Source organism: Aulonocara stuartgranti, assembly GCF_965226115.1.
Source record: "Aulonocara stuartgranti genome assembly, chromosome: 11".
Taxonomy (NCBI): domain Eukaryota; kingdom Metazoa; phylum Chordata; class Actinopteri; order Cichliformes; family Cichlidae; genus Aulonocara; species Aulonocara stuartgranti.
In genome coordinates, this window is record NC_138947.1 from 7,618,881 (window position 1) to 7,852,100 (window position 233,220).

The 233,220-nt window shown below is 39.9% G+C and overlaps 2 protein-coding genes across 8 annotated transcripts; both read right to left on the reverse strand.

The window, feature by feature from the left end:
• Window positions 1–4,087: 4,087 nt before the first annotated feature.
• Window positions 4,088–16,778, reverse strand: LOC309717742 (cortexin-3). Of its 3 annotated transcripts, none has more exons than XM_082552533.1 (3): window positions 12,544–12,789; window positions 12,239–12,292; window positions 4,088–7,680 (listed from the first exon to the last, which is right to left on the reverse strand). In XM_082552533.1, the coding sequence occupies exon 3, from the start codon at window positions 7,601–7,603 to the stop codon at window positions 7,352–7,354; it is 252 nt and encodes an 83-aa protein (XP_082408659.1). In that variant the 5' UTR covers window positions 7,604–7,680; window positions 12,239–12,292; window positions 12,544–12,789; the 3' UTR covers window positions 4,088–7,351. The 3 variants fall into 3 exon arrangements, with proteins under 3 accessions (XP_082408659.1, XP_082408660.1, XP_082408661.1); XM_082552535.1 differs by lacking the exon at window positions 4,088–7,680 and adding an exon at window positions 11,125–11,810; XM_082552534.1 differs by lacking the exons at window positions 12,239–12,292; window positions 12,544–12,789 and adding an exon at window positions 16,542–16,778.
• A 35,738-nt stretch (window positions 16,779–52,516) lies between these two features.
• sema6cb (semaphorin 6Cb) lies at window positions 52,517–199,334 on the reverse strand. 5 transcript variants are annotated; one of them, XM_082552024.1, is made up of 23 exons: window positions 199,109–199,334; window positions 179,918–180,005; window positions 157,959–158,087; window positions 141,798–141,908; window positions 138,307–138,488; window positions 115,392–115,594; window positions 110,868–110,982; window positions 109,371–109,428; window positions 106,212–106,268; window positions 105,715–105,816; window positions 100,542–100,632; window positions 99,514–99,636; window positions 98,344–98,432; window positions 97,948–98,165; window positions 96,804–96,935; window positions 96,372–96,527; window positions 94,050–94,226; window positions 93,460–93,597; window positions 86,119–86,196; window positions 73,557–73,615; window positions 73,053–73,103; window positions 68,785–68,940; window positions 52,517–56,606 (listed from the first exon to the last, which is right to left on the reverse strand). In XM_082552024.1, exons 6-23 carry the CDS (start codon window positions 115,531–115,533, stop codon window positions 55,276–55,278), a joined length of 3,273 nt encoding a protein of 1,090 aa, XP_082408150.1. In that variant the 5' UTR covers window positions 115,534–115,594; window positions 138,307–138,488; window positions 141,798–141,908; window positions 157,959–158,087; window positions 179,918–180,005; window positions 199,109–199,334; the 3' UTR covers window positions 52,517–55,275. The 5 variants fall into 5 exon arrangements, with proteins under 5 accessions (XP_082408150.1, XP_082408152.1, XP_082408149.1 ...); XM_082552026.1 differs by lacking the exon at window positions 141,798–141,908 and having other exon boundaries at window positions 68,863–68,940; XM_082552023.1 differs by lacking the exon at window positions 141,798–141,908.
• Window positions 199,335–233,220: the final 33,886 nt, after the last annotated feature.

Here is a 233,220-nt window from a genome sequence, read left to right on the forward strand (position 1 = left end):
CCTGAAAATACAGCATCTGTACCTCTAGCTAGCAGACACACTGTGTGGCAAACTGCACACAAAGAGTTTGTATATTTGCTGATATTTGTTGAGGTGACAGAAACGTTGCATGTAAAATTATCTGCCACACAAAAAACTAAAAAAAATACTCCCTGTACACTCGCTCCCCTTCTGTAGCGCTTGGTAAATGTTGAACTCTCTTGATCACAACTTATGGGCATCTGCACCAAAAACGTCCTTACAGATTGACCCGGCCCACTTTAACCCCTGAATGTAGTGCTATAACAAGCCCCAGTGATGGATACACCAATAAGATTGTCTTTTATGTATTACCTCAAATACATTAAACCTAAAGTACTAAGCCTGTTCTGAAAACTAAAGGAGCTTAGAGTGGAGACATTTGGGTTAAAATGCAGGGAGAAAAAGTAAAAAGTTGTCAGAAAAATAAATACTTAAAGTATAGATACCTGAAAAAATCCACTTAAGTGCAGTAACAAAGTATTTGTACTTTGTTGTTTCCCACCTTTGGTCAAATCATATATTAAAGTACACTTAGTATGTGTGTGAGAATAGCCAGGTAAAGTGAATTCATAGCTAACAACAGTTTATCCTGTGGCTTGTGAAATCTATTAGAGAAGCATCCTTGTCTTTCAGTAGCAACAGATGAGAACAATGTCCGGTTATCTGCTGCATGTGAGAAAGGACAAATCTGAAATTACAATACTTACATGTCAGCATTTAGCATTTCTACAGCATAGGAGCACTGTTAAAATGGCTTTTCTGGGCTATTTTCTTGCAATTTAGTGTGGTAATCGCTCTGCAAACAGCTGCTCTTGTTACTGCTAGGGCACCTCTGCCCCTTTTATTTTTCAAGAGAAGAGTCTCACAGAGGGAACAAACAGGCATATTTAAATGAGAATGCTATTCCTTAAAGGTTTATTCACTGGAAGTCAGAGCCAAGCAAGTGGCAATTTTATCAAACACCAATTGGGAACCTGCTAAATCGGCTAAAAACTAAACGGCCAGTGTTACGTGTTAAAACTTGCAGTTCCCCCAGTGGCCACTTGAGGTAGGCTCCAAAAGAAAGACAATGCTCATAGACCCCATACTAAAAGGTTTAACTTCAGCTCTGAAACTGACATGTTTCCAGCCTGGTACAAAATACAGTTTTGGTTGTTATGAATAATTTTCCTAATCACCCTTTTCAAGTTTAAAGTTAGGGCATGGCTACTTTTATAAACAGATGGCAGCTGTCACTGTCTTCAAGGCCTCACTTTCACTAACTGAGAAAACCACTCTTTATAACATTCATGGTTTTGGTACCTTTGGATCATTTCAATGGACATACAGGACTCTTTGCAGTCCTGGGAAAATGTTCTACGTACGGTAAGTTGCAGCCAGGTCAATCACTTAATTAATTGGTTATCAGCAAGAAGATATTTTAGCAGCTTGTTTGACACACGGCCATCATCTTCCTAGAAGGGGCCATCTCAGAAAATTCACCCCAAGGTCAGACCATGCTTAGAGAAATTGCAAAAGACCCCAAGAACTACACCTCAGACTCCACAGCAATCTCGTGACAGTGCAATGAGAAAAAGGTTGAACAAATATGGCTTGTTTGGAAGTGCCAGGACAGGCCTCTTGGTATGGTAGCATGACTTAAGTTTGTAAAGTTGGATCTGAACAAATCACAAGACTTTTGGAATGATGTCCTTTGCACAGCACCACGTCTGGTGAAAAACAAGCATGGGTGATAATTTGGGTTTATTCTGCCGTCACAGGAGTTGAAGGAGTCAGCCATGAACTGTAGTTTACCAGTGTATGCTACAGTCAAATGTGAGGCCATTTATCAATTAAAGCTTATCCCAAACACACCAAAAACATTTACAACAGAATAGCCGAAAAAAGAATCAAGGTGTCACAATGATCCAGTCAGAGTCAAACTGACTGAAAAGCATCGACCTTCAGAGAGCTGTGCATAAATGAAACCTCGATGAACTGAACTGACGTTGTAAAGACGAATGCACCAAAGTTTATCCATAACAATGCAGAAGATTAATACATACCTACAGAAAATGATTACTTTAGTTTATTGCTGCTAAAAGTAATTCTATGAGCTTCTGAATCGTTGGGTGAACTTGGTTATTCACAAGGTTGTCTGTCAAAACTTTATCCTTCGGACTCCACCCTCTGGTCCAAATATACCTTTGGGGCTTTAAAAGTCCAGAAACCAATGTGTGACATCATGGTGGCTCACCCAAAATTGCCTTTTCAACTTAAAAATGTCAAAGCTTTGCTTGGAAATGGGAGATATTCTATTAAATTGTTTTATCATTTTTGGTTTTTTGTGCTTTTGTTCCCTTTGCCGTGTTTCTTTTATTCAGTGCTGTAACTAATGATAGCTTTCATTAGTTAGCTTCATGCAGAATAACTGATGACGCATTAAAGAGTGACAAGTTGACAATTCAGTCTCATCAGGCTGACATAAGAGGCTAATATGTGCCTGAAATGGATCCTCTTTGCCATCAGTGCTCCCTGATCTCACACACTATTTGTCAACGAGATAGGCGACAGACTATTGTAAAGGTCACAAGCTCTTGAGAAGAAAAGGAATCACAGCAAAATCAATTATGTGGTATCACTCCTCCATGGCCTTATGTCCTCTTGCACCGCTACTTCCATTCACATGGGAACAATTCCTTCCAACCTGTTTAGAGACCATTAAATTAACTGGAGGCTGAATAGTGAAATGGGGCGTTTGGGGAGGGAATGAATTCAGCATAAGGCATCTAAGCGTGCAGAGCAGATAATTAAAATAATTCAATTATCAGTGGCTTTCTTTAATATGAGTCATGTTGCATAAAGCATGACTGTAATATTGATCCATAATGGCTCATGTTCCCTGCCACTGCTCCCACTCGCTGTGTATGGGTGTGTTTCGATTTGATTTTAATCCTTGTTTGGTACGAGCTAATGAGATTTCAGAGATAGAAAATGAAGGCTTTCATTCCAAAATAATATGTTTCTATTTTGGCTATGGTTTGAAATGATCAAAATGTCAGCTCACTTGGGCGATGCTAATAACTGTTTTGGGATAAGCAGAGGTTTTAAAAAGGCTAATATCTTTGGTAGAAGGCAAGACTCTGTAATTTACCAATGATGGCTCTTACATCCCTGTTTCCTGCATCCCTGCAATCTTCACTTCTTTGAGCTTCTTGTATAACAAACTGATTTCCCTCTCTTTCCAGCATGCATTGTACAAGAGAAGTGTTGTCTAAGCAAATGACGCATGCTTAGTTCTGCCTTCTCGTTAGCAGCTGCAATCAGCCAAAGGTGGCATCCATATCACTGTTATGTATTTTAACACAAGCAAACTGTGAAAAGGCTACAATAAAGACGTAGGTTGCCTCTTACATAATAATCCAAAAAGCACAGACTGCACATTTCAGCTCAGTGCGATCAGCTCCCGTTTAAAATTCTGATCCGCTTCAGCTCTGCTGCCCTCCCTTTAAAGAAAAAAAAAAAGACTGTGGATGTGTCATATCAACAGAATTAATAACGAACACAACAGATGTAGAAAGTTATATTTACTTGCAAACAAAATCATACCCCAATCTGTCCATGTCTTGCTTCAGTGTGAGGAATGATGCAGGTTTTTCAAGGTGGTTTGCAGATGATTGCAGTGTTGGTGTCAGAGAGAAGATTGTTATTCTGCGAGGCATTCTGGAGGGTCTCGGCTCAAAGAGCAGCCTGCGCCTGGAGCCTGGAGACTACTCTGTGTGTGTGTGTCTGCATGCGTGTAGTGAGACAAAGTGTCTGGGTTCACAGAAAACCAATCGAGACACCTGCCAGCTACCACTGCCAGCTGCTGATAAAACGGGGAAAAGAATGTGTTTGGCCTCCAGCACATTTGCCTGCCTTTGAAAGGGCAGGAAAGGTTGGACGAATGGTTACCTCACCCATTTTTATTTGTAATGTTTTTGTCTGTTCTTAACACCTGACACCTTTTCTGGCCAGAAAATGAACCCGAAGAAATAAAACACATTAAAAAGGCAGTTGTGCACTGTGATCACTTTTATTACAAAAAGGACGTCAGCTCTTGGCGAAAAACAGATCGAAACAAAAGGCTCCAGTACAGACAGGAAATAGCTGCTTGAGTAACTGACCCACAGCTACAACATCAGGATTAAAGCACTTCACAATTTATCATGCACGGAGAAGACACTCTGCAGGACGTACATGCGGTGGAAAAAAGGGAGGGACAAAAAAAACCAAAAACACGCTACCTCAGCACAACATTGCAACATTTGCATTAGGTAGGAAAAGGCCACAGCAGATCACAAGAACGTCACATGTTGTCAAAAGGGTCACAGTTCACTTGCTGTCCCGGGCGGGAACATGACAGACCAGTAGCACAGCAAAATGTGTCATAGCTACACTGGCCCATAGTGCAAAACATGTTTGCTTTACAGTAAAGGCTGTAAAATTGTGAGATGCCTACAATATTGCCTTTTCTTTCTAGCAACATAAAATGGAAAATGGGGTTTTCTAGCATGTGTTGTCAAATGTCAACGTATGATCTTTTAATGAATGTCGTCAAAATGTGACCGTAAAGAAAAAAAAGATGGAAAATATGAAGTAAGCTTAGTAATAATCTAAAGGTTAAAAATGATCCTTCAGGACAAGTTTTTGCTTCAGTCTTCATTCTGTATTTAGCAGTGATTCATTGTGAAATGAAGATAACATAAAAGAAAATCTAAAGACTTAGGATTTAGAAATTAAAAAAACAAAACAAAAATGTATACATGTTAATATTTTTTTTATGCGTGACATTGTTCGTGCAAAGTTTTTTTCAGATTGACCCACCCATTGAGGAGGTGATCATGACATACATATATATATACACACACACATAAACTACGATCATTATAGTGAGCTGTATAGTGCTGACACCAATGCAGAATTGTTAAAGTCTATAGTTCCTCAATTATCCACGTGAGACTGACTCCAAAATTTCGCCAGTTTCTTTAGACTCATGTGTTAAAATACTCAGCTTTACAAAAGCATGTTTACAGCCTCATACAAAAATGATTTTGGTCTCCATGTTAAATGTACATCCACTAAATAACTACTGTTTAAATTGCATTAAGGCACTCACAGGAATAGCCATAGCTTGAGTGAGCTATGGTGTGTGTTTATACTGTTGGTGCCTTTTGGAGCATTTTTAATGAAGCTATTCTGACAAATATGGCTTTTTATGAACATATCGATATAAACAGGCAGTCTTAAAAAGTCTGTGCTCCAGTTTTGGGTAATATTTAGGTAGTATTTTGTTTATATCTGCTAGTACTATTTAGCAAGTACTGCATCTGTGGGATATACACTACTAAACAAGCCTTACTAAAGATGGTGATGGCCATAATGCCAGATGTCAGCGTGCTGGAAATGGAGGTTTATAAACTAATGGTTATGGTCACAGCAGCTACCTGCCTACATTTTATCATATACAGTCCATGGCAGGGGTAGGCAACTCCAGGCCTCAAGTGCAGGTGTCCTGTGCGTTTTAGATATCACTCTCGTTGAGGAGGTAATTTAGCAATTGAAATCAGCTGTGTTGGATCAAGGACACATCTAAAACCTGCAGCACACCGGCACTTGAGGCCTGGAGTTGCCTATCCCTGGTCAATGGGGACCACACCGCAACTGAATATGAAACTAACTCTAAAACAATAACTAATAAAAAAGAAACTTTACAGTCATGTGATGTTGATGCAGGTTAACTGAAAACAATGGGCCTAAAAAAGGATTATAGGCAAATCAAAATCTTACAGCCTTTATTGTGAAACTGATATGTTTTGTGCTGTGAAACAATGCAGAAATGACACATTCTGAAGTAATACTTGGTTGGAAATAGATCAGGGAGTGCTCTATATATCTATATATCTTTTTTTAAAACTTTAACAGGTTGTATGACATCTCTGTGAAGTGCAAAGACACCGTGGCATCAGCATCTCCAGTGTCTCAGCTACCTACAATACTGTAAACAATCTACACTATAAGGCGCACAGTTGAAAAGTTGCCCAACAAAAGAGCCACAACATCAGTTCATAAAGGGTCTGATGTGAAAATGCATCGTCATCATCTTCATCATCAACACTCTGCAGATCTGGCATACCAACTGTCAATATACCAACTGCAGGCAGTAAAATGCTGTTTAAGTTTATTTAAATGGGCACGACATGCACGAAAAAACAAAAAAACTACATCAAAAAACAGAAATATGAACCCATCTTCTTTCTTTTTCACGTCAATCTTTTTTCAAATTAGGCACACGGTACAGCACAGTAAACTTTTTTTTCTTCAATACCTCTTTTGGTTTTTGACATCTAAAGACGTGGACACTGAAGGCCCCTCCATGACTAAAAGGACAAATAGGGCTTTTTTGTTTCTTTTTTTTAATCGCAAACACAGAACAGTTAGTCGCTCGCTGCTGGCATTTATCTGTCCAAACCTAAACATTAAAGGGAGCTTTCCGCTGCAGTTTCCTCCTTTGTGATTATTAAACCTGCTTTGTGACCTCTGTATCAGTCTTTTTTTATGGCCTTTCCTTTCTGTGATGACACTAGAAACTATCACAGGATATCCTATACAACATAAGGCATTAAATTCCTCTTCGCATGAATCATATCGCTCATAAATAGTCTTTGTGACCTTTCATCTCTGTGCATAAATAAGAAAAAACACACATACAAATGAAAGCGCTAAAAAACCTTAACTATTCACTCTGCAAATACTTGTTCACTGTTTTAAACACTGATTGTCTACATTATCAATAGAAATCTAAGGATGTAAGTAAACATGATAGGATGTAAACACTGTTAGTATCCAACTGGCTTGGATCTCAGAAGATATTTGACCCTGTATGACACGAGAAAACAGTCCCACACATGAGATGGTGGAGGAGCGAGGTAGTCCACAAGAGACTTAATGGAAGGGGAAAGGAGCTATGGGTGAACCTTAATTGGCTCTGGTGTGTCGCTCGGACTTGAGGGCCGCGTTAGCTTGTGGTTTGATTAATAATCTTCATAGTGTAGTTCAGGCTCTCTTGCTGTGGTTGAGAATTGCTTTGAATTGGCAGGGAGAAGCTGTAGAACTCTGGTTTGCACTCAATATAATCGTGTCAAATTTATTTTCAGTCTTAAATTTTAGAAGATTTCTTTGAAAGCTTTTGTTTTCCTGGCAGTCTTTTGTTTGGCAAAGTGCATCAAATCAGTCTATTTGTGTAATTTTTTTTCTTTATATATAGAGAGATAAATATATGCGTATATAATTTTTGCACCCTTAGTGGTCCTCACACGATGCGGTAATCAAATGTGTCCTTTTCAGTATGGTCTGTCCAGTTGGATGAGGGCATACTGCGATATGGGTCTAGTAGGATGCGGAAACAGCGTACGATGAGCAGGGCCAGGAAGATGAAGAGCAGCAGCACGAAGACAAAGGCAGCCTTCTGCTCAAGCGTCAGGTAGGAAGGCACGTGATGGCCACCACCCGACGAGGACAGCGTGCTGCTGAAGAGGCCCTCAGCCATCCTGGGCACATCCATGCTTGATCGTCTCTGCTCCAGCTCTTTGTCGGTTGCTTAAAGACTTTTGAGGGGAAGATGGACTCAGTGGAAAAGACCTGTGTGAAAATCCAGATAGATGCATTATAGATCATGTCTTCTGTGATTTGGCAGGTGAATGAGTAAACCAATAATTTTAAATTCTCAAAACTCAATTTGGCAAAAAAAGTCTGCTCTGTGAATAAAGAAGGCCCAGAGGACTCCTTTGGCAATGAAATTCACGAGGGAGCTTTAGTTATACAACATTTAATGGAAGCAATACCGCTCTGAAGGTAGAAATGTCACTGGCTTCATTAAACCACAGCTTATTATTACTGAATTTCTAACCTTGCCTCCCGTGAATTGTGTTCATATGCAACCAACCTGCATCAGCAAATTAGATTCTGTGGAAACGTTTATTTTAAATATTGTCATGCATGAGCAAAAATGAGTTTCTCCTCAGACAAGGTTACATGAATGAAACATGAATTCAAATAGGTTTACGGCTGCCCGATGAAGGATGGATTACCAACACACAAAGCAGAGAGCTGCTACAGACCCCCAGAAGTGCAGGGGGACAGAAATGTGCATGAAAAGGGCACATTTAATAGAAATGAAATTTTAAAACGCATTTGTATGACAAAATGTTTAACATCTGTTATGCTCAAGGCATTATTTCATATTGCTTCAGCACATCATTTTAATTGAGATATTTTAGATCTAGTTTAGTTCTTACACAGTGTATATCTCTGAACTTTACATCATACACATTAGGGGAATGGGTATGATGAATTACTATAATTAAGAAATCTGCATATATCTTCGTACCTCGATTCTATATATTCTAACGCATATGATCTTATGCAAGTGTTCCTGAGCTGAAAAACAAATCCTAAACTCTCTTCTTGATAAAGTTTCCTAAAAATTACAGCGCCTAGCACATTTACAAAAATGCTGAGCCCCTTTTTTTAATGAAACTATACACAGGAAATTATTAAAGATTAACATCTTCAGTAAAAACTAAAGCCATAAAAATTGAGAGACCAACACACTGCTGGGGCTTTTTTATTTGGTGGGATTTGATGTCAATAAAAAGTGCACTATAACACCAGCCTTAGCCTTTAATCCAGTTACCAGACAGCAAACCTGAACCCAAACCTGAGACTTACAGAAAAAAGACCCTAAAATAAAATAAGTCCCCCTGTACTGAGCCAACTTCCACATAGGATAGTGCTGGCTTCATTTAAGGAGTGTATTAAATTAGTAAGGGTCCTTAGGGTCAATTAGATTACACTAAATCAGGAAACTCATGGGGAATTCTGTAATGCAGTATGTGAGTTGATATGCTATTTCAATGTCATGTATGAGCTTAGAGCAAAAGACGCTGGGGAATGACTTCATTTCAATCCATAGTGGTTAGGTCATGTTTTTTCATTATGTTCAGTTATTCAAAAAAATATCTCCAGAAAGGCTTATTGCTGTGTGGATCATTTGTTCTAACAAAAAAGAGCATAATACAATGAATTTGGAGGCAGTTGGGTTGTCGGTTCTATAGAGACAGCTGCAGGTAAATGAATCAATTCCTAAACAGCCAGCGGGACTGTTCATCGCAGGGGCGTCACTAGGTTTTAAGGACAGGGGGGGCTTAACCCCCAAGAGATGTACACGACATGAACGAACGTAGTGAATGAGCACAAAATTTCACAAACAGAAAACAAAGACTGAGAAATTGTTTTCCTACTTTTTTGGACAGATTAAACATCCTAGGCCACCAATAGATCTATTGTTTTATTTCAGTCTGCTTTATAATACAGTACAACAAAAAAACAGAGGAAATGTGTTTGCCGCATCAATAACAAGAAAAAAACTGAAAATAAAAAAGTACATTTTTCTGGCTGCAATCACCAGTTACTTGGTGGGTGGAAGCATCAAAGAATGACGTCTGTTTTTAAGAGTGGCAAATCGGTCAATCACTCTGTTGTGACTCAGATGCTGAAGCGTGTCTTTTTCAATAGACATGACTGCAAGACTGTGAAGTCTTTTCTGACCCATTGTTTGACGCAGCCAGGAGTGCAGCCGACGCAGTGCACTAAAGGACCGTTCGCACGAGCAGCTGCTGACAGGCACTGTTAGGGCAACTTGGATGGTTGCCTTCAGAGAGGGAAACATGTCTGAATCAAGGAGGTTGTACACAGACAACATATTTTTGGGTGGACATCCAGCCTCTGTTTTCTGGGTAAGAAAGTTTCTGGCCACCAGAACCTCCTCTTTTTTCAGGTCAAGTCTGTAGTGCTTTGCAAGTTCATTCAAGTGTGGTTCACTCAAGAAGTTCTCAGATTTAGGACTACATGCCTGGACACCTTTTAGCAGCCCTGCATCTACACTGCAAAATCTTTGATCAAGCTCGCCAACCATCCGATCCACACAAGGGAAAAGTAACTCTCTTTTCAATGTGTCTGAGTTGTTCAATTCAGTGCGTGAACCCACAGTTGCCTCCAGGACAAAATCCTCCATTTTCCTCTGTTTGTGCCTTGTCTTGGCACCTGGTTCAGGGATACTGTGGGTGTTACACAGGGCCTTGGTTTTCTCATACAGCTCTGTAGCAAATGCATCTGAGTGTTTGCCCTTAAGTGTGTCACACACAGCTTGTTTGCAGATAAAAGCTTCTGCCAGGTCTAAAGTCTCTTTCTGCAGGAATTTGTGGAGTCCTTCGGTTACAGACAGAATCGACTGAAACATCAGTAGTGCATAGACTGCTGAGAACTTGTAGAGCTTTGCTCTGAGACCAACAGCTATGGGGGATCCAATTGCAGATAGGCACTCCAAAATGGCAGGCAATGTCTCAAGAACTGCACTGATTGATCGCAACTGACATGCCCAGCGAGTGTTTGAAAGTTGCACAAGCTCAGTTTTTGTCAATCCAAGCTTTGCCTGAGTCTCCATGAACTTATGATGATTGACTAGGGAGGTGCTGAAGAAAGAATACACACACTCCAACAAGCTGAAAAGCTCCACAGCCTCTGGGACAGCCTTGCAAGTATTGCACAAAACCAGGTTGAGTTGATGAGCATAACAATGCACATAGATAGCCTCAGGATGGAGCCTTCTAAAATGTGCTTGTACACCTCCAGTGGAGCCACTCATAACGGCTGCACCATCATATGTTTGTGCTACACACTTAAGCTCTGCAAGACCATAGTTTTGGATCTGCTGCTGAATCTCATTTGCAATGGACTGGGCATCAAATGATTTTATCTCTGCAAGTGCAAGGAAACGCTCCTTCACTGCCCCCTCTGACACGTACCTGACACAAACAGCTAACTGCTCTGCCTTTTTATCCCTTGCCTCATCCACCATGATGGAATAGACTTTAGACTTTGTCATTTCAGATACAATGACACTAGTAACTTCCTGGGCACAACAGTCAATCATGTCATTCTGGGATGTTGGTGAGATATACTGTGCATTTGATGGGGGATTATGTTTTTGAAGAAAAGGATCAAACTCCTTCAAAAGCTCCACGCACGCAAGAAAATTCCCTCTGTTTGGGCTGTCTTCACCTTCATCATGGCCACGAAAAGGGAGTCCCTGTCTCCCTAACATAGAGGTGACTGCAACAATTCGTCTGAGATACTCTCTTCTTTCGACTATCTCACTCACATTTGCAGTTGCTATCATCTGTGCAACGTTTCCCTGTTTGCTAGTTCCCTGGTAGCTTTTCCATGTAACAACACTGTCCTTATGTGTTTGTGCCATCTCATGCTTGCCAAAGATGACTAAAGCTTTCTTCCAGTTCTTGCAACCGTTACTGACCAAACTATTATGTTTGATGTTTTTGCCAAACACTCTACATGGGAAGCAGAAAGCTGCATTCTGGTTGACTGAATATTCTAACCAGTTGTGCTTTTCAAACCAGCTGTGGTTAAATGCTCGCTTCTGTGTACCAAAAGTATCATGTGGATAGCTCTTCAGCTTCACCTGTCTGGGCCCTGTGTCTTTGTCACCTAAATCAAACCCTGTAGTAGAATGAGTTGCTGCAGCTGCTTCATCATTTTCCCTCTCTTGGCCTGTTTGCTCTCCTCTCTGTAATAACTTGATCTTCCTCTGCCTCTCGATCCATTTGCTGCAGCTCCTCTGTCTCTCCTTGCTCTCTCTGACTTGAACTTGCCTGTTGACCTTTTTCTCCCTCAGCCACTCCTTCTGCCTCACCCTTCAAGATACATTAAAACATACTGAATTGTAATGTAAATTGCTAATATCATGACTTCTGCTCCCGCTCCACAGTAATTTGTTGCTCCCAAATATTTTGAAGTTACAAACATTATATTTTGAGCACGCATGTGACTAAAATGGTTGCAATTTAAAGCCCTGAAAAATATTACTAAATTACTTGAATTGAAGTAATATTAAAATAGAACCCTCAAAAATATGTGAGTCAGGCTAATTTGACTTATATACATATCTCTCTCTTTGCTCTCTCCACTTTCTAACCTTGACTCTCCTAAATAAAAGCTCAAGTTAAACAGGTCTTATATGTTGTACCGTGACTGAAATGTTTCATATTTCATATCCATATTGAGTCCCATAAAATTCTAATCAGACTGTCTGCATCACAAATGACTCCATCCTTTGACTCACCTCTCCAGCAGACGTCTCTCCCCTCTGCCTCTCTGTGCTCCTCTGCCCTGACTCCTACAGGTTAATGGGGATGGAGTGATTATTATTATTTCCACTGATGATAACCATACCTGAATGAGCTCAGCTGGATTTTTCAGAGCTAAAACGAGTGACAGAAATTAACATTATGCTAACAATTTAACTTAGTGCGCTAGCCAGGTTTTTATTTACAAAATGGGGAGCACCTGGTTCATTATTTACATGGGACTCTCTGCTGTTAGCTGGAGCTAACTAATTGTTACTACCAGCCAGTGATGAAGACTTACTTTCTTGAAAAACTTGCGTATATCCATGATTTCTTGCCGTTTGCCACATGCACGCTAGTGTTTCTGCAGGTGTATACGAGCGGAGTGTAAAGTAGCAGTGAAAACGAGGACTGGATTTTCAGTCATGTGGATGTCCCCTGTGAACAACTGGAAGGGATTGGATAACGAAGCACTGACGCTACCTTAACAATGTAAAGCGAAAGGGACCAACCGAGTTATGATCATATTTGTGTGAATAGCGACAGGTTTATATTATTATGTCTTTAAACTCATATTCCTGCATCTTTATATTGAATTTGTCTGCAAGTTCTGTAAAAAAAAAAATCGAATAAGTTAAAAAAAAAACAAAAAAAAACAAAAAAAAAAAACCCCACCAAATTATTTAGGGGGGCTTAAGAATATTTTAGGGAGGCTTCAGCACCCCTAAAATAGGCCTAACGACGCCACTGGTTCATCGTTTGATGTTTTTCCTCCTGCTGAGCAAACACTCGAGTTATTATTCCAAACCAGTTTGAAAATTATTATTTTCTTCACACCACAGGAAAGCTACAGAGGGAATATATTTTTTAAACCTTGAGATTGCTCAGATATCACAAGGTTGTTTTTCTCAAAACGCGTTTTTGTATATAATTTTCGTAGCTTAGCAAATTATTAATTTGCTTAATTACCACATTTGGCATAGCTATACAACTCCACCATATTAGCTGGAGTGATGTCCAACTGTAACCCAAAGCCACCTGTTGTATGTGTGTGGTTGTTCTATTTAAATAATTATTAAAAGGCCGGAGACACTGATTGGAGGAACATCTGTAAATCCTTACAGTTTTTCCCTTCTTTTTTTGGCTTACGTATCGTATTATCACACAGTTAACATTTCTTGTGGGTCCTGACCATCAGATTACACAGAACACCAAATTATTTGGCATGAAGTGGGAGAAACATACTTTAGAGTTGTCTATCTCAGTGGTTTTTTCAATCATTTTGTGTCCGAGACACACCAAAGACAAGCCAAAGTTTCAACGGACACCTGTGAAAAACAGCATATCTGATATCTGGCATGTCAGTTTGTCATTTGATTGTAATGTCAGATAACCTATTGATCATCTGGACCTATTAATGTTGCTTTGCAATAAGCGCCAATACCTTTCAGCTTGCCTCAATCACCTTATCAGATATTTTCACACAGCCCATTAAATGGGCTTGGTTTAGATCCAGACTCTGTTGAAGAAGGCCAAGTTTTCCTCTTCAGCTTGCTTGGCAACATTAACAAATCCCTCCCGACAAATGACTTTGAAATCCCCAAACCAGCTGCAGAAACAACATAGAAAGCAATGTGTGTTTGGCCTAAATGTGGACCACATATGCAGTTTTCTTAGGGCCACATTTGAGACACGACTGCTGCAATGAAGCCATGTGTCAATAACCCACGTCAAACATGGCTACTAACATTTGGGCCACAACTGACACACACAACACAAACACAATCAAGATTAGGCAAAAAAAAATTTGTTGATTTTTCCCCATCATCTTTGCCCTCAGTGGCGAGGTCATCAGTAAAACCCCAGTGGTTGTACTGGTGGTTAGTTGAAATTTCCACACACATAAATTTTGTTGTCCTCTTAGCTAACGGTCAACTGACAGATTTGGACTTGAGCAGACATGACAAGAGGTTCTTCAATGTTTTTTCAGTCCCTTTGTACTGGAATATATGCCTACAAAATATAATATAGTATGATTAAAATTCAGATACATTTAAAATAAATGTAAATGTAATGTAACAAGAGCCTTGTCGGATGATTCAGGACATACTGATGAGAAGCGAGCTAGTGGAACAAGGTATACCAGTTAGATCCGGGTTGCGTAAAGTGGGCCTGCCGTTACTCGTTTACTGAAAAACTTTGGCTCCTCCCAGACATTTTCCCATCTATTAGATTTATTATCTGATTTGCAATGTTCTCTGAGAAATGTTTGCATAACCCAAAGTCTAATCCTTTTTGGTTCTGTCCTTCAGTTATGCTTCTGTAAGTGCGACAAGCCGTCACACACACTGACAATCACATTGGGAGGAGTGCTGAATGTGTTATGAGACAACTCAAAGTGACAAGACGGGCAGAAGAGCTGTCTCTTTCTGCCTAAAAGAAAAAAAATATGTTAGCAACTCTCAGGAGAGACCCAGAGAGAGCAAAGCCTTCAGCCATGCCTCGCTGATCAGCAGCCTGTAATCCATCACACTTAAAACTCAAAAATGATATTTCACAGCAGTGATTCATTGCCCTCACAGTAAAAAATGATAAGGAACATAGCTGTTTTTCTTTGTCTGCTGGTTTACTGTCAAATCATAATCTCACCGTCTTGTCCTGCAATGACACAGTGAGGTTACAGGGTATTAGCACTTTGGGCCGGAAACCACTTTGATATTTGTTACAAGGTTATGTAATAGACTTCAAAGACTCCAAACATTTACATCATCAGCAGCTCCATGACTAAGCACTCGGAGTTTGGAGCTTTTCTTGACAGTATCTAACAGGGATACGCTAAACATTTAAGCTGCTAGTGACAACTTTAGAAGGAGCTTTTCATTTTAAAACGAAACGTTAGGTCACATATCGGTCTGTGCTTTGCTCATCAGCAGCTGAATTTCAGAAAAAAGCAAATTGCCTCTGTAGCCCTGAAATTGCCAGTAGATGACAGCGATACAAATACACAGTGTCGAATTTTAGAAGCTATGTAAGGGCGCAATTTTTATTTTTTTTAGTTCAACTGTACAAAATCAGCTGCAGTTGCTGTGGTGAGGAAAAGATATGAAAGCGTGCCAAACGCTGAGAGTAAAATTGACAAGGAAGTGAGTGTGACGAGGATATCGAGCCAAATTTAGAAATGATTCCAGTGATGTTGAAGTGTTGATGTAACCTGCAGGCTCTGCATGTCTGTGTTGTGATTATGACTAATAGAGAATGAAAACAACATCAGTGGAGGTCAAATTAAGCAGTTATGGAGAATTCTTCAATATGTTTTGAATCATTTCACAGTATAAATGTGCTTTACAATAAAATAACTGCAGAAATTACACTATGATGGCCATTTATGAGTAAAATATACACAATTTCGCCATAATATACATTTTGCATATGTTTCCTTTTTAATGCATTATTTTTAAAATTTATTTATTTATATGTCTTTCAATGTCGTGGACTTTTTCTCTACAGACACGGTTCATGAATGCAACAGATAAAAGGTTTAAAATCTTTATAAAGCCTGCACACACACACACACACACACACACACACACACACACACACACACACACACACACACACACACACACACACAGCATTTATTTAAACATATATGCTGAAGAAGATTAATTGAAGAAATCAAATTCTTCAGCTGGCCTAATATTTGTTTTTTAAGTTACATACTTTGTGTAAATAAATGTAAGCAAAGAGGAACCACTGCAAAATTAATTATACATGTGAGTGCAGGTGGATGCAAAATTAAACATGTAATATGCAAAAGAGTGGTGTTATGAATAAGAGTCCTCATACTGAGATATTCTTATTCATATCGACCAATTCATCCAAATCCTTGTAATGCAACTGTAATCAAAGGTAGACACACCCGCAGATTCAACGCAGGAATGCTTAACAATCCAGCGCGTAATGATGAACCGCCATTTAAATGCAACATATAGGCTATTCGGTCTGAAACTGCCCCTGTTGTTTCAATAAAACGGCTCAAAATTGCCCGCTTTCTTGAACCCATTATTCCTATGAGCCTCAGCTGGACTCCTCGCTGCACACGTGGATGGATCAAAATGTGTCCAAATACCATTTCTTTCGCCTCTGGTACGTCTGCCTGCACCTGTCACACCTTTACAGCCCGAAGATCAAAGCACAAAATAAACGCATTTCTTTTTTAAAAGGCTTCATATCGAAGAGGATTGTGGTCAGATGGAGCATCAGCCGTAGGTGCGAGCGACCGAGTCTGTAAACACTAACCTGTTGTTATCAGGGGAGCTCGGGAATCTCCGTCAGCGGCAGGTCTCCATTCCGCTAGATCCGACGATTCTCTTTGCAGGTCTTTCACCGAAACAACAAAAACGACGAACAGACGCGTCCTTGCAGACCGCAGGGCTCCTCACTACATGACAGAAAAAGCCTGTCAGAGCTTCTTTCTTCTGTCTTTGCTGACTGAGCCGAGCAGACCTCACCCTCTGCTGCTCGATTTTCTCTCCTCTTCTGCTCTTGACGCGCCGCTTATCCCCGCAGACACACAGGCAGGAATGTAGTGGTACCCAGTCGCTACTGGCAACCTGTTGCCATAGCAATCTTCCAGGTAGGCTATATATTGCAAGCGGATGAGGGAAAGGTGTGGCCCTCATACAATACATGCAAACTGAGTCATAAACACACATATAACACATATTTAAAGGTAATTCGAAAATTAAATAATAATAATAAAAAGGTGATAGCGTCTGAGAGACTTTAACTCAAAGGTGAGAAGAATATAAAATCACCCTTGGGATATTTTAAAATGCATGTTGTTACATTAGTATTTGATCTTTGTCGCACACTTTATTGTAAAACTGCTGTGTATTCGTCAAAAGAATAAACAGTAAACTTGGAGTGTGAGCTTGGCTTTGGGCAGTGTACAGGTGGGAAATTAAGATGTGATGACATTTAAAGCAGAAAACATTCCTTTTATAGAGACAAGCTCTGGAGTCTTCACTGCCACACAGTGACACACACGAATCCCCGCAGAGATTTGGGAAGACAGGACGTGCCACGTCATTAGATTAATATGTTTTAGTTTGTCACACACTTTACTCTAAAACAGCAGAGTAGTCATCTAAAAATAAAGAGTAAACTTCATGAATGGAGTGCAAGCTTGGCTGTGGGCAGTATACAGGTGGGAAATTAAGATGTGATGACATCTAAAGCAGAAAACTTTTCTTATGAGGCAGCTAAGTCTCTGGAGACTTAGCTGCCTCATAGTGACAAACACGAATCCCCTCAGAGATGTGGAAAAACGTGACGGACCGTGAAGGGTCACAGAGTGACTGTGCAGAGCAGCAGTTTGGGGAAATCTCAGGTTATATAATGTCCTGCTCAAATGAGTGTCCAACAGCTGTACTGCATCTCCATCTGGTGGCCTTGATTGAAGACTGCAGGTGTAAGAAAAACCACTGAAACTCCATATCAGTAATGAACTGTTTTCTACCTTTTCACAGTTTATGAGGGAAGATGTTTTTTCATCGTTTTGTCCTTTTTACTAGGAGCATCAGCTTACCAGAAATACCATCTCTGCCACATTCTAAAAGGGTATAACAGGGGTCTAACATTAACTAGGAATATATCTGTCATATAAAGGTAGAACAAAGACACTGTTAACTTTTTGAAAAACAAACATCTCTAAAGCTCAGCAAGTAAAAAATTCTATGCTTTGAATAAATAAATAAGGGGTTGCCACAGCAGGTAGCTTTTATAGAAGGTAGCTTTACATTAGATGCTCTACTTAATGCAACCCTGCAGGCTGGGCTCAAACTAGTGACCTTTCACTTGCCAAAACGATGTGTAAATTATTATACTAATGACATGCATGTGTATTTAATTTTTTTTGGCTTGTGTTTTCTGTATTTTAAATTTTTTTGCAGTTTTGAACCTCCATAGATTGTAGGAGTTTATCTGTCAGACTATTTCATAGCCGTGAGCTTGCCAGACTACTCAGAATTTAAAAGTATTAGTGGATTTTGTTACTCCAGGACAAAGACCGACAAGGAACTTGCAGTGTTTTCCAGTTGTTGTGCAAAGCTGAACTAATGGTCTCCTGGCTGTACTCTCACACTTAGTGTACCAATGAGATTAATGTTGAACTCTCGGCTTCTTGGTATTTTCCAAAATGTCAGCCGTTAAATCCATAATTATTCAAATGAGAGCTGGCTGAGAATCAAATACATCTTGCGTTAAACCTTAAAATTCCTTATTTCATGAATATTTTATCTAATTATGAAAAGTTTGGAAGGAAGTGTAAAAGTTTGCTTCACTGTGGTTGAAATATTAGTGTGAACAATACAACTAGAAAGAGCTGTTAATCATCTATAGTCACACTCTATAAAAATAAATTCACTATCTATTTATTAAAGCCCATGCTAGATTGGTTGGCCTCCAGATCTTGACATCTTTTTTTTAATAACTACATCAATGAGTAAAAGCAATAATAATGCCTTTCGGACTTTCTAAATGAAACTTTAGAAATCCTTTTAATAATCTCACAGAAAAGTGTTTCATGACTGAATTTATTCTTTTTGCACAGGAAAAAAAAAAGAGTCTACAGTCAAAGTAGTTCACAAAAAACACATGAATTTAAAAATGCTTTCCACTCACCCAGTGGAAAACTACATATGTATAACAGATTGTACAAAACACAGTTATGAAAGCCAGGACAGGGAGCTGCTAATTGGATAGCTAGGTCAGAGAAGACAGCTGATTGGCTCTTATGCTGCTGTGTCAGTCTCTCAGCCCTCAGTGATTAAAGCAACTGTCAAGATACAGTTATAGCAAATGTATCTGCCTTATGTCTGCACCAACTCTGACTAAAGGAGGAAAAAACAGGAATACTCTCATTGTCCTATTATGTAACCAAATCCGTGACATATTTCCTTACTGAGTTGAAGGTTGTTGGGTGCCAGTGTAGCCCATTAGTGTCTATTAAAACAACACTCCCCCCCCCAAAAAAAAAAAAAAATCACATTTATTTCCAAATTACAATAAGTATACAGTATATAGTAGCTGGTCTGACATGCTTCAATTTACCTTTATACTACAGCATTTCTCTCTTCCACACTGTGTGTCTTCCTCCCCTCACCCCAACTGGTCATGGCAGATGGCCGCCCCTGAGCCTGGTCCGGAGGAGGTTTCTTCCTGTTAAAAAGGAGTTTTCCTTCCCACTATCACCAAAGCGCCTGCTCATAAGGGTCGTCTGATTGCTGGGATTTTCTGTTTTCTCTGCATTATTGTAGGGTCTTTACCTTACAATATAAAGCAGCTTGAGACAACTTTGATTTGATGCAACATAAATAAAATTGAATTAAAATGAATTGAATGTTCTTTAATTAGTAAACGTTTATTCTTGTAAAGTTGATAAAACTTTACATGTAATTTTGCTTAAAATGTGTTTGATGCTGTAAATTAGTTAGAAATAAATGTTATTTCCAGCAGACTGCTGTCAACACAAACTAAAACCTACACATTATGCAACCCGGTGCTCAAAGCAAACAGCAGCATGCTAAAATGCACCAGATATGACTGTGTTAACATCTTTCAATTAGAGTAAGATTTAACATATTCACCACTTCAAATAATTCCTTGTACTTTAGGATTTTTTTAATTCTTAAGTCACTGAGATTCATCACTGAGGAACCACGAATGTCTGTACAAAACTGTCATTCTGGTGCAGCTTGGATGACAGAGTAAACATTGGTTTTTATAAAACATCAGTGCTAATGGGCTAAGAATCAAATAAAGTTTTTAATTGATATAAATGTGATAAGTGACACAGTGACAACTAGGAATTCAATATCCTGTGGCTGTCGCATCACATTTGACCTCTGACCTCTCCTTCAGTGTCACTACATTGGCCAAAGTAATAATAATGCTATATAGAAACATTTAAAACTATTCTTATTGCCATTGTTTGTATTTACAACATATAGGCATATAGGGGATGTATATGTATATAATATAGGATTTTTTTGGCCAATGTTATTTACATTACAGTAACAGATTATAACCAATTAATTACAAAACAATTTGAATACCTGTACAATGTTCCTTAATATGATTCAAGAATTATTATTTTCTTTGGGAAAAACTTTTTTTTTCCAGTTTCTATATCATAGAACAAAAACAAGAATAAAAAAAAGAACAAAGAAAACTGAATTTATTACATTGTGTATCACTGTGGATTTCAGGAGGAAACCTTTGCTGATCCTTGGGAGTTACATAGTCGGCACATAAAGTTTTCTGTCCTAGGTGAATTTCTGTCCCTTATCATTTTTCACAGAGGGAAGGTCATCTCATCTTGGAAATCTGTGGAGTGTTCTCCCTGCTACCCTTTTGTTTACTGAAAGCAAGCAAGCAAGCAAGCAAGCAAGCAAACAAACAAACAAACAAACATGTTGCAGAAGAGCTGTTTCAGACCTTGTAAGTTTGAAACTTACTTGGGCAAGCAATCGGCTTGATAGATGTGAAGCTGCTACTGATCTGCCAATAAAAGCTACAGTGGGTACACGATCAGCTGCAGGAGGCAGTGAATGCTAATGTGTAACTCTCAGCTGATTGCTCCTGCATAATAAGCTTAAAAGACATAAATATTTATCTATAACCTCTTTCGCCCTTACATACTGTGTGGGTTCATTTTGACCACCACCAAACTGTGATTCTAGGGATTTCTGCACATGTGAAACTGTATATGACATGTCTGTATGTATGTTTTATGGGACACTGGTGACAGAGTTCGGGAGGGACCTTTGCACTGTTACAAGAAAAATCGGTATTTACATCACATTTGCCCAGGTTCCCACAGAGACAGGGACCTGCTGATATTTCAAGAGTTATGGGGCACTCTCCAAAGAGTATAACAGTGAAACAGCACAGGAATGAGCACATATGATACATATAGAGCGTGTCTTGACACAGACACAGGATCCGTAATAGAGCACATTGCAGTAGATAGCAACATTGCCTCACAGTTTCTGGTTCAAATCCTAGCTGGTGCCTTTTTTTTTCTGTGCAGAGTTTGAATGTTCTCCCCAAACCATCATCGTAAGAAGAAATTTCCTCCTGGTCTGTCTTCTGGCCTCCCCCCACAGTCCAAAGAAATGCACGACAGTTTAACTGGTCATTCTAAACTGACCGTGGATATGAAGTTGATAAAGTGTTTGTAGCATATAAAATATAGTGATGCATAGTTAAAGTGTGACTTGCAGCTACAAGTATTTTGATTGGTCGGCAAAACTAGAAATGCAGTGAATAAATACAAGTGCATTGCATAAGCATCTGCAACAAATTATTCTGAGTAAAGTGAGATTAAAAAAATTAGATCAAAAGGAAAAACAAAGCAGGTTTTTCTACAACTGGTTGCAACAATAATGATGTTTTGTGTTTTACGTGTAAATATGTGTTGAGTTAATATTGATAATGCTAAATGGTAGTTATGAGGCTGTATTTTATGATGCGAAGTAAGGACATTAATACTTGTAATGGTTAGAATGGTTAAAAAAAGACATGGCTATATAACAAATCCCAACAGTTCCAGACTGTTCCTGCCATTTTTCCTCTCAGTATATTAGATTTCAGTCGTTATGGGTGTTATGTTAGGTGAAACAGAATGTAACATTGTGTGATAGTAGATGTTTTTCTCCAAAAACAAGTGTTATAAAACCTACAACATAAAAAAACAACAACAAAAAACCCCGCTCTGTGCTCTTAATAAATGTTACATTTCATCCATCATCCATGTATTAATGTTTCCACTTATTATACATTTATTGTATATTAAATGACTTTACATATATTGAATATCCAAATGTTCAAATATACATTTTGTTCTACACGGGATTGTGGATTAAAGTGTTGTTTGGGCGAAACTAATAGTATGAAAATCTCACCTTGGGCTTAGAGAAAGAACAGTGAGCATATTTCCTATTTTGACATTTTATGGTACAAATAATGGATTGATTCACGGAGAAACAGATTAATCGTTAAATAAAATAAATATTTGATGGAACCTTGGTTGATACATTTCCTTCAGGGATGCTGTTACCCAAATGCAGAGACATCAGCCTATAAGCGTCAGATTTAAAATACTGATACTATTAATGTCACTCGTTTTCGTGTTTGGCTGCAGGCATGAAGAACTTTAGGGTTAAAGTGGACAATCAGTGCTGCCATGGGCAAACACATTATCCTGCTGCAACCTTATTAACACAATGTGATTTTAGCAGCTGCTCATTACAACTTGATACATGTCAGCAGCTGCTATTTTTTAAATCCTACCTGGCTTGTGTCACAATGGCTGTGACTCAAGGGGAGAAATCCTTTAAGTATACAAGCACCGGTTGACTTTGGCTTAGATGTGTGATGCTGACCCCAAACAGAACCTGGTGATGTGTCTGACTACCTCAGAACAAGTACAAAATAAAAATATGTACATATCTGCTCTGCTTCACTTTTACGTGTTGGTTTCAGATTTTTTTTCCAGATTCTTATGATTTTTTTTTGTCATTTTGTTTGACAGAAAAGAGATAAGCTGATATTTAGGCTGAGAACAAGAAACCAATTGGTGTCCAACTCAGGCCGAGAGGCAGAGTCAGACCTAAACAGAGAGATGAGTGAATGCTTTGGATTATATAGAAAGACAGCTTATGGTTTAGGCTCAGGCATAGAGACAGCAGGTTTTATATTGATACATGGGCTCACGTCCAAGCTAACATGTTTAGGTTTTTTGGGTTGAGTAGAATAGACTGTTGAAGATCTAAGTTTCATGTTTAGGCTTAGACTGGGAGGCAGATTTTAAGCTTATGCCCAGACAACTTTTTTCTGAGAAAAAAAAGACTCAGGGTCAAACAGTGCTGCAGCAGCAAGTGCAATGCTTCCCAAGGGAGTTGGCTACTGGAAGACAAGGAACCTTAACAACCAGAAAACCAACAGATTGGGGGTACTGGAGGAGAAACTGGGAGAAAGAAGGAAGTTTGGCTGTCTGGAGGCAAAGGGATAACTAGCTGTTGGAAAGCCAGCTGATGTGTATTTTAAAAATAAGCTTCTTAAAAGAGAAACAGATATGCTGGTTGACAGAGGAGAAGAGAGTTAATGACTAGTGAGCACAGTGGCTGGCTAATGAGAAAGGGGAGGTTGTGTAACCAGCTTGCCAAGCAGAGCAGTTGATGGACTCTGGGGGTGGGTGACCGGCAGAGCATCTGAGCTCCTACACAGAAGAAAATATGCCCCAGGACTCAAAAAGGAAAAGGCTGGGACAGCGATGGGACCAGGACGGTTGAACTGATGTGAACTGTGTGAAATGACAAGCAGAGAGTCAACAAATGAATCCTGCTGATACTGAAAGTGGATCTGTGACTCATTTGAAATCGAAAGTAGATTTTATTTATACCATAAAATCTCCCCAGTGCTCCCCCAGTGTTCTGACCTTAGTGTCAATATAATGCTTGGGGTTTTTAAACGAATGAAAAAAAATGCATTATGATACGTTTTGGGGGGTTTTTATACTTCAAAAAAATCAAAACTATTTTACACAGTTTGAATTTGAAGTAAAAAGATAAGGTTCAATAACAAACATATATTTTCAGTTCAAATTCAAGTACAAGGAAAGTCTACACACTTTCTTTTCACCCACCACAAACATTTTTTCCTAGAAAAGATAAAACGAGGCAGATTTCAACCACAGAAAGAACAAAAGGATTACCAAATTATCCGAGCATCTGAGTAAAGATGCTTCAGTTTAAGGTTATTTGCTCAGTAAGTATTAGTCAAGCCCATTTGCAGTAGTCCCAGTGCATAAGAGTGGCAAATAGCGGTTCCTTAAGCTCAGAGAAATATGACTGGCACATCTAATCTTTGTCAGTAGTGTTTAAAGTAGTAAAATTTTTGTTTGCTGCTTTAAATGTAAGGTGATTGTAGAGTGACGCTTCCCTGTGCTCAGAATAAAAGTATTAATCTTTTTATTCCCCTGCCAGGTGTCTTTCATGTTGCTTGTTTGAATGAGTTCTTACACAGAGCTAATCTTAAAAAGCACTAATAAATTATCATTTTCTCCTACAAAAGCAACACATCGTATTTTGTCTTTAGTGGAAGACACACTAATGTTGTCAAGGGCTTTTGAAAAGTCTCGAAACTGAAGCAAGTGAAGTAAAAACAAACACAAAAGTAGTCCCGGGACAGTGAACGCTAAATAGGGATGGCGAATAACTGAAGCAGAAGAAAAACTTTTGATGTCAAGTTTCTGCAGGAATGACTCTCATCTAAAAGCTTTCTTTTATGTCAAGTTTTCTAGAAGGGAAAAGTCATTTGACCACATCACTTAGATTCCAATAATTTGCATTTGAAAAGGTATGCTCAACACTCAAAGACAGTTTGCATTCTGCTCGAGTGCTCTTGACTCTAGGGAACACTCAGGAGTTTGGTGTGTGGACTGATGAGACAACTTTTTGGAGCCCCTGGTCTTGCCCCGTCCCCACAGACGCCTTTCATGTTGTCTGCTTTGCAACATAGAGTTCTCAAATTAAATTCCTAATGAGGCAAGTGTGAGAAAACACGCAACCATACACTTTACAAACTTTCCTAATGCTGCAGCTCCTTGAGACTTGCCTGCATGCAAACTCGTCTGCAAGTCTGCCATCAACTGTACTAAAAGCAGAGCTCAAGACTTTATTGATTTCCTTGCTCCTTTCTACACTTTTCCTATGATGGGCTACTTTGCTTGACACCTCTTCTCCCTCAGAGGCTCATCGTCATTGCTACCGTATAAACTAAGTGGCACATCTCCCCTCCAGCATTAATTAATAGCTTTGTGCTTCTTTCAGCTCATCTATTCTCTCAGACTAATTGCTAGCAGAAGCATCTTCGCTAATCCAATTTGGAGCCCTGAGTAATCTCCGGGAGCATCTCAGGCATTATTGAGTATTTGTGGGAACCTGCAGTCCTAATGGTTACTGTCTGTGCATTTCATTTATCTGATCTCAGCGAAGGATAGCCACTTTTTTTTGTGCACTTGCTTATCCCTACTTACAGCTGCAGCCTTACAGTGCACCATACTGACAGAATGGACTTGCTCTGTATGAGGTCTTTTTTTCCTCTCGGCATGTGTGTTATTGACAGCACTGGCCTTTTGATAAGACATTCTTTCTCTTCAGCTTGCAGTGCTCTCTCTGAAAACCTGAAAAATACAGCATTTCTAGCATTAGGCCTGCAAAACATAATAAAATTTCAGTGCCATAGAGTAATTACTGCAAGCAAATGGAATCACTGTTGTGAAATTAGGCAAGCTCAATCTTCTGCCAGCAGTACTGTTAGTGCTAATTTTGGTGTTATCAGCAAGATCCACAGCAAAAGCCCTGTGGAAGCTGAAGTCTTTTCAACAGTGGTCACAGCAAAAACATTAGCGCCAATATAAACGAGATAATGATATATTTGCGTTTTTCATTTCATTAATTTGCACATTTGAAAGGGTAATTATTAAACTACACAAACACATGCAACACAGCTTCCTACCACTCCTCTGCTTTAAAAAAATGTTAGTGGATGTTAGTGGAGCCATGACAATAAAGAAACAATGAGAGTATTGTGTACATCCCCAAGCCCTGTTGAGGCACAGACATGGGACCTCTAAGGCATCCAAGGTGTTGGGATCTGATGACAGAGGGGTGCAGTCTAGGCTGGTTCTGGTTCTGATCCCCTGGACTAGGATTGTTGTATTCTTCAAGTAATTCTCGTGTGTGTGAAGTACATTACCCAGCTGGGGGAGGCTGTTGCTGTCAGGAAATAACATTTTCTGTGAGGGGGGTTGACTAATGCTTATGTTGGTGAAAGCCCTCGATTTTTCAGAGCCAAACAGTGCATTGTACCAAGACGATCAGTGTTCACTTCACCCGTCACCTGTGGCTCAATGTTAGAAAAAGTAATTTACATTTGTAACATGCTTTGGGAAAACAGCATTCCAAATTTTAAAGAATAGCTCCCTTAAATGTGGCAAACAGGTCCATTCTGTACTGAAAACAAGGAAAAAATACTCTTCTCACACTTAGGATGTGCTCTTTGTGATGATACTTAATGAAGACTTCCTGCACTACCCAGCAGTGGCCACAGGGTGTCAGTATGTAGCTATGGATGTGCTAAAGTACAAACAACCTCCAACCTCTCATCTGTCAACTGAGACATCCTGTGTGTTTTAGGAATTATTGGCTGTGGTTAAACACTGTTTGGATGGGAGTCTGGGGGCCGGCAGTACAGACCTGATAGTACACCCTGATGAGTTTTGGCTAGCTGGACAAATGTTTAATTTACTAAAGTGACGGTCTGGATGAATTGTGGGCACTTCACTGACAGGATACGACAGAAAATCAAGCGTATACCGTATCTCATGTTGTTAGAGCCTGATTCCGCACACATATTTGTCTATCTACCTTTGTGAGGACTGACACAATATATTCCCTAGCTTTAACCAGTCCTCAGCTTGAACCCAAAAGACAAGTCTAAACCTTCAAACAGATCTTTGTAGGTATGTGACAAGGTGTGGATTGACTAAAGAAATCCCCATCACACATAAGCACTTACACAGACGCTCACAAAGCCCATGTATTCTCTGACTTCTGCTCTTATCACTAGAAATCCTGCCTGCAGTTAAACTCATAAAATGGCTCGATGCTTTTGTCTTCATTTATCGTTTATTGTGCAAATGGAAAGAGGCCAGGAAACCCTTTGAAAGCCTGCGATCTTTCCATGGCCACTTGGAAGCTAATTAGTTGGATTAACTAACCTTCTGATTGCTGCAACAAGGTTTTGTTGTGTCGCATCATTTGAATTAATGAGGCAAGTTGATTAGAAACCTGAACTGATAGAACTGTTGTGAGAAAGGGTTGATTCCCTCGCTGCAGAGTGATAAATATGCCTCATTTCCTGTCATTGTCTAATGTTGGCAGGATGGCTCACTCCTATTTGATTTCAGTGGTTTGCCAGAATCAGAGGACGTCGTGTTGGTGATATAGTTACGGGAAGTATTAGCACAAACTTGTGTGTAAAGAAAGAGTGAGTCTGAATGATGCTGTACAGTCCTGTCAACCGGGCCCAGGACTTTAACTTTTGAACTGCTGTGACATTCAAATTAACATAATTGATTTAATATCAGTCTGGTCAGAAAGTGCATAATCAGAGTTTGAAAACTCCACGAAAGATTTTTCTTGCTAGACATGCTGGCAAATAATTCCTGACTTTAGCAAATGGGTAACAGTCCTAGAAATGAGAACACTTGGCGATCTGCCCGAAATGGTCTTGAAAAATGATCTCATTACAATACTCATTTCTAATGAGCTGGAATTTGTCTATTAGTGGTGCAGTATAATCTAAACACGCCTGACTGTGAACAAGAAGCTCCCACAATCACTTTTCAAGGCTCCAGTATAGATTTGCAGTGAACATCTTCATTTGGCATTTCACTAATATTTTACCAAAAGTCATATAGCCTGGGGTTCAGTTGGGATGCAAATTAGTTTTTAGTTTTGAATACATCATCTACAGTTTCATGACCAAGAAGTGCACAGTTGTGACTGTTAAATCCACCCGTAGACAAACATATACAGTAAAAGTACTAATTAATTGCTTGTATTGTAGTTCCAGCTGCAGAGGGTAAACATGCTGAGCTATGAGCAGATGTGTTTCTGCTGCTTCCTCACAGCAGGAGATTATCCCGTGATTCTTACCCCATTGGACTAAAACGATGGTCCTCCAGTCCATTCATACATGATTTATCTTCATATCCAACCTAATGTTTCTCTTTTACTGTATATAAATAAAATGTACTTATCAGTGATTCTTGAAATGGAGGAGCAGCTTGTTAATGGGGTACAACATTGATGGGATGGCAATGGACAGCTTTGTGAAAGTACACCCAGGTAACCCTAAAGCAGGGATTGGATTTACATCTACCAAAACAAAACTATGAAGGCCTATGTCAGTCTTGGCTTCACTACAGCGGACGAGACCACAGACTCATGTGTGACTCATGGAGACACAACAAGTGGCTCATTATTATAAATATGATTATTTTTGGTAAAGACATTATATTAATAATAGTCAAAGACTTGAAAATTATTTTATTTATGAAAGGGAGGGCTACAAATTCCTCACCGCTCATCCCATAGAGCTCATGCTTTAGCTGTCTAGGTAATAAATTCACAGTTCTGCTTCACTGGAACTGCTTTGACGGTGAAAAACAAAACAAAACAAAACAAAAATGAAAACACCAAACTATTGACAGACGAGTGGTCAAGTGGTGCAGATCTCCATCAGAAGTGGGTAGAGGCCACAGCAGAGACCAAAAAAACCCAACAACAACAATAAAAGGGCATATGTCCTCCACCTGGTGAGTCCAAAATTAAAAGTATAGTGATTTGACAGAAAATTTGACTCATTTGTCACAGTTTACAGCATAAAGTAATTTTAGCTAACAGTTTAGCAAACAATAGCCTGCTTACAAGCCCAGCAGATGGTCAATTTGCACATATTTTCAGTCATGTTTTCTGAGTAACAGAAATTCAATATTTCATCTTGTTTCGGTTCTCCTCTGTTGGTAACTAACTATTGAGTACACCTGGCTCTTTAATTACTTAATGTTCCACTTTCTTTCCCAGCTCCTCACCAACTCTGTTATTTGCAGGTGGGCAGGTGACAGTTTATCAAAGCTCTGCGGTGAAACAGACGCAGAAAGCAGCGAAATGGCAGCATGTTGTTAATTTGTTGCAAAACAGTATGTTAAAAGGCTAAGGAATAGAAAAAAATTGTCTTTTTACATGTACAACCAAATTATGGGTGTTCCACGCCAACAGTGCAGGAATAAAATATAAGTAGTAAGACAACAGGAATAAATAATAAACATGAGAAATATATACAATCAAGAGAAAGGCACACATTGGAGAACAAAGTGTAGTGGAAAGGACTTGGTCTGAGTATAGAGTCTGTGTGTGAGTGGTCTGAGTGATGAGGGTAACTCAGACCATTGCTCAGATTGGTGAGGTGGGTGGGCAGGGGAAGGTGTGGGGGGATAGTGTTTGTTAACAGTCCAAATGGCCCAGGGGAAAAAGCTGTTCTGGAGTCTGGAGGTGTGGGACTTGATTGACCTGAGGCACCGACCAGAGGACAGCAGGTCAAACAGGTGGTGGGCGGGGTGCAGGGGGTCAAACCGCTGGTTTTTCTGAGACAGGAGGATCTGCCGATGGCCTCCAGGGTGGCAGAGGGCAGCCAATGATTTTATGGGTGGTGTTGATTACCCTCTGTAGTGGCCCCTGCAGTAGGACAACCTAGAAATGACAGCAAATAGTATTTGCTGTCATTTCTGTGTGTGGGTTTATCAGACTAAAGCCTTTTAAGGTGTATATGTGCTTATTTGTTTGAATTTTAATACTGATCAATCAAGCTTTATCTTCTCAGACAAAAGGAAGCCAGTGTGGGTTCATCAAGGTTGCAGTCTTGCTTCAATACGTGACACACTTTTCTTTTCAAGAGGAATGCCGTGTCTGGAACCATAAAAGCCTCACATAAAAAAAAGAAAACAGCTGCCAATCCTATACGATAATAAAGCAAAGAGAGAACAAGAGCGCTGCATGTGTTAAACACACACTACATCACTGGTCAACGGCCCCTCCTCCCCATGTGATGGCAACATGACTCATACGAAGCATGTCCGCTGATTCATCGAACAAGAAAACAAATGGGTGGTGAAGAGGGAAATCAATGCGGTGAGTCTACGAGATCAATCCTGTGGTTGCGCTCATGGTTTCCATTTTCTCTGCACTCACACACTCCACGTGACCCCAAACTCATTTAGGGTGACAAAGACTAACCATGTTACCGCCTGCACAGAGAAATCCACATTCCTCAAAACTGTCATCTCTTCAATCTCACGCTGACAGTAATGGTCTTGAGATGCCGCCATTTTGAGACATGCAATTTAAAGAAAAAATGAGCTTGAGGAGGGGGAAGAAATGTCTCATGGCGGAGAGATTGGAGACAAAAAGAGGGAGAATGAGGGGAGAGCGAGCGAGGGTTTGCTGTGAATCATTAGTTCGATGGGAGCACTGCTGTTTCAGGACTAATTGAGTATCAGCGTGAGCCATGGGTGGGTTGGCCTCAAAGCTGCTGTCGTCAGCACGAGCAGACGGGCGGCTTTGAGAGGTGAAGTCTGTAAAAACGGAGCCATACGGCAATCCCTGAATTTAACAAAGAGCAGCGGAGAAGCTGATAAAGCTACAAAGAAGCAACGATGTCCTGACTGCGATGCCACATCTGCACCCGTCTCCTAAACTTCATCGTGTACGATCATCTGTAAAAAGCTTAGAAATTCGCACTGTACCTTTACACATTTAATCAGCGGCTTTCATTATTTTACCTCTCAGTTCCTGGAGACCCTTAAAAAACAGCAACAGCAATAATAAAAATATAGTTCAGTGAAGGAAAAGAGAAATAAAAGGCTTCTAAAAGCCTGCAGTAAAGTACATCCCCTTGAAACCTCTTAAATCTGTTTAATTTTACATTTGAAGCTAAATGAGACATTCAGTCTTTTTTTTTGTTTTTTGTTTTTTTTTTACAGAGAAATACATGAAATAATACATGATCTTTTAACACTGTATCAAGTGGTGGGGGAATACAATGTGAAATTATTGAAATTATATGCCAACAAATGGTAAGAAGCTTCTGCTCCACTTTCTCAGCTGTTAGGGTGACAAGACCAACCTCAAGTATTAGCTTTTGTATGCATTTCTTAACTGCAGCAATCCTAAATAGTGCATTTTGGTGTGCAAACTTAAAAAGCATCCAACTAAAGTAATCATCCATCCATCTTCTTCCGCTTTATCCGGGTCACGGGGGCAGCAGCCTAAGCAGAGAAGCCCCGACCTCCCTCTCCCCAGCCACCTCCCTCCAGCTTATCCGGGGAGACACCAAGGCACTCCCAGGCCAGCCGAGAGATATAATCTGTCCAGCGTGTCCTGGGTCTCCCCCGGGGCCTCCTCCCAGTGGGACATGCCCAGAAAACCTCGCCCAGGAGGCGCCCAGGGGGCATCCTTGTCAGATGGCTCCTTTCGATGTGGAGGAGCAGCGGCTCTACTCTGAGCACCTCCCGAATGGCCAAACTTCTCACCCCATCTCTAAGGGAGAGATATTTAAAAATAAATAAATAAAAAAAGTCAATTGGTGTAAGATTAAGGGAAGCTGAAGGAACACAAACCCAAATCTCCAAGAACTTACATTAGATTAAGTTCAACAACAATATTTTCTGCACTGAACAACAACAACAACATCTCTACATTCAGAAAGGAAATAAAAGAGGATTTGAGTGTAGAAACAAGTTTGGACACGTGGTTAGCCTGCACAGCAAATCCAGCATGTCCAAATTAACACTGTCGGATTTGATTTCAACACTATTAAAGTGTCTATATGGGTCCACACCAGAGAGTGTTAATTTAACTCTTTTTGGAGAGTTGGTACGTTAACTCTGATTTAGTGTTAAACACCAAATCTGTCTGGAGTTGATAATTTAACACTTGGTGTTAAGAGTTTATATATTAACTCTCAAAGAGCATTTTAGTTTAACTACGTAAGAGTTATCTTCTAATTCATTCTAAAAAGGGTTAATTTTACTGTTCTGAACTTCTAGAAATTTCTTTTGGAAATAAACATTTACTAAAAAGATGCAATGGTTTTTGAAAAACATTTATTCTGAACTGTGCACCACAATTTCAAAACATTTTCTGAAAGATGTAACAGTATACATGTTCTCACTTTCATTAGAATTTTGTTTATCAAAAGGTCTGACATGGTAAATGCAAATAACAGCATTCTCATCACTTATTTCTTCAATACAATATGCATGTCCTTCATTCATCCCTTTGTGGAACTTCAACGCACTTCTGCTCTCCCCCATATTCCATCTTCACAAGCATATCCTGTGCGGAGATTGAATAAAAATTAGTTGACACTAATTAATGGCACAAATAATCCAGTAAACAATTGCAGCACAGTAAAAAAAAAAAAGGAATCCTCTTTGAGCCATTACTTGTGTAAAGTATTTTCCCAAAAGACAAAGACACAGGCAACAGGTAATACTGAACTAAATGTAAAACCTCAACCTTTTTCATTTTTACCTAAACCGTGTGCACAAAACTCTGGAGGGATCTAAATGCTAACGTAGAATCGAGTCAGGACGTCAGCTACTGCTGTTTGCTCGTTTTTGTTTTTTTATGGGCGATCGTTTTCAGGCTTCAAGTAGCACCATTACACCAACATTTCACATTCTACACATTGTTTTAGGTGTATTTGACCAAAGGTTTGACTGAAAATTCACATGCAAGCTTTTTTTCAAGGCTGTGGTATTTGCCCGCAAACGATACCTTTCAGCTAGCTAAAACAGAATATTATGCTATCAGCGAGCAACATGGCTAATGCCTTTCACACAGCTTTGTCTCAACTCCAAAGAGCCACAGAAGTAAAAGCTAATAACAATTGAAACAATCTTTGAAAAAAATGACTTACCAAGCATGGCAAACAACTCAAATATGTAGAGCAAAATGTTCTGAAACGGCTTCACTTCAGCTTCGATTGGAGCCGTGCTGGGGGCGGAGTCTGTGAATTTACTCTGTTGGTGTCATAGCCCCTCTAGGAGTTCAGAGTTAAGAGGTCAAGAGTTAATGTTTCCATTGTAACACCTCCAGATTTGACAGAGAAACACTCATTTTTAACACTCGATTTTAACTACTATCATTTTACACCTCAGAGTTACATTAAAAGAATGTGACTCTGCTTAGAGTAAAATTAACTCTACTTTTGCAAGGAGACTATTAACACCAAAAAATTTAACACTTTTGAATTTGCTGTGTGGTTAAAGTTAGTGAAAGATCATGATTTTGTTAAAATGTTAATAAGAAGCCACTTTGTCCAAATCTCACTGCAGCTTGTGGGATTATAATATTACCTTATGCCATGTTAGACCCCTAATTAAAGATTGTGAATTATTATGTAGTTTTAGTTTGCATTATTCTCCTGAATTAGAAGAAGGTGATAACTATTACATTTGCATTAGATTAGACTGCTGATTTATTGTGAATGAATGATATTGTTTTATGATGCATTATACTGCTGAGTTATAAGAAATACTGTTCGCAGAAAGTCATCGCCTTATTTGTCTGATTAGAAGAGAACAGAACATACTGGAGTTTTCTGCCCCATCTCAGCAGGAGCAGATAAACAGGGAGCCAAGGTCGTAGCTTAGGCGCCGTGTGAGAGAAAGAATGTGAATGTTTAGGCTTTTATGATTAGGTGGGGGCCACTAGAGGCTATAAGAGTTTGATCAATGCTCCACCATTTTGAGATCTGATGCTGTCTGCGTACAGTATCCATCTCCCACGCGTTTGATCATTAAAATCATCGTTTGACTTGACCCGGCCGGACCAGTGTTGTTATTGTGGTTTTTCCTCTTGTGTCCATCTCCAATATTTTGAATCCGTAACGAGCTGTTGTATTTTTTCAGTGTTTTCTGATACACCTTCTTTTAATATTTCTTTGTAATATTTGAGCTAAACCGATGCGATTCAGACACTGCAGTTATTACTGCAGATTTGTAGTAGCAGTAAAACTTATTCTAGCAGGCAGGATTGTAAAATAGGATCCTACATGTTTTATATTTAGCCATAAACTTAATATTTTCTTCATTCATTGTTCATAATTACAACTGTAACATTTCATATGCACAAAGCTTGGATTTTAGTTTGCAGACTATGTGTAAACCCTAAAATCACATTAAATTAATATACTTTTATGCTCACAGTTACCTATAATACTGTCAGTTTGATATAACATAACATGCAAATTGTTCCATCACAGTCGCACACCTCCACCAGCCAGTCAAGTTGTACTTCGTACATTATATTGCCTTAAGTATTCACCCTCACATTCTTATGGACTCGAGTGACATCCTTTTCTTAATCCATAGGGTTTAATATGTTGGCAGCCCACCCTTTGAAGCTAGAAGAGCTTCAACTCTTCTGGGAAGGCTTTCCACAATTTTTTCGGAGTGGGTTTGTTGGAAATTTTGATCATTCTTTGAGAGGTTGGATGACAAAGCCTGGCTCATTGCATCATCTCCAAGGTTGATCTCAACCCGATAGACTCGGGACATTAAACTCACTCATCCATGTCTTTATGGATCTTTTTCTGTGCACCGGTGCACATACATGTTGGGTTAGCTGTTTGGCCATGGAAATGGTCTCTGTGCACTGCTCTTGAACTGATCTGAAGTCCACATGAAGTTTGGTAGTCTGTGATTTACTCTGCAGAAAGTAGGTGTCCACTGCACATCATGCAATTCAGCATCTGCTGACCCCACTGTGGGATTTTACGGGGCCTACCACTTCGTAGTTAACTTGTTGTTCCAATCCCTCATTCAAGATGATCTGCATGTTTTAGGCCAGATGCCCTGCAGAGATGCAACCCTCTCCATTTATCCAGACTTGGACCAGTGCTTGGAGCACACCGTCTTGTGGCCCCCTTGTGCCTGGGTCAGATATAAAAACTCACAATTTGTATTCTACTAAAGATTTGTGCAAATTCTTGCTGCAATTGCCATCTGGCCAAAAAAGCAGCAAAGTCACAATGACCATGATGTTTTTGCACATTCTGATTGTTCATCCTAAACATTTGCACCAAATGAAAATGCTTCCAGACACGTTTGTCACTAGCTCAGTAGCATAATCACATTTAAACTTTGACTCATAGTTTTTACTTCCGGGCGCCCAAATTTATTGCCTATATTTCACAGGTTAACAGTGTGTTGCTGAGCTTTGCAGACATTCATAGAAGTTCATATTTATTATTTGTGGTAAAATATTCACAATAAAAAGAAAAGGCTGCTCCTCGCTGCCAGCCATTACTGTGATCTTTGACTTCTGAAAAAGAAGCCGGGCTTGTTGTGAAGATCCAATAATCTTTTTTCAGTTTTTGCAGTCCTCACTGAAGTTAATGCAGTGTCAAGGTTTTTATTCCTCTCTCAGGGATGCAGATGACATATTTCTAGTTGACATGCAAGTCACATAAACAATTAACTTATGACCTGCAGAGTAATCAGCTCCGCTACCACCACTCAGGAGAGGCTGAAAGAGACAATTTTCTTAATGCTGGAAGGAAGGCAACAGAAACTGTCCTCTAATCTTTGCTCACTGATGAGAAAAGTCCTGAGAGTGAAATGAGGAGTTCACATGAGTAACTATAAGCGCTATATAGTCAAGAGTGTGTCCATGACAGAAAAAAGCTCATATGTAACTTAGGCTGAAACCTTAATATCTCATAAAGAGAACTGAAGAACTGAGACAACCACACCATCTGGTAGAATATCAGTAAGTGAGAAAGGAAGTGCAGGAAAACATATGAATCAGAGCTGCTGTAATGATCAGCATGTGACTTATTTAAAACGACAGAGCTAATGCAATCTGCAAAATGGCACAATGTCATATTTTCACTTCATGATTACCAGAGCCAAAAGCAACCCATGGTAAAAATATGAATTTGATATCTACAAATCTACAAAATCTGAAACAGAGGTCTTTTAACAAGGTCTTTTTATTTATGTCGCACCAAATTACAACATCAGTTGCTTCAAGGCACTTTCTATTGTAAGGGAAAGACTCCAATTATACAGAGAAAACTAGTGGTGGGCGGATCGACCCAAATATCGCTTGTATCAATACCAAGCCATCGGCATCAGTATCGGATCGATACTAGCCTGCGGAGATCGATTCTTTAAGTTCCGTCCTTGTTTGCAATTCTGTGGTTTTGGCAAAGACGAATCAGCCAGGTCGCCAGAGTGTCAGCACAGAGCACTTTGCTCCCACTCCCCCTTCTTGTGTTTAGATGTTGCGCCGTCACCTGACGTGACTTAGACGCTTTAGAGGTTGTTAAGTTGTTTAAATATTATTTAGATTTTCACCAGTTGTTGTTTTTGTTGTTGAGAATTTTAATTGTAATTTTTGTATTATAGTTTCTCAACAGTACGTGTTTGTTTTACTTTGTTTACTGGTTTGTGTGCATTTTTTATTTAAGATTTTTCTTTTAAAAAATGGATAAATCATTTTCTATTTAATTAGAAACGTTGTACTAATTATGTCCTGGGTTTTAACTATTTAAAAAATAAAAAAAGGACAACAACACTTAAGGTCATGAAAATTAATTGAGATTTAGCAAAGGAAAGGAAGGAAAAACTGAATTTTAACAGGAAGAAACATTGAGTACAGCCAGGATCAGGGAGGGGCGGCCTTCTGCCACGACTAGTTGGGAGCGATGGGAAGAAGACAGGACAAAGTGAGCCAGAGATTAATAATAACTAATGATTAAATGCAGATGATGTATAAACAAATAGCAAACACATAGCTGCGCAAAAGCATAGGGGAAAAAATAGTTACACAATTATTGACCATTTTATCACATCAGCATCACTGACACTATATCAATATTTAATTTCAGATGAAATATAACCTTCATACAGGTGTTTGTTTGGAATGAAGTCAACTCTGTTTACTTTATACGTTCCTGTACCAGGATGTAATTCCTATGCGGAGTGCTTTATATTTTGTTTGCTTGAAGTCTAACTGCGTTTTATTCCAGCATGTGTAATGTTTACTAAACACGATGGACTTTTCTGCACTGTTTACCCTATGATTACTTTAATTTAAAGAGTTCAGAAATCTCCTCTTTGGCCCTGCAGGAGGAATTTCACTTCAACTTGGCTCCAGTTTTGTGTTCAGTTCATTTTTGTTATGCTCAGCTTTCCAAGCATGAAGAACAGCTGGATATCAAACACTAACATCTGTCTCCTTATACCACTAACCTCTTGAGTTTTTTGCATTTTTTGGATTATCTTCACACTCCCTAACTCCTTTAAAAAGCAGTTTACTTGTCTTGTTTGGTTGCATATACGTCTATACAATTAGATTTTTTCCCCTCAGTCTCCTCTTTGTGTCTGCCCAGTACAAATAGTAAAATTAAGGGGAAAAACACCTGCAGCGTATAAATAATCTATTTAAAACATATTTATTTTTCAGTGTCTAACCAGCATGTGAACATAAAATAAGTGTGGAGTCATATATCAGGTGTGTAATGCTGTAAAAACACCCTTTTTGAGCATGATTACCCCACATGTTGGTCTAATATCCTTCGTAGAAAGAATGACCTCAAAATTCTTGGCTGGCTACAGAAAAAACAAACCCTTAGCCTTGGTCAACAGCTAAAACAATCACAGGATTTTATTTAAACTTCTATTAAGTCAGTCTTTTTTTTTAAAATAAACAATCAATCAAATTACAAGACTTAAAGCTCTGCAAAAAGGTCCTGCTCACGATAATAACCACACTGACAGTTAGCAAACTCTGAAACTCAAATTAGCCTCTTTTAACTCACTGTTTTGGTTTTTATGGCACATTTATTATTTTGGCTCAGAATCCATAGTGTCATCAACCTTAATTTCAGAATAAGGAGTAGCTGCCCTCTGAATAAACTTGTATTTTTGCACTGTTGCAGTTAGTGATTAACTGAAGTTGTGTGGCCTGCTTTTGCAGGGAATCCCACAATCACACAAGTTCACTAACTAATTGCAAACAGCTTCAACAAACAGGTTGAAAGCATATTGAAGCTGGCTAGTAAGCATTTGCTTAGCTTGGAAACTTCTTTAGCTTGCTAGTGCTTCAGAAGAAGTCTAAACTGCTAGACTTTCACTGTTTCCTACAGCAACAGAGAGCGGTTTTCAAACAAGCTCTAATAAGCCTGCTGAGCTGCTTTCCTTGCACTGACCTGTAGATGAGATATGACAATAGATGATGAAAGTGGAGCATGTAGTAGCCAAACAGATCTTAGATCCAGGCTTGCATCTGTCAAGTGTCAAAAATCCAAAAGAAATCTAAATGAATGCTAATTTCACATTAGCTTAACTTGCCATAAAATGTTCTACTTTGTAGCTTTTAGGTGAAGATTTCCAGCTCAAAGTTATGAAAAATGACTTGAAAACACTTTCAGAGACTGAAGACACACGATGGACCAAAACCATAAAAGGCTGGAGTGATCATGATATTTTGGCTCATCAGTTTAACAGCAAGTTTTACAGCACTAGCTGGATAAATAAGACACAATGATGACTTGACATCTCTGCCTCCCACTTAATGTCTTACTTTGCTTCTTCAAGCTGTGGATGATGACTATATAATGAAATATCAAATGACACAAACCACACAAAGCTTTCTTTCTTTTGTTTTGTACAGTGGAACACCCTGAGCTTTCCTGTTGTGGGAAGTTTATCCAGCAGCACAATGTCTGGTCATCGATTGTGGCTCCTTTGCTCACCAGAGAAAGCAAGAGAGGAGCCCTTTGTTAGCCCGAGGACATCATCTAAAAATACATCTTTGAGGGCGTCCCTGGAACATAATAGCAAGCATTAGATACTACATTTTGTGTTTGCAGAAAGGTCAAAAACAGAATGAAGACTTGGGTTTTTTGCACCTAGAAGCAGTGCACTTAGAAGAACTATAATTAAATCATTCACCTCTGCACCACTAGTGCTTTCGAACACCAGTGACCTTAGAGAGAGTCCTGTTTTTTCCTCTGTTAATATGGACACAGTTGGTCTGGCAGGACAGATTAGTGCAGACTGAGCTGTTGGATGACGGTTATCATCATGGACTGGAAGAGAGCGCCCAGAACCGGTTGTGCTGGGGGATTTCCAGCTGGCTCCAATGGGACGGCAATGGATGTGGCGGGTCAGGGGAGGAGGAATGGAGCGAGAAGCTCTGGTGAGGACAGGTGCAGGGTGAACAGGTTATGGCCGGCTGAGGGAGTGCGAGCGACAGGCGGAATCAGATTCTTCATGAAACAGACAAGCACAGGTGGGTCCTTGTCTCCGGGTGAAAGTGTCTGAACTGCTGAGTCGAGACCTCTTCTTCGCCTGAGTGCTCTGAATTAAACCACTAACACATACACACAGACACGCTACAGTAGCACTGGGAGCTGGGTCAGGCATCGGGCCATGAGTGCCAGGAGTGCCGGGCATGCCAACCATACCACATAACTGTTCACTGACCTCAGCCCCTATTATGGCAAAGTGCAGCGGCTTTGAATACAGGGCAACATGCCCCCCCCCCCCAAAAAAAATCAAACATATTCTGCAAAATATCCTGTATATGGTTGTACTTTAAAACCATACAGCTGTCATAAGTTACACTCTGATTTCTGTGAATTTTGGATGGATGGATGAAGTGTCACTATGACTATGTTCTCATTTTACACTGGTGGTATCTAGACATGCTAACACAGTAATTGTGGTTACTGTGTATATACAGGGCTTTGGATGGATTCTTAACTTTCTTCCATAATTTCAAGTTGGGTTTGATAATCCAGATTTACCAGCTTTCACTGCAAGACTGATAAATCCCCAAAACGACCACAAAAAGTAAGTTAATCTAATAATTTTACAGAACTTTTTCTTTTATAACTTTTTGCTGTATATGCAGCTATTTAGATTAATATTACTGAATGATAATTTGATGCCTACTAAGATCTTCTGTGTTAGCCTCAACACTCACTGGCCTCTTTATTGGGTACACCCATTCAGCTGCTTGTTAATGCAAATATCTAACCTGCTAATCACATTGCAGTTGCTCAGTGCATTTAGGGACGTTAACATCAAGGAGTCGTTAAGACCTCCTGAAATTCAGAGCATCTGAACGGGCAAGAAAAGTGATTTAAATCCAGACGGGCTGGACTGTAGTTCAGAAAATGCTGATGTAATGCAGATAATGGTTCAAAATGAAGAGAAAATACCCAGTAAGCAGACGTTCTTTGAACAAAAACATCTTTTTTTTTTTGTGTGTCCCGTTTGGATCTATAGCCATCAGAATTGTTGTCTTGAGGCCAAGAAAGATGCCAAGCGGATTTATTTTACCAAGTGGATCATCATGGCCTTGCCATATTGGTCCATTTGATTGACCTTTATTATAATTATGAATTTATTTTATTTTCAGTTGCAAACGGGACAGACATAACTGTGGGATAGGACAGGGGGAAAGAATGAAAGAAAGAGGGGGAGAGAAAGAAAGAAAACCAAAGGGGAGAAGAGACGGTGAGAAGGGGGGGAAGAGAGAAAGAAAAACAACAAAAAAAAACAAAAAAAAAAACTCCTGGGTAAGGGTTTGCTTCATTATATCACAGTGAATCCAGGTATATATATCACCCTGACAGCTGAACAGAAGTGGATGTTACATTGTGAAGCTTTGGCAGGTTGTTTGACCTCTTCTTATTACCTGTTAAATGAAGTGACACATGAACAGATTTGGAGATATAAAAGAGCAAAGACAGCACGTTCTCTTGGGGAATCCAGTCTCCAAAATTGAAATGCCATTACTGATGTATGAAAACACTGTTTATATTATACTTCCTAAAAGCACCAGAAAACATATCCAATCTTAAGTTCTCCATCAGGGCAACACTGTCTAATAATTTGCATACATTTTAAGGGGACTAAACTGCACCCGCAGCATGTTTTCTATTAACCGTTCTGCCCTTCTGTGCCAGCACATCTATCATCCTGTTATTGTCTTTCTATTATCCGTATTAACCTGTTCTCTCCTCTCTGATTTGGTGCCGTCCTGTTGACTGGCTACAGAAGGTCCACCTGAACTCATAGAGCCAAACCAAGTGGAGCATGGAGTATCTCCCTCACTATCATCAGCACTGTTGTTATCCCTCGGTTGCTTTTGCAGGATTTTTTTTTAATTGAATATCAGTTGAGCTGGTAGTTATCAGTAGTCCCGTTTTTCATTTTGGTTCTGTTAGCTTAGTTTTGCTAATGTTTGTTTAAGGAAGAAGTCAGCTGTGTCCAAGTGTGTGGCTGGTTCACGGTGTTTTTCCTCTTTGGAGAAGGCGATGGGGGCTTTTTTTCCTCCAATCTCCTTTCTTTGTGTCCAATCTTTGTAAAAATTCTATTTGAAATTTTAAAAGCTTGTTGAACTACAGCAGCATTATATGTTCAGCTCCTTTGAGCCACGGATGGTTGCAAATGAACTGGTAATGTATGAGTGGAAAAAGCTGATGCAGAGATAAATTGTTGTCAGATGATAGATGAGTTGGATCGTTTTGATTTTCATTTTGCCAATCACTCCTTTGCTGTCTGCACAGACTGCTAAAAACGTGCTTAGAGTGTGCTCCGACATGATTGGTCACTACTGTTCACACTAGAACAACCAACAGCAGGGCCAGAACACACACTCATACCTGTGGCAAATGAATAATCACCAATTAACCCAGAACATTGTTGTGTTAACCGCTAAACTATTTGCCACCCCAGCACCAGAGTGCCCCCCCCCCCCCCACTTACATATTGTGCATCCAGTTATACATAATGTGGGGCAACTATTGTCGGCTTTTACATACATCACACTTGACTGTAGTTTGTAGCCAGAAGAGTGAATTTCTGGACTGGAGTGTGTTTGGATAACATGAATGGATGTTATACTTGTTTACACTTTCAGTAAATGTGGCTGAGGTGCCGTCATTTATGCTCGACTTCTTGATGCAACAAAAAGAGGTGAATGTAATGAATGTGGATAAAAATAATAACAGTCTACTAGAGCTACGGGTTTACAAGGCCACACTCACGATTCAACAGTCCAATCAAATCGACCAGAAACTTGGATAAAAGTCACCACTGTGGCTGCTGTACCATAGTGATGTCCATTTCACTCCGAAATACATCATATTTTAAAAAGATACAGATGCTCTAATTGCCATTTCACCCTGACTTTAAGTGAGACCAGGCTCTCACTCGTCCACCACCACAACATTAACGGAGGAAAAAGCTGATAGAAATTCAATAACTGAAGGATTCTACTCTTAAGCCGCAAAAGAAGATCAGGGTCCAAGTCTGCCTTGCCAAACACAGCACAGTCTGCTCCTTATTGAGAAGGCCTCAAGATCCTTTATTAAATGTGCTGGGGGAAAAAAAAAAAGAGTCCATAAACGGAGTGTGAGTGAATTGACTGCTGGACAGAGGTAAGACAGAGGTCAGAGTACGCTGGACTGAGATGTAGTTAAGTTCAGAGTCGATGCCGGATCGTGATCAGTGAAACACGTGACAGCGTCTAAACTAACAACTGGTAGTCAGCTGATTCTGAGGCTCGTGCTCCACAGAAGCCAGAAGGGTTTTTTTTAGCCGTTTATCTACTCCGACTCGGTCTGTTCTATTCGATCAGTTAGGAAGGATTTCATATGAGGCGTTGAGCCCTGTGATGTTCCTGGCAGCCCAGACATTTTATAACAACTGTAATTTCTCCTCTCATTCGCCTCAGCATAAAAGGCTCTTTCATGGAAATTCTTATAAAAAAGCAGCAAAGGCATATCAGATTGAGAAATGTAATAGTTTTCACTGAAGCCATTTTCGGGGAAAAGGAATTGGTATTTGGCTCGGTAGTGGGGGGTGGGGGTAGAGGGGCTGAGGGGAGGCAGCGGATGGAAGTCTTGTCACTCTGTGTGCTGCAGCTCCGTGTGTTTCTCCACTAGTGTTTATGGGGCATTTAAAAGCCTCCAAATGTGCCGTGGTTTGCGGCCTACGAGTCCTCCCCAAAAGCCCTGGGCAAGCTGCCAGCGCAGGCTCACAGTTAAAATAAACAGCACAGACACAGCGAGCGAGAGTTATACTGGGGGCTGCAGGAGAAAGAAGGTTGCTGACTCTCGTCTTGGCTTGTGAAACAACTACTTCTTACATTATGTTGTGTTTTTATCTGACTGATAAAGAGTATGTGGCCAGTCTAACAGTTTAATTTGGTGGTCTTTCCATGTAAATATTCAGCTGACCTCTTAAATATATTTTGAGGTTTACAAATCCATACTCAGCCTCGGCTTACTGAAAGGAATCACACTGTTTAATAGTGGGCCACGCGGTCCTTCAATTTACTTACTGTGCGCTTGTACGAGCTTTAATGATCCCTCTTAAATCAGCAGATAATGGATAGCAATTTGTGTTGTTCACATCTTGCTGCTGTTCCTCGTGGTTCAAATCCCACTTAATTATATCTTTACTCTGCACATTTTGTGCAGAGTTAGAAATGAGATGCTAACGGGGAGATCAGATATCAGCCAAATAAGGGCCTGATCTAAGAAACACTCCTGGGCAGTAAGATTGTTCTTTTTACCTCTCGCTCATATATTTGAAAACATTTACAGGGCGCCCTTTGACACTTTGAACCTTGCCACTCTGGAAATTTGTCTCTGTTCCTCCTAATCTGACTGCAAATTCAACCTTCGTTGCTAAGAAAAAGTCTCACAGCAAGAAACGTCCTGAGTTCAAATGCAGCTGTGGGGTTTGTGTGTGGACATTGCATGTTCAAGTGCATTATGGAGGTAGTCCAACGCCCTCCCACAATCCAAAAACATGCATGTGAATCGCTGTCGGACTGGCAGCCACGTCTCACCCAGTGATGGATGATCAGTATGGATGTATTCATGCTCATTGGGTTTTTATGTGCATCTTTGTCCTCGTCAGTGCAAATCTTTTTTGTTTTATTGTCATAATTAATTTTGTATTTATTTCTAACAATACTGACTGAAACGTGGGAGCCTAATGGTTACAGTTCATTTCTAATGATTTTTTTTTTTTAAAAACATCTTGTTTTTTGGAAATCTCATTTGAAGACTTCCAGCGGTTTACATTAATATGTATCAGCATGTCATGAAAATCAACATGAAGAAAACTCAGATAAGTAAATTGTCTCAGTAGGCAGCTGAACGGCTCTTCGTTTTGGGGAAACATTAATTTGTTATAATGGCAGACCTTTCATGTAGCCTGTGGTGTTGAAGTAGTTAAGTTGTTTGTTTTTTTTAATGCACTTGCTCAGTGAGGAAAAAAAAGTTTCTTAGTGATTTTTGCAAGTAAATTTAGTTTAATTAAAAGTGTACATATTGGATCCATTTGAAGGCAAAGTCCTCACAGTGCTCGACCCTGACAGCAGCAGCTCCTCTAATTGAAAGAAGCAAACCTGCTGAATGGATGCTTTCCAGTTCAAACACTGGAAACAAGCCTGACTGGACGGTTTTCAATATCAGGACAATATAAAGTTATGGTGCAAATGCTACACATATGCAGAATTTGTGTACAGAGACTCAATGTAATTAGATAAGTAATATTTCAACTGACGAGTGTGTTCAGTACAATCGCTTTATATTGTAAGGTAAAGGCTCTACAATAATAAACCACAAAAGGTTATTTGTGAAGGACTCCTTGACATCACATTTAATTAGGTGTCATTTTTCACTGTGCAGGGTTAATGCCGCAAACCTAAACAAGTCATTCTGGTGCCTAAATTTAACCGGAGGGTGAAAACAAAAGTAAATAAAGGATGGCACGAATGAACGAGCAGAGCAAAATAAAGCACTTTGGATAAACTCAAAGGTCTAAGTAGACATTTTTGCTCTTTAAAAGCCGATTATCTCTTGGCGTAAAATAGTGGCGCAGCTGGCGGGTTGAAGCACAATCACTTTGTCCAAATCTCTATCATGTTAGATGAGAATCTAACAGTACGGTAATATTTGAACCCCCGCTGGGAAGACAACGATTTGGTTGGATTGGTGTTTATTGGTTTGCGGAGCCACAAACAGGGCTGCCAAGAGTTTCCACTTCCCTGTTGTTTTGTTTCAATTCACTCAAGACCATCTTCATGCCTCCTGTCTTGGCTTTGTCCAGTGTCCCAAAGACCTTCCTGAGAAGTAGCCATGTCCAGTGCTCACCATAGCCAGACAGATTTTCGGGGTTTGTCACAGCCTCGCAACACATGAAGAATAAGAAGGTACTTTTTGCTGCTCCTTTATTTCCCAAGGGGGTGTCACAGCAGGTGAATCTCTGTATTTCATGTGGCACAGCTTTTTGTTCTTTTAAACACCCTTCCTTCCTGGTGCAAGGCTGATGGATTGGTTAGTTTGCTGTGCAGAAATAAACAGGCCTTGTTTTCCTGGACGGTAAAAAGTACTATTGTTGCTTTGATATAAAACTGTTACCAATAACAATGCTTATACAATGTTTATTACCTGATTTTATCAATATATTTTCATTGATTTAAGCAGAGTGCAAGTATTGTTAAATAGAAGTCCCTAATGCGTTTGGTAAAACGATTGATGCTTGCTGTGAATTACTGTTTACTTTTGGGCAGATCTGAAATTAGACGATAGTTATAAATGATTAAATATTCTTTTAAAGTCTGCACAGAGATGGCAATTTTCACTTTCTGCACATCTTAACAGCTGAAGTAGCGAGTACAAAGTCAGCGTGACCCACTGATCTACAATAGCCAGATTAATGAGACACATGCCAAGTTACAGTAAACCAGAATTATCCTTCGACACTCGGTCTTACATTCCTGCATTCACACCCGCCCACAACAGCTTTTAGCAACAGCTGCTACCGCCTGAGAGTGTTATAGTGTCACGTATTATTAAATTATTATTTGCAATAAATAGATGTGGAATATTTCATCATTTTCTTTGATCAAGTTGAGGCAATTTGAGCTATTTGCACATTTGTGTAATATGCATCCCTTTTTTTTTTTTTTTTAGGTTTTTCACTTATTGTACATGTATAATTAACAGTATGTAGCAGCTGTCACATAGAAGACCCTTGGGTTTTATTAGAAATAGTAGTGTATAATCATTTTAAAGTGAAACATTGTTAACATCTGATAACATCCATAATATAGAATGGAATATAAAGACAAAAGAGTGAGATCAGTCCCAACAGGCAGCTGTAGACCTTATAATGTCCCTCATTTCACTTCAATTTTCACACAGACTTTACACACAGTGCTTCAAAGCTTCGGAAAGTAAATTAGAAAAGAGACTTCAGAAAAGTTCTGCCCGTTTTCTTCACCCGGCTTTCGCAATCCATCCTGACAGGGAAAGGATCCAACTGCCAAGTTCTAACTGAAAACTTCCTTTACTGTCAGCTTCAGGAAAATGTGTCTGTCACGAAACGAGATGAAAGTTGTTCCAGGATGTTTCACAAGCTCAAATTAATGCCCACTTTAATGAGACACTTTTTTGGATGCTTTCAATCGAGTCCTGGGAGCGAGCAGAGCAGAAACGCAGCCTTTGCATATGATCCCGAGGCGCAGGGCAGCTAGGTCGTTCACCGAGCACATCGGCCGTTCAGTTAAAAGTTAAAAATTAAAGTTACAGAAATTGTCCTGTGATCCAAAATGACACATCAGAAAGCCACGGTAGTGCTGATCACGGTTTGTCAGCTGAATAGTGCCACATTTTGATCCTGAGTTTGAACAACTATTGAATAGTTTGCACTCAAATAGACAGTCCTTCCCATACGACGACTTTGGAAAACTGACTCATAATAAAATATTAGCAATGGCTAATATTTAAGACATTGAATATCTAAGTTTACTCATTATTGCAAATGTAATTTGCTGCCATAGTTAATTTACTTTATTTGCTTCAAAGCGTGCTATCAGTTTGTGACTAAATGGGGTCAAGTTGTCAATTGCATGCAATCTGTTCATCATAATACTGTAATGAACTGTAATAAAATGAAAAAAGAAAGAAAAATCACAGATCTCCGACACACACAGACATTTACAAGAATTATTTAGATTCAGGGTCCAGACAGAAACTCACTGAGTTGAAAGAGAAATGCAGTTGACCAGTTGGCAACCAGTTGAGTCAAATTTCCAATTGCAAAGAGTTGCATTGCAGACGAGTGTTGCTCATCGATGCAGGCCGATTGAGATTGATTGCAATCTGCTGGCTGTGTCTGTCTGCCTTTATCAATTAAACAGCAGTTATTTGCAAGCCTTCGCCAATCTGTCTGAGAGTGACTGTAGCCAGTCCAAGATAGACCAACATTGTTAGGAGACAGGTTGCCTCCCACCAGACAACCTGCACAATCGCTCTTCTTGCTTTTACAGCAAAATCAAGATTTTTACTTCACCATCCGTTGACAGTGATAAATGAGATAATGCAAGGAGGGGCTGATGAGAAAGTATGTTACTTCAAGTGAGGGACAAAGAACAGTAAGTGTGCCCTGAAATCAGGATCAGTGCTCTCAAAACATCTGCCTGAAAAAAAAAGAATAAGGAGTAAATAAAAAAATAACCAACTGGCAACTTGTCAGTGTTGGTGATTATTTTACTGACAGGTCTACAGAGTGAAATATGGAGAGAGCTTCGCCCTGGCTCTTTGAAGCCTTTTCCAGCAGACACATAATGAATTGTGATGCCAGCTGTCAGTGTGCTGCTGGCAGGGCGCTGATGTGGGGAATAGAAAGTCATTACTGGTGCATACCATGACTCCCCTGTATTTTTTGTAAGGGCAGAGGGTTATGGGGAAGGTGCAAGAGGTCACGCTGGAATGGTCGACAACACAAAACACATTTAAAAATCCATGGAGTCACCAGTCAGACAGATTAGGAGAGGTAGAGGACTGAGTACAGTAATTGGAAAGGTTTTTTTTCTGTCAGTCACACCATTTTTTCACTTTCTTATTCTGCTTTTTCTTTTTGTGGACATCTAAAGTGCAAACAAGGTGAAAGTCCATAATTGGATTAGAGATCAAAATATTTTGCAGGAGAATGTCTCAGGGGTATTTGGCCATGTTCATTTTCACACCACAAAGCAAAACATACAAACAAAGAAATGACAATGTCATACGTACTTTAAAGTTGTACAGTCTTAAGAGAGATGGAGAGATCGAGATGTAGCTCCAGGCAACAAAGAGCCCCATTTTTAGGTTTCAGAAGACGATGTGCAAAACGCAGAGAAAAGTAGCAATCAGAACGGAACGAGAACTGAAAAAACTAAAAGATTAAAAAAAAACAAAAAAACATTAAACATCAAATAGAAAACAGTTTTTTTTTCATTCCATCAAAAGTTCATCTCACACAAAAATTTGCTTACACAATACGAGTTGAAATCTAAGCATTTGGTTGATTTCTAATAAAATGAATATAAAAATTGTGAAGAAAGGTCTGAAAATATAAGTGATTAGTTTCTTGCAGCGAGTTCAGTGTGCTAGAAGTTAATATTATTTGGCATTTTTAATGTATTTCAGGCTGAAGATCATAGAATTCCCATATGAAGTGCAGGATATGCCTCGCCTTTATAAAAAACAAAACAAAAAAACAATGTATTGAATCTTCCTCTTAAAACACAAATAGTTATTTAAACTTCATGCTGGATTGTATCACAATAATATCAATATGTGAGGGTAGAATTACCAAAAGTTGAATTATAAAGGAAGAATTTCAGTGAAAATGATTTTTGTGCTTATGGAATAGACTTAAATACTAGCTCCAGTGGAGACTTAATGCTATCACCACTTGTTCATTCTCAGAAGCCAGTTGATTTGAAACATGCTTGAGAAAAGCTTGACCTCTCTGGGACTACCGGTCATCGACAGCCGTGTTGCTGGAATCCAGTGATTATGGTGCGGCTAATCGCGGTCCATTATCCAGCCCGAGTTCAATGTCCAACTGCAACAAACACCTCCATCTGTCAGCCACCTCTTCTCACAGGCAGGGATCTCACACTGGAACAGGTATGATTATCTAATAGACTGCGGGGAGGATAATTGCATAAACTAATCAATACCACCTCATTAGGAGAACAGTTTTGGCTAAAAGGTCAATCGCAGCACCCATCACAGTCCTTTAACTGTATATATTAAGGGGAAGACATCATTTTACTTAAATGCCAAGCGCGGTTTAATGCATTTACAGGAGGCAGCAGACATCAGTCTGAGGGACGTTACAGTAAAGTGAAGCTTGCAGACTTCCTTGAAAAGGTAGCAAAGCTGCTTTAATAGCTTTGTTTTGTTGCTGCTGCAAGTCTTTTACATTGGTAATCAGCCTCTGCAAATCCCGCATTCACACTGCAGGAGATTGTGGAGGGTTCGGCTAAAAACACAATGTAAGCATGATCGAAAATATTTGTTCGCAATGTTTCAAAGATTATCTCAAGCAGATAACTCACCTGAAATACATTTGTCAGTTTGATTCACATAAAATTACAGGGGAAAAATAAAGTTAAAGTCATTAGGAACTATTTACCAACAAGGAAGTAGGCAAGCAACCTTAACCTGGGAGAATAATCCCAATATTACTCAATAGTCATACAACACTTGCGGCAAGTATGAATCTTTTTGTTATGTTGCAAATAGACTGTTCACAGTACTTTTAGTCAGACTGGTGTGGTGGTTAAAATGACTATCACAGAACCAAAATAAATCTCACACATGGCGTTTCCATCAACAGTAACTCAGCAGAAATGTCTCTCAACATGACCCTGAACCTCCTTGCTGTTTACTCACTGTAGGGGTGCAATCACAACATGATTGTTTATTAACTTACGTAATAGCCTGCAAGGATTCGGTTATTCAATGTGAGTCAGCATTTAAATTCAGATTTACTTCTACAAACACCACACAGCTTCTTTTTTTCTTTCTTTCAGACTCGTGAAAATGACACTATTTGCTTTCCTGTGATGAGTTGAAATATAGATCTGCAAACAAGTCAGCTGCTTTAAAGTCCACTCAACTTTAAACAGAAGCCTAGTGCTTACCTCATACCTGAGAAGTCAAACCTTTGTAAGTACTTTTGACTCACCATGTTCGGTGAAAACCACACGCAGCACACCGACACAAACACCTCATACCAACTGTGAAGCACGGTGGTGGAAAGGGGATGATTTGGGTTCATTTTGCAGCCACAGTATCTGGACACCTTGCAGTCATTGAGGCATGAACTCCTCTGTATACCAAACTATTCTAGAGTGAATGTGAGGTCATCTGTCTGAAAGTTGGTTATGTAACAGGACATGAACAAAACTGTGTCTTTCAATGTGAAAAACTGATGAAGTCAGAGATAAAATGACTACTTCAAGTTCTTGTTGCTGAAATTCAATCATTGGGTGTACTTAGTTTTTCATGCACTGCTTCTGCATGTTGGCTTACTATTTGTTAAATTAATGATAAAATGTTGTCATATGTATGTCACCTTTATTCAGCTGAGGTTGTTTTTAAATCATTTTGGAACCTGTAATGTCCTGATAGGTTAAACCCTAGAATTGAAGGAGGGGGAACAGTGCATGTCATTTATATTGATTTAGCTCGCCTAAAATTTGAGATTATATTCCTGCAGCTGTAAAAAAAAAAAAAAAAAAGGAAGTATGTTTGTTTTCCCTCTTCCTGGGAGCACGGATGGAATTGGCTCGCTGTTTGGACATGGATCATGGCTGTTTCCTGTGGTGCTTTGTGCTGTTATTTATCACAAGAACTCACTAAAATCTGTTTTGTTGTTATTATTTAAAGCTTTCACTGGGGAATTAATTTGTTTGAAGACATTTCATAAAGAAAAAAGAAAAACAATCCTCTACTTTTGTTGCTTTTCCAAGTACTTTTGGAGTACGTTTCATCTCACTCGGGTTGCTGTGCCAGACTCTAATGGGCTCATCACTGCCCCCTGTGTATTGAAACAATTAGTATATTGGTTCTTACTGGAGATGGCAGTTGAAATCACATGTTGGATTTCTCTGTACTAAAAGCACAAATTAAATTGATGCTTAGTATATCTTGTACTCTAAATCCCAGAGACACAGAAAAACATTTTATTTCCCAGAACCACTGAAAAAATTCCTTTAAAAAAAAACAAACAAACATCGTTCATCCACACACAAAAAACAAATCACTTGCTTCTTGACTGACATCCAAATTTTACATCTATATCTCTCAGACATCACAAGACATGGGACAGAATATGCACTTAGTAGAGAGAGCAAACAGATCCAAGATGCATACTACTACACACTGCTCAAAAAATTATAGGAATACTTTGACAACATTTCCGAGTTCAATGGGAATAAGAATTTTGCTGGGTGTTTGTACTGATATGGACTGGGTAATGTGTTAGGGGGGAAAAAGGATGCCACACTGTTTGATGCAAATTAAAATCATCAACTTACATAGGGCTGAATTCAAAGACTGCCAGAAAACCCAAGCGAAAAAAATGATGTATGCTTGGTTATTTTGCCAAAATTTTATTTCAGCAACTCAAAATGGGACTTTGTAAAGCACCCAAGTTCTATAGGGTCTGATGATGAGTCATCACTGATGATGGGTCTAAGGATTTCATCCCAATATCTAATAGCAACCGGGGCACAGTTGCTTATCATAGAGAGCTCTGTAAATCTCTTCGTAGATATGCCTCCCCAGACCAAATTGGTAATGCTGGACGATGTTTAAGGCAGCATAACACTCTCCACAGCTTCTCCAGACCCTTTCACATATCTCAGATGTGCTCAGGGTGAACCCGCTCTTATCTGTGAAAAGCACAGGGACCAGGGCTTTTCACCAATACCGGTAAACCAATTGGCCATCATGGCGCCGGGCAGGAAGCACGGGGCCCACTAGAAGACACTGGACAGTCAGGTCACTCTCATAAAGTCTGTTTCTAATTGTTTGGTCAGAGACATTCACACCAGTGACCTGTTGGAGGTCATTTTGCAGCTCGGGCAGTGCTCATCCTGTTTCTCTTTGCACAAAGAAGCAAACAGCAGTCCTAATGATAGGTTAAAGACTTTCTATGGCCCTGTCCAGCTCTCCTAGAGTAACTGCCAGTCTCCGGGAATCTCCTCCATTCTCTTGAGATTGCACTGGGAGAAAATGGACTACCTATCAAACCTCTGTAGGGTCCGGGATTGCCTCATGCTACAAACACTGACAAATGCAAAACTAGTGAAAAAATAAACAGGAAAAAAATGTAAGTCGCATCCACCTCTAAGACCACACTTTTATTTTGCACAAGTTGTTAATTTCATTAACAGTAAAGCAGCTGAGACTGATTAACAACTCCTCGACCTACTCCCTTGTCACAAGGTCAAACTGCTTGATACAATACTCTGATTAGAAAAGTGTTTCTTTAATTTTTGAGCAGTGTATCTATTATAATATACAGTCTCAAAGTATAGTTTGAATTACCATCTCACCTAAACATTTCTGCCTCAGAGATGAGCTACTGGTTTATCTGCTACTGCAATTGCTATTCTTGTTTTCAGACTTTGTGTATGACCATCAACGATGTTACCGGGATTATTTTGACACATTGACCAGTGAAACGTTCATCATATTTTCCATTTTATTCCTAGTATAAGAGACATACAATGATATTCTGTGAGACCAAATTCATAGTAAGTCAAGAGGCAAAGCCTGGAAATCAAACGGAGAAAAACATAATACTGAATCAATGAGACCTCGCCCAGATAGAATGTATTTACACCAAATCAAATACTGATAGAACTTTTAAGAGGCGAGACCGTCCCCATTTCCGTACAATCTGTTAACCGGCAGATTAAAAACAAACAAAAAAAATAGACCAAAACAGAAAAATAAATCCATTGAAACACTGTAGCTGCCACAATTCCTCTTATGAAACACTGCCGCCCCAACCCCAAATCAAGTTGGATGTTTTTTATTTGCCGTCTGAAAGGCTATTTAATGCTCTGCTGCCTGTTAATTACCAAATCAACTTTTTTCCTTACAAATGTTAGGTACTTTTCCTTAATTTACTGAAGCTGGAGTAGTGTGAATGGTAAACTTTACACTGGGTCAAATGAGCTCTGGGAAATTTCAATCAATAAACACCATTTTCAGATACAGTAAATAGCATAGTGCTGTTTTCACAGAATAGATTACGGTTCCAGCCAACCGTGGTCAAAGCGACTCTCCTGAAAAGTACAACAGTTGAGTTTTGAAGGGGTGATATGTCTGAGGCACAGCCGGCTGGCATCACCATTAATGAGGTGAAAATCCTCAGCAGTGTTTGGCAGCACGGTCACCTGCGAACCGGTTCCACAATCACTTCCCAAGTATCGATCCAAGAGACAATCTCAGCCTGTCGGATCAGAGTTCATTGCACTGCTCCATATTTCTTGTCCATGTTTTGAAATTCAACACCCGGTGGCACCACTAGGTCAACATTTACAGCAGTAACCATTGTAGAAGTCATGCTACATGCCACCAACCTGGATTTATTTTCATACAGAACTGAAACCGTATGGTTTCACACACTTGCTAAAACATATATCCTGACATTCAAAACTCAAGCAAGACACACTTTTTCCTCCCATAAGGTAAATGCAACTTCTACAATGGCTACTCATCTGTAGGTGATAACTTTAAGAGGAACTGTGAACTGCTCCTTTAGAAACCCAAGAAGATAATACTACAAAAAACAAAAACGTAACAATGGCACCTACAAGGAAATCGACACCCAGGTGAAAGTGACAGTATACAGTCAAACCTGAATGTCTGCAGTCTCAGGCTTTGTACTTGCTGTGTCCCACACTCGCATTAAAAACCTGTAGGCTCACACTTTTGGGATGAAAACAAAAGAAAAGCGAAAAACGAAGGGTTTCATTCCAAAACAATGCTGAAAAAAGGGTACTAGTTATTTTACGTCGATTAAAAAAAAAATTAGATAATTTACAAAATATTAGCCTACTTTGTAAAAAAAATTATAGTCAATATATGACATAAAATATGATTTATTAGTGGGTGTTACAGTCAAACTATTAATTCAGTTAATTAGAACCGATGAGAAATATCTTATTCTGGAATGAAACTCTTCACATATACAATAGATACTGTATGACACATACTGACAACCATAGAAAAATCAAACACCTACAATATACTGTAGCATAGTTGCCATCTGAGCCCCTTGCATTGACCCCTAAGCCCATGTCACACACTATTATTAAATAAGGCACACATTTACACATACAGTTAAAATTTGGCTAGTAATTATTCCTTTATTTACAACCAATAGCCACAGAGTTAATAATTATGATAACTGCAGTCTGTTCGATGTTCAGTGTTCATTCTCCTAACACCAGACGGCAAGACGTGTTTGTCTTGTCCTCTTTGGGTCCAAAAAATTTCAGAGAAACATGTTGGTTGTTTCCATTTCAAAGAATATTAGACCCACTAGAGTTGCGGAGCACCAATGTTGTCGAAACATTCTTGAAGAACTTAAATGGACCCGAATGTTGTCACCTGACATCAGCTGGGACAGGAAAAAATAAAAGAGAAGGCGAGTGTAGCTGCTTTGTTGAAGTATTTCCTTTGTCTTGTCATTGTGACCAAATTTGAATTGGTGTCTGGAGCCAAATGACAACATTTGATGAACATTTGATGCCCCTAAGATATTTCTTAGGGCTTGGGCGGGGGGATCGTTTGATATGCCCAAAGATGAGAGAGTATAGTAAGGCAAAGACATAACTACTTTCAGGGGATTTTTTTTTTTTTTTTTTTAACCACAGGTTACACATACTGCATATGTATATGTATACATATACGGTGTAAATATAAACACACATATATATACACACACATGCATAATATAAACACATTCGAGGGTGGGGTGGGTGGGGACCGGATACCAACACTACATCAGAAAAGGTTAAGCAAAAGCATGAATCTAAGCGAGCCTCGAGCTTTTAAGTCTTCAAGATGACTGATGTGTCAAGTTTTTCCAACATCAACGTGTCCAAAAACGGAGTTGCATTGTAAATCCACATTGAGGACATTGGCAGCCTAATATAAGGAGGTGGCATCACGTCACCCAAGTAAGCGGTTCTATAATAAGCAAGTAGCTAAGCAATACCAATATGGTACAAAGATATTCGTTGGACAAAAAGAAGCGGCAAAAAACAAGTTTGGTTGAGGCTTTTGTCCACAGTGACACTGGTGCCACACAGTTGGTTGCGTTTTCAGGTAAAGGTCTGCAACCCCAAACTCACTGCATTTCTTCAAAGTTTCTTACAGATGACACAATGAGGGGAGGGGGGAGGCTCCTTCTCTTAGTCCAAGAGCATACCCCTCAGTAGTTGAACTTTCCCTGTTCATTGACTGGGGATGTGGCAGGTATGAACAAGGGCTTGGGAGGGACGTCAGGTTTGAGAGAAGCTGCCCGACGGACGATCGCACCCCTGTGTGGAACCTCTTGCTGTTCTCCATTATAACTGTGCTGACGTGCCAGGTATCCATTGGGAAGCAGGGGATAGTGAACCTCACACGCGCTGCCCGTCGAGTTCATCCGCGCCAAAAGGGGAGGTGGCTGGTGGGGCCCGCCATTTCGTTGGCTGAAGCTGTGTTGGCGAGGGATCATTCCTCCTCCCCCTCCTCCTACTACTCCACCTCCGTTGGGCATTTTGGTGGCTGCAGCAATCAGTGATTGCCTTTGGGAGGAATGCCTCCTCTCCAAGGTAGACTGGTGGTGCATGGGAATGTCTGGGGGAACATCCATGCGACGGGTGAGGCTGTCACGTGGTAAAGTGGATGAGCTGTAGTAGGGGGCTGATTCTGTCTCAGGTATCTGAGGTTGGATACGGTTGGCAAAGACTAGCTGGCCTCCACCTCCGCTGGCCATCAGACCAGATGGGCTCATTAGCTGAGAGTTCTTGCTGCCGCTAGCCTCGTGGATGTGCTTCAGAAGCTCATCGAGTGAGGTTACTTCCATCACCTTCTGAGAGTAGCCAGCGTAAGGCTGCTGAGACAACACACGCTCAACATTGTGGATTTTGCGTTCATCGGGATGAAGGTGTCCGGCTGCTGACTGGCTATTAGACAGTCCATGGGAGTAAGGGAAGACCTGCTGGTGAAGCAGGGCAGAGCTGGGCCTGGAGCCAATATTATGGGACTTTGGTTCCTTGGCATTGTTGCAGTTCTGATTCTTCTCCCACTGGTTCTTGAATGCTTTCATGCTCTTAATTGGCAGCTCTGGGGTCGAGTCTGGTGTAGGCAGACCAGAGAGCTCTGAGGAATGGTGGAGTTGGTGATGCTGGGCATGGACCAAGTCTCCCATTGTCATTCCATGATGACCGTTTCTCCTCGATGGGTGATGCTCCTTACTGTTGGCGAAGAAAGAGTTGTAGATCTTGGGAGATGACACCTCCAGCTTGTCGTCCTTACTTTGGCTGTCCAGGAGGCCATTGAGCTTGGCCAGGCTGCGCAGTGATAGAGCATGTGGGATTGGGGCTTCGGGGTCTTTCGACAACTTCTTGGTCTTGTGGCTTGTGTGATTACAGTAGCATGAAACCAGGAAGCCAGAGAGGAAGGCACCAAGGACAAAGGCCACCAAAACACAAGCAATCAGAAGAGTATAATGGACACTAGGACTGGGTTTGTCTTGCTCTGGAGGTCGCCTCACACCTTAAAACAGATGAAAAGAGAAAAAGGTACTCCAGTTAGTTTTTCTGACTGAGCCAGAAGGTTTAAAAAAATAAAAAAAAATTTTCAAGAGCTAATATAGGTCAAGCAACAGCTGGGACAGACAGGTTGTGTTTACAGGAGCTTCACTATGTGGGGAAACAGCATGGGAGGGGTGTTTGAACTAAGCTCTTGGCTTCCTTTCCTTCCACTGTTAATAGATGAATACAGCCTTTCTTTCTTGGACTTGTGCTTTCACCTCAGACAGGCAGAGGCCAAGAGCTCCCCAGTCAGTGAGGAATCAACTCTGAAATGAGTTAGAGCTTTAAATATTGATGGGAGCACAGCAGCAGGAACCTGATGTCATTTTCACAGACTTCGCCTTCCAATGCGAGGATCAGGAGCGAGAGCACCTGGTACGATGAACGAGCCAAAAATAACAGGTCTATTCAATAGCTCACCGAGTCTGGCACCTTTGCCAACACAGACTCAAATGAGGTTGTCAAATTCTTTCAAAATGAAGCTGAGGGGACAGTTTGCGAAACAGCACACCAAGAACACAAGGACATTAGCTAAGGTAAATCTACCATGTAACTGTCCTTAGGAGCTGTGACCCAAGCACCGTGATTGCCTAATGGCGTGAAAGGCAGGGATGATAAGGAGAGAGAAACCTGCCACCTCTTGTAATCAGAGCTCATTTGCAAGAGGCTGTTGCCATCTGTGGTGACAGACCCTTCTCTCTGCCCTTAATGACAGTTCTGCGAAACTGATTAGTCTGCAGAGGGGGACAGCTGAGCTGAACTGAAAACAGAGAAGAATGCAGGTGCTCCCCACAAGCTAAATTCAGCAGCACATGAAAGCTTAGTGGAGGAATTAAAATGGAAAACAATTATATCTAAATCAGCCTTGATGATAGTTTATAAGGCGTTTAAAGAGCGATTTGTGGATGAGTATTAAGGCAGCCAGTTCAGTTATTAGGTCTGCATTATAAATAGTTTTAATATTTACTTTACTTTTAAAACTTAGAGAAATTAAAATTCCTCTCAGAAAAATGAATAATAAACAGAAAAGCAATCAGGGATCAGTGAAGCAATCTGGCATTGTGACAATGGTATATAACATATTGTGATTTGTATAGACAGTAACGTCTCTTGATTGCTAGGAAAGTTAACAAGCATGTGCAGTTTTAGGATATCATCTTAGTCTGCCAGGGAGTCACGAAGAGAACCCGAGTTCTCTGCCAGTCTTAGAGGATATCGGTTTTGACACTAAAGGACTTTTACTTTTTAGTATGGTGAAGAGCAGGAAGAAAACCGCCTACATAACATTATTAAAGGCAATAACTATGTGTTAGGAGAGTCAAAAAGGGCCTTTCTGACTGTGTTTATGGAATTAGAGGGAAATATTGTAAGATATTACACAGAGAAAATCTGATCAGAGACTCGCTAAGTTTCAGTTAAATCTCTGCACAAATGCACAAGAGACAAAAGCACAAATGAGTGGAATCTAAATTCATTTTCTTAAGCCTCAAAAGAGACCGCGGTAACTACACTACACATGACAAGGAAAGACGAGCAATTTGCCTCCTGTCATCATTACAACTTTAATTTGACAGAATCTCATTACAACAGTGGACTGATATGCTGAAATAATAATCAAACAAGATTTATCTCTCTTCACAACAGAGCTGTATGTACAGTTTCTAGCAATTTGTGTTTGGAGAAAGACTCAATTATTTAGGTCATGAAGTTAAAAGAAGCGAAAAAGTTTCACTTCTTTTATGTGAACTGAGCAGGTGTGCTTGTAAAAGCGTACCATCCCTTCATAATGTATCACTGCATTCATTGTGAGGGGTGATTTACCATCGTTTGCCCAGCTGAAGGATTCTGTGGTGCACTAATCTTTTTGGAAATAATGCTTTTAATAGAGCTTCCAATTAAAAATTCTCAGTTTTTAGCCATTTATTCTTATGACTGCTTCAACTTATGACCGCATTAAAAAGTCATAAATCATAATTGCAATCCCAGTGGGCGAGGCAATCAGGAGTGATGCTGCAGTGAGCCCATTAATACCACTTCTTTTAATCTTGGGCATTTCTTTCAATCAGCTTTGCAGCATCAGTATGATTCCAAGATTTTGGATCTAACTGATGTGTTCCCTGGCGGCGTGCAGCTTTTGTAATGAGTGGTAAAACTCTGCTCTCATCTCGGTGTGCACTTTGTCTCCCGTCACCCCCGTGGCTTCCCCGTGGCTGTGAGTCATCTTCTCCCTCTGGACCACGACACCCTCCTCAGTGTCTGTGCTTACAGGCTTATAGCGATGTTCCTCCTGGTTGAGGGCTATGAGTCAAGTGCCACAGCAGGAGGTAAAACACACAGCTGAGGTAAACAAACCCAGAACCTATGAATGGCCTGTCACAACATGTTCCATGAGCAGGCTGAATAACTCAATCAGTGGGTATGTGGGACATATGGTGCCACCGGTCACAGTGAAATTAATACCCGGTGAATCATACCAACAGCCTGGCGAGCAGCTAGGTGGCAGACAGGAAGTGCTCGCCAACTTTACCTACTGAATTTGCACCACTTCACAAACATTTAAAAACGAAACAGTGTGTGCAACTAAATAAATATGTAGTTCAAAAAAAGTCTTTATTGGGAGGGGGGGGGGGGGGGGGTCGCCCCATGTTAACAGAGTTTTACACTAATTACACAGCTCTCCATCAGTGTTCCTCTCCAACGTTGTCACATTATATTTTTGTGTCAACTCAACATGGACTTGGCTCAGCGGTGGCTTAATATAGCAGTACCCCAAGTCTGCCAAAAGGTAAAAAGACAGATGGCTGCATGTGTCGAGGCAAAGGAGAGAAGGAGCGAGAGACGGATGTTGATAGCCAGGAAAAAAAAAAATAACTGAAGAGAAAGATGAAGGAATGAAATTCAACCTTGGTTGCAGGGGGGGAGGTGAATTTGTGGGGACCCAAGGATCCAAGACACAGGGGAGCAAGTGTAAAAGAAAAAGAAGAGGACCAAAATAAAAAAGAAAAAGACTGAGAGGGAGCAAATGTATGTGAGAAGAATTAAAAGAAGAAGACTGGGAGAGAGGCAGAGTGAGAGATGCAGACTTGACGGGGTGAGTGACAGACCGTCACTCTGCTGGGTTTTGAAGCCTGGTGCTCTGCGGCATCTGTGATACGGATGGAGAACAAGCCTCGCGTTCCTCCACAGTGCCGTAGGAAGAGAAGCACTTTATGATTGCATCCATATTGTTAAAAATAGATAGCACGGCAGGTTATGTAAACAGGCAGATTTTACATAGCGCTGCCTGTGCCACGTCTTACTAATTGGTGCTGGTTTTTGCACGAGGGGAAACAAAGTAAGGAGGGCTTACTGTTGATAGGTGTGTTTTAAGAGTTTCCCTTTTTTTCCCTGCAGGTGATAAAGGAGAGTTTGAAAACAAATTACAATGGAAGTGACAATTTATCTTAGGAGTGCGCGATTAAATAAATGGATCCTGTCTTTGCAAGCTCTCAAATCGACTTCATTAACAAACACCCATAAGCTTTTCCATGACACCAATTACCGGTAATCTGAACCCTTTGAAGTTTCACACTTGCTCAATTGTGAAAATTTCCTTTTGCATGTCTTGCAGGACATTAAAGCATTAGCACTCTACAAAACTTGAATTTTAAATATTAAATATAAAGAGGGACTGAATACCAACACTGTCAAGGTCAGATGCATAATAATTCAGAGCTTTTTCTCTCACGCACAACTTTTCCAGTGGAGAAGGCTTTTCTCAAGGGTGTGTTTAAATGCTTTGTAACCTGGAAAACAATTTATGTTCTATTTTTTTCGTATCAAGTGAAGACGTTCCAAAATAGCCCTAATTAGTTTCTGCTTTCTGCAAGCTTACAAGTGCATGTAATTGTTCTGTTAATGGCTACTCCATCCCAATGAGAAGCCAATGAGACAAAAATGCCCCAGGCTTCATAGCAAGCATTGCCCCCCGTCTGCTAATGCTTCCACACCAAAAATAACAATTTAACTCTTGAGAGACACCCTGAGGTTGAAGATCGGAACAAATTAATTATTTGCCTTTTTTCAAGTCTGTGTGAAAAGCAGAGCAGCTCTGCCCCATTGCTGTGAGCTTTTAGTAATTTGACATTTTTAATACTTGATGTCTGCACACTGACAGACATGGTTAGCAAATGGAGCATGATTGTGCGCGTCAGTGTGCGTGTCCACACAGATACACGGAATATCCGGGCTGTATGTGTGCAGGGCTCTGGCTGTTGACAGAGTGAATTCAATCATGTACACTTGTTATTAGGCATTTGCATAATATTCCACCTCAGTGCTCAGCCAATTGGATGCGGTTTAATATATGCACACGAGCTAAGGTGATATGGTGTAATGTAACAGATCCATTCCAATTGAAAAGTAGTTGTAATGAGCGCTGCATTTCATTCCTGGTGTGCTGATGCATACAGAGCATATATCTCATTACAGTTTTGATTGAATATTGGTAAATTAACCATGCTGAGACATCTGGTAATCAGAATCTGGTGTCTGCCTGACATCCTTCAATATCTACACCTGTGCTTTGAGAAGACAGACATGTTTTCAAGCAGCAGCAACAATATATTTTGCTTCAAAAACCCAGACAGGAAATAGTTTGGTTAAAGGGTCTAGCCTTCCAGATTACCCAAAAAACACATTTTCTCACTTCTTGTGCAGACAGGTTTAATTTGATTTATCCTTCTTCTAATTTATCAGCCTCCACACTTGACGAAGCCACGTCAGCACATCTAAAGGTGACTGAGCTTTGTTTGCCTAAAAAAACAAATCTTGCTGGAAAAAAAGAAAGACTCTTCCTCAAGGAAATGGGCCACGAACACAATCTTCAGAGGCTGATATCTCCCAAAATAGGTGCATCTTTTACTGGACTGCAGTTTACTTACATGAGTAAATGTGCTTTTTGTTGTCATTATATAAATTGGTATCGGGTTTACTCATCACAAACCCTTAAACTATGCAGAGCACATGCACTGGGTCCTTTTTCCTTTTTACATGCAGTTGCATCAGAAACAAAAAGAGCTATTTATTTTGCCATTCAGTGGATGGTGAAACAAAATGCTTCCAATGCATCTGGTGCAGCAGAAACGTGGCACTGGAAGAATCTTGGCTTCACCAGTAAACTTAAAGAGACAGTCCACACCAAAGTCACTTTTCATAAAGCATAATAACACAATAATAATATTACACTGTAATGAAGACGCACAAATAAAAGGTGAGGAAAATCAGTGGCCACATCACCTGAAGTGTGAAATCTTTTCTTCGAATTGTCTTTGTGTGCACATTTATAATTGTGCTTTATTTGGCATGAACTGCTGCTTTAAGAGATGGAGAAACTTGCGGGCCACTCACACACCTGCACACAGTTTCAACCATCGGCTGTAAAATTGGAAAGGCAGATCATAAAGAGACGATGAAAAGGGTCAGTGAGAAAGAATTCAACAAAGGAGGCAGGTAAAGCTAAAGGGTTAGTCCAACTAAACATAGAAAAGAACAAAGAGAAAGAAAACAAGCAGGTAAAGTGGGAGTAACACTCCCCCAGAGGTCAATGAGACAGATAAAAGGGTAAGGGGTTAAGGCTAAGGGCCGGGACTACTGCGTAGTTGGATTTCACCACTGTGGGCCCCGTGGATTTCTGTGACACCCTGAGCTAAGCTGAGCTTTAATAGCCAATATGGAATAAAAAGCCATTAAAAGTTCCAAGTATGGAAAGTGAAGTATTTGGTATGTGTAATGCCTTTAAAGGTTAGTCTTTATAGCACATTGCAGTAAAACATGATGTCACTCAGTCGCTGTGAAGTGCTGGTGAGCTGAGTGAAGGGAAAAGATGGCCTAGTTTTGCATAACCTTTACGCCACGACTAGGACTCAGGAAGTCCAAACTGGAGCAGCTTTTCAAACGCTTAATGTGTGCGCACATCGTGGCCCGACTTGTGATAAATGATGCAAAAACAGCCAGTAGGGTCAACACAGAGCGACGGGTTGAATGAAATTTGGCAGACGGCGGCAGTCTTTAACTGTCATAATGAGCATGTTCTGAATATTCAGCCTCTGTCTGACCCTAAAGATCTAAAAAATGCATTAAATATTTGAATGCTCAACTTCACACTTTTGTGCTTAAAAGTATGAAAGTAAGTCCCTTTCTTTTAAATAGTGAGAAATGACATTGGGTATTTATTTATAACAACACACTGCTTACAACTTTACCAACTTTATCTCATTTAAGACAAACAAGTCTAAGAAGATTTCGGATATCTGATTATCGAACAGTACGCATGCTGATGTGGAATGAAGTGTCTCTGAGGAGTGGATATTGGAGGGTGGTTAGAAGGGACACAGTCAGAGCTCATTGACTAATGATACAGGCTGTGTCTGTTGCCATGGTCTTCAGAAGTATAAATAACTCTTTAGAAAACTAGCTGGCATCAATGTCCCCCCAGGACACCAGCCCTCCTTCATGAAAAGGTTCAGCTCGAGTTCACTCTCTGCTCTCCTCCTGTAGTGTTTTAATGAGATTGAAAACGCCCGCCCGACTTGATTCTATTATCGAGCCATCTCCCCACGCTTGTCAGCTAAATTAGCTGCTAACCTGAGTTTTTGGTCCAACCCACGCTGGTTCATCTAAATGTGCAAGAGTCAAGGAAAAGGTCAAATAACAATAGAGGGCAGACGAAGGGGAGAAAACAAACCGGAGAGGTCTGGAACTGGGAATCTGATGCAACACACTTCTGCTAGCCCGGAGACTAATGTGTGTTCACACAAAATGGAGAGGTGGGCGTTTTCCCAGCCAGAAACTGCTCGAGTGCACCCGACTGCTGTTCTCTTTTCTAAATAGCAGCAGGTCAGCAGGTCTCTGCCCCAGCCTTTTAGTCTTTTCTGGTGTTTACATAATGTAATGCAGCTATCCACATCAGAGCAAACCATAACTGAGCTACACTAAAGAGATAATGCATTTAGGATTAGCATAGCTTATGTGTCGAATATCTGCCTTTTCTATTTATTCGCACCTTTAATAAAAGGGTTTATTTCTGCTCATAGGCTCTTTTAGAGATGTCCACTCAAAGGCAAACCTTGAAATCTGGGGTTACTTTTTTGAGCCATTATATCTGAACTGTTACCCATAGCACAGGTGCTCTTTCACACTCTCAATGTAACAGTGACTGCCTTACCAATTATCCTTTTTCCAAAGTTAATTTTAGTTTTGCCCTGAAGGAAATCACCATCTTACACAGGCCACAAGTTGAAAAGTAGAACCAGAAGTGAAGGTTAGTGTTTAAAGTCTATACTAGTGGTTTGAGAATTGGATGCCTTTTAGGACACCGATTAACCCTGTGTTACTGTACATTTTGAATGTGTCTAGTAGGGCTGCCCCTAAAAGTCAAAGCTTCAAGGCAAAAGTTGAAAATCTGGCTAAGATGCTTCACTTCAATTGTTTGCTTATTTGCACAACAACATTTAGACAAGAAGCTAAAATCTAAGGTGGACTGATGTTCTTGCTAACCGATGAGCCCTCTGCTCGGTGTGTGACAAAGTTCATTTGTTGAGGCAAATTTGGCAATGACTGCGTGAGACAAATTAGCTGCAGCCACTGGGAAGTGCATGGTGACAGCAGTGATTAAGCTACTGTAATATTCCATATGACATCTGCATATGCAGAAGTTTCTGATTAACAGCTATCCAAATGTTTTGTATCATGTTTGCTGCCCCACAAGACCAGTCTCCCCCTCTTTTTCTATTTTCTGTGAGTAAAATCACAGGAACTGTGGTCAAACCTCAAAATTAAAGACTTTGTCAATTCAGGTAAGAACAGCCCTGAATTTCATTCATGTTTTCACTTGTTCATACTGTTATAAACAGCTGAATAGTCATTGTGAGTTGTTTGGCAGGCTTAAGGCACCTTTCTCTTTTTCAAAACAAAAAAGTTCTCCTATTAGGCGTAAACATATATAGACACTTTTGATCATTTTTCCAACCATATATAGTATTTAGTCCGCTCTCCAATCTCTGCATCTTCTATGAAAAACAGGGGTTGTAAAAATGTTTTTCACAGATATTTTAGATTAAGAAAAGTGCAGAAAAAAGTAAATGATGGTTAAGCTCTGTTTACGGGGCTGATGATCCTGACAGAGTTCACTGGGACCTTGAAGAGACTCCAGCCATTTCTAATCTCATTAGTGACACCTGGGCTTTTCCTACTCTAACAAGTCTAAATTGCTGTTGTGAGTAAGGTCTAGAGTTTGTGTTTCACATTACTTTACACTGATTATGTAGCCTGGGGGCTTCATGGCAACTTAACTGCTGCCAAAACTTGACTAACAAAGTTGTTTCCAAGTTTGTAGGCAAGCAGTATGTCAGCAGCATCAGCAATTCCATTAGCATCTAGTTTTAATCCTGTCAGCCACTGCTGTGCATTATGAAGTGTTTTATAAGTGCTCATAGCTGAATCTATAAGTAATAAATGGTGGCTTAGCACTTTGAAAGAAAACACACTCGATGCCTATAGAGATGCCTCAAATGTGAAGCCAGACTCATTTCAAGCTAGTGCCTACAGGAGTATTGATTAACATGCACATCTGTTTCCTCAGATGAGAATGAGATTTATGATGCATCTCTTGCAGACAGGCAGTGCATGCCGAGTCAAATCTCAGTCCTTTACAGCAAGTCCAATTCAAGATTATAGCATTTGATCATTCATCTTCAATACTATGTCAGTTGTGTTTTTTTAATGGCAGACAGCTGCAGCTGTCCTTATAACTAATATTACTCAGCCCGTCGGCTACTTTCCCATTTATTATTTTACATGTGTAAACCTCCGAGCATCACAAACAAGACCTACTAAGCTCATTTACAGTTTTATATTTTTATTCACGGATTAGTCGAGTACTACCACCACTACCTTCATTAGTACTTCTACTATTACAGGAGCATGCTTCCATATTCTAAATAATCTTAATTTAACTTACACTTAGCCCCTCAGCTAATCAACCGTTTGAAACAAGACATTTTAGCTCCTCTGCCACTATCCATTTAAATCGGCTTTACTCTAATCAGCTGCTCGTTGCAGACAGTGTTTGAACAGCAGTTGTGTATCCCTGAAATGACCATAATGAGACACCCCCATCTTTGACATCACTGAGATAAAAAAAGGAATAATAAAAAAAACCTTCAGAAACAGTATTTAGAGCAGTCTGAAGATTGACCTTGTGCCTCACAGGGATTACTTAAACATTATTGTTATTAGTAATCTTTGCCTGAGCATGCTCATATCTTTAATTATATGAACATCAACCATCACAGCAGTATATATACAGCTGAAAGTAATCAGAAGTATATCAGAAAACTTTATTTCACACTGGTTTAGCCTCAAGGTCAGTTGGTGCTGTAATTATTGGACACTATGTTTTGAGTAAAGACTGGGCCTAAAGATGGACAATCATTAAATCAAGTTTTAGTTTACTTTTACCATAAGTTTATTTTGTGTCCTAATCCGTCTACTGGCACATCGTTTGGGAGGTGTGTAACAGCCTCACTTACACACCACATGTTCTCTGACTTCCTGGTTTAAGGTCCTGCTTGTCATTTATTTACTTTATTTTAAAATGTAAGCTTGAACGGCTCATCGTTGCCACCGCACAGTGTTTCTGCCTGAATGGAAGCTTATTTTACATGGTGAGGATTTACGGATTCTGACACGGTGTGTGCACAGGCAAGCAGCGAGAAGAGAACAAAACACTGCTTCACGATGTTTTGTCTTCATTGAATTCTAGCCAATGAACTGCATTTCTTTTGTAAACCTGCAAAAATGCTTTGACTCAAGACAGCAAAGCTTCAAAAACTTTCTCTTGCTTTGCAGCTCCTATTTCGTTACAAGATCGTTTCAGAGTAACAGCTGCTGAAACGCCAAATGCTTGGAATGTTAATCAGGATTAAGTTTGAACTGTCATCTTGAAAAGTGAGGAAAAAAATGATACTCGAGACAATGAAGATCAAGAATTAATTAAATATTCAGAAACTGGTTAGACTTTTATAGGTCATGTCATTTACTGTGGCAGCTGAGGATTGGTGTGGAAGAGTTTATGCTCTTACTGAGAAATGAAATGTTTGATGTATTTAACAATGTGAGAACAGAACTGAAGTTAAACTAGAGCACTTTAAACTTGAGCAGTAATAAAACCTAATTCAAAATCACTGCAGCACTTATAACTACAGAAATTATAGATGTCTGAGTTAACAATGAAACCTTTCAAGCAGGACTGATTTTTTAAATAATGTGACGATTCCACCTTCTAAAATATAGGATTTTGTAGCTTTTTTTCTGTGTGCAACATTGTAGCAAATTAAGTAAAAGCAGAAAGAAAAAGTAGATTTTATTAATTTAGCCTAAAACTACCATAAGGATTTTGTTATTAATCACTGATGTTAGCAGACAACCTCCTTATTGATAAAATAATTTGTGCCAAATACATCAATAAGTGTAAAACAGCGTATGTCACTTTGTGTGAAGACATGAATGATAACAACAGATCATTTTGTTCATTTTTAAAGAAAATATTAATACTATTTGCTGCAAAAGTCACCAGTTTTGCAAGCTGTGGAAAGACGAGTGCTGAGTTATGAGAATTAATAATGACTTTTATTGATAACACTTTTTTTTTACCATAGAAGTTAAAGCTAAAAAGTGTGAAAGAGACATCAAAGTATGTAGAAACCAAAGTAAGTGGTTTTAGGTGTAATGAGGGAGATTGGCGCTAGCATCTTTCTAAACAGCTTGTTCCCTATAGTATTTTCTTCTGACAGAGTCTGAAGAACAGGAGGAGCTTGGTGGGATGTTATTTGTTGAAAGCGTATGCCACAATTTTTAGGGAATCAATTCTTTTTGTTTTATACTGTCATTTTACTTTGAAAAAATTAATTTTAAATTATTATTTTAGTGACTCAGAATCAAATTCAGGTATAGAGAGAGTATCATCGGTGGTAGAACCCCAAATAGCCTGAAAGCTGACATTACATTCTCAAAGTTTGTATTAAAAGCTGACTCTTGCCTAAAACTGGAAGGGGCATTTAAATTGTAAATGAATGGTCTTGTAAAGAGAGAAGGAAATGTTACCTGGCCTGTGATTTTTTTTTTCCTCATCAGAACACTGACGCTGAGGGGATATTTGTGTGTGTTGATGAGCTAAATAAATAAAAGATGAGGAAAGGGCATGCGGGAGCAGTGTTGTGTAGACCTAGGATCTCCGCTTGATGCGAGGAGTTAATTAGTGCAACGCAGAATCTATTTACGTCGTCAAATCCGTCACGTTTATGGCTGCCATGTCAACAGAGCACATCAAGATGTATGGCTGCGCATAAGGAGAAAGCGAGATCCTCTAACACTTTTTAAGCTTACCGGACTCAGCTGTATTGATTAATGTCCATCTCTGTTTAGTGATTATGCACAATGTGGTCTCCAATTACTGTACCAAGAACTTGTCATTTAGCTCACTTTCATCTTACCCCACTGGGCTTTGAGTCAGTAGAACCATTAGGTGAAGCTGTGTGGGAAATTATGCATCACGTCATGAATCGCAGGGACTAATGAAGTATATGAATCAAAAGGATCAATTAGTAATGCCTTCTCCCTTTCACTAAGAGATTGGTTTAACTAGAGAGTTACGTGTTAGTCAGATAATGAAAGCGATATTTCACCCTAGAAGAACATTAAGCCCATATTAGCATGCATACCACCACATTCAGAACAATGTTCAGCCTCCAATATAAGTTTGTGTTCTACTGGAGAGTATTTGTTGTCATTGACAATTCAGAATCAGTCTACTTCACAGTTTGCAGAGAGAAAAAATGTATGACTGAAAACTGGAGAAAATAAGTGTTGATTGAATTTGTCTCACTTGTGTTTTTTCATTAGCTGTGTGAGACTGAATGCAAGATGACTGAACTGCTTTGCAGGTATGCATGCTGAAAACGGGAAACTGTTGCACCAGAGTGATATATATATTTTGGGTTACTTTTAGTCTGGTTAGAAGTGTACAGTGAGGCATTCGGGGCCCAGCAGTGCAATCCTCAGCAGGTCAGAGTGTATCGAGGACATACATCCCTCCCCCTTACCCTCCATCTCCACACTGATTGGCTCCGAGTCAGGTGACCCTTGTTCCCCAACAGGGGGAGGGCGATCAGGACCTGTACCTCTTTCAGGGTCACCTGCCTCCTTTGGGAATGCCGCCCCATGATAGGTTGTGCTGGCGCTTGTGGGTGTGGTCTTCCCTGTGGTTGTAGCGAAGGGGGAAGGAAGAGGAGGAGTAGGAGGAGGAGGGGGCAACAGAGTGAGTGATTAGTGAAATGTGAATCAGTCTGTAGAATCAACTTTAGAGAAATGAGGGTGATTCCTGAGTCGAAAGATAACCATCACCCGTTAACATAAAGACCCTGTAATGACTGTCAGGGACATGATGAGCAGACAGAGCACAAGTTAATTCGTCTGTCAATTCGCCACTCCGCAGATACAGTGATTTAAATCTCTGCAGTGTAGTTAACCAGCTGCTTCAAGTCACAATGTATTTCTCCAGCAAAATGAGATTAAAGCATCTCAGCATTTGTGATCATATCCTGGACTCAAAAAATATTTTACAACCAAAAACAGCTTGTACCATTTTAAAAAGCTGTTTTTCACATTTTGCGACTCTAAACAGTTATGAGGGCACGATGAGAGTATGCTCTGAAAAGGTTCACACTGAAATAATAATATAAGTATTTCTTTTCATAATGGCATAACTGCAACTAAGGTTTTGAACACTTGAATAAATTCCCAGAGCTCAGGAAAAAAAAAGGTTTTCATATTCTGAATTTATTGTATTGCAACTTATTATTCTTTTATGCATATTCCTATCTAATCAGATCCTTTGATCCTTTGAACCACCAAGGTTCACTCATAGCTTAAATTCTTGAGTGAACATGAGTGAATGAATGAACATACGGATGGGCGACAAAATAAAGGAAAAACCTGAACCCCTGAGCAGTAAGTAGATCCAGTGGCTCAATTTTCACAACACGGTTTGGGTCCATGTGTCTGCTAAAAGGAACAGGTTGTTGCAAATCAATACACAAATGTTCAGAGCGATCATTTTTAACCTACAATGCAACATTTCTGTTGTGCAAAAGTGGCCAGGACGGCAATGTCCTCATCTATAGGACAGAAAGGGCCACTGAATAGTTTGAAGAGAATGAAAATGACATGTATCACAAGCTACGGTGTTCCTGATGACCAGCACTCACATGGTAGAAAGTGTTCTTCCTCCACAATCATCAAAACAATAAAGGAAAGAAGATCGGTAGCACTTTATAATACAGCCTGTGACGGGCATAAATCACCTGTAAATAAATGGAATTTCATTGGATTTTTCTTGAAATTATAATGTAATTATAAAATAGTTAAAAGTAGGTACACTATAACAATGTGGTAAAAGTCAGGCTTTTGGAGGAAATAAAGAAATGGTTAGAGTTTAAATTTAATCTGCAAGTAATTTAAAGTAATGCGTAAGTAATTTCAGGTATTGCATAACCATATTAAAGATTAGGGAGTGGCTTAACCTTGTTAACTTCCAGGTATTTTACAGAAGAGAAGACATTCCTTTCATGCACACTTCTTTTGAGAAAAAAAAAAAAAAAAAACTAAAAGAAACAGCTGGACTTTGCTCTGTCATTATAAGTTCCAATTTTGATGGTACCAATTTATTTTTTCCTATAAAAGCAAGCAAAAACCATCCTTGTCACATTTATACTGGTAAAATAAAAGGATACCTGAATATTACAACAATCATCATGCACTTGTGTTACAGCGGAATTACGATATAAGATGGGGAAAAAGAACTTCCTATATTGTAAAATTACTACAAAATTGCAAACTATTTCAAATGAATTTTGACTACTTCGATGTACATGTTTTCTCCCTACTGTTGAAACACAACTTAAGTCACTCCATAATCTGTGATATGGATATATGATACTTAAAATTAATCATCCACTACCAAAAAAATACTTAAAATTACTTGGATAATGCTTAAATTTAAAGTATAATTATTTCTTTGTTTTGTATTAGAAAGTGTTACCAGAAGCTCCTTTGGGATGACAACGTGTTTCTTCCCTTCAGTGCAGTTTAGTGACTTAAAAAAAAAAAAATCAGTTGGAGTTGTTCTGATCATACATGGTGTCCCAACGCATTACTAAGACACCTTAAGTTGCATTTTCCTTACGTTTGTCTAAAAACACTCATTCCTGACAAGTTACTTAACTTCTCCATCACCTCGGTGTAGCCCAGCAAACATTATGACTAACACATTTGGATTTGGTTCAAACATATGCCAAGAAACACACTGGGCATTAGTTGCCACAGGCACGGTATTATCAAACATATTTTTTCCCAATGACACACTCCACATTTTGATTGCACGATTAGCTCTCTGTTGTCCTTGAGGTATGGTGAGCAGCATGCTGCTATTGGCTTGGGCTCACGCACTAATAAGCCAGCCATAATGTTAGCATTCTGCAGAGTTCACACCCAGACTGGATGAGAAGAGTTTGCTCTCTCCGTTTCTCACTGTGAGCCAGTTGACAGTGTTCACTCTGAATGAGGAGCCCTGTCAGTTCGCCATCTGTGCTGGGCAAATTAAAACTGTACCAGGAGGTGCTTGGCCCTGGCACTTTGGACGGCAGCTCCATGACTTCATCATTACTTTATTAACTTACCATTTTTTAAGAAAATCTAATAAAATGTTTGTCTTTTTTATTGTTAGTGAAGCACAAAAACCCCGTTCACTATAAAACACAGAAACACTTTACTACCTACACAGGCAGGTGCTTGTCTCAAGCTAATCCCTGTGCTGGCTGTGATTGTTTGGGTGACAGTGGAAGAAAGAAAACGTCCCTGCCTTTGGTGGTTTTTTCGAACAGGGAACAGAGCCCCCGAATGACAACAGCTTTGTTAGGCATATGGAGTGTTTTATTGTCTCGGAAAGCTGATAATTGATGTTCAGTGTAGAGACTTAAAAGGCTTTTCTTGTGAATCAGCTAGAAAAAAAAACTATAGACACAAAAAAGAATAAACCAGAGACAGAATCTGACTGCGTGTGGAAAACTTCAAACGGAGCAGTGAAGCATTAGGGTAGTGAGAACCCCACAGGATTAAGCAGTAGGGTTGCTCATCAAGTCTTGCTACCAACTGAGTTGTAATTCCTCCAGCAGTGAGGCTTTACAGACTACTGAGGCAGTGTGGGACTGTGGAGGTCTGGGCTGAAGCCTCGAGCAGACAAAGTGGCCTCTGTTCTAAGAAAAAGACACAGATGTAGGAAGGATAGTTCTGAGCCATAATGGCCAGCATCTTCTAGGATGATGGGCTCGGTATTGTTATAAATCACTGTCTTGGATCAGCCACTGCCATTAGATCCCCTGTGCCTCAATTTGTCCAGTGACAAAGGGATCTGACTCCTCAACTCCTTAAAAAGTTGAGGCGGGTGCACTAGCTGTGTAGATAAAAGTGAATGAGCCTTGTTAGCAACCATCTGTTTGAAAATGACTACTTTTGAATGCAGCAGTGTCAGAAAATTGTCCTAACACCACCTCCTCAATCTTATCTGAGTGCTAGCCAGCTTAGCGCCATTTCTATTTCTATTCCGGCCATGCCAGGGGCTGTGCGCTGTGGCTGGCGGGGGAGTAATGGAACGTGACAGGGATGATGATCCTTCTTGATACAGGGCATTAGGCAGCCTGGCCAGCGGAGCTCCTGGTCCATCAAAGAAGTGATGCTTCAGACAATGGCTTCAATGTTTAAACTGTCAAACTGGCTAAGAGGGAGAGGTGGTGCCAGCCATTCAGCTGCCTCAGTAAAAGATTCTCTAACCTCCCATGTAGCCAAGTGTGGAAACATTTACTTTACAGGCACATAACTGCATAGATCTGACTCGTAGGGAGTGAGAAGTCCTTTGCAATGATATTTGGGGATATTTTTAAAAAATATCCCAGCTGTTTTACTAATACGGCCTTAAAGGTTTTTCCAATCTTCCAATCTCTCTTCTGTTCATACAAAAACCTACTTGATTTTAACTTTTGCTGGTCTCATCTTCAAGGTAACTTCCTTACACACCTCTGGGCCTCACAGTGCTGCTGCTATGCATAGTAGAAAAAAAACCTTCTAAAATAATACAGGATGCAAACAAAATTTCCAAAATTAATTAAAATTAAATAAATGAAAAGATAAAACTAACATCCCTTTGGGAATAAGAAAGGCTGTTAGTTGTTTCTTAGCTGTGAGACTGTTGACTTTAGAGAAAAGGGACATAAATGGAAATAAATATACGTATAAATAAATAAATGTGTCCACTGACCATACGCTGAATCCAGTGCTGTGTTCTGCTTGCGAGTGGTTGCCAAGACATCTGGAGAAAAGAAATACAAAACAATATCAGTGTGATATTATTTGTTAAGATTTGCGTTTTCTGGACAACATTTCATTACGTTCTGATGGGAGGCAATGATTGCTGAATTTGTCCTGTTAGTGGTTCTCATCACATCCCAGACACATGCAAAAGAGCTGGAAACAATTCACTTTGTCTTACAAAAACATGCTTCTTTGAGCAAATGTTTAATTAGCATAGAAAGATTGAGAACAGTATTCCAGCAGGGATTGTGAACGGAGGTGGACAAACTACTTTTCAAGCTCCTTCAACATGAACTAAACTGCAGCCATAGCTAAAATAAAACATAACGCTCCATTTTAATTTGTTCAGTTGCGCCAGCTGCCGTCGAGATCTGATAACAATCAGTAGTTTTAAATCTGCCTTTATTGATCATGTAAATTCCTACGAATAAATGAGTTTGTTCCATCTCACCGTGGCAGGTATCGGGGTGCTGATGGTAGCCGTTCTCCACATCCTGTTCAAACCCGCCTCTGAAGACAAAGAAACAAAGACGCACACCCACACAGCAACAAAGACAACGAAGCCTGTCAGTAAATTTGCATCAATCCATTTCACTCAATGTCCATTTCTAACAAAGCACCTCTTTCCAAAATTGGTTTTGCTCAAAAGCAGCTTTTGGAGACAGGAAGGCAAGCGCACCAAAAGAAAGGGGGGGAAAAAGAAAAGAAAGAACAACAAAATTGAATTTGTTTTACATCTGGCTGAGGTCAGAGTGTTTGTTGTTTGGACACAGTAGTGGCCAGAACTGAAGGAAAAAAAAATCTACCCTTAGATCTTCCTGCAAGGTTGTATACCATCAAATTTGTGGCGTTCAGCAGATTCCAGAAGTTAGTTTGTGATGAAAGTAGTAATTTACTTTTGTGTGTCCTTGCATTTCCTCAGCTTGGCTCTTCTGCCTGTACTCTACTTAGTCATTTCCTAAAATTTGTAGATATAAGCCTCTCTCTCTATCCACAACACCTCCTCTAGCTGCACTTTATTTAAGTCTACCAAAGCTGCAGCTGATAAAATTGGTACCTACAGTTTGCTCGCTCGCTTGCTCTGCCATGTACGATCGCCGGATGAAACAGTGAAGTGTATCAGGTCAGACTCACTGACACCAAAGCCTATCATTTTCCCTGATGTCTTCACTGAGACATTTTCTGCTCCTGACTCCCTGGCCACCTCCATGGACATTTTTCCAAATTAATGAGTAGCACAAAGTGAAGGAAATAAATACAGAAAAATGAATTGCTTTTGCAGAAAGCTTTCTAAATGTTTTTTGTGGATTTCAGAGAGGAAAAGAGGAAGCACAAGGTCTCATTCAAAACACCATTTACTGTTTTATGTAAGTGATGTGGAAGGTTAATGAATATTTGTATAATTATTATAATGTTTTTGTGGTCCCCAGACTTTATGCATGCTTGTGTGGCACTTTATTCTACATTCGGTTACATTTCTGTAGAGTGTGATTACATTTAATTGAGTGACAGTCATAAACTGAGCCACTGTGAAGTGAAGAGACAAAAGATCAAATAAGTCCCTTCAAAAATGTTTTCGCCGTGTAATTTTTGCCTTTGTGAACTTGTGAGTATGTAACTCAAATCCTCTTAATTCACCTTTTGAACCACTTCAAACTGACAAGAAACACAATCTGACAATTATTGATTTTCTGCTGCTCTGATCAAAACGCGCCTACGATTGATACGCTTTTCCCCTTAATACAGACGAGCCATCTTTTACCTTCAAGTCAATCACAAATAAACGGCTCATCCAGATGCATCCGTTTGATGGTTAAGCATTGAGATTGAGCCAGTGCACGGTGGAGCGGAAGTCTTTCCAAGCTGAGCTGAAATGAGCTTCACATCGTCGCCAACAATCCTCCCACATGTTGTAATGAACCAAATAAAGCAGACACAGGCTCATATACTGCATAAGCTTAAGTGTAATGATCCGGTATACAAGAAGAAACACTTTGTAAAAGCACACTCACACGCCCACTCTATAACAAACCAATTAGTTCCTTATATAACCTAAACAGAAACATAAGTCTCACACAGATTTTATGCAAACACAGACCCCCAGCATCCATCTATTATTAGCAAAAAAGTCTTCTAACACAGAGACAAGAGAAACACTTTTGCAAGCACAAATTCAAATAATGAGCATCGAAAAAGCAATAATACTAAACTCAGAAGGGGGTTGGTGGGGGGGAATCAGCGCAAATAATCATTTCTTCACTGCAAACAGTCAAATTTAGGGATTTGTGTTTGTAAAACCTTCTGCAAGGAGGCTGATTAGCTCACATGGGCCCACCTGGTGCACCAAATTATACCCTTTGTTACTCACTAAAAACCCTGACTCTTTTATACCAACTTCTTATGTTTCCTGAGGAGGGAGAGTGTTGGTGTAGGACAGGAGGTGATTATCAAATCAAAGAACACCATGCTGATACTCAGTGTTGTGTGGAGAAAAGAGTAGTTTGCGAGATAAACTTGAGAAAAACAAAAGAAGATATATCTTTAAAGGATGCATTTTCACAGCTTGGGAGTAGCTGGTGTGCTTGACATTAAACAACTGATGAAGTTTTTATCCGTTTCTATTTTTTCCTTTTGTTTAAGTCACAGACTTTGTATGTTAGTTGTCATTTGCTTTTTATTCACCCTACCATTGTTGCACTTGCTTTTAATCAGTACAGTGAACAGCTTTTTTGCTTCTGTATTTCTACACTCGCTGGCCATTTAATTAGGCATGCCTTGCTACTACCAGGTTGGACCCCCAAGTGGCTCTCAGATTTGGATTAATTGGATTGAGATCTGGTGACTGTGGAGTACTTGAGTACAGAGAGTGAAAACCAGTTTGATATGATCTGAACCCTGTTACATGGTGTGCGATCCTGCTGGAAGTAGCCATCAGAAGATGGGTATACTGTAGTCATACAGGGGTAGGTTGTGGTATTTAAACAAAGGTGAACAGGTCCTAGGTATGCCAAGAAAATATCCCCCCGTTATACCATCAACAACACATTTTATGTGGTTCCAGTTCTGTATGCCGTGGTAGAAATCGGGAACGTTTTTTCAATCACCCACTGTCTAATCTTCATTCCCTTTCAGCCTCATTTTTGTGTTCTTAGCTGTAAGGAGTCATACAAAGTGTGGCCTTCTGTTAGTGAAGCCCATCGGCTTCAAGGTTCCACGTATTGTGCATTCAGAGACGCTCTTCTGCATACCTTGGTTGCAATGACTGGTTATTTGAATTACTGTTACCTTCCTTTCATAATGTGAAGCAGCCGAGCCATTCTCCTCTAACCCTCAGACATCAACACAATGTTATTTTGTTCAGACTATTCTTGTAAACCTAAGAGGTTGGCTGGTTAGGTAGCAGAAAAATCCAGCAGGCCTCCAGTTTTTGAAACACTCAGGTTACCTTGACCATGTCTGCCTAAGATCACTGACTTCCTGTCATCTGAACAGCTGATTAGATATTTGGGTTAACATCCTAAGACCTGAACTTCTCCATGGCATGCATTTTTAATTTCTCTTTGATATTTGGGCTGATTGGCACCTGATGAATGTAAAAACAAAGAATTATCAGGTTTTTGTTGTTTTTCTTTTTACCTAATTTTTGTTTCTGAGAAAAATGAGAGCAACATATGAGCATATTTGTTTAAAATTTCAATAGAACAGTGGCAGTATAATGTCCTCGTAAGTGGATATCAGGCCTTGTAGAGCAAAATGTAGTATTTTGGTGTGGACAACCCAAAATGTGATGTCCACATCTATGGACGCCAGGTCCTAGGAGGTTAATGAGCAGCTGAACCTGATCAAGTGGCTGGAGAGTGTACTTACATCTATATTTTGTATTATAAATTCATTTTGCTGTGAGGCAAATTTCCCTCTGGACAAACAATGTTAAGCTGAAATGACCAACATTTTCACCCTGCCGTTTCCATCCACCTTTAGCTGTTCACCAGAAAAAGAAAAAAACAAAAAACACACGCCTCAAACTCATTTTTTAAAGTGAAGGTCAAACAGTGAAGTGACAATCAGCAAGTGGAAAGACTATTTTATTTCACACTGTGGATTAAAAGTAAACCAAGGCTATAAATAGAGTTGTTTTAACTAGTAGGTTGACCGGTCACCTTGATGTTTAAAAAAATATGCAAAACCGCTGGCACTCTTCACCATAATTGTCCTGGAGTTCATGAGCATGAATAAACAGCTGAACCCAAGGACCACTCACACTGTCGTGCTCAACTTCACAATTACAACGCGCTCACTGCTCTTATTTACAAAATCTTTCAGTCTAGGTTCAAGTACTGCAGCTTTTACTATGCTGCTGAGCAAAGAGATCTAAATTTCTGCCTGGTGTGCTAGATTTGTTCCGTGGTCTTTATCTTTATTCTGACACTCAAAACAAAATGCCCTTCCAGCCAGGAGCACAGTATTGATTTTATTTAGCAGATCAGAGAAATAATGTTTTTGGATGTCTGACGTTCCACTTTAATGACGCCAATCTTAAATAACACGTAAGGTGAGCATCTGCACAAGAAAATAACTCTTTCACACGGGAATCCATAAATAAGGAAAAAACGTAGGCTCAAATTAATCACACGTGTAACCACCAAGGCAGGATGGAGAACTGCACGGATACAATCATACACAACCTGAATGGCTGTAAATATTTTGTACAGATATATATGTAATATGTAAACATGTGTATGTATATTCTAGAGTTGACCGCATTTCAGTGTTTCAGTAAAATAATAATAAATATTGTATAACTTCAAAGAAATTTAAATACAAGGTGCTTGGGGAAAAATGTATGAACTATACATAATAATAATAATAATAATAATAATAATAATAATAATAATAATGCAGGGAAATAATGACTGCAGAGCCAGTTATATTTATGATTTGGCGCCATGACTGAACAGAAGTTGTGCAGAGTCTGCTCCAGCTGGCAGTCAGTGAAACCATCATCACATTATATGGTACTAGTGGCATTTGGCATCAGGGCATGCCTGTGTCCCATTTTTATTTTCAATCAATATTACCATATTTTAATTCCCAGATAAACTGCAACACAACCAAAGTGTGCAGAATCTGTAAGATTTTAGAGCATTTAACTATATTTTCAGTATTTACGAGTCCAAAACAGATCAAAACAAAGTAAATAACTGAAACGTTTAGTAGATTGAGGTTAACTGCTCTCCAAATACTTCTAAAAACACATTGGTGAGGTTGCAGTGGGTGACATATTATTTATGATTTCTTGCACTGAACTCCCACACATAGTAGATTTTTTTTTATTATTAATACCACATAGACTGATGATTACTGGAAATACTGGAGCAGAATGAGTTAATCCAAAGCCAAAAATAGTCCCCAGCAAATAGACCATATTTGTTCTTTTAATCCATTTGATTAGTGTTTTCTAAAAAGTAGTGTTCACTTTTAAAGAAATTCCTAAGCCTCTGAGAAACTGAAAGAGAAGAAATGTATTTTTAAGGTGATTGACACCTTCAGGAACCGGTGAGTCCTGTAACACTATGAAAATCCAAACGCTGCCCTGATTAAAATTCAGCTCATTAAACGTCATCAGCTTGGAAGAGCTGCAAAGCAACTGCTACTTTTAAAATATTCTGGAAGTTTTGACGTGATCATTTATATCTGTAATGCACACCGGAGTTCTTTTGGTGAGTGAAAACAGTGAGTCTTTAATTTTGTGGAAGAGAAGAAAGCCATATCTAAAGAGAAGAGCAGGTGGTGATTGATGACTGCATCAAATTGCCAGAAAACTTGCAATTCTTGCTGACGCACACTGTGGTCAAGGTCACTTGTTGGTGCATTTGTACTATACCATGAGGCACCTGAGAGAGAACATTGGGTACAGTCTAGCCCTGAGGAAAGAACTCACTTGACTTTGACACTACACTGATGTTTGATCTCCGGGTTGTAGATGGAGCTACAAAATGTGACCATTTTGACATAGAAAAGGCTAAATTGTCGACACAAGACTGCAAAGACTCAGAACAGGACTGTGATTTAAATAAACAAAGTTGGTGCACAAGGAAGCAACCCTGAAGGAGCAATGAGCCAAATTTAAATCATCTAATGAGCAGAGGTGCAGAACTTTGTCATCACATCTTGAGTAGAAATACTGGTGGCCTGATCCTCATCCTAGCCGTTTCATCTTCATTACAGAGCAGATATGCTTTTTCTTTCTAGGATCTCTGTCCACTCTTTGTCCTTGGCATTATGCACTGGTGACACTGATTGCGTTAAATGCATAATGGATGAACTAAAACACCCAGAAATGATATGAAGCCAAGCCATCTGGTACTGCCATACTTCAATGTGAGAGAAGAAAAGATGGAAACAGGGCTGTGAATATGCTCTGCTCTCTCCCACCTATCCTCTGGATCTGCCACAAATCAGTCATTAAAATTTATGCCACCTCTGGATGAGAAAGGAATGGGGGGGAAAGAAGTGACTGATAGTCCATGAAAAGAGTGATGTGAGAGAGGAGACAGCGAGAAAAAGACAGACAGACAGAGGAGGAAGTCCCAGGAGAAAGATGACTTTTGAGCTGCTTCATCTCAAAAAGATTTTTTTCTGCTGCTGCCTGATTCACATCGCTTCACCCCTCTCCCGTCCCATCGCCATCCCTTCATCATCCTCTTTTTCCTTTCTCCTCATTCACTTGCTATTTCTCACCATCTTTCAATGATATATATACACATATATAAAAGATATCAGTTAATGCAGCTTTAAAATCTGATGTTACTTCAGAGTCGCACACAGACAGCTGGAGCAGACCGCTTCTTTCCATGAATACAAAAATCTAAATGAATAACACATGTTCGGCTCTGAGAAATGCTCCTTAAACTTTCTCTCCCTCATTTACCCCCGTGTTCTTTTTTTCATTATTTTCCGCTCATTTAATGAACATTTCTCTGCACCTACTGGCTTTGTCCTTTCTCCCAGTTTCTTTTTTCCTCCTCTCCTCCTTCCCTTTGTTTTCTTTTTTGTCTGCTCATACTTCTCCTCCTCCCTGGCAGGGTTCCCATACTGTAGTTGAGTTTGGACAGGATATTTTGGCTGATCTTTCTCAGACTACGGTCCGCTGGCTTCCAGTGTGGCTCTGTCCTGCACGCTAAACACGACTCATAAATCAAACCGCACACTATATCCATAAATCAGTGCACACTGGCAGCACGACGCCACATCAAAACTTCCTCTATATGCGAGGACCATCCAGTGAGAACTGCAAGGTCTTCACCTCAACCACAATCACCAACCCTAAGACTCATTCCAGTTCTCAAACTCTCTGAAAATTCATGGTGCTTACCAACTTTTATATTTCATTCCACACAAATTTCTTAATAATGACAAAAATATTTTAAATCATAATCTCTTCCTTACTTTCTTGAAAGCAGCGTGTCTTTACTGATTATCTCAGCATGCACCAGGAGGCATAAAAAAGCCCAAACCCATAAAACATTCACAGATTTCTAAACAATGCAGCGAATTTCTAGCTGACATCCAGCTCTCTATAAACCCAGTAAGTAATGCCTGCCCCTCCTCCTCCCCTCAGTAGGATACACATTATCAGATTAACCACTTTACTCTAGTATTTGAGCCAACTTGACTCTGTAAATAAACCACAACTTAAAATCTACAATATGCTGTTCCTTTCCTTGTCTGTGTGCAGCGACTTTCTGGAATAGTGTTAATAATGCTAGCCTGCCAGACAACCAGCTGTTTCCAGGCTATATGCTAAGATAAGCTAACCATTTGGTGGAATCGGATGGTTGTCTGGCAACCGCAAAGTCACAAAACTCCAGGAAGTCACTATCCTTGGCCAAAAAACTCTCAAAATAGCTATTAAGTGTATATTTTCCTAAAATCTATCCCTTTACAGTCACATGCCAACAATTTCACCACACAGACTGAAAACAAAACAAAAATAATGATTTATGTACAAGAAGCAAAATACCAGGCTCTCTCAAATACACAAATATAACGTGGCGCACAGCAACATGAATTAGAAAAAAAATCCCATTAGCCTCTGTCCGTGCAAGGGCAGGGAAAGTAATATGTCTGGGTGGCCAAGCAGAAGATATGCAATAATTCCAGAGCTGCACATTTTCAGCCGTCAGAATAATCTATTGGAAGCCAGTCAACAGTGAGAGTGCCACTCTCCCTCTCTTCCTCTCCCTCGGTGTGTTTGTGTGTGAGACAGGGGCAAATGTAGTGCGATGTCAGTCTACAGCAAACTCCAAGCACAACAGTTTACAACCCATGTACAGAGAGGTAAGAAAGGAAGGGAAAAAAAACGCCAGGCGAGGTGATTTAGCAGCAGGTTGTATATCAACCACACAGGGACGCACATAGTCCTTGACTGTCAGGAGAAGAAAATAGTACCTTTAACTGCCCTTACTCCTACCTCCTACCCCTCCTCCTCTAGCCTTTATTACCACCATCTATCTGCCTACCTATTCATCCATCTGTCCATCCAACCAACCAGCCATCCATCTTTCTTCCCTATTTTACCAAACGGAGCGGTACATGGCTGCATGATTGAAACACATGCAGCTGAACATCACTTCTGATTTTATGGCCCAGACTTCAGAAGAGGGGGAGGGAAGGGTCTGAAGAAAACAGAGGCAATGGCCGACCTGTTGCTTGCACATTAGAGTCCAGCTGAAATTGCATTGCGTATTTTGTTCCTACAGCATACAGTAGTGGTCTGCAGTGGCCGTGAAACAAAATTGTCTCAGGTGATCGTCCTTAAATAGAACTATGACATTATTATTTTCAATCTCTATTATGGAACTGGCTTTTGATGCATTAACCAGACTGCTACTCTTTCTCAATCTGAGTATTGGAAAGTTTGCAAAAAGTTTTTCCCCTGCTCCATTTTTATTTTCCTTTATTGTCTCCTACTACCATTTCTGAACCTGAACTTCAATTCCTTGCAGTGTTTCTCTCCACACATTACATTATAAATATATATGTGTTCAAAAAAAATGTCTCACGCACCCATCACTGTGATGCAATACAGAAAGAATATGAACTCCATCAATCTTGTGTTACACCTTGGCTTGCTGAACAAGCAACCAGCCAAACATCTGGCGGAGAAAGTCATGCTGATAACATCAGTCATACATCACACAGGCTAGATGCAGACCCTGTATTAGCAAGTACACTACAGCATAAAAGTCTAGCTACAAATACAAAGACTGGTCAATTTAGATGCACATTTTTGAGGTCCTATAATCAGCATCACTGCAAATAAATTAATCATGTTTCATTTTTTATTTGTCAAAACAAACCGAATGAATCAACACAGCATCCTGCTTCCTGCCCTAAGCCACACGGGAGAAGCGCCAGCTCTGCTTAATTATGTCGGCCTCCTCCACGGGTAGTGCCGGGTACACCTTGCAACCTCTCCAGTAACCAAACCACAGGCTAGGTTCAATTTCGTGTTCTTGCATAACAGTTGTAGCCACATCACACATCAAAGTGAAAGGGAGAATCAGATGCAGTGCCCCAGTGTCTCCCAAGATCTTAACTGCCTACTCCTTTACACCGGGAAGGAACACACAACAGAAATAGATGAAGCATAAAAATTTTTGTCTTAATATTCAAACATACTGGGACAGAGGAAAATGGGCGTAGATTAAATTTGGAGCACAAACTGAGCTGCAGCAGCAGGTTTTACTGGTGCTCTACTGCAAACCTTAACTTTCCTTTTAATGGCAGAGCCAAATAGGTTGGCAGTAATGGCACCAGAATTGTTTTTCTGCCTAGTACTATACTGAGGTGTGGAAAAACTGGCCTCACCAAAAGTATTATGAGTAAAGATGTATTCATTAGCCAAAACTGGAGGAGAGTGTATAGCAGAACATTATACTATACAAGTTATTTCAGTGCTACAAGATCACACAAATCTTGAAAAGCTTTGAGCTCTGATGGACCAATTGATGGATGCGTGGATTTTACTTGCTAAAAGAAACTCCAAACGCCAATTAACCTATCCCCACTACTGCATGTTTTTGGACTGTGGGAGGAAGCCGGAGCACCCGGGGAGAACCCACGTAAAACAAACTTCCTTCCAGTTCGCAAGGGCAAAGAAATATATTTGGATTTTAATTCTGCTGACCTGTCTGCCTCTCACCCACCACATTTTCACCATCAACAACCCAATTACACAGCTTTAACACGTCCAGTACAACAAACAAAAGTGAGACATGTTGAGAGTCCGGCAAAATGATGATCACATATTCATCATGTTGATGTTGCCCACTTGTCTCATCGTAGATTAGCTATTGATTGTCAAGAGCACATCACCCCAGCAGGTCAAGTTGATCCGTGCAGTGTTCAACAACTCACTTGAGGAGTGAAATGAGATTAAAAAAATTATTGCTTCTCTTCCTGTTTGGCTGCACATTATTGACTAAATTGCGAACCTGTCCTCTGTGCCTGGGAGTTAAGAAACTAATAATGCCTTTATATCGCTGTGCCCTCCCAAGTGCTTTCAGACTGACCAAACACCACAGTGGCGGTTCCCACTAATTACTATATGTTCGTCCGGGGAAGAATTAACAGCTGAAACCTCCTGGAGTGTTTGATTATGAAGCAAATCTGCACAATTTTGTTTGGGTGATTCATTTATTATAGATGGGATCAGAAAATTACTTTTACGACATGAAGGGCTTTTAACTTTTAAAGTATGTTTTAGTTTTGGACAGACCGCCACTCACTGAAGTGGAGCCTGAAAACCAATGTCAACTAACAGTTCATTGCAGTGCCCTCTGAAATAAACTGCAGAATGACCCTTAATTAATAAAGACCAAGGTCAGCTTATTCCCTTAATAGCTTCACCTTGTACTAGCACTCATTTGCCAAAAGCAGCTTAGTGTTAATGATAGATATATTTGTTACTAAGATATGCTACCTCATTGAGTACACCTGTTCAGCTGCTCAGCAATGCAGATATCGAATCAGCCAGTCGCATAACAGGAAGCCAATGTCATCAGCCACAAAGACAATGTGAAAAAGAACTGAAGGTCAAACAGAGAATTAGATTTGGGGGAAAAAGGTAGTTCACATGTATAGTTGTTAATGCCAGACTGATTGGTCTGAGTATTTTCCCCATACGACAATCTCTAGGTTTTACAGAGAATGGTCTGAACCAGAAAACATATCCAGTAAGCTGCAGTTCTCTCGGTGAAAATACCTCGATGATGCCAGAGGTCAGAGGACAAGGGTCTTATGGGTTTATGGCTGCCTTCAACAAGATAATGCACCATGTCAAAAAAGCTCAATCATCTCAACCTTTTTTGTTGAACATGACAATGAGTTCACTATACTCAAATGGCCACTACAGTTACCAGAATTCAATCCAACAGAGCACCTTCGGGTTGTGTTGGAATTTGGACATTTGCATCATGGATGTGCAGCCAACAAGTCTTTGTGATGCTATTATATCAATATGGACCAAAATCTGTGAGGGATGTTTCCAGGACCTTGTTGAATCTGTGCCATAAAGAATTAACCCTCTCAGGCTCAAATTAAACTTTTTGTTGCTAATGCACAACCAAGTCCCGCAGTGGTACTTTCGAGTAAAAAAAACCTCATAAAATATGTATGTGGGGTAATCAGCTTGTTCGTTTTTAACTATTGCAAATCGGCAACGCCTGCCATGAGAGGGTTAAGGCATTTGGAAGGCCAAGCTGGTATTAGAAAGACGTATCTATCAAAGGGCATTTTTAAATGAGTGCATTTTGTATCCTTCAACAGATCTGAATCCCCACTAGAATTCAAAGTAAAAGATAAAAAAATAAGTAGCTTGAATTTACAACTGCACAGAATCAGTTTATGAGTTAATTCACAGAATCAATATCCAACTGCTTAGTGGTTAGCAGACATCTGTTCTGAAGCATCAAGCTTTGATTTCTGAGACTAAACCAACAGCAGAGTTGATCTGATTGAGAAACTTAGGGACACTGTGACTTTTCAATTACAGGGTAGCCAGACTGTGAATCATATCTTGTTTTCTATTCTGAATTTCCCTCTAAATGAGATTATAATTCACAAAATTAGCATCATTTTGTATTAAATACTTTTTTTCTAAAGTTATAGCCTCAGTAGTTTAATGTTTAAAGTAAGCAATATAGTGTTTTTTGTATAGGATGTTGTGTAATTCAACTTCTGGCCCCTGCTAACCATTCAACAACATGCTGGTTTAAGGCACTTGTCTCATAACCATTTACATAGATTTGTAATGCAGCCTTTTTGTTTTTTAGCTACACTGCTCACATCCAGAGAGCAATTAATAATAACTTTAATTAACAATGTGCTTAACCAAAATTTCCTGACTCAAAGCTGACCTTTGACCATGTTGAGTATAATGCAAACAGATTGGAATCCAGTGAATCAGTGAAATGTGTATCATTTCATAATCACTGAGTCTTCAAATCTGATAATCATGTCGCACTGTTCTGCTGTCAGGGTGTTGTTTTAGACGCTACTCAGAGCACTTTGAATTTTAGACATGAGCATGAGAAACAGTTACTATCCCGGATCTCTACATAGAACTAAAAATGACGGTAATGGAGCAAACTGCACTACAGCAACACGCTGCAGACCCTGGCACAGGTGCCTAAAATATGACTGAGGATTGTAAAATTTGTAGGAATGTTAACAATTAAATGCCTACATTATGCAGCTTGCCATTCAAGCAAAGATCTTTCACTTGACATTAAATGTATGCAATGAAATGAAACAGACAGCTAATAATTTCAAATCAGCACTGCAGTGAACCTCATTAGACTAAATGCTTTTGGCAATTTCTGATACAAACAACACAGCAGTGAAGCAGCTTTGATTGATTTCAAAGTCAGCGCTCGCCTAATGATTATAATGGTGTTTTTTTTAAAGCCCTATAAAAATTATTGTTACTCACTGCATGTGTGACTTACCTGAAACCAGGTGAAACTATGACACAGCTGCCCGACTTGAGCCAGATGCAGTAAGGGTCCCGTAAGGACAAACAGCTTCTGCATAATAGAAAGACAGACAGTTAATGATAGAAGGAAACATGAAGAACAGCATGCATGCAGACAGTGGATGTTAGTTGGGTAATGAGGCACTACCCAGCCACAAACCTAAAAAAGCCCCACATCCCTCAACTAACAAAGGGTAAAGAACTCCATGTGTAGGCTGGTTTGCACCACGTGGCTGAACATTTAATGTCTCATTAAGAAAAGAAAGATAAGTTGAATAAACACATTTAACATGAAATTGCAGCATCCTCATTTTCTTTAAGTGTGGCTAAAACATCATTTACCAAGCAGCACTAATTGACGAAATAGAAGCAGAGTTACTGAAACTGCAGCATAAATCTTTACATCTTTATTTAATTTGCATAAAAACAGGGGGGTCCGAGGCTCAAGAGCTGCACTACTTTACTTCTAAAATCTGGTGTTATACAAATAATGTATAACATTCAAATAGAGTATAGCTTCGACTTTATGGTGGAATAATTATTCATACAATTAATCACATGCCTGTTATTGCTTCCAATAATACTGCATTCTCTACAACAGAAATTAATGTTGATACGCATACAAAGAGACAGAATTTAGATGGCAATCAGATTAGTTTGTAATTAGAGGTTGGACTGTAGACTTGTTTTTATCTGGCTATAAAAACACAAATAGACATTAGGGGATAAAAGAATGGTTTTGTGACATTTTGCATGTCTCACAGGTTAAAAGTTACAACCAGCATCTGTTTGGTTTTGCATTATACATCAATTCTAAATCTAGCTAGGTTAAGTTGTTCATTAATAATTAGAGACATATGATGAATGTCAAGATTTTAGTGTAGTCACGCTGACGAGGCATGCAGACTGCTGCAACAGTAAGCTGATACTGTTTGCTTTAGTATAAAAACCTGGACCTGTTTACCTCTTTCTTATAGCAGTCAGCATTAACCTCACTTAGTCACAGTTCCTACAGTAAAAACTCCCTGCAGCATTGCAACATTCAGTACTTTTCTTCCATTTTGAGACCCACACATCAGTTTTGTTGATAAAACTCTAACACTGCATTCTGCACAAGTCTGTGGATGCAATTTTCCCTCTCTGTGTTGTATGAATCATGTGGCCTTCATACTTCCAGTATGTGTCTGCAAAACAACACTGGGTGTCAGTGAGCGAATGAACACAATTTTTCACAGGTGCAGAGCTTACTTTTTGCATGTGTGTGGTATTCACCCAGCAGCACCGACATAATGAGCATAAAGTACGCCCAAAAAGAATGACAAAAACAATAATGCTCTCCTGCTTTTCCCATCTACAGTTACTTTAGAGATATTTTTAGCCTAATTCCAAAGAAAAGAAAAGAAAAACAAGTCAAGTAAACCTTCAAGGCAGACAAAAAAGCAAGTTCTAACAAAGATCCTGTGACCCGTTTTAAATATCTTTAAGTATTTACTGATGTCTCAACTGAACATGCAGGTGTGTGCAGCTGTGCCAACATATTACTGTGCCAGGTCAGGAAAACTGAAAGTCAAGACAGGACATATTCTCCCATTAGTACTTGTGCAATCTGCAGCTGCAAACTGGGTATAAATAAATACACGGGCCAAAGCATTACACAAACTTTCTTTCTTTCTGTCTTGATTGAAACGACAATAAAAACCTATCCCTAACCTTGAGATCATACGCATTAAGTGCAACACTTTACAAAGCAATACATGTAAAATGGAATGTAAAATGTAAAATAATAAGGAATGTAAAATGATACCCATCCTAAATTCAGTAACTATATTCCAATTGCTACAGCAACAATTTTCTTCAATTATCTGCATACTGGGTTGATGGAAAAACATGTACGATCACGTGGAATGGAAGATAAATAAATAATGCATGACTTTTTAAAGCTAAATCAAATGCACTGCAATAATGGTAATGTCAAGTGACAAAATAAAACATTTGTCTTTGTCTTTTAAAAGAGCCGATATTAGATTCTTTGAGCTGATGCCCTTATCAACAGGATGTCATGTGTCAGTGTCTTCCAGAACAGCAGTTAGTGTGCTGTGTGGATTAATTCAAACACCCAGACCTCCTCCTAATGTGGACCTTTGAGGCTCTACAACAATATCCTATATCTTTACCTTTCCTGCAACATAAAACACCCTCGATCCACATGCTTTGTCAAGAAAACAAAACACTGAGACATACAGATATAAACCGCTCGCTTTAGGCATTTTCACAAACAATTGCCACGGTTCTTGTTCTTGGGAGGACAGTACAATAATACAAAAGCCCTGTTGTTAATGTAGGTTTAGGCAAGGTCATATACTTGGCTATTTCTGAGTGCTTACCTCAAAAGTAGACTTGTATTTGTGTCTTTAGGCATGATGTAAGCATGGTAAACCAACATCTTTTTCTTTACAGCTTGGAATATTTTTTATTCTGAAGGATAATTTATTTGCAATAACAGAATCATTCTTGGTTGGAGGGGCTTAGAATATGAAGTGGCTGGAGAAATCATCATTGTCAGATGTCTATCTAAACACGGTATACAAAAATGTAAAAATCCAGACACCATTGCATGTCTTCTTATGTTTCAATCCTCGTTTTGCTTGTGTTCAATGCAGGGCTACTGACACTTCAACATGCATGGGAAATGAAAAACAAAATGCCAAAATAAAAAAAACCCAAAACTGAAGTGTTTGTTTTTGTCCAGCATCACAAATTGAAGCCCTCTAGGTATCAAGAACCTGAAATTAGCCTCATCCCCGTGTGTGACTGCCAATATGTGACACTGTGTGCTGCATTAATACATTATTCATACAGTCGCCATAGGGTCTGTATTTATATACACATCTAACTGACTCTAACTCTCCTCTCACCGTCGTCATAGAGATTCATCTACACTTACAGGTCAGAAACAGCCATCAGCACTACAGCACAGTCAGTTCTCCAGCTCTGATTTCTAAAGATGTGCAGTGAAGTCATTTGTTCTTTGTCGTAAGTGCAGTTTCTCTAAAACAGACTTGTGTGTGTCCCGTGCCACTCTTTAAAACTTCAGACTTCTATCTGTCAAACTAAAGTGAACACAGTGGTGTGGAAGTCATGGTGTGTGTGTGTGTGTGTGTGTGTGTGTGTGTGTGTGTGTGTGTGTGTGTGTGTGTGTGTGTGTGTGTGCGCGCGCGCGCGTGCGTATGGGGCATCCATTAGCTGCCGAGGGCCTCCAAGGCTGAGCCTCATGACTTCCAGCTGTTATGCAGCCACAATTTTGAGAATAACAAAATACTGAGTGGAAAGGATTTCAGATATGATATGTCACTGGTGAACAACTATTTAAGGATTACATATATTTGCTTGATGGAAAACTAAAAGGTAATATTAACCATTCTGAATAGTTACTATGCTGCTTAACATTTGCACATGTGGTTTCATCACATGGACAACATGTCTGTGAAGGTTCTCAGTCATCCAGGTGATCGTAGTCTAAGGAGCTTGGAAAGGAAGCGTCTGGACTTCTTTAAGTTTCTTGAAGACCTTTCACCTCTCATCCGAGAAGCTTCTTCAGTTCTAAGAGCAATTGGTGGAGAGTCCCAGATTTTAAGCCCTACGGGAGTGTCCCCAAGAGGCTCATGGACCTCTTTGACTTCTATTATCGAGGCGATATCGAGGATGCCAGTGTTCACATTTTGGACAGAGAAGACTGATGGTTTGAAAGAGGAGTGAAAGAAGCCATCTGTGTCCACTGTGAACGACCATCTTTGAACAGAGGCGATGGCTTACGACACCTGTCTGCCATCTATAATCCAGTTTTGAGATCCCTGCTCAGACGCCTTAACCACTCCCACACACCTACTCATATCCTGGGCCTTTTGACCTCAGGAAATCACATGATAGGGTGGGGCTAGACTTCACAGTGGGTTCACCCAAAACCCTGGGTGAAGGTGACACACACCCGTTTTCACACCTTCACTCGTGTGATTAGTTAGAGGATCAACAGGGGGTCCATGGCCCTCTTGGGGGACACCCCATAGGACTTAAAATCTGGGACTCTCCAGCAGTTGCTCTTAGAACTGAAGAAGCTTCTCAGATGAGAGGTGAAACATCTTCAAGGAAAACAAAAGAAGTCCAGGCGCTTTCCTTTCAAAGCTCCTTTTACCACATATACAACACTTTCTTCAGATTACCTGTAAGAAAAAAAAAATAGGGCCCTGTATTGTTAACATATCCATTACAGTTCAACTTTGACCTTTTGTGCTGACTGCGACACAGCTTTAGAAACCACTATATTTCAAGTGAAATGAACTTCTTAACCAAGATGAACATTAGCTCCAGACCAAATGTACATATTATATATTTATGCTGAAGTGAAAATACTCACGTGTCTCTTACCCATAAGAAGTGCAAAAAGGATAATTTATTACAGGAGACTGCTTACTGCCTCACACTGGCAGTCATAGCTATAGTTCAACAACGACTATCATTATTCTCTAACCTTATACAAGAAAAAAAACGAGGTTCTGAAATAAGAATGGGCTTATAAGTGTTATTCTGCTGAGCAATTACAGTGTGTTTTGTTGTTTAATGTGCGAGACTTGTTTGGGGGATTAGACTGTCTGATTTAAAGCCTTTCTATTAACCTGACTGCTCATGTGTCTGGCACCTTTCGGATGTTATTATAGACTTGCAATCTTCCCGGATATCAGCAATAACTTTGATACAATACAAGATCATCATAGGTTACAGAAAATACAGCCAATGCTATAAAAATACAAGCCAAGTTTTAACAACCTGGAATTACCCTTTGAGGCATTACATCTTCAGTTAATTAACAGTACCCTGTATGTGACAGCATCAATTGATATACATTTATTTAAGAGCAGTCCTGAATAACAATATGAGCAAGTTGAACCAGTTCATATTAAAAAATAAATAAATAAAAAAAATAGTCAAGCGAGCTGAAAATCCTTGGATCTAAAGACTTTGAGGGTTTGGGGCCTGTTTTATTAAAATTCCCATTTCATCCAGTTCTCTGCTGCTCTTCAAAACAGAGCGTTTTCTGAAACCTAATATTGGCAGCAGGGCCTCGAGTGAGAAAACAAACCTGACGGTACTGGTTTTAGTGAGCGAGAGAGAGAAACAAGCCAAGAGTGAGAGAAAATGGAAGCAGACACGAGAGAGATGGAGTAAATCTCATCTAGAGGGAGATTGTTTCAGCGGTGTGGTAGAGGAGGATATTGTGGCTGAAATCTGACCTCCTGGACAGTGGTGATGCTGCTTATGGGGGACGCTAATCCCAGGATGAGGTGTGCTGTAGCTGTAAGTCTCTAAAAAGGATCTGTGGATGCAGCAAGGCCACGAGCTCAAGTAAGACAGGCCCTATCCATTTTCTTTCTGCTCCTTCTTTTCCTTTTTCTCTCCCTTACAACATCAGGAAAAGAAAGCAGTGACCAACATTACTGGCTCTCAGCCAATCAGCTGGATGCAATTTATGACTAAATGATGTTGAGAGCTTCTCCAGGCCTTTGCAATGAGGGGTTTGCATGCTATGGGGGTATATGCATTCCCTGGGGTAGCTGAGGAGAAATCCTTCCTCTGGGTTGAAGGGGCTGAGAACAGGGGGGAGTTATAAGGGGCCAACATTCCTCACAGCACCAAAAATAGACCTTGAAGCTGAGGAGCAACTACATTAGCTGAGGCTATAATGTAGTTTGGCAAAGCAGGATACTTGAAGCTGTTGCTGTGCTCTGCTTATAAGTGTGTTCCTTCACAAAAGCTTTTACTTTGGCCTGTTTAATAAATTACAGAATACAACGGGCTGTGTTTGAGCAATGGTAGGCAACGTGAACTTGGAGTAAACCCCTGAAAAATTACAAAGAAAAGTTTTTTAATATAAGCCAAGTTGGAAAACTTAGAAACGGATAAAAGCAAAACTGACTGAATGCAATGGGACCGGGGCAGATAAACGACGACCTGAAGCATGCAGCATAAACATTCAGTGAAGCTTCTGTTCAAACACAGAGATGAAAATCGCAGCAGATAAAAACAGCAGATCTGTGCGGACCAATGATGTAACCACACCTTTCCTAAAAGTAATACATGAAAGTAACATAGGTGAAATACTTACATCATGTGTTTTACATTCTTTTTCGCCATTCTGCGGTAACCTAATACTCTGATAATAACTTCATGTAAAAGCAGTCTCTAAAGTTCAGGTGGAGGGCTTAAAGCTTTTCCCTGCTGTTCTCCTAAAATGGTTGATTTCTTGGCCGTAAACGCAATCAGCCTTTTAAACATCGGCTACACACGTGTAAGAAAGGGAACAAAATGATGAAAGGGTATACGTAATTTTGTACCGGTGAACGTTTGACATCTGAAACATCAAACGCTAAAGCAAAAGTTATGCTCTCTCAATACAGGGAAAATCAAGAAAGGAGCACCATTTGTTCCCTCAAAACAATGTCGAAGCAAGTGGAGAAATCTTATTACTGACTTTCCACATGCACACACACTTTTATAATGCATGCAAATGTGTTTTCTGATTTCTGTGGATAATCTAGTTTCTTGCCAGCGTACAGTATAAACGCACTCCAAAATCTAAAACAAACAAAAACAGCTGCAAAAAATATCTTTAATAGGACTACATTTGGGGCTCGTATGCTTGCATTTCAAATTCGAATTTGCCAGTTAACATTTGTGCATGCTTTCGCACATGCAAATGCTCCTTATTACAGCTGTATAAACAATGGACCACGTATACTCAAACATGAAGATCAGACAGCAATCTGACGACTTGAGCTTATGAAAACGTCCAACCTTTCAACACAGAATTTCCAATGTAGAAGGCATACGAAATTGCTAATGGGTTCAATAACCTTTCATTTTTTTCCTATGGTCACTTACCTGCCAACACCACAAATAACTTAATAGTACTTATTTGAAAAAGTGGTCCAATTCTAAGAATTGGGGAAATAATAGTCCAACATCTGCTTTATGGTACAGTACTCTATTCAAAAGCCTATAAAAGCATTGTGAGTGGATGCATTTGCTAAAGGGAAACTGATCTTACTTTACTTGATTTACCTGGATCAGTTCGTGTCATTTTCTTTGTGGCACAAAACGAGAAAACAAAAAACCCATGCATGGTTTCTGAGGTACTGCACAGTTTTAGGACCTTTCACTTAAACAAAATATACTGATCAGTATCAAAAATTTTATACAGAATATGCATAATATTCTGTCCAAACTCTGGTGGCGATAATGCTTTACTGTATAGTTGACTCACTTCTTGCAGTGGCTGTACTCAGAGCAGCGGCTCAGCGGCACACGGATCACGCAGCTTGAGAACGCCACAAACAACGCATGATGATCCCGGTCCAACTCAAGCCCCAGGACCCTCCTATCCTCCCCCTGCACATTGCACCTGGGAACACGGAAAAACACCAACTGTCACAATCAGGCATTTTGTATTTCGTTTCATTTTTTAAATCAGCGCTGTACACGGCTGGTTCAGTCTGAAAATTATACAGAAAGCCGACTGTGAATCAAACTCCATGCAGATAGATTTTTCAAGCTGTGCAGCAAGAAAACAAAAGAATACATGGGGGGGGGGAAAAAAAGCATCCCCTCCAGCTGTACAGGGTGATGCAAAGTGTTACAATAGACCAAAGAGTGGGTGGGCAGGACAGATCAAGGCAGAACAAGGAGAGGAGGAGAACAAGCAACAGAGAAGGAAAAGAACAGAGATGTGCTAAGTAAAGTACAGAGAAAACAAAAGAAATGGAAAGAGAGAGAGCAATAAACCAAAGAGACAATTACAAGAACACGCATCGTTTAATACAGAAGCAACATGACACATAATAGACTTTGTCTCACTTGTTAGGGTTATAGACATCAAGGTCCTCCAGGAGCTGGGTGCTGAAAGATGCGTTGGCTCCCTCAGTGCTGGCCAGGATCTTCAGCACATGGCCATTATCTGACCCGAGGAAGACTACCGTGTAGTTCTTATATGGCCCTGCAGATGTATCCACTGCAATCTGAGTCAACTTGAACCTGCATTAAAAAAACAAGACAACAAGACAAAGCGACTTACATCTACACTGAAGATCATCTAAATTTAAGCTGTCATGTCACTTGCTTGCATAAATTTGTGGGCGTCAACAACACCAAATGCTCTGGTTAGCATCTCATTATTGCTTCTTTGTTTTATGAAAGTAGAGTTTCAGTGGTAAACAAAACAAACAGTGGGTGAGTACTAAGCTCATTGTATAAAGCATCACTTCATCTACCAACCCACCATCCCCTTCCTTCATCGCCTACATCTTTTAAAGCCTTCATCCTATCAATTCATCTATCCATCTATCCGCCCACCCAGAGCCATTCAATCGATCCATTCTTTGTGTTGTTGAGCCACTTTTCTATGCAGTCTTGCACAGAGGCCCGGTTTTCTATTTTCTGGTTGTATTTGTGTGAAAGTCCAGCAACACACCGCTTTATTTGGAGTGCCACCCTGCTTCATATTCATCCAGCTTCTCGCAGTTACACCTGGGAGGTGCCCAGTATCACCACAGCTGTCTACTGTTGGCTCCACTGGAGCAGGTGAGGATTAAAAGCTGTGCTGAAGGGCACCTTGAGTCCAGTGGTGGCTGAGAGGTGGATAGGCTTAACTCATTCATTTTCTCTGCTGTATTTCCATTCTCTGGCCCGGGGATTTAAACAAACAAACTTCCTCTAATAATTTCTTTGGCATTGCAGTGCTTCTAGATTCTTATAAAAAGGACACCCGCAGCAACTTCTGTGCCCTCACTTCTCCCTCAGTGCCTCCCAGATGGTCCCACAGAGGCTGGTGTGTTTACCCACATGAACTTGACGGGCACGTCCCCGCAATGACTCGGCAATAGCGCGTGATGCGTTTCTGGTTAGATTTCATTTATCTAGCATCACTCTGGGGATAGGCGAAGCAGATGTGATGTTTTTGGCGCCAGATGTGAAGCGGTGCATGTTTCCCCAGTGTGGAGCCACTGCAGTGTCTGGCTGGCTGTCAGCCTGGCTCTACTTCAGCAGGCGTGGACAAGGCTCCTGTATACTATGAGACTGTGCCTGCGGTTGTAAGTTGAATCGGTGATATGTATCCGCTGTGAGTACATACATGTCTGAGGTTTGTGAGCTACTGCGTGAAACACTTGTGACACTTTTCACCAATTTAACATTCACGGCATCGTCATCTGGTATGAGTGGATTCTCAAATATCACAACACACACACACACACACACACACACACACACACACACACACACACACACACACAATGACGTCCTCCCTTTGACAGGTGGGCTGTGGAGCTAGGCCAGCCCTACAGACAAGTCCTCTCCTTGTGCCCCCTTCATGTTTGATGTAAATCCAGTGTTGAAAAAAATTCAATGTGCTTTAATGGCAAGCAAGGTAGTGTGTTCCACTTGAGGTCACTCATCAATACCAATCACGGTTGCAAGAAAAACACTGCTGGTACATGATGCTGTGAAGGCAAACAGCCACTAAAGTACCAAAGAAATAATCCTGGCATTTTCTCCTAAAGGTCTGTTTTATAACTGCAGCCACGTTCTGAACAGCAACACTCACGGTAATGATTTTAAATGTGATCTAATGACAACGTTCACCAAAAAATACGTGACCATTTGAGAGGTCTTGAGGAATAACTTTGCATTTGTTTTCCAGGTGTTGATGCACTAAGTACAGGAAATGAAACCAAAGAGCTTATGCAAGTCCTCCTTTAAATGTCACCAGTTTTTATTGTTTAAATAATTATAGCAGGCATTTCTTTGTAATTCTCAGCTGTCTGATAGACCTGCAACGCTAAACCTATTGTCTGTTTTAACCGAGGTAGAGTAGCACCTTGGACAACTCGCCCGTCTGTTAAAGCACACATTAACATAAACACACAACCACTCTCTCACATCTACATCTATGGTAATTTAGAGCCACCAGTTAACATAACATACATGTTTTTAGTCTGTAGGAGAATGTAATTCTTAACTCAACACTTCACAAGTTTGTGCAGATGCTGGCAGGTGCCAACTGCCTTTTCTTAGTGAATTCCAAGTACATATACTGCCATCAGAAAGTGACTGAAAGTAATTTAACAAAAATATTTTTCATAATACTTTCCATCTGTTCTCTTATTGAAACAAATCTTCTACCTGCTGGTGGTGCGGGTGAAAAAGGGTCGGTCGTTGACGGAGGGGACGGACTCGTCCATGAGCGGATAAGACTTGATGAAAGTCAGAGTTTCGTCAGGGAAATTGGTGGATGACTTGTAGGCGGCGGCTGATCCCTCGCCAGCGCAGCAGCCTGGCCTGCACGACAACAGCAGAGCGAGAGAGAGAGAGAGAGAGAAAAAAAAAAAAAAGCATTAGACATAGATCTGGTTCCACAGGCAGATGTAAAAACACTGGCAGCTGTTTGTTTTTGGGAGGAGCAGGAGGAAAAAACAGGTGCCTTGTGTGGCTGCCTTTTTTTAAGAGATGTCTGTGCAGAACAATAACAGCAACAGCTGCAAAAGCTCTGTTGTCAAAAGCAGAAAAAAATGTTCTAGGAAAGTGACAGTTTCTATTTAAAGATGAGTCTCTCACCTTGGTTTTGGGACTTGCTCCTCTGGAACAGGTGTCCAGGCTGACTCACTATTCTTCTGCTCTTTAAATTTACCACTGAAGGCCTTCTCTATGTCATCCATGTAGAAAGCACAGACTGCTGAGCCAGTGATGCTGTTAAAAGGACCCCAAAAGAAGACTTTACAAAGAGCAAGACAAAAGTCTGGAATTCACCAACTAAAGACAAGAATTCAGCCCACTGACTTCCTGTCACAAGTGGCCAGAAATATGATTTTTGATTGCTCTGTCTGTGCTCGTCTTTACTACTACTAGTATATGTCAAATATTCTTACCTCTTTCTAACCCTCTACAGTGTAGATACGATACAAGGAAAAAAAACAGAACAGTCTCCATATTGCAGAAGTTAAAAATGCATCCATCCAGAATTACATACTAATAGCTTGTACTGTATGTTTTCATGGAAAGCAGTGAATGACTTTGATCCTCCCAGCTGCTTTGACATATGAACTCCAGACAATCATGAAAATCACATTGTGATATTATCAGATGTTGCTCTTTCTCGCAAAAACAAAAGTTTTCTCTGTCAGAGAATAGTGAGGCTCCAGCAGAGCGCAGGGGGCAGAACATATAACTGATCTATTCTCAATTAGAAAAAGCTGGCTGCTTAAACTCAGTTTAATACCCGATCAGACTGATTTGAACATTTGTGTCTGCCACAAACAACTCTGCAGGGTGATGTCTGTAAGAGTTTAGACCTGCAGAGCATGATAGGAACTGCTTCCTGTTTGTCAATGACATTCACTGAAAGCCAAAAAGTGCATCAGAATAGTGTAAATTACTATTTTGGCTCAGCGACGTTTCAGAAGACGCAGAAAAGTGAAAAAAAATATTACTAGTGATAGCATTTGAGATACCGCTCATGTAGTACCTTACAAGTAAGTTACATCGCAGAAAACAAACATTTTCTGGATTAACTTTAGCGAAGATGTTTTTGTTTATCGAATTCTGTAACATTTCATTGTTAACAGGTCAAATTTGCAGATCACATAAAAGAGGATTAAACAAACGTGACTAGAGAGAAATTATCACACTAACTACTAACTAACTATAACATGGACATTTCAATTTCATCTTTACCTTGAAAAAAACATGAAAAAATGCCAACCTATTTGCCTGTGTGGTGAAGACTCCGAGCACAGTCGGCCGGTGGTTAATCTGCAGTACATTGGTGAGAGACTGGAGAACATCAAAGTAGAAAAAAGAATCACCAGGAACAGAACAGTTCAGCCGAGCTTTAAGAAATGATGTCCAGTAACGTTCCAGCACCCTCGGGGAGCCCCCATTGTCGTTCTTACAAACACGTGCAACCCTTGAGAAAACCACCTGAGGGGACAGGAGTGGAAATCATTTATAATCACCAAACTCAGACGCAGCCGACACGGAATACTGAACAGCAGTCAGGAATGTGCTCTGCATGTTGACTTCGAGCAGAAACGACAACAAGCTTAAACAACACACAACACAAATTTGTGTAGTGTCTGCTCTGAAATGAGTACCTCACCTTGCCAAGAGTGGTGTACTCCACTGCGATCTCGCTGAAGAAGAAGTACACGTAGTTCCCATACTCAATGGCATGGAGGAAATGGGGCTCTGTAGAGGACAAGGAAAAAAATGGTAATGATGACTTATTTCCAGTATGACAGGCTGGACGTGGAGCTGGTAAACACAGATGTTCAATTTGGTTTATAAATCGTAGATAAATGTGAAATGCCTGAGCTCTAAAATGGAAAATCCAAATTTTAGCAGAGAAAAATGTCCTTCCAATTCTTCCAATAACAGATCCTTATTCGGGTGAAATAGCAGAGATAGTCCTGCATCAGTAGTGAAATAAAGATAACTTAAAACATTCTGCAACAGCACTTTCTACAACTCTGAATACAGCTTACTTTGCCATTTCTATCTTGTCACAAGCAATTGCTTTACTGAAACGACCCCACTCGCTCAGCGCTGTTAACGAGGATAAAAAAAATAATCTATTGCACATAAAGATAATATAGCTAAAACAATTAACGCCAAATTAATTGCCAATTATTGTGATGATAACAATCAAACATTCTTATTACTGGAAGGTTGATTCGGCTCCGTTTTCCTCCCAGATGAGGAAAAACGATTGTTTCTTTCCTCCCTTTTGAAATCAGATGAAATTAAATGCATAAAGAAAGTGACACATAACAAGTCAAGATACTCTAGCCATCTTTTTCACTTCACTGGATGAGGCTACTCACATCTGCAATGAAGTGAAAAATACCCTCATTAAGTGACAAAATATTTGTTGGTATCAGTGCCAATAAAAACTAAAGGGGAGATTTTGACAAATGAAACTGATGTTTATTAATTATTTGTAACGGCTCGAAAGTATGGAAAAACATAAACCTGGACACGAAGAAAGTTACTTCCAAAATAAAGGTTCAATTTAAAGGTCAGTGCTACCTGCAGATGTCAACCATGTAAATGTTTGTACAAGATTTGATAAGCCCTGCATTAGACCTCAAAGCTCGGTGAATTTTAGTAGTTTACACATTTAGGATGTCATCTGAAATGAAACAAGGTCTCAGATCCCACACCATATCAGAAAATCTTCCATTTCCTTAACCTACCACCAACCGCATTACAGAGCCACAGCTGCATTTGATATGCTATTACATTACACCTTATTGCATTGGCTTCTCACCTCGCAGCCATTTGGAGTCATACTTCACTGTACGCAGCACGGGGCTGCTTTCACCCAAACTTCTGTAAATAACTGCGTCACTTGCCAAGAAGTCAGTCATGGTGGCAGAGTAGAAATCACCACCTGAGAAAAAGGAAAAAAGTTATTGAGAACTACAGTCAAGGATCACAATTCCCACTAACCCACTTCTCTTAAGTGTCTATTTTGGTCACAGGTGACTTTTATTCCTCTTTAAAAGGAGGCTAAGGAAAGCAGTTGTAGGAGACTATGCGAGCTTTAATAACAGCCTGTGTGAACTTTGCATAAATGTCAGTGGAAACCTGGCAGGGTTGAGTGTACGTTTGGCTCTCTCTTCCCTGAACTTGATCCTGATGTGTTCACAATGTATCAACTTGCTTCACTGCTATGTTCATAAAGCAGTAAATCTAACCACAAACCGGGATCTGTGAAGAGGAAACTTCAGATTATACCATCTGATGATTTATGCCAAGATACTCAATTATATCGACATTTCAGGCTTTTAGCTCAGACTCTTACTGAGACACACTTGTAATGAGGCACTAATTGAAGTTAACATGCAGTTTAGCAGATTATATATTATTATCTTAGTATCCAATTACCACGTCAGAGAGACAGAACGCCAAGTGCAGTTACACGTTTAAGCCTATTGATTAGAAATGGTCCTTTATATGTAACAGCTACCCACTTTTAGCAAACCATCCTCTTCTGTTTCTGAAAGATGAACGTCATTTTCCTATTGTTCCACCCCCTTCTAATACATTTATAACATATTTTCACAAGGTTAATATAAAAAAACAAAACAAAACAGGCAAAATATATGTGACTTCTTCTGAATATAGTCCACCACAAACATCGTTTTACCCGACTTCAAGTTCATTTAATAAACGCTAGTTTGATTAAAAAGAAAAAAACATTACTCCAAGCCTGACCTATATAATAAAAATGTCACAGCACAGATCATCACCTGTGAGATTTCAAGTTTGAACATCATCTGGGTCACTACTTACCTGCGAAAAGGCCGACATTGGACTGGCGGGACTCGAAGGGACATCGAGCCTGTCCCACCACCTCCTCCCCTTCCTGCTCCAGTGTCGACATCTAGGACAGAAATGAAGCAGCTTTACAAGGACGTATACAAAGCTTCAAAGCTAACCCAACAGAAGAATGGGCTATAAAACACAGAGTGACAGTTGTAAACAAGAAAACAACACCGCTGTTTACACTTATAAACCCACGAGGTTGTTTCTGCCCTGACAGGAAAAAAAAAAAAATCAATCAGCCTCAAACACCAAAAGTCTTTAATGCAGTGAGAATTGCAGTTGGACGCAAAGGAGGTGTATCAAATCAATGTGTAATAATGAAAGGCAACACATGCATCATAAAGATTAGTTTTATTTGGTGTATTGTATACAGGTCATTTCCATAAAAGATGTGTGAAAGCAGAGAGGCCAGTTTATCTCTCAGGCACAGATATTAAAGCTGCTATTTTTCCAGTCCCTGCTGTTAACAAGGTTGCGAGCCTCAAACACAACAACAAGAGAAACCCAGCAGAGCGACTTCACCGCCCTCTGTGTCAACAAGGTGACTGACACACATACACCGCGTTTACAGTCCATAAACACGTTGGCCTGGATTTTTCAGGCTTGTTCGACACATAGCTCTGTGTGATTGCTGTTCTATTGTTGTTCTGCAAGATGATTGTCAAACTCGGTCCTTTCTACAAAACTAAATAGAGAGATCATGAATGTGGAGTAGACATGATAACCTAACAGTTACACAACTATAACAAGAGCAATACAAGACATATGCTCTGCATTTAGGAGAAATATATTGCATTTTTTAAAAGGGAAGAACTTTTATCTAAACCTATATTTGCACGTTACAATATTCAGAATATTTAAAAAAAAACAATGCTCTTTCAGGCAGCCTGGACTGTGAATGTCTTTTACGGTTTTCATGTTTTTCTCTATTGATAGGAATTACCCATTTCATGACAGCACCCACCTCCCTGTGTGCAAATGCTTCACCAAAACAAGTTTCAATGCGTCCCGAGCTAAGTGTTCCCCACGAGAGATTGTTTTTAAAAAATACAAGCCAGTGTGTTTTTCTCCTGCACTTAAATGGTAAACCACTTTCCCCAGCAGGTGCTGTTTTCCAAGAGACATGACAAGACCACTTCACGTTCACACTGTCAGGTATGGATATGTTTTGTAAGCTTAGGGTTAAGTTAGAGTTAGGCTGCTGTTCCAGGCCGCGATAAGGGATTGGATTTATATAGCGCTTTTCAAGGCACCCAAAGCGCTTTACAATGCCACTATTCATTCACTCGCGATGAGTTGAGGTTAAGGGAACATTGGTTGGTATCTACTCTTTACGGACTTTGCTTTTGTGGCAATACGCAAGACCGGAAATGGGTTGTAATCCATTCTCCAGCGCAGCCACACAGCTAACTGTGGTGCAACAGCACCCTGTGACTGAGCTCGTTCACACCAGTTTAGCTATAAAAAACGACTTCACATTTCTGGTGGGGTAATGACTGCCTGCTCCCTGTACATTTGGCAATAAGATCATGCAGTAGAGGAGAAAATAAGCAAGACAAAACCTTACAATAGACTTTTGCCTTCTAAATTGTGCATAAATGTCTCAAGGGATTTGTACAAAACACTTCAGATTCTTAACAGAGTATGTGTTTATGCTACACTACACTCCTGAAGCTGATGTAATCCAGCACAACAGCTCTGCCCCAAATATCACTTTGGTGTAGCTTCAAGTGCTTTGACTGAGATTTTTATTTTGTGCTGCTGTTGCAGTAATAAAAAGAATTACACTGCTGTAGTTCGTTTTTTTGAATGTGCCTCTTGTTCAGCATTAAAAGGTGAACTTTGATTAGATTTGGTAAATAGTGCTTTTCACAAAAATACAGGTGAAGAGTTGCACAAGTGAAGGTAACAGCAGTAAAGATAAAGTGCTGTTAATGTGTTTTACAGCTTAACGAATCAGAGAAGGCAGAAAAACAGGAAAAAGCAAATTAAAAACATGCCTCTCAAAAAAAAAAAAAATCTTTAAATAAACAAACATGGTTAAAAATTTTAATGTAAGACTGGTAAAAAAGAAGCAATTTTGGGGCATTTTTTCAACACTGGGAATGTTTGCAAGGAACTGGGTGCATTCCACAGTATTTGTTCATTACTTACGAAGTAAGTTAATTCTCCAAAATAGACTCGGAATCTCGCATCCATGGAAGCTTTCAACCCCTAAGAAACCTTGAACCCCGAAAATTCATCAAGAAAATTATTCTGATGTTACTAAATGGTGTAACTAATGAGAAGAAAACATTAATACAATCAGGAGGACTTTGAACAAAGAAAACAAAACAAACATGGTTAGTCCCATTCAGTTCCCAATCAGTAATCATCTGAAGATTGGTCCTCTTTAAGCGAGAATTAATTCTGTTTACATCTGAATAAAAATCACCAGTTTTCAGCCAACTTCTCCTCACAGCAGTTTGTTAATCCCCCAAAAACATTTCAGAGAGAACATCAGAGAGAAATTAGGATTCAGCAAAGTTGTGCAGTGACTGTAGGGTCGTTACCCCAGTGGGCACATGAAGACAGACGGATTTGATGCTTCAAGGTTTAGTTGTATCGTAACCGCATGCTGAAGACAGCCTCACTGTTGTCTACACACCAGCTGTCTCAGCAGCCTGGTCAGTCAAGCTGCCAGTGCATGGCTGGGCATCCATTCGTTTCTTTGAACAACACACACACGCCTCTGACCCAATCCCCTACTGTCTTCCACAGATTTTTCGTGGATTCCCAGAGACAGATTCCTTGATATGATTTACACTTCCTCCCTCTCTCCCCAGCTGTGTGGATAGTCATCTCTTGTCAGAAAAAAAAGGGCGTTGGAGGCTGCAGAGAGAACGAACGTGTGGATGTGTTTTAGTAAAAATGTAAAGCTGCTCTTTTTACCAAAATTGAGTCTGTGGCAGGGAAACGATGATAATGTGTGAATGTAGGTCGCTACGCAGTTCTCTAAACATTTTATATCAACTTCTCTACAGGACCTTCAGGACATGACTGAGACAGGATTTGATCCTGGAAGCAAACATCAGCCTGTGGAGATCCTGCGTCTATAAGCCCCGAGACGAGACTGAGCATCGTTCAGTAGAATGACTTCCGATTTCCCAAAACTAGACATAATCATGCTGCAGTGAGGGCAACTCTCATTTTAAACATCTGGCAGATTATTTTTTGTTTTACAAAAGTAAGAAATTAAACAGCTATCTTTATGCACTGCACTTGGTTAAATATTGTTAATTACACTTCTTAGTATGCATCCACCAGGAAACAAGGAGCCATCAGAAAACGTTTTTACTTTGCTCTCTACAGCAGATCCATTATGCTTCTTCAAAATAATCCCTTATTTTGAAAATGTTTAATTCTAATTAATTTCTAATGTTGTGGACTGTTGGAAACCCCAGGAGTTACTTTGTGGGTTAGCGCACTGGGGAGAAGAAGAAAACTATAAAAACTAAAGTCTAGAGTTATTCAACTCCTCTTTGGTTTGCAGACTCCCCCACACCCTTAGATTTACAGTCGGTGCTGTAGGACGTCTACTCCCTTCTCTTCTAATAGCCTGCTGTGAATCCCAGTCCAGAGCTGTGATGTCACCTCAGAGCTTCCACTGCACTGCTTCCTGTCAGGTTTTTCCCAATAGTCCTCAAACTGCGGAAGACTTACACTCACATTGTCCGCACAAAAATTGTACCTGTGCTCCTGCTAAAATATAGTGCTTTCAGCTGGCTATAAACACTGTTATTTATCTCTAAAGTGGAGGGGTAACCAGGGAGGCTAGGTGCATCTGAGAGCCTCATGTACTAGCATGGATTTGCCTCAAACTTTGTGCCATTATGGTCCCTGATATTCCCACTCCCCACTCATTCAGCTTTGCTGTCTAAGAGGTATGAATCAAGCTACCATCAGCATACTTTGTGTTCAGTCAACAGTCTGCTCTTCGTGTTTTACCAACACGTTGTTCTATCAACATCGAAGTTTGAAGTCTATGTAACACACAAATATGGGAATACATTGCAGTAATATTTAAGTACAGATACTCTGCTAATATTTAAATGTTTGGGCTCCATATTTGTGTGTGTTTATTTCAACATCTAAGAGTTGGTTCTTTATTTTGTCTGCATTCAGCCTGCGCGTCTCTGCCTCTGCTGATGTCTTAAATCAGTTTTTCCAGTTATCTTTTTAGGCGTGCCTGTAGCTTAAGCTCACAGCTGTTTGTTGTATTATCGCTGAAGTGCTGACTGCCAGACTTCTTTTAAAGCTGACGAATGCTGCATTCAACCTGGAACGACCTCTCTTTGTGGCAGTGTTTGTGGGTGTTACATCGCAGTAGATGTCTTTTTTTCCCAAGTGCTGCTAACATTTTTTTTAATCTATTGTTCGAGCTCTAGCTGACTATTACAGATGTACTGCATCAGCTTGTTATTTACAATAATCAGGGCTCCATACGCATGCCTGACCTTTATTTTAATCCACTTTATGCAATTCATCTATTTGACCAGTTTTAATAGTAAATTAATGTATGCATGCTGTAGAGTTCAATTGTTCAAACTGCTCTATTATATTATGATGAAACATTGTAATTATCTCTGGTGCAGCTGCTGTAAGGTGTTATTCTCCAAGACACCCTGGCCAGCTATTTATTTATTACCCAACCTTAAGGGCATGTTCTCCATAAGTGTGCATGACATGTTTTTCTATTTCATAAAAACAAATATCAAACCTATGAGATATTTTATCACAGATGTCAATAGAGGATTTCAAGCACCACCACACAATCACTCAAGTTCTGCCATCTTATTCATAGTCTTTTATTTTAGGTCACGAGCAGTTGTCTAAGCATTTCACTGCATATCGTACTGTGTATGAGACAAATAAAATTTGAATTTAAGGTTTCAACTGTCATCCTGATGACTTTAACACCTCACGGGCTTCGTGTGCATGTGGCATGAGTTTAGCTTAAACTGTCATTTCCATTAGCAAATCAAATAACAGCATCCAGCTGACAAAATATACAAGGACAGGGAACCTCAAAACAGCTGTAATATGATCTCTTATCTGTAATTGAGGCCAGACGGCGGCACACGGGTGTACGGTTTCCTACCTTATAGTTACGGCAGGTGGGATTGAAAGCGTTGGTGCCGCAGGCGAATAACGTCTCGTCGTTGCGTGGTACCAGAACTTTGATGTAGTTGTAACATTCATCCTGTCAGGAGAAAAAGACCTGGACATTATTGCACATCATAAAGCCGGTCCGTTGTGGGTCCTGGCACGGCAAAAACACAATCAAAGAAGGAGTTGTAGCAGGTTAACAGTTTTCTGCGTTTTCACAGTCATTATCGTAATCCTCAGGGCGATTCTTGGGGTTTCACCGTTGCTCTGGAGAGAAAAATGTGATGCCAAAAAACTCAAGTATGTCTCTCCTGATGGCTGCATTTCTGATAAGCTACCTGCACACTACTTTTGCTCATTAAAAAGCTTCTCTTGTTCAGGAAATGAAGGCAGTGGCAAATACAGAGAACAGAAGACCTAAGAAGTGAAACCCAAGACCGAAAACAGAACGAGATGAGAATGTGTATGTGTCTGGAAGATTATACTCACGCTGTTTTTCCCTCTCACAGTGCATTTCTCCACATCCTTCGTCTTCCAAGTCAGTTTCTGAAAAATGAACAGAGAGCCAACTGTCAGCTCAAAGACAAGCTGCTTCTCACCATCCCAGCTTTTGTTGCTCCCAATCGTTCAAGTGCTATTACGAGACAGCTGTGATGAAAATCTCATTAATTTCAATAAACTGTTGTGGAGAAAAACAAGCAAACAGAGAAATATCAGCGATGCCTGCTGTGGTTCGAGCAGCTCATCAGTGGGCAGTTGTGGTGCCTCAGTGATAAAAAAAAAAATCTCTGGATCTGTAAAAATGCACACACGAGTGAAACAAAACACAAAGCGCTGCTCGCAACACTTCACTGTCTATATAAGGAGGAGTCAATTAGCTTCAATTAACCTGCTGGCCAAAAGCCCTGTCCTTATTTTGTAGACACGACAAAATACACTTTTTGTAGCCGTGCTAGTCGTTCAGCAGGCTTTTATTGAAAAAGATCCATCAGCTTGTTAACAAGCTCTGCCAGCTGAAGGATTAATGTTCCCCCATCAACTGCTGACTAATTTAGTGGCCAAATTTTCTCAGAACTTATCAATACCAGGCTAAATACTTGGAATTATTTAAACTCATTTCTCAATAGCATGTGAGCAGATAAGAGCTGCATGGCTCAATTGGCTGTCTGGGAACAAATTGGCTAGCTTGAGTGGAAGGCTGCCAATATTGAAGTATTCAATATTTCTGTGCAGTTGGTCGATATCCAGACCAAGAGTTCTCTTCGTTGCCACATAATAACATACATTTTTGAGTGAAATGAGCTTTAGGTAAATGTGTCCACACCAAACGAAAATATTTGCCACAAATCCAATGCCATACTTGGTTAAAGTAATATTGTACAGTGCCGTGCATATTTTTTATGTCTTTGCTAAAGCTTCACAGAAAGCAACACCGGTTTAAAATGCATCTTGAATCTTTACTGAAGCTGAGGTTTCACTTCAGCTGGACCACAAGTCCCTGAAGCACAATTCATCCCACAGGTACCTTGTTCTCCATTTCTTGTGGCTGCCTCTTAATTTTCTCAGACAGCTTCCAGTATAGCAAAACTTATGAAGAATAGATTTGCATTTTAATTGTTAAGGGTACATCTACAAAGTTAGTATTATTTCATTTCCACTTTCTCAGATAAACATGATAATGAATGAATAAAAGATTAAGGTTACTATTAATATGTATTTTTCTCATTGTCAAAAAATAGAATTAAAACATATCTCAGTACTTCTCTTACATTTCTGGATTTTTAACCCTGTTTTTTTTTTTCACTTGGCTTGAGCACAATGGATATAAAATAGTCATCACACAATTTCTATGGATGAGAGTTCAAGCAGCAGGATAATGCATGATAGTTTAGACAGGACAGAGATAAAAAAAAAATAAAATAAAGCACAAGTCACAGATTTGTGATATACAGACAATCCAACTTACAGTAGGAGTCATTCATTCCTGCTTTTGGTCTTTCATTTTAATTATTTTGTCTGTAGGAAAACTACACATTGCCAACCTCACTCTAAAGGTGAGATGTCCCTGGTGCTCGAGGGTGTACATCTTTGGTCTAACTTATTTTATATAAAACTCAAGATCATGAGTCAAATTTTTGACACCAAATCCATCATTTTGTAATCAGTACATGGCACACTGATTTTACAGCCAACACTTTGCTATAGAAAAAGACTTTTGTTTGGAAGACCTCTGAGGTGATTTTGTGAAGGTCCAAAATGATTCAGTAGGACTCAGCATTTATGGTAATAGGTTTTACCTTGTCCACGCTCGATTCGGTTTACTAATAATTACTTTTGGCTACCCAGGCCCGAGGAGACTGGTGAAGGGGAGAATGCGAATGAGCGCCCGGTGTGAAAAATGAAGAGCTAGTTTAAAAATTAGCCGCCATGAAGGAATGGATCTATGATGATGGGGGACCCACCATTTTCTGATATGAGTCAGTCACACACCACCAATTGAACTCAGATGGATAACAGGGTAGGACAGCGAGAACGTGATGGCGGTGTATTCATACAGTCTTTAATAATTTGCCTCTCAGTTCCTGCTGTCACACTGGAGGCAGCAGCAGTATGGGTGAATTGGGAGAAAAAATGCACATCATATACACACATTCAATGTTCAAGTCCTCATATAACCCAGTAGAAAAAACGACTCACAGTTTTGTTCAAAGGTTCCCCTTCTTTGTGTTTTGTTCCACACCCAAATCAATAGTTTAGATGTCCTCAGTGTGGAACAGAGGTGTTATCAGAATAAATATCCGTGTTTGGCAGTAATTTATATACAACCAAACAAAAGTCCAAGCCTTGGAGGGCTTTTATTTAAGTGCAATCATGTTTGACAAATGAGATTCAGATAGGAGTGAACATGGCACTTCAAACAAGAGCAGCGCTCCACTTGTAGTGGATATAGATGTCTGAAGAGAGATTGCTTAATACTTGAATGAAAGTGAAAGGCAAAGGGTAGAAAGCAAAATAACGAGATACAAAAAAACAGCCCATCCCCCCTGTAAAAACACCACTGTTCAAAAAAAGAACAAAAAATGTACAAGAAAGGAAAAGCGGCACAAAGAGCTCTACCTTGGTTCAAACCATTCCTTAAAATGGGTTCAGGTCTATTTTGTCCTGGTGATGTATTATCCAGACTATTACTATTGGCAAGTAAAAGCCCATGTTCGCTTATGTGAACAACTTTAAAGTTAATCTTATGTTTAATGAGCACAGAATCCTAAAACTTATTTCAACTTTAGCAGACCAAAATAGTCGAGTAAGCCTGATAACGCTCACATTATTGGTATTGATCGCGAAGGATTGAGAGATCAAACGTTCCTTGAATGTCAAAGTCTTACAGAAAGAATTTACCTCTGAAGTGAGGTTTTTGCATTCAGAAAAATCCACAGACCGTTGTTAAGGTTTAAAAGCAAATGGCAAGTGCATGATCCAAGATAAATAAAATGTCCTTAAATAAATGAATATCGACCTAAACACATGTATCAATTAAAAGTTCTATGTTGAACTAGAATATAGCTATGGTGGGTTTTTTTTGTATAAGATCGAAATAAAGTAAACACATTGGAAGATTTTCAATCATGATAGCAGACAGACACTTACCTGCTGTGGGATTATCTGCTCAGATGAAGCTGCAAGATTGATGGCAAACACATGGTCCCTGCAAGAAAGTGAGTCATGACATTATTGATGTCATCTTTCTTTGCAACCCTTCATATTTTTTCCCCAATGCAAAGCTTTAGAAGCATCTAACTTAACCAATTCACCAAAACCTGCCCCAAAACTCTCCTTTTTTCTCTGAGTGCAATTGATTACAGCTGTGCAGCAACACAGACTGGGAGGTGGATTAACAGGCAAGGTTTATTGGCTTTTTGGCTTCAGGACATCACAGGAGTTTTCCAACTATCGACAAAACCCATATGAATCACTTTGTGAAGTGAGGAATGCATTTGTTGCACGCAGCTGTAGAAAATATTAAGCCAGTTTATGTGCATATAGGACCTCTATAACTTTTTGGACTGGGTTCTTGGCAGTGGGAGCACTTTATTTTGAAATAGAGCCAAACACTATAGCAGAACTTATTTTGCACAATGCAACTGGGCAGAGAAGGTGCAACCCTGTACTGTTTAGATAATTAACCTAAAACACATCGAGTAGCAGAGCAATGTGCAAATTAGGCTGTGTAATGCACTTGAAAAAACTTCAGAGGTTCTGCCAAACTGCAAACATGAAAGCAGTCTGATGCAGAAGTGCTGCCTGAGATATAGTTCACAAAGAGCTAAAAGTTTTATTTTGGAAACATTTACCTTTTGGAAGTTTTACATTTTCACATAAATGCAAAATTGCAAGAAGCAGTTTCTGTAGCCATGTTTTTTTTTTCCCCTAATCACTTTTTACTTTCACTTGGCCTTCTTGGAGTTCTTTATTATGCATTTAATATATAATATCTGTACTGTTGACACTGATTTCTTTTGCTGGGCTATTTTCCCGCCCTGACAATTAGTTGCAAATTTTGTCTTTCTTCATTGTGTCCTTTCAAGAGCCCATTTACCTCTTGCCCTGTTTTTGCTGCAAAACAGAAAAAAAAACTAATTAGCTTTACTGGCTAAAAAAAAAAAAAAAAAACTCCAAATGGGTAAATGTGTTGCTTATATACTCAGATAAATTATTCAGAGCTTGTTGGCTGCTTATCAAACTATTTAAGAAGTGTGTGGATAAATGTTTAGGTTAAAGAAACATGATTATAATTACTCACAAAAATATTTATTATACTGAAGCCTTTGTGCAACCATGCACATGTTAACATAGTATCAGACTTATAGACGGATGCTAATGAATATAAATGTGTAAGGTCATCATTCATCATTATTAACTATCCCTTTATAAATGTACAGATTTTACAGTAGGTTGGTAAAAAACATGTATGAAAATATCCCTAGTCCTTATAGTCCTAATATTTGTATGTTTAAACATGAAGTAATGGTCAACGTTTTACATGAGATGTTTTGAGTCATATTTTCAACTTCAGTAAACAATGTAAACATTGTTATATTATATCTTTTGTTATGTTGAATTAGCAGGTGAGTGATGGTGACTGACCGTGCAGCGATATAGAGCATGTGGTTGATCCTTAGCATCCGCTGGAAATCCAGACCCAGGCGGACAGTGTCATTGTCTGACATGAGTCCCTGGAAGCTGGGGTAGAGGTACGACGCTGCACGGGCAAAAAGATGGAGAAGAAGAAATTATTCGAGTATAAGACAGTCATATGCATCCCCCCCTCCAAAAAAAAAAAAAAAAAAAAAAAAACCCAACTGGAAAGGAATGTCAGAACTTTACTGTGACAGTTCACCGTGGAATCAAAATTTTAAAACTAAAATTAGGAATAAAGGAAAGGGATTTCCAGTCTTTGTCAAATGTCAGTGGCGTTTTTTTCCCCTTTGAAAAAAGAAAAAAAAAAAGCAATTTTTCAGTTTCACATTTATGGAGGCAGTTTGACAACGACAGCTAAAAATTTCATGCACAGTAGTATTAGCAATTTAAGAAACACTAACCCAAGGTTACAATTTAGTCGTCTTTTTGAAAACCCTGAGCTCACACTGTATGCAAATGCACACTTGTGGAGGTGGATCAGGGAGAAAAATAGCATCCTAAGCTGCAAATTAGGCAGTCGTGTCGTAGAAGTCAATCTGATTTAAATAACTGGCTCCTCGTAAGCATTTCTGAGCAGACATGTCTGGGGACTGTGCCAAGTGAGAACAAAGAAACAAATCAAAAACATCTGAATAGACATTCTAATTGTCACATTTAAATCAGTCTCACCTGTTTCAAAGGTCACGAAAGTTTAGCTTAAGCCGTTTTCATGCATGCACTGCACCCATGAACTTTTCTAGGACTTATCAGGGAGAGTGCACGCGAAAATGCAAATGTTGGACATTAAATACTCTTGTGAGGTCCTTATTGCAAGGTCTGTCTGATGCAGGATTGTGCTGAATGTGCAAGTAGGCCAACTAGTGGGCGACACGTGTTCCATCTCCTGCATGCATCCCTGTCACAGAAACGACAGGATGTACTCACTCCAACGCAAACCATTTACTGCTGCATGACACGTGTGAGAAAGGAAAATATCCCAACGCGATTCTCCCGAAACCTCCGAAAGTTCATGTGTGAACATGTCTTTAGTGTTATCATCAATGCCATTAAATACCTTCACCTGGTAAAGTGCCTCTATAACAAATGACACCAACAGGAAAATCATTAAACAAAAAACAAACATAAAATGTTAAATAAGATGAACTGAGGGAAGTCGTGCAAAGAAACAGTGATATAATATAAACTTTATGGTGCACTATGGCTGATTTTCAGCTTCCCCTTCTTCCTCTTCCGCATGTTAATTTCATTTTCTTTCCCTTACTCAAAGTGCAGACGAACTCACTAGAGGGCAATATTATTTTAAACAATGGGAGATTGTGTCCAGTACTTTAAATAACAAAATAACAGTCAGCCAGTGGATGGATATGCCTTTCAAAAACTTGATTAAAAAAAGATCCTTCAGGCAAAAATGGAATAAGCCTGGCTCAATACTGACACCACGCTGTCTTCCATATCACAGATACTTCCCCTGCTGTCTTCTTTTTTTTTTTTTAACTAAGCAAAGATTCAGCTGAAGGCCAGAGCATTCTGTCTGTAAAGTACTGTATTAAGTGCCCTCAAGCTTCCCATCTGACCTGGGCTGCTGCTGAATTAGCAATCCCCCCTAGAAATACACCACAATCTGAAATTAGTCTCTCTACAGGGAGCCGTACACGCTCCTTTAACCACTCGTCTCAAATCGACTGTTTAAAGATTTAAATGCCTAATGTCTGGCTGAGTGCTGGACCTTGCTGTGCTGTCTGGTGAAGAGACTCCCAGTGGCTCAGCAGCCCGCCCTGCCATCCTCCCCCTTGGCAAATGAGGATTTCTAATTACTCTTTAGCACTTTCACACCCTGTTTAGCTTGGCTAGGTCATTGCTAGCAGAAAACCCCCAGGATAATGACTCAAGGCATTTAGGATCACTACAACGAGAAGAACGTACAACTCATAAGACAAAGTACCCAAAGAACTACACCAGAATCCTACATTGAAGCTCCAGCAACACTTGTAGTATTAAGAACAATGTTATTTCTTGACCATCTTGATGGTTAGCTTTTAGTCTTCATGGACAATGGGAGTAGGTAAAGCTGATATGCTGTAAAGCCGATTTTGTATTGAGAGGTTTTCCCCAAACTGCACTTCAAAGATTGCATTTTAAAGAACAAATGAAAGAAAGGGGAAACAGTCTGTCAAGGACACGCGTTAAGTTATGACATGTTATCCATAACTGCTAGGACTTAGTTCAATATTTAAAAGCTATTGCTACTGCATAGTAATGATAACTTTTAAAAGGAACCTTTTATGCCCTTTTTTCAACTGCAGGGTTTTATTCTTGAACTCTGTTGGAATTGATTTGCATGAGAAACTGTTCAAAATAATTCTTATTTATCATATGCAGAACCTTGGAGCAGCACCTCATTCACTGACTGAAACAAGAGATTTTAGGTTAACCTTAACAACGTCCCTCTTAAGGACAGTATCTCTTGATTGGCTGCCTCTAACATACAAAGGAAAAGGTTGTGTGTGTAAGATGCTAAGATTAAAGAAAGTTCCTCTTTCAGACATTATACAGAACCAAGAATAGCAAAAAAGCTGCCTGAAACCAATCATGAAAATAGGCAGTGTAGTGTATGCATCCTAAACAAGACTAGACATTTTATTAATAGCCTCATGTTCTGTATAACCTGTATCAGCTGCCCTGGCTGTGGAAAACCTAAATATGCCCAACTTAAACAGCACGGTGTCAGTCAAAAACAAAAGTGTAAGAAAAATTATTTGTCCGCTTTCTAAAAGAAGGAGTCACTTAGGTATGATTTCATAGACTTCATCCTGACGAAGTACTATGATTCATAATGGATGTCTCAGAGTTGCGAGGGACCTTGCGCCATGCTGTCACCTGCTGGAACTAGAAGTGACAAATTGCTCTCATTACACCTGGGACGGAGCTCCACATATAGCACTATTAGCACAGCTATTTCTGCTAATGGTAGCGTTACTCTCTTCCAGATAGATCAATTACATTGTGTGGGCCATGGTCTCAGCCACCTCTTAAATCAATTATGGGCCATTACATTTAGCAGCCAAGACCTCTTCTGTAGACCTTCCCAGTTATTGGGTGCCACAGATGTGTCCCTAAGGTGGTCCAACAGAGCAGTGTCTTGAGTCTGTTAGAAGTCTTCAAGAGTCTCTTAAATCAAAAACTTGCTGGTTTCCAGCTGTAGCTCTGAAGTTTTAATGTCTTGTGCTGTGGTAACATGTGGAGCCGGGGTAATAATTCATTATTAGCTTCTATCGACTGTCATTGGAATATGGCTGAGACAGTTGTGCTATGAAAATCTTTTGTTCATATGAAAGATTACAGGAAAAAAAGCATTATTATGTGTTTGAATTAATTAAATTATGGTATTATTAGGGACTGAAGAGCATGGACAATTCAGACATTAATTAAGTCAGGTGATATTAACTAAAAGAGAAAAAAAAAACTAAAAAAAAAATCCATATTGTAGTCACTGTCTCCTCGGTAGGGACAAGTATTGATTATCAGTGGTGATCCAACTCTTTATCAGGAAAAAAAGCTCAATATGAAAATTAAAATGAAGAATGTTTATGATGTCAGTAAACTAACCAGCTGTCACCTTCATTATAACAGCAGTATGTATGTGTTGTGCATGCATACAGATGGGGTTTTGTTTTGCTTTGCAAAAAATACTGAAAAATTGCTCTTTTTGTAGTACAAGTTTGCCAAACTCTGATCTAAACCAAGGGAGGAAAGAAATATTTGCTGTTTATTTCTTGTCAGTGCTGTTCTTGCACACCAGTCAGTAGTAGTACACATGAAAGCCCCACAGAGTGACAGCTGAGTCATTTTTCCTGCAACTGTTCATAGTCAGTGCTAAATGAAGCTACTGTGAGAAATTTGGCTGCTGACTTTTACACCAAGCTAAATAAATCAAAGAAGAAGAATTTTTACATGAGAGCATTGTGAAAATGTTCTTTTTATGATATACTGCAGACATTATTTACACACTCCAGTTGTATGCCACATACAATAAATGTTTTATTATTCAAAACAATGTTTAGCCTGTTGGACAGTCTAAATAACCCAGCTGTATCCTAATGTGAATCAGATACATGGGCAATAAAAATAAAAAACAGCGCTACACACTTTACATCAAAATTATTCTACAAATTTGCTAAAAGTTTGCACCTCCGCTCTGACTGAGACCTTTTTTAATCATGCATACTAAAACTGAAGTGACCTTATTCGACACCGAGTCAGCGCAGAGCTCAACAAATAAATTTAATTATAGCTGTTCCAGCAGCAGAATAAACATCTACAGATTTGCTTGCTGCAAACATAGCCTTAAACACATCCACCTCACTAAGCTATATCCCCCAGTGACGAGATATGCCTTAGTGACCCTCGCTCTAGATTTACATGTACTCCTGCAACAGAGATCACCATGGCAACAACAGATTTTGAACTTACTTTCTCTGCCCACGACGCTGATTGGTTCCAGGTCTTGGGGGAACGGCGTGGCTCCTGAGGACAGCTGAGCTAAGAAGGCGACAAAGGTAAGAGCCAGGAAGGCTGGCAGGATGGGTCGAGGCAAGACGACCATCAGCCTCATTTTGGCAGAGGAAGAGACCTCACCAGTAACACATGGCCCACAGCAGATTCACCTAACCAACCTATAAAAGAAAAGGCACAGAGTTGGTGCATTGTTGTTATCAATATGACATCCGAGACACCTCAGTGTAACAAAATTAAGACAGTCAAACACTGTAACATGGACTTCTAATATAGTAGCACGCATTGGATATAGATGCATTTTATAGAGATTCTAATTTAAAAGGCAACAATTACATAACTGAAGAATGACTAGAGTAATGTTTAAAGGTGGCATCTTAGTTCCTATTAGCATGCAATGCCTCATGCCAATGCAGTGATGTGATTGAGTGTCCGCCCAACCACTGATTTGTAAGAGTGCAAATGCATTAAAAAAAAGGCAGATGGAGTCAGAGCAAACCAGACGTGTGAGGGAAGCAACCAGGAGAGAAGGCAGGCTGCAGGACCCTGACCAGAAGGACACTTAAACATTCACTGCCCAACCGTGTCTTAAACACAATAAACACTCCTTGCTCCGCCTGATATGGCGAGATGTCCTTGCAATTGTTTAATTTAGTAAAAGGTAAAAGGTCACTCCTGTGCATATTTAAATATCACCTCTAAAAGGTGGCTCTCACACATGAGCTTTGTGCAAAAACAGCTCCTTCAACTGCAACAGTCACCAATGGTTAAGAAATATGAGGAGGCTTTAAAGACTTTCCATAATCTCATGAGCCACCAAAGAGAGCCTGAAACTGATGAAATGTAATGAGGATGAGCAGGGTGAACATCTCTCACATACAACTATATGCTTTTACAGGAGGAACTAAAGGTGGAGACCATCAAATAAAAAAACAAAACAAAAAAGGCAAAAACACAAAACAAACAAACAAAAAAGATGAAAACAGTGAAGCAGCAAGAACGTTCAACATTTCTGTTTGCACCAGTGAGAGAGTGGCAGCAGGATTATGTGCTTTATACGGAGAATCAATTGTGAGTTATAGGTCAGGACCATAAATGTTTAGAATTGCCACACCTGTCTGTCTGGTTAAAAGGCCCAAGCTAATACCTGGATAATTTGTGACAGGGCTGTACATTTAAAGGCAATGGTGACCGGGACTTGTGATATTAGATCAAAAGAAACATTCACATGGATTTCTATTATGGTAAAGAGTAGATATGTCTGCCGCCACAGAGTTGAAAGTGTAGGAAACTCACTTGTGGGAATTTATGCAACAACACAATAGGCTAATATGTTTCCAGATTCTGCTACAAAGAAGATGATTGGCTTTTTGGAAGTGACAGCCATCTTTGGTATTTTTGAATTCTCCCATAACTTTCTATTTCTTTGTGATTCTTGGTGTCCACGCTGCGCCCACCCACCATGCAGGGTGGTGGCAATACCCAGTCAGCCTTTTAGGACTCTGGGTAGAAAGGTTTAACAATTCAGAAGTTGGAAAATAAATACAAATATAACTTAAGAATGGATATGTTAAGCTACAATGACAAAATATTTCATTATGCAGACTGCAATGTATTGGTAAAGTTTAAAAAATGAATAGTAATGGGTAAAAAAATGAAATTGAGAATCAATGTGAGAAAAGTCACAAACCCAAGCTGGAGAGCCTCAAAGATTTATTAAGTAATTTTCACAGATGAAAATGCACTCTCTAATCAATCACATAACGGGACCTTGTCTGCATCAGGCATCTTTTCAATACTGGCAAACACTGTTGGGCTTAGGTGTGGGTTAGTGTCCGAGAAAGGCAGGAAAATTTCCTGGGCCATTATCACAAAGGCTCAAATGGCTCAAAAGGCTCACTGCTTAAAAGCAGCTTTTAAACAGATATCAGAAAATGTTAACATGACCTGCAAGCAGATCTGCACTGAAGCACACAGAGTAAGGAAACAGATGCATGTGCCAGGTTGTACCACTCAAATGCTTAATACTTAAATAGTACAAATACTTGCTGCATTTATCAACCTGAACACCTGGTGCTAAAAACATTCAAATGTACAGACAGCACGTCCTTTGGAAAAAAGTTGGGTGGTAAACAGAAAGTGATTCATTTGTTGTTGTGCGTTTGTTAGCATGAGAGAAGAACTTGTCTTGCATAATTAAAGGAACAACTCCGTAGCCGAACAAAGGGTGCTGCCATCGAAATCAAGATTTCAAAACTGAAAAGTCAAAGAAAGATGTAATAACACCACAAGCAGTATCTGTCAATGATCTCAAAAAACAAAACAAACAAAAACCATCAATGACAGCTTATCAAGTAAAGATGTTGCAACCTCATCCACCTCCAAGAATTCAAATCACAGATTATCATTCTCAATAAAGTGTTTGACAAAGGAGCTCTGCGAATATTTCCTTTTTAAAAAAAAAAAAAAAGTTTGCATAAAAGTTGGACTCGGGTGTCTGTGTGGGAATAATTAACAGCTCCAGACATTGTACACAAGGCTGAGATTATGCATGAATGTTAATTTCCACATCTGTTTGATATTTGAGGAAAGAGACAGTAACAGATGGATGGAAGAGGGATTTGTCGAAACCAACTTCAAACTGTGATGACCTGCACTCCTTGCCAATTTATTGAGGGCAATGTGTCCTCTACAGGGGTTCTTACAAGCCCTCCCAAGTTTATGCACTGTGTCGCTTGGCAGTGAGACTTGGGCCACATGGTTTTAAGTGGGAGCAGAAAATTAAGTCAACAGAGACATGAACTGTCATCAATATTGATAATAGTGTGCCTCATTTAAATGCAGGCAGAAAGCTGCATTTAGCAATGAGGTCAAGCGATGATCACAACACCATAAATCGACGTGAGTAGGCGAGTGTCTGTTTGTGTTTACTCTGTGAATTACAGCAGCTTGTGTGGCCTGCCTTAGTAAGTATATGAGAGCGATATACCTGATGAATTAGCCTCATATGGTATAATTTGGCTGCTTTGTTTTTTTTCTCCCAGCCAGCGAAGCAGCTATTTAAACAGATGATGTTATTATGAAGACAAATAAGTGAGAAACGTCGCTTAAAACGTCAAAAACATTCACGGCAGAAAAAGGCTAAACAAACTTTTGTCATTTATAGCGTTAAATTACCAATAAAACAGCCGAATGTCAAAATTTATCCACTTTCATCATGAATACGCAGAGCCGCACATAAACCTAAGCAGCGTGTCCGGGGAACACTATATTCTTGTGAGAAAGAAAGGCAGAGATCATTTATTGACAACCTACTTAGCTAAAGGAAGGCAACCAACAGAGTGTGAAAACAAGACAACCATACTGAGTACAAGAGCTTATGCAAGACAAGTAATATACCCCACATGGTTTGTGCATACAGTATTAGCTTATAGTTAAGGTTGAGTTTCAGACTGTTGAGGACTTCATTATCCTGAACTGGTGCTGGAGACATTTTTCAAACTTTACTGCTAGAAGCTGTGTGACAAAAATAAATACTTGCAAATCTAGACAAAAGGGATTTGTCTTTATACTCATCGAGTGTATTGGATATATCACCCACCCCTGGTTGAGCATATGTGAAAAGTAGAGCTCCTGGTTAGATTCCACCCACTATTTCCTGCATCATTCCCCTTGCTCTTTGCTGTCTGCCCTCTACTGCCCTACCAAATAAAGGCTAAAAACTACCCCCCACCAAAAAAAAGAAAATCTGATTTTTACCTTCAGATTTCAAGTGTGAAATACTGGCGAGCTCAAATCATACGAAAATATACTCCACAAGTTGCTGAACTTTTAAGTTAAATGCTGGCAAATGAGGCTCCCCAAAGAAGCTCACATCAATGAATCAATGTTGCACAAAAAAACATTTCAGTTCTGCACTTGAAAAAGATTAAATACTCATTTCTGTGCCGTGTACACTGTGCAGTGCATATCAAACATTTCACCTGATTATAAATTTGTTCTCTGGGTGTGATTTATTGTATGTGAATCAGGCACTGAATGCAGCATCATTGATTATTTTAGAGACACTGCTTACCTGAAACTATGAAATCAAACATCACAGTATATTATATTTATAGGAAATTTCTGGATGGAAGATATTGAAACAAGTTTCATTTTGGGATTTGTACCTAAAGTCGGCTTTACTAAAATTGTTCTCCTAGAATAAACAGTCTTTGGTGCTCCATCAGATGATTTCCTGCAGATAGACATTACATACTGAAGGTCCAAGCTCTTGCCTTTAGTTCTGTTCCATCGCTGACATTGTTCTGGTTGTACAGCTTAAAGTAGACTTATTATTTCCCCGTTTTCTCTCAAACAGACGCTGTTTCAATAGTGGATTCTTATATTAAATATGGCCCAAGTTCCAAATAGTGAGGTCAGTATATTACAAATAACTCCTTTGTGCCAAAAGCACAGTCTTCAGTCTGCCCTAAAAGCTCCGTTTTCAACAGTTTTTAATGCCATTAGGTCTGTGTAACATCAAAAACAGGTGATATTGTTAATATGGTCCTCACAGCCACAGCTGTGAGCACAACCGCTAAACAGTTAAAACCTTCTGTTTACACGAGGCAGCTAATCAAAAGAAAGCTGGCTTAAAGGGAAAGCTAAAGCAGCTTGTTTTAGACAGGATGAACTGAACAGCTGCACCAGGGCTGGTTATGAGATAGATGCATATTTCCTTTCCAACTGGAAATCAAATCAAGCTACCCCGCTAAAGTCAAAGAAACATAAAGATATAGGACTGGAAACGAGCATAAACTATACTTTTGAATCTGTTACACTAGCAGACAAAGCAAAGCACACTGAAAAATGTGTCTACAAATCAACTACCCTCTGGAACTCTGAGCTCTCTTAATTTAACCCAACACAAAGTCTAATCAGTTAATGACTTTCTGTGCAGTCTAAGGAGAGAGGGATAGCTGGTGAGCTGACAGCTGTCCAAAGGATATAGGCCAGTGCTGATCCTATTCCATGTTCACTCTCTGTGTTCTAGGGTTTGATGGGAGGGCTTGGATCATTTTCTTTTTAATGAACTGGACGTGTTAAGCAATCTGTGAGAGACTGGCAGTTGGGCCTCTTTGGAGGGGTAAGTGTTTCTGGGATGTTGTGGCACACCATTGATAATCTGACATTCATTTGGATTAGTCAACAGCACCGCATCTGGATTTGTAAGATGAATCCACACAGAATCCAGGCCTTTTCTGGGCTAATGCATAAATCAGACTAAAACGATAAGAAATCATGACCTTAAATCGTTGTCATGAATTGAGCCATGCAGTCATTTAAATTCATGTATGAACTCCTGCAAGTAAATTTTTATGTTCTGCGTCCCCATTTGCCTGACAATAACTGTCCCGTAAAAAGTCACATTTAAAATCTAAATTTCAATTTCATCCTCAATCAGCTGCATTGCTCTGTATGCACCTGTCAACTCCTGGGACTTCTGTTTTCTGACAACACCTGCTGCACAACTGAGCAGCAGAGCATAATCCTGATGCAAAAATCACTCTCTAATATTCCCAGATCTTACCGTGCTTCAGTGGTGGGGAGGCTAATCCACTCATTTTTTGATAGCCACAGAATTGAGTCTACCTTTCACCTCTGTGGGCTTTGATATCTCTGAGCCCCCTGGCTGTGAATCTTTTGTCTGAAGACACACTAGTTTCTGTTCTCACATATTTGCAGGAAACACTGGTCAGCATAATGAGCGAGCATATCCCTGGACTCCATGATAATTTCAGACACAATTAGCCACATTAGCCTCTGCTCTCAGCAGGCCATTACAAAATAGGCTATTATTCTGGGTGCTATAATAACACCAAGAATATGGCTTCCACATGATAAGTCAAGTGTGGGGTATGTTTGAGGACGCTGTGTTCAAGCTTTACAGAGTGAACACTTAGCAAGAGAGGCAGAAGAGTAAGCGAAGAAAACAGACCCTGACTGCTGGATATACAATTAGGGTCATGGTGTTATATTATTCATGCAAGAAGGCATATAGAGAGTTGAGATGCTTTACGAAACATCATTTTCCATTAGTGTATCTGTGGCACCCTTTATACCTCCATTAACCTGCTCCAACAACAATTAATCTTCTGTGATGGACTTTCTGTGCTGTTTAGAGATTTTACAGGGACACATATCTGAAATAAAATCAGATGCCCTAAATGAAGGGGTTGTGTTAAAAAATGCTGTTTCCTCACATTTTTCAAGTTCAACTGCATCTGAGTTGTTTCATTTAAAATTCAATGAGGTAATGTACAGAAACAAAGTTAGAAAAAAGTTGCCTCTGTCTAAATATTTATGGACCCAACTGTAAAATCCACATAATGAATAAAAAATTTAAACATTTGAATGACAGACCATATCTGAGTTTTCTAGCTTTGTAAAACTAATGAATATTTTTGCCTCATGATTTTTTTTATTTTTTATTTTTGGTCTTGCTGTCAAAACAACTGCAGGGGAATTTTAATGTGACCGGAGGAAAAACAACACATGATAGGAATGGTGTGTGGTGAGACAATCATTTCATTGTTGAGTCCCGAGCCATATTGTCCCTCCCCAAACTCCCTTTGGAAGGTTCATCAGATCACCAATCTCATTGCAGTCCCATGACACAAATCACACAGCACATCACCATCTGCACTGAGTTGTTTTTCTCAAGCACTCAAATCCTGCTCTTCCTGCATACTTTCAGATATTTCCACATAAAGCCACGGTTAACGTTCAAAAGCTGATGTGAAAAATAAAATGTCCTGAAAATATTCTTCATTGGAAATATTCTCTACAAATGTTCGAAGCAATGCTTTCCTTTGCCAGTTAGTTCAACTCTCCCCTGAACCCTCCCAGACAGGAGAAACTTCACTAATTAGATTTCCAATGGCTCACCGCAAAGACGCCGTGGTTGCAAATTGGAATTGGGATCAAGGAGCCTTGGACAATAATTGAAAGAACAACCCCCACAAGACACATAGGTGGATTCGAGATTTTAGGTAGATGCTGCACATGGTACAAGCCAGTTCACTGTAGTGTAGTTACAACCTAGATAAAAAGATCTTTAAATATATTTTAACACATAAAAAACACTTATGTTCATGTTTATAATGCCACTTTCATTATTAAATCAGACTTCCAGTGTTACCTGTCGCTGGCCAGGCAGATGCTATGTACAAACACTTGACACAGCAGAGACATCGAAGATGGGGTGCTGAATACAAACATGTCAGATAAAGGAACTGGGATTTTGGTGCTTTTCAAAAGGTCCTGCAGTGGCAAAAACAGAACGGCTCTAGGGGATCACTGTGGCAACATTTTAAAAAGTCCATTAGCATCACAGGTCAAAGAGGAGTGATGGCTGGCTTCTTGCATTTTACCGAGAATAGAAAATCAATGGTCCCTGTAGTCCTTTAGTTCTTGGATTAGTATGTCAACTGCCTGGTGTCAGTATAATGTAGTCTTATTCTCACAGTGTCTGCATTGTGCCATGGAAAAGAGAGGGCAAGATGGCATCCGGGATGAGACATGTCTGTCAGGGGAGGTTGGGACCCTCCTCGCCATCAATGCCACTCAGCCTGCTCCCAGGAAAGTGCTGCTTTAACCTCAGTGCCCGCAGAGTTCAGACAAGTGATGGGTTGTCCTGTTGCACAGGCCATCGATTGTCACCCCATGTCAGAAATCTCCATTCTCTTCTCATCACAGAATCCCCACGGACCAGAGTGTGGTTTGTACTTAAGCTTAGATGGTAGATCTTGAGAGAGCTGATATCAAAGCACAACCCCGCTGATGGAGAGAGAAAACAAACGTCTGGAAACTGTTTCCGCAATAAATAATGTACACTGTCAGTTGTTCGAGCAAAAATGAGGATATTGGCGTCTTACTGAGCAGCATGGATTCAATAGGAATGGATAGATGATGCTGGCTAACACCAATTGCTTTGGGCATCACTCTTGGAGAAAAGTAGCCCTGCCTGCAGTCAGGCCTGCTCTCAGGACTTCTTTCTACAGACATCAAGTTGGCCAGACTTCACACAGGGGGATCTATGCAGGACTCAGACAGTGAGACGGTTCTCTGATCGATCTGCAAAACCGCTGCAGGCAACATCCATCGTCTTCATGTCTATTTGCAATGGGCGAAAAAAAACCCAAAGGGCTATCAGTGGAAGAAGGATAAGGCTTGCACCAGTGAAATCCTCTTCAATCGTCTCCCTCCTGTTAATTATTTACATTCATCTTCAGGGAGGCCTATAATTCCACTAACATTCTGTGCTCCCTGTCAGTCAGGATCCACCTTCAATCTTCCGGAGTCCTTATGGCATTTAAATCGAGACTTACCTTGGGGTCTTCTAATCAAATAGATCAGCTTAAAATATGCTGGGCAGCATCTGTGCTAACCTAGCTCCCTCATCTCTTTCTCCTCTTCATATATAAAAGTGAATGTTAACTACCCCGTTCTCCTTTCAATCTCTCAGTCATCAATAATTCACAATGTTATTGAGAAACACTACCTGAACCCTGTATTGACAGAAATCCAAGCACTGTCATTCCCTCAAGGGCGTCATAATTGGATACCCCCAGAGGCCACTGATGAGAAATGCAGAGCAAAGGGGGAAAAGTGGGACGATTGTTGTTGTTTTCTCTATTTTGTGTTTCCAATTTTAACTTTCTATTTCAGGAACCCCAGTCTGACCTCACAGGTGAAGTCGGCAAACAAATCGAACAGAGGACTTTCCCTTGACTATGTGTTTGAGGATCCCAATTATAACTACAAAAAGGAATCACTGAACTGTTGGTAAATTTATTTCCGTATTGCACTGTGGGAAATTTATTTAATTTGCGCTTGTTTGGTTGCTTGTTTTAGGGGCGAGGGGGCTGACTTAAATACATTATAAAGGACAAACCAATTTTAATTGATACCATCCTAAATGTTAAATCAGGTGTTCTCCCTGTAAACTGATTCAACTGCATGGACATTATGGAAATACAACACCTCTGTTCAGATGCTGTACATTGTTGTCTGCTCTGGTACTAAAGCAATGATGAAAGTGCTGATATAAAGGAGGAAAGAGCAGATATAATCTCCTGTCACAGTGCACTTTACACACCATCACGGTGCCTGCATCTGTCACGATTTGCACAAAACTGCTGACCTCTCGCAAGGGCATAAGAGATGCACAGGTTATCCAGGGAAGCAGCCAACAATCCAGACGGGATCAAAATAAGCTAATAAAATGCTTCAATAAAATGTGGTGAGAATGATGTCAGCCATTAAAAAGGTTTGTTGTTGCCAGGTGATGGGCATTCAGACCAGAACTAAAGCTAAGACGCCACTGCCTGTGCTCTCAGTCAAAGCAAGCCAGGTGGTTAAAAGCTTTGGTGATGTTTATACATCCCCTAAGGTGAATAAACAAACTCATGGGAAGAGGAGCGCAAAGAGCTAAGAGGTTTGCCTGCAGCCATGTGGGTGTGCCTACACATTTATTTGTCATTTATTCATCTATTTATATCTACTTTTTTATTTTATATCCTAAGTTGCACCATTTACACCAAGCAATACGTTGAGAAGACTGTGTATACAGTTTTCTAGAGTGGTGACTTGGCAGGCTGTGATTCAGCTGTCACTGCAGTAGGCAGTCAAAAAAAAACAAACCAGTAATCCTAGGAAACAAAAGCAAAACCTCATGCATAAGCAGAAGTATGCCAAGCTGGCCGAAATCACAACAAGAATGAGACTTTTTGTTGTGCAAACAGCAATACAAATAATGGGTTAGAAGCTTATCTTGCTTATGATCCTATTGTATACTCAACTGCTTTATTGCTAAAATAAAAAGCCAACAGTGACTGTAGAGTGGGCGTGGGCTTTTAATCAGACAACAGTGTAGGAAAAATCTGCTCTATCATCAGATAAATAAGCAGAGCGGTGAGGTTTATATAAGGAAGCTTGAATTTAAAAAAGACCCCCATGAGGTACAAGTGTACATAAAAATCCTCATACTCATGGCTTTCTCACAACAAATGCAAAGACATGAAAAAGACCTAGGCAATCAATACTTCAAAGGTTTTACTTGCATTTTCATGATTTGACAAGACTCAATCAGTGCTAAAACCTGCACCACTGATAAAATGAGTCAGAAGATGGGCAATCTCTTTTTTGCTTGCTGTTGCTAAGGATGCTTCAACCGAGGACCACCACTGTAGAGGACTTCACAGTGGCTTTGTGTCCATTAACTCGGCAGCGGACGAAAAGAGAGTGCGAGTTCTCTATTAACACAGAGGTTCTTTGATCTCCATCTTCCCTGTAGTACCAATTAGTTTGCTGCACCGTTTGCATTTCAAACTCTTCACACTTCCTATTTTGAAAGACATCCTGCATGAATTATCAATCTACCACAACTTTTGTTCCCTCCTAAAAAGTGAGTTTCGAGGGGGATCTTTCTAAAGTTCGGGTTCAGGTCACTCAAATGAGGGGTCGCCGGGAAAGCTGAGAGGCATAAGGTATCTGTTACTTGTCTTCCGCAACCAATCAATGGTGTTTTCACCCTGTGTGGAAATGTTTTTATTTCACTATCATGCAATGAGGGGAGCGCCTGACCATTTCTCTTAGTCTTGACAAAAGAAGAGGTCACAATTTCAGCTGTGCCAAAGCTGATATTTATAGTCAAAAGATAAAACAGAGCAAGGCAGAGTAGTTGAGAATTGATCAAAGGAAGATAAATAGCTGTGAAGATTCTTCCGCTGCCTTTATCCCTTGTTAGCGGAGGCAATCACACAACCGTCACCGAGAAGATCCATCGCCATCACATTATCCCAACAAGATTACAAGGAATGGGGGGGAAGCTAGCAAGGGAATGTGTGACAAAAGTACATTTTGTGAATTTTGGTTAAGGAAGAACAAAAGCAGCAAGCCCTGCTTTTATAAATGAATGATTTTTGCAATCTGACTGGTCGATGCTGATGAAGGGAAATATAAATCAAGGCTAAGAGTAAGGCTTCTTAGCGAGAGTGCTGCACGGAGATAATGGCATCATCATGCCTGTGTGGCTCACTGTTCCTGGGAAGATTAAATACTTCATCATTGTCTTTGGGACAAACATTCTCCGTACGCAAGCATGCATCCAATTATTAGATGCCTTTTCCACTCAACCCCAACATCCATGTGTCAGCTTCATCCCATACTAGGAGAAAAGGGAGAGATGAAAAGAGACAGCAGTCTTATCATGACAGTGCTACCTATCAGGGCAGTAGCCCACGGTGGCAGCTGACCTCACTTTTATTACCACCGTCTCACACTGACGATATCATCTTAACACATACTGAAAGACCCAGAAGCTTTCAGGCTCAGTTTATCTCATTTTATGGCTGTAAAAACTCCATCTTGCCCAAGTCAATGGCCGCGGGCTAGCATACACCAAGTAGCAGTGTGGCTCCTTTCACCTCATCAAAGGCTCCAGTGTGACATGGAACAAGAGAGGAAGTTAGCAGGAGCTGGGACATCAAACATGGAAATGGGACATGAATAGTGACAGTAAAAAGACAGAAATCTCAATGAGGAGGAGGAGGAGCTGGCAGAGGGGGAGACGGCAGTATCGCACAGATCACTGATCTGGAATCAGAAACTCAATCAATTCCACCACTCAGTTTCAGGTTAGCAGGTCCTGCTACAACACCAAATTACTAACAGGCCTAAATTACTTTAATGATTACTTACAGTAGCCAAATGACGCAAATGTAGAACGACCCTCGACACTGCAATATACAACTAACCAGCTTTGGGCTCAATCACTTGTTGGATGATTCCCTAAAAATTTCCATTGGGATTAATTAAGTACTTTGAGCATGAGCTACAAGAGTCAAAACAACACAACATAAGTGATGGAAAATTTCCAAGATTTAAGAAATGAGGAACTACTGCAAAGTAACAGATTGCAATTCTTGACCTCTTTTTAGTAGAAACAGAGAATCTCATCTTTACTGCTTTGCTGGGTTAAATGGGTTTTACCACAATTAAACCCTTAAAAGCTACAGCAGTTTTAAAAATAACATCCATTTAATGTCCCCTTGCAGCTTAGGTAGTCTCAGATGGATACACAAAAACAAAGTAACACTCATGTTAATGACTAAGACACTCCCCCAGTGTTTCTTTTAATGAAAACAGTGGAGGCCAAAAGATTCATCACTTCTGATAGAATACGCGAAAGTTTCTGCATGGCTAGATTGGCTGCATACATACATGTTGAGTAAGCTGACATTTTTTATGATTCCTCTAACTCACAGATGCTACATAACCTGAAAACAAGATGAAGTTATCACATAACTTGGCATTGCTCAGACAAATAGGGCTTGTACTAGTTATTTATCATATTTAGAAAGCAACCTTTCTGCTTAGCTGATTAGTCTTCTGCAAAAAACCTGGTGACAAATGATCAGAACTACTTGCACCTCAAGTGATCCAAGTCATTTTCAGGTCCATTGGAGGCATACAGTACATCACTATTGTCGGCTCTCCTACAGACCATCTTTGTTGCACTCCTGAATGGGACTGTTGGCTGCTTGCATTCCTGCATGTGTCTGAGTTGTGTTAAAGCTTGGCTTGGATCTCAGTATAGATAATGTAGCCTTCCAGCACTTAAGGAGGATAAGTCCTTATCTCTGTCTAAATACCCAACAGTCATTAGAGGCAATGGGGCTCCCATGGAAGTCAACTAATTACAGTTCCAATCATCATTCTTCCCAACATAAAGATCAATGCATTGGGCATTGTATTTATGGTGACATTTTCACTACCTTGACATGATTAACTCCTGAAGTGAGCATTAATCATTATTTAAATGAGATTTTTTTCCTAAAATGATGAGCTTAACTGAATTACTGAACACACATAGAAACTATGCCTCTTAATATCTGCTGCCTGGTGTCTAATTGTGTGAAAATCAGTGTTACCTTGACAGGCAGATCTCTAAAGCTTTTCAAGTCAAGAGTCCTCGTACAAAGCTCCATGTCACCCCACAAATAAAACAACACCACTTCATTGAGGTAGATCAAAGTAGTGCATGTAGCATTCATCTGTCAAATCCCTCACCATTCCTCAGCTGAAGAGTTCCACTCATCTGCATTTTTCAGTTTTTAGAGACAAGAGAAAAAACAGACACAAAGAGAATAAAAGAAGTTGAGAATAGACCAATTCACACTGGGAGGGTGGTGTATTGAACAAAAAAAAGACAGGAACACATAAATTAAAAGAGAGAGACACACACAAAGAAGGTCTTCTTTTACCTGCAAACACAGAGTCTGATTCTGCTCCCCCCCGCCCCCTCCATCCTTCCACTAGGCTTGACCAGGCAGCTACAATAATAGAAAAGCAGAGGGACAAACGGGGCCATCTATAAGGGAGCTAGATACTGGCATGAGCATGCAGTTGAGCCTGGGTGGTGGTGTCATTAAGTGTGAGTGCGTGATAAATGCACTCTGCTTGTCGTATTTGAGATTCTCATTAGTCTGTGTTCAGGAGGAGACCTTGGGCCATTACTCTTGCAGCTGCCCTGACATGAGGCTGAAGGTGTCTGTATATGAGAGCAAAAGAAAGTGTGTACTTCGAGAGGAATTCTTGTATGCGTAGAGGCATTTTAGGTGATGTATGACACCTTTTGATAGCCATAGTCAAAGGTCCTGTGTCCTCACACAACAGACAGGCATGCTGATTGTATGACTTGGAAGTCTCAATAGTCATAATTCATGTTCTTAATTATCACTTCCCACTGTGGTTTCTATTTAAATAACAAATTGGTGTTTGGTGAATATATTTTGTGTCACCTTAATACTATTTTAAAGGTGATACAAATTTCTTTTCATGTCTTGTGATTTTACAAAGTCTCATAATGCAAGTCAGCAAAGAAACAGCAGAAATAGAAGCTTGCGATTTAAAATATTTTCTATGTTCCACGTTTAATTTTTTTGAACTAGATTTAGAGTAGGCACGCTACATTCACCATTTCTGGTGTTTTATGAAGACTAAAGAGAAAATCACTGGCATGGTCCATAGGGATAAGTGGTGTGATGACTCTCCATATCATTTCAGAGATAAAGAACAAGACATTAGAATTTAAATCAATGTAGTTTGAGGTACCATGTCAACATTTGCATCAGTCTTACATTTTCCATGCAATCCCACCACTAACATCCCTGGGAGCATTCTCAGCCCTACTCACAATTCTCCTATAACATAAATGAAGACACAGGATCAGTTCAATCACAAACATCTCAAAATCTGAGGCTACGTGTTAACTTATTACAGCAGCAAGTGTAACAACAGCTGACTCGTTAAACCTTAAACTGTGTTTAAAGACCACGGTGTATGATAAACTACTTTTCCTATGAGTAATCGTGAATGTTACTTCCAAAAACCTTAAGTGGTACCCATAGGATAATAACTCTTCCAGCTTCTTTGGTATAATGATAGCAGTTAGCTATTATCTAGAAAACACAGTATGTGCAATAGTACTACATGAAAATGTATCGTAAAAGCTGCCTGTGTCGCAAACTAACATAATGGCTGCTCAGTACCTTTGAATATGAATGTGTAAATAGGCTATATGTCCCCAGGAAACATTAGCATATTAGCTGATGCTATGTAACAATACATAATTGCACATTTTATTCAAGTTTCTTTTCAGTTTGACGTGGGAGCTGAGAAGAGGTAGCTTCCACTCTAGCTCGACAGCCTGCGTCAGTGGCTGTTAAAGTCGTCTGGACGTCTGGTCCAATCAATACTCAGCGACAAGCATCTGCCCAGGTCTCCTGTTACTGTACCTCTGTCTTCATAGCTGTCTCAGGCTGTTTTCCAGACGACCATGTGCTGCTGGCTCGGCAATGAGACTTATCACAGAATAACACAGGTAATGTGATGCCACACAGGCCGGCCGCTGACACTTTAATTTGTCACTGGCGATAGGGTTTGTCAAACTATTCCTGGAGTTCATCAGCCACCTGGCCTTATTTGCTCACTCTGTAGATGACTTTTCAGCCCTCTTGAGAAATCCTATTCGACAATGACCTTGATGCTCAACTGCTGCATATTTTTCATTATGTACGAGCCTCTGCGGAGCGAGTGCCATGTTGTTCTTCAATTGAAGAATATGTGCTGGGTACTGATGAAGCAGTATGAGAGCTATAAAATCTGATCCTCTTTCAGTAACTGACATCATTGCTTGCCTCAAAAAGAAGAACAGCAATGAGACTGTTCAGATCTCAGAGGGGTAAACTAAGATGAAAGCAGAGAAAATTTTGAACTCTGATTCAAACATTCAGGCAAGTCAAAATGAAAAAAAAATTAAAGGTGAATAAAGAGACAGGTAGACTATTTCGAGTCTAGGAGAAAATCACTGAGATAACTATAAAGTTTCTCAAAAATATGCATGAGCTAATTTAAACGCAAACCTCCACACCTCCAGAGGGACAGTGAAAGTGTTCGCAGGTTATCACTAGAGGAATATATCTGCATTATTTCTGAATCTTTGGTGCTTTTAACTTCATAATTTTTACAGTTCCTTTGATTTAAAAGTTTGTACATTTTTAAGCTGTGACATATTAACAAACACAAGTGTTATAAATGCATTTTCATGATTTGCATGTAATTAGAGCGAAGTCCATCCAAAGTCCAACCGTTCCCTGAAACAGTGCAACAATTCCCTGAAAGTGACTTGAAAGTATAAAACAAAAGCCTGAGAGCAAATGCAAGCACTCTTGATGAACTCTTATGTGTATATGAGGAAGAACAGTTGTCATTTGTCTTTTTATGTTTGTTTATAAGTCTTTGACATAGATTCACAGTATGGACCCAAACCTATAAACACTCTCTACAATGTGAAAACAGAGTTTTTCTTTATACACTGAATTTCCAAACTTTGGACACTGGATGGAGGCCAGGCAGAGGTTTGCAAACAAAAACGTCTTTAAAGAAATTGCAAAAGAGGTCCATATTTACTTTCCCTAAAAGGATCCATTAGCCAACCTGAGAGTTGTAATACAAAATTCCCTAAAGCTTAAACTTGGACCAGGGGTCAGTTGAGGGCCATAGGCTGCAGGGCTTGAAGGTATACAAGAAAGAAACATGCCTGCTTCACCAAAGGGCATTCTGAAATTATTAAATTCTAACCTGAAGTCATCTAGCATACCTTTAAATTCCAATTTAACATGTTCAGTCATTTTTTGATTGCAGTGCAGTGCTATGTGTTGCACCCCAATCGACAGCTAAAAGCCTATACACAAATGAGGACTTTCTGCAGCAGAGGAATGAGGAAGATTCACTTTAATCTCCATGACTTTACTTCCTTGCTTCTGTCCCAGGGATTTGGTACTACAGATCTCTTTTTTCTATGCTTAAGCCCTCCGGCCATATGCTACTGCCGCCCAGACTGTGACACAAAAGGCTTTTAATCAGTCTTCTCAATAACAGAGCACATTCTGTCATTAAAAACAGGCTTTGAGGCTTGCTTCAGTCTCTCTTTCAAGTCTGTTGGCTGAAGGCAGGTCTGAGATGCTACATCTATTGCAGTTCTGTGGTTTTCTGATCTACTTGCACTGGCTGAGACCTTAATACTGTCCACAGCACAATTCTCTGTGTTTTGAGAAAGACCGTAGCTAGACTACTCAAACTCTGAAGTCCGTAATCGCCAACCCGAACCCTTGTTTTGCTTGCACACACTATATACCCTGTTGCAGACAAACCTGACACAAAAAAATGTAATGAGAAACTAAAACCTGTAGCCTGTATATTCAAGGATTTCCTGAATTAAAACAGGGCTTATGTGACAAATAACCTATAGCAACCCTAGAATAATAACCATAGAACCCAAAATTGATGTGTTACAAGAAGGATTTCCTAGAGCACTGATTTTGGCACAAACAAAGACAAAAAAGTTAAAAAAAAAAAAAAAAAAAAAAAGAACCAAAAAAACAAATTACTATTTCAACTTGGCGAGACAGTGTCAAGCTAACAAGTGCAAACAGCCGAAAGCTAAAAATCTGAGATCCTATTCCATCTCAAGCAGCTCTTTTGGATTCCAGCCAACTGTCCAAACAGATCAATTTTAATGTGCACAGGAGTTATCTGAAGGGTGAAAGTGACAGAACTTCAAAGGGCAAATATATGAACCTTATTATAATTGAATTAATCTAGGCTTTGCCCTCAAAGTAAACATTATTCAATAGCATAGAGCATTACCATAAATTATGCTTAAATCTAGACCAACTCTAAAATAAGAGTCACTATTTTATGACCTTTACTTGTTGTTTAAGACAAAAAATATTAGCAAACTGTTGACCCTTTGCTCATTTAAATTGTAATTATAAACAGCCTTGAGTCAAACTTTGGAGGGCTTCCTGACTTTCACCTCAATGCAATCCAAAACCTTCATTATCCAAATTCACTTAATGTTTCCAACCTGAGCAGAAGGATAAAATGACTTAGAGATGTGAGAACTGGGAGTGGAGTAAAGCGCACATCCACATCTCTTGAATTTTGTTCTTGACACAGATGTTAAGCCTGAGTGGTGTACGGCAGGGCTGCAGCCATGTTTGCTGACATTGTAGAAGCCGTTACGCTTCTACTTCTTTCCCATTACAGGGAGATGATTTATTTAAACTTAGCTGCAGGTTTGTTTTTGCACTCTATATTCTGGAAGCTTTTTGTTTCAGTGTGAATATGGCCAATGTGAACACGAGTCCTAGTTATGGGGAGTGAGGCCAGCAGACTGTTTGTTCTGACATTGAAAGAGCTGTTATCACAAACAGAGAGTTGTTTTCCTCCTCACAGCTTGCCGGCTGTGCTTAAGCACAGACGCACAAATGCATTTGTATGCGTTCTTGTAACAAACTGACAAACTGGCTCCTGTCCAGCAACTCTGAGTGTCTAATAGCGTGTGGACATCTCATAAAACACTGCATGCTGTGTGAGGTTTGCACTTTTCTTTCTTTTCTTTTTTTTTTTTTTGCTAAGCTGGCTAGTTAAGCTAGCCCCAAGAAATTGCATCATTTCTGCTTTCCCATGTGAGATTAATTAGCCATTGATAAATATAAAAGTCAGCAAAAAGTTGCTTTGAAGTCCAAATATTAGTCTGAGAGGTATGTTTCAGAGAAAAGTCGATTTGGCTCTCTCTGTAGTTATAAAGCTCATCAAAACACTGTTGAATACCAGATTAAATAGTGATCTGTAAAAAGAATAATTCACTGCTTGAGGAAAATCATGAAAGGAGACTCTGCCATTTGAGATCTTTGCTCTACAGATGCCTGTTAGGGATGCAAGGAATACATTACATGTGTTGATCGATATTCCCTGCTTAGGGCTCGCGAGTTCACTGAATATTAAACAACCGTGGGAAAGTTATCCTGTCACGTTCCAAGTGAGGAGCGCTAAAGCCAGCAATTATCCCATCCTCTCGCCCACATACTGAATGCAGGCTTTTAATGAAAAGAAAATCGGATCCATTAACGATCCCCTTTCATTTGGAAAACCTGTACTTTTAACGGTTAACTCAATTTAGAGCCAAATGTGACTAGCAGATTGCTTTCCCTTACGAAAGACACATGTTTATATTCTAACAGTGGCAATCATGGCTAAGAACTTTAAATCAGATCAATTACAACTGACTGATATTTGCATGGTGGTTTTTAATGTACTAGCACTGGGGTGTTTTATTGAGGCACCCAACGGACATTAATACATACTCAAAAATGTTTTCTGCAAATCAGCAGAAGGTTTACTCACATCAGGCAGACTGTCGCCAGGGGAACTAGGGGATTGAGGGTCAGTTCGGTCTAGAATTCCATGACGTGGTTTTCCACTTTTCTCATGATCAGTTAGGTCATGCAGGTGTCCATGAGTGCATCCTCACATACGCTTTTTGGCGACGATTGAAATGTCACAGCCTTCATAAAGCCATGTGACACATGCCAAGGCTCAAGTAAGCCTAACCACATAGTGAAGTCTGCCTTGCGCGCATACTGTGCACAATTTAAGCGTGATTGGGAGGAGGGTTTGCCTTGTTGTTCCAGGATGAATAGAAGCCGACGAGGGAGAGTTTGGTATCCACCCAGAGAAGAATTAGGAGCTTTTATGATCAGCGTGTGGAGAGAGCGAGAGAGGCGTTTTTCTCCCTGGAGATCAGATGTTAGCTTGTTGCCAATTCTAAGTTCCCTATTATAGATGACGTTTGCTGGCCTGTGCGCAGTTTTGGAGGATGGTTTCAAATCAGAATTATCTGATCATACTGCTTCTAAGCAGCTTTGTCATGTAACTCTACTGAAGCCATATAAGAGTCAGCTGAGTGAACAGAACATAGATGTAAAGACTTAAAATCCAATCACATGTTTTTACTGGGTTTATCTTGTCCGACGAAAATATCTTGACGTTCCAGTTCTAGTTGGGCATTGCTATGTTTGTCCAAGTCTGACAACATGCCAAGACTTTGTACAGACTCGTACTCCTACCCCCTACCGTGTATTGAAGACTGTATCGATCAGGTAGGGGTAGAAAAGTTCATCAGTAAATTTGATTTTCTGAACCGCTGCTTCAGGAAATCCTGTCATTGAGCTGGCCTTTACAGTGTTTTGGCGTGTACGTGAATTCAGTACTTGTTGTGATTTTTACAGACCACAACCCATTAACCTTTCTCAGTTCTCTGCAGTTTCCCTATCAAACACTGGTTCGTTGGGCATTTCATCAGTCTTACACTAAGTTAAGACTTCCTGTCTGATGGTATCTACGCCCGCTTGTTTTTGTGTTAAACTGACAACTATTTGTAAGATACTACAGCAGGAATTTTAGTAGTTTAACTGTTAACCTGTCCTTGACCCTTTACCTTTTTGCTCAAGTGTCAAGAGTGCCAACATTATAAAGTAAAGCTTGCTTCATTTTTTAATTTTACACCGATTCGTAACACATAGTCTCTTGTGTATCCACACATAATTTAAGCTAAGATGAGTATATTTTAATGCAGCTACAAAGAAAACCCAATTGGGGAACAAATTTAATATCCCTTGGAAGGCCTAATGAGCAATGCCAGTCCTGTCAGGAAAACTATAATTTTACCAGAAGTCATGTTGCAATAAAAAACACCCATGGGGATTCTAGACGAGTTGCACCAAAGCCTCATGGGCAAACATTGTTAAGACAGCAGCTCTGTAAATAGAACAGCTGGCTGACACGTACAGTACACCGGCAAAGCTATGCCTATTGTAGGCTCTTTTTTAGGGCTCCCCGACTCTCACCGGCCTACCATTAGTCTGAGCTCTGTCTCTCTGTCAAAATCCCTGAGCATCCCTTTGCCTCTCTGAGCGGACCCAAGCAAAGAGCCTATGACAGTTAGCGAGCGCCTCCACTGCACACATCATTGATACTAATGGGGACGGAAGGCTGGTGTAGTGTGGCATGTGGAACAGAGTTTGTTGGGGTGTGTGTGTAGGCATACGTGTGTGTGCATGCACGTATGCGCTAACCAAAGTCAGGATTACACAAGTGAAGCGTGTTTGGCTGCTCTGTGGCACGGAGATCAATTCATGTCGTTACAGCAAATGGCATGACAACCAGTCTCCTCCCCATCACCATCTGCCTCCTGTGTGCCAATTTGTCACAGCACATCCAAGTGTGGCCATGCGTTCATTTAACACTGAACAAGAGCGCAAGTCAGGAATGAAGATGGGAAAAAGGGTAAGGAGGAGAAAATTAGGGCACTGACAAAGACTCAAGCCCTCGAGACATGCAGTGAGAGAGGTCAACTGAAGTTTATCAGAGGGCAAAGACAAAGAAATATACACGGGGGGCATCCTGGTGACTCCAGTACAAACCACATTGCAACACCCTGGGCTAAAATGTGGGCCAGCACGTATGTCACATCTTCTAACCATATGAGTTTTTAGGAAAAGGCAAAAACAAACTAAAAAAATAAAAATTAAAAAAAATCCACAATTTAATTTTAAAATAAAAAGGAGGAAACAGAGACAGCTGCATTCTCAGTGTGTTACTGATTTAGAGACAGCTTTCCTTATTTGTAGCTGAAAAGACAGGTGCTAAAACTAGGGTCATGCAGAGAAGTGATGGGGTGGAAAAGAATGTTAATCTGTTATCTGAATAAACTGGAAAAAAAAATAGACAACAATTCTAAAATGTTAACCCCTCTGTGATTTTCATTCCTATCATGCAGGTTCGAAAATTTAGCTCAGTGCCCTGCTTGTAAAGTTGTACAAATTAAGACAGAGGGCAGGATTTGCCTGCAGCTTTCGGCTGCTATGGTTTGGCGTGCAAAGACCCTTTTTGTTTTTCTTGCAAAACCATGTGGGCCATGAACAAATGTTCATACATCTAAACTATGCATCAAACTATGCTTCACAGTGCCAGCACTGTGGAGTGAGTAGGTGACAAGATATGAAAGCAATGCCAGTCACTCTCTTTCTGCCCCCATCTCTCTCCCTCTCTCGCTCACATTTTTGGCACCATAATACCACTATTCAACAGAGTGGTCTGATCATGTTTCACGCCTTTGCACCCGCACTGACTGCTGTTCTGTCCCATTTCACCCTTTTTGATACGTCTTTGTGTCATCAATAATGACAGGCAGAAAATGGGTGTCCACATCGGGGCCCCTTATGCCACCGTGATGCCAGTGATCCGGTTCAACACCAACAACCTAATTCCTACAAACTCAACCTTCTAACCAAGCTATCATGTATTGTTTCCCTGCTGTCAGCACACCGCAAAGCAAGAGCGGTGGGCTCCTATTCATTCTGACTGACGCACAACACTCTACAATGGTCCTGTGCTGCACATATGCAGAGCCAGCCAAAAGAGGGATCACAGAACAGTGGAGCTTTGAAAGGTGGTATGAATAAAGAGATCAAGAGTCCAACATGAGCATTCATAGTGTCAGATCATCGTAAATAACAGCTCGTGGGGACAAAGCCTCTGCCAACCCCAGGAAAACAATGTGTTCGAGTTACAAACGATTTTTACACGTTTATTTGTCTACCTGTTTCTGTGAGGCAGAGCTTTGCTTGAAAGCCCTCGAGTCATTTTGCTTTTGGAAAAACACAAAATGAAATCATGACCTGCACTGTGTCATACAATCAAGCTCTTAACTGCCAAATGGTTTTCTCTTATTACTATGGCCAATGTGAGCCTCACAGGGCATATGAACTTTATGCACTCAAATTCATGGCAGACAAACATGTCATCATTTCTCACATTCATCAGCAATACACAAAATTGTGTGAAATTATGCTTCTGAAAGAGTTTACAGCATGCACAGAGGAACGCAGTGTAAAGCCTGGGCATGGTTAATTTGACGTATTTGTGTTGTATGCTTAAAACATCCTCGCCTGCGTTTCTGCAACCATTACCTCCATTTTTTCTGGTACATGTTTGGCTTCTCTCAATGACGTGTCTAAGGGCAGACGATGCTGCATGCTCTACAGATCATAAAGCCATCTAAAGCAAACTTCTGTTTTGTCCTGCACTGCTGAATTCAAAATTTAGCATGGAAATCAAATTCTTATATTCAATCTGATGGAAGTTGGTCGTTTCTAATGGTGCCATCAAGCTGCCACTTTCAATCAATCAATCAATCACTGTACTTTTGGGTAAACCTCATGAACCGTTTGATTGCTTATTAAATCTTAAATATTGAACACAGCAAAATGCAAAGGAGTGAAATCAGGTGTCCAGGAGCCCTCACTCAAGTACAATGCTGGAAATATCCTAAGATATTATCCTGATTACAGATTGGGAATTCCTTAACCCAAAATGAAGGGAAAATTTTAAATCAAGGGAAAGCTAAAACTGAACTTACAAAGGTGTTTGTCACATCCAGCAATCCACCAATCTCTGCTGCCCCTTCGTCTCTCGGGAAAGGACCTCGGCAGCCGTGTGCAGAAGGGGTTATGAAGATAAGGTGTTTGCAGGGTCTTCAAGGATTAAAAGTCTCTTTGAGGTCTTCCATTCAAAAAACGTTCAATCTTCAGTGAACTTCCTCTGAAAGCAAACAGAGAAAAAAAATGAGAATGTAAAGCAGAATAAAGACAGCTGCACTGCAAACACACTGCCGAAAAACCTCTGGGGTTCCTTAAACGGGGCCACTGACCCAAAGAGATCCCACAGAGAGGGGCTCTATGTCCTCTCAGTGTAAACTCCTCAGTCCCTCTGCTGTCATAACATCACAACCAACACAAGCAGAAACGGAAGCAGATGTGCTGGTATAGGCAAGCAGCTTCATGTTGCTTATAGACCACATTGCTCTTTTCCAGTCCTATATTTTCATTCCCTCTTTCAATTTTATGATTTATGAGTGTGCATTCACTGTGTAATAAAACAAACAATATCAAATATGTATAAACAAAAAGACAAATTCATGATTATTCAGCACGAATGCACAAACCTCTGCCCACACTCTCTGCATATATACACAAAATGTGGACCAAATGCACCTTGTGGTTTTAAACGTGCCCACGCTTATGGTAAACTGTGTGGGAACTTCATCCAAAACTTGGTTTTGTAACATTCAATATGGAGGTAAGACTATGTAGAACAACAGGACTGATGCACCTCCAAATATTAGCTGCAAAATAATAAAACGGAGCAACGATGGTATAAAAATAGAGCTGAACCTAACACACCCGCACTTTATTTCTGATCTGCATAACCCTGTTACCCCAGCATTAACCACGCAAATAAGTTTGTTGTTTTTTTTTCATACTTTATAGCAGATATTTAGGAGCTTTACTATTTGTCATGTTTGCTGGGAGCTTTTTCACATCTATCTAGACTTGTCAGAACTTTGAAACTTTCTTCATTCGCTTGAAGCCCCTCTCTGTTCTCAAGAGACTCATTCATGCAACACAGCTGGGGGTTTAAACCAGTGCTGCTCTGTAGTTAGTTCATCTCTCCAACTGCACAGTCATTCTTTACCCAACCTCCCCATAGCAAAACCACAATCGCACTGAAGAGAATTCATGACAGATGAACTTCCTTGTAAATCCATTATCCCAAATTCAGCTTTCCGCACACACACACACAAAAAGTCATCTCAGATAACCAGCGATGACTAATGGAAAGTGCACGAATTCCCGTAACCGAGCTTACCTCCTAAGAAAATGACTTCTTAATCTATATAAACCTACATACACATGGCGCTCGAGTAAAAAAAAAAAAAAAAAAAAAAAAAAAGGGGGGGGGGGGAAGAGGTTGTGACCGCAGAGTGAGTCCCCAAATCCTTAGCCACAGATAAAGCCTGTCCACTGACTCACTCACACAGCGCAGCAGATGAGCTGCATTGCTTTCCCAATCCCTCCTGAATGAGGCAGCCGACTGCAGCTGCTGTGAGCTCAACACCAACGCTCACTCCCATCATAGATTCATAAAGCCACTGAAGGCTTGTAAATACTTAACAACCCCAGCCATCCGCAAATTAAGCAGAGTGGTGTGACAGCTTTGGCACGCTGGTTTGTGGTGACTTAACCTGTGTGGTGTAAAGGCAGGAGGCCGTGTTATACTCTAAACACATGGCTGGTTAGTTTAAATGTTATGGCCACTACGCCAAATCACACTCTGATTTAGTCATGGGAAGTGGCCTGGTGAAGTAAAGAATGATGTCAGCTTTAAAAAGAACAAAAAGAACCTCTGACCACTCCTTTCCAGCCTCCCACCCATCAGTCATGTTGCGGACAGGCTGCAGCTGTCTTTTTTGTCAAAAATCATCTCCATCAAAAATATTAGGCAACAATAATAATGATTATTTTCCCCCAACACATACTGTGCATGCAGAAGGGTGACGAATGAAAGAAATATGTTTAAAATAAGGTGTTTGTTATCCAAAACACCTTTAATCACTCATCACCTGCTTAATTTTTTTGTTTAATGTGCAACTTTATTTCAAATAAAGCTGAAACTAATACAAATTATGTTAAAATTACTTGTTTTGTCCAACCACAAAGCCTACATTTACCCCATTTATACAGTACTACTACTAATAATAATAATAAAGTTGTCATTTCAGCTTTAAACTGACTAATGATTTTAAGGGTAGGGCTTCATCTCAAACAAAAGGGATATTCTCAAAAACATCCATGTCACACAAGCCTCAACTTGTCGTTCTCAAAAACAACCTGTAGTCTGGACGACAGCATGATTAACAGCCACTGGCACACAGGTTAGATAAATTAGGATCAGCAGATTCAGTTAAAGAGGACACAGGGTGAAGTTTTGTTGTTCTGCGCAGCTGTTTTCCCACCCAGTCTAGGCAGAGTAGGTTCCAGTATTGATTAGAGTGAATGAGATCAGCTGGTGGGGCTGCTACCAGGCTCCATCACTTCAGCTGCTGGGTCTATTAGACTGGGTGCTCATATAGCGCATGGGAGATGAAGGATAATGTTGCAGTGATTGTTTTATTGCCACACTGCGATCACTGTGCCCCGGCATTAGCAGCGTTTTATAATTTCTAATCTCATTTTCTAGAAATAGTCCCGCAGAGAGGCCCCCGTATCCTGCCATAATAGTTTTGAGGTGAGCCCCATTTACCAAATGAGCTTTTCAGAGCACAACATTCCCATTAACACCACTCATACAATCCCTCTTCTCCTTCAAATGTGCACCATGAGCTTCTCCACAGACTCAATGCACCAGCAAGCAAATATTTCATTTTTAGAAGTTTCGCATCTAGTCAGTCTCCCGTGAGCAAAGTTGGCAAAATCTTTCCGTTACCAAAATTATGCTAAATCCCACTGAACGGATTTCACAGCAACACACCACACCACGACACACCACATTCCCGTCTACAATCCCACTACGCTGGAAAACTTCCCTGCAGTGCTCGCTTGGTTATGGTAGTGATCAATGGCCCCCTGGCAGTGGGCGTTCGGGGGGGGTCTAGGGGTACAGGAATGGTGGTATTAATAATGCAAGGTCCAGGCCTGTCATATCCTCCATTAGCACAGAGGAGGCGGGAGGCCTAAAGGCTGATTGATTACTAATTAGATTAATTGCTGTCTTTTAGAAAAGGAGGAGAAAGTAATAGACCAGAGTCCTGACAAGTGTGATGGTATTGGAGCCAGCATGGCTGAAAAATATACATACAGTGTGAGGAAAAGTGGCTCTGCAGATTACAAATCAGGCTTCTCCTCTCAGTTCCGTATTAAATTAAGGAAAGAATACCCCGAGTCTGTGCAATAAACAAGAGATCAATCAAGAGCCAACCCACCGATTGGTTTAAAAATGTCTAATAAATTGCTCGGTTCTCTGCAGGCCTCTCTCTTAAACGCACCTGTCCATGCCAAAGGAACAACTCACCTGCAGTGCTCGTAGTACTAACTGAGGTCGACAGCAGTACTATGTTGCTTTGATTCGAGGCCATTCCCTTCCTATTATTCCCACGTTTGTTGTCTTGTTAGCTATTGCCATCTGGAAAACACAACATGATAAGGCCAACTTCTATCCAGTTTTCATGTAATGAGGGTAATGCTAGTGTTGCAGAAAACTGCCATTTGCCAACAGACACAGAGGTTTGGAGAGATTAAGTTACACTTAATCTCCCAACTGTCCTTTAGAGATAAAACTAATAAAACTCACATCAAAGCTTTGAGTTGTGTTACACACATTGTGTAGTGTGAGTGGTAAAGTCACTAAATGATTAGGCAAATATATTTACCGCCATCTTTTCTTCCGCACAGCATTCAGTTAAATTCACAACACTAATTTCTGCCCCAAGTCACTTTGGGCTGAAATTGGTTTTGCTCACATTTTGGACTCAAAGTAAAACTCAGTTTCGTGATATTCAGTGTCACAGTGTAACCTCCACAAGATGAATGTGATGCATTTTTGTTTGAAGGCGTATTTATTGTAAAATTGATCAGGACCTATCTGGCAGACTGTGGGAGATGTTATTCTTAATAATAATAATTATCCTTGCTTTCAATTAACAGCGTCCGACTGTCTCACACAGTCACACAGTCTTTCTGAAGCACTTTAATCCAAATATTAAAATTTATTGGAAAACCATCTTTCATTAAAGCAGGCATCAGGCTTAAAAAAATTCACATAATCCAAGCCCACGATCGACATCACAGCTGCAGTTATTTCTGTCAAAATCACATCTTAATTCCCAACAAGTGGCAAAGCAGGCATGCATGTATGAGACTAATTGGCACATTGGTATGGCCACACTCATTATACACGCCCACACTCAACATAAATAGCCTCACACTTCTGTGGGAATAATGCCTTCCAAATAGGGAGCTGTATTATTTGTTTCGGCTTGCCTCTACACCAACAGACCATGGAGAGCCATATCGTGCTCTGCTGGTTTTCACAAAGCTCATGGGAGAACAGTCCCAGCATGCATTGCTACGTTCAGTGCAATAACTGTGCCACTTTTGATTTTAAAGAAAAAAAAAATGACAAGAAAAAAAAATGATTTATTCTCTAGAAGCCTGTCGAAAACATGCATTTGGCCCAACTGCAAAATTACAAGGAAAGCCTGCACCACAGTGCAGTCGTCCATATCCATCTCACAAATCTGACATAATGCCATCGACATCAGAGCTGGACTGCCAGTGATGCACTTCGCCAACACAGGGCTTGCTTTTTTGTGCTTCTTATCTCATGTCATGAATCATAAAAAGACTCATCTTTATCAGCCTGTTTGACAGCGAGACGGGTCTTTACGCTTTCTTGTCACACATGAGTTCTCGAGAAGCTGTCAGGATGAAGTGGAATATTAGACCTATTAATTATTCCACTCCTCCATCCTGCTGGGAGGCAGTTCTGAGACAGTTCCTCGTATCTGACAAAGTTCATTTATGCTTGACTCCACTGCTATAGCAACAAATGTCTAAAGACGGAGCTTTGTTAGACTACCATAACTGAAATCTGTTGACACATCATCCCAAAGGACAATACAACCAACAAATTCATGCACAATGCAGAAACTGTCATGATTAGTCTTTTGAACTTAAGCCACCTTCAGAACTCTTGACATGTTATTTACCAACTTTACTGTGCCATCGCTGCCAGGATGCACTTTTTTGTTTGGAGCGGGACAAAAAAAAAAGAAAAAGGAAAAACTGAAGCCACACAGGGTTTGAGCAAGCAAAGGTTACAGACTGTTACCGTCAGGCCTCTGGGTTAGGAACCTGTAACACCACAAGCCATAGAGGAAGCTCTTTCTTATCCATTCTTTAAAACAACTGCCTCAGTGCATGTCTTTCCATGTTTAGTTCTGTCAATCTTGGTTTGTAGCTGCTTTCCTTTTTCTTCTTTCCATAAGCCCAAAGCTACCTCTCACCTCCTTCTCGCTGCCTCGGTGGCTCACTGCTATGACAGCATGCTGTGCTAATTGAAAGCGACCCTGACTCGTCCTTTTTCCAAACCACTCTAGCTGATGCCCCGTTGTTTTTCTCTCCGCCGGAGGTTGACAACTGGCCTTTCGACTGCGGCGTCAACTCTGACCTCGCCGTGCTGGCCTCTCACCTTTCTCCCTCTGCGAATGCGGGGCCAAATCCGAAGCCACACAGAGCGGCAAGAAACTGCAGACTTGCATGTTTTCCCTCACTGTTCTTATGAGTTAAAGACATTTCTCCAGAGTAAATGAAACCAGTCCTCTACAGGTTAGAAAATGTGCTTTTTGCCTTTTTTTCTTCTTCATGCAAGTATAACTGATGCATGACATTGTTTACACACTAAAAAGATATCTTCAATTTGAAATTCAATGAAGATGCAAACAATTCCAAGCAATCTTCCCTCGAACATGCTCTGCAAACTCTGAAGGACAAAAGCACAAACTCTAACTTAATGGATGAGATACAGCTGCAGCAGAGACAACATGATTAGATTCTCCTCATACTTAATTCCTTTATCAAAAACTAGTGATATTCCACTAAAACAAAACGCTTGTACCTGCAGTGTTTCAACAGAGGTGGGCTGCTCTTATCACCCTCACTGAATAGGACTCGGGCCCATAATGTAATAGCCTAGCGGTGTGCTCATAAATCACTTGAAGAGGCTGTATGCCACATGCACTGACACTCCCAATCTGCCAACCTGTGTCTTTATTAAAGAGCATATTATATTGAAAGGCGCTTTTTCTTCAGTTGCCCCTACTATAAATGCCTCAACTCATTTTTATGCAAACAAGAATACAAATACTTTCCTCTGCAGGCACAAATACATTTCTCTGAGCTTTAATATACACAAAACTGTCTCTGTGTGTGTTTGTGACAGAGTGCCTTTGTTTTTACATCTTGTCACCATTCCTCTTCACAATTACATCAATTGTCTCCCTCCCACAGCAAGTGAGGCATCAGTTCGGAAGTATGAATGTCTATTCATATCTGATTTGCCTTAGTGAAACTCCGTGTTATTGGCTGTACAGTGCACACAACAGTATGAGTTTGTGCTCTGCTTTGTTGATGTGTTATATTTGCTTTATCTCTCCATCCTTTCATTAACTTTGACAACTAAATGGGAAAAAATCGCAAAAGTAAATATCATGTGAGCTGACAAAGAAATAGCAATAACATGAGATGAGTCACCATATATGTTGACAGAGAGAAAACATTGATCCTTTCCGTTTTCTCAAAGTTTTCTTCCCATCTAAAAGACAATAGTTGACTACTCTTTTACTTTCAAATGCAATCGATTTGCTTCTCCACCCTACTGAACTCTGAACCTTCTAATTACACCGTCCTAATCCTTTATTCACAAAAAAAGACCAATGTTTCCTTTTGAGCATTTTTGATTTATTCTTTTGTTTTTTTAAATTTACTGCCCACTGCTTTAAACAACTGTGAAGGAACAACAGGCAAATGTTCCTTTGATGCTCTTATGCCCAAGTCTGATACGAGCACTTATGGATCGTGCAAATGTCACACGGATCATTATAAAGAACTCAAAAAAAAAGTCCAAACCCCCCCAGAATTCAGACAATACATATAAAATGGAACAAAACAAAACTCAGATTGTATGTGTGTGGTTTCCTTTCCCCTTTTCTAAAAGCCTTTAACCTACAGTAATGCAACTGCCTGACTCAGTACCAGCTGTGACATCGCTATACTGTCAGCTCCAGTGATTTATTAAAACTCAAAGAAGCATAAATTCAACAGGATTACACACAAAAAGAGGTTCTTGTTATATGTAGTTTTTAAAATAAAAAAAAGGAATAAAAATAAGCAACTAAGCTGCATAGGGCCATTCAGCAGAGGGCTTGTGTGAACGAGCAGGATGCCAGGAACAAGGTAAGATGGCAGCAAATAATTCGCTGTTATGACCCCCAAAGGAAGCGACTGAAAGAAGATGTCAAGTTCATTACAGGTCAATATTTGCATAAAATGTACTTGTTACATTCAATTAGAGCTTTTAATAATCACGATTGTTTTCATGCATCTTTGTTCTTTCGCCCCTAAGGACAGCTACTCCTCATCTTAGGGGTTTGGATATAATATACATGATGAAAAAGCTTTATTGAAAGGATTGAAGGAATCCAAGATGTCAAGTCTCTGCCTGCACTAAGAACTGTGATTATTTGTGCCAACTAAATGTGTCTAAGATTCTGCCGGCTGCCACAGTGCTTCCAACCAAAATCATGCAAATCGAGAACAGGAAAAACACTAAATCTCTTTCTCCCACTCATTTCTTGCAAACAAGGCGCATCCCTTGGTAAACACTGGCAGCAGAACACATCCTGCAAAGAAAGCCTCGCTGCTAAGAGACAGAAGTGTAAACAGCTCTCAAACTCTCAGAATAGAAGTTGTTACACTCTAGAAATAAAATACTGTGGATGGGAATTGAACAAAGGCATGGGTTACTTGTTAGAGGTTTTGCTTTGCAGGCTCCTGTGGCTGTGACATGACCAGAGTCCTCCACAATCTGTACCCACAAAGGTAAAACTCTGTGAGCATGAACATAATTAGTCAGAAAACTGTCTCAATTCAGGTGTTTCCCTACAGACCTTACGCAAAACTAATTCCTGTAATACGCATCATAGCTACATAATTATGCTAACAAATAGGCTCGAGACACAAAACTTCTTGTTTTTAGTCTGAATAAAGGAAAACTTTTATGACCACAGCTCCATGCCAATTAGATGCTTCAGCTGTCATAACCATTGCTGGAATGGAAGATGCACCAGAACTCAAAAACAGAAGCCAAAGCTGTCAGCCTGGTTGGTGTGTGCACCGATTTCTCAGCTCAGTGAAAATTCAAAAGAACGCCTGAAAATATCCAAAAAAAGGAATAAAAATATCTTGAACATGCCACATAAAACTACCTTTATTTGACCGTCTTTGTTAACTTAAAATCTCTTAAATTGTAGTAAATAATTCATGCTCACTATGTGGTTTCATATTCGTTACTTTCAGTCGCTTTTTTTGGTCTACCTGACCAAAAACAAATTTTTATTGTTCAGAAGGTCTCTTGCTCAGGAAGCTGGTGTATTGTGCACCAGGATTTATGCTGCAAGCTTTAGCCATAGTCCAACACTTAATCTTTTAGAACTTAAATAGCTCACTCCTGGAAGATATGACGTAAACCACCTGCTGCAAGTTGAGTGCTGTATGTTCACTTCCAACAGAAAAGTAAGAAAAAAGAAATCAGACAAGCAGTAATTTCAAATGGGTCCAGATGCATCTCCGCCTTCCCCTCTTCTTTAACTGCTTCAGGCTTACCTGTCCTTTTCAGACATCATTTCAAAAAATGGTCAGTAGAAAACGTGTGGGTAAGGAGTGTTAGATAGCTGAATTTAAATGCATACATGTTGTATCTTGACAATACATATCAAATAGTCTCACAGCAGCTCAGGCTTAGCCACTGTTTGTCATCTTGTCTAATGTGGAATGTGCAACACGAACAGTGAAGTAGAGCAAGGCAGACAGGTAATCCAGGATTACAACACCGACATGTCATTTCTGTGGACGCTGTTATCCCAGCTCACTCGTCTTTTGCGTGAAATGCAGAGTTCAACCCCATCTGTCTGCTCGAAACTCTCCTCTGGCACCCATCAATGGCGCACCGTGGACCAGCATAGACGACGAGATAATGAGCTCCCGTTGCCTTGTCAACGCCATCCGGTTCCCCTCCGACAATCTTAAGCTCACGTTTGCCAGTTTCCAGGTGTTTGGAGCGCTAAAGCAAACAAGGTATTCCGATAGTAAATTAAATTTTATATTGTTTCAAAATCCTTCCAACAGGCACCCACAGACTGACAATATTATAACTAGTCTGCAGTTTCCTGGAGAGATAACAAATGCAACAGCTTATAAGACTAAAGACTAAAACTAAAATCCTACAAAAAGGGAGCATGTCAGAGTAACAAAGGTAAAAGGTAAGGTTCACACACAATCTCAGTGTGACAAGCTTGTAAAAACTGAAGTTAAAGATTTGTTTTATTGTTGAAGGCACCAAGTATACACATTGATTGTCCTGTATTTGGCCTAAATGACTCATTGAATCCATTTACTGAAAAACAAAAGTGAGTTTTTAAGTCCACTTCCTTAAAATTGTCTTAGTATGAGCGTTCAACTGGGATGCTTCGTCACAGACTCCAACCTATAGCCTTAAGATCAAAGTCCATTTGTTTTTCCTTCTTTTCCCGTTTTCTATATCATCCAATTCCCTTTTTAGTTCTGTCCCCACTTCCCAGTGTTTTATCATCATTCCAATTCTGTTTTGTGCAAGCATAGAGTCACATATTTGTTTACGAAATATAGTGCCATCTCAGTGATTTCAACAAAGCTCTTTGAGAGCCACACGCTAAAAACATGCTTCTAATAAACTTAATACGATTTTATGTTTGCACTCTGTGTGATCATATTATCTGCTGAATCACAGGCTAAGAAACGTGGCTGCAGTATCGGTCACAGCTGGAGGACACTTTGTGCATATACCTTACTCCTACCGCAGCTCAACTAGAGCTTCTTTTCTGTTGGAATGCCAACACGCCTTACCTTTATCTCTGTTGCAGTTCTTATCTGTTTGTTTTTTCTTTTCTACAAATGTCAGTGTCACATTGATCACTCAAACAATGGCAAATCTATATCTGAAAAGTTGGCACTGTGTCACGTTGATCACGTAACAGGTTAGTAGATGTAGGTCTACTAATGTTTGTGTGATCAACGTGACACAGTGCCACCATTTTTTGCACAAATCTGCAATCGTTTGCATGATCAGCATGAGACTGCAGGGAAAAAAGATAAAGAAATACAAAAAAAAAATTTTTTGGTTTCAACAGAAAAGAAGCTGTAGGAATCAAAAATGGTGGCACTGTGCCATGTCAATCACACGAACATTAATGTTTGCGTGATCGGCACGACGGTCGTGTCGATCACACGGTCATGTTTGCATGAGCAACATGACACAGTTCCAGTATTTCCAAGCAACAGACAAAGATATCAGCTCAACTCCTTCATAGTTGTCATCTTTCTTCTGGGAAAGAAAAAAGTAATAATTACATGCTTTATACCCAGTATCAATCACAAGTTTCATACACAGATTATTTTAAATGAGCAGCCTGCATGAAAAACAATCAAATATCATTTATTATGTTAGCGTTTATACGTCCTTGCAAGTTATTTTGAGGTCTGTCCATCGAGCGGTTACAGTGTTTCAACTTGTAATCAATCCCATTCTAAAGAGACTTTGACTTGAGGTCAGACTAACGACTGACTTGTCTGTAGCCAAAGTGTTTTAGACGAGACGAATAAAAAGCTGAAAATTACTTACTCGATGCCCTTTTGCAGTGTTCCAAAGTTGTGTGACGTCACAGAATAAATTACAAAATAAATTTAGTCCAAATGTTTATCCATGTGAGGGGGCTTCTTGCTGTTTTCAGTTTAAAGTGCATCTTCCCCCCATCAACAACTGGATGGCTGGTCTGAGCAACAGTTTGACCACATTCCTCATGCTACCTCTGTAAGTGCTTCATGGCATTTCCTGCAGAGTGACATTCTCTCCCCACCTGTACGCCATTTAACACAACACTGATACATTCCAGAACATTGTCTGCAAGATAAGGTATTCCCTTCAACTAGAGCATCAGATACTTCACTGCCAGAGACTTTCATTGTTCTTGTCTATTTTGCATCCACATTGCCATTTCTTATAGTAACTTAAGAGAGATTTCTGGCCCTAATGCTTTGCTAATATAGGGTAAATTATTTTTTAATGCTGCATTAATCCACTTTTGCTTTTTTTTTTTTTGCTTCACTCTGATGCATTTTTTTAAAACAACTTGCAAAATACGACTCTGAACACTCTTTAGTAGATTCGGTGTCAGTTTACATTAATTGCAGAAGAACAGTTCTGGCACAGTGTTTATACGAGCCCATTCCCCACCCCTCATCTGCCCTCCCTCCCAAGTGACTCTTTATTTCTGTTTGAACAAAAAAGCTATTTCCTTTACAAAAGCAGCTGCTAAAACAAAAAGAAAAAGAAAACACAGCACTCGCTGATGTCTACCACACATTTTCTTCTCTGTGGAGTGCAGTCAAAGCAGAACAGCTAACCTCTCACCTGGTTTTGTACGAGAGGCTCAAAAAAAGTTGTTTTGCATAATATGTGCAGTGAAAATCAAAATCGAAACCATTCCAAACTGACACATTCAGCAAAAAATGTTCAATATCAGTTTGGAACATCATCTTATTTTATTTTGTTCAAATTGTCTGAATCTGAATCCGTTTGAATCACAACATTAATGCTGACACTGTAAACCCTAAGCAGTAAGACATAACGCCAGTCAACGCCCTTATTTTCAACTCACGTGAGTTCTTTGCCTGAGTCATGACAGGTAAGTGAAATGATGGACTAACTCCTTCATGTTTCTTTGGAGCGTTTGTTCGTTAATGGCTGAGAATCAACCCTATGTCAACATACTGGTTGGTAGCAGCAAAGGCCAGAAGGGACCTGAGGTGGTGCTCACACCCACCACTGTGTTGCGGCCTGGCACGGGCCTGTGCTTTAGAAGGGAGACTCATGGAAATCAGCAGGGCTTGGCTGGGCTTCACTCCCGCCTTGGTCCGCTAATGGCTTTCCAAGTTTGCGGCTGCCATTTGTCAGCTTGACTGATGTCTGCTCCATGACGATTAATCTCTTTCAATCATCCATCTCTTCACCATCAGAGCAAAAGTATAGTGCTCCGGCATGTTGGACCAGAACAACATGGATTTGCTCCCCAAATCAACCTCACACAATAAAACACCTGAAGCTTCAAAGTTGCAGGTAGAGCAGGGTGTGTTTTGAGTATTGTGAGGATAAGGGGATAAATTTACTGCAGCAGAAGAGAAGACAAAACAAAAATGGAAAAGAAAAAACTTGGCATTCTCGTCTTGTACATAATAGAAGAGCATCAGACACAGCCAAAAACCACAGAAAGCAAGACGAGCTGTTGAGATAGGTTGTTCCTATTCCTGGAACATTTTCAGTAGTCTATGAGAAAAAAAAATAAAAATAGGGGTCTGCATCGCCCCTCTTACTTCATTAAGCGATTCTTATTGAAGCCTTGCAAGCAGGATCCAAACAGGAAACATTAAGTCTCTGGAGAATAGAGAGAAAGTACAGCAATTCTGTCTGTGTGAAAGAGTGAAAAGACAGAGTGAATGAGGTGTGGCGAGTGAATATAAAGCAGTGAGAACACAGGGAGGAAAAGGAATAAAACATAGTTAGGGAGCAACAGTGTGAAGGGAAAAGCTAAAAGAGGTTGCAGTGCCCCAGGTGAGCCCTGTGGTGGGTCATTTCACAGCCCTGTAGGCTGAATAACACTGACAGGTCAGCTGGAAGACTCACTGCCAAGAGAAACTCACGACGGAAAGAAAAGAGCACAGGGCTGCACCTCTACACACAATTTCACACATAAAAACAGTACATGCAAACGCACACCTCCCCGTCTTCACCGCAATATAATTTCCTTTTCAATCTGCCGCACAATAACCTAGCCACTGTTTATTGACCTTTACCATACAACTATTCACCAGGCAATCACTCCTTTGGCTCAAGACACAGAGCTATAGCTCCCACTGCTCTGCTGCCTCAGTGCTGCAAATCCACAAATGTACAACTGGCTTCAATAGCTGCGTACATAGTTCAGGAAGTGCGTTTGGTGCCTGAGCGAAGGAGGAGTGCCTCTCTGACAGCAGCGATGATTGTATCATCAAAGAAGACAACTCAATATTATAACCACCATTAGTGCAGTAACAAATCAATTAAAGGGAATTACAGCACTAAAGGCCCGTGTTCACACGAGTGCCTGAGAGGCATATGGTTTCGCAACATTATACTTGATGGTTCTCAGTCTTGCCCAAGCTGCTGTCATCCAGTTTCACAGGCATAACCTATTGGCTTTAAAATCTTCAATTAGGACGATGCCCTTAAGGAAGGGCAGTATGAATAAAAGCATACAAGAGAAACAAGTCAAACCAGTCTCTCCTGAAGGGGGGAAAAAAAACAAAAACAAAAAAAAAAAAAAAAACATTTTTTTTTTTTAATTTGATTTTTATGTGTTGCTCCCCGATTTTGATCAAGCCCTAAAATGGAGTAAAACTCCCCAAATCTAAAATGACAGACTTCATCCTCACAGATATTTTTAAAATAGCCAGTCCCAAATGTTCTTTTAGAGCTGGTATACTGGCACTGAACTTTCTCCTTTATTTCCTCTTGTTGTTGATCATGTTTGTAGACTTGGAGTCTAAATACAGACTAATGGGAAACTGTCAAGTTTGGAAGGCTTGTTTAAAAAAAAAATATCATAAAAAAATAACAGACTGATCAACAAAATCTGTTAGAATTTAGATTTTTGGCAATGCAGCTTTTTCTCTGTACACTGTGTTGCGATTATATAGCCAGAATAAAAAAGCAATACTCTGATCTCCACAGGTAAGATAAAGGTTGAGTGAAAATAAACGTAAAATCCATCTCAAACTGAAACAGGGAGCAATTTTAACACTCACTGGTTTAATTCTTTTGAGACTTTTGCTGTTTGTTTCAAGGAGAGTCGAATGCTCTTCAGCCTTCTCATGCATGAAAATTAGAGGCGGTGAGGCGGCTGTGGCGGGATCCATCGAGGAGGCAACCTCCTGCCGCCGAATGAATGTCAGTGACAGTGCAAGTCCTATTTGGCTGACAAGCAGCGGGGAAGCAGGTGGGCAGGCTGAGGCTTATCTGCCAAAACAGCCGGGGTTACACCACACCTCCTGCCACAAGAACTGCTACGACTCAACGGCTACATGCAGAGAGAATGAGAGGGTAGCAACATGATGGAAGAGACGTGAGAAAGGGAGGTAGAGATACAGTAGGTTCGGGGAGGAGATTAGCAGCGTACAAAAAACAAAAGCCAGGAGAATGATTAGATCCTCTGAGCTATAAGAAAGTGCTGCTTGTAGAAGAGGCAGAATACCAGAGAGTAGAACTGAGAAATGGTGAAAATGATATATGTGTGGGTACTGATATTAGAGATTTAGCAAGCAATTTAAAGAAAAACATACACATTTTATTGAGCCGAGGCACTTAAATGAGCTCCGCAAACACAGAGACATTAAAGACTAATCATAATATTTCCACAACCAAATCCCAATTCACACTGGATCCTTTATCACAACAGAAAACAAGAAAGAAAAAGACAAGAAATAAAAGATAAAAATAACCCCTCAAAAATTCCTTTACCTTTTGCTTTCTTTACCAGTGACCTGGGACTGCACTATTCACCCTTGCGTGTCCCACATAAACCCGTCTGCTGTTCTTATCTAAGGCTACGTTCGCACTGCAGGTCTTAATGCTCAATTCTGATTTTTTGATCAAATCCGATTTTGTTTTGTCTGCTTGTTCACACTACAAATAAAATGCGACAGCAAACGCGCTCTAACGTGAACCCTCAAAGCGGCCCGCATGCGCAAAAGAAGACGTCACACACAACGCGCTCTGTTTAGACCCAGAGCAAACCGTATTGTTTGACTGCTGGCCCTTAATATAAAGACTTCTGACTTTACGTTTCCCAATTTTTGCTTTAAGCTATTTTGTTATTTACATAATAATGTAACCTAATAATGATCCTTATTGCTGTTTTAGAGGAGCGGTGCTTCCAAGGATAGTCGCAGATTTCTGTCAGAATCTGCAGATTATACAGTACAAATAAAATGTTCACGTTTCTCCAACGTTGTCTTCCCAACAGTTTCACTGACATCTACACCGGATGGCCAGGAAGCGTTCGCGATGTCTTCTCGGGCGCTTCTCCTGAGCTGATAATTGGCGTCTGTCTTGTGTAAGTGATGTAAAAGACAGATTTAATGCGACATGATCATTCAAACAGCAGTCGCTTTCTAAAACATCGGATATGTATCGGATTCAGTACCACATTCGAAAGTGACCCAGATCGGATTTGAAAATATCGGATTTGTGCTGTGCAAACTGTCATACCATCATCAGATATGGGTCGCATACGGTCAGAAAAGTCAAATTTGATGCGCTTTTGCCTGCAGTGTGAACGTAGCCTTAGAGACAACACACCGTCACTCCACTGCACCTTTCCCAAAATCATCTCCAGGGTTTCTGAAGTGTTAACTAAGCAGCTCCAGGCTCACTGTCAGGGAGCTCTGCTGGGGTTTCGCGAGGAAGTGTGAATGTGAGATACCAGGTGTCACTTTAATTGAGACCTTGATGCTGCCGTCTGAGCGAAACGGAAAAATTGTAGCGCAGATAAGGCGACGTTACACCTGTGTAAGGACAGCTGATTACACAGTGGGATTATGTTTAAATGAAGCTCAAAACAAGGACTTTATGCACCTAAATATCTCATCACTGCACCCAAATCACGTCCCCTGCATTATCCAAACAGACAAAGAGGATTCATTTGTGTGCTGCACGGAAACAGACTGTACATCTTTTCTGTGGTGTAACAACATTACAGCGGTTCCCATTCTGATTGATGAAAGTGCCATGTCTGCAAGCACCTCTTTTACATAGTGAAGAGCCTTCCCTGCAGCCCGCCATTTATCATCTGACAGTGGGATGGCTGTATTCATCTTAATGCATTGCAGACCCAAACAGGTCCCAGGTCACACACTGCTGCCATGAATCCCTGTGTCTGATTCTAAAAGAGGAGGAGAGATGAGATGGCCAGGGAGTTTTTGGTGGGTGCACAAAGATAGCAGGAGAACAATACTGTCACTTTAATGTTTGTATCACCTCCTAGCACTACCTGCATCGTGACAGGCCATCAGTAAAAGCTGTCCTAAGAGTATAGAATGTTTTACCAATTCTAATAGGGTAAAGCCACCCTAAAATGCATCCTTATGACGCACAACTGCAGCATACTTTGCGTGACTAAGACTAATTTCTTTTAAGCTGGATTCACTGCCAGAACTTTTTCCACTATTGACTAAAACTGAGGTACAAACATCCTCAAGACTAGACCAGTCTTGAGGTGACGCCATGTTACTTTTGGCATTTAACTGTCCTGAACTGTTACAAATGCCAGCGTGTTGAAAGCTTTCATGTTTAAAGATATTTCAGGTAAACCGTGAACTGGAAAAACAGTGTATTAGAATAAGAGTTCATTCATGATCCAATTACGATTAAGTAATGATGCCTATATCCTTTCAAACTGTGGATTTGCAGAATTCTTACATCACAATTTCCACAGGGGGAGGAAACGCAGGTGGAATTAATACTTACCAAGTTCAGACTGCACAATAACAGCCCAGTTATGGTCCAACACACACAACATAGGGTCTTGTTGGAAATGGTTAACGTGCATGTCAGTTGATTGTTTTCTCTCACATCTCTCATATCTGGGGTACATTATAATGTCCCTGCACAATGACTTGCATGTCACTTTTTTTATTCTCCCAAAAAAAATCTTCCATGACTGCTTCATTATCCAGTTTAGGTAGGTGGAACTGTGAAGCAGAATACACGCACACGCACACACACACACACACACACACACACACACACAGCTTAGCTCTCTAGCTCGACTCTCCTTTCCACTGACATCATGCATGTCGTGAAAGCCAGCAAGCTTGACTGAAAAAAAAAAAAACCAAGAAACAAGCTTTTATGGCTCTAATCATCTAATCTGAAATGTTGGCCATCATATACATAAACAAAAATATTGTGTAGACTGTGCTCAGCATAAGAAGTGTCCCAGTAAGCGATGGCAGCCAAGCAGCATGTTCAGAAGCCTGACTGCTGCTGAATGGATGCAGTCACCATTATGCAGCCTTGCTTTACCTATTATGACAAGTCAGAATGTCGGTGTGAAAAAAGGTCCAAGTATCAGAAGCATGTTGCCACCATGCTATTTTACCCGCATGTCATTTCTGACCAGAGAACAGAGAGAGGGCATTGTGGGGGTAGAGAACCGTGAATGAGCAGTTTTCTTCTGTTGCTGCTGCTCGAGTTTGACCATGTCAAAAATGTTGCTGCTGGATGCAGAGCAGGCCACTGTGTAATCTGGTGAGAGCCGTGCAGAATAAATGGCAGCTGCTGCTGTTGTCGCGTCTCACTCTGAAAGCGCCCCAAGTCAAAATTCTCACACAGTAAATTAAAAGCACAATAATGCAAAGCACCCACAAAGAGATTGGAGTCAAGAGCACAATCATGATTAATTATACCCCAAAACATACCAAACACACCTTTAAGCCGTTTACATTTACTCACCATGACTAAAAGCGCTTTGATTTAAATCAGTTTATGCTCATTATTTATGGTTGTTACGCCATAAGAGTAAATTGAATCCCAAGTTTAAAAAAAATAAATAAAGGCACTGAATATCAGACTGAGATGACATCCAACAATGTGAAAGCACATGATTTTTCCTATGACACCTACAGGTTGCGAATCCAACTACAACTTCACCATCTTCCTAGTTGCATCAAAATCTTATGTCACGGGGAAATGCTTAAGTCGAATCACAGAAGTCTAAAGAACACAGCAAAACCAGTAATTAGAACAAGAAAGGGCTCAAGGTCAAAACACTATGCAATAGACATTCTTCTTTGCTGTGATGCAGACCTTGAATTCAAGACATTTCCTGCCACACAATAGCAAACCTCTAATCTAAGCTAAACACATGCAAGTGCAGCAGTCTATGGAAAATTAAAAACAGGGCGTGACATGAAAGTATCTTGAGCAAAATTAATTCCATCAATAAAAACTTTTGGACATTTCGTCAGTTTGGGTTTCGCATCACTTTTCAAAGCATGCACAGGATAAACAGTGCTCATTGAGCTTCAACGCTTAAGACAAATCTGAGCCCCACACGCTACTTATAAATCACAACAAGATGTCAACATGTCCGAGATGCTTTGAATCAAGCAGAAATTGCGACTATAAAAGTAGTACACTTACGTTAACAATCTTTACAGGGAAGGAAAGTGACCATGACGAGTATAATTAAATTAACTCGGTGCTCGCCCACAGGATATTACAGCGCATGGCTGTTACCTACACTACTGAATTACAAGGGCACTAAAGCAAAGTGTTTGCCTCAGCAAGTGAGCAGATACTTCTTTATTTTCTTGCTTTGCCTGCTCTTCTTGGCCAATGGTGGGGGTTGGAGGGGGGGTGTAATTGGCATGCAAGCTTCAGCTGGGCTGTTAGATGAGCCAGGTCCCAAGCTCGGGCACAAAGCACAACGGCTCTGCTGTGCCCACAAAATTAGTTTAAAGCTGTGATTCAGCAACAGGCTGAGACCTGTACAGTGCCACTGATGCCATCCATCATGGCAAATCCATTTCTCTGGCAGGACAACTGAGCCAAACCGACACCCCCTCACCTTGCAAAGCACAGCATAGCAGCAGGTAGAAAGAAATATAAAATACAAGGGTTCTGATGGTTTCAGTAAATAGGGAAGTCTTGTTAGGCTGAAGATGACCATATATTACTAGCCCTTTTTTGTTTACAGTTCCTCTCGCTCTAATCCTCCTAACACTCGGCAAAAATGTGCCTTCTCCAACACAGCTTAGATGAAAATAACACTAAGATTTCTGTTCACATATTTTGCCCCATTTCCGTGCTCTTCTATTCCCGACTTCAACATAAAAACTTTGGTACAAATAACAAATACTGCCCCGACACAGACACCAGTGTTATTTCTGTGTATGCACAGTAACGTAAGCCTGAACCCTAAGATCAAGACAGCAGTGATTTACACTGGTGTGAAGTGAGGTAAAGCTATTTACAGGATTTTCATTTACAGGTAACCGATCACAGAAAAAGATGGGATTACTTTGGATCATTAGTTTCCAACAGTATACAAACAAGAAACTACAGCTAATATAAGTTCACTTACTTAGCAGCTTTAATCAAGCTATGATATGAACATAAGGCAGAACAACGTTTGCTACAACTGATAAAGCTGCGTTAATACTGCTGTAGTTACATCTGATACTTGGAACAGTTAGCAATATTTCTCAAATTAAGTGAACTAACCCCCATCAAAAAACAGCTGAGGTTAGACCATTATTGACTCACCAGCATCCAACTATGTCAGTGAGTCACAGCAACACAATGGCTGGGATAAGAGGATGGCGTCGAGGAAGGTGGGGGTGGTGGGGGGTGGTTTGCCAGCTGATCGAATCTTCTTATTAACTTTCCCCAGGCCTGTGGAGATAGAAAAAGGAAAGGAGGGAGGGAGAGGAGGAGGTAGGGAGGATTGGTTTAATGAAGACTCCTGCCGTGAGAGTTCGTCTGCCTATGGTGCGGCCCTGTGAATAAGCCTGGCAGACAGATGGGCTGAAGAATTGATCAGTGGAGACAGTCTACAGAGACCAGCACAGACTCAGAGGCTGTGTTTTAGTTGAGGTGAAGTACACAATCAAGGATATCAAAGACGATGAAATGTCACTGGAATTTACTACCAGTGGGAGAAAGCACTACAGTTAGAGGCACAAATGCGCAGAGGAATACAATCTAAATTGGAGTTTGATTTGAACTGACAGCAGAGAAGGGGCCATAAACTTCAAAACCAAACTGCGCATGCTTATTATTTATTAGACTGGCATGCCTGAAACAGAGGACTGCGGAATCAGTCCTTGAAAGATCTCCTCAGACTGCCGATTCTGAGGCTTTTTGGTGTCTTAGCCCTTTGTCTCCCGGTTGTCCTTCTGAGAGCTGTCCCACTTTCAGCCCTGGCTCTGTGTGGCATCCATCTTTCACACGAGTGACAACGCCCCCCCACCCCCACTCTGCACTGCCACTCTTATTTTCATCATCTATTGTTCCAGCCCGGCACAGCAAGTCCCACAATTCTATCATCTCCACAAGCTCAATACTTGCCTGCACTGCTGATAAGTAGCCAAACACTGAGGTGATGAATAAATCACAATGAAGCACATACACATGTGCTAAAACCAGGAGGAGGCCAATTTATTTGGTGTATTTTTGGCTAGTTTGAAGAATTCTAGGACACATTTTATGCACAGCTTCATGCTGTATTATTTGGTTAAGGTGCACACACCACTACTTATGGTAATGATTGATACCTCACATTCACACCATTTCACAATATTGTCAGTGTGACATGTGTGACAATTGTGTGACTAACAATGTTTCAAGCTTTGTATTTGAAATTATCTCTCAAAAAAATTGGTTCTCTAATTCTTTAATTTTACTCAAGAATTAATGCTCTAATATCAAATTGTTGTTCCATATCTAAGCTTTCCCCCCTTTTTTTGAAATGAGGACCAACAGCAGGGAAAAAAAAAAAAAAAAGAAAAAAAAAGAGTTCTCGCATTTTTTCAAGAGGTCCATAAACGCTATAACGTTAATTAACTTTCTTTGCAGCAACGTCCGATATTATGTCACTCTGTTTCTCCATTGAAGAGAGTGTTTAAGGTTTTGTGCAAAAAGAATAACATCTAAGCATCAAGTATAATAAGTACAGCGCCTGTACCAAAACAAAAATATATATACTTCAAAGTCACTATCCACTATTTGTTGTCTGCAATTTTCTGTTTTCTTTCAGTTCTGTACCCCCTGCCCTGCATGTCAGATTGCTCCTTGTTCTCACACACTAAATGTTTTCAGCTCTTTCTGGAAATCACTGAAGGATGGGGAGTGAATATAGAGATGTTTTTTTTTCTTTTTTTGTTAAATCGTTGCTTTGATCATTACCAACATCAAACCAAACTAAATAAAAACAAAAAAAAAAACTGTTTTTTGGTGTAACATTTTTGAAGAGTTACTTCAAATTTTAAATGAGCTCTGTGGTGATATCGACTGTGTACATAAGTACATAATAAAAAGTACATAATAAAAAAAGAAATCCGAAAAATCCCCGTCTAATCTCTATAGAAATGCATGTACATGATGGTCATAGCATTCAGGGTCTGAAAAGTAAAGCCATGGGGTAATAACTTAAACTCTTTGATGTGGGGGGCGGGGGGGGGGGGGGGGGGGGGGGGGCTGTGCATACAAGTTTACGTCAATACCATTTTTATATAAATTTCCTTGAATACTCACATATTTCTACATACTAAGCTTCTCTATATTTACCAAATCACTAGCACAGGAGTGAACAGGATCGTTCACCTCTGTCAACTTTAGGCTTCAAAAACAGCTCACTGCTTTAAACCTACTTTATTTCAGAGAGAAATCCTTTGCCAAAACCATCCTCGTGGCAGTTTGGAAGTTGTGCAGGTCTTCTTAGACTAAAGTCGCCCATTTGTTTAACTGTTGCTTTGGGATCTTTAAATTTAACAAACCGGTTTACTGCTTTAAACTGACGGTAATTGATTTGGTCAGACAGGAATTCTCCTCTCTAAAAACAGCAGCTTTAAGGTTGAAATAAAAATGCAAAAATAATCACATCAGCAATCATAACATTCATGGTGGAAACAAAACTATCAAAGAGAAACTTCCACAGACATGGCCACTTTGATATATTGAGAAATATATTTAAATTTAAATACATCTTCATAAAAAAAAAAAAAAATGAAATCAATCACTTTCGACATCTTGTCATAAGACGGTAACTGACCTGACAGAGAAAGTTCACTGGGCGCCACAGATTCTTGTAGTTAGATCTGCAGCACCCCCGAGGGCTCCAACACCTCCAACAATTCAGACCTTACACTGTCACCATGGTTACTACTGCCTGACACCTCTGGCAATGGCAAATAGACTGACCACAGTGGAACATTTGAGACGACATTGGCAGAGCCCGTGTGCATCGTCACACAATAAAGACCTCAGGGCATGAGGGAACACTGAGAGCCAGTTACACTTAGAGAAAGCAAAGAACTTCATGGACAAACACGAGGGTGAAAAGGGGGACGGCACTGGCAGGGTGTCCATCTCCAGCTGGCGTAACGTGGAATGTTAATTAGGCCTGCAATAACAAGACACCACCCTCTTAAATGTCACATCCTCGTGAGGAGAGCAGGGGATGGCGAACTTCTGTCAGGCAAAGGGTGTCATGCTTTGTTTGCTTTTTCAGCATGGATTTCTCTTCTGTTGCCTCTACCCCAAGCATTTTCTCTTATCATTCTCCTGCTCCTGCCCTTCTGCTATGCTGTTTACTCTGTGATGAATGGCTTCATTTCAGGTTGAGCTCTTTTTAAAAAAAAAAAAAAAAGCTGGAATAGATTACAATCAGTGCAATTGTGCAGAAATAAGACTCATCTCACTGAAAAAGAAAAAGAAATAATTGAGGAGGGGGCAGCAGAGGATGGAAAATATAGAGTGCAACTGCACTTCACACTAATGCAGAAATTGTCAGACCCATCTCTGATGAAGGTGTTTTGGACTGCAGGGGCTCTTCCAAAAAAGGTCTTGATAAGAGCGCTCAGGGGCCAGGAGAGGATGTAAACAAATATCGTGGTGGTTTGTAATGAGACATGACACAGTGAGAATACTGTGGCCTTTCAAATGGCAAGCCTCGTTATCAGTCTGGTTTCACAGCCTCAGAGGGACAAAGATTCTGATAATGGGTCATCAGTAACGAAGGGTTGGACAGAAGACCTGCTGAAGCTTAATATGAGAGGTTGCTGAACTACTGAGCTAATGTGGGAGAGACACTTTACACAGTGTGTGCGGTTTTACCATTGACATTTAAGTCTGTGGTTTTCCCGCTCAATCAGTTACTACATTTACTGGTACAGCAGCACACAGCTTCTTACACTAGCTATGTCCTTGTCCAACGTATCCGTCCTGGAAGCCAAAATTTGCAGAACAGCTCATTCTCCCGAATCAAAAGCAGCAATGGATTGATTTTGTGAAGAGTCGTATTGATGTGTGTTGTGTGTTAGCACCACAAAAAACTTCTACCACTGTGACTTTTTATGTTTTGGGGTTTTTCTACAGATTTTATTTTTGGGAATTTTAGCCCTTATTCACCAGGACAGCGCAGCTCAGACGAGCCACACTGAAACCATACTGTGGCCATTTTACATTAGGAACTTCTAATTTTTATTAAAGCCAGCTGGAATTTAAGGATTATCCCCTTATTACAATTAAATAAGCTCATACAAACCATCTTCACTGCCAGCATTTATCATCCCAACCCACAGCTACTGATGCACTGCTCATGTACATCCCAAATCCAAAAAAGTGTGGGCGCTTTATAGAAAAACAATGCAATGACTTGCAAATCCGAGACCCGTGGATCATGGTCACATATGGCTTCTTCTCTGCATGCTAGAGCTTCAACCTGCATTACATCAGAAACACTTTGCCTCTCTAAAATGCTCTTTTTTCTTTCTTTTTTTACCCAGTGAGCTAACTAGGTTAAATGACATTTTGTCAGTTTGTTATAAAATGTTCCTCCAGCTCTCTCATTTCAGTGCCACTTATTATTTTACTCTTTTGTTGCCCCATCCCAACTGTTGTGAGACTTGCTGATTTGAACTGAATTTCCATCAAATTCAAAATAAGCTAGTATTATTCATAAAATACTAGAATTGCACATAGTGTACCAATTAGGGCTGTGCACAAATGGGCAACTTAGTCCACGTAATTCTTTTGAGCATTAACGGGACTATTAAAAATAATAAACTGGCATATGTACATCAAGATTTAGCAACAACATTAGCATTTTACAGTGTTTCGAACATTAGAATTAATGAACTAGAATAGAACATTTGATTGATTAGATCAGCTACTGGCAAATAGCAAAGACCTTCAATCATTTGATCTAATTAATTTTTTCCATTCATTCAAATTTGACTGGGTGTTTAATAACACATGAATCTGCCAAGTGACAAACCCGAAAGATATTAATGCTCGGAGTTCCCATTTCAGTTTCAGAATGTGCATTATCACAGTCTTATTATTTTTGATTATTTAAAGTTAATATAGCGCCTGAATGATGACCTAAGGAGACTATTCAATGTTAAGTAATATATGAATTACTTGAAATCATAATTGCCTCCCTCACAATTCAACCAAAATTAATCACATGTGGCAAGTGAATTGGAAAATGAATCCCTCCTGCTGGGGTGGAAAGAGAACCGTGATTTACAACAAGGAGGTTTTGTCCTGACAGTTCAATGATAATGAAAACTGAAAGGAACGTTTTAGTGGAGGTGAGACAGAAATGAGTGAGAAAACGAAGAATTTAAGTGCAAATCTTTGAATTACATCCTAAATCAAGGAAAGACACTGGAGCAGCTGAAAGGCTGTGGTGGGAGGGATTGTCGAGCAACAGGGTTTCCTCTGCTCTGTTCCAGAAGTTAAAAAAAATAAAAAATAAATAAAAAATATTATTTTCCATTCTCCAGCTGGGCGCCGAAGGAATGTGAAAGGAGAATGAAATAAGTATTATGCAGCAGTGGAGCAAAAAAACTGTCCAGGGTCTAAGGAGTTGAACGGTTTACACGCTGGCTGCCAGCTTACATTTCGTCTTAGTGTCACAATTTGTTGGGGAGCATCACGGATGCTCTAAAAAGAGTGGGCTCTCTCCCAAAGCCTTCCTGGCGGCTGAAGAGTTGCTAAACGTCACTCACGATCATTCAGCCACCAGGGAGAGGAGAGAGTGAAAACACAGAAAGGAGTAAAAAGGAGGAAATGAAAGGAGGAAATAGAGAAAGTGACAGGAATCGACAAAGAGGAGAGAGGGTTGATGTGAAAAAAACAAAAAAACAAAGGAGTTAAAAGTTGAAAGGGAGACAGAAAGTGAAGAAAGAAAAAAAAACACTTATGTATGCTAATCCTTGTCTCCTATGGCTCTTTAACCAATGTGAGAAAGGGTTAGAGCTGGGAATCGTGAAGGGATTTGCTATCCAAGCAAAGCACAAATAACTACAGGCCATGCTGAAGTATAGGAGTTTACAGGCATCTTGATGCAGGCTCACAGTTGGTCAGAACAAAGACAGAAATTAACACACACACACACACACACACACAAAAAGGGGTACTGTAAAACTGATGCCATCCAAGTGTACACGGCTGCTCTCATCTCTCATCCATCGGTAACAGAGAGCGTGGGAACTGCTTTTAGAGTGTTGAGCGGAGGTGGAAGACTGACCCTGACTTATCGAACAGTGCTCACAATGCACATCTTCATGCCTGACGTGGCCTTCAGCCAAATCCATGGCAAGTTTATAAACCTATATACACATTTCTCTCTGTATAGTTACATTATAGACACCATAAGAGCAAAAAAAAGCATTGTTTGCATAACACAATGCACACTTTGAGGTTGCTGACGTATTTATGACTTACCTTTGCTTTTTACTGTTACATAAATTAAGCTGTCCATTATTTTCCACTGCATGTACTGGGATATGACATATTAGTTTTATGATACTCAGAACTTGGTGGGTTTTGTTTGGGTTCTTTTAGCATTAAATGGTGAGAGAGGTCAAGAAAGGCACCATCTACCTGGTTCTTGTGCAAATGATGCTAACGTCTCATAACTGCTGCCTGTCAGAAAGAGCCACAGCGAAACCAAATGTTTTCTATCAAGTATCACTCAGTCTGTAGATTGGTGCTTGCAGAAGGGACCTTATACACAAACCCTGAAGTTTCCGTTCACTCACTTAGCAAGTGAAAGATGTTAAACATGCCATCAATACTGAGATGCTCCTCTTGTAGCATCCGTGAATGACAGCAAAGCACTGAAGAGGCCCCTTTCTCTGAGCTGACACTGCTGATTTGAATTTCAAAACATGATGTAAAACGGTGATTAAAAGCCAATTACAGCTTGTGCCAATGAAAAGTCAATTAAGTGTTTCAGGGCCTGTGAAAGGGTTTTTGCCAAGGTGATGACAGGGAGGAGCAGAGAACAGAAGAGAAAGGGAGGGGTACCAAAGAGAGAAGCAAAGAGGAAAAAATGAAAGAACAAACAGTTGAGCTGAAACAAGGACAGCAGGCAATATTTGCATGAATGTAGCATTAAACCATCAGACGTGTATATTTCTGCTGAAGAGACAGGATTTCTTTCGTCTCTGTCATCATACAGTCAAATTATAAAAGGTTGCTTAGAGGCTGCATTTAATTAAGAGTCAAAGCCACTGGAAATATGAGTGGGAATGTTTTCCAATAAAATCCTAATAAATAAATAAATAAATAAATAAATAAATAAATAAAAATCTCCAAACTGCCACCCTCTTACACAAATGACTAAATTACAGAGCCCTAGAATTTCCCTCCTGGACAAATGTCAGCTGATTGTTTCTGTATTTCTTAGTTTTACACAAGTAATAAACTGTGAAAAAGAAAAAAAAAGACATTAAAAAAGGCACTCAGGCATTGTTTTGCAAACTTCTTAAACACACGCCTGGATTCTGCGAGAGTAGCCGTGTTTTCCATGTTGAAATCCAGTAGCAGTGACAATGCTGCAGCACCACTGGGAGGCATGGCTGTAGCTGAATACAGTGCTGCTTTCCTTCATACTGTGAACCAATATTTAGTCCCAATAGGTACCCCAAACAGAATTTATTTATTATTTTTTTTAAAAGGCAAGTTTGTGTTGCTTAACCTCAGGCTTTAATTATTGAGAAAGAAAACAAAGAACCAAACAAACAGAACAATCTTCAACTCTAGAGGGTTGTTAAACCATAATAAAGACATATGAAGTGAGAGGTGATCATTTCAGCTTCAGATTAATGTCTTTTGAGAGGACCCTAGTTGTTGCTTTGCTGCCTTTTTGTGCTATGAAAAGCCCCAAGAAAAAACATGACTTATGTAGCAAGCTGCAGACAAGTTATACAGTGAGCCTACAACTTGGCAGTCAACAACTCCACTCCCCGCCTCAATTTACTTTGTCACTCCATCCCTCCCTCGCACAAATCACCACCAATCAGCTCATGCAGACAATCAACAAGATTCTACTCACGCACACACTAGCACAAGCACGCAACTGTAATCAAGCGAACAACCCACTGTTTACAACCCAGAGTTTTTCTTCCATGATCTGAGGTTTTGATAAAGGCTGTAGCAATAAAGACTGGAGTTATTTAAGGGAAAAAGATCAACAGCATATTGGTTGGGTCACTGACACTGCAAGGGCTAGATGGTCATCTAGTCTGGCTTGTCCTCTCTCAACAGCCTCTGTCTCTGTATCCAATTTGTTTCGTGTTATTTGCAGGAACAAGCGCTGGACTCTTGTACTCTTGTGTTTTTTCCCCTACATGAACTCTAGGAACTTGTGGCCTTTCACATGTGCAGTATAAGAAAGATAGAAGCCGAGTTACAAGAAGCTGCTTCGGAGGAACCCTGAACCTCGTGAAGGATTTAAAAACAAAAATCAGCTGACAATCGATCATGAGTAAATGCTGCTCACTACAACAGCTTTGGAAACTGGCCAAGAACTGGTTTATAGTTGCTGGCTCACAGCACACGCCTAAACTTATTTATGTTGACAAGAACTTAATAAGTGCTTTTCATCTCAATGTTTAATAGGGTGTAGCCTTGCCTTCATGGACACGTCTGGCTGTTTTGAAAATTAAGTGTTGCCAAGATTGTCTCTCTTTCTGTCTCTTTTACAGAGAGAAAGAAAAAGATATCACTTTATTTTGCTGACCAGTGCTGTGAGTACTTTATTGCTCTATGCAAAGTCAAACCTTCAAGAAGAACTGGCAGGCAACATATGGTAAATGCATCTCAGACTTCGTCCTACTAACCAGTTTTGCAAGAGTTCAATGCGACAGACAGAAGCCAACGCTTTTGCTGCCTCATTGAAAATCTTCATGCACCTGGAAGTGATTTTAAACCTCAACCACGAGCACACATGAACATTTAATGACTGTGAGGCACGGAAGATTAGGACTCAAAGAATTAGGGACAGAAGCCCTAAAACAAGCCTTTAAATGTTAAGTTTTAATGTTAAATCTTAACTTTGCACTTGCTGCAAACTTGATACTTTCGATTGTTACTTCAGGCCTAAGTCCTTATACGTCAATCACATTTGTAATCAACAAATCAAACAGGGCTGTTCGATATAACGATATATATCGGATGAAGATGTGAAAACGTCTATCGTTTCAAATTACACCATCGTTGTTTCGTGGTGTCCCAAAAATCAACTGTTACGGCAATATTTTTTCATCGTTTTGATGGTACTGTAGTGGCTATATTCATTTCTTAAAGTTCTCTCTTTCTCTTATGTTTAAAATAACTACACTACGAATGGACAAGCGACTGTTTTTACGCGTTGTCATAAGTAACGACAACGGTAAACCCAGCGTGTGGCTCCACCGTCCGCTTGTTTATTTTCCACATAAACCTTTCACAATAGAGCTGAAGATCCTGTTGAGATTTTTCAAAATAAACTGAAATGATGAGAAACAGAAAGACAACTCAAAACAAAATAAACCTTAGACTCAAACGTTAGAACAGGCTTTTCCCAGAAGCACGCCGTGTAATAAATACTCAAAGAAAATGGCGGACGTTACAACTTTTAAAAATGTATAGAGCATAGGAGCTACAGTGGTTCCATTCCACTGTTGTGGATGGCATTTGGTGACATCAGTCTGCCTTTTGCTATGGAGATCTGCTGTGAGCTTAAGGGTCACTATAAGTAGAACCAGCAACAGCAGGTGGAAATCTAATACATGTGCAGTGCGCAAACTGAGGCTGCAAGCCAGAATAAGGAGTGGAGCAGTCCAAGAAGGCAGTGTTGCAGTTTTCCCAAAGGATGACAGGCTCACTGCAGAAGCAGCTGATTGCACCGCTCTGTTATTTCTAACAATGCCCTGTTATTTATTTGCTGTAATGGGCAATATTTTACACCTTTGCCAATGGCACAGTCGTAATGCATACCTCTAATGCACCACAGCTGCGCACCTTTAATATTTTATGTTCAGAGCAGTCATGAATATTTGTCACACTGCATTTTTGCGACACCCTTTTGATGAACTATAGAAAGAAAATGTTCCACAACAATTAAGACTGACGCAAATACTGTTGCTTTGTACATTTTTTTTAAAAATATTTTGAAACTGCTGCATCTGTTAAAACTCTGGGGAAAAAAAAGCTCTGGAGAAAAAAAAAAGCTTTCTTTATATTATCTGGCAGGTGTACTGACAGCTGATGGCTGTGGGATGAGTAGACAAGGAACCATGAAACAATAGAAGACAGATGCAAATTTATGTTTCTTCTTTCTCTCTACTTTATGTGTGATCGTGTCCACGCTCTCCACAAGCCAAACACACCAAGAGCAGCCTTGCTGGAGCTCAGCTTTTGATCGTCAATGTCTGTCCTTTGGCTAAACGGGCTTTGATTGGGCGGGGGGGGGGGGATGTGAGTTGTTTATGTTGCTCAAGAGGCAAATTTAATTTAATATGGGCAGTTGTCAGCACACTAGCATGCAGAAGCCAGGCAACATCCCCTACATTAGTGGTTGTGGAGCAGAGAGTGAGGGGAGGGGGTGTGCAGAGAGGGCACTGAAACTGGATTTTGTTCCATTATGCATAATAACAATAGCCAGAGACCCATGGTGTATTGCGGTAAGCTGCCTAGACTGTGGCCAAAATGATTCGGCCACAAGGAAAATTTTTGGTGCCTGCTGGGCCAAACCTTAAAAACTCTGCATGACCATCCATAATTTCTCTTCTGAGAAGAGAGAGTTCACTCCTAGCTGAAGAGTTCCAGCATGGTTCAGTTTTATTACCATTTGAAAAGGGAGAAGATGAGTGCAATAGCAGGGGGCACACAGACCAGTATGCTGAAAGAAAGGCTGAAGGGGTGCATGGCAAGGGAAGAGCGGGTGACTTGTTGAACTTGGCACATGGATGAGCTTCATCCATCAACGGGGCAGCGAGCTACTCCCTATTCAGGTTTTGCCCTTGAGACAACACCGGCATGGTTGGAGTTGGTATTATGCAGTTGGAAAGCATATCCAAAGCTTGTGCAGAGAACTGAGAAGACTGTAACAACCTCGGGGAGAAAAAAAAAATCCTCCCACTGTGCTCTACTTGTAAAAATAAACTCCCATGCTGCACTTTTACATATTCTACCCAAGCTTAGAAGGAGACAAAACACCAATAATGCTGGAATTTCAATCTACTCCTTTATGATATTATGTATGTTTTCTGAATTACGCATGTGACCTCTGAGTAGAAATCAAGTGATGAGTAATTTATGAGATTATGGGGTGGTAGAGTATCAGCAGTGTAAAAACTGGTAACAGAGCTTAAACAAATTGAATATACACTATACAAGCCATCATCTAGTTTCAGTACAGTAAAAACAGTATAGTCAGAAAATGTGAACTTGAGATGAATGGCAAAAGATGTGAAATACTGGCTTTCAAAGTTATTCTGAAGTTGTTTAAGGAAGTATATAAATCTGCAGTCCGGCTCCAAGTTGTGGAAATAAAATTATGGTAAATATCCAAATCTTTCTTCTGAGACTCAAAATTACAGCAAGGCTGTGCATTGAAGTTGTTTTTTCAAGCTTGTGTGAAGCACAATGACCACAAGAATACACTTAAGAAGAAATGCAGCCCGCCCAAGCTTACAGAATGGAAAAATAAAAAGGTTCACTCCCTTGTGTCCCTCTACCTGGGTTGTTTTCTCAAGAACAGGTTTTTTCCACCTGGGGGCAGGTGCTAACAGCCAGGCAGGTAAGTAATGACACCTGTTTCCACCTGCTGGGTCGCAGTTGCTCTTTGCCAGCAGTTGCCTCACTTCTCCCTTTTTAGCACAGTCCCACGTCCATTTGGAAGCGGATGGAGCTCTACACACACACGCACAAACACGCACTTGCATGCAATCACACACCCACGAGCCTGCAAATTTAGCCAAGTTATTTCATGGAACACTGAAGCACAAGCAGTGAGCACAGAAGGTAGACTATATGCTGCACAATGGCTGGTGAAAACAGTTGGTTGGTCTACAGCGGCGAACATTTCCAGAGCCTTTGGGTTACTACTACGGATTGATTATCACTATGTTCACATTTAGTGACTCATCTCAGAGCCAGAAATACATTTGTTTCCTAAAAATGGAAGAAAAGGCTTCTGAAATAACAATTCAACCACAAAGAATGCCAGACTTAACAGTTTCTCGAAGCAATGAGTCATGCTTCGTCAAATGTAAATAACCCAAGAAATATTGAGCAAAAAGCTTTCTGCAGATACAGAAGTTTCCAAGTTATCATTTATTTCTGAGACATATCACAAGTACTTCTGATCTGTTTTTCAAAATCTTTTTAAATACACATGTTAGGCCTTTATACAATTCACTGATTTTGGACTTCATACATTATTCTGCAAACTGGACGTGTACTCCAAAAAAAGGAACAGGGAACCTTTATAGTGGGCCTATTTTCTCACATATATATATGATAGTTGTTTATATTAAACGTAACGAGTTTCAAAGACATAGAGATCCTGCTGAAGACTTGGAAGTCAATGCACATCAGTCTGTTTTGCTTGCTGAATTGCTCCAATAATACATTTGTTTAGAATAAAATGGTGTTACAGAGCGCCTCAGCAACCCCTCTTTTTTTTTTTTTTTTTTTTTTTTTAAATAATGTAGTCAGAGTATGTGCAAGTTATTCTTGCTATTCAAAAGCTCAAGACTGTTCCAATTATTTTGTGTTTCTGGCAGTTTTTTGGCTCAGTAAAATATGTGAACTGGGTCAGCACAATGTCAGTGAGAACAGGCAGGATTAATATGGTCATCTCAGACAATTTCTGGCTGCGAGTCCAGAAGCTACACCTACTGCTCAAGTATTCTGTCTGTGACATCCAATCAGAGGGAAGTTGTCTTAAAGGGAGGGGGATGGAAGTGAGAATGATGTGTTTAGAGCAGTGAAAGAGCTGCACCACAGCAAAGTATGAAATAGATTTTTATTTATTTTTCTTTCTATACATCTATATCTCTATATCTATATATATTTTTTAGGAGTCACAAAATCAATACATGAGCATAACAGTTCTCCTTACAGAAACCTTAAAACAGTTAAAAGCTCCAAATTGCATCATGGTCTCAATCCACTCATACACGATGCTTTAAGAACTGGTTTGTAACTGATAAGTAATAGGTTTGCTAGTTGATGCAAACACTGCTTGAGGACAAGTAAATGACTCCTGACATCCTGAGCTCCAAGTGCTGATGCCTTCATCTGAAGGGCACAAACAATCTGGTGTTCTTTAGCGCCTTGTGTTGACAGGAGGCTGGGAGCCAAGAGCTGGACACCTCAGCAAAAGCATGCTTGACGAGACAGGGTGAGTGTAATAGATTTGAAGTTCTCCTCTTGGAGCTGGAGAGTGTTAAATCACCATGGACATTGAGATGGTGGTTTGGAGGGTTTGGGCAGCATTTGGTTTAAAATACTTTTTTTTTTTAAGTTTAAGGGTTTTAGCTTCACCGCTATGACTCTCACCGTTATGAAAAACCTCCAACTGCACAGTCTCTGATCATCCTCTTTCCCCCCCCGTATTCTTACCCAAGCTCAGTAAAGCAATCATCACAGCCCCGCAGTGCAAGAGCGTCTTAGCTATGGCAGATAAAGGCTGGGAGATTGTCAGTAATGACAGGTCCACCAGTGCTGAAACTTCCCATAGCTGCTTGTTTCAGCAGTAATTAAGATGGGGGAAATGGTGCACCGTGACTGGCTCTAAAAAGCTTACCAAGCCTTTTGCTTGTGATGCCGTGTCAACTTTTCTACGGTAGGCAAGTCAGCCGGATGAGTAAAAAGGGGACTTAAAAGCTAAACAAAACATGTGAAACAAAGAGGTAAAAAGCAGAGGCGGCAAGTTGTGTACTGAGTGATGTGGGGACTGACGAAAGGGAGGGGAAAAAGGGAAAGGGAGGCCCTAGAGTGATGAATAGGGATGAGATTAGATCATTGATGCTCAGTATTCTCCAATCACAGAAGTTGAAGAGTGAAATGATAACAAAGGTGAAAAGAAATACAAGAAAGAGGACAGGCCGATGGGCTCTAAGAGGCAGGCGGAGTGATTGAAAATAACCGCAAACAGGAAGAAAGGACTGACAAATAACTGTGTGTGTGTGTGTGTGTGTGTGTGTGTGTGTGTGTGTGTGTGTGTGTGTGTGTGTGTGTGTGTGTGTGTGTGAGAGAGAAATGGTTCAAGCTGTACCACAATGAAAAGAGAATTCTATCATCTTTTCTTCCCAGTGCCACTTTCTCTGAAGCTGGCCCTCAGTAATCACCTTCCTCACCCTCTCAACTGCTTCATCCTCGCCTTCTGTTCTTATCCCACCCGCCCACTCTCATCCCCTGATCTTTGAGGTACACAGGTGCTTATGAGGAGAGCGCTTAACCCCCCTCTCCATGGATCAGCCCTGCAGACGGTGTGTGCTGATGTGTGGAGAAATTCAGGAAGCGAACGGGAGCTGTAGAAAGAGTGTTCTGCTGCTTACGCCCACAAATGGGCAGAAATTGGATACTAAGTGCAGGAGTCAAGCCCGCCGAGAAGGGATGAATGAAAATGAACTTATTTCAAACACCCACACATATGTAAAGATATGGGACGGCCAATATTATTAAAAACGGTAGGTGTTGAGGTGTTCTGGAACAGAGGGGGATGCCAATATATTAAGCTGACTACCACAGACATTCATCAGTCATGATCAGTCTCATGGTAACGATGGCTGAAAGTAGCTTAACTCAAATCACAGTGGTGCAGAGAAAAATGGCATTCAGGTAAATGTCTTTTTTATAAGATAAGAAATGAAAAAAAACTAAGTCATTCATATTCATTGGTTCTTTTATTGAGGAAGAATACCCAAGAGGCTCAGAATGTATTTTTATGCAAGTAAATCACATTTGCATACTTTACAGTTGCACTGCTGAACCCCGGGATATGGAAAAAACAATTTACAAGCTGGGGTGCATGAGTTATCGTGATGAAACATTGAGTTGATTAGTTGCTCACAGAGTGTGGTGATGTAGCCAAAAAAATATTACCTCAATTTGATATACATGAGCAAGACAATAATAAAAAACAAATAAATCACAACCATCTGTAGGGCTGGCATTGTTATACATACGAGTAATTATGGGTTAACTCATGTAGCTATGGACTTCGATACTTAATATTTCAGCCTCAAAACAGTAACAACACAAATGGAAGAGGAATGTACTCCATACAAACTAATTCATCTGCTCCTTTGTTTTGTTACATTCTGTTGTTGTTATATGTTAAACACCCGAGTAAAAGTCATAGTTCTCAGATAAGTTAGAGGTTCTCATTTCCAAAAGTCTCAAACAGCTACTCTAAACATTTGAATAAATAATCTAAAATGACTGGAGGTTTAACAAATAATGAAAATAATTGTTAGTGTAGCACACAGAGGTCCCAACCGTGTCCTTTTTGCCACTGAGCTGTTGTTAATGTGTTGATATGCCCAAAAAAAAAGAAAAATGGCAAATTGCTATTACTCTAATACAACAATCAGCAAACAAACTGATTACTTAAAAGTAAAGGGCATCAATTTAACCATCTTAATTTGTCAGCGACCAGCACTTCAATAAACAAGCTCCATCAAACTGAAGCTGAGCACATTTGCATTCCAGCAAACAGCTTGCAATTACCCGTTTAGATGGCATGCGATGGCAATTAATATACCAATCTTCCTTAATGCCCCACCTAGGGAATTTGTAAACATCAATTTAAGAAATATGAGAGGCTCTCGGATAAAGTGCCTCCTGCTCTGCAGCAGTTACGGCATGCTCTTCGCAGTAAAAAATATAATAATCTCATTGGAAGTTGAAAAGTTACATCTCCAAATCAAACAACTCTGCCCATCATTAACCCAGAAGACAACATAGCTGGTTATGTTTTGACCCTTTGAGTTCGTCTGTCCTCAGGGCATCAGTTTTAAACACTTTGGCAGCTGTGTAACAAAATGTCAATGCAAGCGTGCTGAAACATGTTAGTCACAAAGCTTCACAGCATGTAGTTGCAATCAAAATGCAGGTCAAGTTTGGAAGGTTGGTGTGGTTTGACCCACACAATAAAGGAGCCAGAAAGCAGGGAATCCACAGACCTCCTGGACAATACTCACTCTGTTACATGACTGTTTGCACTTTTGATGTTAACTAGGCGTGTAATAGTTTGTTACGCCTCCATATGATACATCTTTGACATTGTTTTAACCTTTATAATGTGGCTTGAATAAGAAGTTCACCTGGCCCAAGTGCATCTCTTGGAAGCAAATTATAAAATCACTTCATTTACTGTACCTGCAGGGTGGATGCCAATAAAACCTAAAGCTGTGTACTTGACATCCATGTGATCCCTCTCCATTTAATAATAATAATAATAATAATAATAATAATAATAATAATAATAATTTTTTTCTTTAACATAGAAGTACACATAAACTCAGATTGTTAAACTTTCCTGTAAGCACCAACCTTTGTTTCAAAGCCATCGGCCAGTGCTATCTGAGCTCAATATGCCAAAATTAAACCATTTAAACCTTAAAGCATATAAGAAAAAAACAAAAACACATTAAACTTTTCTGCTACGGTTCAGACCAAAGTAAGCAGATTGCAGGTCTTCTGCACCATGAGCATATTGATAGCATCTAAAATCCATTTAAAGTAAGCGGTACTAATGACATAAAATGAACGCAATGAAACTCCATAACAGCAGTTACTAAGGAAACCATGGTTAATTACATAATCCTCCTAGTTGAGCTAAAACTAACCAACCTTCATGAAGGGTTACCCCAGGGTGAAGCTTAGAAAAGCTTATTGACATCTCGCACCCGCTTGGTTAAAGGGGTGTGAATTAGATCTGACTGACGCAATATATATTGACTGCACACTTCCCTGAACACCAAAACAGGGAATCATGTAAAATTCTAACCCTGTGCCTCCTCCTCCCCAAGAGTCCACTTAAAGTAATTACCATGTTGATGGTGAATAGGGAGTACCAATAAACTTGCAATCCTGGTTCCTTGTAGTCAAGACCTTAAATAAAATAAGTTATTAAAGCCATGAAAATATTTTTTTAAAAGCTATATTTAAAAAGCCAGACAAAATCCAAATAAAGAAGGATACACAATGGCCTAAAGGGTTTGAGTAGCTTAAAGAAAGACGAAATACAGTGTGACCATTGACCATTTTTTTCTTGGGTTGTTTTTAGCCAATATTTTCTTAAATTAAAGGACAGCTGGGATCAGCAGTCTACTGAAATACCAAGTAAGTCTGTAAGAAAGAAAAAAAAAAAGGAAAAAAAAAGGGATTTACAAGCCATTTTGAGTAATTTCTATCAAGACTTATGTAAAACTACTTAAAACTGATTTCTGACATTGGCAAATAAGAATTGGAATTACTTTAAAAGTATATCCTTGAAGTGTGTCTTTCATTTTTCTCAATTTCATTATATTAATCTATTCCAAGTAGTAAAAAAGCATTTTTAAACACAAACTGAGACATTATGGCTTCAAGGATGCAAAGAGCTTTGTTGCCACGAGATGTGTGTCGCAACACACATGCAAACTCACATGCAAATTAAGTTCCCGTCTGACTTTTCAGAGTGAACGTGCGTAGTGCTTGTCAACACATCACAAAGCCAACTACACACTACTACACAAAATTTCAATAGCAGACATTTTTCTTCATCTGGAATGATCTCACTCTAATCTCTCTGTCATCTGAGAATTTAACAAAGGATCAGCATTCAAAGGCATTTCCAGAAAATTAGACAATTTGCCAGCAGAATAAAGAGTAATGGACAAAAAAAAAAAAAAAACTGGCACAAAACATCAGTGCTGAAGCTCTAACAAAGACTAGTCTAACGACAGAACCAAAATCTTGAGCACCTGTGAGTCCAACTGGGCAATGCTAAATTGATGACAACCTAATAAGACTCGGCCAACATAAAAGGAACGCGTAGAGAAAAGAGTTCAAAATCTATTGATCTTTCAAAGTAAACACACTTTCTAAAATAATAGGGAAAAAAATACCACTTCCCTTTTCGTTGTGCATTTTGGCAGTAGTTCTTACAAAAGTTTAAAAAAAACCTAACATGATTGATTTTCTAAAGAGGTAAAAGCATACATAAGCTTTTAGTGTTTTTATCACGAATCTTGCATCATTTGTGTGTCTATTATTACTTTGCATGTTGGTGCCCCACAATGTTGCATAAGGGTATTGTTTTTTCTTTTTATATAGAAATCATAATCCAAAAAAGCCACCACCTCTAAGGTCTTGTCTTTACGATCAACAAAGTCTCTCCTTTGAGACCACAAATTCTTCAGTGTCACCTCATAAACAGCAAAAGAAATAGCTGAGGTGAACCCCTTGCAGTCTTTGCTTGCGGTGGACCCAATTTTCTCCCACCTCCTCTAGTCCCTGTATCCTTGTAACTTTGAAGTCCAGCCAGCTTTGAAAAAGGCTGCAATCTCCCTGCCATGACCAGGCAGAGGATTAGCCAAGCCCTGCAGGACCGAGTGGAAAGAGGACGAAAGAGGGCTGGAGGAGGAGAAACGCCATTTTCCACAACGGTTGTATATGTGCAAGCAGCTCTCCCTCCAGCCAGAGCCGTGGGGGATTAGCAAGCTACTAAGGAAGCAGAAAACAGACCTCCAAGCCCCCTTTTTCATGACTTCCACAGAAACCAATTTACAGCAGAGAACTGGGGGAGGCCGCTAATTCTCCCCATAACCGCCTCCTGCTTCAACTCAAAATCCTTGTTGTGTCACTCACAAAAATCTGCTTTTGTGAAACTGCAAACATTTTCAGAATACCAAACTCAAGGAAGCACGCATCTACAAAGGATTCAATTATTGATATGGGAACTTCATTGACTCAAAAGTAACATTTCAATGTTCACAGAGCAGGGGAAAATAAGCAGTTAAGCTCCTAATCTCACCATCACACTTGATACGATCGGTCTCGGTCACCCTGGAAAGTTTGTTTTCCCATTGTGAGGCAAAACAAAAGAGATTACTCATCTTTTATCCATATTAAGTGGTAATATTTGTCTGCACTTTGAGCTTGTACATTTGCAAGTTGTGCATTCATTGTATCACAAACAAAATGCATTAAAAGCAGACCGTATTGTGCAGTGTGCTAAGTACGTGTCTAAATGTGTCACAGTGAGCTAATGACAAAAGCGTGCATTTCAGAGGAACTTAGCAAAGAGGTCAGGACATTTCCTCTACGAGCGGAGGAATTCAAAAAGACTATCAAGCATTCACCAGTTACGGTACAACAACAAACACATTACCAGCACCTCATCGAACTTAGTAAATCTACAGGATCTCAGGATATAATACAGCAGCAAGTAACAGCAGCATAGCTTAAAAGAAGCAACAATGAGCCTTGGTTTAAAAGAAAAAGGCAGATCCATATACTGCTGCTTTCCCATCAGCGCTTTTCAAGTAATGGGGTCTTTTGTCTTATCTGTGACTGAAAGGAGCTTGAGGACTTTGGCCTTCATCCCTTTGTTGTTACAGAGTCTCTTGTGGAAACGGCGGATTGGCCCATAGGCGTGGGTGTGTGAGGAAGAGCTAGGCGGCCATGCAAGCACATCAGACTTGAGCGGTCTTAATAAAGCTTCCCTCTATCCACCCCTGAGATCTCCTCACCCCAATTATTCGCCTGACACCTCTACCCTCCTCCATCTCCTCTTATTTCTCACAGCAACCCCCCCCCACCCTCAGCTCACCATCCAGTTCCCAGCTCTGATCAAGGCTGTCCCTTTGCTGTGCTCAAAGCCCCAGAGGCCTGTACAATATCGGGCTGCTGGTGGCGTTTGCTTCACAGTCTGCTGCTTGAATTGCATCAGGAGTGTGTCTCTTCTAGTATTGACATAAAATCACTACTGTTCAGCCAGCAACAGTGGAAAGTTCACTCCAAATTTAAAATAAAGTTCCACGATCCAGAGAGAATCAAGAAGACATGACCAAATAAGATATTCTCACAGAAACCTTTAAACACTGGGTTTAAGAATGTGCATGCTGACACCTGATACTTCCCAGTGTTTAGAGAGCCCAACATTGTACAGTGAAGCAAAGATGAACAAGACTCTTAACTTATGTTTACATTCAGTTTCTTTGTCTATTATTAACTGGCATGAATAACAGTAAACGTAAACTATGGAAAATAGCATACATAAGTCCATCATGCATCTGTATTCACACATACAATGCAGTTCAGTACTTTTCTAGACATTTTCTGATGCTGGTGCAAACATCCAAAACAGTTTGCTGGAACATTAAATACATTAAATGGTCTTTATGCAGAGAGTTGCATAGTACAAAGTCTGTGTGTTGTACGATTTGCACTAATGCAGGAACAGCATGGTTAATAGTTCAGCAAATTCACAGCCAGCTAGTGGTTACCTCCTGCAGACTCTGCCGAGGCAGCACCCTTGCCTGACAAAAACTCCTGCTGTGGGTCCTGAAGTGCAAAAGGGCAATTGTGCACAGTGTGCTGACCTTTTTCTTCCAAAAATGTATGCAGTACATGTGTGAAAATGACTATGAACTGAAACCTGAGTAATTTTACCTCCCTGCAACATCAGATCTTACTCTTAGGGTTGCTAGAAAAGTTTTTCAACGTAAAGCTGCACAACTAAGTGAGTGCCTCGTGTGTCTAATAATCCCTCAACAGTGTGAGCTAAAAAATAAACCGGATGTGCACAAAAACTTCAGCTCACCGCAAAGAAAATTAGGAGCATAAATGATGACATGCTAATAGAACAAAGAACATAACAACGAGTCTAAAAACCAAAACAGCTCATGAGAAGACCACAACAAAACACTCCCATTTCTTTGCTGTTCTGTCTGCCATTTTTGAGACATTTTATGCTTTTACCTTCAGATGCCTTCAAGGTCACAGCAGGGCTACATCTGGCCAGCCATCTGTCTCCAGCCTTCCCATGAGGCATCCTGTCATCGGCACTCCTTGGCCCTGTCCTCTACTGTCCACATTCAAGCTCACAAGGGAAATGCTTGGCCAGACACAATAGCTTTTCAGTGATGCTACAAGTTTCTGATGCATTTGTTCAGTTGTTCTCCCCATTGACTACCTGTCTACCTGACAACAGAGCTCACAGCACCAGAAAACATTGACATGGACAACACCAGACATGTGCCAATTTGCAATTATCGAGTATCGATGAATGAAGAGACTTTGGACATTTTTCCCCCTGAGGACATTAAGTAACAGTGATGATGAGCACTCTAAATCAACATAAGGAACCAAAACTTCTTGATTTAAAGTAACCATTTCCCATCTGTCCATTCTAACAAATGCGCTGTGCAATCTGACAAACTCTACATTTTCATTTTCTGGCAATGTAGGCAAACAGTCCCATATGTCATCAAATTCAACAACTGCCATTAACAGAGCTTCACCAAATTCAAACCAGTGAGAGCAAAAACAGAAATATAGAAATCTTGACCACTCAAGCAATTTTGACAACTTGCAAACTCAAACCATGAGCTCAGTCCGTCACACTTTCTACGTATCACTGTAATATGTGGTTCTTATGCACGCTCTGACTAAATCAGTGGTTCTCTAAATTTATGAATGCCCCCTATTTCGAAAACAAAAAAAGTTCATGCTCAACACCTCACAATTTATGTGATTTGCAAGAAAAAAAATTATATTTTAATTGAATAAAGGAATACTATCAGCAAAGTCTTTACCTAAAAATAGCATATTCATTCAGTTGCTTAGCCCACCAGTTAAAAACCAGTGGACTAAATTAAGTTTGTCCTTGGATAATGCTGTATGGCAAATGTGTTAAAGCTGGTTCCTTACCTTTGATTAAATTAATTAGATAGATACAGTGCTGTATGTTCAATCACCTATTTTTAAAAAAAAGCAGCAGTAGCAGTGTTTCCATAGACCATCCATTAATTAAGTATCCTCTGTAGATGCCTCATGAAAGTAGAACTTTCACTGTCACATATATTCAGTTCAATCTAAATACTGCATTTGAAAGATCAGTGAATAGTGACTCCGTGCCTCATCAAATCAAATCTTATTTAACTTTTAATTACATTGGATCCATTTAGAAAGTCACACTTTTAGAAAGAAGCGGCAAAGCTTACCTTAACTTTTCAAACACTCTGCTGAATCCAGTGATCCACCAAACAGGTAACTAGACCAGCTTGGTACACACTCCAGCTGTCAGTGAATCTGTGAATGAAAAATAGGAGATGCCTCTTAGATCTGTGTACATCTCAGACATAATGCAGGACAGCTTACGGTGATGCTGCCTAAGCCTTGAAAAACAGTCATAGTAGTCATGTTGTATTCTCCATCACAAATCTCTAAAACTCCAAAGTATAGATAACAATGACAAGTATCCATTGCTGGGTGTCCTATTCACTTTCATCAGAAAAATGCCAGAATGTGAAATGAAAATGTGAATCAACTTGCTTTGAACTCTGAGGAAAAGACGTTGCTGGAAATGCTGTTCGCATGACAACAGGTTGCTTTTGCAATAAGTGAACAAAATCTTTTGACAAATCCAAGAGCCCAAACTTGCCAAATCTGATGATGGCATCTCAGCTCACAATCTGCTCTGGCAGTCTGCTCCCAGAAAAAACGTCTTCACCTTGCCAGTGCACAAACCTAAACAGAGCTTCATACAGCCTGATATTACCAAAAAAAAATAAAAAATTCCATCTGAGCTGAAAGCTGAAATGTAAAATGTGAAATTCTGAGTCACTGATGCATAAAAGTTGACAAGTGATTATCTTTCTTTTAGAAGGATGTAGTTCCTGATCCTATAGCAAAAGTATTTAATTTGCTTTATCATATAGCCATAGGGAGTATGTAGAGTCTCAATTATTAAACCAGCAATAACTATTAAGCATTTTTGTGAAATACTGTGTAATATAATGACCTAGTTGGATCTCCACCTGTCCCAATATTAATTCAGACAAATGGTGATGACTGAGGTTTAGACCTTTACACCCTGCAAATTTCAAGTAGCAGAGCCCAGAAAGACTTGCAGAGGCAGCATCCTCTGGATTAGCAAACACTCCAGCTGGCAGCCACATGCTGATGATGGTTCAGTTAAGGTTAAGGCATAGCCAGCTCGCCAGCATATTTTCTTCTCTCTCAAGTTCTCACTGTTTTGACAAAAGGACCACAAGTCCCAAATGGAAAGTAGAACTGCTGTGCATCAGTAACAGCCTATACCAGCTATTGTGACACCATTGGGCGTGCGGTCATTATTTTCTTGCATCAGTGGTATGTTGACAATAAGGATCTGTGTTTGGTATTTGTTGGAACTTACAATACTGTCTGAGAAAAAACACAAAACTTCAAAAGGAAGATAAGGGCTTGTGGAAAACAAATTCCTTTGCCTGAGCTACAAAGCTATCTCTGGTGCACTTTCAAGACTTTAAATTGCCCCTAAATGCATCTAGAAGATTTCAGTACTGTGTTCTTGTGTTTTTACCAGAACTAAGGAAGATTTAAATACCATACATCAGGCCATCTGGTAGATTCGTGCAACGTGTCTAGAAATAGGGGGGCAATTGCCACAAAATATACAACTCAGTATTGTGTGGCAATTGCTACATAAATATATAAAATATCAAACATATTACCTAAGGTTGCAAACGGTTTAAATTGCATTTTCAATACTGACAAAAAAAAATCAAAAAATAAGCCCTGACATTAAAGAGAAGTACTGGAGATTTTTCTTCTTAGTGTTATATTAATCTGTCCTGAGCGTGTGACGAGCATGAAAGAGAATCCCTGATCATTAGAACTTTGGACTAGTCTGGGCTCACACTCAGCTCTTAATAAAACCCATAAACTAGATCCTTCTAATAGAATAATTTCAAAACCACAACTGGGAGCTACAGCTGAAGGAGTAATCAAATTGATGCCTCATCTCTGGACTGGATGTTTACTTGTTTTCTTATTTGCTTGCTTTTGCAAATTCAAGCTTTTAGTCATTTCAGTATAAAGAATCAATTACGGTTATATCGACTCCTCCAAGCTCATGCCTGGGGAACGACTTTTCAAGTGACCAAAGTAAAGAAATGCACCACAATGAGACTGGAGATGACCCTATCATTTCTCAGTTCCAATGAACAAAACACACCACATGCACATTTTTTCAGATCAATGGTGGGGAGGAGTGATTAGCAGTTCTTAATTACTATTTAATTATACTAAAAAGCACAAACTTTCAGGTTGCACGGAAAGCAAAAAGCCTCAGTGTGAACGCTCACATCTTCTCTAACTCTCAGCCTTTGGTTAATCATCCGAGTTCGCTGTAGGAATATTTATTCGCTTTTTTATTCACTTTTCATATCACTCCAGAGTGTATGATCTGGGCTGTGACAATTCGTGTGATGACTCAAAGCTGAAAGCCACTAAAATATTTAGGCCAATCACACATTGAACTTATTCTCACCTTATTTTTAAACTAATTTTTTTTTTTTTTTTTTTTTTTTTAAATACACAAGCTCTTGTCAATAAGGCCGTTTTACAACTAATTTACACAGACATTAACAACATGATCAACCAAAATCATAACAATGGGTAAGATTATTTTTTTTAGTTGAACAATTGACAACATTGTTAAATGTGTTCACTTACTAGTAGTTCAGTAAAAGGACACAAGGACATGTTGTGCTGCTTCCTCAAGCAGAAACAAGCCAACTTCAAATATCAAATCCACCCTGATGGGGGAAACTCAGGTTTAAAGGGTTTCCCATCAGTACAAGGGATCATGAGGTTTTATAGTGATGATGAGTGCCATGTTTCAGTCTTATTTGTGACCTTTCTTTTTCACTTGAGGAGATGGGAGACATTTAAATGGCATTGTCCCACTGCAGATACTCTATAAGGATGAACTTTTTAGTAATCATAATCACAGTTCTGTGCATTATTCTGCTCTCCCTGTGCTAGTCATTTTAACAGATCAAATTCAGTTTATGGTAAACAAAGTCAGTGAAAACTTTCTGAAGTTTACAGTAATTGAAGGGCTCATTTTATCATGCCTTTGATTTTGTTTATTGTTTATTCCAACTTTAGCATTGTTGCCATATTCTGGTTAGTGTTTACCAGAACATGGTTACTGAAAGGAATGATTAATTACTCGTCTGGCTGTGAAAATAAAGAAAATTGTTCAGCCTTTTAGGTGACTGTCAAGCACTTTGAACACCGCTAATTGAATGACTGATATAACGGTCAATGGCCACTTCAGTTGTGCAATTTTGAACAACTAATAAATCTATCAGAGGAACTAGGGAGTGTTGCCTCGTCCATCTTCTACCAAATGGCAAACAGACCACACTCCTGCCCTTTCCTCACTCAGCTGCCTATTAAAAGGGAAACATGTGGTCTAGTGTCTTGTTTCAGGGAAAGTGAAAACATACGCCCGCTGAGGTACACAGTTGAGCAGAGGAGTTGCGCATGTTGTGACAAAGAGTGGCTTTTCCCTTCCCTTGTACCGCATTCTCTCACTGCGAATCGCCACATGGGGTAAGGGTAAGTGGTTTGACCAGTCCCTGCAATCACTAGGCAAGGCCCCCTACCTTGATAGCCATTCAAGGAAATCAATCAGTATTCAGGTCATGAAATGGGGATGCCCCCTTAACACACAACCTCTGACCCATGCAGGGTTCTACTCCGAGAGCGTGACAGGGATTTGTGCTGCCAGTGTCTGCTGCGTGTCCGACACTAACAAAGTCCTTGTGTTGAAGGGAGGAGCGTGGCCTGACCCTGTCCACCTCTGACACAATAATTCCAGCTGAGGAGTTCAAGGTAGCCTGACCTGCAGCTGAACCGGTCTATGGAAACATGGCTACAAGCTCTAGCTGAGCCTTTTCCTCAATCCCCTAGAGTTCCATGGAGAAACAAGGGGTGTGCTTGGGTTTCGCGAGCAATGCCGTAGCGTAAATCGCCACATTTATTCCTTCATATTTTACTTAATATCTGAACAGTTGGAAAGCCTTCTTTCTGTCATGGGAAGTACATGGGGGGCAGAATTAGCATAACGTAATTACACTGGGGAACGATCCAGGCTCCAAGGAGCAAGACATAACCTGTAATTTACCATAGTGCTCCCTATGCAATTGACAGTCAGGCTATGATATTGGAGATAAATGTCGAAATTTGGGCTGTTAGCTTAACTGATGGTGCATTCAGTATGATAATAACCACGGTCTTGCACACAGTGAGCCTGACGAGCAGTCCTGCAATAGCTCTTCACCACTTTTCCTCCCCTCCATGGGGGTATTATCATGCTAATCTAAAAGACAAGAAAAAATACATTTCAGTGAACAATGATATATAATAATAGGAAGCAGGGATCTCTGAAACAGTGAGGAGACAAAAGAAGGTATTTTCACCCTGCTCCGCTAAGCATTGTAAAGGGCTGACAAATGGACACAGATATTATGCTGGCTGGTTAATTAAAAGAACATAGTCTAATTAAAAAGATCTTCCTTGTGAATAGACTGCCGTCTATGGAGTTACTGACCTCTGTCTCCTGCACATGTTAGGCATAGGCCAGTCAGTAGCTCTCTTCTTTCACAGATTTAATTTTCAAATCAGAGGGGTTTTGACTGACGAGCGGCAAACACAGTAGTACGCTGCAGGAAGTGCACTAGATCTCGGTTGGGGTGCTGGTACTTGATAAACGGCTTTGAATTGCTATTATATAGTCAATAAAACTTGCACATGACATTTGATTTAATTCCCCATCTTTCGTGCAGAACCTTTTCACAAAAAGGTCAATATATCGAGTTTTTCAGTTAGTACAAATTTGAAATGTGTTCAAAGACAGTTTGACATGCACACACGACTATGCCTTAAAGTTATTCTGCTATTTTTTTTAATGACTTGACTTGTTAGAGAGCAATGTTTCTGGAACATACAGTACTGTCTTTATGTTTTGCTCAAAAATTGGAAAAATAGATTGATTTACTGAAATGTGCAATGTGAGTTTGTACAATTCTAACAAGCCTGAAAGTGAAAATGTGGTAAGACCACCTTTATTCTTCAACATAGCCTGAACCCTTGTAGGCAAACTTTTTTTTAATCATTTCTTTAAGTAGTCTTCAGGAACAGTTCAGCCTTTTCTCCCAGTTTTCCTTAAGAATGGCTTTTTGACAGCCACACTTTCACTGATGTCATTTCTGATGCCAGTTCGAATGGCGTGCATGTGTGTCATTATCTCTGGCATTTTTCATAGATTCAACTAAAGAAATAGGAACAAATTATGCATTTATGTCCCAGGCAGTAAAGTGCTACTAAAGTGCCTAAAGATACAATTTAAAAAGTTTTCTGGTATGGGTAGACAACACTGGTCCATCCCTTGAGTTAGGTGCCTTTTATATGCTTGATGATTCATAGGTCAGAGTCAAGTGTTTCTGAAAGATCTTTAGAAATCGAAGAGATCTACTTCTCAAGACGCTTTGGAAAAGAAATTACAAAAAAGACACTTATGGCAAAAATATTTTAAAAAAAGAAACAAACAATAAAAACCATTATATATGGCATAGCACTTTACTTTCACTGGAAGAAGTTGGTTGTTTTATCACAAAACAGACACCAAGCCTAATGTTTGCACTCTTTTATTGTGTCAATATATGTTACACACCCCAAACCCCATGCATGTGACAATAATTCTGCATTAGTCCATTTTGTTTTACCTGCTTGTATGAGACAGATAAGTAGGTAGGAAAAAACAACAACTACTATTTGCAGCATCCCACCTTTGCCTCCAGGCTGACACAGCACTTTACACTTCAACACCACTAAAGCGCCCGTTAGCAGTTATTGTATATCTTCACACAGACACTGCAAACATTAACAGTAACTGTAAAACTAATAGCAATTACCCCTTTGGCACATCAGCCATCTGTTAAGTTATCATTAAGGTGGGGGATAGTACAAAAAATGATGACAGTAATGTTGGAACTAGAAAGCAAATGTTGAGTCCTGCGTGTCTGTAAAGTCAACAGGCAGTGTTAATTTATATCACAGCTATTTGCAAGCTTTCTGAAGCTGAGATAAGCCCACTAGCAACTAGACAAGAGCGGCACCCTACTTTACCAACTCTGATCAGCAACAAAATTCTGACAACAGAAACATAGCACAGTCAGACAATCTGGTATCAAAGTCATACTGAGTATTTCCTGGGTATTGATATCCAATGTGAAATTCTACTATTGTCACAATCCTAGTAGAAAGGGTTTGATACTTAGTAATCCAGGAGAAATATTGCCAACTCAGTGGCACTTTTAAACTCATTTAAATTCCATTGACAAAAACTATCCTGTGAGATCAAACCTTATTTTTCCAGAAGGATCTGACAGCTGCTGGTGGACAGAGTTGCATTGTGAAAGGTTGACCCACGTCAAACCTACTTGGGTCTAAATGACTAAAATCTTAAAACCAAACAAAAGAAAACTATGAGACACTGCAATTTGAACAGGCCTTCCTCTTAATCTTGCCATATTGTGGAAACTTGGTATTTGATAACTTCATGGCCCACAAACGAGTAAGAATTCGGGGTGCCTCACACAGAGGGGAAGCCCCCCTCGTTTTTTTTTTTGGTTTTTTTTAAAGAACCCACATATTTCATAGTTGAATAACGAGAAATAGTGTTTGTTTAGTGATTGTGCAAAAAAAATACAGCTCAACTGAAATACACTTAAGTGTACATAATAGGGTTTGTAGCTCATAGAACTGTTCTTTCTTTTCCATAAGGCTGCAAAATTGACACCTAATAATGATAATTTTAACAAAGCTGTATAAACCTGCTTCAGAGCAGCATAAACACTCGTACCATGTCTTTCTGTCCAAGTTATAAAACTGGGCTTGATTCTCCTGGCACCTGTAGCTACAGGCCAACACTAATGCAGACTGTCTGTGTTTAGCTGGAGGGCTACTGTCAGCCTCAGATATGGCCCTGAGAGTGAAAGTGTAGGTGTTGCCCCCCCTCTCATTCCTTTCACCCAGCTGCATGTCATTGACTTGTGACATTAAAGCAAAAGTGTGGTCTGCTGGTTTGTTTACCCTCAGCTGGCTTTCATGCCATCAGTCACTAAAAACTGCCCCTCAGGGAGAGACGATGGAAGCCGGGAGGACAGAGAGGGAGGCAATGAAGACAGCTCAAACAAGGTTTCATTCGCTGGAAATTGGAAGTTGCTCATGTGGTTGAGTGGGTGTGTTTTGTTGTGTTTGTGTGTCTCTTGGTGGAAATAAGTTTACAGCCTCAGAGTAAATTAATGAACATGTTTTTAAATCCCGGCACAGTCATCCACATCACTGTGGAGCGCGCGCGCGCACACACACACACACACACACACGCACGCGCGCACACACACACACACACACACACACACACACACACACACACACACACACACACACGCCAAAATTATCATGTGCAATTACTCTAAGATTGTTTTTATGTTCGGGGAATTATAGTTTGACTAACAGAATTTTTTGACAAGCAACATGACCTTTTCCTTCACCAGTGGATATCCAAAATTCAATAACACAGCTGCAAATTGACATAATTGATGGTTATTTTATATTTTATTTATATATGCTCAAGTAAGAAGATTCAACCTTTGTTTCCATTTGCTTTCTTATTTAGTCACACTCACTATAACCCAATTATAAATGTGTCATGTATGCAAGATGCTTTTTTTGTAATGCAAAAAGAAGAAAGATGAACAGCTCACAATCTGAGATAACACATGAAGCATGATGCAAGAAATGTTAACTTGGTGCTCAAATGATCCTCTGCTTATTTGATTAGGGAATAAGCAGCAATTAAGTTGAATTCAATTTAATCTATTGCAAAATCAAAATAAAAGTAATTTCCGTGCATTTACTGAGGTCAAGACTAGGGATGGGTACCGGTTCTGACATAAACTGTAGTAACCAGACCGAAAAGCAGAGCACATTTCGGTGCTTTATTTTTCCTAAGCTGTGATACATTTTAGATTCTAGCCAATCATTTTACGTTTCCGAGGATAGTAGGCGGGTCTAGGTACGTACGTTCTCTTATGCAGAGCTACAGATTAAAATGCCCAAGGCGAAGCGGTCAAAAGTCTGGCTGTACTTCACAGCAAAAGATGCAAACTCAGCAGCCTGCAACAAGTGCTTTAAGCTGATACTGTCAAAGGAGGTAACACCTCAAATCCGATGAAACACCTGGCGACGCATAGCGTTTTTTTTAAAAGCCGAGAAATGCGCCGTATTTGATAGCTTGCTGCAAGACCTCACACCGTGCACATCTACTGCGGGTGGGTTGCCAGTTATCGGACCCGGAGCAACATCCCCCAAAGACCCGAAGAATAGAGTCCTGGCCCCTAGCCCTGCCAGTGTAGCAGAAATGAATGACGGGTGATGATGGCAGCAGCAGCCGTTCTTCTCTGTGTGAGTAGCTTAATGTTGTTCGTGTGTAATTTACGTTGAGTAGGCTAACCACGTTATTACATTAATGCATGTAAGGTGAACTAGCAAACACCATCATAGCTACATGCAGCTGTCTTCTTGTTTGATGGCAGATACTCCCTTCACCCTGGCCAAAAAGGCTAAAATGACCAAAGAAAAAGTGGAAAACAGTTAAACATGAGAGGTTTTGGACAAAGTTTGTGTTTTTTCCATTGATTAAGCACTGCTTCCAGCCAAGAGTGATACCATATATGCCCCATAGCTGCAGAAAAGGCTAACATTGTTATCTTTTTTTTTTTTTTTTTGTAAAAAAACAGCTGAACATGAGAGGTTTTTGGACAAAGTTTGTGTTCTCCATTCTTTAAGCACCGGTTTGAGCACCATTTCAAAAGTACCGGTTTGGCACCGGTATCGGATAAAACCTAAACGATACCCATCCCTAGTCAAGACCTTATAGAGGTATAGAGCAAGCTTTAACGTATTAATCCAATCATGTTATTCATGTTTTGGGGCATTTTAATTTGTTTTTCTCTGATTTGTGTCAGTAAATTCACGTTTGGCGTTTTTAGTCTATGGTCAAGAAATAAAAAAAAGCAACACAGTGTGACATTTTAATTCTTCTTAACATTTCTTTGCATCAGTGCTTAACCATCAAGGGATTCATGGTGAATCTATGAAGAATTCCTCTTTTTTTTCCCCTAACCACAAGAATGCAAACTCATACACAATCACACAGCTGTGGCAGTGAGTCAACACATGGTTAATAAACTGGTACACACACTCTCCAAATGGAAAGAGTTCAGGGCACTTGAGAGGAGGAGGAGGTCTGTTTTACTCACCCTGGACCCCTGCCCGGTTTGGATTCATATGACACTAACTGAAACCCCCTGATAAACCCTCCCCCTCAAACACTGATATAAAAATAGCCTCAGTTTAATGGAAACAAGCCCGGAGTTCTGAGAAATGGATGAAAATGACCAAGCTAAGTGTAGGCGAGCAGACTTATCGCACATTGTCCAAGCCAAACATTCACTGCACATATGGTGACCACTAAAATATACACAAATAATAGCATGAGAGCGTCAGAGCAGATTAAAGCGGCCAACATCCGGCCCCAAATGCTCACACAGGTAAAACATTTCATACTCACCCAGGAATTCACAGTTAAATCTTAAAAGAAAACACACTATAGATTCTAATTTTAACACATTACAGATTTAAGCACAAGGGTATGCAGAGTGTTGTTTGCACAAAATCAGCCACAATTCCTATCTGCAAAGCACAGGGTGCATGCATAAGAAATCGGATAAAGACCCCGAGGGAGGCCGAGAGTTGGGAAGCCAGTCTCGGTTCCGGAAAATATCAATCTACCTTCCACCTAAATTTAAGGTTTGCAGAGTTTAACTTCTGCTATCCATTTAAAGTAAGACCAGTACGGTAAGTGCAAGTAGACTTGCCCAACCTTTCAAGGAATGGGTCAAGTGGTTTGGGCTATTTTTGGAAAGTTTGGAAATTAGATGCATTTATGATCTTCTTTCAAAGTATGACTGTCATATTACCATCCAGCTGTGAGAAGAGCCTATTTCATTTTCAAAAGATGTGAGATAACTCCCTGCAGAAAAAAAATCAATTCTCTGACCACTTAAATGAATTAAATATGTGAATACCTGTCACCTGAGTGCGTGGAGAATAGAAACGAGGAACTACTACTGTTTGAAGGCATCAGCTGTGGATGAATAGGACAGGAGGGAAGGAGGGGGAAAAAAAACGTAGGTTTTTAATTTCCTGCTTCATTTCACGTTTCAGGGCCATAAAAAATTCTCATTTCAAAAAAACTGCAATAAGCAACAATGAGGCATGATCATAACTCAAAGTTACTTCAATAGCAACAACACACCAGACCCCTCCTCCCTCATGCAGTCAACCTAATTGCTTCAGTCGAGATCTGACAAGCAAGACAATTTCTGTGCAACAGATTATCAAAAGAGAAACCTGAGAAAAATCAGATATTCAATCTCTCAGTCTCACTCTGCCAGAAACTCTTAACCCACATTGCTTTGCATCACCCAATTCGTTCCGCATATCTGCTCTACAGCCTTAGCGATGGCCATTTCAACATCAACACTTTGCACACTTCCTTCCAAGTCTTTCAGTGCAACCCACTTCTGGTGGATTTCAATTATGTTTGGCAAACCTCTCAAATGTGAGAATTTGGCGGGATTCTCTTTTTTCCCCCCATTATACACTTGATACATTTATGTGCATGCAGACCTGGAAGTATCAACTCATTTTATTGTTATTTCCAAAAACTAATCAGTTGATTTATAGTATGAGAAATAAAATAAATACAGTGGCTTAAAGTGCAATATGACACTTACAGTTGCTTGTTTCATATGATCAGCTATCAAAAGATTTACTATGAAAACAGGCCTCATTCTGCATTTGTGTTTTAAAAAACAAAAAAAGAAGTAATGATGCCAGCAGCTCCAATATTGCTCTAAAACATTAGCAGACTGGATTACTGACACAACATAAATTCCTTACACACAGTACTCACAATCTTTACAAAAATAAAGTCTCTCATCCTCGAAATGCGCAAAGCAGGCATGCATCTGACTAAAAAGTATCACTCTGTTTAAACAACAGACTAATGAAGAGTCTAAAAACAACTGTATCAAAACAGACACGGGTGACAGCTGATTCTCAGGCATTGTTAGCCGGCTTAAATGAGGCCAGTCTTTTTTCTGCCACCCGATCTGGATCAGCCTTGTTTTCTCTCAGTTCACCATTTCAGGAGTTGTGAGATTTTAATCTGTGCCACCAAAAGCTCTGTGTGTAATGATATCCAGCCAAACATGTAGGGACAAACTAGCCCTTTTTTTATTAATAATATATATTTTTTAAAAAGACCCAAATGTTTGTCTTGGATAGAGACGTGCTCCAATTCAAAGCAATACATGTCTGTAACAACTTATTCTACGGAAAATAAGCTGTGCCTAATGTTCTTTTTGAAAGTGCAAACCAAAACAAAAAGAGCTCTGGTTATCTTGTAGGTCTTTGCCAGGGACAAAGATGGATGGTTACATTTCCTCCAGAAACAACAGCTGTTTGTTTGCAGGAAATAGGAGAGTAACTTGGCTGTTAGTAGAAGCTGTGATAGCCACTGTGGCTGAACAGGCAAAGAAAAAAAAAGCTCCACTAAAAGAAGCAAAAACTTCACAAATTGAAAACAGCATTACAGTCTTGCCCACACCACTTGATTGAGAGCCAATCTCTGAAAAGTGAGGCACACACAGAAAAAAAAAAAAAGAAGAAGAAAGAAACAACAACCAGCAATGAAGACGAAAATGCTGAAGAAAACACGATACTGCACAACAGAGAAAATAGATAAACGTTGTTGAGAACATGCACTATAAAAAGGCTCCAGGTTTAGTGGAAAGGCGATCAAAAATTGTCAGAAATAAAACAGGAAAATGCACAGGAAACAAAATAAAGAACTTCATCATACTTAAACTGCCATACTGCCAGCTAAAGGACTGATATAATCTTTTGTGGTTAATTGTCAAAACACAAGAACTTCAAAACTGCACTGATGCAGCGCAGAACTGAAATAAGTTAATTATTAAGGCAAAATTAATCTCTCTCTTATCTTTCGCTTTACAAGCGAATAAAAAACAAAACTCAAAACAAAACCCAAATCAAAGATCTACCAGCCCTCCTGCTCTAGAAAAACAAAAATCCAACACGAGGAAATGTTGCTGGGCTGCACAGCAAACTGGCCAAACCACATTACTACAACTTCCACATTCATCTTGTGATGCACACAGCAATAAACCAAATTGCTGGAAAAGGAGCTGCTAAAACACATTTGTTTTACGAGTATTAAGAAACCCAAAACTCCTTTGTTTTATTCCATATCAAATCATTACAGTTTTTGAACAATTTCTGCTCAAAGTTTCTGCCTGTAAAATCTATAGTTTAAAATTTAGACATATATAATTATAGCTGTATATAGCAAATATGTTTGTGTCCCCATAACATGTTTCTTGACTAGCCACTATTCAAGTGGTTTGTTTGTTTGTTTGTTTGTTTTTTTAAATGCATCTGTCCTGAATTATAGATCCTGCTTCAATGTTATGGCCAGAAAGGTCATTGAAAATTTCAGGTTTTTATCTTTAACAGTTTTGAAGATGTTCCTGTTCAAACATTCAGATTTCAAAGTGTGAAAAACATGCTGGAAGTAGGCTGACTTTCCCATTTCAGTGAATGTATATGGAGATGGTCGAGCTTACAATGATTAGAGAATGACCCCAATTATTACCAGAATTTGATCCATCCGATACAACATCATTTGGAAAGTGCGGAGGAGTCATACCAATGTGATTATTTTCATGTGTGTGGGGAGCCAACAGGAAGTCAGCTGGGTGGTTTGGCCAGAGGCCGTCTCACTTACACACACTCCCTGCAAGCTCAGCTCAGAAGGATGGCAATTTGCATGCTCTGTGAGCCCAGGTCTGCAAAAACACACAACTGGGTAATTCATAGAGGACACTTTGCACATGTGTAACTTTTACTGCTGTTATTCTTGTCTACTTTGAGATCTGTGTTTTCTAGTTCTTGGGTTATGGCCAAATTAAAGTTACAAAGTTTAACTCCAAGAATTGAATATCATTCTCCAACTGTGCCACCAAAATATTAAGAATACATGCAGAGCAGCTATCTTAAAATACTCAAACACTTAAAAAAAGTGTCATAAACAACCAAATATGACCTAATTAATTCACATTAGCAAAGCTTTTGTAACTGACTGCAGCAAATGTGCAACATTTCTCTTTGCTACACAGCATTTGTAACATATCATGGCTGTGTTTCAGGCGATAAAATACATAGTTTGTTCGCTCCCTCACACACTAATTTTAAAGTGTAGTTTTGTGTTGTTCTGTACTCTGTTTATCGAAGCCAGTTGTTCTGGCATAACTAATACAGGTTTTTGTTCTTTGTTCGATCTTCCCCATATGCTACACCAGCTGCAATTTTTCCAGTGTTTCGGCCATTATGTGTGTGACATAGACTGGGCAGTCTCAATAAATTGCACTGCTAAAAACAGTTAGATGGGACAAAGGATCGGAATCGAGAAACAGTTCTCCACATTTTTCAATCCATTGGAATTGTATGCCTTTAAGCCTCTAAGCCTCTAAGCTCATCAATTCCTTTTATCAGAGCTGGCATGTTTTTCTGAGAGTCACACATCGCAAAACAGTGACATTAAAGCGCAGAGTTTTTTGTACACTTGGGCCTTTTTATAGGTTTCAACAATGTTTTTGTGTGGAGACAAAGATAAAATCAGAAAACGAAACACTGCAAGACAAGCTCAGTAACAATGCTGATATTAATAATCAGATATCCAACTGTCTACTTTAGTACTTTCAAATGCACTGCAGTAATAGGCAAGTACAAGCCAACTTTAGTGCCTAATGTCTGATCATTTTTATTAACATACCAGCATGTTTAAGTACAGCACTATGAAAAAGTCTTGACCTGCCCCCCTTTTTACTTTATATTTTTCTTAAAAATTAGAAATAGGTGCAGTGCATTGAATAATATGCAAACATAGGCGTAAATACAGTATATAAGTCAATATTTGGTATGACCATTTATTCTTCAACGCACCCTGGACTATCTTAAGGAAAGCTTGAGATGACTGTTGTTGTGATTTGGTGTTATATAAATAAAAGTGAACTGAATTAACTTGATTTGAACTTAATTGAATTAAAGTTTTCTTGTAATTTCTTTAAGTAGTCTTTAGGAAATTCGGATGTTGGTCGTCTTTAGTTACGTTCTCTGTCAAGATGATCCCATACTGCCTTAATGTTCTGCATTTATGATGTTACTTTTGGTAACTATTGGTAAATAGCTAAACAACTAATAAGGTCTCTGGTGTACAGTATATACCATTTGAATGAAATTAATATTTAGTTTATAAAAAAACATAAAACATTCACTGTAGTTTCCAATTTTACCAATACAAGCAATAAGGGCGCGAGACTGGAAAGTCATGGAGCAATTTGTTCCATGTTAAGCCTGACTGGCTAATCAATGATGCAGGAGGACTGCCCACATTATGAAGTAATTAAGAGATCATTTGGAGCAACAAACTGGGCCCTTCTGCCATTCCCCAGCTGACCCAACTAAGAGTTCAAGAATCAAGAGCTAGTATTTATGAGCAGAGGCTACTTAAAGAGACACGTGTTTCCTCATATCAGTTGCTTCCTACAATTAAACACAGAGGCAAGAAATGGAATCATAAATGTGGGGATTTCTGCTCTCTGTGGATGTAAGAGAGCCTGTTGTGATGTCTGCATTATCTTAATCTTTGGGGAGCTCTGCTACTGACTGTTGTGGTTTTCAAAATAAACTGGATTCTGTGGATCACACAGCTGAATGGGCATTTTGGAGGATCTTTGTGCTTATTCAATAGCTAATAATTTTATATATTATATAAAAAACTTCAAGCGCACACAGCGCACTACATTAGCTACTTCTCCACATAGAATATGCATGAAAAATGACAAGAATTTATTTTTGGATGATTCATTTTCTTTCCATTCAGAAGAAATCCTTTTTGTGGTGCATGCTGCTTCCAAGCTTCCCCGTAGGTAGCGTACACAGCCTCCTTGTTACACAAATCAAAGAGTGAGTGTGTCTGATATCTGAAGATGGGTATTCTGTCCTTCATCTAAAGGGCAACTGATATGGAGTGAGAGAGACAAAAAGCATGAAACTACAAGTATCATTACTCGACTTCAGCATTTTTAAAAAGACAAACCACACTGAAAACAGTGAAACCTCAGTGCATGACTTAATACAGAAAAGAAACAAAGGAGAATAAAGCTGAGGTCTGATTTTTGACAAAGACTCCTTTGTGATACACGAGACCCCCATTTAGACTAAAAATATGAATTTGAGCTAATTTGCTGACATTGAGAGCCACAGGTTATATTTTCAACTCCAATTGCTGGACTGCATCCACCATGCTTCATGAAGTGTTACCAGACAATCATCCTGTGTTCCTGCCGCACTGCATGTGGCTGTGGCGAGTTGGAAAACAGAGACCCAGTCCATGTTTGACAAGGGGTTAATGTTTCTGAGGAACAGCTTGACAAAACCTCAGGAAGACAGCCAGTCTGGATAAAAGCACCAAGGCCTGTCTCTTGTCCAGTTTGTGGTTTGCCGCCTCCCGCCATCTTTTTCTTCTTCCTTCACTTCTTCCCTCTAGCCTTTCACTGAACTCAAAGGTTTTCCTCCCAAAACTTACACACTCATCAGCTTGGCTATAATTTTCAGTTCTACACTAACCACAGGACCACTTGCAGGATGAAGCTGCACGCCTGTTTTTGAAATCAAAAGTAATAATATGCCTGCTAAGGATTCACATCTAACAGTTAATGATTAGACCTGTCGGACAAAAATTGTCAGTGCCGTATTCACCTTTACTTTCAACAAGCTGCGACAATCACAGGAAAACAGATGCAGCTGGCAGTATATATTATGTCTGTGCCACTGGCAATCTGTAAATGAACTTTAAAAACCACACAGGCTGATAAACCTGGGAGATACAGTACACTGAATCAGCAAAATGATGAGCAACAGCTTTACTTCAAGGCACAGTAAAGAAGCTCCTTCTGCTCAGTAAGAAAAAAAAAGAACCAACTTAAACCCCCCCAAAAGCTACACTAGTCAGAATAATAACAAAGACCCACTGGCTATAATGCAAAAGGCACAAGGTAGGTTTGTATGATAGTCTTAAACTGTGCATTTGTAACGCTTGATTCAACATGTTAATGCGATTTCTTACCAGCTACGGCCAAACCAGGCCAGACCTGGAGGCCAAGGCCTTGTGGTCCCAGCAGATAGCCTGGACCAGCCTGTGCTGTGTCAGCCCTGGATTATGGATGACAGGGAGCCTGCGGGGCTGACAGGTAATAATTCACTCCCCAGGGGTCCCACATCCTTCGCTGGACACAACGCAACCAACCAGGAAAGAGCAGGGGAAGCAGCCTTGGACTTCACATCCTCTTAACCCACCCTCTTCCCTTTTTCAACCATGCCCTTCAAGAAGCCAAGCTCTCATTGCCTCCACAGTTGCCACGGGTTACCAGCCATTATCAAAATGAAATATGAGGTGCCACAGACCGGTGACTCTCTCAGGTACAGGGCCAAACAAAGTCCCATATGTTGCGGATGAGGAGTGGCGATTAACTGTTGCTTCCTGAAGCACGGCACTGCACCCACCCTTCTTTAGACATCAGCAGTTGCACAAGTGCTTAAAGTCTAAAGCGCTTCAGACAATTTTGAACATGATGTGAAACAAAATTTATCCCAAAATATATTATCTATGCCCTCAAGTTCCACTGAGCTCAAAATAGGGCACAGCAATTTACAAACTTCAAATTCGCCTGAGGGTTTAAAGTGTCTTCATCAGTCCTGCTGAAGTTCTTCTTTTTTTCTTTTCTTTTTTTTCCTTCTGACCAATCCAAAGTGCAGACTAACTGTGTGTGTGTACATACGCCTATGTTCTGAGTACTTTATCTTGATGATGAAAATGGAAATAGGCTTGCTGAATGTCCCCCAAGGGCCACAGTCCTCAGCCCCTGGTTAGGAGCCTATTTCAACCATCATTACCCTGAGGACCATTAGGAAGATGCCATCTGCACACACAGGGCCCCTCCATCGGGGCTTCTTGTCACTTCAAACTAAAAGCAAGCAGCGGAATGGAAATTGGAAATAAAATTACACACTGCGCTAAATGCACCATTAACCATGCTAACTGAGCGACCGACCTATCGGGGCCTGAAAATGAGAGCTGGACGAAGAGCAAGCAATTTTCAGCAGTGACAGGGAAATGAATGCACTGCTGGTACTTTGCTCTCGCTCACATTCACAACTATAACTCACCCATCAGCAGAATGTGACTTTCCTAATGGTAAGAGAATGAAAAAAAACAAAAAAAAACCAAAGAGTTGGTTCATTGCGACTGTGGGCGACAACCACAAATGAGGGCTGAATGTAGATTTGTATGAACTGTGCACAGTACAGATGGGACCACAGACCACCACTGCTGCTGCTTAAGCATTGGATACGTTACACAGAAGCATCCCACTAGTCCTGCACAACAGCAGCAGCACCTTTCCTCTGGTTAGCGCACCAGTTACATGTCAAATAAAATAACCTGAAGGCACACTGCAATGTCCTCGCAGCAGCAAAGAGTGCCAAGTCATTGTACAACTAGGGTAGGAAACCGCAAGCCATTTGTGGCTTCATCATCCTATGATATCACTGCAGCAGCTGTGAGGAGTGGGGACAAGGCAAAAAAAAAAAAAACCCCAAAGAAGATCACAAGATCTAATCACACTTTCTGCTTAAACATCTGACTGCTCCAGGAAAACATCATGCCACAGCCAGAACAAAAAGGCACATGCTAGACGAGTAAGTGCTGGCTCTGCTGTTCAATCCAGGCAAAGCAACCCTTAAGCTGAACATGAATTTTTAAAATGCCTGGGAAACTTTTGCAAGGCTACAGATACAGCAAAGAGAAACGGCAGAAGCGGGCAGCCTTTGAGTTAAGCAAGAGGGCATGCAGTCTACAATATCACCTTGCAAGAGTCCAGGATCGAAAAGGCAGTGGTGTAGTCTGTCAGTGTTTATGCACAACAGAGATTTATTTATTGTTGAAATGTTCTTAGCCTCAACTGAAACTGAACACCCACTTAAGGAAATTAGAGGACTAATGCACAACGGGCTGAGACAAATCGTGGTCTCCCTTTGTGCGGAGGACGGTTTAAAAGCAGCCACGAGCATCCATTTCAACATAAACATTCACCAGCGATTCCTAGGAAAGCAGGAGAAGAGAAGAAAAACACAGGTTTCCAATTTCTTTCTGCATCGTAGGCAACACTGAGGTCTAATGCAGGTTCTCCCGTTGAAACCTGTTAGAACAATGAGCTCATCGTTTTCCCTCCGAGTTTGGCATTAAGACAAGTAAGCGTGATTTAAGAGGTAAAATCTGTGCAGAGTGAGATGTGCCGTTTCACAATAATCCAACTGCCACGTAATTGCTGCTTTTCTTTTCCAGAAACTCACACTGATTTCCCCCTCTATCTGATGGTGAACAGTCTCCATTACGCACTAATCCCCCGCTTTTTTCCCTTCTTTCTTTCTTTTGTTTTTCCACAATCAGGTCCTTGATAAACAAGTTTGGGCTGCTTCCGCCAGAAAATAAACCAAAAATTCAATTAGTGTCTCAGGCGAGATGCCAGTCAGAGACGTGTTATCGGTTGCTTATTTGTGATAAGTTGCTGGGGACTCTTGCAGCAACAAGAGAGAAAACGTGTATGTCAGGGTTTCATATGACTATGCATATAGTTTTCGCTGCCGATGTTAACACAGCTTCCAAACCCGTCCGTGATACACACATGAAAATAATGAAAACAAAAAGGAACAGAGCTACTGCAAAAAAAAATAACTATTATATAAAACTGGTCTAACCCTGGCTGATGTCAGATTGTAATTTCTGTTATTCAGTTACCAGTGCAGAAAAAACGGGGACTTCGAAACACAGCCGAGAAAAGCAGCGGCTTCTCCGGACCATAAATGAAACTCCGGGAGAGTACAGGGACAGTTCAGGTTTATTAAAAGCGTCTGATATGTTGTTTTCAAGTGATTATCGTCGATCTTCACGTGCCTAAATAAGCTCTCTTCTGTGGCAAACTTAAAGCATCTGTCTCGTATTTAGCAAAGTAAGCACAGCTGCAACAGCATCGCCAAAGTCCTCAACTAGTAAACGAACCACTTACCTTCGTGCTTCCACCTTGAAAATACACACGTCGCAGTGTTTCTGAGATACTGTCGCAGAGAACAAGCTGTAAAGTCTCGAGAATGACGAAGGAAAAAAAGCGGGGTTGTTAGTTTTAGCTAGTTGTTTCTGAAATGGTTAGTATTCCCAGAGCGCCAGCGTAGCGAAAAGACGCCCCTCACTGTTGTGACAGGACTGAAGCTGGTTAGACTAAAATCACAACACCTCGGCTGCAGCTCAGACCACGCCCCGTAGTGCTGTTTGACAGGGATTCAAACCAATCAACGAGTGAAGTTAGGATGAGGTTGCCTTCGATTGGCCAATGGAGCAGTTTTTTGCGCTACGCCCCGCCCCTGTAATGCTCACTTTTCTCCCAGATGTTGAATGCATCAGCACCAGGGTCCCCATACAGTTTAGCCAGCCAATCAGAGCGCGAGATACGGGGTTTAAACGCAGATAATTTAACTTTATGGGAGGAGTTGAATCTATTTAAACCAATGTGAAAGTACTTTAGCCGCACTATTATCTTGCACATTAGCCCGCACTATAGGGTATTATAAAATGTTTGTTAGAGAATTATTTTTCTGAATTCAGTTGTTTGTTTTTTTTACACTTTATAATAAAGCATCTTATAACAGAAACAAAATTTAGTATAGTCATGCTAGTGGATTCGACTAATCTCTGCTGTTTGTACAGAATATACATGTATGAGTGAATATTGTTAGTGTAAGAGCCGTTCATTACAGTAATTATCAGTAATTGATATTATACATGAAGTGTTAGAAATATAAAATTTTAGAAAACAATGAAAATACTCTTCTTTACGTGCTACAAAAGCTCTTTATACAGTTTCTTATTTTGCCCTGCTAACACTCTTAAACCTTAAGATATTCAGCTTAAATGGCTATAAAGCAGAGGATAAAATCAGTTGTAGATGCTGGAACTAACTAAAAGACTTTCAGATCATTTTGGTTTGTGTTCCACAAATACTATAATTTCATACATAACACATTCACATTTCCATAGGGGATGCTACACTATGAAACTTGTGCATGTTCTGTCAGTATACTGAGGAAAATAGCTGAGTATAATCTGAAGAAGGGAACAAAATGTATCCACAAAAGTTAATCAGCTGTGATGCTGATGTGCCATGCATTGCCAGAAACACTAATAAGACACCTGTGTAGAGACGGCAGCGCTGAGGAATTTGGTTTGACTGCGTTTTTGTTTGATGATAATCTAATAGATGGCCATGGACTCTGTGTCTCATTCATCTCTAGCCTTCATCTACTGCATTACCATTTCAGTCAGTCTTTCTTGTCAAAATGCTCATGAGTTATACACAGGACAATAGTTCAAGTGGCCTCTGTGCTATGATACTAACTGCTCTGGTAGTCGGATAAATGAGGGGCCCTTCTCTCAGGTCCTACTTGTTTATTAGATCTCTCTTTGGCCTCGAGCTGCAGAAAAAAAAAATGGATGTGCCTTGGGTTAGCTGTGACTCAACACCAGCAGATTTACTCCAGACATTTCTTTTGGCAGTGCGATGCTGCCTGTTGTGTTGAAGGGCTTTTGAGGAGAGGGAGAGGACACAAGCTCAGAGGGCCATGATTTACATGGATTTGGTAAATCTTTGGCAACTTTCACTTCACCACAACATTTGCAGTGGTTTTGGCAGTAGAGAGGCTTGAAAGATTGGCAAATTGTTTTCCTTATTTTATTGTTTTCCTTAAATAAGTGGGTCAGTGGTTAGAGCCTTAATGTAAATAACTTTGTAGCCTAGGGATGTGGTGGTTTCTCAATAAAGACCATTTCATGTGTAGAGGACATCAAGGCCACTCTGACAAAATAATTGCTGGGCTGACAATAACCATAGTTCAGCATTTCAGGTTACGCATCTGTTTAATTTGATAATAATTATTTGATAATAATACATCTCTCACTCTGTCAATCCAACCGTTATTTCACAATGACATTTTAAATATGGGGCAGATCATTTTCTTTCTGTGACTCTCTGCATACAACGAGGATTGAACTTGACTTTTTGCCTTCTTATCTAACGAAAACACACAGCAAATACAACAAAGGTGTTGAGAGATGTAAACACAGTAACTGCTGGGAAAATGGGAGCAGTGGTTTCAGCTGTCATCATCGTCATCATTCAAACTGATGCTCATTTGTTTACACAGAAACAAGGATGTTGTTAGACTAAACCGATATGAGCACACTTATGGCACAGCAGGCCTATGTCTTAATTATTTTTCTTGCTAAAATTTGTTCAATCCTACTCAAACAAATTTGGAAAATTATTTGTGTGTTTACATCAGACAAGTGGAATATATACAGTAATATACAACTGTTTTAGCTATTTAACATGTTCAAAGTTTAATCTCACTATTTTGTTAGTTTTTGAGCTCATTCTGCACCATTTAGTGAGAATCATGAAGAATTATTTGTAAGAAGCACTGCAACAGATTGCATGGAGCCCCCACAGCCCCTATCAAGGCCTCATCAAGTGATTTTGGGATTACAAAAAAAGACAGATGCGACTCAGAATAGATACCCAGATCAACTGAGGAAGGATCGCCAAGATTTTTGTAACAACCACCTTGAAAACTGTGCACAAGAATACCAACAAATTCATTCAGGAATTTTCTCCTTTTTGCGGGAGCTTTAGCCCTTTGTCCATCCTTGGTTTTCCAACATATAACAATAAAACACTTCAGTCATTCTCCTGACATGATGGTACCATCACACCATGATATGATCCTGTGATATTTGATATATCACAAGACAAAAAAATCTAGAACACATTGCAGCAACTGTAAATGAAGAAGAAAAATAACAGAACAAAGACAGACATAATGAACTGTGTATAAATTTACCGCTTTTGTCAGCGTACACCGATCAGCCAAACATTATGGCTCCCTGTCTACTATTGTGTTAGTGCCTCTTTTATTGCCAAAACAGCCCTGACCTGTCGAGGCATGAGCTCTAAGTTGCGAGGTGGAGCCTCTATGGATTACAGTTGTTTGTCCAGTGTATCCCACAGATGCTTGATTGGACTGAGATCTGGAGAATTCCGAGGACAAAGTCATTGTTGTGATCCTCAAACCATTCCCGAACCACTTTTGTTTTGTGGCAGGGCACATTATCCTGCTGAAAGAGGCCACAGCCAGGGAATACTGTTTCAATGAAAGGGCATGCGTGGTCTGCAACAATGCTTATGTAGGTGGTACATGTCAAAGTAAAATCTACGTGGATGCCAGGATCCAAGGTTTTTCATCAGATTGTGGGTCACAGCATCGCGCAGCCTCTGCTGGTTTGCCAATAGCGTATCCTGGTGCCTAATGTTCCCAAGGTAAGCAACGCACACAAACATCCATGTGATGCAAAAGGTAACGTGAATCATCAGATCTGGCTATGCAGCACCATATGCAATAAACTGTGATGCTTTGTGTATTCTGACACCTTTCTAACACAACCAGCATTAACTTTTTTGCACCTTTTGGATCAGATCACACGGGCCAGCCTTCGTTCCCCATGTGCATCATTGAGCCTTGGCTGTCGGTGAGTCTGTGGTTGATAGACACTTTTGATAGATATTGACCACTGGAAAAAACCCACTAGAGCTGCAGTTTTGGAGATGCTCTGATCCAGAAATCTAGCCATCACAATTTGACCCCATCAAACTCACTCAGATCCATATGCCTGCCAATTATTTCTGCTTTTAACACATCAACTTTGAGCACAAATGTTCTCTTTTCTCTCTAATGTATCCAACCCACTAACAGGTGCCATGATGAAGAGATAAACAGTGTTATTCACTTCACTTGTCACTGGTCTTAGTGCTATGCCCGATCGATGTCATTTCAGTACTGTCTCCATTCATTTATTTTACACCACTGTCCACCAATGCACACCTGTCAATGTGTTATTTTTACTTAAAGTTAGTTAACTTCTGTTTACTGTACCCTCTACATTTTCCTTGCCAACATTAGGAATCATGAAGAGGTGATTCTGCTGAGTCAGATTAAGACGGGAATCCAACATTTAATAGACAGGTTTTTATTTGCCACTAATATATCCACTGCATATTACAAGACAGCAATATTGGAGGCTGCGTTAAACATTGGCCCGTTGCAGTATATTACAACGCTGTATAACATTTGTTCAACTAAATGCATTTCTTTCATGTTAAAATTGTAAAAACTTTGAGGTGATCAGAATTTCTAAATGAGAAATACAATTTGTACTTGTTTTTTTTTATAAGTAAAGTGTATATTTATCGATATAAAGTGGTAATATGTTGTTGATGAAATCGCAGGATTAATCACTTGGTCCATTTCAGTGAAAGGCTTGCATCAATACTGCAATAACCCAACTCACAGAGCCAGCAATCTAAATACCAAACAAGTTAATGCATACAAAATACTCCTGTGACCACAAGACTGTCTCCAAAATTGCCCCTGCAATTTATACTGGCAATCATGCAGCATATCAACAAATGCCTGCATTGACAGAGAATCATGTAAACACAATGGGCAAATTCAAACAACCTGTTTTGGAGTCTGCTGGAACAACTCGAGGACTCGTGTCACCTTAGTGCCAATTATAAAAAACACACACAAGCAATATATTCCCTGTTTGGTCCCATGGGTCTCTTTGAGCAAGCTAAAGCAATGAAAATGGAAGAACAGAAGAGAAGAAGTGTGGGCTATGAATCCAGCATAATGATGACAGTCCTCTACAAGGCTTTGGTGTCTCGTCCTCTCACAGGACTGCAAAGACTGCCTGTACACCACAGATCCCCTGTGTTTACGCAGAAGCTGGACTTATCCCTGCCTGTCAATAATCATTAATATAATGTAAATATATTCATGCTATACTGCTGCTATAAACTTGGATTGATAGTATGTGGCAAAGGACTAATGTAATGCACAATTTATCTTTTTAAGCTCTAGGGGAATATGAGTGGAATTTGTTCATGTATTCTATGGTAATGCTACTGTCTGACTTTAAACTGCCAAGAAAATAATACCATAAAATTTTATGTGGCAACTTTAGAAGGTGGTGTTGAGATTATTGTCAAAGATAATGTTTATGTTTGAAAAATTATGCATTGCATACTACAAGTATTTTTTTTTTTGCTCACTCTTCTTTACAATGTTATTTAAGCTCATTGAGATTTGTGGCTGTTTGATTATGCCCATCTCTTTTAAGGTTATTCCAGGAGAGTTGAGGTTTGAGCTTTAACCGCAGCATTGCTACACCTTCTTTCCTTTTTTAACTATTCTGGTGTAAATTTGCTAGTGTGGGATCATTTTGGGATAATTATCCTGTAGCATGACACAGTTATGACCAAGCTTAGCTGTCAGATCGATGACCTCACATTTAACTCTAGAATTCTTTGACATAGTGAGGAGTTGAATGATTGCAAGGCAGCAAAACCAGCCTAAATCATGACCCCTCCACCAACACGCTTGATACTTGTTATGCTCGACATATGCTATGCTTGGTTTTCAACAAACATGGTATTGTGCATCCTGGCTAGACATCTCCAAATGACATTTTTCCAGAAGTCTTGTATTTTGTTTAGACTCAGCTTTGCAAACAGAAGCAGTCCTGTATGGTCTTTTTAGAGAGATGAGACTTTCTCCTGGCAATTGTTTGAAATAAGTCTTTTATTTCTTCTTGAAGTCTGTCTTCTAGTATTATGAACTTTAACAGTTAACAGCCTACCTGAGGCTGAGATGTAGACTTTTAGACTGCCTTGGTTTCACTCCTGCAAAGACTGTCAACTGTGCTGAATGTTTTCCACTTGTGAATAATCTTTTCTCACTGTAGAACAATGTGTTTCAAATTGTTTGGAAATGACCTCATAACCCATCACACTAAAGAGCAGTAAAAATTGCTTCCCTAAGATCATTGCTGAGGTTTTTCGTCCTTAGCATTGTGTTATCACAAACCTGGATTCTCAATACAAACTAAAACTTAATAGATGTAGTGGCACTTGCTGATGGTCAATTAATCAAGCATTTAGTTTTCACAAACTGCTCCTGCATATCGGCTTATATTTGGTAAATAAATAAGGACACACTATAATAAGTCATGTGTAGTTCATCTGTTCTATTTACCTTATTTTAAGATGTGGTATAGACCAGATTATGAATTATTATGTTTCAATATGTAACCCTTAGAGACTATACGTGAGTCAGTGATTATCAACTCACAGTGTGAAAACGAACATTTTTCAAACTCACAAAACTTGGGCACAGCACAGTTTCTAAATATGGCAACTAGATAGTGGAACACATACAAACACAACGGTTTAAACAAATGTAAAAAATAAATGCAAGTGGTGTAGAAGTGCACAAGGAGAGAAAACTGAAGGTCAGATCAGACACAGACTGACAACGTTTTTGTTGTTTATGTCAGGCAGAATTTTGTGAAAATGTGTATGTAGTGATAACATTAGGTAGATTTCTATATCTGATAAATTTCTGATGCAAACACACTAAAATAAAAGCTGACACAGAGCACCTAATTGATAAAACATTTATTGCTGTGTCTTACTAAATGAAATTTGCAGGACCACAAAACCAAAACATGTTCCACTGCAGAGTGAAAATAAAACATGTGTCTTCTTCATGTATCTGATCTAAATAACTCTTACAATACTTATCCCCTCACAGCTGAGTGTGAACAAGTGGTGATTTCATAATGTTAGCAGGCATAAGGAGAGTCTGGAAACATGTCTAGCCATTTGGCTGTATTAGTGATAGGCTGTGTTTATCTGCTGTCTGTGTGATCTTAATCCAATACTGGGGTTCGTTATCCCCAGCAGGTTTTTCAACTAAACAAAGATTAGGAAGAATCTGGCTGCTTGTTTATCATCTGAATGAATGTCAGAGGTCAGCTTCAGGACAAATGGAAGCAGGACAAATGGCGCTCTAATTTTTTCTCACTACTCCCATCAATGCCAAGACACTGAGCCTCAGACAGAAATCTACTGTTGTTGCAAAATGCCCACTTGATGCACCACCACACAACGAATGAATCGAGTTTCTGTGTTCAGAAAACTATCTGGATCAGGATTTTTTGGTTTTATTTTCTTGAGAATATGAAGTTGATCTCTCCAGTTTTTCTCATTTCAATTTGATATTAATTTCTGGGGTTTAGTGCAGTGAAAGGCCCAATTTTGCACCATCTCACAATGGAAAAAATCCAATCTAGATCCAGATTGACTCTAAAAGTCAATCACCTCTGAATTTGGAAATACATCAGTGAATGGGGTGCATATTTTTAATGTCTGTTATGCTATTCAGTTCCATCTTTAACGGAGATTAAAATCACACCTGCTTAGTCTTCATGAAGTCTTTTATTTTGAAAACTGACTGGAATCTTCCTGCCTGGATTTCTGTCATCCTCAGTGCTTCATACAGCTTGACACGTTTTGATTAAAAAATAGCACTTTGGCTATTTAGAGCTGCTTCTGAAATTTGCAGCTACAATAGAAGAGTGGATGCAATCATTTCCTGCCATGTGTGAAAACAGCTGCACCCCAGCAAACTGGACCAAGATTCTCCTATGGGAAAAGTTTTCAGTGTAAATCTGTTCAGAACCTTTTGAGTAATCGTGCTAATAAAGAGATAAACCAAAGCAATTACATTACCTCAGGCGTAACAATATTTTATGTGAACTTCCTGGAGGTTATGACTTAGTTACAAAAAGCTGCTCTGTTGTCATTATTATTTTATTATCTCTGATAATAAATGGCTTTCATGTTTCTTCTTCTTTTTTTTAATTACAGGACATGCTTGCATCCTTTATTTATGGTTTTGTTAAAGCATTGTGAAAAGATTCCTCTCAGAATTGAAAGTTTTTATAGGCATCTCAATTGTTTTAAAGCTGCAGTAATGACTTGTTTATGTCAACCATGGAGCCAATGAAAAAAGAATGGAGAAGAATAAAGAGAGAGTAGTGAAAAACCAATAGAAAATGATCACGAACTCAAAACATTTCCTCTCGATTCTATTTTTGTATTTTAGGGTTTTTCTATAGACCGTTTAAGTTTTATCACCGTACAGTTTGGTTTAGTTTAGCCATCCTCATCAACCTCAGCGGCAGACACAAAACATCAAAGAACAGACAAAAAAGCTGCAAGCACAACGGAGCATTGTGATCACAAGAAAAGAGAAGAAAAGAAAAAAAGTCTTAAATTTAAGACCACACGAGCCCCCAGCTTATATAAGCTCGTGAATTCTATTACACATTCTAAGTAGCTTATGATGTTGTGTTGCCATATATATGTGTTTTGGGTATTCATGCCCTCATGTTTCAATAATGGATCAGACACTGAATGCTTTTATTCAAATTATGGTCCATTGTTCTGTGTTAAAAATTGCCCAAAATACACTAATACAGAATCGATAGTGGTGAACGGTGAAAACATAGTGTTTCACAGTAGCTTCACCGTCTGACACAAGGGCACTCTGGCAGAGTGGACATTTGCTGACACTTTAATTTGAACTTAGGCCACTTGGCTGAAGGACACTCACAGTCTGAACCCAAGGACCTTAAGATGCAGCAATCCACCCACTACAGTGTGGCTAAAACAGCATGTGAGACATCCATGAGAATAAAAGCATTCCTAGAAACCTAACTGCCAGAAATTGGCCTGATTCATAGTGTTTTTCTTGAAAATGAGCATTTTTATACTGAACTGCCATAACAATTTTGTTTCATATTGTGTTACATAATACTTATGAAATGTGAAAAATACCACAGCTGATACATGCTGTTACAGTCTAAGGGACACTGAAGGAAAGCTTATGGACCATTTAGTGTAATAACCAAAGAGCAGCAAGGCAGAAAAAAGCCCAGTGTGTACCAGTTATATAGAAAAAAAAAACACTTTATAAAAGATTAGAAATAGTCTTGGTTAGTTATATATTGCTTTTAGCACATATCGCACAGTATGTAGTGGTTTGGTTCTAAGTGTATAATAATACTCAAATCACATGAATGTCTTTATATAAGCCCTTATATACAAAAAAGTTGAATAGGTCCAAAAAAACTAATCTCACCTGAGTCTTTATGGAGTGTATATTGGAAAAAAAAACCCCACAGAGAGCACAACAAAATAACTCACCTAAGCCTGTGAGAAAACATGTTCTCCATTTAGACCAATCCTTTGAAGGCAATGCTGATTAATTATGATGTATGGGTAGGTATGGGCTGCATCATCTATCAGTTGTTTTGTTGACAAGCTACCTGTCATTTTATTGTCCCAGATGACCATATCAGTGTTCATTATTCCAGCTTTTGCTTTTGTTTTTACATCAAAGCCACAAATGGCCGAGAACAGAACATTTTATTACACAGTGGCTCATCCCACAAAAACTAACAGAAAACAAAGACTACAACAGAATTATTCATATGTAGATTTTTTCTATCGTGATAATGAATTTATTCTCAAATCTGTTTTGTCTACATTAATTTGCTCTACGCCCAGTCTTTGTCCTGTTTTCTGCCCTTTCTGAGCCACACCTGTGTTCAGTCGATCTTTCTTCTCGGTGTAAATATCTCATGCCTTCACCTCCCAGTTGTGAGATTGTCTTTTCTTATTTTAGCTTTCTGCCCATTATCGCTTCTTCCTGTTGTTTTGCTTGTATTTCCTCATGTATGACCTCTGGCTTGTTTTTTTGACGTTGCCTTTTGCTTTGGCCTCACTTGGATTGTTTCCCACTGTGTCTGATGCCCTGTGTATGACCACTACCTGTTAACATCTTTTTTATGACTTGAACCCTTTTCTGTTCATGCCCTGTGTTTGTGTCCACCCCTCAATGACTGTCACATTTTATATATTCAAGCTGGGTGTCACGCCTTGTTTATAAGTGATGGTTAGAAACATTTCCACAAAGAGTGCGCCTGTGCATTCTTGCTCAAAGCTCCTCCAGCAGTTCTCTTTCCCTGTTCCTCTTTGATGTAGATGCAGATGCAGATGCATCCTGACGTCCTGCAAGATGGCGCTTTGTGATCAATTTCTGGGTCATATGCAGGAGGAGAGAGGCGACAAGAAGGCACAAAGTGGATAAATGAGAAAAGCCCAAATTACAAAGGAGGAAAGGGCAATAAGCAGCTGGTGAAAACAAGACACCCACAATGGCAGGAAAAAAAACAAACTATTACAAGATATGGAATATTCTTCAAAGTCGCTCAGAAAACAGACAGAAGAAAAAAACATGACATATTACATCTTTATACAGTTAACAGCTGCTTCTGTCAGCTGTCATTTGCACATCCAGTTTCAAAGCCGTAAATGCTTTTTGAGGGACTTCTAAAACGACAAATTTTGGAGTTTATACACGTTCTGATCCTATTCTTTTAAGCATACAAAAGCATTTAAATTGTTCCACTTATAGCTACATTTTCTTGCAAGTCTTGTATTCTTTAGGAACTTGTGAATGTCCTTGTTTAGGTTCTGGATACTTTCTCTTCTTCTTCTTCTTCTTCTTTGTTTTTTTAAGATTTAACTCTACTATGCTTCATATTCAGATTAAAATGAGCCAAATGGTGGTTTTCACGGTCTTTGATGGTCAGGGCACCAGGTTAAATGGTACTCCGCACGTGCCTCAAAGTACAATGGGTTTTTAATATTAGACTTGCATGTTCCAAAGTAAAAAAGGATGCAAAATAATTTTCTCATCCCCTTAACAAGTAAGGAACATATTAAAAAGGCAGATTTATAATGAAGACTCCATTCGGTTATTACATTCCAATTCCAGTGAAAGGAATAACATGTACTCTGAACATCCTCCAAAGTGTGCCAGCTTTTTGCATCCATTACAGTGTTGCACTACCCCTCTGTCTGGTCTATCGTATATACTTTGCCCTAAGGCTTTCTTTTTTCTCCCCCCAATAATCCATTTTCTTTTTTTTTTATCCATTTATATCCACTTTCATTTACAGTGTAGACCTTTAGCTGACGAATAGCAGCGAACCTAAAAGCAGAATGAACTTCACCCCCGGCAGCAGCTCACCGTCATATTAAGAAAACCATACTAGGAAGGTCAAGGGTTACAACCGCAGCACCCTCAGAACGTTACTGTGACAGAATGATGAAAGGTCGGAGCAAAAAATAGAAATAGAGGCTAAGGGGAAAAGATGAAAGATTTCTGATGAGAACATGTGAGAACAAGAGGAGAGGAAAGATATGGAGAATGGATATGATTCAGTGTTTGGAGTAGGAGAGATATGAGGCGCTCCTTGAAGAGGTGAGTTTTCAGTCTACAAAGAAAGCGAGGCGTGAATCCTTTGTTATGACTGGAATAGGAAGGTCATTCCACCATTAGAGAGATGACCCTATGTGGATCGATAACAAAGCAGGTGCTGGGAAGAAGAATGTAGTGAGAGGCAAACTTTGAACATACAGTAGATGTGTTGACTTGCATCATAAACCCAAAGGTTAAGGAATAAAGTTGAACTTAAATCCAAGTCGTTTTTCACCCAAATTCACTTATTTGTAATTTCATTTTAAAAATTCCTCTGTAACACATTTTTTGGCACATCAGGGAGGTCAGTTAAAAGGCTGTATAAAATCCTCTCAGCTCAGTGATATTGTTCATGATCTCATTGCATTCATTTAATGTGCATAGCTTTAACAGTACGATGTGTACACCTGGAATAGAAGTCAGAGCTGGCACAGACAAAGGCTCCAAAACAACATTCAATGCAGCAACAAAACAGTGTGAGAAGGACATTTTTCTGCTGGGTTCATTCAGTGCCTCGCTGTTACTTTAACTTTCAAGGCTGTGATTGTGTCTGCAGTGGAACTTTTCGATAACGAACAAACTGTGTCCGCTGGGAAACCAACACACATACTGCAAATTAGGAAAACTATTATATAGTACATTGTTGTATAGATTAAAACAAATGTTACTAACTGAAGGGAGAGGAAAAACAGTTACATTTACTTACCTCTGTATGACCTGAGCCATGAAAAAATTGTTAGAAAATTGATTAAAAAAAAAACAAAAAACCAAACTTCAGTGTTTATTGAACAATTTGCATATTTGAGTTTGTATTCTTATCATTGTTGCCACATCTGAACCTTTGGGGAATTTATTACCAACAGTTTGATTATTTAAACAAATAAAAACATGTAAGAAGGTAACGATGAAAAACAAAATCGCACTAATCAAGTAGAGGATAGTCAGATACTCTCAGCATTACAGGGTTAAACACTTAAGTACAAAGGACAAGAACGATGAGTTATTTTTTGTGGCCAACTTTATAGTTTGTTTTCTACTTTAGTAGAAATAAAGGAAAGGAAATCATTAAGGGTCCAACTGGTCAACCTAAATTAACCTTGTATTTTGCTCTTCCTCCCTTTTTCTCTTTCTGGTAACACAAAACTTCACAAAATGGTCCAAAATTGCTGTTATTACCTCAAACCATGAGGTACCGCATTAATAGATGGCAGTGTAATGATCAATCTGATCATGATGATCATTCTTTATAATTATACGAAAAATGCCTGAAGTGTCTTTCATCATTTTTATGTCTTGATTTATCTACTTATTTGCTCCTTTGGCGCACAGGTCCAAAAACCTAAGTGGTTCAACTTTTCACCACTACTTTCTAAAAAAAAGCATCTTTTTGGAAACTGTTAATAATAATAATAATAATAATAATAATAATAATAATGGATTGGATTTATATAGCGCTTTTCAAGGCACCCAAAGCGCTTTACAATGCCACTATTCATTCACTCTCACATTCAAACACTGAGTCATGTATATCATTACTATACTAATGATCTAAGTCATTACATAAATTTATCTCTTTATATTAGTTTCATTTTCCCAATCCAGTTTCTATTATGTTATAAAAAGCACGATCTGATATCATCGTGTTGGTGTTGTTCCCAGATCATCATACTAAATGATGTTCCAGGATCAACATTGCAAGTGACCAATCAGAATGTTGTGATGTCATACTTTTGCGACTTCGGGAAAACCCGCTGTTAAACAAAAAACTGTACTTAAGCTGAGAGAAATCGCCTCTGTCCGCCAATCAACGCACCCTGACCCTAACCGTAACCCTTTAATAAACGGTAAGCAGAACTGATATTGTCCTTGCAACATTGGAATTTCATAAATGCACGAATGGCTTGGCACGCAAAAGAATAACGTCACAACAATGTGATTGGTCACTTGCAATGTTGAACCTGGAACAACATTTTCATGATGATCTGGGAACAACACCAACACGACGATATCAGATCCTGTCATAAGTTATAAACACTTTCCGATCCATTTTCTTCACCACTTACGCAGTTCCGGGTCCAATTTTCAGTGGCAAATTTTACAAATAAAAAAAGGTCTGCATACATGTACGAGTGGTCATTGTGCAACTTAACTGCTCTTTGAGCCAGCTCATAACTAGACAAAAAGAGTGTTTTATTACAGTTCTTACATTAATAGACCATATGGCACGAGAACCCTAGTAACAAAATAGATATGCTGGCTTGCAGCTTCTCCAAGCTGTCACCCATGAAGCATGTTTAGCACAATCCTATCATCATCATTATCATTTCAAAATACAATATACAGTCTCATTCCAAATGTCTTCCTCACTCATCTGCGTTCGATGAAGCAGCAAAAGACACAGTCTCGCCTGAAGGCATGCTGATTATTATGAGCAATAATAATCTTACAAACAGCCACCTCATGCAGGGCCCTTAACTTTGTTGACAGTTCTTGGAAAAGCTTCCATTTCATAGACACCAAATGGGAAAACTCTCCAAATGGATTTTGGAGAAAAAAAATGGCTGTAGTTTAAAAGGATCACAGTTTTTTTTATTCTTACAAAAAAGCAGTGCACAAAACAGAAAAATGGCAACATGAAAATGTGTGAAATGGGGTATAAGATGGGAAACGAGGGGGGTAATATGTAGGAGAGTGTTTCTCAACAGCACTTCAGAGCGCCATCGTCTTGGCAGTCGAAAAGGCCCAATTTACAGAAGAGAGGATTACAACATCAGATTATCTCAGCAGAGTTATCAAGGCTGCCCTCCCAAATAGTGTCATTACCCATCTGAAAGAAAACAGGCTTGCAAGTGGAGATGGAAGAAGAGGAAGAGCCGCAATCTTCACATCCTCTCCATTATTGTGCACTAGTGGATCTGCCTGATAGTTTACAGGATTTCAGGGATTATTACTCAGAGAATTGTCCAGGAGTTCGCACTAGCTCACAGTTATCTTGGACAATAACCCATTACCTGCACCCACTGCAGAAATTTCTCAGGTGGCTGATACACACAGAGTAATTGTACTGGATCCCTGAAGTGGAACTGAAATTCAAACTCAGTTCTGACTAGTCACAATTGACTTGACTTTTTTTTCCAAACATGGTGAATGATTTTTAGCATTAAGACTCTCGTCACACCAGGACTTTAGATGGCAAAAATCAATTAGATTCCAATGTAGCTGGTATGATCAGAGGATTTGCTTGAGGAATCGTTGTAAACGCTCCTTTAAGAGCTGAACTTTACTGAACTTTAACAAGGAAAATTGAGAGACTGGACAGCCAAAAATGCAACGACAAAGTGTATAACCTTTGAGAGGACTTTGTTTTTGCCCTGTGTACCAACCACTGTTTCAGCATTAGAGGATAATATAATTGGCCTGGACGTCACAGTGTTAATGATCTGTTTTGTTTTTATTTTTTTGTCTTTTGCTCTTTAAGCATCACCTACCCTGGTGACTTTTTGTTTGGCGCAAGTAGAACAGGATTTGACTCAGCAGTTTTCCTCATGTACTCTAATTAAACAAAGGCCCTTATTATGCTGCCTGTCAGTCATGAAGAATGTCCTGTGACCTCGTCATGTGTTCGTCATCACGGTTTTGTCTTGGATGCTTACATCACTCGCCCAAGGCGAGGCAAGCAAGGCGGGCTGCACGAGGAGTTGCTCTGGGCTCGCTGCAGCAGCCGCTTTGTCACAAGGATCAGGCGTCACATCCATCAAACCTGAGCAAACAATTGCAGAAACAGCACATGGTGAGACAGCTGCAGACCCTTCTGAGATTCATCAGAGAGAAATAATGCAGGGCACCACAAGGTTACGCAGAAAAAAGGTCTACTTGATACTGGAAACGCTTTTGCTTTGTGTATACAAAGTTCTTAAATTTATGGTCTGAGGTGAGGCTAGGGGCCTCTAAAAAGGGCATTGTGTTAGACTCACCCACCCACCAGCTCCAGAGTCAGATAGGTGTTATGGACACAGAGAGGCTGGCATGGATGTCAATAGGCAGGCACCGGGCCCTTAAGGGCATGTGAATAACAAATAAGAATGAATTTAGTGGGAGGTAGGTAGGTGGGAGATTTGGCTGGTTCACTCAATGATGCCTGCCTCATCAGCTGCGCCGCGCCTGGTGGGCTGCGGGTCGACACTGGGTATGCGGGAAAGTTTACCAGGCAGGCACGGCAGCTCACATTGGGCTGACCTTCTACTGCCTGCTGGCTCCCTAGCTCCCTCTCTCTACATCACTTGTGGGCAGTTAAATAGCAAGTCACATTACAAAATGAGCCAGAAAAGCCCTCTTGCCCTGGGCGAATGAAGGGCAGTATTTTAAACAGATCAGATCACACCGTTTGCAGCCTTCTACAGTGTGGGGTGAGTAAATCTCTGAGCTTTTAAAGAGCGGTGATTAAATGTTTTACAGCATCCGTCTGCCGTGCCTCTGGAGTGGGAAGTGGTCCGGGAGTAATTTTTTTTTTTGTTCAGCATTTGTTTAATGACTAAAAATATTGATGTTTTTTGCACTGCGAAGTCTAGAGTCAAATATTGGCCTTGTTATTAAAAAGTCTAATCTTCCTGACCCTCAATATGAGTTTTCCCAATGAAGCTCCTGTTTGTCGAGGGGGAGCAGCGCAGACGAGCAGAACACAGTCGTAGTTTGTCAAGATAACGCCGAGATAATAATGTCAAGAAAATGTCAAGGTAATAAGAGGGCTAATAAAACATAAATGGTGGCTTATTGTGTGTTACTTTCCCTGCATAAATGATTGGTTTTGAAACTTTTGAAACTGTAAGAGGGAAACTGGGTTAATGTCAGATGATCTTTTAGGAAAATTGGATCTATTCAGAAACGGGGATGTTGCAGATAATAAAAACCCGATCGATATTTACATATTACACATACGTAGAATGTGAGGATGATAAATCAACAAAGTTGCTCACTCATATCAGTCCATGAGTCATAAAATTATGAAGGTTATGACTTTTTTGTTTAATGTCATAGAGCTGTGATGTTAAAGAGCCAATGCTAATTCCAGACTTTGCTTCTGTTGTTTTCTACCTGGTGACATGCTCACACAGGTAAGAAATTTATTGAAACGATTAAAGGTTTAAATGAAAATTTTCTAATATGGTTACCTGCTGCAGGGGAAAAATAACTTGAAACATACTAAACATCACACAGTTAAGAAACAATCAACTGCAAAGCCACTAAAGCAGCAATAAGCCACTGGATTCAAACACAGGACCGTCTTACTGTGAAGCAACAGTACTAACCGATGAATAGCTGTGCTGCTCTGTTAAGGATGGGAATTGAAATCGGGTCCCAAATTTTCCAGAGCATCAGTATCATATGCGCCTGAGCTTATCAATTCCTTTATCAATGCCCGCACCTGCTGCCACTACACACTGATTACCAATCAACAATGTCATACATGCAAGTTTCGCGTTGCCAAAAAAGGAGTCACTGCAGGCTTTGAGCGGAGTCACTGAGCGGACAAAGTGCTCTAAAGTACTGCTTCCCAGAGAAAGATGATGTGCTAGTTGTAATGTCTGTATACATGATAATTTCAACTAGGCTGGAAACACCAATCACAGCAACACGATGAAACATTTTTCTACACAACATGGAAGAGCTGCCATGTATTTAACACTCTGTGTATGCATGTGCAATCACAGGTGCTGCAGCTACTGCTCCCCAACTGAACATCTGTACAGATGCTTAACACAATTTTATGTGATTCACAAAGCCTGAATGAAAAATAAGGCCATACAAACATTCTCTCCACTTAAGATGCTACGTTTAGCATTAAGCAGCAGTCTGTTTGGGATTTTAGATAATAAAGCAGTTGTACTGACCCTGAAAAGTCTGTGTAGGTATATTTATTTCCACATATAAAATGGGTCAACGATCAATATGGAAATCAATAAAGATTTGGATCGATGAGCAGGTTAGATAATGGCATTGACTTGCATAAAACCTTATCAAATCAAATCCCTAAGTATAACATATTTGTGACTTTAGGGGCTGGCGATGGTTGTTTATATAAAATAATCAAGGACTTTGTGTTTTGTCTTAAAGTCTCTTCTACATTATTTAAATTCCTGGGGCCTGGATGCTATTTTTGATTATGCCACTGATAGGTCCGTCAAACATTTCCAGTCTTCTACAACATGTTTATAGCACTCAGTTAGAAAGAAAGAGCCTTTTCTGTGATTTACCATGAAAAACACTGGTTAGTAACCCAGTGACAGAGCAGCTCCTTTTAGGACCCAGGAGTTTGCAAAAAGCACAGGGGTGATGAAGAGGTGCCGGGCTGAGAGAGGGAGGAAACGCAGTGCTGATTAGCAGCAGATAAGGTGTTGATGACCCATAACTCATCAGGAAATTTTTCATGTGCCCCACATACCTGTTTACAAGCCCCCTCAACACATACGCACATGCACGGACACACGCACAGCACATGCATGCCTGCAGACACAGAGGTGCACTGCAGCTCAGAAACATTAATTAGACTGTCAGGGAAAAAGGAGCAGAGGGAGACCTAATGTAACACTATGCCCCCTCCCTTGGTGAAGTGACACCAATTAATGCAGAATTGCATGTGACTTCCTCCCCCTCAACCCCCCTTAACCCCCTTCATCCCCATCCCCACCACCTCGAGGTGACAGGCGTACTGCCACATTGTGGTAGCCTGACTCTATCTTCAGGCTGTTGTGGAAGCAAAAACATACAAACAAAACATCGCCACGAAAAGAGAAGTGGCAGCAGTATGATGATGCGTGTGAGACATATTGCGTGTCCCTGATTATTCTGCTTTTTTCCTCCTTTTTCATCTTTATTTGGGTGGAAAATCTTTGGCTCAGTTAGATCAGCAGCCCTGGCTCTGATGAGAAAGGATGTGTTAGAAATGAGAATCCTTTATGAAGGGGTAATCTGTGACAGAGTGTTTTATTTCTTTTTTTTTCTTTTTCATTTTGTCTCCATCTTTGTTGCTTAGCTCTTACTACTGTGTGCTCCTGCGCAGTTTTCCCTGAGATCACCTGCCAGACAATGTGGGCAGCACGACGCAGCATCTTACTTTGATTTTCTGTTGATGTAGTTTGTGATTCAGCAGATGGCACTCTTCTCTTCATGCACTTGACAATGTTGTTGAATAGTTAGCACTAAGAAAAAGAGGTTATGTTTTGCAATCCACACCGATGGCCCGTGTAACCCCAATATTGCATTTTTGAGCTTTATATTCACTTTAAAGAATATAATCCATAGGGAGTGCAGTACAACAGCTTTTGCCACCAAGCTCAACACTACAACTGGAGATAAAATATCTGAATTTCAGGAGCAGGACCACGTCTCCAAAGATGCTCCTTCCAGTTCTTATCTATATACTTTCCCCCAGTTTTACAAGCTGTTTGTTGTCGTTTAGTTGCTCCACCCTCCCTCCCCTTTTCAGGTCTTTAACTTCTTCACTTCTATTTAGCACACGGGGATCTGCCAGGCCCGGGAGCTGCTGCCAGTCCCCTTCAAGGCCTTCCCCAAATGCAGCTCAACTCACGTTCAAGCCATTCACCTTTATCTACTAAAACGCTATCAAACCCACAGTGAGGACGTGGGCCCAGTGAGTGAACTACTTCTAACACAAAAATAATGCTAATTTGGGAAAATATGACTAAAGATTAAACATGGATTTTAACTGTCACCTCATAGTTATATAGTAGAATTACAGACGTGAAGAATCAGTACATGGGTGCTGGTGATGTGCAGCTGGCTCTGCATGTCCTGTATAAATTTGTAATGTTTCCAGTTGAGTACATGCATGCTGTTTCTCCTTGAGTTTCATTAACAAGTCCAATTACAAAGAACGAGTAACACACTGATTCATTGTGTAACAGCATGCCTTTTTTGTGGTCATATTTTTGCATCTAAATTTAGAGTTGGTTCCATATTCAATGTGGTTATGATTCCTTTGGTCATCAGCAGATTGCTGCAGATTGCTTGCTGGCTTGTCTGCAAACACTTGCTAACTTTTAGCCAAGTGGCTGTAAAACTTAAAAAAGTGTGATGCAAGCTGTAAACAACTTTGACTTTAAAGATGAGACACAACTTCAAAGCCAAAGTTCTCCCTCAGCATTGAAGTCAACACATTTCAACAGGTCAACCTTGACTTTCAGAATGAGTCTCTGCTTCTGGTTCGTCTCAGTCTTTTTCACTACAGCTTGGAGAATAGCTGGCAAGGGTTTGTAAACAAGTCCTTGTCTTCCATGTAAACTATGAACAGCTGTGAAAGCAACTGACCAAAGCAATCACAAGGATTTGCTAACTGGTTGGGGGATATATATAATATAATATTTTTTTTCCCTCATGACCAGTGGTCTCTAGACAGGCTCCTTACTGGTCTCTGGGTCCTTGTGACTGAGAACAATTTTCACCTGGCCTTTCTGATTGTCAAACATCCCATATGGCAGACAAGTTAACACACTGGAGTTAGCTACACGTCTACATGACTGCAAAACCTCATAATCGGAGAATATATATTTTAAATGCTTTTAAAAGAGCACTGATCTGAGTTAGTTGTCCTTTCCTGTGTGATCTCTCTTTTGTTTGCTTTCAGTGGTGTGTGGACACCCAAACCATGACCTCAAACTGTTGGTACATAAACAGAGGAAATGAATTCATGACTACTCATAAAACTGAGTTCACAGTATTTCCTCATGTCTTTACTGAAGCACTGAACCAGAGAGAAAATCTGTCAACCAGCCAAGATTTATGACTGCACAGGATCAGACTGAAACCATGGCAAAAATGTGTCAAAACCTTTTAAGATATCCAACTTGTCACACAGATCCTGCAGTATCATCCCCTTTCTCCCTTTGATCAGTATTTGTATGTTTAATGTTTCTAAACCCAGTTTCTGCCTGACAGAAATACATATACAACTGCTGCGTCCTGTTATCACTTTGATGTAGTTGTTGTCCTCCAAAAAGGGGAAAGAAAGAGAAGTTTTCAGTAGAAATCTTTCAGGATAACTGCTAGAGCATTCCTTTAAAACCGAATGTATATAAATCATTCATACATGTCCTCTATTGAACACAACATTTGATATAAACTGAAAGACAGCTAACTTTGTGAAACTTTATGGAGCTGCTTTACATTTTAAAAAAAGTTTATTAACCTTTAAATCTAATGCCAGCAAAGATCAAAGTGATAAACCCTCCATAGTTTGGCATCCCATTTTATTTGCTGTGTTAAATCTCTTCCGGTCTTTTTGCTAGTGAAACAGCTATTTTATTTCTGACCTTTACTGAAACAAGGAACAATAACTCTCCCTATAGTAGGGTTATTTCTTGGAAAAGCACCGTTCACAGAAAATTTACAACAAAAACACATACAATATTTTGACATTAAGATGAAATAATATTTGAGAAGCAGTGCTGTACCGCTAGCAAAATATCAGCCCATTAGGGTCAAGGGTCAAACACAAGTCTCAGATAAACAAAAGGTGGGCAACTGGCTAAAAGGAAGTGATTCGGGGAACAGTTTCCCTGCAAAAACCCTTTTTCTGGATAGTGGAAAGGTCCATAAAACAGCATAGACTGTGAGTCACTGTAGGTTTCACTGAACCCCACATTAATGACATTCTTTTAGGTAAACTGCCAGGTTCTGCTAAAATAGGTCATTTTCAGCACATCTGTGAAACTGCTTTGGAACCATGCATATTTATTTTACTTATTAAGCCTACAAAGTATTTCATTTCAGAGCAATATATCAAGAAAACACTGCAGCCACAGACAGCTCTCTTCTCATAATCAGCTGCTTTGAGACCAGAGATTTAACTACCAACTTGGCTGTGGTCTGTGATGCTTTAAAGAAAGGGAAACTGAATCCATCTGTTTCTGGACTCAGCACTCTGTCTCTGTAAACTGATTGGGCATTTTAGGGAAAGATGTTCTGGTTTGCTTTTCCAATGAAAGCCAGAGGAGTAAAGCAGATGCAAATGCAAATGCAATTGGATGTTCATATGGATGCCCAGAAAATGTATATTTCTAAATGTACTGTTAACAAAGAATAGTGGTACTTATACTGTACTTTTCTGCTCTAAAGCACTCAAACCACTTTCCACGACAAGCGTCGTTCAGCTATTCCTACAGCTCTTGATTCGATGCCTTTTAAGTGCTTTGTGACAGTCAAGCACACACTCACACTCTGATGGATGAACTCAAAGCAATTTGGGGTTTGGTATCTTGCCCCGGGGCACTCTGACATGTAGACTAGAGGAGGTGGGGATTGAACCACCAACCTTTGGATTGTTTAAAAACCCCACTACCTGCTCTCAAACTAGAGCAACACGAATCACTTTTACACAGATGACAGGATGGACGGCATCGAGTTTTTCCATTATTTCATGTCTATACAGTGACATCCACATGCCTGTGATTCAAGAAAAAAACAAAAAATACAAAAAGAAAACAAAAGGTTTTTACTCCCTTGGCTTGTGATGACCTTGAAATACAACAACATCATTAGAAAAGTAGCCATAAAATAAATCTGCAGATACTTCATCCTGATTTTCATGTGTAACATTCTGGCTTTGAATTCCTTCTGCAAGGCAAATAATAATAATAATAATAATATATATAAAAAAACACCCCACAGCTAAAAAATACCCATGAAATAATACAACAAGGTAAATTACACCAGTTTAGTTTCACTTTTATTCTCTGTTGGCCATTTTAAAGGGATCATTTTAGCAAAAACACTAAAAGAGTTCAAATACAGAATAAAAATGAAATGTAATTTCTGTGCCGAATAGGTAGGTGTTGTTTGGATGTTGAGGGTTTTAATAATACCTAAATAATAATGAATATGATCAAAGGACTCATTAATTTTTAAAAAAAGCACTTGTGCATCCACAGATCTAATCGAGACTGAACAATCCATAACATATAATTAGGTTCAGTGGCATCGTTTGCTTTTGTTGGGACTCAGGATTGAGTAAACAATTTAGCAGAGAAAAAAACAAAACAACAAAAAACATAAATGTCAATCAAAACAATGATTAAAAAGACTTTTTGATGTGGAAGTGAGGAGTATTCTAGTTTTGGTTGTAATTTATTCATATCAGCGCCATGTTTTGACGGCTGTGTGAGTAAAGTCTGACTGCCAGCGGTGACAGCAGCTCCCTCACAGTTGCAGCTGTACTTGTGATGCTTTCAGTAGCACTTATTAGACCAGACAGCAGATATCTGTGATTTCACAAAGCACATAAATGGTCAAGAGAGAGAACTACCTCCCTCTCATCTACTCTTTTCTATGGTATCTTGACTGTTGCCCTCTGCGGTGACTCCTCTGCTCAGAACTCATTTCAAGGCAGGGCATGTAGTCACACACCTGCCTGTATCTTTTCTCTCATATAATACCTCAACAGCCATAATAGAGCCTTTGCCCTCTGTATCAGACACACACACACACACACACACACACACACACACACACACACACATCTATATATATCTGCATAGAAATACTGCAACCATTTTATTGCCGTGTAATTTTCCACAAATCCCAAGCCTGAGCTGCAGAGCAGGCCTCAATGTACCTTTGATAATTGCTGTCCTTGTGTGTTCTCTTGCTCATATGGGGGTCAGCTGCTTAGATGTAGCAGACAATGAAAGTGTGAAATGGGTGAAAAAGATCTGGAAGGATGTTGAAAATGTAAAGTTAAAGGAAGAAGAAAAAGAAAAGACGAAAAATAAGAGATACAAAAGTCATATTTTGCCACATTATAGCTGAACATTTAACCATGAGGTTAAATAAATGTAGTACTATAAATAGTTAAAGACTGTAATAAAAGTAGCACTTAACTGTATGTTAATATTTGAACTAATAATATACTAATCATTTGGTAGGCCAATAGGGAGATACTACTTTTATTTTTTGCAGAGGTTTGTACTGCTTCATTAATCTTTAAATCTTTGCTAGTGACAGCTTTTGCCATTTAAATTCTTTGTAATCAGCCAGCTTAATTGTAGTAGTATTAATTAGGGCTGCAGACTTGGACTTCTTGTTCTTAAGTCGGGCTGCTGTCTGACTTGATTTCGTTTTTGCAAACCTCACGAGTTGACAATTTGACACGTGAATGTCAAAACTGTCAAAACATCAAGCTTTGACTTGAAATTAAGGGGAAAAAAATGTAAGGCAGAAACACAAAGAACTTTCACAATTACAAAGTCTGAATGCTTAATTACTGGGCTCGTATAGTGCAATTAAGAAGTTGCTCTCAAACCATCTGGTAACGTCTTGGGGTGAAAAATTCCAACTAGCACTGAACTTCCACAAATTATTGTTGTCAAGGTTAATGGAGGAAGACTAATCAAATCCAAGGACTCCAAAGCAAAACTTGTTACGTTGAATTACTTGACAATAAGTCCAAAGCAAACACGGCAAAACTGTACTGCAGGAAACAATTGGAAAAACTCCAAAATAATTAGAAGGTAGTCAGGAACACACAACGCTGGAAACACAGGCAGACAACGAACAAGGCAGCACTATCATAGAAAGAAGATCCTAAAAAACAAAAGCACGGTGAATCAAAAAATTCACACTGAAAGGCAACAAGAACTAAAAAGGATACTCTAAAGTCCTAAAGACTACACTGTTAAAAAAACATCTTAAAAAAACGGTAATATTCCGGCAGCTGGGGCACCAAAATACTACCGTAAAATAACAGAAAATAACTTCCTCATAAAAATACAGTTATTTCCAGTAATGACAATACAGTTTGTTGTGCTAATTTTACATGCGATCTTGCCTTTTCAAGTGATCTTAAACATTAAATTAGGAACATTTTAACGTGATCAAACAATGAAATTACCTATAAACAGGTCACTGAATGTGGCAATATGAATCATAATACGTAAATGTACAGAAATATACAGTTAACAGTTGGTTTAAAAAATAATGGATCGGATACCCTGGGACAGACTGACAGAGGTGAGGCTGCCATATCGCACCATCGGTCCCTCTGGCCATCACCAGTAGGTGAAGAGTCTTGACCACGGGCACAACGACCGAGAGTGTCCAAGCCGGGGCTCGAACCGGCAACCTTCTGATCACAAGGTGAACTGCCAACTCTTGAGCCACGATCGCCCTAAAGAGCAGTGATAATAATACTTATGTGATGTAACACAAGCTTATAGGAATCATGTTATATAATTTTCCATAGCATTGAATTGAACAGTTCAATCTTTCAAATAACGGACAGATATTTGTGAAATCATGATACATTTGTGAATGTATTTTAACAATCTAAATATGCATATGTACAGACAGATACATTTAATAATCATGAGAATTATGTTTTATTACATTACAGTGATTTAACGTTAATTTACATTTGAAATGTGAAGTCACAGTCTATTTACGTAACTTTAATGATATTTTAGAAGAACAGAACAGAACTGTAAAATGCACAGTAAAATACTTTTATATTAGGATTCTTTCCTACAGTGCAGCCATACCCGCGACCTTGTGGTTGTTAGTTCACATTCATTGGCCGACGCTTAGCGTCATGTTATTATGTGTCCCAACATCCAATGGCATGTCACATTGTTTTCATGGCCACACCCTCAGTATGAAAAAGCTTTGATTTTTTTAACAAGGGCCCAGTCCTTAGTCCAAGCAAGTGCATCATATTTGATACTTGAAATTTTGTGTGTTTTTGAGACTCTACCAAATTATAACCCTGAAAAAACAAAATAAATTGCACAATACATAAGGAATAAGGAATAAACTGCAAAAAACCCCTCATGTACAAATATGATACACATTAAAACTTATATACGCAAATTAATATTACAGTTTTGTTATTGGCAATTATTATTTAATGGTCCAGGCTTTAGAGGGTTACAGGTATTTTCGTATCTGTTGGTTGACTTGTCTACAGTTATTTTTGTCTGATTTCGTGCAAAGAAATATGAAACAAACAATAATCAAAAGACTTTATGGTTGAGTGGCCAATGTAGCATCTTCATTTTCTCAAGTTTTGGTAGAAAGTAAATCAGAGATAAGATCCAAAATATTGGCTCTTTTACAGTTATTTCATCAGGGAAACATATCAAATTTTGTGTTCCATGATTTCTTATTACTTTCTTAAAGTTTAGCCATAGCATCTTTACAACGTGATTGTATCTGCATCTGTCTCTGTCTGTGTCTTACTGCCCCCTATTGATCAAATGTATCTCAGTGATGTTTTTTTTAGACAATTAGCCATCCACAGCCATTGTTTCTTATATTGAAAACGTCAATATGTTCAAAGCAGGATATATTACATTACCTGAAACCTGCTGTAGCTCATCTTTTCATCACAGCCAATCCAGTATCTTTTCAAATCTCATTACCCCATAAAAGACATCATGAACTTTACATACAGACAGGTTTCATTTCAGCTACTTTACCGCCCTGTCGCCTCATCCCGAATCCACGTCCGTGATATCTTGCCGTGGCCCCGCGCGGCTCATAACATGCCACTTCCTGCCGAGTCATAATTCAATAAGGCTGACACGGCAGACACGCCACAGCCGGCTGGTCACTCAATCTCATCCCTACCCATTCTCCTCATTGGTAGATAAGAGACAGTGATTGCACTCTGTCACTTTTATTCCCTTGCTCCGTGGAAGAGAGATGGGATGGTGGAGAGCAAGGGGGGTGGGGGGTGATCTGTAGCCGCCTGCTGCTTGATCAAATCAGCCCTCCCACAATATCCCCCCTCTGCTAACTCCCCCCCCCCCCCAATGCCTGTGCCTGGTGGCATTTGAAATGTGAATATCTTGTGCAGCAGTGGAGAAATGGTGGCATTTCTTAGACAGCAACGTCTTTGTCTTCACAGTCTTTCCTCACGGCTTTTGCTCAGATGAAAAGATAATTCAACCATCAGAAATCCTTTTTACATGTTCTTTTAAGGTAATTGTCACTTTTGACTATGAGAGAAGCCAACTTTGCAGGAAGTTGAGCTTTTGACAACCCCAGTCACGGAGAAATAAGATCTGGCTCAGTCTCAGTATCCCAAGCCCTCAAACTAAAGCTATCTTGGGCCTTTACATCTTCACCTTTGCTCAAAAGAGGCGTACAGCATGCAGACAAGCCCTTGATCAGTAAATGAGCTGGTGTGTTGTGAGACTGTGTGCGCACAGCTGGGAATTTGTGGATGTGATAAACAGGTACTAAAGGGAGGGGGGACAGGGGATTTAAAATGGTTTGGGCTGTGTGACAGGCTGACATATTTTGTGTTTTATGAGTTGTTTGTGTCTGTCTATGCGCTATTGTGCCTTTACCTTTGTGAAGACCATATTGGCTGCATTATTAGAGTGAGGATATTTTTGAGACAGGAGACCATTTTCCCCCAGTGCTTGTTTCAGACATGGCTGAGACTTTACAAAAGACTGGATCTTGTTTTTATTGTTTTTAGCAGCATAATTGTTGCTGATATGGTAATGCATGTTTAACAGGTTAATAGCTAAGGTCTGGAAAAAATGACGAGGTAACGACACAATGTCAAGTGCAGTCTTGTATTGTTTTCAGTCTCTAACATAAGCCCTTTGGCTGCTGCCATGTTGGTTTATTTGGAGCTAGAAGTGACCATATATGGATGCCAGGGTAGAATGCTAAGTTACAAGCAAGCTTGGTGTCCAATATGGATGCATTGCTGATTAATGTTACTCATAAGGCTTCTTGGACAGATTGTTAATACTATTATTCACATAAGCAATGTATTGGTATTGCACTGTTACTTTTATTTAGTGTATTAAGTACAAAAAATACACTTTCTGGTAAATAGGCTGCAGTGCTCTGTAAGTTTATAATTAGTATTAGTGAAGTTTAGTTAGCGGAATCTAGTTAAGTAGATATAATTGAACAGAGACCACTTGCTCCAGCTTTAGAATAAATAACTTAGTTCCTAAGATAAGATAAGATAAGATAGAACTTTATTAATCCCTCGGGTGGGTTCCTCTGGGAAATTCGATTTCCAAAAAAGCACAGCACCGACAGAAGTTACAGAGTTATACACACACACATATATATAAATACAGAGACAATATAAATAAAATATACGAAGGGGATAAATAGAATAAATAGGAATAAAAATAAAAATACAAGTGAATTGCACATTTCAAGTATTGAGTCTATTGCACCGTTGACTATTTACAAAAGTATTGCACAAAAGGTATTGTACAGTGAGGTGCAGAGGCACTACAGCTTAGTTGTTCCCCCCTCCTTTGTCCTCCTGTTTCCCCTCCCTCTCCCCTCCAGAGAGGAGTTAAACAGTCTGATGGCGTGTGGGACAAAGGAGTTTTTAAGTCTGTTAGTTCTTGTCTTTGGGAGAAGCAACCTGTCACTGAACAGACTCTTCTGGTTGTTAATGGCCGTGTGCAGAGGATGCCTGGCATTGTCCATAATGTCCATCAGTTTCTTTAATGTCCTTTTCTCTGCCACTGTCACCAGAGTGTCCAGCTTCATGCCGACCACAGAGCTAGCCCTCCTGATCAGTTTCTCCAGCCTGGATGAGTCCTTCTTTGCTGTGCTGCTCCCCCAGCACACCACAGCATAGAAAAGTACTCCAGCAACCACCGACTGGTAAAACATCCTCAGGAGCTTCCTGCAGATGTTAAAAGACCTCAGCCTCCTGAGGAAGTACAGTCGGCTTTGGGCTTTTTTATACAGGTGCTCTGTGTTGCATGACCAGTCCAGTTTATTGTCCACCCACAGCCCGAGGTACTTGTACTTGTTGACCACCTCCACCTCCTCCCCCTCTATCTGAACCGGCAGTGGACCTGCTCTAGACCTCCCGAAGTCCACAACCAGTTCCTTAGTCTTTGAGGTGTTGAGTTGCAGGTGGTTTGTGTGACTCCATGCGACAAAGTTCCTCACCAGACTTCTGTACTCCTCTTCCTGATCATCCCAGATACACCCCATGATGGCTGTGTCGTCTGCAAACTTCTGAATGTGGCATAATTCAGAGTTGTAGCAGAAGTCAGAGGTGTACAGGGTGAAGAGAAGAGGGGACAGCACAGTTCCCTGTGGTGCTCCTGTGCTGCTGACCACAGTGTCAGACGTGATGTCCTTCAGCCTGACGTACTGTGGTCTGTCGGTGAGGTAGTCGGAGATCCAAGCCACCAGGCAGGGGTCCACCTCCATCCTGTTCAGTTTTTCTTGAAGCATACAGGGCCGGATGGTATTAAAGGCACTGGAAAAGTCAAGAAACAGGATCCTGACCGTGCCTTTTCCCCCATCCAGGTGTGAGTGGGCTCTGTGTAGGAGGTACAGGATGGCATCCTCCACTCCGACACCCGCCTTGTATGCAAACTGTAGTGGGTCCTGGGCATGTTGTACCTGTGGTCGGAGGAGGTTGAGGAAGAGCCGCTCTAGAGTCTTCATAAGATGTGACGTCAGTGCCACCGGTCGGAAGTCATTCAGCTCATTGGGCCGGTTCTTTTTGGGGACCGGGACGATGCAGGATGTCTTCCATAGGGCGGGCACTCTCCCCAGTCGCAGACTGAGGTTGAAGACTCGTTGTAGCGGCTCCCCAAGTTCAGCAGCACACGCCTTTAGCATCCTAGGACACACCTTGTCTGGGCCTGCTGCCTTTCTGGGGCGAAGCTTCCTCAGTTGTCTCCTGACCTGATCCACTGTGACACTGGGAGATGTTTGGGAAGAGGGGAGGGGGGGAGATGTCTTGCTGCTGAGAGAGGGATTGGAGGAGGGGGGTGTCATGGTGTCAGGAAGGGGGGGAAGCGAGGGAGGTAGGAGAGTGGGGATTGGACTCTGTAGTGAAGGTGAGGGTGGGGGGGTTGTGGGCTGGTCAAACCTGTTGAAGAAGTTGTTGAGTTCGTTTGCCTTCTCCACACATTCCTATAATAACGGTCGGCAGAGCCATGGTTATTTTATAATATATAATATAATATATATAATATAATTCCTCTGTGTGAAGCAGCAGGGGTTTAGAGGCCAAAATCAACAGGAATATGATCTCATCCACACAGCACCCAGTGTGAATGAGATCTATTTCTTTAACAATATAGTGGAATTTACCCCTTAAGGCTAGGGTTTGTGTCCAAGAAGTACATTGTGCCCTGATGCATGCTAAGTCTATAAATTTGTATATGGATCCCTGTAGGTAGCATAGGACATACAGTAATACAGGACAGGTCACTGCTACAAAAACAGAGAGGGGAAAAGGCAAGATAAAAGCAAAAAACATCACGCTGAGTTATGTTTGTGTGCATATTTACTCTGTGTTTGAGTGTGAATGGAGAGGACACATCACTGTTGCCCTGAAATCCTCCAAAGACAAGCTGAGAACAAGATAATGACGTGCTGGCCTTGGCCAAAATAACACGGCTGTCTGTCTCACACTGTGGGGTTTGACTTGGCAGCAGAGGAAAATCAAACCTTGTTCAGCAGATACAAGCACTTTACCTGGCGAAGGGCCTCACTATGATTTCTGTGTAATTCAAATATGAAGTAGTATGTTATGTGGATGGGTTGCAATCTCTGAAGCCTTATTTCTACTAAAATTATTAAAAAAAAACCATTGACACTGTCCAATTATAGGGCTCCTCTTAAAAACCGAACAAAAAAAATGTTGTGATTACCAAGTTAATATTGTGAAACCACTGACCTCCAGATCAGCACTCCACTTACATCCAAAATAGTGACACATAGTAGATTGATTAGGGGCTCCTGTCTGACCTTTACTATTTCTGTGCAGAGAGATAAGAACATGTCTATTGCTCACGCTCTATCTCCCTCCTTCTATGTTCATTCTGGTACTCATATCATATATGGAGCTGTCAGCCACTTGTTCTAAGCAACTTTTACTGTAGACAGCCTCAAAAAATATGAAAAAGCTGCTTTTAAGCAACACTGCTGTACTCTACCTAAAAAGACAAGCCTCTTCTCAGAGTAAACATGTCTTAAAAGCTTCCTTAATTTATCATGGCAAAGATTCAACAAGATGCTAAATACATTCCTCTGGATTTTGGTTCATAGTGACATCCTAGCGTCAGTTGCTGCAGATTTGTTGGCTGCAGCTGTACATCAGTGATGTGAATCTTTTTTTCACCACATCCCAACTGGATCAGAAAACAGTTTGCGTTGATTTGAGCTTTGCGACATGGCGCCGTATCCTGCTTGAAGTGGCTGTCAGAAGATGGGTACACTGCAGTCATAAAGGGACCGAAAGGGTCAGCAACAATACCCGTGCTGGCTTTGGTGTTTAAATGATGCCCAGTACTTACTCAGGAGTCCACAAAATAACTCCCACCCCATTACACCACCACCTGCCTGAAGTGCTGATATAAACCAGGATGGAGCCATGCCTTCATGTTGTTTATGCAAAATTTTGAATGCTGCTCCAAAAATCGATATTCATCAGACCAGGCAACATCTTTCCAGTCTTTTATTGTCAGATTTTGGTGAGCTCATGTGAACTGTAACCTCTGCTTAATGTTTTTAGCGGATAGGAGTGTAGTCTTTTGCTGCTGTAGCCAGTCTGCTTGTGTATTCAGACATGCTCTTGTAACGAGTGGTTATTTGAGTTTCTGTTGCCTTCCTATCAGCTCAAAGTAGTCTGATCATTCTCCTCTGACCTCTGAGATCAACAAGATGTTTTTGCCTAGAGAACTGGATGTTTTGTCTTTTTCTCTGTAAACCCAAGTTGTGGTTGATGGTTGTGCAAGAAAATTCCTGTAGATCAGCAGTTTCTGAAATACTCAGACCAGCACATTTGGCAAAAACAATGGCATGATTAGAGTCACTTAAATCACCTTTATTCCCCATTCTGACCCGTGCTTTGAACTTCAGCAGGTCATCTTGACCATATCTGCATGCCTAATTGCATTAGGTTGTTGCCATGTGATTGGCGCATTAGATATTTGCTTTACCAAGCACTTAACACAAAGGGGTTCGCCTGTTAAAGAGGCCAGTGAGTGTAAATATCTTCCCTACTATAAACTTACAATGCTGCTCTGTTCTGTTCACACAACAATGATCTGTCTGTCGTGGGAAAAGGATTTCCTATGCTGCTCTTCCATTTTTTTTCCCCTTGTTAGTGAGTTTCTGGGGACGTCTTCCTTATTAGAGTTAACAGTCTATAGTTAGATTGCTTGACGTATGATTTGAGCTACATAAATAGAAATTTGATTTAATTTGTCTTTATATAGCTGCAATTCACATTCTTGTCTGTCACAGCTTCCAGAGGCGCCTCTCGTAGGATTTATTCCTTCCTTTATGATACTGGCAAAGGAATTATTTAATCATAAAGCATTTCAGCTTTAGAAATATCTTCTGTACTTTAAAAAGTCCACCGCTGGACAACAACAGTAAATTGCCAAAACGCAGTACATGTTTAACCTCAGTATCGCTGAACTAAAAGGATTTTTGATATAAGCACTGCCGCATTTAAAAATAGCAGTGCTTGTGTCTGAATGCTGCCACAAAGTCGGTACATTTCTTAATTGAATGAAGCTAAATGGTTCATGGTGCGACTTTATTTTAAGTTTTATTTCCAACAGTTGTGAAAGGCTCAGAAAAGGATGTTGTCCCGCTGGTAGAGGGTTTAAACTGGAATAGAGCTCAACACTGCGTTTTGTTCCGGTGAGCATTTACTAGCAACATATTTTGCTGTTTAATTTGAGGAATTTATTGCTGCAATTCAATTTTAGTCTTAACATTTATACTACATCTGAATCAGGACAAGATTTTCTTTTCGGTCAAGTATGGTATTACGCGCGAGGAATTTATTTTGGTATGCTGCAGCTATCAGGACACATTTTCTAGTCCATAGGACCCCAAAGCGCTTCACACTACATTCAGTCAAATGGCCAAATTGTTTATGAAAAGGTTAAAGTGCATAGTCTTAAACCATTATAAATGTTTTTGTTGTTGATTTTTTTATGTACTTTAAAAAAAACAACAACTTTTTTTGAAAAATGTCATTTATTTTAATATAGTCTCCCATCCTGCACAGTGAGTATGAAGTTATCAGTATTTTTGTGCTTTTGGCAAACCTGTTATCCAAACTTGAATTAGAAAAAACACTTAGAAGAAAATGAAAACAACTTAACATCATGACTCCAATATATGCAGTAAAGAACAATAAAACAGAGTGACAATAGCTTGCAAACAGTCTATAAGACTGAAGTCACAGGAACTATGTTTGCATTGAACAAAATTAATTTGGGGAACTGAAGGAACATTGGAACCTGCCTGTTATTCACAACAAGAAAACTGTAGCCTTTAAAGTCAAAATAAGTCTTGCAGGTTTCATTTTTCATGGGATATGAATCTGAAAAACATCTAGTAAGTCGGTCCAGTCAGGCTTTTTAAATTAGGCATGATACAGCTGGATGGCCTATTTGGTACTTCTGATGTGTTCTACTTCTAATGTGAGGCCCATTTTGGTGAATAATTTGGGAGAAATCTGACAGAAATCTTTCTAGAGCAGCCCAAATGTTCTTCCAGCCCATGGAGAGGCTAAAAGGTTGGCATGAGGAGCTCTGCCCCCATAAATTTATTGCCGACCCCCCGGTGAGACCTCCTGACATTGGGTTATCAGATGGGAAAAGGAGATATAGCTTCCTTTTTCTGTAAAAAAAGAAAGAAAAAAATTGGAAACTTGGACACTCCCCTGTGTGTCTCACAGTGGTTTGGTCCAGTGCCTATCATTCCTCAACTTTCTTAATTTTCAAACTGTAAAGAAAGTATGTTTGAAACACTCTTATTTACTTCTCAGTAAAATTAAATGTGCTTAATATTATTAATTACTGTAAACAAACTGTATTTTATTAGCTCCATTACGTTGTTAAATCTTGTGCTTTAATGCTGCTGACAGGAGAGCTATGTCTTATACTATGTGTTTATTGAGGCAGCAGGTCTGTGCACACTGAAATCATTATAACTCATTGAAAAAAAACAATCCTGGAAATGCCCCCTTTTCCAGTGTGAAAACTGAAAAGCAAACCCCAATTACTGCTGCTCAGCTGGACATGTCTGGAGAGCTGCTGCACTAAATATGTTATGTCAAGCTAATGATAATAAAGTCATATCATGGAAACGATAAATGTAAAACAATGGTATTACTAAAAGTAAGGAAGGAGCAGCTGAAACAATAATACCAGGGAAGAAAGGGGCAGCAAGCTGCAGAAGCCAATGATTACATGTTTTTGACAGAAATTGTATTATTTTCTTACTGCAAATGTTATTTACTATTCAGTTTATTGTATTTTAATAATTAAAATGTTAATAATGATCATAAATTTCTATATCTACACATGTTCTGATAAATGTAAGTTTGCGATTCTGCTCAAGGCATCGCCAGAGACTTGAGGAAAATCACGTACTGAAAAATATTCAACAGAAATGACAGCAGATATGAGTTTAATGGTGGTGAAGTTCAGTGATTTTCCAACATTTTGATTCTACTTCAAAATGTTGGAGGACACAAAACAACCTTCACCACTTCTGGACTGTGTGTAGCAGGGCTGTTAAATGATCCATATAATGTTCTGTGGTGCCCTCTATCAGCAATGTTAGCACTCTTCCCTCTACTTTTTGTACAGGGGGTGATACAGTCTACAGCAACTTGACATATGCAGAAACTTTACCTCGTCGATAAATGCAATGAAGAGATTAACTCATGTCTCCCACACTGATCACAGGGTGGCATGTTCCTTAATTACAACTGCAGTTTATTTGCACTTATTGCCATACACAGGATCCTGTTGGAGAAAATATTCTTCAGAACATCAAAAGT

Bases quoted from the DNA above. Each gene is read 5' to 3' on its own strand.
- LOC309717742 (XM_082552534.1), bottom strand. From the start codon at position 7,603: ATGGATGTGCCCAGGATGGCTGAGGGCCTCTTCAGCAGCACGCTGTCC.
- sema6cb (XM_082552025.1), bottom strand. From the start codon at position 115,533: ATGAGGCTGATGGTCGTCTTGCCTCGACCCATCCTGCCAGCCTTCCTG. The intron at 99,637-100,541 runs GTAAGTAGTGAC...CCTTTTTCTCAG, and splicing joins CAATGTCGGCCTTTTCGCAG to GTGGTGATTTCTACTCTGCC. The intron at 96,936-97,947 runs GTTGGCATTTTT...TCCTTTTAACAG, and splicing joins TTCACCACACAGGCAAATAG to CATCACTGGCTCAGCAGTCT.